Consider the following 227,308-nt stretch of genomic DNA (forward strand, 5'->3'; position numbering starts at 1 on the left):
TGCTGTAACAAGCTGTAAACGAACTCTCAGGGGCTTAACCTTGTAATGATTCTTTTTTTAAAATATATTTTATTAATTATGCCATTACAGTTGTTCTATTTCTCCCCTTCATTCCCCTCCACCCTGCACCCCTCCCCCACCATTCCCCCCTTAGTTTATGACCACGTGTCTCAAGTTCTTTAGATTCTATATTTCCCCTACTATTCTTGCCCTCCCCCCTATCTATTTTCTATCTACTGTCTATGCTACTTATTTTCTGTACCTTCTCCTCCTCCCACTCCCCTGTTGCTAACCCTCCATGAGATCTTCATTTCTATGGTTTTGCTCCTGATTTAGCTGTCCTCCTAGTTTGCTTTTGTTTTAGGTGTGGTTGTTAATAACTGTGAGTTTGCAGTCCTTTCACTGTGCATCTTTTTTATCTTCTTTTTCTTAGGTAAGTCCCTTTAACATTTCATATAATAAGGGCTTGGTGATGATGATTTCTTGCTCATGTTACCATCTCATGGAAGCCAGCCTGAAAGAGGAGGAGGGAGGGGTCTCTGTTCCACGCCCCAGCTCAAGCACTCAGGCTCCTCCTAGGGGCACATCGCCTTCCTCTGAACCCTTTCCATCTGCTTTGTCCATGAGTGAAGAAGGATCAGGCTGATCTGAGGGAGTTTTAGGGGCTACGATTAAGGCTACATCAACACTGCCACCCACATTCCATGGTCCTCAGTTCGTTCACATGACCCGTCTTATTGTGGAGAGACTGGGAAATGGAGTCTATCTGGACAGCCATAGGAATAAGAACCATTTGGCTGCCACCCTGGGGTTCGGAGGTGTGTGGTGCTGTGAGGGGCTACCGAACCATGAGATGCCCAAGCGTGTGCTTTGCCACCATACTACCTTGACTGAAGCCAGTGCCAAAGCTGTTTGAATAGAATTCCAATTTCCGCCATCCTGAAAGATCCCCAGTCCTTCAATAAGGCAATAACTGGGGCCGAAGTTCTTGAGGCACTGTGAGGTTAAACCGGACACTAAGAAAAGCTAACAAAAGGGCTTGACACATAGCAAGTTTCCAACGCCCTTTCCTTTCCTAGTGATGTTCCAGCAGGGGTGCTTGGCAGGTGGAGGGCAGACCTGGGAGGATTTCAGCCCTTAGCAGAGGTGCCAGGGCTGAGTCCACACATACAGCATGTGTGCTTGCTGCTGCCACCTAGTAGCCGAAGGAGAAAAGGCAAGGCAACTGACTTCCTGCTTTTGGTTCTCCCAGGCAAGTGTCTAGAAGCCTTCTCTTCACCTTAATGCCCAGTAGTCTGCTGAACAGAAGCTGACCTTGGCCATGACTAAAGTGCAGATGCTGGAATGGGTGAAGTTTTGTTTCCCAGGGTTTTGCTGTGGAAGCAGCAACTCCTCCAGGACATTCTGCCCAGGCCTCAGCATTCCTCTCAGCTGGGAGGCCACCCTGCACTCTGGGCTATGACTGTGGATTCCTCTATCCAGGCACTCCCATGGGGTGCTGGCTGCCCCAGGTTGGTGGGCCTGGCGCTAGCCCCTCCCAAGATAGCTTTGGTAATGGCAGTGAGATTACAGTTGTGTGGGAATGGGCTCCTAAGTACCATGGAAATATCCCCAGGGGAGGGAAGATGGCCACCAAGTCTTTCCAGGAACACACAGCACATCTAGCACATGATTTCCTACCTGGGGAGAAGGTGCATAGGTTCACAGTGTCCCGATCTGTCAGATCACACACACAAACATATGTGTGTGCACACAGAGACACTACCCCATTCTGTCAGAACATACACAGAGAGACACACGTGTGTGCACACACAGATATACACAATTCGTAGGGGTGAGTTGGCTTCAGATGGCCTGGTCAGACCCCATTCTAGTGTCTAATAACTCCCCAGGACCATCATTCCTCCCTTCTCTCATTTCTCAGTACCAGGTAGGGCTCGTTAATGTTTACTTCTACTTCAACTTTGACCACCTCCCTCAGCATCTTTCACGCAGTCAGGCCTTGGGCCACCCAACATATATCCTAACACCAAATTCCAAGATGCATCTTCAGACTATGGATCCAACCCAGCAGGGGGTCATGAAATGAACTCAAGGAGTCTTGACCAGTGTTCTTAAAAATGAGATAGAATCACGTAGACTAGAAAATGCCAGTGGTTACCTCATGTAGGAATAGGACAATTTTATGAAACCCTTGATTCATTCAGCGTGTGCTTGGGTCCTAGGTTGTGATATAATGTTTATCTCCTTTTAAAAAGTGTGAAGACACTGTGACAGTGTGTCCACCTCATATCTTTGAGAAAACTTGGGCTCCTTGTGAAAATTAGTCCACCAATTTCTCCTCCTTCCCCAATTCTGATAAATCCCCTGTCTGCTGCAAACCAATGAAGGTCTGGTTGCCAGCCACTCAGATTTTTAAAAAACCCACCACCAACAGCTACAAAAGGTCCTGTTACAAACTGATCCTAGGACACTAGCTGCTTACTCGTCTGGCATTTGTATATCCAAGAGGGCCACTTAAGTGACCCTTCATGGAACAAAGAAGATCAGCTTCTCTCAAGAAAAAAAAGAAAAGGAAAGGAAAAGAAATGAAAGGAAAGGGAAGAAAAAAAGAAAGAAGAGAAGACAAAAGGAAAGGAAAGAGCCCTCTGCTTTGCACATTCTCTTAGTGCAAGTTCTCACAGGGCGGGGCTGGTCCAACCGCATTTTGACATATCTGCTGCATTGTTCTTTCCTTCTCAAACATTGTTCCTTCAGCAGTTATCTGTGGGGCACCACTCTGTGCCAGACACAGGAATCCACAGACTGGAGCTGGATGCCCCTTCTCAGCCTGGGGCGTGTGATGTGTGATGCTGACTGGGGGTCCCACCTTCAGTTCCAGGCCTCTTCCTCTCACAGGTGCTGCCCATTGTGGGTGTGTTCCAGCCCAGCCCCACCGATGCCAGTTCTGCCCCAGACCTGTCAGGAAAAGTGGGGTTCTTCACAATGCCGTTATTCTCCATCCTTCCGACACTGGAGTGAGAGGAAGTTCTCACATATATTGAGCATCTGCTAAGTACGGGGCACTGCTCTATCCTACGATCCCTGCCAAGGTCCATCAAGGTCATTATTGTCATCATATAATGAGGTGCAGGAAGATGAGGTGACTTTCCAAGTTAGCACACACAGCCAGGAAAAAGCCATTTCCTTCCTGTGTCCCTCAGAATCTTGAGGCTCTGTTTTTCCCACTCAACCACAGGCAGCACCTGAAGTCCAAGCTGTGTCATGGGCCGAGTGAATGATGTGCCCTCACAGGAGTAGAATGCTGCCAGCCTGAGAGGGGCTGGGCAAAAAAGGAATGCACGAAGATGGGGGACCCACAGGGGAGGAAAGGAGGCAGATGAGCCAGGTCTTCTGGGTTTCAGCCCCTGAGAGTGTGGGCTGGATTCCCAAGGTCAGTGGAAGTGATGTCTTGCTGTAAAAAGCCAGTGGCCCTGGCCACTTTACTTCCAAATTCAAAAATGCATTTGTTTCTTAGGCTTCCATAACAAATCACCACAAACTGAACAGAAATTTGTTCTCTCAGAGTTCTGGAGGCAAGAAGTCTGAAATCAAGGTGTTGGCACTGTCAAGATCCCTCTGAAGTTTCTACAGAAGGATCTGTTCCAGGTCTCTGCTAGCTGCTGGTGTTAATGGAAATCCTCAGCATTCTTTCGTGGCTACATCACTCCACTCTCTGTCTCCACCTTCACATGGTCTCTCCTTTGTGTCTAAATTTCCCTATTCCCATAATGACACCATTCATTGAATTTAGGGTCCACCCTACTCCAGTATGACCTCACTTAATTTTGCATAGGCACAGACATTATTTCCAAATAAGGTCACATTCTGAGGTAACAGATGGTTCAGTAAATACACAATAATTCCCATTTTCTAGCTATCTTTGATTTTGAGGGGTTTTAAAAATTATTTAATTATTGTTCAAGTACAGTTTTCTGTCTTTTAATCTCATCCCAGCCCACTCCCCATGTGCTCCCCACCTCCCTTCCATTTCTACCCCCCTTAGCTGTTGTCCATGTGTCCTTTATACTAGTTCCTCTAAATCCCTCCTCTTTTTCCCCTGAAATTCCCTCCCCTCTTCCCCTGGTCACTGTCCCCCTGTTCTCTATTTCAGTGTCTTTGTTTTTATTTTGCTTGTTTGATTATTTTGCTGTTTAGCTTCTTGTTAAAGATGAGATCATTTGGTATTTGTCTTTCATTCAACACCTGGCTTATTTTACTCAGTATAATGCTTTCCAGTTCCATTCATGCTGTTGCAAAGGATAGGAGCTCCTTCTTTCTTTCTATTGCATAGAATCCCATTGTGTATATGTACCATAATGTTTTGATCCATTAATTTACTGCTGGGCACCTAGGTTTCTTCCAACACTTGGCTATTGTAAATTGTGCTGCTATGAACACTGGGGTGCATAGGTTCTTTTGGATTGGTGTTTCAGGGTTCTTAGGATATAATTCTAGCAGTGGAATTGCTGGGTCAAAAGGCAGATACATTTTTACTTTTCTTAGAAAATTCCCTATTGTTTTGCATAGTGGTTGTACCAGTCTGCAATCCCACCAACAGTGAACTAGGATCCCCTTTTCCCCACAACCTCTTCAACATTTGTTGTTTGTTGTTTTGTTTATGATGGCCATTCTGACCAGTGTAAAGTGGTATCTCATTTTGGTTTTAATTTGCATCTCTCTGATAACTAGGGATATTGAGCACCTTTTCATGTGTCTCTGGCTCCTCTGTATGTCCTCCTTAGAGAAGTGTCTGTTCCAGTCCTTTGTCCACTTTTTAATTGGGTTGCTTGTCTTCTTAGAGTGGAGTCGTGTAAGTTCCTTGTATATTTTGGAGATTAAACCCTGTCTGAGGTATCATTGGCAAATATGTTTTCCCATACAGTTGGTTCTCTTTTTATTATAATATTGTTTTCTTTATCCGTGCAGAAGCTTTTTATTTTGATGAGATCCCATTTGTTTATTCTTTGCTTTATGTCCCTTGCTCTAGGGGATGTATCAGTGAAAATGTTGCTGCGTGAAATATCTGATATTCCTGCCAATGTTCTCCTCTAGGACTTTAATGGTGTCACAGCTTATATTTAAGTCTTTCATCCACCCTGAATTTATTTTAGTGTATGGTGTAAGTTGGTGCTTGAGTTTTATGTTTTTGCACGTAGCTGTCCAGTTCTCCCAATACCATTTATTGAAGAGGCTATTTTTACTCCATTTTATGTTGCTGCCCCCTTTGTCGGATATTAATTGATCGTAGAGAATTGGGTTTATTTCTGGGCTCTCTGTTCTGTTCCATTGGTCTATGTGCCTGTTTTTATGCCAGTACCAGGCTGTTTTGATTACAGTGGCCTTGTAATACAGTTTGATATCAGGTATTGTGATCCCTCCTACTTTGTTCTTCTTTCTCAAGAGTGCAGCTGCTATTCAGGGTCATTTATGGTTCCATATAAATTTTGAAGTGTTTGTTCTATGTCTATGAAGTATGTCATTGGTGCTTTAATAGGTATTGCATTGAATCTATAAATTGCTTTGGGTAATATGGACATTTTGATGATGTTAATTCTTCCAATCCATGAACAAGGTATATGTTTCCATTTGTTTGTGTCTTCCTCAATTTCTTTCTTCAGTGTTGAGTAGTTTTCTATATACAGGTCTTTTACCTCCTTGGTTAGGTTTATTTTCAGATATTTTATTTTTCTTTTTGCTATATTGAATGGGATTTTTCTCTTTATTTCTGCTTCTGCTGATTCATTGTTGGTATACAAAAATGCCTTTGATTTCTGAATATTGACTTTGTATCCCACTGTTTTGCCAAATTCACTTACTAGGTTGAGCAGTTTTTGGGTAGAATCTTAGGATTTTCCATGTACACTATCATGTCATCTGCAAACAATGACAAATTTGTTTCCTCTTTTTCAATTTGGATGCCTTTTATTTCCTTTTTTTTGTCAGATGGCTGTGGCTTGCACTTCCAATACTATGTTGAATAGAAATGGTGAAAGCGGACCACCTTGTCTTGTTCCTGCTCTTAGTGGAAAAGTTTTTAATTTTTGCCCGTTGAGTATAATGTTAGCTGTAGGTCTCTCGTATATGGTCTTTATTATGTTGAGGAATGCTCCCTCTACTCCCACTTTGCTGAGTGTTTCTATCATAAATGGGTGTTGTACCTTATCAAATGCCTTTTCTGCATCTATTGATATGATCATGTGGTTTTTGTCTTTGCTTTTGTTTATGTGCTGTATTACATTTACTGATTTGTGAATATTGAACCATCCTTGCATTCCTGGGATGAAACCCACTTGGTCATGGTGTATGATCTTTTTGATGTATTGTTGGATGCGATTTGCCAATATTTTGTTGAGGATTTTAGTGTCTATGGTCATCAGCGATATTGGCCTGAAGTTTTCTTTCTTTGTTGTGTCTCTATTTGGTTTTGGGATTAGGATGATGCTGGCTTCATAAAAAGAGTTTGGGAGTCTTCCATCATTTTGGAATAGTCTGCGAAGAATAGGGGTTAGCTCTTCCTTAAATGCTTTGTAGAATTCTCCTGTGAACTCATCTGGTTCCAGGGCTTTTGTGTCATGGGAGTTGTTTTATTACTGCTTCAATTTCATCTGCTGTTATTGGTCTGTTCAGGCTTTCTGGTTCTTCTTCACTGAGTTTTGGAAGATTATATTTTTCTAGATATGTGTCCATTTCACCTAAGTTTTCAAATTTCTTGGCATACAGTTCTTCATAGTACTTTCTTACAATGCTTTGTATTTCTGTGGTGTCAGTTGTGATCTCTCCTCTTTCATTTCTGATTGTGTTTATTTGGGTCCTCTCTCTTGTTTTCTTGATGAGTCTGCTTAAAGGCTTGTTGATTTTGTTTATCTTTGCAAAAAACCAGCTCCTGGATTCATTGATCCTTAGAATTGTGCTTTTAGTCTCTATGTCATTTAATTCTGCTCTGATCTTGGTTATTTCCTTCATTCTACTTGCTCTGGGCTGTTTTTGTTGTTGTTTCTCGAGTTCTTGTAGGTGTAGGGTTAGGTTGTTTGTTTGAAATGTTTCTGTCTTTTTTAGGTAGGCCTGTATTGCTATGAAATTCCCTTTCAGGACTGCCTTCACTGTGTCCCATAAGTTTTGGGTTGTGGTGAGTTCATTTTCATTTGTTTCCAGAAACTTTTTTATTTCTTCTTCAACTTCATTCTTGACCCATTCATTGTTTAATAGCATGCTACTCAATCTCCATGATTTTGAGTGTTTTGGGTCTTTTCCCTTGAGGTTGGTTTCCAGTTTCAGTCCCTTGTGGTCAGAGAAAATGCTTTGGATGATTTCAATTTTCTTAAATTTGTTGAGGCTCGTTTTGTGCCCTATCATGTGGTCTATTCTTGAAAATGTTCCATGCCCATTTGAAAAGAATGTGTATTTAGCTTCTTCGGGATGAAAGGATCTATATATATCAGTTAAGTCCATTTCATCTAGGACATTGTTCAATGCCACACTATCTTTGTTAATATTTTGTTTGGAAGATCTGTCCGTTTTTGACACTGGGGTGTTAAAATCTCCAACTATAATTGTGTTGCTGTCAATATCTTTCTTTAAAGTCCTCTAAGATTTTCCTTATATATTTGGGTGCTCCTATGTTGGATGCATATATATTTACAATGTTTATGTCTCCTTGGTGGATTCTTCCCTTGAGTATTATGACGTGACCTTCTGTGTCTCTTTTTATGGCCCTCTTTTTGAATTCTATTTTTCTGATATGAGTATTGCTACCCCAGCTTCTTTTTTCTGGCTGTTTGCTTGGAAAATTTGTTTCAAGCCCTTCACTTTTAGTCTGTGTAGGTCTTTTGTCCTGAGGTGGGTCTCTTGGAGGCAGCATATGTGTGGGTCATGCTCTCAGCTATTATCCATTCAACTATTCTATGTCTTTTTATTGGCTCATTTAATCCATTTATGTTTAAGGTTATCATTGATAGGTACTTATTCATTGCAATTTTTTGTATTTATGTTTCTCTCTCTCTCTCTCTCTCTCTTCCTTCCTTTCCTTAAAGTAGTTTTTTTAGCATGTCTTGCAGAGCTGGTTTGGTGGAGATGTATTCTTTTAGACCAGTGCTTTGAATTTAATATCTGGGAGTTGACTTACCTCTACTTCATCTAACAATCTTTCTGAGGCTTCCTCCTTTTCTTTCATTTGGGGCTTGCTTCTTCATCTTCCCTTTGTTTGTGAGACTCTGCTTGTTATCTTCAGCTTCTTAAATTGATTTGTTCTGGCTTCCTGGGTTTATAGTGTGAACTTCCGTGGTAGAATACCTGTGAGATTTAGTGGTGTGGTCTTTTTGATCTGCCAAGCTCACTGGTCTTGGGCTGTTCTCTAAGTTGGCTCTGTGTTTGTCTTTTGGTTTTGTTTGTTTTGGGGTCTTTCTTTTGTGGGTCCTTCTCACCAGCTGGTGAAATGATGGTCCCTCTGTCTACCACCTGTTTTAATTTGTTGTACTGGTGAGGGCAGGTTTTGTTGAAGCTAGTTGTTCCGTGTGTACAAGGTTTTGAGGATTGTCTTTTGCTCTTGTTCAGTTGTTTGTACTGGGTAGTTTCTCCACTATTTAGTTGTATTTCCAAATAGGTCTTGGATTGAGGTTTGTGTGGTTTCTACTCCCTCCTTTTCCTTCTTCTGTTGTTATGCATTAGTGGGTCCTTTGTTGTTGGATTTCCTCTTCCAGTGCATATCCTGGTGTTCTCCACTTCCACCTACTTTGTGTGTGTGTGTGATCAGTTGGAGGGGGAGGCAAAATGGTTTATGACAGCAAGAGAGTATTTTATGATATTTACAGTAGCAGCCAGCAGAGAAAAGATAGATCTTTAACACTATACACAGTATAGCACTATGCTATGTATAGTGTTAACCATAATCTTCAACCCAACTAGCCACTTTTAAGAAAGGATGGACAGAAGATAAGACTCTTTTTGGGGAGGGAAGCCTTGTGAGTTGGATCTAGAAAGCAGTGAGGTTGTGGGAGGTCATATTCTGAGGTAAGGTGAGAGTAAAGGATAGTAAATAGGTGTAGTGTGTGAGAGAATAGAGTTAAGCACTACAGTAATAGAGTTCAGGAAACCATGAAGTAGGCTAAGATCCAGGAAGGGTGTTGTAAAGTATTTACAATTGTATAGAACAGCTGTTATTTACAATAATATTAGAGCAATAATCATATGACAGAATATATATGATCCGGATAACATGAATAGGGGGTATAGAACTTTTTGAGTAGTGTGCTAAAGGAACACAAGTGACATGAAGTATAGAAAATTAGCCATACACTGTGGAGGAGAGGACAGGGGCCACCTGTCGAATGATACAATATAACCAGCCAAGGCAAAGAAGCCTATATGGAAAGAAAAGAAATACAAAGATACTATTAAAATATAAAAGATGTGAGAATAATGAAAAAATAATAATACAAATATGCAGCAACTTGTGGCCTCTCTGCTATAGCAAAGTGTAATACGTCTCACTGTCTCATCTGTTGGGATGCCCCTCTTTGGGTCCAACTCTGATCTTTTCACGGTTCTAAGTTGTTTGTCTCACTTGTGGGTAAAGGGAGAAAAAGGCAGTAGAAGTGAGGAAGAAGTGATTAGTTTGGAAAGAATGGAAGAAGGAATAAAACAAGAAAGAAGGAAAGAGAGGAAAAAGGTATCAAAAGATAAAACAAAAATAAAATTAAAAAAATAAAAGATTACTTAAAAAAACAGAAAAAAAATCTCCTGTTGGTTTCAAACTGGCCAAACCGGTTTTTCTGGTCTCACTGGCTGCAGCAGGCTGAGGGGTGATTAATGTGGACTTTCTCCTTTCCTGATGTGTACTCAGCCATTCTTGTAAGCACTCTCCCAAGAGCTAGTTTGGCGCCTCTCCCCAGCACCCCATAAAGGGAATCTAAGTCCTCTTGAGAGCACTCTTTTCCTGGGGGTCATCACAGTGGGTGCGCCTGGCCAGGCTGCCTGGGTCCCACAGGTTCAGGCACAGAGCCTTCCCAGTTCTGTGGCAGAACGCAAGGCCTTTTGCCTAACCTTGGGATCGCTGCCAGGCTGAGTGAGGAGCAGGCCAAACGTCTGTTGCAGGAGAATCCTTCAGTTTACTTTTAAAGAAATTCCTCCTTAAGAAAGCCTGCCACTCAGTACAGCCCAATTCTCCAGCCAGACTGGTGACTATTGGGGTCAGAGCCCAACACTGTGCCTGTCAATTTTCCCAAGCTGGGGACCACAGACTCTGTGGTTGATCACGGCTCTTTGTCCTTATTCCCCTTTCTGCAACCTCAAGCAACTAGGTCTCTCCTGGTGTTGCCCAAACCCTGCTTGGCCAGGGAGGGTGGGAGCTGATGACCTGGCTCTCTCCCAAGGACCCTGTGGCAGGCCCGGGGCTCCCAGATAGTCCGTGGTAGACCCACTGGGCACCGGGCCCCAGGCAACGGGCATGGGTCAAGACCACCACCGCTACTGTCTCCACTCCTGTCCCTGATACCCTACTGCCCTGCAGCTGTCTCCTTACAGTCTGGTTTTTCAGTGTCCCCTACAATTTCTGGTCTCTTATCTTCATATATGCTGGGGAACTGTTGGCTATTTGCTCTGTTCCTCCGTAGATTGGCCAGGTTTTTCTCCCATGTGTAGGGGGAAGTGGAATCCACTCCATCCTACTCCATCGCCATCTTACCTCTCTGATTTTGAGGGTTTTTTAAAAAATATTTTATTTATTTATCTTTAGAGGGGAAGGGAAGGAGAGAGGGAGAGAAACATCAATATATGGTTGCCTTTCATGCGTCCCCTGCTGGGAACTGGCCTGCAGGGAACTGGTTTGCAACCCAGGCATGTGCCCTGACTGGGAATCGAACCGCGATTGTCTGGTTCGCAGGCCCGCGCTCAGTCCACTGAGCTACACCAGCCAGGGCCTTAATTTTGAGTTTTTATTATCTACAACATTGGGGCTCACAGACTCAAACACTTATAGAGGAATCAGGTGAGCAAGATGAACTGAGAAAGAGAGTTGGGGTGGAGTGGGACAATAGGGAGAGGTAGGGATTCTGACCAAATGGAGAACAAACTGTTTATAAAAGGTAGTTCATTGTTTATATGGAGAAAGCAGGCCCAAATTTACCCTAGGAAGCCCTATTTTTCTATGGGTAAAATGTTTTGCTTTGAAACATAGTTCACGAGCCAAAGTGTCATGTAGGGGGACCAGAATCAACCTAGGGGTCATCAGCTTAGTTTGCAGCTTGAGAACTAAATTCAATTTCCTTGTTATTGTTTTCCTCTCTCCACCATTACTTTTAGTTCTCCTCCTGCTTTTTAAATTTTATTTATTTATTTTTAAGGAGGGGAGGAAAGGGAGAAGGAGAAGGAGAAAACATCAATGTGTGGTTGCCTCTTGTACATACCATACTGGGGACCTGGCCTAGCAATCCAGACATGTATCTTAGGCTGGGAGTCGAACTAGTGACCCCTCCAGTTTGCAGACTGGTACTCAATCCACTAAGTCACACCATCCAGGGCTCTACCTTCTTTTGAATTATTGTTACTTAATTGGTTTAATTTGTCAAGCACCTCTAAGAGGCAAGAATTAGGTTCTGAGTGCACAGATACATTCTTCTCCTTCAGGAGCTTATAGTCCAGGGTAGGTAGTACTCATGTTTCATTCAAGAGCAGTGCTTTTCACATTTGATATGCACACAAGTCACCCAGGAAATATTGCCATAATAGATTCTGTTTCAGTAATTTCAGATTCTGTTTCAGGGTGGGCCCTAGAGTCTGTGTCTCTAAGAAGCTCCCAGGTGAAGCTGATGTAGCTGGTCCGTGGCTCACACCCGGAGTAGGAAGAATAGCCTTGTGTCTAAAAAAGTTCTTAAACTGAAGGCATCTGGTTGGAGGAATCTCTGTACCTGGGCTTCGAGTCCCAGAGGTAACCTGGGTCATCCACCCCACCACCCACTAATCCCCTGCCACATTCCTCTCCACATCCTAATTTATCTAGAGATTTAGTCTAGCTGAGATCACTCATAAAGAATTTTATCTACATCGTTGTTCTGAGCAGGCCATGAGCATGCCTCCCCCTGCAGATCACTCCTTTCCTGCCCAGTGCACTATCTCTATTTGAGGAATTTCTGTCCTTGGCCCTCTGTGTCTCAGAGCTGTGGTGCCCAGCACTCATGTGGGCTTCTACTGGCAGCCTAAGAATGAGACCCTGGATGAATGCTGGATTGCACCTTGTACTATTCATGCAACTTTGGACAAGTTACCGTTCTATATGTCAGTTTCTTCAACTGTGAAACAGGGGCATAATATCTACTCACTGGGGTGTCAGGAACACTGAGCCAATATATTGTAGGGTGCCCTTACCACTTCCCTTTCTAAAAAGAAACTGAGCAAGTCACTTTAAGAATTTTATGTTGCGGACTTCCGCCAAGATGGAGAAGTAGGTGGAGGGTCCACCTCGCCTCTGTGAACAACCAAATCTAAGAACAACTATTTTTAACAGCAGTCACAACCAAGCCACACGGAAAATCGACAATACGGAGTCCAAAGGACAACTAGATACTCGGCTGGACCGGTACAAGGAGCGAGGCCAGAAGCAGAGCAGGTTAGCAAGAAAAAATTCCCGGGGCGGTGCACGGGGCGCGCAGGCAACCGAGGGCTGATCGCCAGCGAGCTGGCTGCCAGAGCGCACAGGGAATAGGCGCGGTGGGTCTAAATGTGTGCTAGCTCAGTCGCGCGCATTTACGTGCGGAGAAACCAGTGAGAAGGGAAACCTGCGCGGTGCAGCAGGCTCGCAAAATTAGGATCGGATAAGCAAGCCCGAGGCGTTTGAGTGACTGGATGCACTGGGCTAGCGGAGAGGAACGCCATTACTCCCTCTCTGACCCCACCCCCACACACAGCGTCACAAACCAGCGACCTGGGTCGCCCCGTCCTGGTAAACAACTAAGGCTTCGCTCCGCTCACTTAACAGCGCGAACAGACCAAAAATGGCTTTAGGACAACTCAGAGCCCCAGAACCGATAGACCTAAGTGATGAAGAAATAGCCAGTCTTTCAGATGCACAGTTCAAAACACTGGTTATAAAGATCCTTACAGAACTGGTTGACTTTAGCCACAAATTAGAGAAACATATGGAAGCTAAATTAATTGAAATGAATGGGGATACAAAAGATTCCAATAGTAATGGAAAGAAAATTGGGACTCAAATCAAGGGAGAGAACCGGACAGAAGAAAAAGATGATCAAGCAGAAAGGAATGAAGAAATAAGAATTCAGAAAAATGAGGAGAGGCTTGGGAACCTCCAGGACATCTTTAAACGTTCCAACATCCGAATTATAGGGGTACCAGAAGGGGGAAAGGCACAACCACCAGTTGAAAAATTATTTGAACAAATAATAAAGGAGAATTTCCCCAAGATGGCAAAGGAAATAGACTTCCGAGAGATCCAGGAAGCTCGGAGAGTCCCGAGGAAGTTGGACCCGGGAAGGAACACACCAAGGCACATCATAATTACATTAGCCAAGATTAAAATGAAGGAGAGAATCCTAGAAGCAGCAAGAGCTAAGGGGACAGTCACCTACAAAGGAGTTCCCATCAGACTGTCAGCTGATTTCTCAAAAGAGACCTTACAGGCAAGAAGGGGCTGGACAGAGGTATTCCAAGTCATGAAATCCAAAGACCTACAACCAAGATTGCTCTACCCAGCAAAACTTTCATTTAGAATGGAAGGACAGATAAAGTGCTTCTCAGATAAGACCAAATTCAAGGAGTTCATCATCACCAAGCCCTTACTATATGAAATGTTAAAGGGACTTACCTAAGAAAAAGAAGATAAAAAAGATGAACAGTGAAAGGACAGCAAACTCACAGTTAGTAAGAACCACACCTAAAACAAAAGCAAACTAAGAGGACAGCTAGATCAGGAGCGGAACCATAGAAATGAAGATCTCATGGAGGGTAAGCAACAGGGGAGTGGGAGGAGGGGAAGGGGGGAGAAGGTACAGAAAATAAGTAGTATAGACAGTAGATAGAAAATAGATGGGGGGAGGGTAAGAATAGTAGGGGAAATACAGAATCTAAAGAATTTGAGACACATGTTCATGAACTAAAGGGGGAAATGGTGGGGGAGGGGTATGCAGGGTGGAGGGGAAGGGAGGGGGGAATAGAGCAAATGTAATGGCATAATCAATAAAAAATAAAAAAATAAAAAAATAAAAAAAAAAAAAAAAAAAGAATTTCATGTTGCTTGTGCAGAAAATGTTAATATAGGGAACTTATTTCTTATCACTGTCCCAGGAACACAACCAATTATGCTTGAAGGAATTAGCAGGTTTCCTCTGGCTAGTGGCTTTTCATTCTTTCAGTCAGCAAACATGTATCATACCTGGTCTGGGTCAAGATATGCAGGGGGCAAGCCACACAGAAGGTGGGAAGACATGTGAATAGTCACTATAGGTTGGCAATTAAAAAGTCAAGAAATGTAAAATAAAGAGTTAAATAGCATATTGGCTAAATTTTCAAATAATGTTCTCAAGATGTTTTCAGGTGAGACACATTGAAGAACCAATGGGCCCAACTGTCAGTCAATAAATACATTAGAGTGTCCAAAAAGCCACAAAACAGAGTACTTTATTTGTTGTACTTTTTAAAAGATAAACAACTGCACTCATTGCTTTACATTTAGGGGCATCTTATCTGAAAAGCACAGAAAAGCACAGGTGGTTGAAGAAAAGCACACTGAGCATTTTATTTGAAAAGGGTACTAACATGTTCTTTAAAAATAAGTTTATCCTTTTCCTAGATTTTGCAGACACACTGTTGTAATACTTGCTAAACTCGGTTGAGTTCTTTACACAGGCTAGGTAGTATCCTAGTATATAGATGCATAATGTCACAATGCTATGTGGTACATACTTAAAAAAATGATTTATTTTGAAGTGATTCACACGAAGTTGCAAAGAAATATATAGTGAGGTCCCATGCATCTTTCACCCAGTCTCCCCCAGTGTTAAATCTTATGTAACTAAGAACATCAGTTTGTGGTTGCCTCTAGCATGCCCTGCACTGGGGACCTGGCCTGAAAACCAGGCATGTGACCTGACCGGGAATCAGATTGGTAACACTCTGGTTCCCAGGCCTGCACTCAGTCCACTGAACCACACCAGCCAGGGCTTGACATTCTTAATAATTTTTAAAAAATTTTGTTTTAGATGTGGAGTTTCATGAGTCCACAGAGCATGGGCTGTGGCTGGAACCTCAGCCCTCCCATGGTCCTGCCTTCTGCAGTCTCTGGCCACTAGGGATTTCTGGCCTCCTCCTGCCTCCTGGTGCCCTGGGGTCACTAGCCTCCTCCCCAACCCCCCAAGTGACTTCTGCCACCTGCTTCCCTGCACCTGTGGGAGGTCTAGGCATAAGCATGGAGAGGGCTGACATGGGAAGCATGCACCTGGCAGAGTCTTAGTGTAGCACATGGTGACCTCTGCCCCAGCTGGCAGCACCCAGGCATGTGGGGACAGCGGGCTGCAGAAGGGGTGATGCTTGGCTTGACTTCTTCACCAGGATGGGGCATGGTGTCTGGTACCTGACAGGAGGGAGCCTGGCATCTTGTGGGTGTGTGTTTAGTAACTTGGGAGACTCTGGATGCTTTTAAGGGTCTCCTCTCAACCCACATGTATCCCTATGCCCCTGGGAATGCACCTTTTAAATAGCAAATAAGTAACACCAGGCCTGGTCAGCCTTTAGGCCTGCACAAAATATGGACACAATTGTTTGTGCATCACAGCACTTCACACCCATTTATGTGGCCATCCAGCCCCTGGGTGTTCTCTTTCCTCCAGAGAAGTAGCTCAGAGCTGCAGGCGGTACGGTGGTTTTCAGCCTCCTCACTAGGTTGGAGACAGTCTTGTTTGTGCAGGTTCCACTTAGTGCAGTGCCAGAATGGAGCATGGCCAAGGGCTAGAACCTTCTTAGTTGCAGACTCCTGCCTCTGTGAACACAGCTTCCCAGCTACTTATTCCTATAGTGCCCCTCCACTGGGCACAGGACCTGCTGCATGATGTGCAGGACTCAGTGCAAAATAAAGATTCAGGGCTTCATCTTCAGGAGGCAGGAAAAACGTGCAATTATGTATAAAGTTTTTTCCTTTCTTCAGTGAGCTGTATTTTGACCTGTCAAAGTTTGGTCCCTGGACTAGCATCACATAGGAGCTTGTTACCGATGGAGATTCTCAGGTTCTTCTGCAGACCTTGGGAATCAGAAACTTTGGGCATGAGTCCAGAGTCTGGGTTTTCAAAAGCCCTTCAGGGGTTTCTGATACACAGGAAAGTTTAAAAACAAGTGCTGTAGAGTTAGGATCCCCTCTCCCCTTTTTGAAAAGCAACAGTACTGAAGAAATGTGAAACCTTACTTGAATCTTTCTTTAGTATTGCAGATAAAAGAAGAGTTGAAGAGAAAGAGACAGAGAGAAAAAGAAAAAAAGAGCATGAGAGGAAGGGAGGCGGGGAAGGAATAGGGAGTGGAGAGTGGGGAGTGTCCTCTGTACTTCCACATACTTTAGTTTATTTGATGCTCACAGCCATCTTGCCATGTAGGTTGTTTTATTGCTAGTATCAGATGATGAAAATGAGACTCAGAGAATTTAAGTAATAGGTCTGAGTTCCTTTCTTAAAAAAAGATTTTTATTTATTCAATTGTACAGAGAGGGGAAGGGAGGGAAAAAGAAAGGGAAAGAAACATCAGTGTGTAAAAGAAACATCTACCAGTTGCCCACATGGCCCCAGCCAGCTGACTGGCCACCAACCCAGGCATGTTCCTTGACGGGGAATTGAACTGGGGACCTTTCAGTCTGTGGGACAATGCCTAACCCACTGAGGCACAAATCAGGGCAACAGATCTAAGTTCTTGAAACAGTGAGTGGCAGAGCTAAAATATGAATCTAGGTGTCTGACTTTCCAAGCTAGGTGTTCCTCCTCCCCCCTCTCATTCTCTGGGGACATGTGGAGCACCAGTTCCATGTTTCTATGTCTATGTCAGGCAGTGCACTGCAGAGCCTTCTCACCGGGGCCTCTGCTGCGCAACATACTGTGCCAGACAGATGCCTGCTGAGCACTTGAAAAGGAGCTAGTGTAACTGAGCATCAGAATCATCAATTTCATCACATCTCTGGCTTGTATTAGATTCCTACTAAGCAGATCTCTAGAACATGATTTTGGCAAAGGAATGAACTGCACTCTCCTCTTCAAGGGCATTTATTCCAGGGATACCAGTGGAAGTTTCTTAGACCTGGTTCTGTGTTTAGTTGAGGAAAGTGAGGTTAAGACAGGAGGGAGGGTCAGATGCAAAGCAGGGATATACAAGCAACCACTCTTGTGTTTGCTGACTCTCCCAATCTCTGGGACGGGGAGCTCCTGTGAGTTTCTCATCTAATTTAATGTCTAGTCTTTACCCATCAACTGGTGCTCTGTGTGCAGACTCAGCGGGGCTGCATGAGGTCAGGCTGATATGCAGGCTGACTGGTACCAGGTGCCGAGATCAGCTGAGATTGGCACCCCACTCAGGAGGTGGCTACTGTGATGATTGATGCTCTGTAGGTGCCAGGAGCACCATAGCAGTCTACCTCCATCCAGTAATCTGTGTGTGCTGGCTCTAGTTCAAGGTAAGGCCTCAGAGAGCAGGCAGCATTTCTCCTAGCTGCTCTAAGCTGTAGGCCAGATAAGGGCAGGCAGCTGTAAGCTCAAAGCTCAAGAGTGGCTTCGAAGACCCAGTGCAGCTATAAGAAACTATTGGCACCCATTCTTCCTAGGTGACACCTTGGAGGTCACCAAGGCCAACCTTCTTATCTTACTGATGGGGACACAGAGACTCAGAGAATGGAAGAAATCTGATTTGGTTCCCCCAGCAAGTTAGGGGCTAAGTTGGTAACTATTCAGAAAGAACCAAGCCTCAGCTTTGAGTGGCTAGGCTTCTGGGCTGTCTTACTCACGGGACCCTGTGAGCAATGTGGCAGGGCCTCTCATCCTGTTCCTCTCATGGCAGAGAGGTCTTCTCTGTGCAACTTCAAGGGTGGGGCATAGCTCAGACAGGGCCAAGATGAACATACCCTCCTGCCTGGTCCTTGCAATCCCCCATCACTACCCTAGTGCTGTTTTTTGTTTTTGTTTTTTTTTAAATTGTTGAAAGAGAGAGAGACAGATAGACAGATAGACATCAGTTTGTTGTTCCACCCATTCATGTAATCATTGGTTGATTCTTGTATGTGCCCTGACCAGGGACTGAACCCACAACTTTGGTGTGTGGGATGACGCTTTAACCAACTGAACCACCTGGCCAGGACCCTAGTGATTTGTCTAACATATGATTTGGGTTTTACTTTTATTTAATTTATTTATTTATTTAAAGATTTTATTCATTTATTTTAGACAGAGGGGAAGGGAGAGAAATATCAATGTGTGGTTGCCCCTCATGCATCCCCACTGGGGACCTGGCCTGCAACCCAGGCACCTGTCCTGACTGGGAATCAAACTAGCGACCCTTTGATTTGCAGGCTGGTGCTCAATCCACTAAGCCACGCCAGCCAGGGCTATATGAATATTTTATACACATTATTTTACTTAATCCTTATAACATTCTAAGGGTGATCAACTCTTCTAGCCTGCCCGAGACTAAGGGCTGCCCAGGAAACAGGGCTTTCAGTGAGAAACCTGTGAAATTCTGGGCAGTAGGGCGAGTTAGTCTCCTTTTGTAGAATTATTGTATTCATTTTATTTATTTTTATTTTTTTAATATATTTTATTGATTATGCCATTACAGTTGTCCCATTTCTCCCCCCTTCATTCCCCTCCACCCTGCACACCCCTCCCCCACCATTCCTCCACCTTTAGTTTATGTCCATGTATCACAAGTTCTTTAGATTCTGTATTTCCCATACTATTCTTACCCTCCCCCTGTCTATTTTCTACCTACTGTCTATGCTACTTATTCTCTGCACCTTCTCCCCCCTTCTCTTCCTCCCACTTCCCTGTTGCTAACCCTCCATGTGATCTCCATTTCTATGGTTCTGCTCCTGATCTAGCTGCCCGCTTAGTTGCTTTTGTTTTAGGTGTGGTTGTTAATAACTGTGAGTTTGCTGTCCTTTCACTGTTCATCTTTTTTATCTTCTTTTTCTTAGATAAGTCCCTTTAACATTTCATATAATAAGGGCTTGGTGATGATGAACTCCTTAAATTTGATCTTATCTGAGAAGCGCTTTATCTGTTCTTCCATTCTAAATGAAAGCTTTGCTGGATAGAGCAATCTTGGATGTAGGTCTTTGGATTTCATGACTTGGAATACCTCTTTCCAGCCCCTTCTTGCCTGTAAGGTCTCTTTTGAGAAATCCACTGACAGTCTGATGGGAACTCCTTTGTAGGTGACTGTCCCCTTATCTCTTGCTGCTTCTAGGATTCTCTTCTTCATTTTAATCTTGGCTAATATAATTATGATGTGCATTGGTGTGTTCCTTCTTGGGTCCAACTTCTTTGGGACTCTCTGACTTTCCTGGATTTCCTGGAAGTCTATTTCCTTTGCCAGATTGGGGAAGTTCTCCTTTATTATTTGTTCAAATAAGTGTTCCACTTGTTGCTGTTCCTCTTCCCCTTCTAGTACCCCTATAATTCAGATGTTGGAACGTTTAAAGATGTCCTGGATGTTCATAAGCCTCTCCTCATTTTTTTGAATTCTTGTTTCTTCATTCTTTTCTGTTTGGTCATTTTTTCTTCCTTCTGGTCCACACCATTGATTTGAGTCCGTTTCCTTCCCATCATTATTGGCTCCTTGTGCATTTTCTTTTATTTCACTTAGCATAACCTTCATTTTTTTCATGTAATTTGTGACCAAATTCAACCAATTCTGTGAGCATCCTGATTACCAGTGCTTTGAACTGTGCATCTGATAGGCTGGCTATCTGTTCATCACTTAGTTGTATTTGCTGTGGAGCTTTGTTCTGTTCTTTTGTTTGGGGGATTTTTTTTTAATTGTGATGCACCTGTTATGTAGTGAGGGGAAGAGCCTTAGGTGCTCACCAGGGCAGGGCAACCCAGTAGCTGGGCTGTGATGCTGTATGTGGGGAGGGGTCAGAGAGGGGCAATGGCATTTGTTCTGCTCTCCCTCGGATTTCAGTCCCCTCTGCTGCTTCCTGCAAGTAAGTTTGGCCCTTCTGGTGCTGGTTCCCGGGTATGTGGGCTTGTGCACCCTCCAGGACCCTGTGAGTCTCTCCAATGAACTCTCTGTGAGCCTGGGAGCTTCTCCCGCCACCTCAACCCCAAAGTTTTTCCAACTGGTGCTTTTAGGCTTTAATTCCCGTCGCTGAGGCCCTGGTTTGCACAGTCTGTCTCACTGCTCTCTCCTTTGCCCGGATTATCTGTGTGTGAAGGTGTGACCTCAGTCAGCCAGCTGCCTTGCGCCCTCACTGGGTCTGCCCATTGCCACCCCACACCTGGTATCCACCAAATGTCGCCTGTGTGCCTAGGTGGGCCAGCCACCTTTTCCTGCATGACCCCGCTCTGCCAGCTGCTGGCTCTGCCCCTCTTACCAGTCTGGCTGAATGGTTCATTGTTGTTGGACTTCCTTACAGTTCAATTTTCTGTGTTTTGGTTATGTTTTTTGTTACTAATACTTTGTTGTCTTTAAACTTGGTTGTGTAAGGAGGCACAGTGTTTTCACCTACGCCTCCATCTTGGCTGGAAGACTGATTTTGGTTTTAATCATCTCTCCTGTCAGCTGAAGATTTTCAACAGCTAAAGTTCAAGGCTCTTTGTCCAGCATCCCAGGCCTTGCAAGATCTGGTCCCTGCCAACCTTCCAACCTTGGTCCTCTTCTCCCGGAGTCTCCTGCATACCATGCTTTCTAGGGCTCTGTGCTTTTGTGACCTATATCCACTGTTCTGGGCCACCTTGGGAAGGTCCTTCTCCCATTTGCCCATCTGGATAACTTTTATGTTTCTGTCAAGGCTCAGTGAAACTTTCTCTAACCATCCAGGCAAGTTCCCCTGACACCCAGCTCACAGGCCCTGGCCCTAACGATACCTCTGTATGAGCACCTATTATGTGGTATTGGGATTGTTTACTTACAGGTAATAGCTAAGCAGTAAATGTGTTATTATTCAGAATATTGATAAACAGAGAGACTGCAGAGAGGCAGAAATATTAAAAACATGAGCCAGGTACTGGATCTTACTTCATCCTCATCAAACTCATGGTACTTGGCTCTATTATTATCTGCAGTTTTACAAATAATGAAACAGAGTCATAGGACATTAAGTGACTGGTCCTTGGTGGCAGGGCTGGACTTCTGTCAGCTCTCCCTGACTCTGACAAAAAACAGATGCAAACAGGGAGATTGTGCTGGGCCTTGCCTCCTGACTCTCTCCCAGGAACCTTCCTATCTGTACTGCCCTGGGGGACATCTGTATTCTGCTCACATGGGTACAATCATCTACATCTCCTTGGTTTCCCTGGACCCCCAACTACATCAACACCTCAAAGCCATCCTCACCCACCCAGCCTGGGAGGAGGGAGGCAGCCCAGGAGCTTGGTGGGAGAGCAGAGGTCTGCCAGACCTCTTAACTGGGTGGCTTCTACTGGAGCTTTGGCACTTGATCTTGAGAAATATGGCCTGTATGACTAAAAGCAGGTGTGTTCTAGGATGCGAACTGGGCCTAGACTTCAGAGCAGCTGTTACACTCTCCTATTCTCCCACTCAAGAAGACAGTACTTCCCTACTCTTCCTTTTCCTGAGATTTGGACTGGCCTTTGTCTCATTTGGGGTTGAAGGCCCTAAAGCTGGGCTCCTGGCACTCCCTGGAGTAGACATCCCATCCTGGGACCCTGGGTAGACATCCCATCCTGGGACCCTGTTGTGACTCCGTGAAAAGGCTGGCAATGTGACATTTGGCCTGGCAGAAAGAAAACCATAGACTGCAGCTGGTGCAGTGCACATTGATGGAGACTGCCACCTGTCAACTCCCCTCCCTTCCTGAAAGCACCGAGTACCTTTGGGGCTTCTTGCTTCCACTGTTGGATGCCTTGGTGGGTGGGTCTGTCCAACTGCTGTAGTGAACAGGTCTTTCCTCCCCACCCCAGTATTGTCAAGGGCGAGCATGTGACCTAAACATGGCCATTTAAAGTTCGGACACTGAGCAGCTACAGACTGAAGAAGCATCAGGCTGGATTTAATCTCCCAGTACAGAGCACCCACCTGTCCTCTGTTCCTGGCTCCAGGACCTCTGAGCAGCTCTGCCACCTGCCCTTCCACACATAGCTCTTCAGCTTCCCCAAGATTCTGTATGGCCCTGCAGCCTCTGGCCAGTTTCCTGTTCCCCTGAGTCTGCCAGAGCTGGCTTCTGCTGCCTGCATCTCCACATATTCACCATCCCAGGAACTCTCCAAATGCTGCTATTTTGGTTTTTTGTGGAGGCTTTGTTAAAGAGGCAGAGTTGATTAAATCATTGGCCATTGGCTACTGAATCAACCTCCATCCCCCCCCCCCCCCCCCCGCAGAGGTGAGGCTTGGGCCTGAAAATTCCAACCCTCTAGTCACAAGGTTGGTTCCAAGGGAAATCAGCCCCCATTGCCATACATTAACATAACAACAGACAGCTTTATCACTCCTCAGGTAGGAAATTTGGAGGATTTTAGGAGCTCTGTGCCAGGAACTAGGACAAAGACCAAATAAATATTTCTTCTTACAAGTCACAATATCACAACAGACAACTAACTGCCCAGGCAGGAGGAGCAGCCCAGGTGGAAAAGTGACTCAGGGTCCTTGAATCCCTGATACTTCCTGGGTCCTGGCTCCTTCGGGCATGACCCAGAGCCAGCGTCAGAGTGGGCTTAAGCAGCAGGCCTTTCCCCTCCCTCTTTTTTTTTTAAGATTTTATTTATTTATCTTTAGAGGGGAAGGGAAGGAGAGAGGGAGAGAACATCAAGGTATGGTTGCCTCTCATGAGTCCCCTGCCGGAAACCGGCCTGCAACGCAGGCACATGCCCTGACTGGGAATCAAACCATGATCCTCTGGTTTGCAGGCCCATGCTCAATCCACTGAGCTACACCAGCCAGGGCTCCCCTCCCTCTTTAATGACTGTAGGGACCCATCAAGAGTCAGAGGTTTGGCCTGGGTGAAATGTCGGGGGGTGGGGGGTGGGGGGGAGTGGGCAGGAGGTATGCAGGGCCTGTTGTGGGATTGGCACTTCTCTCCACTAGATGGCACTCACAATTTAACTTTTCCTCATTTTTAATTCTATCTGATACTTTAATACTGTTGAAGAACATAAAGTCACAGATTTTAAGTCATAGAGAGAAGACTTAAAATTCATGTAGTTTATTTATCTATTATCAAGTTTTTCCCACTCTGGCCATTGCTTTTGGCAGACATGTGCCCATGACCTTCCCCAGCCAGAATGATGAGTCCAGTGGAGGTTATTGAATCTTTTCTTCTTCTCTTCTTTTTTTTTTGTTTTAAGATTTTATTTATTCATTTCTAGAGAGAGGGGAAGAGAAGGAGAAGGAGAGGGAGAGAAACATACATGTTCGAGAGAACTAATGGATCATTTGCCTCTCTCACACCCCAACCAGGGACCTGGCTCACAACCCAGGCATGTGCCCTGACTGGGAATTGAACTGGTGAACTTTTGATTTGTGGGCCGGCACCCAGTCCACTGAGCCACACCAGTCAGGGCAAGCCTTTCTTCCTTAGCACTTCCTAACGGATGACTGAACCCTCACTGCCCACACATGGCCTGCTTTCCCTGGGCAGCCTCACAGCTGCGGTACATTCCCATACACCCCAGCCCAAGGCTTTCAGGTATGTGCACAGGGCAAGAAGGCAGAGATGACAGTCCTTGAGACCTGTAAGAATCCGGTGCTTAGAGTGCGCTGTGCTTGATACAAAGGGGTGCAGGGAGCTTGTCTTTCTATAACTGCACCCCTAGATCTCCCAGGCTCAGGTGGTTAAGACACTAGATTCTGTGCCTGTATTGGAGGGCAGCTTAACTGTATGGCTTTGGAAGTCAGACTGCCTGGGTACAAGCCCTAAATCTATTACTACCTGGCTGTGTGTCCTAGGGCAAGCCTCTTATCCTTTATAACCTCCAGTGTCCTTTTTAATAAAATAGGCAATCTTAAACTATGGGCCCCATGGAGATGTCCACATTCTAATTCCTGGAACCTGTGAATGTTACCTTACATGGCAAGTGGGTCTTCATCCCTCCAGAGCCAAGAAATCCTTGTAAATAGCCCTGACCCAGATAAAGAGCATATACAGTAGCAATTCTTCCCTTTTTGGTCTGTGGGGCACATGCTAATTGCCTTTCTAAATTTGTGGTTGGAGTGTGTTGACCTCTACCTTTTCATTCTCCAAGTTCAGGGCCCCTCCTCCCACCCTTTCTTCCAGGTGGCCAGCTCCCCGTCTCCTACAGGGCCGGGCCCTGTCTACCTCACTGCCCTCCTTCATTCTCTCTTCTTTACAGAAGCCTTTACTCCTGTTCTATAGTCAACCAGGCCCCAATCTTCCACTCTCTGCCCTGGGATCACTCTGTTGTCACCTTCCATGGTACTTGCAGTAGATGAATGCCCAGATAGGGAGTGCCTAAATGAAACCATGCTGCTTGAAGTCCACATGCAGGGTATGTAGTTGAAGGGTTCCCTGCACTTCAACTTCAGCCAGTGCTCCCTGGAATTCCCAGGATGGACAGAGCAAAGGTGAACATGGCCTACTACAGGCTTGCATTCACTCGCTTGGGATCTCAGTGGGAGCACGCTGCTGGCTGGCCCCAGGCTGGGATGATCCATGCTCACTGGGCAGCCTAAAGCCAGTGAAACAGGGTGAGAGGCCTCCAAAGTCCCCACAGTCCATAGTTTGGGGGTTGGGGGAGGCAGATGATATGGCATTTAAGACACTTTGCATTACAATGGCAAGAGTGTGCTGCCACCCTACATGACCTTCAGTATGTATAGTGCTGAGTATGAAGTCATATAGGAAGCCCTGGGTCAGCATTTAAAATTAGGGTGGCCAGCCATGAAAGTTGCTAGGTGGTTTGAAAGGGTATAGAAGGGTCCCCAACAGCTGCCATGAGGTCTGGTGTAAGGAGGTGCCATGAGATTTGGAGTAAGGGGGTTTCATTCTGTTTTGGATTAAGAGTTGGAGGAAGAAAGAGGAGACTCACTGGGAAACCTGTCTGGGAGAACATGGCAGCATGGCTGATGGAACTGTGGGAACCTGCCTAGCCAAGCACAGATTAACAGGAAGTGCCTGGAATGCTGAACTGTGATGGGGAAGGCTGAGCCTCAGACTTCTGTTTTTATCTGAAAGATGGTGCCTCTGATTGGCGTATTCTGAAACTAGCCTGGTTTGGCGAAGGGAGGCAGGACTGTGTGTTTGCAGGTGTTTTAAAGGGAGTGGGATTTAATGGCAGAATTCTGGCATTATTCTAATTCTGTATAACTTTTTTTTTATTGTTGTTCAGTTACAGTTGTCCCACTTTTTTTCTGTATTGCTCTCCTTGCCCCATTTCCTCCCACTCCCACAGTCAATCCCCCCTATTTTCCATGTGCATGAGTCCTCTATTCATGTTCCTTGGCTTGTCCCTTCCCCTTCTTTCCCCTGTTATCACTCTCCCCTCTGGTCACTGTCAGTCTGTTCTTTGTTTCCATGCCTCTGGATCTATTTTGCTTGTTTGTTTGTTTTGTTCATTAGGTTCTACTTATAGTAATATTATATGGTATTTGTCTTTCACTACCTGGCTTATTTCACTTAGCATAAAATTCTTCAGTTCCATCTATGCTGTCACGAAGGGTAGGAGTTCCTTCTTTCTCTCTGCTGTGTAGTATTTCATTGTATAAACGTACCACAGTTTTTATGATCCACTCATTTACTGATGGGCACTTAGGCTGTTTCCAACACTTGGCTATTGTAAGTAATGCTGCTATGAACAATGAGGTACACAGGTTCTTTTGATTTAGTCACTCGGGATACTTAGGGTATAATCCCAGCAGTGGATAGTTGAATTGAAAGGCAGTTCCATTTTTAATTTTCTGAGGAAATTCCATACTTTTTTTCACAGTGGATGCACCAGACTGCATTCCCACCAACAGTGCACTAGGGTTCCCTTTTCTCTACAGTCTTGCCAGAACTTGTTGTTCTTTGATTTGTTAATGATGGCCATTCTGACTGGCATGAAGTCATATCTCACTGTGGTTTTTAATTCTGTATAACTTTTAAATGAACAATTCTTTTCCTTTTCACCAAATTCTAGCATTTGGAGTAATGCTTCTTGGTGGTGGGCCATCAGACTCCACAGCTGTTCTAGAGCAGCATTGGCTGGGGTTCTGTAACACCAGGTCACTTTCAGAGTGGTTGGGTGACCATGCTGCTCTGAGACTATAAACTTCTTATCTCACAGACCCCAGTGAGACCTTAGCCAATTCATAGACACCACTTCCCAGAAGGACATCTAAAATTGATGTACACCCATAGGACACATAGGTCACATAGCTAGTCAGCTAGATGACTAGCTGCCCTGCCTAGACCTTTAGGCAACAGTTCCCATCCATGTGGGTGGCCTCCTCAAGTACCTGCAACTCTCTCCAAAGGCCTTCTGTATCTGTAGGGAGCTTGGACCATATGTGGGACAGGCCAGATATGGCAATGTGAGCTCCCCAGGAAGTAGCTTGCAATTAATTGCTGGTGTATACTCCTGGGCAAGACATCTCTGCACTCCTTTGCTAGACATCTATGAGGCCTGTTCCCCACAGCCCCCACAGCCCCCACAGTCCCATTGGAACTGAGTCTGGGTGCTACAGCAGCAGTCAGCTCACAGCACAGCCTGCCTGGCTCTCCTATCCTCCTACTCATTTATCCTTGCTTTTTGGGCATTGCCTCCGAATAAACTGCTCAGATATCCTTTCAGGCTCTGCTTCCCAGGGCAGGGGTAAGGGGGTGTTGGAGGAGGTCAGGCTGAATAGAATGTGACCTGGCTGTGGAACCAGGCCCTGCTGTGAACAGACTGGCTCATCTGCAAGACATGTTTACTTAGCTCAATAACAATCACATTTTAAAACAGACAACTTCAAAAAATTGTTTTGTGATTGCTAACATGATAGCAGTTCTTTAGATTAAACTCTTCTCTTCCTCCAACGTTGCAATTCTATTTGGGAATCCATGGTAAAGCTTATTCTAATGCTCTGAATTGGTGCTAGTGACTTATTTGTATATGGCCCAGATTTGTTGTTTGAAACTTCACCCTAAGGTGCCCAGTTGATTGGTTTCTTCCCTTGTGTTTACAATAAATCTAAAAATCCATCAAAAGCTAATTATCCACACTATTCACCGGACTTTCTAGTTACCCCCCAAATTTGTAAAATCCTCTAGATTTGGCCCAACTTTCTGAGTCCTGTTTAGAGACAGTACTGGACTTTCATGAAGGGGTTCTGCCCTTCCCAGGCTAAAGGTGTGGCAACACCCTCATTGGGGCCACCAGAGCCAGCCCCAGCACAGAGATGCAAGGTGTTCAGGCCTACCTGGGCTGATCTCAAAGAGGTGCTTCCCCACATCTTCAGGGCCAGGAAGAAGTTGGGTCACCTGCATCCCTTGCAAAGAAATAAATCCCTAAAGCAGAGAGACAAACACAAATACAGGTGGCATGAGATGACTGGGGAAGGACTTCTATGGTCAGCTCTCCTGGAGAGGGAGGGTGGGGCCATAGGATCAGGTGCCCAGCCCTTCAGGCACTGGTGGTAAGATTGGGTGCCAAGGAGGGGTGCAGGGCTCTTCTTCAAGGTAGATACCAGGCTCAGCTGAGGCCCTGGTGGGGTCCCAGTGGAATGGGGTGGTACCACCTCAGGAGCTCTGCCCAGAGTTCTTCCTCACTGGTGAGGGATGGAAACACAAGTCTGGAGCAGGGGAGAAGGCTCTTGTCAAGTGGAGGGCTCCTAATTTCAATATCTCCTTTCTGGGACAAAAATTTTAGGCTGTAGAGCAGGGGTGTCTAACTCATTTTCACTGGGGGGCCACATCAGCCTCGTGGTTGCCTTCAAAGAGCTGAATGTAATTTTAACTCCTTAACAGTTAAGGAATAGTTACATTTACACAGTTCTAAAATTATCTCGGCCCTTTAAAGGCAGCCACAAGGCTGGCATAGCCCCTGGTGAAAATGAATTTGACACCCCTGCTATAGAGGGTAAGAGAGAGAAAGGTTGGCACACTGGAACTGGCTTTTCCCATGTAACTGTTCCTGAGGTGACATGGGAAAAAGGATCAGCAGATCTGTGTAACTTCAGTTCTGCTCCCTCCTGGCCAGGTGCGATTTCTTTTAACTGTTTAGTGGAAGTGAGCTGTCACACAGGACATATTCAGCACACATCATGCCATGTGCATGGTAGATGTGTATGTAAACTACTGGTGTCGCACAGCCAGTAAGTAGCTGAGCCAGGATTTGAACCCAGGCAGCTAGGCTATAGGGATGGAGTTTAAGATGGCTTTCCCATGGAGAGTACCAAAAATGTGCAGTCAAAGCCACGCACAATCTGATCTGGGCAAATCTGGACATGAACAAAATGAAGAAAGACCTCAGCAGAGATCACTAACTAACATGGAGAAGGGGGATAAAAAAGGCCTCTTCCATCCTCTAATTCTGAAATCTGGTAGCAAGGCTGAGAGATGTAGGGAAAGAGCTTGGGTGTAGAAATGAGTAGGCTACATCTGAGTCCCAGGTGTGAACTTCCTGGCCATGTAAATTTAAGCAGACACTTAATTTCTCTGAACCTCAGTTTCCATATCTCTACAATGGAATGGTAACTCCCACTCCCCAGGAATAGTGAGACCCCATATTTCTGTTCAGAAGTCCCACTTTAGATGAGGTACTGTCTGTCAAAAACACCTTGACTTACCCTTTCCCCACCCACTAGGCTAGGCCTCCTTTGCCCCCTTCTCTATGTTAGTGACTAATCTCTGTCGAAACCTTTCTTCATTTGGTTCATGCTCAGATTTGCCCAACTTAGACTTTGTGTTGGTTTTTTGAAATTTTATTGAAAAAATTTTTTATTTATTTAACTTATTGAGGTGACATTGGTTAATAAAATTATATAGGTTTCGGATTTACAATTCTGTAATACAGCATCTCTATATTGTGTGTTCACCATCCCATGTGTGGCTTTGACTATGTATTTTTTGGTTGTCTCCATGGGAGACCCTTTTTAAAGATTTTATTTATTTATTTTTAGAGAGAGGGGAAGGGAGGAAGAAAGAAAGGGAGAGAAATATCAATCAATGTGTGGTTGCCTTTCATGCGCCCCCTACTGGGGACCTGGCCTGCAACACAGGCATGCACCCTAACTGGGAATCGCACTGGCAACCCTTTGGTTCATGGGCTGGTGCTCAATCCAATGAGCCATACCAGGCAGGGTGGGGAACCCTTTTAAAATCCATCTACAACTTAACTGCCTGAGTTCAAATCCTGCGGCAGCCATTTACTGGTTGTGTGATCCCGGACAAATTGCTTAACTTCTCTGTGCAACATTCCAATTTCCTTACATGTGAAATAGGAATAACAGTAGTACTTTGTGGGACTCTTATGAGCATTAAATGAATTAGTGCTTGGGAAGTCCTTAGAGCAGTGCCTGGCACACTGTGAAAGCTGCGTGTTTGCTAAACAAAGCCCAACTATTAATGTGTGTCAGGGCTCCTTGCTGGGTGGGGGAACATCCTCCCTGTGTCTGCAGTTGCCCAGGTGAGGGGCATGGTCCCATGCTTTATCTACTTGGTCTCCAGCCCCCTACACTATGCAAGCTTACTCCTCTCCCCACCCACAACTTTTCCGGGCAATTCCTGGCTTTAACAGGGTGGCTGCTGGCTCTTGTACCTCCAGGGACACAAGGGAATTCTTATTCTCATTTAAGCAACATAAAGGCAGAATGACATCTTTACCCACAGATGCTTGCTATAGAAAAATTACAGCAATAAACCGGAAAACCAGCTGGTAACTACTGTAACTGAATTAACACTTACTTTCTTTCTAGGAAAACTGAAGCTACTGGGAATAAATTAGGACCATAGCCTCAGGATTGGGAAACATCCTCGTTAGAGGGTATGGGCAAGATCCATCACTGGCTAATGGGTTGGGTGTTGGTGTTTGCTGTTTCAGTAAGTGTTTCTGTGTAATCCTGGACACTTTGTTTTTTCCTCTGTGCCTCAAAATCTATCATTCATAAAAGGGGAGTAACAATACTGGCACTGACATTTCTTTCTACTACAGCTGAATGAAAAAGCAGTAATTGCTATTGTTTACAGAGCCTATACTGTATTCCTCGCTCTCTGTTTAAATTAATTGGATTTAATCTTTCTAGAGGCCCCCATGAAGGTAGGCACTATTATCACCATTTTCTTGGATGAGCAGATGAATGTGGGAGAGGTGAATCAACCAGCCCCATGTGCCCCCTGTGAGTAGGGCAGGTAAGCTGGGATGTGCACCCAACTGTTTCTGATGCCAGAGCACTTTGCTCCTCACATTTGTGACAGCTTTGTGTGCAAGAAGCCTCCATGGAGAGCCAGGCTATATGACTTTGGGATCCACCAATCACCTCTCTCTCAGGTAAATCCCACTGTGGTCCCCACCACTGCAAGGGCCCCTCAGAACTGGCTTTCAGAGCCACCCAGACTCTCCTGCCCCCCATGGGTCAAGAGCATGGCTTTGATCCCAGCATTTTGCTCAGGCACAAGGGGAGAGTGTTGGGGAGGGGCAAGAGTAGAGGGCTCTGCTTTCTTGTTGGGTATGACATGTGTTAAGACTGTGATGAAAAGACGTGTAAGGAGTCAGTTATGAAGCCTCCAGCTGAAATACCTGGAGTAGGTCTCCACCTGAAGTAGGCATCAGACTCATCCCAGGACTTGTTAAAACAATTACAGTAAAGAAAATTTTAATATGTCTGAATCAATAACTGATAGAACTAAGGATACAGATGACTTGAAAAATACTAACAACCAATTGACCTAATATCTGCCTCCCTCAATATCAGAATACACATTCTCTTCAAATGGACGTAAAATTTTTTCTAAGATGAGCATAAACATGTCTCAATAAAGAAAATTCAAAGAAAACATATATTTTTGGACTATAATGGAATTAAGTTGAAAATCAATAACAGAAAGATTTCTGGGAAATCTTCCAATATTTGAAAAGCAATTAACAAACTTCTAAATAATTCATAGGTCAAAGAAAAAATTTAAAAGTAATTTGAACTGGATAAAAATGAAAACATAATACACAAAAATGTGTGAAATGCCTTTAGAGGAGCACTGAGGGAATAAATTATAGTATGGAATACTGCTGTTAGAAAAGAAGAGAGGTTTCAAATCAATGACCTCAGTTTTCATTTTAAGAAACTATACAAAGAAGAAAGGGCAAATGAAACCTAAAGTGAAAGAAAGAAAAAAAAGATTAGAGTAGCTATAAGCAAAATAAAAAATAGAAAAAAAAACAATGAAACCAAAAGTTATTTTCTGAGGAGATCAATAAAATTGACAGGGCTTTAGCCAGACTAATTAGGAAAAAAAAAGAGAAGATAGATTACCAACATCAGGAATGAGAGAGGTGACATCACTACAGATTCTTCAGACAGTAAAAGAATAATAAGATAGTGTTAAGAACATGTTTTGATCTGTTAGTGCCTGTTACGTTTGAAGAGCGGAGCCTTAGATGTTCACCAGGGCAGGGCCACCCAGGTCACTGGTTTGTGACGCTGTATGTGGGGGTGGGGTCAGAGAGGGGCCACCCAGGTCTAATTCAAGGAGTTCATCATCACCAAGCCCTTATTATATGAAATGTTAAAGGGATTTACCTAAGAAAAAGAAGATAAAAAAGATGAATAGTGAAAGGACAGCAAACTCACAGTTATTAAGAACCACACCTAAAACAAAAGCAAACTAAGAGGACTGCTAGATCAGGAGCAAACCATAGAAATGAAGATCATATGAAGGGTTAGCAACAGGGGAGTAGGAGGAGGAGAAGGGGGGAGAAGATACAGAAAATAAGTAGCATAGACAGTAGATAGAAAATAGAAGGGGGGGCAAGAATAGCATGGGAAATATAGAATCTAAAGGACTTGAGACACATGGTCATAAACTAAAGGGGGGAATGGTGGGGGAGGGGGTGTACAGGGTGGAGGGGAATGAAGGGGGGAATAGAACAACTGGAATGGCATAATCAATAAAATATATATATTTTAAAAAGATAGTGTTAAGAACAACAATATGCTAGTAAATTTGGCAACTTAGATAAAATGGTCCAAAAAAGACACAAACTACTGAAGTTCTCTCAAGGAGAAATAGCTAAATAGCCCTATATCTGGTAAAAAAAAAAATGGAATTTGTAGCTAAAAACCTTTTCACAAGGAAAACTTCAGGCTCATATGGCTTCACTGGTAAAGTCTACCAAATATTTAAGCAATGAATAATACCAATACTACATAAACTTTTCTTGAAAATTGAAAAAGAAGGCATACTTTCCACTGCATGTCATGAAGCCACTATAACCCTTATGTAAAACCAGTGAAAGCTCTTACAAGAACACTACAGACCAATATCCTTCAGGGACATAGAGGCAAAATTCTCAGTGAAATTTTAGCAAGTCAAATTCAACAATATATAAAAAAATACTTAATGACCAACTGGGGTTTATACCAAATATGCAATGTTGGTTTAACATTTCAAAATTAATCAATGTAATTAATCTTATTAATAAACTTAAAAAAAAAAAAAAAAAGAAGAGCCCCGGCTGGTGTGGCTCAGTGGATTGAGTGCTGGCCTATGGACTGAGAGGTTGCCGGTTTGATTTCTGGTCAGGGCGCATTCCAGGGTTGCAGGCTGGGTCCCCAGCTGGGGGCTTGCCAGCAGCAACTGATCAATGTCTCTCTCACACTTCGATGTTTTTTCCCCTCTTTTCTCCCACTCTCTTTCTCCCTCCTTTCTTCTCTCTAAAATAAATAAATAAAATATTTTAAAAAACTAAAAAAGAGTAAATACATGGCCATCTCAAAAGATGTAGAAAAAGCATTTGAAAAAATTGCAGCAACTGTTCTTGATAAAAATTCTCAACAAACTAAGGACAGAAGAGAACTTCTTCAACCTAAAAAAAGGGTATGTGTATGTGTGTGTGTATGTATACACACACATATATGGAAAAAAGCTAACATGCTAAAAGCTTTATCCCTAAGACTAGGATCAAAACAATGATGTTTATTCTCCCCACTTCTATTAAACATTGTCCTGGAGTCATAGCTGCTATAATAAGAATTTTAAAAACACAATAAAAGTTGTCCACATTGGAAAGAAAGAGTAAAAGGGTTTTCACAGACAGCATAATTGTCTATGTTGTCTATGTAGAAAACCTGGTGAAACCCTATCAAAAAAAGAAAGCTACTAGAAATAATAATGAGTTTGCAGGGTTTCAAATTACAAAATAAGTGCTCAAAACTACACCTATCTCTGTATACTGTCAATAAACAAATGGAAATTGAAAATCAAAGCCATTTTTAATTGCAGCAAAATATGAAATACTTAGGAAGAGATATGATGAAAGATGTTCAAGATCTGTGTACTGAGAAGTATGAACAATTGCTGGGAGAAAGGAAAGAAGATATGGAGAGATATACTGTGCTTTTTAAAAAATATATTTTATTGATTATGCTATTACAGTTGTCCTATTCTGCCCTTGATTCCCCTCTACCCTGCACACCCCCTCCCACCCACATTCCCCCACTTTAGCTCCTGTCCATGTGTCATAAGTTCTTTAGCTTCTACATTTCCCATACTATTCTTGCCCCCCCCATCTATTTTCTATTGACCATCTATGCTACTTATTCTCTGTACCTTTTCCCCTTCTCTCCTTCCCCTACTCCCCTGTTGATAACTCTCCATGTGATCTCCATTTCTGTGCTTCTGTTCCTGTTCTAGTTGTTTGCTCAGTTTGTTTCTGTTTTTGTTTTAGGTGTGGTTGTTAGTAACTGTGAATTTGCTGTCATTTTACTATACATGTTTTTTATCTTTTTTCTTAGTATAAGTCCCTTTAACATTTCATAAAATAAGGGCTTGGTGATGATGAACTCCTTTAACTTGACCTTATCTGAGAAGCACTTTATCTGCCCTTCCATTCTAAATGAAAGCTTTGCTGGATAGAGCAATCTTGGATGTAGGTCCTTGCATTTCATGACTTGGAATACTTCTTTCCAGCCCCTTCTTGCCTAGAAGGTCTCTTTTGAGAAATCTGCTGACAGTCTGATGGGAACTCCTTTGTAGGTGACTGTCCCCTTATCTTTTGCTACTTCTAGGATTCTCCCCTTAATTTTAATCTTGGCTAATGTAATTATGATGTGTCTTGGTGTGTTTCTCCTTGGGTCTAACTTCTTTGGGACTCTCTGAGCTTCCTGGGCTTCCTGGAAGTCTATTGCCTCTGCCAGATTGGGGAAGTTCTCCTTTATTATTTGTTCAAAGAAGTATTCCACTTGCTCTTTCTCTTCCCTCTGATACCCCTGTAATTCGGATGTTGGAGTGTTTAAAGATGTCCTGGAGGTTCCTAAGGCTCTCCTCATTTTTTTGAATTCTTGTTTCTTCATTCTTTCCAACTGGTTGTTTCTTTCTTCCTTCTGGTCCACACCATTGATTTGAGTCCCATCACTATTGGTTCCCTCTGCATTTTCTTTTATTTCACTTAGCATAACCTTCATTTTTTCATGTAATTTGTGACTAAAATCAACCAGATCTGTGAGCATCCTGATCACCAGTGCTTTGAACTGTGCATCTGATAGGCTGGCTATCTGTTCATCACTTAGTTATATTTGTTGTGGAGCTTTGTTCTGTTCTTTTGTTTGGGTGATTTTTTCAAAATTGTGATGCACCTGTTATGTAGTGAGGGGAAGAGCCTTAGGTGCTCACCAGGGCAGGGCAACCCAGTAGCTGGGTTGTGATGCTGTATGTGGGGAGGGGTCCAAGAGGGAACAATGGCTCTTGCTCCACTCTGTTGGATCTCAATTCCCTCTGCCGCTTCCCCCAAGCAAACTGGACCTTTCTGGGGCTGGTTCCCGTGTGGGCTTTTATCCATTCTAGGACCTCGTGGGTCTCTCCAATGAATTCTCCTGTGAGGCTGGGAGTCTCTCCCTGCGTCTCAACCCCACAGGTGTTTTCATTTGGTATTTTGAGGCTTTATTTCCACGTGCTGGGATCCTGGGTTGCATGGTCTGTCTTACTCCCCAATTTTGCCTGGTTTATCTGTTCTCGAATGTGGAAAGGCCTGGTCAGCCACCTTGCATGCAGTGCTTCGCTTCACAATGGCCTCCTTGCTGAGTCTGCCCATTGCCACCCCTCATCCGGGTTCTGCCAGCCACCAACTGTGCACCCTGGGTCTGCCCGCTGCCATCTTGCGCACCTGAGATGGCTTTTGCACCCTGTGCCACCCTTTTTTTGTGCCACAACCTCTCTCCTTCAGGCTGTTTGACTCTGCCCCCCTTACCGGTCTGGATGAATGTGTCTATTTTATCTCCTTGGTTGTCCAACTTCCATACAGTTCAATTTTCTGTCAGTTCTGGTTGTTATTTTGTTTCTAAATTGTTGTTGTCCTTATTTTCATTGTGTGAGGAGGCACAGTATGTCTACCTATGCCTCCATCTTGGCCGGTAGTTGATATACTATGTTTGTTGGTGAGAAGACTTACTATTTTTAAAAAGTCAATTCTTCTCAAATTGATCTATAGATTTAATGTACTCCTAATCAAAATGCCAGTAGGTGTTTTGAAAAAATTGGCCAGCTAGCTATTCTAAAATTCATGTAGAAATGTTAAAGACCTATAATAGCCAGACAATTCTGAAACAAAATAACAAAGTCGGAGATCTCATACTGCCAGATTTCAGATATATCATAAAGCTAAAGTAATCAAAACATTGTGGTATTGGCATCAAGAGAGAGAAACAGATTAATGAAAAAGGATATACAGCTAAGAAATATATGTATGTGATTTTTGACAAAAAGTGCAAAGGCAATTCAGTGGAGGAAGAATAGTGTTTTCACCAAATGGCAGGGGAATCATTCCATTATCATGTGCAAAAAAACTAAACTTTGATCAAATACCTCACATCTTATACAAAAAAATATATTCAAGATGAATCATATACCTAAATGTAAAATCTAAGATTGTAAAAAATTTTGTAGAAAATATATTTTTTTAATTTTTATTTTGATTGTTGTTCAAGTATGTAGAAAATCTTTATGACTTTGAATTAGGCAAAAATTTCTTTAGATACAACTCAGAAACACAATTCATTAAAGAAATGATTGATAGTTTGACTTATTTAAATAAAAACCCCTGTTCTTCCAAAGATAAGATTAAGAGAATGAACATATAAGTTATACTCTGGGAGGAAACATTTGAAAATCATAGATGGAATGCAGGATATATAACATTTGAAAATCAGGATATATATGTAAATATAGGATACATTAATATTTGAAAATCATATATTCTGACACAGAGTATATAAAGCTGGTAGGGCTGTGTTCCTCCTAGGAGTTCAGGAGAGAACCTGTTTCTTTGCTTTTTTTTGTTTGTTTGTTTTTTTGCTTTTTACAAAATATATAAAGCACTCTCCAAATTGAATAAGAAAACAAACAAACCAATGTCTTAAGAAAGCAAACAATTTGAACAGATATTTTACTATAAAAGATACAGATGTGGCAAATGAGCTCATCAAAAGATCCTCCACATCATTAGTCATTATAGAAATGCAAATGAAATCACAATATGATACCCTGAATATCTATTAGCATAGACAGAATTTAAAAGACTGACCATACCAAGTGTTGTGAGTTTGAGGGACCTAGAACTCTCATTCACTGCAGGTGGGAGTGTAAAATAATGCTATTATTTTGTTAAAAAGTTCAGCAGTTTCTTAAAAAGTTAAACATATATCTAAGATATGAGACAGCCATTCCTTTCCCAGGTATTTACCCAAGAGAAATGATACCTATATCCATCCAGAGATTTGTACATGAATGTTTATAGCAGCTTTATTTTTTAAAAGGGGTCTCCTGTGTCTACTTTTAAAATTATTATTAAAGATTTTATTTATTTACTTTTAGACAGAAGGGAAGGGAGGGAGAAAGAGAGTTACAGAAACATCAATGTGTGGTTGCCTTTTGCATGCCCCCTACTGGGGACCTGGCCTGCGACCCAGGCATGTGCCCTAAGACACATGGTCATAAACTAAAGAGGGGGGTAATGGTGGGGACGGGGGGGGGTAGGGTGGAGGGGAATGAAGGGGGGAATAGAACAACTGTAATGGCATAATCAATAAAAAAATAAATTTAAAAAAATAAATAAATAAAAAAAGGAAAAAAAAAAAAAGAACCAAACCAGCATCCTTTTGGTCTGCAGGCCAGCACTCAATTCACTGAGCCATATCAGTAAGGGTGTAGCTTTATTTTTAGTATCCAATAATTGGATACAACCTAAATGACCATTAACAGATGAATGGATAAACAAACCACAGTTCTGCCATTTAATGGAATATGTCTCAGCAATAAAAATGAATAAAAACACATGCTAAAATGTGGATGTATCTCTAAATAATTATACTGAGCAAAAGAAGCCAGAATATGTACTGTCCTATCCCATTTATATAAAATTCTAGAAAATGTACACTAAACACATCACTGGTTGCCTGGAGTTAGGAGGGGTTGGGGATGGGGTTGGAGGGAGGTATTACAAAAGGACACAGAACACTTTTGGGGAAAATAGATGTATTTGTTAGCTGATTTGTGGTGATAGTTTCATAGGTGTATGCATATATTAAAATTTACCCATTTGGCCCTGGCTGGTGTGGCTCAGTAGATTGAATGCTGGCCTGCGAACCAGAAGGTTACTGGTTGGATTCCTAGTCAGGACACATGCCTGGGTTGAGGGCCACATCCCCAGTAGGGGGCATGGGAAAGGCAACCTCGCACTGATGTTTCTCTCCCTCTCTTTCTCCTTCCCTTCCCCTCTTTTTAAAAATAAATAAGTAAAATCTTAAAAATTTTAAACCAAATTGTACATGTTAAATATGTGCAGTTGATTGCATGCCAATTATACCCCAATAAAGCTGTTAAGAAAAATTGACACTTGATTCAGTTATTGAAAAACTTAAAATATATGTGTGTGTATATACACATATATACATATTTATAGTTGTGATCTGAAATCTGAGATTAACCTTACTGGGCTGCAATTAAGAGCTGGCAGGGCTGCATTCCTCACAGAGGCTCAGGGGAGTATCTGTCTCCCTGCTTTTTCCAACATCTAGAGGCTGCCTGCATTCGTGGGCTCCTGGCCCCTTTCTCCATCTTCAAAGCCAGCAACATTGCATCTTGAAATTGCTCTCTGACTCTGACCTCCTTTCCTGCCTTCCTTTTCCATTATAAAGGACCCTTGTGATTACATTTGGTCCACCTGGATAATCTAGGATAATTTACTCATGATAAATTCAGCTGATTAGCCACCTTGACCCCACCTACACCCTTAATTCTTTGTTAAAGAACAAAACATTCACAGGTTCCCAGGGCATGCATATCTTTTGAGGAGCATTATTCTGTCTATTACAGTATACCTGGAACAATTTAGGTATGTGAATCTATTTCTTCAAATGTAAATTTCATGAAAACCAAATACAAACCAAGTGTATTTGATGAAAATTTAATATCCTAATTGAGATATGCTATAAGTGTATTCCAAAGACTTAATATAAAAAAGTAAAGTACCTCATTATTTTATATTGCTCACATATTGAAGTGATAATTTTTGCATATATTGGATTAAGTAAAATGTATTATTAAAATAAAAAGGTACAGTACTTCTGACCAAGATGGAGGTGTGGGTAGACACACTATGCCTTCTCACACAACCAAAAGAAGGACAACAACAACTTAAAAACAAAAAACCAACCAGAAGTGACAAAAAATCAAACTGTATGAAAGTCCGACAACCAAAGAGTTAAAGAAGACACGTTCATCCAGACTGGTAGGAGGGGTGGAGTCAGGCAGCTGGGGCAGAGAGGACTCAAGGCAAGGCAGCAGCTGGAGGAGCAGGAGGTCCCACATTCACATGCAGATAAACTGGGAGAAACAAATGGAGAACGAGGCAGATCACGCAACCCACAGCTCCAGTGAGGGGAAAGAAAACCTCAAACCACTGACTGAAAACACCTGTAGGGGTCAAGGCGGCAGCAGGAGAAACAGCCTCGTGGAAGTTTGTTGGAGAGGGCCACAGGGTCTAGGATGTACACAAACCCACCCACAGGGAATCAGCACCAGAAGGGCCCAATTTGCTTGTGGGAACCGGGGGAAGTGAGTGAAAGCTGGCAGAGAGTGGAGCAAGCACCATTGTTCCCTCTTGGACCCATTCCCCACATACAGCATCACAATCTAGTTACTGGGTTGTTGTGGACCACTCTGCCTTGTTTCAGGAATTGTAACTCTCTACCTGCTGTGGCTAAGGATGAATGAGTGATGACCTCTGGAATGTGAGTTGCAGGAGACAAAGCTTGTCTCTGATAGCAAATGCTGCCTCAGTTTCCTCTCCCTGTCCCCAAAGCACGGTCAGAAAGTCCTTGGTGGGTAAGTCTCCTCACAGCAGGGAGCAACCTAAGCCAGACTCAACCACTTGGGAGGCCATCATGGAAGGACTCAGGGGGCTGCAACAAAGAGCAATGGACTCTCTCCCCTGGCTTTGACATAGCCCGAATCCCCATGTTCTCTGGGAGAAGTGCTTCCTGACTCTAATCCCCTTAAGCCTGAATATCTTTTGGGGAGGGGTGCAACTCCTTGCCTTGCTAGAGCATGTCCAGGGGAAAAATCTGGCATCACAAAGACTTCCTGATAAACCTGTGAAATCTGTTCTGCTAAGAGTGCTTTCATTTATATGTTAAGGGTTTGAGAGGAAATGAATATGTCTCCCAAAGTTTCTGCAAAACCCCCTTTCCTGACAGACATTGACTCAGACTAAGTCCTCAGATTTCTTTGAAATGTTTACTCTTTGATCCTTGCTGCCCTGTATTCCTGTGGATTACAACCCAATAAAAGGCCTTGAAGGAAGGGGCTCAAGGCCTTTTTACCCTGAGAAACTGGCCACTGCTCAAAGCCTTTTTCCTCTGGGAAACCGGCCACCTCTCCTCCCCAAGCAGATCACATCGTGTCTCAGTCATGTTTACTCTCATCCGTGGCACACAGGGAAACTTGGGAGGAAAGTTGCCCCCACACTGGGTTGCCCTGCTTTGGTGAGCACCTAAGGCTCTACCCCTCACTACATAACAGGTGCATCACAATAAAAAAATTGCCCAAACAAAAGAACAGAACAAAGCTCCACAACAAATATAACTAAGTGATGAACAGATAGCCAGCCTATCAGATGCACAGTTCAAAGCACTGGTGATCAGGATGCTCACAGAATTGGTTGAATTTGGTCACAAATTATGTGAGAAAATGAAGGCTATGCTAAGTGAAATAAAAGAAAATGCAGAGGGAACCAATAGTGATGGGACTCAAATCAATGGTGTGGACCAGAAGGAAGAAAGAAACAACCAATTGGAAAGAATGAAGAAACAAGAATTCAAAAAAATGAGGAGAGGCTTAGGAACCTCCAGGACATCTTTAAACACTCCAACATCCGAATTACAGGGGTATCAGAGGGAAGAGAAAGAGCAAGTGGAATACTTCTTTGAACAAATAATAAAGGAGAACTTCCCCAATCTGGCAGAGGCAATAGACTTCCAGGAAGCCCAGGAAGCTCAGAGAGTCCCAAAGAAGTTGGACTCAAGGAGGAACACACCAAGACACATCATAATTATATTAGCCAAGATTAAAATTAAGGGGAGAATCCTAGAAGCAGCAAGAGATAAGGGGATAGTCACCTACAAAGGAGTTCCCATCAGACTGTCAGCAGATTTCTCAAAAGAGACCTTCTAGGCAAGAAGGGGCTGGAAAGAAGTATTCCAAGTCATGAAATGCAAGGACCTACATCCAAGATTGCTCTATCCAGCAAAGCTTTCATTTAGAATGGAAGGGCAGATAAAGTGCTTCTCAGATAAGGTCAAGTTAAAGGAGTTCATCATCACCAAGCCCTTATTTTATGAAATGTTAAAGGGACTTATACTAAGAAAAAAGATAAAAAAACATGTATAGTAAAATGACAGCAAATTCACAGTTACTAACAACCACACCTAAAACAAAAACAGAAACAAACTGAGCAAACAACTAGAACAGGAACAGAAGCACAGAAGTGGAGATCACATGGAGGGTTATCAACAGGGGAGTAGGGGAAGGAGAGAAGGGGAAAAGGTACAGAGAATAAGTAGCATAGATGGTCAATAGAAAATAGATGGGGGGGCAAGAATAGTATGGGAAATGTAGAAGCTAAAGAACTTATGACACATGGACAGGAGCTAAAGTGGGGGAATGTGGGTGGGAGGGGGTGTGCAGGGTAGAGGGGAATCAAGGGGGGGGAATAGACAACTGTAATAGCATAATTAATAAAATCTATTTTAAAATGAAATAAACATTGGCTGATCAACAACAATAATAATAATAACAATAACAACAACAACAACAACAACAAAACAGAACCTGCTAAGTGTGCCCTGTCCCTCCAGCTTTTCCCAATACATGTTCCTGATAGTTTCCTGCAGACAGACAGTTTCAACAATAGGGGATTCCATATGTTTTAATCCTAGTGGTTTCAGCTGTTGCTTGAAATATTTCTTGCGCCATGAAAACTCCTGCCACATTCTTTATTAATTAGCCTGGCTCACTGCCACTGTTTGAGGGCTCACAAAATGAGTATAGTTACGCCAGTTGTTTACTTGTGGGTTTCTTGGCTTTGAATAGAAATAGAATAGAATACCAATGGAAAGTACAACTTCTAAAACATAAAGTGGAAAAATGTAACAAATTAAATGTGACCAGTTCAACAAATGGGCAGAAAATGGAGGAACGGAGGAAAGTTAAAAGAGAGAAAGGTAAATTGAAAGTGAAAAATAAATAAATTTGATAGCAAAGAATAGATGCAAACATTTCAGCTGTCATACTAAATTTGAATAGGTCAGATTCATCTGCCTCTTAAAAGATTGTGAAAAATTGGCTTTAAAAAGGAGAGCAATAAACAAAAAGGTGAAAAACAAAACAATAGTAAAAAGGTTATCCAGAAATTTGAGAAAAACAAAGTAGATTTAGCAACATCAAAATCAAATAAAAATAGAAGTCAAAGTAATAAAAACAAAAGGGAACAAATCAAAATATTTCACAATAAAAAAGAAAGAGTCAAATCTTTCAAAATAATATAAATAACCTACCAAGAAAATAGAGCAGCTGTGAACTTTTATGCTGTTAATACACAGCTCTGCAGGATTTATAAACAAAGAAAACAATATCCATTGTAATCCATCTTTTTTTTAAAATTCAAAAATAACATGGCAGCAGTGCAAAAGAAAAAAAAGACTTAGAACTTAACCAGAAAATGATAGTGAGTGATGGTGTGTATGTATACAAGAGAGATGGATAAACCTATACAAGTAGAAGCAAAACATACATGGTCCATACTTCCTAAATTAATATGAAAATCAAAACATAAATTCAAACTTCTAGTTAAGAATGACAGGTTTAAAAACCATCCAACTCCAGTCAAGTATATATAGTAAAGGTATGATCACCCCTATGCAGAAAGGACAGGAGGAAGCACCAGTGCCACCTGGATGTTAGAAAGCAAGTGGACAGAGAGAGCTGATTTAGCAGACCTGACAAGAGCTGAATTCCAGGCCAGCACTGGGGAGGGCACACGATCTGTCTGGTTTTCAAAGCAATACTCCCACCAAAGACTTCGCAATTTGCTGGACCAGATATGGAAATGAGGCGGGGGGGGGGGACTTAAAACAGGATAACTTGTTGGAAGTCAGTTTAAGAAGCAATTAGATACCAGATGTCCTGAACAACCTAATGCAAAGCTGTAGCTGCCATCCCCCAGGGATGTAAACACTGGAGTTTATTCTTTGGGAAGTATGAGAGAGAGGGAGGCACTTCAGAATAGAACGCAGGCCCAGCTACTGGTAGGAAGACCATACTGAAAACGGCAGGTTAGACGGAAGCTGATGTGCTGACCACTTACTTAGTTCTCCTATCCTGATCCCACATTTGACTCCCAGGCCTCAGAAGTCTAGAACTACCCTCAGGAAGGAAATGAAAAGTTTTCACTGGGAAATCTGACAGGTCAGGAAGACAAAAAATGAAACATGCTGACAGCAAGGGCCTCCCATGAAACAGCCCAAGACTTGCTGTGTTCCCACCTCTGCTCATAAACTCAGTCAGCTGCTGGGAGAGCCATTCCTCAGAAGAGCTTTAGGTCACTAGGTATTTGAGGAAAGACTCTCATAGGAAGGACAGACACAAACACAGGGGAGAAATCCTTAGAGAAATGCTTCAATTAAATTAAATTTCCCAGGGTGGGAATGTAAGCACTGAGTACTGACTGAATAACCAGTTACCTGGAGGTTGAGGAAGTCACAGGGGAGTACAGAGCTGGGGAGGAGTAAATAAAACAAATTCTTGACCTATTGTTCTGTGAATTTCATAAATAATGCCTTAAATATTAAATCCAGACATAGTAATATAAACATATTATTTAGAAATAAACCTGAGAAAAGAAAGAAAGACACTTCATCTAAGAGAGCTGAAGGTAATGACTTGAGTTTCAAGAAATGGTGAAAGAGGAAGAAGTTGCCTTGTAACAAGCCTTATATAACCATTTGATTCTTTAACTTATATTTCAATATAAATTTAATTTACAAAGTGAAGTAAAACTTTAGAATACAACCACAACAAATCAAAGTTGCAGGGTAGCGCTGTGGGGAGGTCATGAAGAATGAGGTGGTGATAAAAAAATGTGAGATGTATCTATATTACTTTAATTCAGTACACCAAGACTAAATTCATTAAGTTCATATTTTAAAATGTTTTTAATTGAAACAAGTAAAGAAAAACTAAAACCAAAAAAGCAGTGCACAGGCCTAAAGAGCTCTTTCTCAGGTAACCAGAAAGCACATCAGAGGAGGAGATAAAGCATTCCCTTTTCCAGACAGAGCCGCAGAGCCCAGGTGGCCTTTGCAGAGCTGGCCCTGGCACAGTGCAGGTGCTCACAATATGTGTTTAAAATGAACTGGGGTGGGACAGGAGGTTGTGTGTCTTACAGCTCAAGTCCAAAAAGAGCCCAGTCTCTGAAGTATAGATGGGAAGCCCAGTGCACTGACAGGGGCACAAATTTTAGATGTGGTATCAGAAGCTAGGTGTGCAGGGGCTTGAGGGTCACACCCAAAAGCTGGGTCCTGATTTATTTGGCAGTAATGGGGGGTGCTATGAAGGTTTGGGATTTAGACTTGGCCTTCAGATGGAAATCATTCCACAATAATACCAGCAGAGGTTGAGAGGGCAGGTTGGAGAAAGAAAGACCACTCAGGTGAGGCTGTTGTCCTGACATCCCCTGTGGCCTAGAAAAGCACCCCATAGAAACCTTGGAGACAACAGGAGAGAAAAGAGTGGGAGGTGATGCTTACAACCTGCAGAAGCAGTCTCAGATCTGTACCCACCCCATATGGCTGATGCAGCAGAGGCAATTTAGAAAACACTTTGAGAGCAGGCTGGGTTTGTTTGTTTGTTTCCAGGAGAATAAGTGATGGTAAGCACGGCAGTGGGAAAGAAGATTGGTTTAAAGTTTGATTTAATTTAGACTAAAAGTTTGGGATGAGGCAAGACAAGATGGATGGGGAAGGAGATGCACTTGTAGGAGTGAACATTAATATTGGACAATCAGAAACCAGAAATCTGTAAGAAAGGAGAAATTGTGGGGGAGGGAGGAGAGACTGTCTGACCCCAAAGCTTGACGGTCACACAGAATGTGTGAGCATACAGCCATTCATTCTGTTCTGCAGGTTGTTCTTTACCAAACTTGCCCATCAAAGAAAAAACATGGCTGTCATGAGCTGGTTCCTTGGGCTCTCACCCCTGAAGAAGGTGCCTAGATTGTCTCCATTTTTCAGATAAGGAAACTGGGGTGCTGGAATCAGACATAACTTATTAATGGGTGCACTGCCATAGTACCTGAAATCTGAAATAAGTAAGACTTCTAATAAGCAGCTTTTTGTTCTGCTGCTTAATGTCTGCCCACAGAACCTCACCACTTTGGCTATGTAAGACTCTACACACCATAGCCCTATTTCAGTGCTATCTGGGACATAATTAAGATATCGTCAGATTGATCAGAGTCCATCCCTTGCCTCATATGCTCTTTCACATCTAGACCTCATAAATTTGACTCATCTGGAATTGATTTAGCAAATTCTAACTGAACATCTTTCATAAGTTGTACACTGCTACTCAAACCAGCCAAGAAGTCATCATTATTAATTGTTATTATTATTGCTGCTGTTGATATCACTACTGTTATTTCATAACACTTACTTAGTATAATGTCTGTTCTCCATTCTCAACTTCATTTGGGTGGGGCCCCAGTCTATTTTCCCACCTCCTAGCACAGTGCCTGACATATAATTGATACTCAGTAATATTTGATGTTTATATGAATAAGTAAATGAACAAATTAATAAAAAAGTAACTGACTCAGCTGGTCTGCCAAAGACCCCCTGAGCACCAACCCTAGTCTCCTGTGTGACCCCGTTTTCTCTCCAACAAGATGAAAGAAACTATCATGAACCAAGAGAAACTTGCCAAACTGCAGGCACAAGTGCACATTGGTGGGAAAGGCACTGCTCATAGAAAGAAGGTGGTTCACAGAACAGCTATAGCAGATGATAAAAAACTTCAGTTCTCCTTAAAGAAGTTAGAGATAAACAATATCTCTGGTATTGAAAAGGTAAATATGTTCACAAACCAAGGAGCAGTGACCCACTTTAACAACACTAAAGTTCAGGCATCTCTGGCCACGAACACTTTCACCATCACAGGCCATGCTGAGACAAAGCAGCTGACAGAAATGCTACCCAGCATCTTAAATTGGCTTGGTGCAGACAGTCTGATTAGTTTAAGGAGACTTGCTGAAGCTCTGCCCAAATAATCTGTGGATGGAAAAGCACCACTTGCTATAGGAGACGGTGATGATGATGAAGTTTCAGATCTTGTGGAGAATTTTGATGAGGCTTCCAAGAATGAAGCAAACTGAATTGAGTCAACTTGTGAAGAAGATGAACTTGAAGAAGTTACTGGGAGCTGCTATTTTATATTATGACTGCTTTTTCAAATTTTGTTTATGGATCTGATAAAATCTAGACGTCTAATATTTTTAAGCTCTAGGCCCTTGGACAATGCAGCTTTTTTCAGTTTTTGCTTCTATACAAATCATTTTTTTATAGCTAATTAAGCTGAAGAAGCCTGAGAATAAAGTTTGAAACAAAGGTTAAAAAAATTAATTGAATGAATGAGTGAACACTCTGACTCAGCCTTGTGTTAGATCAGTGGTGTCAAACTCACTTTCTCTGGGCGCCACATTAGCCTCCAGGTTGCTTTCAAAGGGCCAAATGTAATTTCAACTCCAAAATACATTCAGCCCTTTGAAGGCAACCCTGAGGCTGATGTGGCCCCTAGTGAAAATGAGTTTGACACCCCTGTGTTAGATTCTCAGTGGGAAAAGATTTCATTGTTTTTACAAAGTGTCTGATGTTTGGGAAAGAGCTTACTGACTGCCTTCCTCCATGAGAATGTAAGTTCATCAGGGTCAGGATTTTGTCTGTTTTGTTTACTTCTGTGTCCTTAGTGCCTAACATGTAGGAGAAGCTCTACAGAAACTTGTTGAATTAACGTACACAGTTTCCTTTGAGCCTCATAGCAACCTTACAGGGGCAGATGTAATTAATTTCCATTGTACAGATGGAGAAACTCACACTCAGGAATGTGGAATGGAAGCTTGCATACTACAATGGAAAGAAAATATTTGGAATCAGAGAACCTGGGTTCAAATTCCATTTATACCACCTAGCAGCTGTAGACTTGGGTAGATCATTGAGGTCCACTTGCTCCCACTTGGTTGGACAAATGCAAGGTGATGGTGATGGTGTTATCAATGCTGCCTAAATGCTCAGAAACTAGATTCCTATAATCATTAGAATTGGATATAAATAGAAGACCTCCAAGAAGCATAAGAAGGCTTATATAATAAAACGAGAAAAGCTGGTGATAAATTCAGAAAGCAGGGATCACTCAAACCCAAGGGCTTCCTGAGAGCAACCCTGTGTGTTGCCTGTGTTAACATTTTTAGTTAGGAGTCCAGGCCGGCAGGTGTCAGGCCAGTCATGGACAGCCAGAATGCTGCATGATAGAGAAAAATGGCAGATTGCTGGATTTTGGCTTCACTGCCTACTAAGCTAGTAACCAGAGAAGGTATTTCCCTCTGAGCCTCAGTTTTCTATTTGTGAGATGAGAATAACTGCACCTACTGTCTAGGACTCCATAAAAGTAAGATTAAATGTGTAGGAAATAACTCTAGTAATATTTCCTTCTCCTCTGAGTGGGATTGTATCTAGTGAAGGCTTAGCAAATCATCTGCTCAGTCAAGTAAGAGGAGTCCAGCATGGCCCTCCCTGATCATGGCTCTGCCTTACTTCACAGGTTTGAACCTAAGTTACACTAACACATGTACATTATGAATCAGGCAGGCATGGTTCTAGGTTCTTCACGTGTGTTAACTTGCAAAGGGTTCTAATTCTCACAGCAACTCTACAAGGTATTATCTCCAAGGATGCCCATCACCCTATTCTCCCCTTTCTACACACACACACACACACACACACACACACACACACACACACACACACACTTCTTTTCAACAAGTAGAGTCCTTTTCCTCTGCTCTTGAGCTGTCCTTGTGACTATCTGACCAATAGCATGAGACAGAAGTGATGCTGAGCGAGTTCCTGTTTTGGCTCCAGAGATGCCAAGCAATGTATGCTTTTGCTCTGGGAAGCTGCAATTATATGGTAAGGATGCTTGAGTGGACCAGGGAATGATGAGAAAACATGGAAGACAGAGGCTACATGGCCCAGACAGATGAGTGAGGCCTTCTTGGACCTTCTAGCACATTCTAGCCATGAGCTGAGTGAGTAGCTCTGGAACATGATAGGAACAGAACTGCCAATTGGGCACTGCCTGTTTTTTAAGCCACTAAGTTTTGGCTGGTTTGTTACATGGCAGTAGATGACTAAAACAACTTAGAAACAATTGTTATCCCCACTTTCCAGATCAAGAAATTGAGACACTGAGAGGTAAGTGATTTGTTTGAGATCACACAAAGCTAGTAAGCACTAGGTCCAAGATCCAAAACTAAGCAATCTGACTGCAGAATCTACTCTCTTAATCATTATGCTACTGTGTGTTGTTTTTTATGATGTTTAAAAAAACATGTTTGGTAAATGTAGTCCTGGAGGGACAGCAAAGAAGGAAAGCAACATTGAGATTCAAAATAATCTTGACAGGCTGTTTTCATGGAAAATTAAAATAAATATAATGTCCTCCCTTTGGTTAAAAAAACTACTTTATTTAACAGAATGGAATCATCTAGATTTAAGAATGAGTGGAATGAGGCAGAGTTAAGAGCTTTAATTAGTTGAAAGCTCAATATAGACTAACAGTGAGATGTGCTTGTCAGAAAAGCTACTGAAGACCATGGGTTATATTGTGGTGCAAAAAATTAGAACAAGGGAGCTCTGCCATGATCAGACCAGGCCACAACTGGAAAATGATAGTCCTCTCAAGGCACCACATTTTCAGCACAGCAGGAAGGTGAGGGGTCTGAACTCCTGTCCATCTGAGGGACAAACTGAATAAATCATCTGGAGAACAGAAACCTTAGGAAGAGGCCTAGATCAGGCCCTGTAACCTCTTGTGCACCAGACTATATTGTGTGAACCTCTAGAAACCACAGGCAGGACACATGGAACTGCACTGAGGTCTCCTTACTGCCATACGCGAGGAACATTCCTCCCAGGGAAGTAGCCTGCTAGATGGTGATGAGCTCCTCTCCTAAAGTCCAGAAAAGCCGAGGCCAGACCATCACTTCAGTCGGTGACTTTGTGGAAAGTCAGTCATTGGGCGGAAAGTTGGCCAGAAATGATCTTCAAGTGCCCTTTCAATCAGTAAAGCTAAAGAGGTCAGTGTAGACCTTATTAACACAAGGAGGAATGAAGGAACAGTAACTGGAACCAGCTAAACCACTGTGGATTTCAGAAGTTCCATTCTGGATGAGTAAAACACAAGGCTAAAGAAGCAGGCAGCTCTAAGAGTGTGGCACAGCAGAGCAGCTTCCAAGAATTCCTGCTGTTGGTGCCACTCGTGGTCTTAGGTGGCTGTTTTTTGCAAAGCTAACTGTGGCACTTGGCAAAAGTCTTTGCAGAAATATGGTTGGCAGTAAGAGAGCTGATGGGTACAGACCTTGAAGGGTCTTTGCGGTTGTTCACATTTGGCTTAGTGAACTTGCTCCTGACTTCCTGAGAAGTCCTGAAGAGCCTGGCTTCATTTTCTCTTTTCTATTTTCCATCTGAAAATCTGTCTACAGAAGAGCAAGCAACTAGTTACTTCCCCAGAAGCTACCACAAATCTAGGCACAGCAAATTCCAGTGGGAATGGCATGGAGCTCTGAAGGAGCAAGTGTGAGTGTGAGGGAGAGGCACTGAGGCCCCCACAGGCCCCCTCGCCACCTTGCCACCTCCAGGGACCCTGGCAGCTGTTGAGCAAATGTCCTCCTCTGTGGCACATTAAAAATCACCATGAGCAGCCTTGGCTGGTGTGGCTGAGTGGATTGAGTGCCAGCCTGTGAGCCAATGGGTCATCAGTGCGATTCCCAGTCAGGGCACATGCCTGGTTGGCAGGCAGGGTCTCCAGTGGGGGGCGTACAAGAGGCAACCACACACTGATGTTTCTCTCCCTTTCTTTTTCCTTCCCTTCCCCTCTCTCTAAAAATAAATAAATGAAACCCTAAAAAGAAAGAGAGAAAGAACGGTAAGAAAAGAAAAAGAAAGATGGACAGATAGGTAGATAGATAGATAAAAAGATAAATAAATAAATGAATAAATAAATAAATGGCTGTGAGCTAAGCTAATTGGGGACTGCAACAAACATTGCCATTAGTGTTATAGAAGAAAAATAAATTTCTTCTTTTTAAAAATATTTTTGGGGACAACTTTAAATGCTTTTGTGAAGAATTACTCACTGAAGTCTTATTAAAAAGTCACTATTTATCTAGATTCAATTGTCAAAATTTGTGGAATTTTTTAAGGGATGCTTTATATTTTTGCAGCTGTTTCAGAAATATAGTGCCCCACTATTATCCAGATAAAAAATGAAAGTTCTAGTCAAGTTATTTAAATCAAATAGAAATTTATTTACTAAATTCAAATTGACAGCAGCAGTCAAGTTGTTTTTAAACAATTTAAAACTATATTTAGTTAAAACAGTTTTTGTACACATGGCATATCAAGGAAAAATAGAAGACTGAAGCAATTATCCCAAAATTTAAAAAAAAGATTTTATTTATCTATTTTTAGAAAGAGGGGAAGAAAGGGAAAAAGGGAGGGAGAGAAACATCAATATGAGAGAGACACATTAATCAGTTGCCTCTTGTACGCCCTGACAGGGACTAGACTGGCAACCTAGGCATGTACCCTGACCGGGAATCAAACCCATGATGTTTTGCTTTGTGTGTCCATGCCCAACCAACTGAGCCACACTAGTCAGGGTCCAAAATATGTGCCTTAAAGCTTATCTCACACCACCAACCACCAGGTCCTGAAAGTGGGCCCCTGGCATGACAACATCAGCAATAACACCTCATGAGCACCTATAACTAATTATCATAAGTCAATGTTTGCTACTATTGTAGAGAAGGAAAACCAGGGTGCTATGAGGCCTGAAGACATACTCAAGAATGTGTAAGTCACAAGTGACAAATGTCTAAGTTGCCTCCAAAGTCTTTTTCACCCAGTGATGTTGCCTACAAAATGGATTTTCGCTTTCTAAAAATGATTTCTGATTCTCCTTCAGTGTCACTAGCTGTCCATGTAAATGTAATGAGCTTCTCTCAGAGTGTACTAATTTCAGTGAGCATGGGCATTAGCTTGCTATACTTAATTGTCTCCCACTCACAACAGATCAATCCTTTGGATTTCAAATGAACCCAGTTAATTTACAGTAATAGCTGGGATACTGGTAAATTACTAGTTTTATCAATTACTAGGCAAAAAAATGAACCCGACACCATTGAAGCAGCATGAAAAATATTTTATTCATTGCTTAGATGAGCATAACTTACTTTTAATTATATTTGGAGCATTCTAGCTCCTTAATACATTAGTATTAAGATACTAATACTATCTAATAGTATTAGGCTGAGATGCTGTCTATTAGCAAAGTGGAGGTGGTGGAGGGCTACTGTGGGACTCCTGCCTTGCTTGATCTGCCCAGCATGATGGGTGCACTTTCTAAGTGAACTACAAGCCTTTGCAGAGGATTGTGAAGAGGCATGCCTTCCTCGGCTGAATGCAGCCTGTGACCCTTGGCAGCAGTCAGCTTACCAAGGCAGGCTGGCACAGGTCAACACAGAAGAAGCTATACTGTATTTCTCAGACTAACCTGTTCTCAACTAAATGGCATTGTGGGTTCCTTCTCAGCAGCACCATAGAATCCAGAGCACAGCATTAGTGATAAGGCCTTCTTGAGAGCATTAAGACATAAGCCAAACCATTTCCAGCCTAGGGAGGATGCCACAAAGCAAGTCCCTGGACTCAGCATTAACATGTCCCAACAGTTTATATTTTGAACAGGAACGAACTTCCAAGGGCATGTGCTTAGAGGCCCAGGCCAGCCTCCATGGCCTGTGCACCATGACCCCAGAAATGTGGCAGGACAACTGTGAGGAAGAGCAGGCACATGGGTCAGTGCCTCAGACCTTGGGCTGTGGAGGGACCCTGTGTCTCCCTGGGGCCCTCCTAGTGTGGGGCAGGGGTCAGGCACAGCTGCGTACCGAGGGCTGTCAGTTCTGAAGGACCAGCAGAGGCCAAGCCCACCAGGCATGTTCTGAACAGCTGAGGGCAGGGGAGCCTCAAGGTAGGCAGAAATGGGCACCAACATCTTCCTGAGTCCTGGGTCAAAGAAGATACTGGAAAGAAGTGGGTGGCCAGTGAAGACTCCTCCCTTTCTAGGATGCTCAGAGCATGTGTCCTCTGCTGGCTGGTTTCCTTCAGAATGTACCTGCCTTCAACTGCAGGGACTGAGACAGCCACCGAACTCCACAGGCACCAGAGGAATTCTGCTTATCAGTTCTCCCTTATTTTAAGGGGACATAAAGGCCTACAATTTAGTCCAGTGAGTAAAGGAGAAAAGGGGGTCATTTTCACATGCCAGGACCTACTGCTGCACAGGGAAGTCTAGATCAGGATCCTGGAATGGCATGGAGCTAATTGCATGGAAATCCAGCACTGTGGCTGGAGGGTTCCTGAGGGTTCCTCTCAGACCCCCGGCTTGAGCTGCAAGTCTATACTAGGCCCCAACTCTTGGCTCACCTTCGGATCCTGGCTGGACTTTTGCAAGCTCAGGTCCTTGGCTCAGGTCCCCCCACAGGTGAGGGATTCAAACTGTGACCAGCTGGGCAGTGTGGAAAGGAGCAGGGAGCTGATGCTTAGATCCTGAATTTCCTGCTTTCTGCAGGACACAGTCCTGTCTCTAATACTCTGTCCAAGGAACACACTTCACTTGCTGATAGATTCTCTAGGGAAACCAGGTGTAGCCAAAACAGTGGTGAAGCAGGGCGTGAAGACACAAGGGGCACAGCAAGTGCACCTCTCTGGCATGTGTTGGGAGAAGCTTCAGAGCAAAGACCTGGGCAAAGGATGAGGATACATGAGTAACACATTTCAACTCCTTAGGAAGGGAAGTGCCTCTCCACCATAAAGCAATTTGTCTCTAACTTTAGGCTGCCTTTTTCAATATCTGCATTTGGAACAGTAATGGACCATGTACAGGCTTATGTGATAAAGAAGAGGGAGGATATTTCTCTACTTGGCAATGAACTTCATTCTGATCTGTGTTATTTAAAATTTGGAGTGGTTCAGTTCCTGGTTGGGTGTCAGAAGCTAAAGTGTTTTAAAATTGATCTGAGGCCACACTCAGAATCATAGGAGATAAGAAACCCTGAGTGATTGCTTTTAAAAATGTCTTCAATTTTAAAAAAAATGCTGGTGGTGGAAAATCTTATCATGCCACTTGCTAAGAAGCAAGAAGCAATTTCAGAAGTTGGTTCTTCAGTCTCCCTCTAGATAAGGTGAAAAATGAAGACTCCCCAGAGAGCCAGCCTTTGATCTGGTTGGTGAGAGAGCATAAATATCTCAGATCCATTGTGTACCCCAAAACTCAGGCAGATTGGGGGAAGTGCAGACATCCCAGGCTCTGCAGGTGGTCACCACAGGATTGTCACTGCTAACTAGGGAGAAGGAATCCTGTCCTTCACTTTCCTGGAGACTCCTGAACCTACATACTACGTTATTTTGTGTCACAAGCAATGGTGTTACTGGGGAAGAGGATTGTTCCTGAAAACAAACCAAACGAACCAATATAGTGGTTAAAATAGGTTTTAAAATAATAATTATGACAAGTACTCATATTCTTTCAGCCTTTAGCACGTACAGACAACTCAGGCAACTCAGTGAAAAACAAAGGACAGAGATTAATATTTTCATTTTTATAGTAAGAAAATCAGGCTGCAGCCCTGGACCTATGTGGCAATGCCACTATGGTTACAAACTTTGTAATTATTTTTAAATGTGTGTATTTATATATAAATTATGTCTGCCTGGAAAAAGTACAACTATTTTTAATATAATGAGAATTGGACTATGCTGGGAAGATGGCGACGGAGTAGGACAGAGCTGATGCTAGCTCCTGTACTCATGGGTTAAAATCCTGGCAGATCTATAGAGAAACAGCACAATAAACCATCGGTTACCCAGCATTTATGAAACTAAAAGACCAGAGATTGTGACCGACGCTGAAACACCAGACAGCAGCAGAGTCAGCTACTGGAGCTGGGACACACGCAGCCCCTGTACTGCCGCCATAGCAACAGGCCTGGGAGCCGGGGTGTCAGGTACGGGAGCCGGACACTCCAAGCCCCTGTGATGGTCCTGGGCGACAGAGGAATCAGGTACCGGAGCTGGGACATTCTCGGCCCCTGTGCCACTGCCATAGCTACGGGTCTGGGCAACAGAAGAGTCAGTTGCAGGAGCTGGGACACTGGAGACCCCTGTGCCACTGCCATAGAGAGGAGCCTGGGCACCAAGGAGTCAGCCACCGGAGCCAGACACTCCAAACTCCTGTGACGGGCCTGGGCGCCAGAGGAGTTAGCCATGGGAGCCGGGACATTCTTGGCCCCTGTGCTGCTGCCATAGTAACGGGCCTGGGCGCTGGAGGAATTGGCTACTAGAGCCTGGACATTCAGCAGTGGCAGGCGACCAGCTCGGGGAACAGCGTGAGGATCAGCGTGACAGTAGGTGGAGACGGAGAACATCAAGAAACTTGAATGAGTCTGCACCACTGAACTTCACAGGTATCATACCACAGAAGTTCACACCATAAACCCAGGGTGTCAGAACAGATCAATTTTAGAAGCTGAGACTAAAACAATGGGAAGAGTCTCAAAGAAGAGTCTCAAACAATGGGAAGACAAAGAAACAATCCCCAAATGAAAGAAAAAGCAGAAACTTCAGAAAGAATGTTAGATGAAATAGAGGCTAATCAACTATCAGATAGTGAATTCAAAGCACTGGTTATTACGAAGTTCAAAGAGCTCACAATGAGCTATCAGAAACTACAGGGGAACTACAATGATCTCTCTGCAAACTACATCAACATGAAAAAGGAAATAGAAACTATCAGCAAGGGACAAGAGGAAATGAAGAATACAATTTCCGAATTGAAGAACACAGTAGAAAGTTTCAAAAGTAGGATAGATGAAGCAGAGGATAGGATTAGTGAGTTGGAGGACAAGGTAGAAAGCACCAAACAGAAAGAGCAAGAAAATGAAAAGAGGCTTAGAAAGAATGAAGAGGGATTAAGAGAAATGCAAGACAATATGAAACACAATAATATCAGAATAATAGGAATACCAGAAGGAGAAGAAGAAGAACAAGGAATAGAAAACGTATATGAATGAGTAATGAGAGAAAATTTCCCTAATTTGATGAGAGAAAAAGTCACACAAATCCAGAAATCACAGAGTCCCAATCAAGAGGAACCCAAGGAGGACCACTTCAAGACACATCATCATCAAAATGGCAAAATTCCAAGACAAAGAGAGAATCTTAAAGGCAGCAAGGGAGAAAAAAGAAGTAACATACAAGGGAGCCCCAATAAGGTTAGCTTGATTTCTCAATGGAAACACTCCAAGCAAGAAGAGAATGGCAAGAAATATTCCATGTAATGAGAACCAGAGGCCTACAACCAAGGCTACTTTACCCAGCAAGGCTCTCAATCAAGATAGAAAGAGCTTGCTGCTCTTTTGCGATGTGCTGGGGTCTGATCTTTCTCTCGCTCTGTCCAGGCTATAGAGTTCTTTTCAAGCTACTTTGTAGCAGTTAAAGAGTTCTGAGTATCACCAGCTACTGAACTCTTTAGGAGCTTCAGCCTGTGACTAGACTTCCAATGGACTCACCGACGTTTAACCCAACCTGGAACATGGAGTCTACTCAGGTGCCTGCTGAAGGAAATTCAGCTGACGCTCAAGCTGTCTCAGAACTACTAGCAAAGAACCTTGGTAACTTGACTCTCAACCCTGACATCAAACTGTCTCCACTGCCACCAGAAAGTTCACCCAAAAAGCAGGAGAAAGGAAAGAGCTTACAGAGCCTTGGCCTTGGGCTAGGGCTGGGTGAAGGCCTGCTCCTTGAAAAAAGGCATGGAGTGAGGACAGTGGCGAGTGTTCGGAAAGAAAGGATGCAAAGGGCCTTACAAGTGATTAGATTCTGCACCCTGTCTCTGCTTAAAAAAACCCCAGAGGAGAGGAAACTTGAGATTGAAGCAAGAACCAGAAAATTTAGATGTTCCTGTCTTTACTGCCTACATTATGGAGATCTTTCTGATTATATTGAAATGAAGAATAGTTATGACATGGGGTTGGTTTAGCCACAAGCCTTATTCTTGTAATTTGGGCTTTTTGCTGGTAATTTTAAGGTCATTATGTAGCAGCTTAGGAAAGTTACTCTAGGCTAGGATAGACTAGATCAATATTTTGTTAGCCTACAAGAGAAGTTCTGTGATGTCCTTTTCTTGTCCACCTTGATGCCACTAACTTAAGGGGAATCAATATATGGGTAGTTTGCATTTGAATGACTTAAATATACACTTCAGTTCCTTTTTTATTTGACTCAAGGAAGTACTAATAGGTCTTAAGTGTCATTGTTGTTTTAGAAGCCTGAAGTTGGTGAGATGAAACCCAACACCAAGAATTAGAAGCAAGTAACTTGTGCAGAAGGAATGTTAAAAAAATTAAAAGGGTGGTTTGGCTAGAGCATGATTGGTGCAGGGTGTATTAAGTAGATTTCTCTTCTTTTATTGTAACAAGTGTTTCTGTGTGCTATTTCAATGTAGTAGCAAACAAATGTTGCACATAAGGCATCTTAATAAAATTTGAGGCATATTTGAAAAAAAAAAGATAGAAAGAGCTTCCAAGACAAAAGAAGCCTAAAAGAATATGCCTCCACCAAACCAGCTCTACAAGAAATACTAAAAGGACTGCTTTAAGGGAAGGAAGGAAAAGAGGGAGACAGAGAGGAACACAGGTACAAAAATGGCAATGAATAAGTACCTATCAATAATAACCTCAAACGTAAATGGATTAAATGCTCCAATCAAAAGACACAGAATAGCTCAGTGGATAAGAAAGCATGACCCACACATATGCTGCCTACAAGAGACCCACCTCAGGACAAAAGACCATCACAGACTAAAAGTGAAAGGCTGGAAACAAGTTTTCCAAGCAAAGGGACAAGAAAAAAAAACTGGGGTAGCAATTCTCATATCGGACAAAATAGACTTCAAAAAAAGGGCCATAAAGAGAGACCCAGAAGGCCACTTCATTATACTCAAGGGAAGAATCCACCAAGAAGACATTAACATTGTAAACATACATGCACCAAACATAGGGGCACCCAAATATATCAAGAAAATCTTAGAGGACTTCAAGAAAGATATTGACAGCAACACAATTATAGTATGGGATTTTAACACCCCACTATCAAAAATGGACAGATCTTCCAAACAAAATATCAACAAAGATATTGCAGCATTAAACAACACCCTTGATGAAATGGACCTAACTGATATATACAGAGCTCTTCACCCCAAAGAAGCTAAATACACATTCTTTTCAAATGTACATGGAACATTTTCTTTTTTTTTTTAATATTAAATTTTATTTAGTTACTTTTCAAGTACATTTTTTTTTATCTATTTCTCCCATCCCACCCCACCCCACCCCCCCACCCGGTCTCCCCCCTCCCTCCCATTCCCCCCCCCTCCAGTCCTCATCTCTGTGTCTTTCATACTTGTTCCTCAAAATCCCTCCCCCTTTTTCCCCTTAAGTTCCCTTCCCTCTCCCCTCTGGTCACTGCCCACTTGTTCTCTATTTCAGCGTCTTTGTTTTTATTCTGTTTGCTTGTTTGTTTTATTCTTTAGCTTCCTGCCAAAGGTGAGATCATATGGTATTTGTCCTTCAATGCCTGGCCTATTTCACTCAGCATAATGCTTTCCAGTTCCATCCATGTTGTTGCAGAAAGGGTAGTAGCTCCTTCTTTCTCTCTGCTGCATAGAATTCCATGGTGTATATGTACCACAATTTTTTGATCCATTCGTTTACTGCTGGGCACCTAGGTTGCTTCCAACTCTTGGCTATTGTAAATTGTGCTGCTATGAACATTGTGGTGCATAGGTTCTTTGAAATTGATGTTTTAGGATTCTTGGGGTATAATCCTAGCAGTGGAATTGCTGGGTCAAAAGACAGGTCAATTTTTATTTTTCTGAGAAAATTCCATACTGTTTTCCATAATGGTTGTAGCAGTCTGCAATCCCACCAACAGTGAACTAAGGTCCCCTTTTCCCCACACCCTCTCCAACATCAAATGTACATGGAACATTTTCAAAGATAGACCACATAATAGGACACAAAACGAGCCTCAAAAATTCAAGAAAATTGAAATCATACCAAGCATCTTCTCTGACCACAAGGGACTGAAATTGGAAACCAACCCCAAAGAAAAAAACCCAAAGCACCCAAAAACATGGAGACTGAATGCTATGCTATTAAACAACGAATGGGTCAAGAATGAAATTAGGGAAGAAATCAAAAAGTTTCTGGAAACAAATGAAAACGATCTCAAAACAACCCAAAACTTATGGGACACAGCAAAGGCAGTCCTGAGAGGGAAGTTTATAGCAATACAGGCCTACCTAAAGAAGATAGAAACATTTCAAACAAACAACCTAACCCTACACCTGCAAGAACTCGAGGAACAACAACAAGACAGCCCAGAGCAAGCAGAAGGAAGGAAATAACCAAGATTAGAACAGAAGTAAATGACACAGAAACTAAAAGCACAATTTTAAGGATCAATGAATCCAGGAGTTGGTTCTTTAAGAAGATAAACAAAATAGACAAGCCTTTAAGAAGGCTCATCAAGAAAAGAAGAGAGAGGACACAAATAAACAAATCAGAAATGAAAGAGGAGAGATTACAACTGATACCCCAGAAATAAAAGGGATTGTTAGAAATTACTATGAAGAACTGTATGCCAAGAAATTTGAAAACCTAGGGGAAATGGACACATTTCTAGAAAAATACAATCTTCCAAAAGTCAGTGAAAAGGAAGCAGAAAATCTAAATACACCAATAACAGCAAAAGAAACCGAAGCAGTAATCAAAAAACTCCCATCACACAAGAGCCCTGGACCAGACGGTTTCACAGGAGAACTCTACAAAGCATTTAAGGAAGAGCTAACCCCTATTCTCCACAGACTATTCCCCAAAATCCAGAAGGATGGAAAACTCCCAAATTCTTTTTATGAAGCCAGCATCATCTTAATTCCAAAACCAGATAGAGACACAACAAAGAAAGAAAACTTCAGGCCAGTATCACTGATGAACATAGATGCTAAAATCCTCAACAAAATATTTGCAAATCGCATCCAACAATATATCTAAAAGGTCATACACCAAGACCAAGTGGGATTCATCCCAGGTATGCAAGGATGGTTCAATATTCGCAAATCAGTAAATGTAATACATCTCATAAACAAAAGCAAAGACAAAAACCACATGATCATATCAATAGATGCGGAAAAAGCTTTTGATAAGGTACAACACCCATTTATGATAAAAACACTCAGCAAAGTAGGAATACAGGGAGCATTTCTCAAAATAATAAAGGCCATATATAAGAGACCTACAGCCAATATCATACTCAATGGGAAAAAACTAAAAGCTTTTCCACTAAGATCAGGAACAAGACAAAGATGTCCACTTTCACCACTTCTATTCAATATAGTATTGGAAGTTTTAGCCACAGCAATCAGGCAAGAAAAGGAAATAAAAGGCATCCAAATAGGAAAGGAGGAAGCAAAACTGTCACTGTTTGCAGATGACATGATAGTGTACATGGAAAATCCTATACACTCTATTCAAAAACTGCTCGAACTAATTAATGAATTTGGCAAAACAGCTGGTTACAAAGTCAATATCCAGAAATCAAAGGCATTTTTGTATACCAACAATGAATCAGCAGAAGCAGAAATCAAGGAAAATATCCCATTCGATATAGCAAAAAGAAAAATAAAATATCTGGGAATAAACCTAACCAGGGAGGTAAAAAAACCTGTATGCAGAAAACTACACAGCCCTAAAGAAAGAAATCAAGGAAGACACAAACAAATGGAAACATATACCTTGTTCATGGATTGGAAGAATTAACATCATCAAAATGTCCATACTACCCAAAGCAATATACACATTCAATGTAATACCTATTAAAGTACCAATGGCATATTTCACAGACATAGAACAGACACTTCAAAAATTTATATGTAACCATAAACGACCCCAAATAGCAGCTGCACTTTTGAGAAAGAAGAACAAAGTAGGAGGGATCACAATACCTGATATCAAACTGTATTACAAGGCCACTGTAATCAAAACAGCCTGGTACTGGCATAAAAACAGGCACATAGACCAATGGAACAGAATAGAGAGCCCAGAAATCAACCCAACTCTCTACAGTCAATTAATATTTGACAAAGGGGGCAGTAACATAAAATGGAGTAAAGATAGCCTCTTCAACAAACGGTGTTAGGAGAAGTGGACAGCTACGTGCAAAAAAAAAAGAAACTCAAGCACCATCTTACACCATATACCAAAATAAATTCAAGATGGATAAAAGACTTAAATATAAGCCATGACACCATTAAAGTCCTAGAGGAGAACATTGGCAAAAAAATATCAGATATTTCACACAGCAACTTTTTTACTGATATGTCCCCTAGAGCAAGGAATGTAAAGGAAAGAATAAACAAATGGGATCTCATCAAAATAAAAAGCTTCTGCATGGCCAAAGAAAACAGTATTAAATTAGCAAGACAACCAACTGTATGGAAAACATATTTGCCAATGATACCTCAGACAAAGGTTTAATCTCCAAAATATACAAAGAACTTACACAACTTCACTCTAAGAAGACACCCAACCCAATTAAAAAATGGGAAAGGGACTTAAACAGACACTTCTCCAAGGAGGACATACAGAACATCCAGAGACACATGAAGAGATGCTCAATATCGTTAGCTATCAGAGAGATGCAAATTAAAACCACAATGAGATACCACTTTACACCAGTCAGGATGGCTATCATAAACAAAGCAACAAACAACAAATGTTGGAGAGGTTGTGGGGAAAAGGGGTCTTCAGTTCACTGTTGGTGGGATTGTAGACTGGTACAACCATTATGGAAAACAGTATGGAATTTTCTCAGAAAAATAAAAACTGACCTGTCTTTTGACCCAACAATTCCGCTGCTAGGATTATATCCTAAGAATCCTAAAACATCAATATCAAAGAACCTATGCACCACAATGTTCGTAGCAGCACAATTTACAATAGCCAAGAGTTGGAAGCAACCTAGGTGCCCATCAGTAAATGAATGGATCAATAAATTGTGGTACATATACACAATGGAATTCTATGCAGCAGAAAGAAAGAAGGAGCTACTACCCTTTGCAACAACATGGATGGAACTGGAAAGCATTATGCTGAGTGAAATAGGCCAGGTGTTGAAAGACAAATACCATATGATCTCACCTTTTACAGGAAGCTAAACAACAAAACAAACAAGCAAGCAGAAGAAAAAAAAAACAAGACAAAGTCACTGAAATAGAGAACAAGGGGACAGCGACCAGAGGGGAGAGGGAAGGGAAGTTAAGGGGAAAAGGGGGGAGGGATTCGGAGGAACAAATAGGAAGGACACAGGGACGAGAACTAAGGGGGGTGGAAATGGGAGGGAGGTGGGGAGCAAGGGGAGGCTGGGAGGCTGGGGGGTGGAAATGGGAGGGAGGTGGGGAGCAAGGGGAGGCAAGGGAGGCTGGGATGAGAGAAATAGACAAAAAAAATGGTACTTGAAAAATAACTAAATAAAATAAAAAATATATATAATGAGAATTGTTTATGTGACATTGATGTAACCTGGCAGTCAAGGAGAGTGGACTGGAATTCTCATGAGTGAACAGTGATGACTTCACAGGACTAGTCAGTGGGGGTGGGGGGAGGGGTAGATGCCATTGAGTGAGCATGTGTATTGTGTGGCTATCTCATTGAAAATGACTGAGCAAGTAGAGTAATAAATCTACATCAAATTTTGCATTAAGCTTGAACACTTCTCCATGGAGACTGTTTGGATGATTCAGAAGGCTTCAGCTATTGGCAACTAGTGACTGGCAGATTTATCATGACAACACTCCTGTTCACGCATCATGTCTCATGCAGAGATTTTTGGCAAAACATCAAACCACCCAGGTGACTCAATCCCCCTACAGCCCACATGTGGTGCTCTGAGACTTCTGGCTTTACTTAAAACTAATATCACCTTTGAAAGGGAAGAAATTTTAGACTGTCAATGAAATTCAGGAAAATATGGCGAGGCAGCTAATGGTGATTGGGAGAACTGTGTGAGGTCCCAAGGTGCCTATTTTGAAGGGGATAGAGGTGTCATTGTCCTGTGTACAGTGCTTCTTGTATCTTCTTCAGTAAATGTCTCCATTTTTCATATTACATGGCTGAATACCTTCTGGACAGACCTTGTATAAATACAAATCCTATTAAATGGTCATAAGTGGACCCTGCTCTTTGGCTGTGTAATACTTCATATATCACAACAATGGCACTTACTCTTGCCATGTGCTGAGCCCAGTGCTATAAAGACATTAGTTCATGAAATCCTCAAAACACACACATTATAGAGGAGGAAACTGAGGCTCATCTTGTTGCACAGGCATTCACTGTGGAGGCCCTGTCTCAGCTTGAGCCCCAGATATAAGCTTTCACCAATGACACCTCCACCATGCTGCTGTCCTGGGTGCCTGCAACAGCCCAGCCCCATTCCAGGTCTTTTGCTCACTCTCTCCCATTTGGCTCCCTGCGAATCCCATTGAAGAAAGAGGGAAAGGACACTGGGCAAGGCAAACTTGTCTCGATGCTCATTGTCCCTAAGCGGGAGTCAGGATGAAAGCTAGTACCTGTCAGGTTCCATGACTGCCTCACACCATTTCAGACTGAAGATCCAATGGTTGCTTATCTCTTCATGACTTGGGTAAGTTTGGGGTGTGAGTCATCTGAATAGAGACAGGTTAACAGACACTTTTGTCACTGTTGCTACTGTTACTCTCACTGTTTCCCTGGACTGAGCTGAGGCTCCCAGACCATCAGGGCCCTGGGAGCTGCTCCCAAGAGGGATCATTCCTTGCCAGACAAGCTATGTATGGCAGCCTCCTGGAGGGGGGGGGGCAGGGGCTTCTGCGCTCTGGTCAGAGGATTTGGAGAGTAATTATCACTAAATTTTAGTCTGAGGGAAGTTGAGAGGACTGCTACTCCAAATGTTAGCAGAAGGGAGTAGAGAGAGAAAATAACTCTGTTTTGCTTGGGAATGATGGATGGACCCTGTGGGCAGCAGAAAGGCTTGGCAGGCTGGCCTGGCCCTTGACAACTTAACTGGGGGATCATTCAGTCAGGAGTAAGAGTGGAAGGATGGCAGCAGCCCACTAGTCAGATGGGGACAGTGCCCCATGAAGTATTCAATTTCACCCTTTCTCTCTTTTTCTCACTTTTACATTAAGTTTTCTTATTTTAATGCAAATATTACAGGGCAAAATGTAAAGGCTGCCTCACTGCTCCCATTAATCTCGCTCAAAATGTAAGCTTTCTGTGCCATTTCCATGTAACTTGTGAATTTTGGAGAGTGTACTAAAATTATTTTTCTAGCACTCCTTTTATTTTAAGAATTTAGTATAGAAGCCTTTTGGTATTTACCTCATTCTGATATGGCTGTACAAGAAATTGTTTAGACACTCCCCTACTGATGGATAAGAAAGTTGTTTTCCATTTTTTCCTGGTAGAAAAAAAATACTACAGTCAGCATTATTGTATATACATCATTGTACATTTCTTTCCTTGGAACAAATTTTCAAAATTCAGAATTTCAAATTTTTTAAATGAACAAATTTTCATTTAACTAGGTTAAATGGTATTTCATTTTCAAATTTCAGACATTGCAAAATTACTTTTAAAAGGTCATATCAAACTACCATCCCATCGAAACTTTATGAGAATGCTCATTTCTGCTGCTTGCCAATGTTAGATTTAGCAGTTCTTTTAAATTAAGAATCTTATGACATGCTTATTGACCATTTGCATTTCTTCTATTAATTTCTTGTTAATATCCATTACCTATTTTTCTACTGGATCTTTGTCTTTTTATTTTTATTTTTTATCTGTTTTATTGATTATGCTATTACAGTTGTTCCATTCCCCCCCCCTTCACTCCCCTTTACCTTCATTCCCCCCCACCCCTCGCTTTAGTTCATGTCCATGGGTTGAACATACAGGTTCTTTGTCTTCTACATTTCCTACACTACTTTTGCCCTCCCCCTGTCTATTTTCTACCTACTGTCTATGCTACTTATTTTCTGTACCTTTCCCCCTTCTCTCCCCCTTCCACTCCCCTGTTGGTAATCCCCATTGATTTCCATTTCTGTGGTTCTGTTCCTGTTCTAGTTGTTCTTTGCTTAGTTTGCTTTTGTTTTTGTTTTAGGTGTGGTTGTTAATAATTGTGAGTTTGCTGTCATTTCATGGTTCATATTTTTTATCTTCTTTTTCTTAGATAAATGCCCTTAACATTTCATAAAATAAGGGCTTGGTGATGATGAACTCCTTGAATTTGATCTTATCTGAGAAGCACTTTATCTGTCCTACCATTCTAAATGAAAGCTTTGCTGGATAGCGCAATCTTGGATGTAGGTCTTTGGATTTCATGACTTGGAATACTTCTTTCCAGCCCCTTCTTGCCTGGAAGGTCTCTTCTGAGAAATCCGCTGACAGTCTGATGGGAACTCCTTTGTAGGTGACTGTCCCCCCTTATCTCTTGCAGCTTCTAGGATTCTCTCCTTCATTTTAATCTTGGGTAATGTAATTCAGATGAGCCTTGGTGTGTTCCTTCTTGGGTCCAAGTTCTTTGGGACTCTCTGAGCTTCCTGGATTTCCTGGAAGTCTATTTCCTTTGCCAGATTGGAGAAGTTCTCCTTTCTTATTTGTTCAAATAAGTTTTCTACTTGTTGCTCTTCCTCTTCCCCTTCTGGTACTTCTATAATTCAGATGTTGGAACGTTTAAAGATGTCCTGGAGATTCCTAAGCCTCTCCTCATTTTTTTGAATTCTTGTTTCTTCATCCTTTTCTGTTTGGTCATTTTTTTCTTCCTTCTGGTCCACTCCCTTGATTTGAGTCCCAGTTTCCTTTCCATTACTATTGGTTTCCTGTGCATTTACCTTCATTTCAATTAGTTTAGCCTTCACATGTTCCTCTAATTTGTGACTAAAATCAAACAGTTCTGTGAGCATCCTGATCACCAGTGCTTTGAACTGTGCATCTGAAAGTTTGGCTATTTCTTTGTCACTTAGAGTTATGGGCTCTGAGGCTTTGAGTTCTTCTTGAGCCATAATGTTTTGCTTGTTCCCACCTGTTATGTATGAGGAGCGTAACCTTAGGGGTTCACCAGGAGAGAGCCACTCAGGTCGCTGGTTTGTGATGCTGTTGTGGGGGCGGGGTCAGAGAGGGACAATGGTGGTCCCCTCCGCTGCTTCCCGCCGCTGGGGCCTGCATGGCCCATCTCACTGCCCACTCCTCTGCTGGTGGAGCAGAGAATGTGTGACCACACGAATGTGTGACCACAGTCAGCCCTCAGTGGGTCCGCCACCGTGCACCCTCAGTGGGTCTGCCCGCTGCTACTCCACACCTGGGTTCCGCCCATGCCTGTCTGTGTGCTTGGGTTGAGCGCCCCGGTGTGTCTGGTGGATCTTTCCTGCCCGACCTGGCTCAGCTGCTGGCTCTGGCCCTCTTACTGGTCTGGCTGAATGGTTCATTATTGTCAGACTTCCGTATAGTTCAATTTTCAGTGATTTGGCTGTGTTTTTATTGCTAAAACTTTGTTGTTTTTAAACTTGGTTGTGCAAGAAGACACAGTGTTTCCACCTACGCCTCCATCTTGGCAGAAGTCCATTATTAAATTTCTTTTTTTTTCCCTTATATTGGATTGTTTTATTATTTTTAACTAATTTTTCTGGTAACAGTTTTTTTTTCTTTAATTTATTTATTTTATTGATTATGCTGTTACAGTTGTTCTATTCCCCCCTTCATTCCCCTACACCCTACCCCCCCGTCCCCACCATTACCCCCTTCAGTTTATGACCATGTGTCTCAAGTTCTTTAGATTCTATATTCCCCATACTATTCTTGCCCCCCTCTATTTTCTATCTACTGTCTACGCTACTTATTTTCTGTACCTTCTCCCCCCTTCTCCTCCTCCCACTCCCCTGTTGCTAACCCTCCTTGAGATCTTCATTTCTATGTTTCCACTCCTGATCTAGCTGTCCTTTTAGTTTGCTTTTGTTTTAGGTGTGGTTCTTAATAACTGTGAGTTTGTTGTCCTTTCACTGTTCATGTTTTTTTAACTTTGTTTTCTTAGATAAGTCCCTTTAACATTTCATATAATAAGGGCTTGGTGATGATGAACTCCTTAAATTTGATCTTATCTGAGAAGCACTTTATCTGTCCTTCCATTCTAAATGAAAGTTTTGCTGGATAGAGCAATCTTGGTTGTAGGTCTTTAGATTTCATGACTTGGAATACCTCTTTCCAGCCCCTTCTTGCCTGTAAGGTCTCTTTTGAGAAATCCGCTGACCTTCTGATGGGGACTCCTTTGTAGGTGACTGTCCCCTTAGCTCTTGCTGCTTCTAGGATTCTCTCCTTCATTTTAATCTTGACTAATGTAATGATGATGTGCCTTGGTGTGTTCCTTCTTGGGTCCAAGTTCTTTGGGACTCTCTGAGCTTCCTGGATTTCCTGGAAGTCCATTTCCTTTGCCAGATTGGGGAAATTCTCCTTTATTATTTGTTCAAATAAGTTTTCCACTGGTGGCTGTTCCTTTCCCCCCTTCTGGGACCCCTATAATTCGGATGTTGGAGCATTTAAAGATGTCCTGGAGGTGCCTAAGACTCTCCTCATTTTATTGAATTCTTGCTTCTTGACTCTTTTCCGTTTGGCCATTATTTGCTTTCTTCCGGTCCACTCCATTGATTTGAGCCCCAGTTTCCTTTTCATCACTATAGGTTTCCTGTGCAATTCCATTCATTTCAGTTAGTTTTGCCTTCATATGTTTGTCTAATTTGTGGCTATAATCAACCAGTTCTGTGAGGATCCTGATCACCAGTGTTTTAAACTGTGCGTCTGAGAGTTTTGCTATTTCTTCATTGCTTAGATTTATAGGTTCTGGGGACTTGAGATCTTCTTGAGCCATTTTTGGTCTGTTCGTGCCCGTTAAGTATGAGGAGCGGAGCCTTGGACTCCCAGGTCGCTGGGCTGTGACGCTGTATGTGGAGGCGGGGTCAGAGCAGGGAAATGGTTGCCCCCTCTGCTGTTTCTCGCAGCTGGGTGAAGAGCAGAGCCTTAGGTTGTTCACCGGGGCAGAGCCACTTATGTCCCTGGATTATGACACTGTATGTGGAGGCGGGGTTAGCGTGGGGAAATGGCGGCGCCCTCCGCTGCAGCTTGCCACTGGGGCTGCTGGCTCTCGTCCAATCGCCCACTTCCTTGCTTGTCTATCCACACACGAATGCCCGACCACAGTCCACCCGCAGCCCTGCTCCCTCACTGTTTCCCCGCGATTGCTTGCTGAGTTGCCCACCAGGTCCAACCCTGTGCCTGGATTCCGTGTGCCTGAGTCCATCTGACCGAGTTTTCCTGTGCTACCCCACTCCGCCAGCTGCTGGTTTCGCCCCTCTTACCAGTCAGGCTGAAGAATTTGTTGTTATCAGACTTCGAAAAGTTCAATTTTCTGTGTTCTGGCTGTGTTTTCGGTTGCTATTATTTAGTTGTCTCTAAACTTGGTTGTGTGAGGAAGCACGGCATCTCTACCTATGCCTCCATCTTGGCGGAAGTCCCTGGTAACCTCAAATTTCTAATTTAGATATATTTTAGAAAGAAAAATATGATATCACTCTCAAGAATGGAAACCAGTATTACTGAGTACTTCCCGTAAATAGAAGTTAGCCACTAGAATAACATAGTGAATGTCCTGGCAGGTGTGGCTCAGTGGGTTGAATGCCATCCTGTAAACCAAAAAGTCTCTGGTTTCATTCCCAGTCAGGGCACATGCCTGGGTTGCAGGCCAGGTCCCTAGGAGGGGGTGCATGAGAGGCAAACCACACATTGATGTTTCTCTCCCTCTCCACCTCTCTCCCTCCCCTTCTCTCTAAAAAGATAAATAAATAAAATATTTTAAAAAATAACATAATGAAGACAGATAGTTATTAACTTGCAGCTAGTTATTGTTGCTATTGATGGTTCTGAGGTGAGGCCTGCTTCTCCATGCAGAAAATTTTTTTCAAGAGAGGTTGCCAAGTGTTGGAGAAGTGTTAAAGACATGCTAGCACCAAATTGACATGTCTTCATTGATGTGCTCAGAAGAATTCAGAGGGGTGAAGGAGGCATTTTCTCACTGTTATGTTGATGTGTTCCTGTGCTGTGCCCAGGTACCTCCTCTCACCTTGTCCATCAATGAGCACCCCTCTGCCTCCCAGACCCCACCATCACATCATGGGAACTGCTGAGATGCATACAGGTTCCTGCCCACCAAGGCTCTCTAACTCCTGGTCCCAGATACATGATCTTTCCAGCTTGGAGCAGTGACCAGGAACATCTTTTGGGATGAGTCCTTTACATTTCTTTCCCCATTTTTCCCAAGAGAAATGAGTGTCTCCCAGATGCCCTAAGCTCCCATGTCCTGGTCCCTTTCTCTCTCTGAATCCCATAACAAGGAGTAGATCACCCAAACCCTGTGAGCCCAGCTGCCTCAAATGGCAGCACTTCATTACGACTTAGGCACAAATCCAAAGTCACCCAGCCACACCATGGTGGTATAAGTCAACTAGTTGCTCTGAGTGAGTGAACTTTGTGTCATGTGAGTGGAAAGGCAGACAAGTTAAGAACCTGAGGTTGATCTTACAGTGCTAGTGGAAAACACAAGCGGCCAATGAGAGGCAGGGGCATCTGACGAAAGGGTTTCACAGCGAGCTAGATTTCAGTTGGAGGTTAGATTTGTCTGGGTACCCATTTCCCCAGACAATAAAAGTAACAAAACGTGTGCACCTGTGTCTTCTTGGAAGCACAAAGAGGCTGAAAGTAGCATAGAAAATATTTGCTTTTTCAAGTTGTATACAGATGCTCTCTATGAACATCATAAGAAAACATGCTCATTACTGAAGCTGTGGATATATTTCAGTAAAACAAGCCATGGCACTGGGAACATGGGAGCTTGGAATAAAAACCACTTTGGAGATCCTGGTGAAGCGTCACTCTGAGTGAAATCAGTGTCTTGGGTACTTGAAGGGTAGAGTCCCAACAGGAGGGCCTCTCTGCCTCCCCATCTCTTGGGCTTGTTAATCCTCCCTTGGAGCCCCTCCATGATGTCTGCCAGACACAGAACATGTGATTCTCACCTGGGGCTTGGTCTCATCTTTGTCCTTGTAATAGAAAAGCTGATCCCCATGCAGCACAAACCAGCGCTGCTGCCAGTTCTTCATGATGCCCCTCTGCTTCTTCAGCCAGCCTGCCTTCAGCACTGGGCCCAGCCTATGGGAGCAGGGTGGCTGCCCAGGGCTCTTGCTCTGCTCCCCCATCACCAGGCTTTTGGAGTGAGCTGCAAACCAAGAACACAAAGTAAGTGGGAAGAATGCATGCCTATTGTCAATCCTTATCTCACCCTGGCATCCTAGCTGCCCTGGGACCAGGACATGGGAGCTTAGGGCACCAGTGCATGATCACACTTAGAATATTACCCCTTGGGTTCAAAAGGTCTTGGGCTGGAGCACCTCCACAGCAACATCCCAAAACTATACACCCGGGGTACGTATACAGCTTGCCTGCCTGATTAATTTCTGCTATGTCTCGGGATATTGTGTTCTCTATTTCCCAAGGTGTCTTTATCCATCTATGTGTCTGACTCATGCAACTATCCAGGCATCCACACATCCAGCCATGGATCCACATATCCATCCTTCCATTTGTTTGCTGGAAATAACTATTTATTAAGTATCTTCTATAGGCCAGTCACTGTTCCAGGTGCTGGGGATAAAGCAGTGAAATAAGAGATATAAGACTTCTGGTCAATATGGCTGGGAAGGTAAATGCTGTGCTTGCCTCCTCCCATGACCACATCAAAATTAAAACTAAATTATAGAGCAACTACCATTGAGAACCACCTGAAGACTAGCCAAACCAAGAATATAAAGAAGAAGCCACAATGAGACTGGCAGGAGGGGTGGAGACATGGAATGGGCAAGTCCCACGCTGCAGTGTGGTGATTAAGAATTGGGAGGGGTATCTCATCTGCAGTGTTCAACCCTGAAGAATGAGGTATCCCAGCCTCATGCAGGCTCCCTACCCCAGGGCTTTAGTGCAAGAAAGAGGAGACTCCATAATATCTGGCTATAAAAACCAGCTGGGATTGCATCCAAAAGAGATGGAGAACTGCTGGAGACCTAGACACTACAGGTCTTAAAAGGCCTGTGTCTAGACTCACTTACTCGCAAATCCACTCACTTTGAGCTCCAGTATGCAGACAGCAGCTCAAAAAAGCAACAGGAACATATAGGGAGGAACTAAATTGATAAGCTTCAGGTTGAGGGCCGGAGAGGCAGGGGTTGGGACAATTGTCTCCAAAACAGAAATGCTGGCAGGTACCATTGTTTCTTTTTTGACTCCCTGCCAATCCCAACCCAGCCATGTTACACAGGTGGGCACCAAACCTGAGTTCTTCATTAATATGGCTAACACTGTTTGCCCCCCATTCCCTGGTGATTCTCTAAGACCTGGCCTCACCCAAATCACACATCCTGTTCAAGCCTCTTCCAGCTGCTTTTCCTCAGAAATGGCTTGCCTCGGCTTGTGTTGTGGACTTTCCTAAAATCTCTCAAAGGTCCACAAAACCCAAACAAGCAGTGGCTGGCCATGATGTGCTGTATAACTCTTGCTAAGTTATTCTAAGCTAAGCACAAGCAGTAAGTGCTCTCAACTTTCATTGTAACTCCCATCAGGTAGTCCCAAGCCTGGCATAAGTGGCATACAGGCACAGCTTGGAATATAGCCTTAATTAAATGGCCACAACCTGGTACAAGTGGCAGCTGGCCTTAGCTGTCAATCATGATGCCCAAGGGACCAGCCTGACACCAGTGGCAACTAGCCTTGGTGCACAGAATAGCCTCTCCCAAGTGCCTCTGAGACCAGCACAAGTGGCAATCAACTTCAGATCACTTTGTAGCTCCTGCCAGATGGGCCTAAGCTGGGCACAAGTGGTGGCTGACCTTGACCTGCACTGGAGCCTCTTGTAAGAGGCTCCATAACAAGCACACCTGGTGGCTGGCTTCAGACCATACCAGAACATCAGCCAGCCAGCTTCATAAAGGTGGGGCAGATTCAGCTGGCACTAGAACCCTGCTGAAGCCACTCTTGCTCTGAGGGGTCAGCTCTCATATAACAGCCCATCTGCTATAATCATGGCCAGTCCTCATAGTCAGTCAGTCAATCAGAGGGGCACTCTTACCCACTGGCATGCCAACAGCAATTAAGGCTCAACTACAACAGAAGAGTGCACACAACCCACTCAAGGGACACTCGAAGAGCACCTATCTCTGGTGACCAGGAAGACTGTGCTACTGGGCCCCACAGGATACCCACTATTTAAGGCCACTCTGCTAAGAACAGAGGTGTAGCATATTTACCTAATGCAAACCAAACACATGGAGTCAGTCAAAATAAGGGGATAAAGAAACATGTCCCAAATGAAAGAATAGGACAAAACTACAGGAAAAGAACTAAACAGTATAAGGACAAGCAATCTACCAGATGAAGAGCTCAAAACACTAGTTATAAAGATGCTCAACAAACATAGAAAAAGAATAGATAACTCAGTGAGAATTTCAACAAAAAGACAGAAAACATAAAAATGGAGATAGAAGCATAAAAATGAGCCAGTCAAAAATGAAGAATACAATAACTGAAATGAATACATTAGAAGGAATTGACATTGGAGGGAATCAACACAGAATAGATGAAGCAGAGGACTTGAATCAGCAATCTGGAAGACAAGGTAACAGTTCCTTGGAGCAGCAGAGAAAAAATAATTAAAAAAAATAAGGATGTTACATCAACATTTGTATAACAAGGGTACCAGAAAGGGAAGAGAGAGTGCAAGAGATTGAAAAGCTATTTGGGACAATAATGACCCAAAATTTACCTAGCCTGCAGAAGGAAACAGACATGCAAGTCCAGACAAAATGAACCTAAAAAGGCCTAGACCAAGATACATCATAATTAAAATGCCAAAGGTTAAAGACAGAGAAAGAATCTTAAAAGCAGCAAGAAAAAATCAGTTACTTACTTACGAGGGAACTCCCATAAGACTGTTAGCTGATTTCTCAACAGAACCTTTTTAGACCAGAAAAGAATAACACAAAATATTCAAAGTGATAAAAGACAAAGACCTACAACCAAGATTGCTCTACATAGCAAGACTGTCACTTAAAGCTGAAGGAGAGATAAAGAGCTTCCCAGACAAGAAAATGCTAAAGTAGTTCTAAAGGAGTTTATCACCATTATGCCACTTTTAAGAGGAATTTAAAGGGGACTTATTTAAGAAGAAAAGATCAGAAATATGAATGAGAAAATACAGCATTCCAGTCAAGATAGTGGCATAGGTGAACATGCTTTGCCTCCTTGCACAACTACAGCAAAAAATACAACTAGACTACAAAACAAATATTACCCAGATTCATCAGAATATTGGGATGCAGAAAACTGTACTTGAAGAAAAATATAAAAAATGTTAAAAAATCCAAATACCACATTATACAAAGTCAACAACATACAAGAGAATAAAAAGAAACAGAGAATTACAAAAACAATTAGTAAAATGTGAATAAGTCCATACCTATCACTAATTACCTTAAATAGACTAATTGCTCCAATCAAAAGACACAGGGTGCATAAATGAATATAAGATACGACTTGTAAATATGCTACCACAAGAGACCCACTTCAAATGGAAAGACACACAGAGACTGAAAGTTAAGGGATGGAAAAAGATATTTCATGCAAATAAAAACAGAAAACAAAAGCTGGGTAGTAGACTTCCGCCAAGATGGAGGTATAGGTGGATGTGCCGTGCCTTCTCACACAACCAAGTTTAGGGACAACTAAATATTAGCATCAGAAAACACAACCAGAACACGGAAAATTGAACTTTTCGGAAGTCCGTTAACAACAAATTCTTCAGCCCGATTGGTAAGGGGCGAAACCGGAGTCTAGTGAGGGGTTGCACAGGAGGACTGCGGTCGGACGGACCCAGGCACGGAATCCAGAGGCGCGAATCCAGACGCACGGGTTCCAAATGCAGGATTGGACCTAGTGAGCGACCGAGCAACCCACCGGGTGAGCGACTGCTGAGGAGACAGTGGGGAGGCGGTGCTGCGTGTTGACTGTGGTTGCCTATCTGCGGGCGAGCAGACAGGCGAGGGAGTGGGCGGTTGGACCGGCCCCCCCCCCCCCCACGGTCCCTGTGGCAAGCGGTGGTACAGGGCGCCGTCATTTTCCCGCTCTGACCACGCCCCCACAGACAGCGTTACAACCCAGCGACCTGGGAGTCCAAGGCGCCGCTTCTCACATTTAAAGGGCCAGAACAGACCAAAAATGTCGCAGGAAGACCTCAAAGCTCCAGAGATAAATCTAAGCGACGAAGAAATAGCAAAACTCTCAGACGCACAGTTTAAAACACTGGGCATCAGGATCCTCACAGATCTGGTTGATTATAGCCACAAATTAGAGAAACATATGAAGGCTAAACTAAGGGAAATGAATGGAATTCCACAGGAAACCCATAGAGATGAAAAGGAAACTGGGACTCAAATCAATGGAGTGGACCAGAAGAAAGCAAATAATGGCCAAACAGAAAAGAGTCAAGGAGCAAGAATTCAAAGAAATGAGGAGAGTCTTAGGAACCTCCAGGACATCTTTAAACACTCCAATATCCGAATTATAGGGGTACCAGAAGGGGGAAAGACACAACCACCAGTGGAAAAATTATTTGAACAAATAATAAAAGAAAATTTCCCCAATCTGGCAAAGGAAATAGACTTCCAAGAAATCCAAGAAGCTCAGAGAGTACCAAAAAAGTTGGACTCAAGAAGAAACACACCAAGGCACATCATAATTACATTAGCCAAAATTAAAATGAAGGAGAGAATCCTAGAAGCAGCAAGAGCTAAGGGGACAATCACCTACAAAGGAGTCCCCATCAGACTGTCAGCAGATTTCTCAAAAGAGACCTTACAGGCAAGAAGGGGCTGGAAAGAAATATTCCAAGTCATGAAATCTAAAGACCTACAACCAAGATTGCTCTATCCAGCAAAACTTTCATTTAGAATGGAAGGACAGATAAGGTGCTTCTCAGATAAGATCAAATTCAAGGAGTTCATCATCACCAGGCTCTTATTATATGAAATGTTAAAGGGACTTATCTAAGAAAAAGAAGTTAAAGAAACATGAACAGTGAAAGAACAACAAGCTCATAGTTATTAACAACCACACCTAAAACGAAAGCAAACTAAAAGGACAGCTAGATCAGGAGTGGAAACATAGAAATGAAGATCTCAAGGAGGGTTAGCAACAGGGGAGTGGGAGGAGGAGAAGGGGGGAGAAGGTACAGAAAATAAGTAGCATAGACAGTAGATAGAAAATAGATGGGGGGCAAGAATAGCATGGGAAATATAGAATCTAAAGGACTTGAGACACATGGACATAAACTAAAGGGGGGTAATGGTGGGGATGGGGGGGCAGGGTGGAGGGGAATGAAGGGGGGAATAGAACAACTGTAACAGCATAATCAATTTAAAAAAATAAATTAAAAAAAAAGCTGGGTAGTAATATTTATATCGGACAAAACAGGCTTTAAAGCAAGGGCTATAAGAAGAGACAAAGAAGGGTATTTCATAATATAGGGATCGATTGAACAAGAGGATAAACTCTAGCACTGATTACAGGAGCACCTAAATATATAAAACAAATATTGATCAACATAAAGGAAGAGATTGACAGTAATACAGTTACACTAGGGGACGTCAACAACCCAAGAAATCACTTAATAGATCATCCAGATAGAAAATGAACAAGTAAGCAGTAGCCTTAAATGACAATTAGACAAGTGGTCTTATAATTGATATTTTTAGGATTTTTCAACTAAAACCAGCAGAATATACATTCTTTTCAAGTGCATGTGAAATATTTGCCAGGGTAGACCACATGTTAGGTCATAAAACAAGTCTCAATAAATTTAAGAAGATTGAAATCATATCAAAATCTTCTCCGATAACAATAATATGAAACTAAAAGTTAATCACAAGAAGAAAACACACAAACACTTGGAGGCTAAATAACATGTTACTAATAATGAATGGGTTAATGACAAAATCAAGGAAGAAATCAAAAGAAACTGAAAATGAAAACAAAATGACCCACAATCTATGGGATGCAGCCAAAATAGTTTTAAGAGAAAAATATACAGCATACCAGCCTATTCCAAGAAACAAACAAACAGCCTTGGCTGGTGTGGCTCAGTGGGTTGAGTGCCAGACTGCAAACCAAAGGGTCACTAGTTCAGCTCCCAGTCAGGGCACATGCCTGGGTTGCAGGCCAGGTCCCCAATAGGGGACACATGAGAGGCATACACACAGTGATGTTTCCCTCTCTTTCTCCCTCCCTTCTCTGCTGTCTCAAAAGAATAAAATCTTTTAAAAAAGAAACAAAAATAAATAAATAACCTTACACCTAAAAGAACTAAAATAACAACAAAGCAAGTGAGTAGATAGAAGGAAATAATAAGTATCAGAGCAGAATTGAATAAAAGAGAGTCTAAAATACAATAGGAAAATAAATGAAATCAAGAGTGGGGCAATAAATTGGACAACCTGGGAGAAATGTATAAATGCAGAGAAACATACCATATGCCAAGACTGAATTAGGAAGAAACAGAAAATCTGAACAGACAAATAACTGCTAATGAAATCAGATCATTAATAAAAGAAATCCCAACAAACTTAAGTCCTGAACTGGATAGCTTCACATGTTAATTTTATCAAACATTTAAATAAGAGTAACATCATCCTTCTCAAATTATTCCAAATAATTGAAGAGAAGGCTCCTAAACTCACTTTGAGATCAGCATTATTCCCTATCAGCAATTTTCAATCTTTTTCATCTCATGGTACACATAAACTAATAACTAAAGTTCTGCAGCACACCAAAAATATATGTATTTTTGCTGATCTAACAAATAAATAGATATAGTTTTGATTTATTCACATTGGACAACAACTGTTGTCATTTTTTTTATTTGTTGATCTAAGGGAGACGAGGTCAGTGCCCCTGACTACATAGTCAGGTATTGCATGTTTTAAAAATTCTGTGTAAACCTGTTGAACATCGCTGCCCTGCATAAAACCAGGCAAAGATACTACAGAAAAAGAAAATTATAAGGCAATATCCCTAGTGAACATACATGCAAAAATCCTCAAAAATATTAGCAATCTGAATTCAGCAATACATTAAAAAGATCAAACACCATGATCAAGTAGAATTTATTCCTTGGATGCAATTTAGTTTGAGATCTTCAAATCAATTAACATGATATACCACATAATCAAATTAAGAATAAAAATAATATAATTATAAAAATATTAGACACAGAAAAAGCATTTGACAAAACTCATCAACCATGTATGATAAAAACTCTCAAACAAAGTGGAGATAGAGGGAACAGCCTCAACATAGTAAGGGCCATATATGACAAATCCATAGTTAACATCATACCCAATGGTGAAAAATTGAAAGCTTTTTCTTCAAGATCAGGTAAAGACAAGCATGTTGACTTTCACCACTTTTATTTAACATAGTATTGAATGTACTACCCATAGCAATCAGAAAAAGAAAGAAAGAAAGAAAAAAAGAAAGAAAGAAAGAGCTTCTGAATTATAAAGGAAGAAGTAAAGCTGTCAATTTTCACATGACATAATACTATACAGAGAGAACCTTAAAGAATCCATCAAGCACAATATAACCAGAGACACTGAAATTAAGAACAAATTGACAGTAACCAGAGGGGAGGAGGGAGGGAACTAACAAGGAAAAGAAGGGAAAGGGTCATCAATGAACATGTATAAAGGACCTATAGACAAAGCCAAAGGGTGGTAGGGTTGAGGGTGGGAGGTAAAGGTGGGTGGGGTGAGGGAAAGTGGTGGTGGGAAAATAGAGATAGCTATATTCAAACATTAATAAAAATATTAAAAAGAAAAAAGAGTACATCAAAACACTACTAGAACTAATAAATGAATTCAGTAATCAAATACAAAATATTCATAACCCCCAATAACAAACTATCAGAAAAAAATTAAGAAAACAATCCCATTTATGACTACATCAGAAAGAGTAAAATACCTAAGAATAAATGTAACCAAGGAGGTACAGACCTGTACTTGGAATACTATAAAACATCAAAGAAAAAAATTGAAGAAGATACAAATAAGTGAAAGAATATACTTTGCGCCAGGATAGGAAGAATTAACATTGTTAAAATGTCCACACTACCCAAAGCATTCTGCAGATTCAAAGCAATCTCTATCAAAATGCCAATGGCATTTTTCACAGAACTATAAAAAATAATCCAAACATTTATATGGAACCACAAAGATGGTAAATAGCCAAAACAATATTGAGAAATAAGAATAAAGTTGGAGGTATTCTATGACCTGATATCAAACTCTACTACAAGACTATAGTAATCAAAAGTACATGTTATTGGCATAATAGATCAATGGAAAAGAATAGAGAACCGAGAAATAAACCCATGCCTGTATGGTCACTTAATCTATGACAAAGGAGACAAACATATACAATGGAGTAAAGACAGTCTCTAATAAACGTTATTAGAAAAACTACACAGATACACGCAGAAGAATGAAACTGGATCGCTTTCTTACACCACATACAGTGGTGGGAAAAATTAGGTTTACAGTTGTGAGTACACAAAACACAGTTTATTTTTGTATTATTTATTGCATTATTTTCCATATGAATAACTTTAAACCTACTTTTGCCAACCCCTGTACAAGAATAAACTCAAAATTAATTAAAGATTTAAATGTAAGATTTGAAACTCCTAAATTAAAACATAAATAGCAGACTTGGTGACATTATTCTTAGCAATATCTTTTTGGATATGTGACCTTGGAAAAAGAAACAAAAGAAAAAATGAACAAATTGAACTACATGAAATTAAAAAATTTTTGCACAGTGAAAGGAACTGTCAACAAAATGAAAAGACAACTTACTAAATGGGAGAACATATTTGCCAATGATACATCCAATAAGAGGCTAACATCCAAAATATATAAGGAACTCATATAACTTAACACCCACAACACAAAAAAATCCAATTTAAAAATGGGCAGAGAACATGAATAGACATTTTTTGTCAGTTTTATAACGTTATTCAACAATCAGCAGTTAATTCTCATCCACATTAACTGTTTGCAGATTTTTGAAAGTGGTGACATGTATGTAGGTGACCAACGAATAGAGGTTGTTTGGTGAATCTTCATCCTCATTATGTTTTCTGGACAACTGTACCCAGATATGGTATGGGGCATCCCTTATTCCTTATTCCTTTGGCCCAGATGGCTTTGTTGAGCCTGCTGCCAATGTGCACAGCTGAAGTTCCCATCTCCTTCATGGCAAATTTCCGGATCTCTTTAAATGCCCAAGGGGCATGCTTCTTGAAGTCCACTCCATGGATGAGCTTGTGGATGTTGATGGTGTATTCTCTGGTTACTATCTGGTTGATGGCAGAACAGACCTTCTTCTCACCACCCTTCTTTGTGGGAGCCATTATGATGAGCCCAGGTTGGAAAGAAAGAGTGTGAGGGACTGTGGGAGACTGAATAGACATTTTCCAAGGAAAACAAATGGCCAACAAACATAAAAAAATGATCAATGTCAGTAAACATCAGAGAAATGGCAATTAAGACCACAATGACCATCATCAATAAATCAACAAACAAGTGCTGACAAGGAAGTGGAGAAAAGGGAACACTAGTGAGCCATTGGTGAGAATGCAGACTGGCACAGCCACTGTGGAGAGTATGAAGATGTCTCAAAAAATTAAAAACGGAACTAATCAGGGAAGGTTCATCAAGGAACACGAATAAAAAACACATGGACAAAGCCAAAGGGGTAAGTTTGAGGGTGGGAGGCAGGGATGGATGGGGCAGGGGGCCATAGTGGGGTGAAATGGAGACAACTGTACTTGAACAACAATTTAAAAAAAGGAAAAAAAGAAAATTAGAACTATCATATGACCCAGCAATTCCACTCTTGGGTATTTATCCAATGAAAACCAAAATATTAATTAAAAAGAATATAGGCACCACTATGCTCAGTCCAGAATGATTTACATTAGCTAATATATGGAAGCAACCTATGTCCATTAACAGACAAATAGGTAAAGAAAGATGTGATATAAAATGGAATATTGTTCAGCCATAAAAAGAATGAGATCTCCCAATTTGCAACAACATGGATGAACCTAGAGGGTATTATGCTAAGTGAAATAAGTTAGGCAGAGAAAAACAAATATACAGTTTAACTTATGTGTGGCATCTAAAGAAAAAATTAATGAACAAACAAAACAGAAACAAACTTATAAATGCTGAGTACAAACTGATGGTTGCTAGATGGTTGCCAATTCTTAGGGTGATTACAGTAATGAGTGAAAAAGGTGAAGGGATTAAGAAGTACAAATTGCCAGTTATAAAAACAGTCACGTGGATGTAAAGTACAGGCAATATAGTCAATAATATTGCAATAACTATGTGTGGTATCAGATGGGTACTAAACTTACCAGGGGGATAACTTCATAAATTATATAAAAGTCTAATCACTATGTTGTACTAATATAATATTGTATGTCAACTGTAATTGAAAAATAAAAACACACTAAGAAAAAATATAAAAATCTGGATCTTACTGGAGCTTACATTCTAGCAGGGTTCCTGATACTATCTAAAGCCCCTCCCTGGTTTCTGTATAGCATCTCTGGAGACATCAGATCTGAGTACCCTTGCCCGGTTCCCCAAAGCCACCTGGCTGCTTCCATGGGATCATCCTGGAAGGGGTGGTCTGGACAGTGGGGCCTCTGCTTCAACCCTGTTGATGGCTTCCTGGCAGGGCAGAGGGGCCATGTCTCTTGTTTCAGAGCCTCTCAGAGCTCATTTACCCTATGGCCTTCCTCTTCTTCCAGCTGACACCACTGACCAGCATTCTGTTATGACCATCACTATGGAGGTTGGTACTGCGCTTCATAGTGATGGCTGAGTACTTGTGACCCCTATCCCTCCCTACTGCTTCCCTTCCCTCTCTCTCCTTTGTCTCAGAGGAAGCTCCTCTCCTCTTTCTGGCCAGTATCAAGGATATTGCTGCAGGCGTCACTAAAAGGGGCCATCTTAGATTTTAGAGAAATGAATCTGAGTCCTAATATAATCACATTTGTAATTTTTAGACCACAGATCCTCACTTCTGGAACACCCAATTATTGCATTGTATCTGTCATTCTCTTTGCTAGTATGTTTGTGTGTGTAAGCTCTTCCTGTTACACTAGTGACTGCAATTCCCTAAATCTGGTTTACCCTCTACCCATTCTGCCCCACTAACCTGGACCTTTCTTCCATCCTTCTCCCTCTCAACCCCTGGTTTTGGCTGCATGTTAAGCTCCTACTCATCCTTGAGCTCTAAGTTCACAGAACCTTCTGAATCTCCACATCATCATTCCCTCCCCTACCAGAGCATGTGGTTCATGGCTGGTCATATCTATGTAGTGGTCTTTTTGCCCCTGGTGGGAGAACACAATGTCTCACTCAGTTCTACATGTGTGGCAGAGAATGGATGTAAGTCATGGCTGTCTACCATCATGGGATACTTAGGTTTATTTTTATTTTTAGGTATGTCCATTTGTTTTTTTTTAATTGTTTTTAAAGATTTTATTGCAAGAAGGGAGGAGAGGGATAAAGAGAGGGATACTGAGCCACACCAGTGTTGAGAACCTCCCTGCCTGGTTTCAGAAGCTGTAACCCCCCCATGGCTAAGGCTGAGAAAGCAACTTTCGGACCATAAGCCACTAGGAGACAAGGCTATCTCCCTGGCAGGGGTGCCGCTTCTGCTCCTTTTTCTTCATCCATAACTGGCCCCCAATGCTTGATCAGTTAGCCAATGACGGGTAAGATTCCCCAAGGGGGGAACGACCTAAGACAGGTACGATCACATGGAGGCCCAAAGGAAGGACTTGGTGGGCTACAGCAAAAGGGAGTGATGGACCCTTGCCCCTTGGCTATGACATAGTCTGAGTCCTCATTCTGTCTGTAAGAAGTTTCCTAATCTCTTGGCTGCCTTACTACCCCTGCCTGACTTAAGCCTGAAACAATGCCGGTGGTGGGTACTGCCCTATGCTGGAAAGGGCAGGTTCCCTAGGGCAATAGGCCTAAGAAAGAATACGTATAATCCTGTGAAACCCGCTTTGTTTAGAATGCTCTCAATAAGGGTCCAAGCAAGAAGTGAGTTTGTTCCTCAAATTTTTATAACTTTTTTTTTTACTTAGGAAATATTTTATTGTACAAAATTTACATTTGTTGCATATGATGAAAACCATAGCAACGAGTAGCTTTTGCCAATTCATTTTTTGTCTGTGAGAAGTAAAGATTATTTTCTGATACAGTAGACAATACTGCTTTTTATACAGTTTAACAGTTTTGAGGACACAAATGTTTTAGGACATAAGGTGTAAAACTAAAAACAGATCAGAAAAGCACAGGGGGAAGACCACTGCCAAAGAGTAATCTCCATGAACTTAGCATTTTCCATGGCAAGGCAGATGCTGTGGGGTCATCATACTGTAAATGTGGTTTGATTATCTGAAGCCATTCATTAAGATACTCAACAAGACCTAATGCATCTGGGATATTGTCTCCTTCTGAAACAAATTTCAGCAGAACTGCCATTGGGATTTCTTTAGAACAGCCTTCATCATAGAGTGTTTTTGTGATACCTCCACCAGGTACATGGACACAAAATTCAGAATCACTTATTTCAGGAAGGCATGGGCTTTTTTCCATTTCTTCCCAATTAAGGCTCTTTATTTTATTTTAAACACTTTTTTGCATGGAAGGTGTAAGTAGGTATCTGAAAGGTGTACTACGAAGCTGTAGATCATTACAATGATATGAATGACTGCAAGAACAATAACTTTGGCACAGTTACTACTTTTCACCCAGGAAAGCAGTTTTTCACAGAATGCCTTTGACTTATACTTAATAAAAATGGATCTTAACTGAAGAGCCACTAGCTTCTTTGAAGGCAATGAATATACTTCAGCATTTATACTGAGTTCTGTTGAATTTTCTTCTGATGTTACTTATGGATTGTTTCCAACCATCGGCACAAGACAATCGGTATAGAAGTAACCAATCTTAGACATATTCAGTGTAGAAATAATTAGATCTATCACAAGCTGGCCAACATTTCCAACGGATACCGCTGGCATCAAGAGGGTGAAACCCGCAAGGTTGAAGACCAATTCTCCACAGGGAACAAACATGGTCACACTGAAGTGGGAAGAAGGAGGTATGCCCATGTCCTGGCAGGAATGAGGTGAGAAAACTAAAAATCGCAGGTTCCTGCAGTGTGAGACCTCGAATTCTTACCAAATTTTTATGACTCTTTAGCTATCTGACCCTGACTCAAAAGAGGTTCTCAGAGTTCTGTGTTACCTATTGTTTAATCCTTATTGCCTGACAATGATTAATGAGCTTTACCTGTATTCCTGTGCAAAACGAACCCAATAAAAGCCCATTGAGGAAAAGGCTCTTGGCCTGTCTCCTTTGAGAGATTGACCACCTTTCCTCCCCAAGCTGATCATGTCTTGGTAAACTTATTCTCATCCATGGCAGCTGGGGGGGGGGCCCTGCAGGTGAGGCCACCTGGCCCCACACCAGGCAAGGTGGTATGCCTGTTTCTTAACATGACATTGAATATAACATTGTCTGGTATCTGAGGAGACTTTAGTCTGGTCGTTGCCGGGTTTGCTTTTAGTGTCCTATGGCTGAGATATAATCCCAAATCTACCACTTTTAAATGATCAAAAAATAATGAGACCATCCTGTGGGCCCTGCTCTGTAAGGGGTGGGCTCACTGACAATAGGGAATCAAGGGGAAGTACCATCTTTTTTTCCCAGGAACCACAAGAAGCTGTGACTGCTCTGTGGGTACCACCACCCAAACAAGTCAGACAGTGTACATACTGGTCTGCCCTACCTTGAATCCTGTTGGCATCCCTGGCTGTTAAATATTCCAGCCTCATCTTGGAGGTGTTTTGGCCTAGAGAGGAAGCCAGCTGTTTCCAGGCTCACCCTGGTTAATTGAGGAAGGACTGGTGATCCCTGACGGTAGCAGTTTTTCCCAGAAACTGAAGGGAAGGAAATCAGGGGAGTCACCAGCCTTTGAATCCTGAGCATACTGAAGCTGGGCTTAACCTTTGGCTGTTCTTGCATATACTGGTCTACACCTTTGCCCTCCACCTTTCTGCTACTCCTGGTCCCCAGACATTGCTGTGTATCAGGTGAAAGTGTACTTCCTTCCTTTATTTCTATGGCTGCTTACTAGCCCAGTGAATTACCGAAAATTCCCTATTGCTGGGCACTGGCTTCTTTCCAGTATTAGTCACTTAAAGTGACAATGGGTTCAGTCAAAGAAATACAGGCTTGTTTGGATCATTGCTAGCTGTGTGAACTCTCTGTGCCTTAGCCTGTTGCTCAGTATGCTGGTCCTGCACAGAATGACAATACCCAACCCTCTAGAGTAAGTTGGAGGAGGACAGGCTGCCACACCTGGCAGAGTACTTGGCCCATACAAAGTGCCAGTAATGGGTTATCATGGCAATGATGATTATGATAACAAAATAGTGCAGCGGACATGCCCATACAGAAGTGCTCCCTGAAGGTAGGTCCCCAGGAGTGGGCCCGTGGGGCACAAAAAACAGACCTCTTCATGGCGTTACACTTCCTTCTAAAAATGGTGTGAAGCTATATTATAGAATGAAGATTACACTAGTGTACCACTTTGTCCATAACCATCAGTATGAGCTATCATATTTGAATATTCCTACTCCATAATTTAGTAGGTGTTAAATGACAGTTATCTAGCTCACCCTGTTATTAAATTACCAATCAGGTGGAACATCTTTGCATAGTCTTCCACTAATTGTAAGAAGCACTGGCTCACTCTCTGTGCCCATTTAACTGTTGTCCTTGGTGGGAAAGGCTGGAAGAGGGTGGGGAGCAGCTGGGATCCCAGTAGGTTCATCAGCCATTTGGGCCATCTTCCCCACTCCAAGGAGTCTCAGCCCTTCCCAGAAGTCTTCCCACAGCTCTGGAAAGACTGCCCTTTCATTTCTAGGTGTCTGCAGCACAATGTCTGATGTCTGTGCCACACAGCCCTGCCGCTCTGCAACCTCATTGGCCAGCCCTGGAGGAAATGATGCCCTGCTTGGGTGATACTGGGCTGAGCAGCTGGCACTCAGGTTGGGCCCAAGGGCATCAAGAGGGACCTTTCAGCTCTTTAGTTTGTATCTGCCCCTTGGAGCAGGGTTGGACTCAACAGACACTTTTGGGTCCCTTTCCGTGGTCTGGGCCTGTGTTGGGTTCTAGAAAGGAGGAAATGATAATGAGGCAAGGGTCACCACAACTCTATTATTCTGGTGGAGTATGACAAAGGACCGAGAGGGGAGAGGGGACAGGTGTGTCCCCCTTGGTAACTGAGTTTTCATCTCTGGGTCTCAGTATCCTCATCTCTAAAATTCCTCTAATGAAGCAAGAATCTAGTGTAAAATTAAGTTGCTAGGGTGGCCTAGGCTTTTGTTTTTTAATTACTTGAGGTTAACTTGAGCTTTAGTAGAAAGCTAGGAAACTGTGGTTCGTGAAGACTCTGGAGTGGGTGGACTGGCTCAGGCTTCCCCTGTCTATTCTTGAATTCTCCTCTGCCTCTTCTCCAAAAATCTGCAAGGGGTGCTTAGAACCCTCCACCCTTCCACAGACCCTCAACTACATGAAATGTTCTAGCACCAAATCCCTGGCATGTCTCCTATCTTGTATTATGATAGGGCTAAGGCTATTTCATTTCACAAGATCCTATCACTGCTAGGACCAAGAATGCACCTGCTCTTCCTTCTGAATCTCCTGCAGCAGTCTTCACAGGAATGGTGCAACAAAAACTGTGGGGGCTTGGCAGCATACCCAGTGGTGAGGAGTGCCAGGAATCCTTAACCTTGCTCTGGGTAATTGTGTATAGGTGCTCTCTGTCCAAGTGTGTCTGTTCAGGAAGCCAGAAACTCGGAGCACAGGACTCTGGATGCTTGGACTGGCAGAGTGCAGGTTCCCAGAACACTTGTGCAATGAATACATAACCATGGGTGTGCCTGGCCCTCAGTTCCCTCTATGTAGCAAGACAAAAAGGGGGCATTAGTTTTTGCCCTGATCCCCAAGCCCTGGGCACCACCTTCTTGAGGGCTGTAGGAGTGGAGGGAGCCGGCAAGGGCGACCCTTGGGCAAGGAGGCTGGGCCAGCCCTCAGGCAAGGAACTGAAGCCAGTCTGTGTTTCAGCAGAGGCAAGCACCCTGCCTGCCCTGACACACTGCCCCCACACCCCAACACTTGGCTCCTGTGGAGGACAGGACTGGCCAGCTCCTGCTGCCCTCAGTTCACCAGGGAGGCATTTACTGCACATGCTATTTAGGCTGCCAAAGTAGCCCAGATTTTCCTCCAGCTGATCAATTATACAGATATTATTACTTATAAGCCCCACTGAGTGTCTTGAAAGAAAAATAATCATTATTATGATTTATTAATAAGCACTGTTCCTGTTTTCACTATTTCCTGAATCAACTTATTCAGTTCTGGAAATATTTAAGCCAAGGTTTCAAGTTTAGTAGCTCTAAAATTCTAAGGCCCAGAGCTGAGAGTTTCTGGAGAAGCCCTGGGAGCAGATCCAGGATGAGCTCATCACCCAAGGAGGAGGGCAAAACACACTGCAAAGGTGAGACTCTTCTGCTCAGAAGCACATTCATCCATTCACTTACTCATGCTTTCCAAATCTACAGGACTCCTGCAAGTGCAGTGCAGAACCCTGAGTTGTTCATGCTCCCCTAGAGCTCCCAGTTTGGCAGGAGAAATAAATCACAAAGAACAGGCACATGGAGATGAAAGAGCCACAGGCCACATGGACAGGCAAAGGCTACAGACTCTTCAATGTAGGTGCAGGGATTTCTGCTGTTGACAACTGTGGAGCACCAGCAGAGGGAACACCCGGGCTGAGCCTTGAAGGATGAGAAGAATTTGGGTCTACCTGAGGGGAGGTAGAGCTCTGATTTGTGATAAAGGAAGGAGTGTTGCCTTTGCTTTCTCTTGGTTCAAATCAGCACAGGTGGCAGGTTGACATTGTCACCAACAAGCATGTCTTGAGATAATGGTCCATACTCCTAGTTTCTCTTTACTCATCCCCAGTCTCTGTCAATCTCTTGAATTTGGTGAGTTTCTCTTCTCATGAAACTGTCCTGCTTAAATCCATCTGGTTCTAGTTCTCAGCCTTTGACACTCCTCGAGTTCAGATACTATTCCTCACTCTCTTCTTGAAGCTCTTCCTTCCTTCCACTGTGCAGAGCTCAACTGTCTGCAACTCTGCCCAGGTATCTTACTGTCTCTCCAGTGTATACTGGCCTCCACTTGTTCTGTTCTTCCTGGAAGTCCCACTGGTACCCAGGGCTGCCCCAGCTGCCCTCTATTCATCATGACTTCCATGTCTTTATTTCTCCTCAGATCTTTCTCCAGAACTTCAGGCTTACAGGTCAAACCACCTGTGGAGGAGTCTGAGAATATGGCAGTGAGATAGGTGGGAGCAGAGTCCACTTTCCCCTGCACACAGGTGGAACACCTAGTGGATCTTCTGAGGAACAGAGTGAACAGCCAATGGTATCCCAGCATATATGAAGGTTGGAGGCCAAAATTGTAGAGGACATTGACAAACAGATGGTAAGGAGATTGCTTGTGGGATAATGAGGTCCCTGGGACCAGCATGGGGATCAGAGTGGCTGCAGCCCCAGGTCTGGCCAGGCCTGCCACAGGATTCTTGGAAGAGAGCCAGGTCAACAGCTCCCTCCCCTGCCAAAAAGGGAGGTTTGAGCAGGACCAGGATGGACCTGGATGCTTGAAGTTGCTGAGGGGAATAAAGACAAAGTGGCAAATGTACAGGGGCAATGTGCACCCGCTGAGACTGTGGACACCAGCTGGGTCATTACCAGAGAGATTGGGGAGCTGGGTGAGAGCTGGAGAAGGGAGAAGAGCTGGGCTGTGACAGACCCTGACCCAGACAGTCTCCAGTCTGGTTGGAAGGTTGGGCTGTGAGAAAGGCCGGGTGCCTGTTAGGAGTGGCAGGCTTCAACAGGAGCAATTTGTTTAAAAAAAAAAAAAGGTTCTCAGTGGTTGTTTAGGGAATTTTCCCATAGTGGCTGCCCCTGCCTCCCCCAGCAACACTCCCATAGCCACCACAGCCTCTGTGGGTTCGCCCCTGCCGCCACAACTGTGGCCGTGCCCCACTCTCCCTCTGGGCTGAGGCGGCAGAGGGCGCCTAACTGTGCCCATGGCCCCAGTGGCATGTGTCTGACCTGCTGTCCTCACGGCTGTACCCCTGCTCCTGTAGCAGCAGAGGCCACACGCCCACACCTGCAGCCCCAGCAGCATGCACCCATCCTCGCCACCACCATAGCTATGCCCTGTCCCTGACACAGCAGCTGCGGCCATGTGCCCACATGCCTGGCACTGCAGCCCTGGCAGTGCTCCTGCCCTGCAGCTGTTACTGACTGCTAAGAGGCACCCCTGCACCCTGCACAGAGGAGAGTAGCAGGGCTCAGAGAGTCCTCCCTTTGCTGAGGACGTAGAAGCAAAGACCTAGAAGGTGGTATATGAGTTGCCCCTAATTGGCACACCGCAAGGACATAACAAGTGGTGCACTGAAGGTGTAGGCCTGGCACAGAAGGGCACTGGGGGCCCAGCAGTGAACTGAGGAACTGGGCTGAAGTTTGGGCAACTGTGAAGAGTGTGGCCAAGACAAGGGCCCCTGCCACACAAAACCACAGGAAGGGAGAAAAGTGAAACACAACACCCCTCGGCCTGCTGAAGCCAGGAAGACCAGCAGAACTGGCTTGGTCAATTTAAAGCCAGCAAGAGGCTTTTTTCCCCTTTCCTTGTTTTCTTCTCCCCACAAGTGAGACAATAAGACCTGGAGCTGTGAAAGGACCAAAGTCAGACTCAAAGAGGGGTGATCCCAACAACTGAGAAACTGAGGCAAACTTCACTTTGCTATTCAAGAGAACTTGCAAGTTATTGTTTATTTGTATTATAGTTATTTTCATCATTTTACTTCTTTTATTTTATTAGCATTTTAAATTTCTCTTCTTTCTGTTTAGTTTTCTTCATTTTGTTTGTTTAATTGCATTATTTCACTGGTTTTCCTTGTTCTTTCTTTCATAATGTATTTTAATTTTCCTTCTTTCACTCTACTTGTGTTCCAATAGCTCTACTACTACTAATAGGAACTACTCTAGGTAGTGTACTTCCTATTCTTGTTATTCAGATCACATAGTTTCTGTCATGTGATTGTTATTCCAGTATTATTGTAAATAACTGTTGTTCCACACAATGCAAATTCTATACAGCACCCCTCTCAGATCTTAGCCCAGTTCACTGTCTTCCAGAACTTTATTACTGTTGTGGTTATCTCTATTTTCTCTCACACTACACCTATTTTCTTTATTTCACTCTCACTATATCTCATAATCTGACCACCTACAAGCTCACTGTTTTCTTTCAACTCACAATCCTTCCCCCTTCTAAAAAGAGTCTTACTCTTTTTTCACCCTTTCTAAAAAGTGGCTAGCTGGGTGAAATATCACTGTTAACAATATACGTACTCAAAGGATCTTCTATCTCTTCTCTACAGGTTGGTACTTTAAATCCCAAAGAATACACTCTGGCTGTCTTAATCCATTTTGCCTTTCTCCTCCAACTGATCACATAAAATAGTAGATGGGAGCTGTGAACACCAGTAAACCTACTGGAAGAGAGAACCCACCAACAAAAAGGAAACACCAACAAATAATAAAAGAAGAATGTGAAGGAGTGAGTGGAAGCCACACTAACCTTCACCCAGGACTGATTTGGAATTACAACTAAATGGTGGGGAAATTATCCAGTACAAACAACTGAACAATATATAGAGAGAAGTGTCATAACCTTGGACAGACAGAACTACCAGCTTCAACACAACTTGTCTTCACCCGCACAAGAGCACACAAGAAGTGGTGGGTGGAGTGACCATCAGTTAACCAGCTGGAGTGAAGAAACCAGCAATGAAAGACCCAACAACAAACAAACCCCCAAAATAGCCAGAGTCAACATAAACACCAGCCCCAGAACAGCAAGCTCAGGAAATCAAGGAGATTGCACTACTGGATCTCACAGGTCTTCTACCATAGAAGTTTACACCATAAACCCAGAGAGTCAGGACAGATCAATTTAAGAAGCAGAGGTTAACAAGAAGAGTCTCACAAACAATGGGAAGACAAAGAAACAATCCACAAATGAAAGGAAAGGAGGAAACCTCAGAAAGAATGCTAAATAAAATAGAGACAACTCAACTATCAGATATTGAGTTCAAAGCAATGGTTATCAGGAAATTCAGAGAGCTCACAAAGAATTATCAGAAACTATAGGGAAACTATGATGAACTCACTGCAAACTATATCAACTACAAAAAAGGAAATACAAACTATCAACAAAGACCAAGAGTAAATGAAGAATACAATTTCTGAGTTGAAGGACACAGTACAAGGAATCAAAAGCAGGAATAATGAAGCAGAGGATCGAATCAGCAAGCAGGAGGACAACATAGAAAAAAAAAAACCCCAGAAAGATCAAGAAATGGAAAAGAGAACCAGAAAGAATGAAGAGGTATTAAGGGAACTACAGGACAATTATTACAGGAAATGTAATACTATCCATACAATAGAAATACCAGAGGGAAAAGGAGAAGAGCAAGGAATAGAATACCCATTTGGAAAAGTAATGATAGAAAATTTCCCTAATTTGATGAGAGGAAAAAGTCACACAAATCCAGGAAACACAGAGAGTCCCAATCAAGAGGAATCCAAAGAGGCCCACTTCAAGACACATCATCATCAAAATGGCAAAATTCCAAGACAAAGAGAGAATCTTAAGGGCAGCAAGAGAGAAACAGGAAGTAACATACAAGAGAGCCCCAATAAGGTTAGCAGCTGAGATCTCAATAAAAACACTCCAAGCCAGAAAGTAATGGTAGAAAATATTCCAAGTTAAAAAAAAAAAGGCCTGCAACCAAAACTACTCTACCCAGAAAGGCTCTCAATTAAAATGAAAGGCCAAATAAGGCAAAAGAAGCCTCAAAGAATACACCTTCTCCAAACCAGATTTGCAGAAGATGCTAAAAGGTCTGCTTAAAAAAAAAAAAAGAGGGAAAAGAGTGAGAGAGAGGAACACAGGTATGAAAAAATGGCAATGAATAAGTACCTACCAATAATAACCTTAAATATAAATGAAGTAAATACTCCAGTCAAAAGACATAGAATAGTTGAATGGATAAGAAAGCATGACCTACACATACGCTGCCTATAAGAGACTCACCTCAGGACAAAAGACCTACACAGACTTAAGTTGAAGGGCTGGAAACAAATATTCCAAGCAAACAAATGGGGTGAGAGGGAGGCAGGGTAGCAATACTCATATCAGACAAAACAGACTTCAAAAGAAGGTATATAGAAAGAGACCCAGAAGGTCACTTCATAATACTCAAAGGAAGAATCCATCATGAAGACAAACATTGTAAATACATATGCACCCAACATAGGAGCACCCAAATACATAAAGAAAATCTTGGAGGACTTCAAGAAGATATTGAAAGAAACATAATTACAGTAGGGGATTTCAACACTCCACTGTCAAAAATGGATAGATCTTCCAAACAAAATATCAACAAAGATAGTGTGGCATTGAACAATGTCCTAGATCAAATGGACTTAACTGAAATATATAAAGAGAGCCTTTCATCCCGAAGAAGCTAAATACACATTCTTTTCAAATGGGCATGGAACACTTTCAAGAATAGACCATATGATGGGCCACAAAACAAACCTCAATAAATTCAAGATTATTGAAATCATACCAAGCATTTTTTTCTGACCACAAGGAACTGAAACAAGAAACCAGCCTCAAGCAAAATACTCAAAAACACTCAACTCATGGAGATTGAATAGCATGCTATTAAACAATGAATGAGTCAAGAAAGAAACAAAAAAAATCTGGAAACAAAAGAAAATGAACTCACAACAACCCAAAACTTATGGGACACAATGAAGGCAGTCCTGAGAAAGAAGTTCATAGTGATACAGGCCTACCAAAAAAATAAACAAACATTTTAAATAAATAACCTAATTTTACACCTACAAGAATTTGAATAACAACAACAAAGATAACCGAGAGCAATAAGAAAGAAGGAAATAACCAGGATTAGAGCAGAATTAAATGACAAAGAGACTAAAAGCACAATTCTAAAGATCAATGAATCCAGAAGCTGATTCTTTGAAAAGATAAACAAAACTGACAAGTCTTTAAGCAGGCTCATCAATAAATAAAGAGAGAGGACCCAACTAAATACAATCAGAAATGAAAGAGGAGAGATTAAAACTGATACCATAGAAATAAAAAGGAATGTAAGAGATTACTATGAAAAACTATATGCCACGAAATTCGAAAACCTAGATGAAACGGACAAATTTCTAGAAAAATGTAATCTTCCAAAAGAATGAAAAAGAAGCAGAAAGCATGAACAAACAAATAACAGCTGACAAAATGGAAGTAGTAATCAACATACTCCCAACACACAAAAGCCCTGTGCCAGTTTCACAGGAGAACTGTACAAAGCATTACAGGAAGAGCTAACCCCTATCCTTCACAGACCATTCCAAAAAATCCAAGAAGATGGAAGACTCTCAAACTCTTTTTAGGAAGCCAACATCATCCTAATTCCCAAACCATAAAGACATAACAAAGAAAGAAAACTTGAAGCCAATATTACTGATGGACATAGATGCTAACATCCTAAGCAAAATATTGGCAAACCACATCCAGCAATACATGAAAAAGATTATGCACCATGACCTACTGGGATTCATCCCAGGAACAGAAAGATGGTACAATATTCACAAATCAATAAATATAATACATCACATAAATAAAATTAAAGACAAAAATCACATGATCATATCAATAGATGTGAAAAAACATTTAATAAGGTACAGCACACATTTATGATAAAAACATTCAGCAAAGTGGGAATAGAGGGAGCATTCCTCAACATAACAAAGGCCATATATGAGAGACCTACAGCCAGCATCATACTCAATGGGCAAAAATTAAAATCTTTCCCACTAAGATCAGGAACCAGACAAAGTTGTCCACATTCTCCACTTTAACTCAACATAGTATTGGAAGTTCTATCCACAGCAATCAGACAAGAAGAGGAAATAAAAGGCACTCAAATTGGAAAAGAGGAAACAAAACTGTCATTGTTTGCAGATGACATGATAGCGTGCATAGAAAATCCTATAAATTCCACAAAAAACTGCTTGACCTAATAAATAAATTTGGGAAAACAGTGGGATACAAAGTAAATATTCAGAAATCAAAGGTATTTTTGTACACCAACAATGAAATATCACAAACAGAAATCTGGATAAAAATCCCACTTGATATAGCAAACAAGAAAAATAAAATGCCTAGGAATAAACCTAACCAAGGAGGTAAAACACCTGTATGCAGAAAACTACACAACACTGAAGAAAGGAATTAAGAAATACACAAACAAATGGAAACATATACCATGTTCATGGATCAAAAGAATTAAAATCATCCAAATGTCCCTACTACACAAAGCAATTTATAGATTCAATGCAATACCTATTAAAGTGCCAATAGCATATTTCACAGATACAGAATATATATCAAATACTTCAAAAATTTATATGGAATTGTAAATGACCCCAAATAACTTCAGCAATTTTGAGAAAGAAGAACAAAGTAGGAGGGATCACAATACCTGATATCAAACTGTATTACAAGGCCACTGTAATCAAAACAGCCTGGTAGTGGCATAAGAATAGACACATGGGCCAATGGAACAGAATAGATAGCCCAGAAAGAAACCCAAGTCTCCATGGGCTATTAATATTTGACAAAGGGGAGAGAAGCATAAAATTGAGCAAAAATAGCCTCTTCAACAAATGGTGTTGGGAAATCTGGACAGCTAGGTGCAAAAAGATGAAACTCGATCACCAACTTACACCATACACAAACATAAATTCAAGGTGTATAAAAGACTTAAATATAAGCCATGACACCATAAAAGTCCTTCAGGAGAACATAGGCAGAAAAATCTTAGATATTCCATGCAGCAATATTTTTACTGCTATGTCCCCTAGAGCAAGGGGCATAAAGGAAAGAATAAACAAATGGAATCTCATTAAAATTAAAAGCTTCTCCATAGCTAAAAAAAACCCAGCATTAAAATGAAAAGAGAACCAATTATATGGGAAAACACATTTGCCAAAGATACCTCAGACAAAGGTTTAATATCCAAAATATATAAAGAACTCACATAAATCTACTCTAAGAAGACACAGAACCCAATTATAAAATGGGCAAAGGACTTCTCCAAGGAGGACATACAGAGGGTCCAGAGACATATGAAAAGATGCTCAGTGTCACTAACCACCAGAGAGATGCAAATTAAAACCACAATGAGATACCACTTCATACCTGTGAGAATGGCCATCAGAAACAAAGCTAGAAACAACAAGTGTTAGAGACATGGAGAAAAGGGGAACCCTAGTGCACTGTTGGCGGGAATGCAGACTGGTGTATCAACTGTGGAGAACAGTATGGAATTTCCTCAGGAAACTAAAAATGGAACTGCTTTTGGAGTGACAATTTCACTGCTGGGATTACATCCTCAGAACCCCAAAACACCAATCCATAAAAACCTATGCACCCCAATGTTCATAGCAGCACAATTTACAATAGCCAAGTGCTGGAAGCAACCTAAGTGCCCATCAGTAAATGAATGGATAAAAATCTATACTGCCTTTACATGATGGAATTCTATGCAGTAGAAAGAAAGGAGGAGCTCCCACCCTTTGGGACAGCATGGATGGAACTGGAGAGCATTATGCTAAGTGAAATAAGCCAGGCAGTGAGGGACAAATACCATATGATCTCACCCATTAGTGAAACCTAATCAAGAAAACAAACAAGCAAGCAAGATACAACCAGAAACACTAAAGTTAAAAACAATGTGAAAATAACTATGGGGAGGTGGGAGGGGATAATCTAGGGGGAAGCGAGAGGGTTTTTAGCAAGAACTATAAAGGACACATGGACAAAACCAAGGGGGTGTGGATGCAGGGGAGGAAGGTGGGGATGGCTGGGGTTGGCAGGGAGGGATGCAGAATAAATGCAGACAACTGTACTTGAACAACAATAAAATAATTTAAAAAAACAACTATGGGACATCTCCCTATGTACATTTCAGGATCGCTTAAGCCCATTTCCAAATTCAACCTCTGCCCCTCTCTGTCCAGTGTGCTCCCACCCCCTCATTGAAGGCTCAGAGCCTACCAGCCTTGACAGCTTGGAGTTGTTTTGACAAATCCCTATCCTTCTGGCCCTACAGTCAATTAGTTTCAAATTCTGAAGATTCTTTTTGCACCCTCATTCCATTTTCATTTTTCTTTTACTTTGCCTGGACATTTATACTTGCCTGGACATTTCTTTTATTATCCTTGCCTGGATTCCTTCCTCTTACCTCCTGTCTTCCACAAAATCCTCCAAAACAGGTATGCAGCTGACAAATATTTCTAAATATAGATCTAATCATTTTACTTCTTTTCTCAAAGGTAGTTATGGTATTTAGTAACTACATGCAGAGTGATTGCACTTCCAGTCTGGCAGTCATGATCCTGCCATGGGACAGCACCACCCAGCTTAATCACACACCCCGGCCACCCAGCTCATGGCTGCTGCAGGTATCTGCATATGACACTCTTTGGCAGCCTTAGAAATACTGTTCTCCAGACCTGCTGAATCAGAACTTCTGGGGGAAGAACGTGGAATCTGGATTGTGAAGCAGCCCTGGTGATTCTGATAATCACTGTCCTGGGCTCCAGTAACACCTGACAACATCCCATCATAATTCCTGTTTGGTCATCCCTGCTGTTCAAGTGCTATCTTCCATTGAAGGTGTGGGTCCTGCTTCACCACCTGCACATGGCCCTCCCAGAGTCACTCTACTGAAATAAGTCCCTTCCTTTTCACTTCAATTTCACTTTTTAAAACAGCATGAATAACAGTCTGGCACATAATAAGGTAGTTTGTACAGTGTGTATCTACCTCTTCCCAAGATTGAGGACCACAGAGAGCCAGGGGACACAACTCCTTCCAGGAAATTCTGTGTACATGAGGGTGTGTATATGTTAGAAAGAGAGTATTGTGTATATGCATGCATGCATGCATGAGTGTATGTATGTTTGCAAGTGTGTGAGTATACATATAAGTGATTGTATGTGCATGAGTATGTGAGTGTTCATAAATAAGAGTGTGAATTATGTGGTTATGAGTGTGTGCATGCATGAGTACTCAAGAGTATGTGTTCATGAGTGTGTAAATGCAAGAGCGTGCAAAGGTATGTTTGTGAGTGTGTGTACATGAGTACAGTGTGTCTGCAAGTGTGTAAGTGTGTGTGAGTTTGTGCATGTACATGATGCACACCTGTTTGGAGCAATCATATGTTTAGAATCTGGAGTGTTGATCTAAGCCATCAGTTCTGAAGAGGGATACCTAAGCCCAGGGCCTGCAGATTTGTCCAGGAGCCTTAGAGGCCAGGCTGATGGGAGACTGGGGAAGCTGATGGGACCCAGCCAGGGGAAGGGAGGCAGAGAGTAGAGGGTAGGAGTGCATCTCTGGAAGGGTGGAGAGGATGGACCTAATGTCTGAGAGACATTTAGGAAAAGAGGCCTGGTGATTGATGGTATGTGGAGGAGGTGGGGAATGCAAAGGGAGCAGGACATTGGTCAAGGAGGAGAAGCAGGACAGTGCAGGGCAATGAGGAGTTCAACTTGCCCACGTTGGATATTTGTAGTCTCTCTGGCATTGAAGAGGATATGTCCAGGAGGAAGTCAGATGTGGACTCTAGTATGGGAGGGAGCACTGGGCTCAGGAGAGAGGTGGCTACAGATCAGTGCCTAACACATAGGACTCCTCAATAAAGGTTTGTTGAATGCCAGCGTTATAGTAATAGGAATTACTATCTACTGAGTGCTTGGATACCATATGCTATGAAATGGAATGATTGCTCTGTATGAATGATTTCATTTAATTCTTGCAAGTGTTAATTACTTTACTTTTACAGGTATGTAAACAGGTTTGGAAAGCTAACTAAGCTGTCCAAGGCCACCACACTGCTAGCAAGTGGCACAGCCTGTTTTCAAATTTGAATTCACCTTCCTGTAGGAACTCTACATGAACACTTTCATGAAACTGCCACATATTCATGAGATCTCCCAGGAAGCCTCTAGAGTAAGGAAAGAAGAGGATTAAAGCCAGAACCCTCAGGAACTTGGTGTTGAGGATGGGAAGAGGCAGAGCAGCTTTTGACCAACTCTGGGAGAAGCTGCCAGAGGAATGGGAGAACCACCAGGGAGTGAGCACTTAGAAGATCCAGGGAGGTTTGTGAAAAAGGGGGAAAGCATGCCCACGGCAGAGAAAGGGTTAAGGTCACAGGTGGCGGGGTGGAACAGGAACTACATGCTGAGAGGGAGAGAGAAAGACAAGCACTCTGGAGTAGTAGGGAGGGGAAAGTATAGCCAGTGTGGAGAACTCTTCCAGGACTGCTCCCTGCAAAGGAAGGGAGAGAAGGAGGAAGGTCTTTGGAGGGGACCATAAATTAGAGGGCAGGGTGTCCCTTATTAAGACAAGGGGACTTGAACATATTTAAAAGCTGATAAGTGAGGATCTTTGGAATGAGAAAGATGAGGCTATGGGTGGGGAACGGGTGGATTGATGAGACAGGGAAGGGCTTTAAGGGTCTGGGAGCTGACAGATTGGAACCTGGGCTCAGGTGGTAGTGGGGATTAGGCTGAAACAGGAAGATGCCATCCTGGACTGTGGCAGGAGGCAGGGGGCATGAATGAGGCATTCCTCTTGCTCTGGGCACCTGGCCCATGAGGCTGAACTTGCTGGGCATTGAAGAGCCTACCTGTAGCAATTGCCCCTATTCCCTCATCCAGTTCTCTGCACTTTGCCCTGAATTCAACAAGCCCCCTACTCTAGGTTGCTGCCACTCCTGTGCTGTATCTGTGCTAGTGCCCTGTAAACCCTTTGGATGCCCTGGCCCAAACCATAATGATCATTCTGAGCCTTGCCACATAGCCTGGTCAGAGAGGACATGGAGCTATGAACTTTCTCAGCCAATGGGTGTTGGTAGACACAGTTCTCATTGCATTAGCACTGGCCCTGCCTTCCTAAAAAAGCTGGCCTGAGGTAGGCTGAGGTGGGAAAAAGAAGAAACTCAATGAAATAAACAATGCATGGACATGGCAAGGGAGGGGTGTGTGGGCTGTGGATAGAATGGACATGCAGAAGTACCTGTGAAAGCCAGAGCTGGAAGTTAGGGCCAGGCCACTGACATGAGAAATTTAATTTATTCCTCAGAGTAACCATGATTTTTTAGATGTTTGAGACTGTAGAGGGAAGCAGCTTACTTAAGGTCACAAATATTGTTGTGATAGAGGCAAGATTCCAACTGAGTCTGTCCTAATTACTAAGGATGCTATAATTTTCCCCAAGAATTGAGTCTGAGTGGCTTCTAAGTGTTTCAGGTCAGTGTTTCCAGGGAGGGAGGAGAAAAACCAGCTTAAACAGAATTCTCACGTGTAAGCAAGTTCATGGCTTGGTTTCTGTCTGCCCAAACGCTGCCCTGGATAGAAAACACAAGTAACTCAAACCCAAGAGGTCAGAACACAGGATGGAGGAAATGGAGTAGTACCCAAAGGTTCACTCATTATTAGAGGACAAGGGCTGTGTAGTATCAAGGTGTTGCCAAGGCAACATGGGGTGCAGGGTCAGCAGAGGAGTTACCAATTCATGTTAGTTTCCTATCAAGATAGTGGGGAATCTTTTGTCTGATTTTAAAAAGCTAAAGAATTGAACAAACAATGTACACAAGAGGAAATATAGATGGCCAATGCCATAATATGATACAGCTAATTTTTAAAAGTATAGGAATATCATGTGTTGGTGAGGTTGTAATTAAGTATAAGCCACTATGTAGAAGGCAATTGAGCTGTATTTATTAAAATTAAAAACATGCCTACTTCTTGCCTTTTTCCCACAGAAAGAACCACAAGGGCATAGGTAGTTACATGCAAGAATGCCCTTGGAGCACCTGTGTGATCCCTAAAAATTAAAAAAAACCTAAATGCCCACTAAGAGAAAAATAGCTGAATAAACTGTCTTAATACCACATTATAGGATGCTTTGCAGGAGTTAAAAAGAATGAGATGAATGTATATACTGAGATGGTTAACTCTCTCAATTACTTTCCTATTCCCTGTCTTTGGTAGTAAAATATACTTAACATGACATTTAACATTTTAACAATTTTCAAGTGTAGAGTTCAGTGGCATTCAGTACATTCACATTGCTATGTAACCATCACCATCATCCATCTCCAGAACTTTTCATCATCTCTGACTGCTTCCTGCTCTCTTTTGACATGACACAGGCTTTCCCTCCCTTTCCTACACAAAGTGCTCTTATCAAGGCCACCAATAACCCTGTTCCGTTTAATCCAAGGCTCATGTCAGTCCTCCCATTCCTTGACCCCTTGTAGCACTTGACTGAGTTACTCTCTCCCTCTTCCAGTACCTTTTCTACCTTTGGGTTCTAAGACCACTCTCCTGCTTCTCCCCCCCTTCACTGGTCATCACTCTCAGTGTCCTCATCTTCCTCACCTCTTGGTGTCCAGTGTCCAGGGACTGTCCTTGGACCCAACTTCTATCCACACTCACTGTCTCAGTGATCTCCTTCTGTCTCCCGGATTTAAACTTCATCGATGTGCAGAAGGCTCAACCCTGAACCTGAGACCCACGTGTCCACTGTGTGATCCAACTGAGTACTTCCAATGTCACATGTCCAAAGCTGAACTTCTGGTCTTTCCTTGCTCTGAAACCTACTCACTCCTCCATCTGTCAGAGAAAATGCCACCTCAGGCTGGCCTGTTCCCAGCAGCACCATTTCTCCCCTGAATTAATGCTATAGTCCATTCTGACATCATTTTACAGTCTCTTACCAGGGCAACCAAAGAGCATTCTTAAAGATAAGTGTTAGGTTATGTTGCTCTCTATGACAACTATGAAGGACTCCCCCTCTTGCTCTGAGGATAAGTCAGGGCCATCATGATAGCCTACAAGGCCCTCAGGGCTGGGCCACATGACCTCCCAGATCTCCTTGTGTTCCCGAGTCCTAGCCACACTGGTCTCTGTAGCCCTTTATACAGGCCAGCCATGTACTCACCACCTGGCTCTGCACCTGCCATTCCCCATCTCTACAGGGCTTCCTCTCAGCCCCTTTATGTTTTGCTCAAATGTCATTTTCTCAGTGAGGCCTTTCTTGACCATCCTTTTAAATGTTTATCCCCAACACTATCATTTCCCTTTTTCTGCTTTAACATTTACTTAAATTCTACTATAGCAGTGGAAAGCAAGTTGCAGAACAATTACACAAAATAGAAAACTATATAAAAAGGGAAGAAGAACATAACACCCAAACCATGCATTTTCAGTGGGATATGTATTCTCATAGAAGAACATGTCACACCTGTCACAGTGCTGGTGTTTGTGAAGAGAGGATGAAGTTGTAATAGACTGCATTTTATACAGGAAAACAATGCAGTGTTGCTTATGTAAATCAAACTAAAATCTTTAAAGTGTAATGGAGCTGGATCCCTTAGGAAATCTAAAATAGCAATTAAAATATCACAAGTTTGATAAATGTTTATGAATAATAATCTGACAAGCACCACAATCGGCTGTGGACCACAACACAAACCAGAGAGGCCTGGCCTCTGCCAGCTCAGAGCTTCCAGGCTGAACCAATGACGCTTTGTGGAAGCATGGCCTAGGCCTCCTGTGGCCCTTCTGGGCGACCAGGTTACTCTGTAGTGAGCCCCTCCAGTGGGCCTTGGTCCACTCCAGCCCATTTTGAATAAGGGGGAGTTCGGTGAGGGTGTGCAGTTATTCGCTTTCCCAGAGCTGCAACAGGAGAACCAGGCAGCTGCTGAAACCTAGAAATTGCTGAAAACACACCCCAGAAACCTTAGCCAGTGGAACTTGTTGGAGCTCTTCTTCAATTTCCTAAGATTCCTTTCTTCTGTTTTTAAGCCGTACCAATGTCTGACCCCTTTACTTGGAACAGCTTACCCTGGGGTGGTTTTTCAGGACTGCTGTCAAGTTTTGGAAGACTGCCCCTGGGCTATTGGAGCCAATTTTGGGCAGGTACTGGGAGAACTTGAAGTGCCTAGGAATCTACATCCCTTACTACCCCCTCTCAGTCCTTGGCCAAAGAATTCCTGGTGAAGAGTCTGAAAGCCCCAGCAGTCTGCTTTCTAATTGAAGCCACTCAGATGGGTGAAGAGGTAGGAGTCATACTTCAAAGTTCTCTTGTGCTCAGGCTGAGACCCCCATTTTTGGGCTTTGCACCCAAGCATGGCTCTCATCTTCTGCCCTATTCCCCTAGCACCTCACTTGTAACCCCTGAGGCACCTCTTTAAGCAATGGCTGCATGAAAATCCTCATCTCAGGCTCTACTTCAGAGAACCTAACCTCACACACCTGCTTATAGTCAAGACTTTGTGAATGGGCTGGGCTGTGGCAGCACTTGGGCAGCCACTGGGGCATTTGGCCCTGCTCAGTGCTCCCTGGGGCTAGGCACAATGCAGGCAGCTAGGGGTGCTTTCCCATCCACAGTATTGTAAGTGCAGCCCCAGAGGGGGCACAATGGCTGCCTATGGGCTAAGAAGAGTTGATTTATAGAAGTCAATGGGATTTTAAAGCTGGGCTGGGAAATAGCAAGATGGCTCTCAGAGCTGAATTGATTTAAAGGGTAAGTATTGAGGATGAATGATTGAGGAGAGAGGTGAGGCAACAGAAGGGGCACTCTGGAGGGGACTGGATACACGGTTTCATCAAGTTAATGTAATTTGCAGCCAAGGGCAAGGGAGCCTAGTCAGGTTCCCATGCTGCGCTGGAAATAATACATGAACCTCAGATGATTTATTCCTGAGTATCCCCTACTATCTGTGTGTGTGTGTGTGCGTGTGTGTGTGTGTATGTGTATGTATACACACATATATATGCACATATATATTTATATATAAATATATATATTTTTAAATTTGTTATTTAGCTTCTTTTGAGGCTCTATTTTGTCATCTGTTCCTTGCTGGGTTCCCCCATCTGAGGGGTAACCAGCCAGGCCCTTCTAATGGGCCTCACTTCTAGAGGATGAAAGATAATAAACGCACAATACACTACCCCACAAGTAAAATACTGATTCTAAAGTAGTGCTAAGGTAGTCTAGAAATTTTGGATTTTTTCATGATTAATGATACAAAAACACTGACATAAAATATCATTTTATTTTCAAGTATATTTCATTGATTATATTATTATACTTCCCCCATTCCCCCTTTTTCCCCCTCCAACCTGCACCCCCTAACCCTCCAGCCCTCCTCCCCACCTTAGTTTATGTCCATGGGTTGTACATATAAGTTCTTTTTTTATTTACTTATTTTTCAAGTACAGTTCTCCATCTTCTACTCCCAATCCAGCCCACACCCCCGTGCTCTCCACCTCCCTCCCATTTTCACCCCCCTTTAGCTGTTGTCCATGTATCCTTTATACTAGTTCCTCTAAATCCCTCCTCTTTTTCCCCTGAAATTCCCTCCCCTCTTCCCTCTGGTCACTGTTCCCCTATTCTCTATTTCAGGTCTTTGTTTTTATTTTGCTTGTTTGATTGTTTTGTTGTTTAGCTTCCTGTTAAAGATGAGATCATATGGTATTTGTCTTTCATTCAACACCTGGCTTATTTCACTCAGCATAATGCTTTCCAGTTCCATCCATGCTGTTGCAAAGGGTAGCAGCTCCTTCTTTCTTTCTTTCTGCTGCATAGAATTCCATTGTGTATACGTACCATAATTTTTTGATCCATTCATTTACTGCTGGGTACCTAGGTTGCTTCCAACTCTTGGCTATTGTAAATTGTGCTTCTGTGAACATTGGGGTGCATAGGTTCTTTTGGATTGGTGTTTTAGGGTTCTTAGAATATAATCCCAGCAGTGGAATTGCTGGGTCAAGAGGCAGGTCCATTTTTAGTTTTCTGAGAAAATTCCATACTGTTTTCCATAATGGTTGTACCAATCTGCAATCCCACCAACAGTGAACTAGGGTCCCCTTTTCTCCACAACCTCTCAATATTTGTTGTTTGTTGCTATGTTTATAATAGCCATTCTGACCAGTAAAAAGTGGTATCTTATTGTGGTTTTAATTTGCATCTCTCTAATACCTAAAAATATTGAGCACCTTTTCACGTGTCTCTGGATTCTCTGTATGTCCTCCTTGGAGAAGTGTCTGCTCAAGTCCTTTTCCCATTTTTTTAATTGGGTTAGTTGTCTTCTTAGAGTGAAGTCATATAAGTTCTTTGTATATTAAGGAGATTGAACCTTTGTCTATAGTATCATTGGCAAATACGTTTTCCTATACAGTTGGTTGTCTTTTTATTTTAATACTGTTTTCTTTAGCCATGCAGAAGCTTTTTATTTTGATGAGATCCCATTTGCTTATTCTTTTCTTTATATTCCTTGCTCTAGGGGACATACCAGTAAAAATGTTGCTGCATGAAATATCTGAGATTTTCCTGCCAATGTTCTCCTCTAGGACTTTAATGGTTTCACGGCTTATATTTAAGTCTTTCATCCACCTTGAATTTATTTTGGTGTATGGTGTAAGTTGGTGCTCAAGTTTCATTTTTTTTTGTATGTAGCTGTCCAGTTCTCCCAACACTATTTGTTAAAGAGGCTATCTTTACTCCATTATATGTTGCTGCCCCCTTTGTGAATATTAATTGACTGTAGAGAGTTGGGTTTATTTCTGGGCTCTCTGTTCTGTTCCATTGGTCTATGTGCCAGTTTTTAGGCCAGTACCAGGCTGTTTTGATTGTAGTGGCCTTGTAATACAGTTTGATATCAGGTATTGCGATCCCTCCTACTTTGTTCTTTCTCAAAATTGCAGCTGCTATTTGGGGTTGTTTATGGTACCATATAAATTTTGAAGTGTTTTTTCTATGTCTGTGAAATATGTCTTTGGTACTTTAATAGATCTTGCACTGAATGTGTAAATTGCTTTGGGTAGTATGGACATTTTGATGATGTTAATTCTTCCAATCCATGAACAAGGTATATGTTTCCATTTGTTTGTGTCTTCCTTGATTTTTTTCTTCAGTGCTGTGTAGTTTTCTGCATACAGGTGTTTTACCTTCTTGGTTAGGTTTATTCCTAGGTATTTTATTTTTGTTTTTGCTATATCAAATGAGATTTTTTTCTTGATTTCTGCTTCTGCTGATTCATTGCTAGTATACAAAAATGCCTTTGATTTCTGGATATTGACTTTGTAACCCGCTGTTTTGCCAAATTCACTTATTAGTTCAAGTAGTTTTTTGGTAGAGTCTACTCCACCAAGGATTTTCCATGTATACTACCATGTCATCTGCAAACAATGACAGTTTTGTTTCCTCTTTTCTGATTTGGATGCCTTTTATTTCCTTTTCTCGTCTGATTGCTGTGGCTAAAACTTCCAATACTATACTGCATATAAGTGGTGAAAGTGGACCACCTTGTCTTGTTCCTAATCTTAGCGGAAAAGATTTTAGTCTTTGCCCATTGAGTATGATGTTGGCTGTGGTCTCTCATATATGGCCTTTATTATATTGAGGAATGCTCCCTCTATTCCCACTCTGCTGAGTGTGTTTATCATAAATGGGTGTTGTACCTTATCAAAGGCTGTTTTCGTGTCTATTGATATGATCATGTGGTTTTTGTCTTTGCTTTTGTTTATGTGATGTATTACATTTACTGATTTGCGAATATTGAACCATCCTTGCATCCATGGGATATATCCCACTTGGTCATGATGTATGATCTTTTTAATGTATTGTTGGATGCGATTTGCCAATATTTTGTTGAGGATTTTAGCATCTATGTTCATCAGTGATATTGGCCTGAAGTTTTCTTTCTTTGTTGTGTCTCTATCTAGTTTTTGAATTAGGATAATTCTGGCTTCATAACAAGAGTTTGGGAGTTTTCCATCATTTTGGATTTTTTTGAATAGTCTGTGAAGGATAGGGGTTAGCTCTTCCTGAAATGCTTTGTAGAATTCTCCCGTGAAACTGTCTGGCACAGGGTTTTGTGTGTTGGGAGTATGTTGATTACTGGTTCAATTTCATCTGCTGTTATTGGTTAGTTCAGGTTTTCTGCTTCTTTTTCATTGAGTTTTGGAGGATATATTTTTCTAGAAATTTGTCCATTTCATCCAGAAATTTTCAAATTTCTTGGCATACAGTTCTTCACAGTAATTTCTTACAATCTCTTCTATTTCTGTGGTCTCAGTTGTAATCTCCCCTCTTTCATTTCTGATTTGTTTATTTGTATTCTCTCTCTTCTTTTCTTGAGAGACTACTTAAAGACTTGTCTATTTTGTTTATCTTTTCAAAAAACCAACTCCTGAATTTATTGATCCTTACAATTGTGCTTTCAATCTCTATGTCATTTAATTCTGCTGTGATCTTGGTTATTTCCCTCCTCCTACTTGCTCTGGGCTGTCTTTGTTGTTGTTCCTGGAGCTCTTGCAGGGGTACGGTTAGGTTGTTTGTTTAAAATGTTTCTATCTTCTTTAGGTAAGCCTGTATTGCTAGGATCTTCCCTCTCAGGACTGCCTTCGCTGTGTCCCATAAGTTTTTGTTTGTGGTGAGTTCATTTTCATTTGTTTCCAAAAACTTTTTGATTTCTTCCCTAATTTCATTCTCGACTCATTTGGTGTTTAATAGCATACCATGCAGTCTCCATGATTTTGGGTTTTTAGTTTTTTTCCTTTGGGGTTGGTTTCCAATTTCAGTCCCTTGTGGTCAGAGAACATGCTTGGTATGATTTAAATATTCTTGAATTTTCTGAGGCTTGTTTTGTGTCCTATCATGTGATCTACCTTTGAAAATGTTCCATGCCCATTTGAAAAGAATGTGTATTTAGCTTCTTCGGGATGAAGGGCTCTATATATATCAGTTAACTCCATTTCATCTAGGGTATTGTTTAATGCCGCAATATCTTTGTTGATATTTTGTTTGGAAGATCTGTCCATTTTTGACAGTGGGGTGTTAAAATCCCCTACTACAATTGCATTGCTGTCAATATCTTTTTTTTTAAGATTTTGTCATCTTATTTTTAAAATTTATTTAGTTATTTTTCAAGTACAGTTTTTTTTGTCTATTTATCCCATCCCAGCCCCCCCTGCCCCGTCTCCCCACCTCCCTCCCATTTCCCCACCAGTCCTCATCCCTGTGTCTTTCATACTTGTTCCTCAAAATCCCTCCCCATTTTTCCCTTTAAATTCCCTTCCCTCTCCCCTCTGGTTGCTGCCCACTTGTTCTCTATTTCAGTGTCTTTTTTGAAGTCCACTATGATTTTCTTTATATATTTGGGTGCTCCTATGTCGGGTGCATGTGTATTTACGATGTTAATGTCTTCTTGGTGAATTCTTCCCTTGAGTATTATGAAGTGATCTTCTGGGTTTCTCTTTATGGACCTTTTTTTGAAATCCATTTTGTCTGATATGAGTATTGCTACCCCGGATTTTTTTTCTAGTCCTTTTGCTTGAAAAATTTGTTTCCAGCTTTTCACTTTTAATCTGTGATGGTCTTTTGTCCTCAGATGGGTTTCTTGTAGGCAGCATATGTGTGGGTCATGCTTTCTTATCCATTCAACTATTCTATGTCTTTTGATTGGGGCATTTAATCCATTTACATTTAAGGTTATTACTTATACGTACTTATTCACTGCCATTTTTTTACCTGTGTTCCTCTCTGTCTCTCTCTTTTTCTTCCTTTCCTTAAATCAGTCCTTTTAGTATTTCTCGTAGAGCTGGTTTGGGGGAGGCATATTCTTTTAGACTTCTTTTGTCTTGGAAGCTCTTTATTTGGCCTTCTATCTGGATTGAGAGCCTTGCTGGGTAAAGTAGCCTTGGTTGTAGACCTCTGGTTCTCATTACTTGGAATATTTCTTGCCATTCTTGCTTGGAGTGTTTTCATTGAGAAGTCAGTAGCTAACCTTATTGGGGCTCCCTTGTATGTTACTTCCTTTTTTCTCCTTTGCTGCCTTTAAGATTCTCTCCTTGGCTTGGAATTTTGCCATTTTAATGATGATGTGTCTTGAAGTGGGCCTCTTTGGGTTCCTCTTGATTGGGACTCTCTGTGATTCCTGGATTTGTGTGACTTTTTCTCTCATCAAATTAGGGAAATTTTCCATCATTACTTTTTCAAATAGGTTTTCTATCCCTTGTTCTTCTTCTTCTCCTTCTGGTATTCCTATTATTCAGATATTATTACATTTCATATTATCTTGCATTTCTCTTAATCCCTCTCCATTCTTTCTGAGCCTCTTTTCCTTTTCTTGTTTTTTCTGGGAGTGTTTTTCTACTTTGTCCTCCAACACACTGATCCAATGTTCTACTTTATTGATCCTACTTTTGATTCCTTCTACTGTGTTCTTTTGTTCAGAAACTGTATTCATCATTTCCTCTTGGCCTTTGCTGATAATTTCTATTTCTTTTTTCATAAAAAGATATAGCTTGCGGTGAGTTCATTGTAGCTCCCCTGTAGTTTCTCGTAGCGCATTGTGAGCTCTTTGAATTTTCTGATAACCAGTGCTTTGAATTCAATATCTGATAGTTGACTTTCCTCTATTTCATCTAACATTCTTTCTGAGGCTTCCTCCTTTTCTTTCATTTGGGGCTTGTTTCTTTGTCCTCCCATTGTTTGTGAGACTCTCCTTTTTAGCCTCAGCTTCTTAAATTGATCTGTTCTGACTCCCTGGGTTTATGGTGTGAACCTCTGTGGTAGAATACCTGTGAAATTCAGTGGTGCAGTCTCCTTCAGGTATCTTGATGTTCTCCACTTCCACCTACTCCTTTTTGTGTGTGTGTGTGATCAGTTTAGGGGGAGGCAAAATGGTTTATGACAGCAAGAGACTATTTTATGATATTTACAGTCATAGCCAGTAGAGAAGAGATAGAAGATATTTAGCCTATATATAGTGTTAACCATAATCTTCAACCCAACTTGCCACTTTTAAGAAAGAATGGACAAAAGATAAGTCTCTTGTTGGGGGGGGAGGCTTGTGAGTTGGATCTAGAAAGCAGTGAGGTTGCGGTCAGTCAGATTTTGAGGTAAAGTGAGAGTAAAGAGTAGTAAATAGGTGTAGCGTGTGAGCAAATAGAGTTAATCACTACAGTAATAGAATTCAGGAACCTGTAAAGTGGGCTAAGATCTGGGAGATGTGAAGTGTTTACCATTGTATAGAACAGCTACTATTTACAATACTATTAGAGCAACAATCATATGACAGACTCTGTGTGATCTGTCTGAAAAGGGGGTATAGAGCTTTGGGTAGTGTGCTAAAGGAAAACAAGTGGCATTAAGAATAGAAAATTAGCGATATACTGTGGAAGAAAGCACAGGGGAAACTGTCAAATAATACAACCAGCCAAGACTAAGAAGCCTATACAGAAAGAGGAGGAATACAAAGATACTATTAAAATATAAAGGAAGTAAGAATAATGAAAAATATGCAGCAACTTGTGGCTTCTCTGCTATAGCAAAGTGAAATTTGTCTCTCTGTCTCTACTGTTGAGATGCCTCCTCTTTGGGTCCCACTATGGTCTTTTCGCAGTTCCCAGTTGTTTGTGTCTCTTGTGGGTAAAAGAAAACAAAGCAACAAACAAACAAACAAAAGAAAAAAAGGCAGGGGAAGGGAGGAAAAAGCAATAAGTTTGGGAAGAGAGGAGGAAGGACTAAAACAGAAAAAAGAAAGGAGAGGAATGAAGTATTGAAAGATAAAGCAATAATAAAATTAAAAATATATAAGATTCCAAAAAAAGTTACTAAAGAAAAAAAATAACAACAACAACAACAAGAACAACAAAAACCTTCCCTTGTTCGTTTCAAACTGTCCAAACTGATTTTTCTGGTTGCAGCAGGACCTCTCTGTGGGCTGGGGTGCTGGCTCATGCCAGTCAGGTTACCAGAGTGGTGTGCGGATGCCCATGCACCTGCCAGGCTGCCTGGGTCCTCTGGGATCTGGCACAGTCCTTCCCAGTCCTGTTGCAGGACTCAAATGCTTCCTCCCCTCCTCTGGATCGCTGCCAGGCTGGGTGGGAAGCAAGGCAAGCTGCCATCGCAGGAAAGCATCTCGGTCCACTTTCAAAAAAAAAAACACAACTTCTCCAGAAATCCTCCCTCTCAGCCCAGCCCAATCCCCAGCCAGACTGGTGACAACAATGCACCTCTCAATTCTCCTGGGCTGGTGACCACAGAGTTCGCAGTTGAACACGGCCCTTTGTCCTTGTTACCCTCTCTGTAAACTCAAGCAGACAGGTCTCTACCTCGAATTGCCCAGCCCAGTGTTGCGTAGATGGGGAGGGAGGGAGGGAGCTGATGACCCGCGCTGGTAGCCTAGCGAGGCTGCTGGGTGCCCGGGCTCCTGTGGCAGATGCCTCTGGTGCTGGTCTCAGACCGATGCCTCTGGACCCCAACCACGGCGGCAGCACTGGGGCCACCTGGCCGTGGGTTCCGGCCCCCATACCGCTCTTGTCTTTACCTAGGTCCCCGAACCCCACTGACCTGCCACTGTCTGGTCCTTCAGCGTCCGTCACAATCTCTAGTCTCTTAATTTCATAAATGCTGGGGAACCGTTGGTTGATTGCGCTGTTCCTCAGTATATCTGCCAGGATTTTCTCCAATGTGTGCGGGAGCTGGAATCCGTTCCATCCTACTCTGTCACCATCTTCCTGGCCTCCCCCCTACATGTAAGTTCTATCTCTCCCTGTCTATTTTATGCCTACAAATTATGCTTCTTCTTCCCTGTACCTTTTCCCTCCTATTCCTCTTCTCCTTCTTCCCACAGAAAATCCTGCATATGATCTCCGTTTCTCTGATTCTGTTCCTGTTCTGGTTGTTTGCTTAGTTTTTGTTTTCATTGGTTTTCTTTTTTTAAGATTCATTTGTTGATAGTTGTGAGTTTATTGTTATTTTATTGTTCATTGTTTTTTATCTTCTTCAATTTCTTAGATAAGTCCCTTTAACATTTCATCTAAGAAGGGCTTGGTGATGACGAATTACTTTAACTTTACCTTATCTGGAAAGCACTTTATCTGCACTTTTATTTTAAGTGATAGCTTTACTGGATGGAGTAATCTTGGATGTAGGTCCTTGCCTTTCATGACTTCAAATACTTCTTTCCAGCCTCTTCTTGCCTGTAAGGTTTCTTTTGAGAAGTCAGCTGATAGTTTTATGGGAACTCCTCTGTAGGTAACTCTCTCCTTTCCTCTTGCTGCTTTTAAGATTTTCTCTTTATCTTCAGTCTTTTATCTGTAACTTAATTAAGATGTGCCTTGGTGTATTCCTTTTTGGGTCCAACTTCTTTGGGACTGTCTTAGCTTCCTAGACTTCCTGGAAGTCTATATCCTTCACCAGACTGGGAAAGTTTTTATTCATTATGTGTTCAAATAAGTTTTCAATTTCTTGCTCTTGTTCTCCTTCTGGCACTCTGTGATTTGGATGTTGGAATGTTTAAAGTTGTCACAGAGGTTCCTGAGCCCCTGTTCATTTTTCTGAATTCTTGTTTCTTCATTCTGTTCTGGTTAGATGTTTATTTCTTCCTTTTGTTCCAAATCATTGATTTGAGTCCTGGTTTCCTTCCTGTCACTGTTGGTTCCCTGAATATTTTTCTTTATTTCGCTTTGGGTATCCTTCATTTGTTCTTTCATTTTTCGACCAAGCTCAATCAATTCTGTGAACATTTTGATTACCAGGCTTTAAACTCTCCATCAGATAGGTTGGCTATCTCCTCACCACTTAGCTCTCTTTTTGTAGTTTTGCTCTGTTCTTTCATTTGGACCCTATTTCTTTGTCTCAGTGCATCTGTTAAGTTGTAGAGGGGTGGGGCCGTAGGTATTCTCCAAGGCAGGGCAACCCTTCTTGCTGCACTGCAGAGCTGTCTGTGGGGGAGGGACCAGAGAGGGAACAATGAAGCTTGCCTCTTCAGCTCTAGCCCCACTTTCCAACTCTTGTGTGAGGCTGGGACTTTCTCCCACAGCAGCTACCCTGGGGTAGTTTACAGTCAGCTCTGAGTCTCAGTTTCCCATTCAGTAAGCCTTGCCCATGGGGTCCCCTGCCTCACTCAGCCAGTCACACCCACACAGTCTGCCATTTGGCTGGGGGAACTTTTAAGCCAGCCTCGCCTGCACAGTCTGCTGCCTTTCCACAGGTTCTCTTCATCTGCCATCTTACAGGTCTGGTTGGTCTGGTTTACTATTTCTTTAATTCCTTGGTTGTCTGAGTTCCATGCAGTTTGATTTTTCGGCATTTCTGGTTGTATATTGATTTTAGATAGGTTGTTATCCTCCTTTTGGTTATGCGAGGGAGAGAAGTGTTTCTACCTATGGCCCCTCTTGGGCAGAACTCCTCTAAAATATCACATTCTTAAAAGTTATTTTTATTGGCTTTTCCTGGGTCCTCCTCCTGGCTCAGCTGGCGGGTCTTCTCCAAGGGAGTGCAATCACCCAAATTACTTGACTTGTACTGTCATGCAGTGTGCACCCCCAGATCCAACTGGATCTAGCAGTCATTTATCCCATCATCAAGTTTATGGGACCTCCTGTGTATCCACCCTGTGCTAGCCCCTGGGGTGTGGAGATGAAAGGCACATGCCTGCCCTAGCAGAGGTTAAGAGGGCAAATACAAGAGACTGTCATCATGGCTAGTGTAAGGGGAAATGGGAGTAGCAAGGATGAGAGGTGGGAGGCTGGATAAAAGAATGGAACAAGCCATTAGAGGGATTAGGTGTGCCACCCCAAAGAGGCCCCTTTGGATATTACTTTAAGCTGTAGGCAACTGAAAAACAGCAGACACAGGAGGAACATACTTTCCTCCCTCTTTCTGACTAAAAACAGGGCACCAATTTCCCTTTGTGAAGGCGCCTCTTTCTCCTATACCAGGGAGAGGATAGTAAGATTCTCATTATCAAAGTCAGACTTGAGTCTGCGTTAAAAGCATTGCTGAACCACTGTTACCTACAAGACATTTCCTAATCACCTTCCCACAATTTAATGCCTCTGGCTTTAACTGCCTCTTTGGGTTCTCAACTTTTCTCTGTGAAATCCCAAACACTATAAACTCAGGCTCAGAACTCAAGAGGGGAGAGGAAAAGTTTTTCCTTCCCTGCACCATGGTATGCTTAGCAGGGGTTACAGGAAGGCCATACAGGGTGAGAGCCTGGGGTCAAACTCAGAAAATCTGGCTCCCAGGATCTTAACCTGACTACTGAAAGATCCAGGTCCCTCCTTAGAACAACCATACCCTAACCCCTGCCCCTCTTCCTCTTAGGAAGACAAACTTGAGGCACTTCCTCTAATTCTAGAGGATGATGGCTGGACCTCCACCATCATCCCATGGTGAGGTCACTGTTGCTGCATCTCCTTGGAAGAGGCTATGTCCCCCTTTGCTTGAGACAGCCTTAGCTCTCATCGACCTGGGTATGAAGCTGAATGATGTGACAGCTTCTCTGAGCTTGTGTGCTTGTGTGGCAAGTCTCTAGCTTCACCTTACACTCACACCACACACCTCACTCTTTTGAATCCCATGACCAGTCCCCACGGGGCCATTTTCTGCCATCTCCCGCACCTCTGTGCTTGCTGGCCTGATGAACCTGGACTCACTCCTGAAGTATCAGTGCAGCTGTTTCCTATGTGGGTTCCTCTAGAGGGTTCCCAAAGCATAAAGGCTACCTTCCATCCATTATACTGCTCACTCACTTCCAGCAAGACATGTGCCTCTCTGTGCTACATTAATTTGTGTGCTTATTGTGGCCATGAAAGGTGCTCTCTTCATACCTGCATTTCTAGAATTAGCACAGAGGCTCACAATAAATGCTTGCTGAATGAATGAATAAGCCTGAGAAAGGAATCCTCAAGTTCAAAAAAGATGGGAAAAATCAGATCCAAGAGACCCTTGTACCTCTGTAGATGATCTTGATTTGGAGGAAATCTGCCCCCAGAGCTTTTTCTACCTACAGCTTATTTCCACAGTGAAAAGATTAATGGGCAAAAGATCACTGCTTCAGTTCTTGTGATCAGAGAAGTAAGCACCAGGAGACTCAAAACATAGAACTATACTTTTCCTATTTTTCCTAGTTTGAAAGTGGGTGCAGAGAAGCTACACGAGGTCATGAAAGGGGCATGGGATCTGGAGGCCTGAGGCCCTTTTAGCTTCTTGCAGCCCCAGCTTTACATGTAAAATGGGAGTAAAACACAAATTCCACCTACTTTCTAGACTACGGTAAGGGGGAAATGAAAGACACCTTGAAAGTGCTCCATAAATGCAACGGCACTTCTCATGGCTGCAGGTTGAGCCCTTGGAAGCCCTCTCCCCTCTTCTGGACTCTGCTCATCCTTGTCTGTGAACAGCTGGCCCCAGGCATGCAGCCTCTGCTCCTGTTAGATCAGCAGACCACTCACTAGGAGCCTCAGATAGGTGGGATTGATGCAATTCAATATTGATTTTAAATTTCATTTCTGCCTGCCTACCAGCCATTGGTTTTGATCAATACATTCTCCACCTTTGGTTGCATAGTTTTTGAGGCTGTTGATGTTTTGGCAGAGTTAAGGCAGTCTCTGGTTATCTTGGTCGGGGAGCCCAAGGCAGCCTCCAGCCCAGGTCTAACCCAGTTCAGGCCTGTTTTGCAAATAAGTCACCTATTTCCACTTTCAAATAGTAAGGTCAGGCCCAGTTCACCAGTTCTCTGTGGTCAGTAGTCCAGCCTGTGGTAGTTCCTTGTGTCTCAAGTGTCTAAAGAGTGCTGGTTTTATGACTTTGGGCATCTTCCAAGGGGAGAACTCAGTTTCCTCATTAGCTGGTATCTGGGAGAAGAGGCAGGAGAAGGGAGAAGGCTTGGGTTATCAGTGCACCTCTCCAGGGCACAAACTGCCTTGAATACCCTGGTACATGGGCCTTGGGCAGCAACAGATAGATGGCAGTCAGGGGGCATGAAGAGTCCCCAGAGGCAGGGAAACCTAGCTGGCAGCAGCTGAAAGCTCTCATTATTTGGGCTCTGAGGATGAACTCATTGTCCTTTCACACCCTCTGCAGGTGGCAGGTGGGAAACACCATCATTCCCACAACATCTACTGGATATCCACTCTCTCCAGGATCTCAGGGTCACTCCCTGCAGACCCACTGCCCATACTTCTGCCAGCATCTATGTCTAATGCTCCATCCAGCCATGTCTCTTCTCTGCTTAAAGCCCTACCTAGATGTGGGCCTAGTCTATTCCCTCCACTCCCTTGCTGCCACATCACCTTGACCCCCTGTACCGCCTTCCTGAATTGCAGCCACATCCAGGGGCTCACAGTATGCCCTGTGCATATTTCTCTGGGTCTTGATACATGAGGCTTTTCACCTTGGGATGGCTTTCTTTCTCCTGATGTCTGAATAGGGCCTGGTGTATAAAAAGGAAGTACATAATAGTGTTCATGAGACTTTGGGTTTTAAATCCCAACACTGCCACACCTGGCTTGGTACTCTTCCTGGCTGGCAAATTCTTTCATCTCTCTGGGACTTAGTTTCCTCATCTGAAAAATAAAGCAACAGCTGTCTCTTTCTCAATATGGATCTTTTGAAGATTGAGAGAGATTATATACATGGTAGGTGTAACAAGACATTGAAAGGAAGCTCCCACATGGCACCAAGATGCAAAGGATGTGACGTTCTACAGTGAGGACCTGACCAAGAAGCATACTTTCAAAGATTGGGTGCAAATCAGTTATGTGGCCCTGGGATAGCCTTGGAAATTACTGAACTGGTTTTATATTTTGCAAATGAAAGCACCTCTTGGGCTTTTCATTATCAAGGAGTGTCCAAAACTGTCATGGGGCCTTGTCAGGCAGAAATAGAGGAAGGCCTGGCCCCTGGGACGGTGGAGGGCACAAATAAAGTTCCTTTATGAGGTGTGTTTGTTCGAAAGCATGTTTACCTAAGTTCAATAGGCATGAGCTATGGTTACTGTTATTATTATTAAATATTTGATCTGCATAATTGAATAAATATGTGTCCAACTCCTAATGTAAGTGGGGACGTGAAGGTATTTGAGTCTGGCAGCAGCTGAAGTGGCTATTTGAGGTGGCTAATTTTGTCAGAAATGTGGTGACTTGTAGTACAACAGCAGCCTAAGTTGGGATTCCTCAGTATCACCAGGTGGGTGGGGCCAGGCTGGCCTAAGTCTACCACACACCTTGGCACCAATGGCCAGCACTGCAGCCACCTCCTACTTAGGGCATCTGCACATGGGCCTACCCTCTTCATCCCATATAATCCTGATTCCCTTGCCTTTCCCATTAGTCTGCTGCTTGGCCAGGCTGCTTTTCAGATGAATAAGACAGAGTTCAAAACTCTGCCAAAACAGGACAGAGTAGGTGGTATAACCTTACCTTTTGATTCTGTCCCTGCACCTGGTGACACGTTGTGAATACCTGCCTATGGAGAAAGGTGCTGGTGAGGATTCAGACATCTCATATCATGGGAGCTTAAACTGCTCAATGATACCACCTGTACTCCACCAGCTGGTAGACAGAGCAATGTTTTAGGGGAAAGGCTTCTTAGACCTCAGAGTAATGTGGTTAAGCTGATCTCATTAGCAGTGTGATTTTGAGCATTTTACTTATTCCACCTCCACTTTCTCCCTTGTCTCACAGCATTGGTGTTAGGTTTAAAATGGGAGTGTGCATGTAAATGGAAGGTTTAATGCACATCTGGCACATCTGAAACACCCAACAGCTATCTTCTCACCTTCCTCCCTTCCCTAAAGAATGTTAGTAGTAAGAGTATTTAATGTGTTAGTAATGAGGGAATCCTTTTTTGTGATTATTCCATTTATGTGAAATTTAAAAACAGGCAAACACTACTCTATGGTAACAGAAATCAGAAGAGTATGAGCCTGGATGTGAGGAGAGACTGGGGACAGTCTGGAGTGAAAGGAAATGCTCTATATCTTGATCTTGGCAGTAGACATTGTACTGTACACTTATGATTTGTGCCTTTTACTCTATGTGAATTATTCACTAATTAAACAGTAAGAAAAATATTGTAAGTGAACAATGAAAGTCCTGCAATAAGCGGTATTCAAAAACTCAGACTGAGATGTATTTTGAGGCCACTGTTCAAAGATACCCAAATCAGGAATTTTTACTTTCTCTGATCTGGTCCCTGAGACTTATTCTAGACATTTTGCTCATCTGAGAGCATCTGCAATTTCATTTTGGTTCTGAGCAAACTGCTGGAAGGGAGCGAGGAGGGAGCTCAGTTGTCTGTGTGAGGTAGAAGGCCTGGCCAATGGTGGAGGATGTCCAGGCTCAGGAACTGGACATCTCAGGGAAGGTATCAGCTCTGAGCAGTGGTGCCAGGGCCTGGCCTGGACTAAGGGGACCATTGGATGAGCCTCCACTGGCCTTCCTTCTCCACCACAGGCTCCTGTCTATCAGCCTCTAGTCCCTGGCAGAGCTCCGTCCCAGACCCTGGTTCCACCCTCCATGAACTGTTCTCATATACTGCCTCCTTGGCATACCTCACTGACCCCTCTCCTAGCCCTGAATCCTCTCTGAATTTCAGGCAAAGATGGATGCTATATCAGCTTAGTAGGTTACTCTCCTTTTGCCGTCTGTCTCTCAGGACTTAGAGAACCCTCGGAGTATCTGAGAATCCTGGACAAGGGCAGCATAGGCATATCCTAGAAGGCCACACCATTCAGAACCAAACAATCATAGGAGGTCCGTGAACCCTATGGTCATAACTTCTCTCTGAAAAATCTCCCAGTTTGAACTGGCATGACCTCTAGACTAGCACCCTTTAACCACATCTTAGTTAGTCTTTTAAGCCTTGGGGTGAAACCTGGCAGTCTCTTGTCCTTCTACCCTCTTTATTCCCCACCCTCAGAGACAGCCACTTTCAACCATTTTAGTTGGTTCCTTTGGTATTTATGTCCACATTTCTAAATAGTGTTATATAATATATAACACACCTTCTTTATCCATTTTTCCATTGATGGGCATTTAGGTTGTCTCCAGATCTTGACTACTATGAACAATGCTACAATGAACATGGGAGTACAGATACCCTTTTATAACCTATTTTCATTTCCTTTGTATATAGACCCAAAAGTGGGACTGCTGGATCATATGATAGTTCCATTTTTAATTTTTTAAAGATTTTATTTATTTATTTTTAGGGGCAGGGAGGTAGAAAGAGAGAGGGAGAAACATTGCCATGAGAGAGAAATATCAATTGGTTGCTTCTTATATACGCCCTGACTGGGCATCAAATTTGCAACCCAGGCATATACCTTGACTGGGGATTGAACTGGCAATCTTTCACTTTTGGGGATGACTCCCAACCAACTGAGCCACACTGATCAGGGCCCATTTTTAATTTTTTGAGGACCTCCACACTGCTTTCCATAGTACTTGCCCCAATTTACATTCCTACCAACAATGCATCAGGATTCCTTTCTCAACATCTTTGCCAACATTTGTTATCTCTTTTTGATAGTAGCCATTCTGTGTGAGATGATATCTCATGTGGTTTTGATTTGCATTTCCCTGAAGATTAATGATGTTGAACACCTTTTCATGTACCTGTTGGCCAGCTGTATGTAATTTTTGGGAAAATGTCTTCAGTTTCTCTGCCCATTTTTAAATTGGCTTTTTTGGGGGGTATTGAATATTATGAATATTAACCCCTTATTAGTTATGTGATTAGAAAATATATTTTCCCATTCCATAGATTGTCTTTTCATTTCATTGAATTCCTTTGCTGCGAAAGTTATTTAGTTTGATATAGTCCAACTTGTTTATTTTTGCTTTTGTTGCCTTTATTTTTGGTTAAATCCGAAAATACAATCACCAAGACTGATAATAAAGGAGCTTACCCTCTGTTTTTTTTCTAGGAGTTTTATAATTTCAGTTCTTACATTCAAGTCTTCAATTCATTTTGAGTTGATTTTTGTGTATGTGTACGATTGGCATCCAGCTTCCCACTTTTGCATGTGGCTATCTAGTTTTCTCAACATATTTATCCTTTCCCCATTGTATATTCTTAGTTCCTTTGTTGTAAATTAATTGCATAGGTTTATTTCTGAGCTCTCTATTCTTTTCCATTGCTCCATGTGTCTGTTTTTATGCCACATCACTTCTTAATTTTCTCTTTTAAGAATCAGTGGTTAACTTTTCATTATGGAAGATGAGGATTTTATTTTTTTATTCCCCTGTCCCTACCACACATAAGTACCCACCCCATCCTCCTAATACAGTCATATTGTGATTTTGGTTTGAGCAATATACAGAATTTGTATTATTAGTACTATGTAATTGCTAGTCCCAGTCGAACTATGTAGTGTACTATAATAAATTTTCTGCTCCTGCATCATTTTTTACTTTTCCTGAAGTTCATAAATGCCTTGTTTTTTCATTTGCTTAGTTTTCTACTATATACTAATAATTCAACCTTAAATATTTCAACCATTGTCTAAATCTAATCTCCATGTGTTCATCATATGTAGTGGGCATCTTAAAAATATCACTGCATCTTATTACTCAGAGAATCTATTGCTCCCCAGGAGACATGTAGGGCTGTGTGAAGTGGTCTATGGTATTGTGAATCCCTGCATTGGGTGAGGGAAAGAGACTTGAGGCCTCAAAGTAATAAAGACATGAATACGAATCCTACTTGTTGGGGGGGACACCCATGATTCTCATTCCACATCTGTTAAAAATGGAATACTGATGCCTCTCCAGAGTAGAGTTATGAGAATTAAATAAGTACAACAGAAGTGCCTGGAGCATAGTGGGCACTACACAATCAATGTTGACTTGCTTTCCTATTGGAAAATCAAGAAAAATAAGGCTGCTGAAAGTACTTTATCTCACTCATAGAACTTTCTGTCTCCATTTGCAAAGTATTGATCAGGCTCTGCACATTTCTCAAGGCTTACAAGACATTGTTTCTCCTGCTAAAGAAGAGATTTAAACCTGCTATAGCTTTGCTCACCAGTCTAATGATTTACTCTAAAAGAAGGCGCCTCCTTGAGTGGCCTGCCTGAGCACAATGGCTGCCGCCACTTGTGGGGATGACTCGGCACCAAATTTCCTGTGGCTACTCCCTCCTCACTCTCCCCATTGTTTCTATCCCCAGTCTCCCCTCCGGCACCTCCAGCCCACTCTGTTCCCATCTTTGCCAGAACCCTGGTTTTGGAAGCTTGAATTTTGAGATCAGGTTGTAGGCTGTAATTTTTTTTCCTAAAGATCCTTTCCTTGTCTTGCAGAATGAGCTGTTGAAAAGTCTGTCAACTCTGCAGTGAATATCATTACCTTCTCTGTCATATATTAGTTGTTCATAAAACTGGTGGGACCTGTGAACACTAGTATACCTGCTGGAAGAGAGAACCCACCAATAAAGGAACCACCAACAGACAATAAAGGAAGAATGTGAAGGAGTGGAAGCCACACCAACCTCCACCCAGGACCAATCTGGAATTACAATTAAATGGTGGAGAAATTACCGAGAACACACACCATGATCAAGTGGGATTCATCCCAGGGATGCAAGGATGGTACAATATTCACAAATCAATAAACATAATATTTCACATTAAAAAAAGGAAAGACAAAAATCACATAATAATATCAATAGATACAGAAAAAGCATTTGATAAGGTACAGCACACATTTATGATAAAAACACTCAGTAAAGTGGGAATAGAGGAGGTATTTTTCAATATAATAAAGACCATATATGAGAGACCTACAGCCAACATCATACTCAAGGGGCAAAAACTGAAAGCTTTGCCACTAAGATCAGGAACAGGAAAAGAATGTTTGCTTTCACCACTCCTATTTGACATAGTATTGGAAGTCTTATCCACAACAATCAGACAAGAAACAGAAGTTAAAAAGGCATCCAAACTGAAAAGGAGGAAGCAAAACTGGAATTGTTTGCAGATGACATAATAATGTACATAGAAAACACTATAGACTGCACTAAAAAACTACTTGACCTAATAAGCAAATTTGGCAAAACGGTGGGATACAAATTCAATATTCACAAATCAAAGGCATCTTTGTAAGTCAGCGATGAAATACCAGAAACAGAAATCAGAAAAAAAATCTGTTGATATAGCAACAGAAAGAATAAATTACCTAGGAATAAATCTAACCAAGGATGTAAAAGACCTGCACTCAGAAAACTACACAACACTGAAGAAAGAAAATAAGAAAGTCACAAACAAATGGAAGCATGCACCATGCTCATGGATTGGAAGAATTAACATAATGAAAATGTCCATACTACCCAAAGCAATTTATTGATGCAACACAATACCTGTTGAATTACCAATGATATATTTCACAGGTGCAGAGCAAACATTTCAAAAATTTAAATGAAACCATAAATGACCCTGAATAGCAGCTGTAATTTTGAGAAAGAAGAACAAAGCAGGAGGGATCACAATACCTGATATCAAACTGTATTACAAGTCCACTGTCATCAAAGCAGCCTGACACTGGCATAAAAACAGATACCATAGACCAATGGAACAGAACAGAGAGCCCAGAAGTAAACCCAAGTCTCTACAGTCAATTAATATTCAACAAAGGGAGAAGAAACACAACACAGAGTAAAAATAGCCTCTTCAACAAATGGTGTTGGGAGATTTGGACAGCTACATGTAAAAAAAAAAAATGAAACTCAATGACCAACTTACACCATACACAAAAATAAATTCAAGGTGGATGAAAGACTTAAATATAAGTCCTAACATGATAAAGTTCTTAGAGGAAATCATAGGCAGGAAAATCTCAGACATTCCATGCAGCAACATTTTTACCAATATGTCCCCTAGATCAAGGGGCATAAAAAAAAGAATAAACAAATGGGACCTCATCAAATTGAAAAGCTTCTGCATGGCTAAAGAAAAGTTTTAAAATGAAAAGAGAACTAACTATATGAGAAAACATTTTCCAATCATATCTCGGACAAAGGTTTGATCTCCAAAATATGTAAAGAACTCACATGACTTCACTCTAGGAAGACAAACAACCCAATTAAAAAATGGGCAAAAGACTTGAACAGACACTTCTCCAAGGAGGACATACAGAGTGCATAGAGACACATGAAAAGATGCTCAGCATCACTAACCATCAGAGACATGCAAATTAAAACCACAATGAAGGGACCTGGCTGGTGTAGCTCAGTGAATTGAGCACGGGCTGCAAACCAAAGGCTCGCCAGTTCAATTCCCAGTCAGGGCACATTCCTAGGTTGCAGGCCAGGTCCCCAGTGGGGGCCATGTAGGAGGCAACCACACATTGATGTTTTTCTAACTCTCTCCCTCCCTTTCCCTGTCTAAAAATAAATAAAATCTTAAAAAAAAAAGTAAAACCACAATGAGATACCACTTCATACCTGTGAGAATGGCCATCAGAAACAAATCAACAAACAATAAGTGTTGGAGAAGATATGGAGAAAAGAGTACTCTAGTGCACTGTCGGTGGGAATGCACTGTCGGTGGGGCAGCCACTGTGCAAAACAGTATGGAATCTCCTCAGAAAACTAAAAATGGAACTGCTTTTTGACTGGCAATTCTACTGCTGGGATTATATCCTAAGTCCCCTGGAACACCAATCCAAAAGACCCTATGCACCCTAATGTTCATAGCAGCACAATGTACAATAGCCAAGTGCTGAAAGCAAACAAAGTGCCCATCGGTAAATGGATGGATTAAAAAACTATGGTACTATTACATGATAGCATACTATGCAGCAGAAAGAAAGAAGGAGCTCCTGCCCTTTTCTACAACATGGATGGAACTGGAGAGCATTATGCTAAGTGAAATAAGCCAGGCAGTTAGGGACAAATACCATGCGATCTCACCTATCAGTGGAATCTAATAAACAAAACAAACAAGCAAGCAAAATATAACCAGAGACATTGAAACTAAAAACAATGTGACACTGCCTCCTTGCACAACCAAAATAAGGACAACAAAAATTTAGAAACAAAAAAACAACCAGAACCAACAGAAAACTGAACTTTATGGAAGTCTGATAACCAAGAAGTTAAAATAGACACATTTATCCAGACTGGTAGAAAAGGTGGAGCTGGTCAGCCAGGTGGAGAGGGGGCATGACAAAAAAAAAAAGTAGTGGCTTGAGAACCTGGGCTATCAGGGCAGCAGCTGATGGACTCCAGGCACGCAGGCAGCAGCTGGCAAACCCTGGGCAGTCACACATTAGCATGTGCACAGACAAACCCGGCGAAACTGGGGAGCATGACAGACCATGAGACCCAGGGCCCCAGTGTGGGGGGAAAAAGCCTCAAAACACTGAATGAAAACACCTGTGGGGGTTGAGGAAGCGGGAGAGACTCACAGCCTCACAGGAGAGTTGGTTGGAGAGACCTACAGGGTACTAGAATGTACATAAACTCACCTACATGGAAACTAGCACCAAAAGGCCCCAGTGTGCTTGGGGAAGCAGGGGTAGGGACTGAAATCTGAGAGAGAGAGTCGAGCAAGCACCATCGTTCCCTCTCTGACCCCTTCCCCACATACAGCATCACAACCCAGCTACTGGGTTACCCCACCCTGGTGAACACGTAAGGCTCTGCCCCTTACTACATAACAGGCATGACCAGACCCCCCCAAAATGGCCCAAATGGAAGAACAGATCAAAGCTCCACAGCAAATACAACTAAGCAACAAAGAGATAGCCAACCTACCAGATGCACAGTTCAAAACACTGGTGATCAGGATGTTCACAGAACTGGTTGAATTTAGTCACAAATTAGATGAACAAATGAAGGCTACACTAAGTGAAATGAAGAAAAATGCACAGGGAACCAATAGTGATGGGAAGAAAACTGGACTCATATCAATAGAGTGGACCAGAAGGGAGAAAGAAAGAAACAAACAGAAAAGGATGAAGAAAGGAGAATTCAAAAAAATGAGGAGAGGCTTAGGAACCTTCAGGACATCTTTAAATGTTCCAACATCCGAATTATAGGGGTACCAGAAGAGGAAGAGGAACAGCAACAAGTGGAAAACTTATTTGAGCAAATAATAAAGGAGAAATTCCCCAATCTGCCAAAAGCAATAGACTTCCAGGAAATCCAGGAAGCTCAGAGAGTCCCAAAGAAGTTGGACCCAAGAAGGAACACACCAAGGCACATCATAATTACATTAACCAAGATTAAAATGAAGGAGAGAATCCTAGAAGCAGCAAGAGCTAAGGGAACAGTCACCTACAAAGGAGTTCCCATCAGACTGTCAGCTGATATCTCAAAAGAGACTAAGCTTACAGGCAAGAAGGGGCTGGAAAGAAGTATTCCAAGTCATGAAATGCAAGGACCTACACCCAAGATTGCACTATCCAGGAAAGCTTTCATTTAGAATGGAAGGACAGATAAAGTGCTTCCCAGATAAGATCAAGTTAAAGGAGTTCATCATCACCAAGCCCTTATTATATGAAATGTTAAAGGGACTTACCTAAGAAAAAGAATATAAAAAATATGAACAGCAAAATGACAGCAAACTCACAGTTACTAACAACTACACCTAAAATAAAAACAAAAGCAAACTAAGCAAACAACTAGAACAAGAACAGAACCACAGAAATAGAGATCATGTGGAGGGTCAGCAACAAGGGAGTGGGAGGAGGAGAGACAGGGAAAAGGTACAGAGAATAAATAGCATAGATGGTAGGTAGAAAATAGACAGAGGGAGGGCAAGAATAGTATGGGAAATGCAGAAGCTAAAGAACTTATGACACATGGACATGAACTAAAGTGGGGGAATGTGGGTGGGAGAGGGTGTGCAGGATGGAGGAGAATGAAGGAGGGAAAACAGGACAACTGTAATAGCATAATCAATAAAATATATTAAAAATAAGAACAATCTGACAGTAATCAGAGGGGAGATGGGAAGGGATAATGGGGGGAAGTGGGGGAGGGTTTTTAGGAACAACTATAAAGGACACATAGATAAAACCAAGGTGGGGGTGGAAGCATTGGTGGGAGGTGGGGATGGCTGGGGTTGTAGGGGAGTGGTTAGAAGTAAATGCAGACAACTATACTTGAACAACAACAAAATAATTCAATATAAAAAGAAAAAAGAAGAGGCCTCTTTTATAAAAAAAGATTAATTTTATTTCAAAATATTTTAAACAAAGCAGAAACTCTAAAAGAAAATAATGATAGATTGATGACATAACAATTGAAAACTATGTACACCTGCAGAAAAAAAATACTGAAAAGGTGAGCGACAAATTAGGAAAATATTTGCAACATGTAAGTTAGTCACAGGAGGGGCAAACTTTCCTAAGGACCTGGCCCTGTTATTTGAACCAGGACCTGGCAGAGACAATGCTTCATTCATTCATTCATTCCAAACTTTTACTGGGTACCCCTCCCCCAAGTGCCTGGCATTGGAGTATATAAAAACAGAAACTGTCACTGTTCTCAATGGAGCTCAATGGAATCAAGTAGAGTGACAGTTATTCACCAGATAAACCCACTTACGAGTGTACAATTATAATTCATCCATGATAAATTCTATTTAAAAAAAGCAAAGTAGGGAGCAAAGACCCCAGCTTAGACTGGGGTATGTAGGAGGTATGTAGGAGGACTTCTTTGGTTGGTGACACCTGAGGGGGGAACTGGAGGGTGAGTCTAAGTCAAGGAGTGTGTGTGTGTATGTGTGTGTGTGTGTGTGAGAGAGAGAGAGACAGAGACAGAGACAGAGACAGACATTCCAAGCAGGGAAAACAGTGCATGCTGAAGCTGTGTGTTAGGAGGCCCACGCATCAGCTGAGAAACAGCAAGGCCAGTGTGACTGGAGCTTGGAGAGGCAGAGGAAGCTGGAGATTTGGTCAGTGGCTAGAACGTAAGAGGGTCTTTGTGGGTCATGGTAAGATCTCTGGATTCCCAGTTGGTGTTAGAGGTAGGTGCATGGCTGAATTTACATTTGAAAAGATGACTGTGGCTTTGGAATGGAAAAATAGATGGGGTGGGTTGGCTGAGGCAGAGTCCTACTGTAATTGTGTAGGTTAGAGATAATGATGGCTGGGGAAGGGTGAAGATATGAGGATAAGTGACACAGGCAGAGTGAAGATCTCTTTGGGAAGTAAAGCAACAGAGCTGCCTCCCATAACACATCCTCATGGAGCAGGGTGAGGCCAAAGCAATAAACCTTTATTCTGGGTGGTGCCAATGGGCACCAAGGAAGACTCAGTCCAGTCTGCAGAATACACAAATCTTTGAAGAAACAAGCCCATGAAAATGGGTTTTCAGAAAGGAGCACAATCCCAGCTGGCTGGGGTAGCATCACAGTCAAGTATTTTGGGGCTCTGTTCTGACTATGGCCTGGAGAGATGGCGATGAACCAGGTGCCCTAGTGACTAAGTGAGCAGAGGAGGAGGCCTGAAGAGGCTAACACTGCAGATTGTGGTGGTAGGCATGAGTGCATGGCCTGGGGCTTCACAGCCCTGCCTCACTCTGAAAAACTATACACCATCCCTTGAACTATGTAAACTAGAGTGTTGCTCCCAGAGAGAGGGCACCTACCTTATGTTTTTATTTTCTATTTTGAAAAACAAATGTTACCAAACAGAGGTCCAAGGGGAGGGGCAATATTTGGCCCAGCTAGGGATGCCAGAAACTTTTACAGAACAACAGGGGCCCCTCCCAAGAACAGAATACTAATATCTACTGGGCTCTTCTGTCTGCCGCCAATTAGAAAGACATCTCTCAATGCCAGAGATTTGTGAAAAGGAAACAAAATGTTTATTTAATGTTATTCAGGCCTAACGCCTCCACTAAAATATCAAAGTCCTTTAGGTTGTACTCCTACACTCACACAGCTCCCTTCTCCCACTGTCCCAACTCCGGGTACCGTAAATCAGGAAAAGAGCACACGTCCCTTTTTCAGGCCTCTGGCACCGTCAGCTGTGTCACTATGCAGGATCTCTAGTTAATCCAAAGCACTGTGGTACCCTCTCATGGTCCACTGGCAAGAGTTCTTTGTACCCAGTTCCAGTCAAAGTCTCTCCTGCTTTCTAGGCCACTTGGCCAAAGGGGGCACCCCAAAGCCACATGGGCCTCCTCTACCAAAGCTGCAGGGGTTCTCACTCCACCAAAAGCATGTGGCTTTCTTCTTCACCTGGCTACAGGGATCTCCATTCTGGCAAAGCTGAGTGGTTTTCCCTTTCACCTGGGAAAGAGGGGGTCCATAATCTGCCAAAAGCACGTGGCTCCCTCTTTCACTTCACCAAGGGGAGGTCCTCACTCTGCTGAAACAGCATGGCTCTCTCTTTCATCTGGCTACAGGGGTCCCCATTCTGGCAAAGCCAAGTGGTACTCTTCCACTCTCCTGAAAACTGCATTGCTCCCCCTTCTACCTGGTCAAAACTTGGCCACAGCTATTTAACATATCTATGAAACAAGTTAAAGGTTATAGATATGTTAAATAATCATTGCAGAGGTTAGGTACAAAACTGTTGCTATGCAAAACAGCTCTCAATGGCCCTGGTTCTATTTGTTCCTTCTCCCAACTCATACCTGTGGGGAGAAGGGGTGACATCTTATATGTCTCTCCAATATTCCTATACACTTTGAATTCTAGACATCGTTCCAAATCTTTTTTTTGCCTCCCCCCTTGGCTGCACCCTGTATCACAAACTGCAGCGTTTAAGTGTCACAGAGTACATAGATTGGTGACTTGCTCCACTGTATATGGAATAAATTCATGGTGTATTAGTAAATTTATTCTATTTTTATTCTGGGAAAATTGACAGGAAATCATCTCTTCATTCTGGGAATAAGGCAATGGGGCTCAGTGGAGGAAGAGCTTGCAGGATGGTGGCATCATGAAGGGATCTCTGGAAGGGACTCTCAGAACCCCACAGGACTCTAGTGGGACAGAGTTAGCCATACCTGGTTCCATATGGTCTGGCCTGGCTTGAATGAGCCATTGATATAGGGTGCAGCCAAGAAGGGGCCCCCCAAAAAACGATTTGGAATGGTGTCCAGAATTCAAAGTGTACAGGAATATTGGAGAGACGTGTAAGATGTCCTCACCGCTCCCTCCCCCCAAGAGACAAATAGAGCTAGGGCCATTGAGAGCTGTTTTCATAGCAATAGTTTTGCAGCTAACCTCTGGAATGATTACTTAACGTATCTGTAACCTTTAACTTGTTTCATAGATATGTTAAATAGTGGTGGCCAAGTTTTGAGCCAGGGAGAAAGGAGTAGCTGGTACTCAAGAGGAAACTAGGGGCTGCGCCCCTGAGGGAGAACACCTGTGTGAGAGCTTGGAAAAGATGGGCTCCAGGACATGAGGCAATAACTGCCCAGGTGAAAGAGTACCATGCAGCTTTGCCAGAATGGAGATCCCTGCAGTCAGGTGAAGAAGAAAGCCATATGCTTTTGGTGGAGTGAGAACCCTTGCAGCTTTGGTAGAAGAAGCCCACGTGGTTTGGGGGTGCCCCTTTGGCCACATAGCCTGGAAAGCAAGAGAGACTTTGACTGGAACTGGATACAAAGAACTCTTGCCAGTGGACCATGAGAGGGTACCACAGTACTTTGGATTAACTAGAGATCCTGCCTGACACAGTTGATGATTCCAGCAGCCTGAAAAACAGACGTGTGCTCTTTTCCTGATTTACGGTACCCGGAATTGGGACAGTGGGAGAAGGGAGCGCTGTGTGGGTGTAGGTGTATACCCTAAAGGACTTTGATATTTTAGTGGAGGCATTAGGCCTGAATAGCATTAAATGAACATTTTGTTTCCTTTTCACAAATCTCTGGCATTGAGAGATGTCTTTCCAATTGGCGGCGGAAAGAAGAGCCCCGTAGATATTTGTATTCCGTCCTTGGGAGGGGCCCCTGTTGTTCTGTAAAAGTTTCTGGCATCCCTAGGTGGGCCAAATATTGCCCTCTCCCTTGGACCTCTTGTTCAGTAACACCATGATGAACTAGGAGGACACTGGACTGGTCCTAATGAGGCAATAGCAAGCTCAAATCATGTACAGCAGCAGTCCCCAACCTATTTTTGCAGTCCCAGGTAGATAATTTTTCCTGGAAGGTTCTCAATCCTGGCATCTCCCCTCCTTTGGAAAGAGACACAAGGATGGCCTTCAGGGGGAAAGCAGCCATGGTAGCCACTCAGGGTTGGCCTGGAATGGGTGCCTGCCAAGAATTCAACAGCCAACATGACCTGGAGAAGAGTCATTGGGAAGTCCCTATCTGGAGAGCAATCTTTGGCCAGACCCCAGAAACTTCTGAGCTGGATGACTGGTGCTCATTTTACTAACTAACTATTCCAGAAAATAAGCCCAGCTTTTCTCACACAACTGTGTGTGTCTACATAGTGGTAGAGTCTGGAAGTGTATCTGGAATAGGTACTGTCTGGAGCAGTCTGGACAGGGCAGTGTCTGGATATGGGGGGCTGAGATTTTCATACTATGTCTTCCTGTGTTTATAACACATATCCTGCTCAGTTCCTAAAGGTTCAATGGGGGATGAATTTTGATGAAAGTTCTTTACCAATGCACAAATTTTTCAAGGTACATATATACAATTTTGGTATATATTGCTCCCAAAATGCCCCTAGCTCCAGCCTCCTGGCCCTGTGTGTTCCTTTCCTTCTCATGACACCTGCACATGCTGTCCCTTGCCTGGAAGGCAGCCTTCTTCTTCCACTATTCTTTTCCTAATTAGCTGCTTATCATTCTTTAGCCTACAAAGCAAGCATCACCTACTTTCCCTGGACACTTCATTTGTAGTCTATGCTCTTCAAATGCTTCTTGTCATGGTTTATGTTCATACATTTTTGTGGGTGGGTAGTTATTAATATATGATGAATAGCACCATAAATTTCATTTGTTAATATATCGCATCAGATAATATCATCTAGTAGGTTTCTGAAAATTAACACTATTGACATTTTGGATCAGATAATTCTTTGTCGTGGGGCCTATCCTTTGCATTGTGGAATATTTAGCAGCATCCCTGTTCTCTACCCACTAGAGCCAGTAGAAACTCCTGGTTGAGACCCACTGATCTAGAACAACTGTTTATAAGAAGTATGGATTTTCAGGACTTCCAGCCAAGATGGAGGCGTAGGTAGACACACTGTGCCTCCTCGAACAACCAAAATAAGGACAGCAGTTCAGAAACAAAGTAACAACCAAAAACTGAAAGAAAATTAAACTGTATGAAATTCTGACAACCAAGGAGTAAAAATAGACACATTCATTCAGACCAGTAGGTGGGGCACAATCGAGTGGCCCAGAGGAGAGGGGTCTGGCACTGGAAGTGGGGACACTGGGCACACAAGGCACCCCAGGAACGCAAGGCGGTACCAGGAGCACAAGGAGTCACCGTGCAGACTCTGGGCACCCAGGCGGCATCTGGCAGACCCTGGGCATGGAGTGGCAACTGGCAGACCAAGCAAGGTGGTGATTGAGAAGCTGGGGATGGTGCGCAAGGTGGCTGGATGACCGTGCAGCAGTCCCACATTTGCGCACAGATAACTGGGGAGCAAGACAGATTGCTCAACCCAGGGTCTTAGCGCTGGGAAATAAAGCCTCAAAACACCAATTGAAAACACTTGTGAGGTGCAGGGAGAGACTCCCACCCTTACAGGAAAGTTCACTGGAGAAACCCACAGGGTCCTAGAATGCAAACAAGCCCACCCACATGGGAATCAGCATCAGAAAGGCCCAATTTTCTTGGGGGAAGTGGCAGAGGAGACTGAGGTGCAACAGAGAGCAGAGCAAACCACCATTTTTTTCCTCTCTGACCCTGCCCCCACATGCAGCATCACAACCCACTATTGGTTGCCCGCCCTGGTGAACACCTAAGACTCCGCCCCTCATAAGTAACAGATATGAACAGACCAAAACATGGCTCAAGCAGAAAAACAGCTCAAAGCCCCAGAGCCAATACTTCTAAGTGAAAAAGAGATAGCCAACCTATCAGATGCACAGTTCAAAACACTTGTGATCAGGATGCTCATGGAACTGGTTGATTTTAGTCACAAATTAGATGAACAAATGAAGGCTAAACTAAGTGAAATGAAGGGAAATGCACAGGGAACCAACAGTGATGGGAAGGAAACTGGGACTCAAATCAATGGAGTGGACCAGAAGGAAGAAAGAAACAAACAAACAGAAAAGGATAAAGAAAGGAGAATTCAAAAAAATGAGGAGAGGCTTAGGAACCTTCAGGACATCTTTAAACGCTCCAACATCCGAATTATAGGGGTACCAGAAGAGGAAGAGGAACAGCAACAAGTGGAAAACTTATTTGAACAAATAATTAAGGAGAACTTGCCTAATCTGGCAAAGGAAATAGACTTCCAGGAAGTGCAGGAAGCTCAGAGAGTCCCAAAGAAGTTGGACCCAAGAAGGAACACACCAAGGCACATCATCATTACATTAGCCAAGATTAAAATGAAGGAGAGAATCCTAGAAGCAGCAAGAGATAAGGAGACAGTTACCTACACAGGAGTTCCCATCAGACTGTCAGCTGATTTCTCAAAAGAGACTAAGCTTACAGGCAAGAAGGGGCTGGAAAGAAGTATTCCAAGTCATGAAATGCAAGGACCTACATCCAAGATTGCTCTATCCAGCAAAGCTTTCATTTAGAACGGAAGGACAGATACAGTTCTCAGATAAGGTCAAGTTGAAGGAGTTCATCATCACTAAACCCTTATTTTATGAAATGTTAAAGAGTCTTATCTAAGAAAAAGATAAAAAACATGTATACTAAAATGACAGCGAACTCACAGTTACTAACAACCACACCTAAAATAAAAACAAACTAAACAAACAACTAGAACAGGAACAGAACCACAGAAATGGAGATCATATGGAGGGTTAGCAACAGGGGAGTGGAAAGAGGAGAGGGGAGGAAAGTACAGAGAGTAAGTAACATAGATGGCAGGCAGAAAGGGGGAGGGCAAGAATAGTGTAGGAAATGTAAAAGCTAAAGAGCTTCAGGCACATGGACATGAACTAAAGGGGGGAATGTGGGTGGGAGAGGTTGTGCAGGGTGGAGGGGAATGAAGGGGGAAAATGGGACAACTGTAATAACATAATCAATAAAATATATTTTAAAAAATTCCAAAAAAAAAGAAGTATGGATTTTCAAAGGCAGGTTTCCTAAGAGCCCTTTACTGAAACACTGATCTCTTTCTAGACTAGCGCTGTCCAACAGAAATATAATGTGAGCCACATATGTAATTCTAGTAGCTGAAAGAAAGTAAAAGAAGCCTGGGCTAGTGTGGCTCAGTAAATTGAGTGCTGGCCTGTAAACCAAAGGGCCACTGGTTTGATTCCCAATCAGGACACATGCCCGGGTTGTAGTCCAGGCTCCCAGTATGGGGACTATAAGAGACAACCACACATTGATGTTTCTCTCCTTCTCTTTCTCCTTCCCTTTCTGTCTCTAAAAAAATTAAATAAATAAGTAAATACAATCTTTTTAAAAAATTAAAAAAGAAAGTAAAAGAAAAAACAGGTGAAATTTAAAAATATATTTGATTGAACTACTATATCCAAAACATGGTCATTTTAGCATGTAATCAATATAACATAATTAGTAATGAGATATTTTGCACTTTTTTCTGCCAAGTCATCAAAATGTAGTGTGTATTTTTCTTAGTTAGGACTAGCCACATGTGAAGTGCTGAATAACCATATGTAGCCAGTGACTAATGCGTTAGGAAGCAATGGGAGGGTAGACCCAAGCTTTATCAGAGGGCCTCGCCTGGCTCACCCGTTGGGTTGTTACCAGATTGCATCTCCATCCCTCAGAAGAGCCATGCACAGCCCTTCTTTACCCAAAGGGGCCCACAGGTTATACTGCATCTTGAGCATCCCTTTAGTGGGGGTGACCTGATGGCTCTGAGTACATCCTGGAGGTCCAGCTTCTTCCCAGTCATTTAGGGCCCTGCGACATGCTAATGAGATGGGTGTTGTTGCCTGTGCCTTCACAGGTGTTGGAGGGTCCCTGACACCCACACTGGGTGAGACTCACACTGTTTCCAAGCTCCCCAGGCAGATGTTCCACTCACTTCCAAACCACCTTCACACATTGCTCACAAGGAGGCTCAGCCCTCCACAAACAGCGACCACCTGAAAAGACACATTCTATTTTCTTAAGAGACAGATGTTCTCATCTAAAACAACACTTGTCCTAGCCAAGAAGATGCTATCCATAAGATGCTGTCTCTAGCTCCAGGGCTTGTCCTGAGTCTCCAGGCCACCCTGTAGAGACACTGGGTGTCTGGGGTGCTAGTCCAGTTCTGAAGGATCACCCCTGCAAGACCCTCTGACTCACGGATCTCTTGCTGTCTCTGGATCTGTCCTCCCCTCTATGTCCCAACCAGTCTCAGAGGTCATCTCCAGGCCACACAGTGTTCCAGGGGAGTGCCTGACCCCAGCTGCCTGAGGAATTGCTTTTCTCAGGCTCTACAGAGCAGCACCCCCAGGCTGCTGAATGAAGACTCTCACTTGGACTTGGCTGACTCCAGAAGCTGGAGTATTGCTTTCCTAGTGAGAGACATTTTTATTTTGACTGTTGGGACAAATCTTAAAAATCAAGCATTTATTTCCCTTTTAGTAAAGGAACAAAGTTTCTCCAAAGTTGTCACCTGGTCACTTTGAGCAACCCATGGTCTCAGCACATCACAGAATATGAGGTGAAGCCTACATACCACTGGGGCACTAAGACAGCCATCGCCCCTTTGCAGTTTCAAGTCTGACTCCCACTGACCCCTGGGTCCTTACTCCCTGTTACCAGGATGCCTCCAGAAGGCCTGCCCCATCTGACCAGGAATGTGGCAGCCACACAGTGTCCACACACATTGCCAAGAGAGTCACGCACAGTGTGCCCAGATCCACCGCACGAAGTTGGACTTACCCCTCCTGGCTCGCCTGATCCTTGGGCTCAGCATGTTCCTGCAGCCACCCTGCCGGAGTCACTGGGCCGATCATGCTGTCATCACTTCCCTTTTCTCTTCCTCTCACCCAGCTGCCCCTCTTGACCCAGTGGCCACTGGCATCACCATCGAGGCTCCCTGGGCTCCATCTCCTGGCAGTTGCCAGCTTGCCTCGGACTACATAAATCTCAAGCTCTATTTATTCATTCCAGAATTAATTCTTATTCAAGAGAACCGTCGAGAGGTTCAGTAACTTCTGCTAATCAATCAATCAATCAATCACTGGACCAGGGCGGGGCAGCTTGATGTTTTCCCCAGCGGCCAGGGTGCTCCCGGCTTTGAGCTGAGTTCAGCAGACTACGGGCTCTCCTCCCACGCCCTTGATGGGCGTGTGCAAGGGCGGGTCCAATTGGAGAACTGGAAGATCCGTCCTGGCTGGGGCGTTCCTGGGCTCGACCCGCCCTCTGCTCTGGGAGTGCTAGCCTGGCTGCGCTAGAGACTACAAGAGGCTGGCTAGCCAAGGTGGGGGTGGGGCAGGAGTGGGAGAGTGCTGGTGTTGAGAGGTTGGCGGAGATTCCTTCAGGCCAAGGACCCCTCCTGGGCTTGTCCAATGGGACTAGCAATGCCCTATGTTTCTTCCCAGAAGGTCCCAGGAGGCTGTTCAGGATCTCAGAGTTCCAAGTGTTTGTTGAAACACAGGTGTGTCTAAGGACAGTGCAGCCCTGCAGTGTTCAGATCCTCAGGAGACTGCATCAGAGAGATGCCTGTTAGGAATGGTAACTTTCTCTGCTGCCTTAATAATGTAACTGGAATAGAATGAGTGTGAAGCATTTAGTTCAGCGTCTGCACACATAGGATCTGAAAAACTGTTCACTGAGTAGTGAATCTCTGCTAATTGCAGTGTTTGTTTAATATTAGTATAATTTAAAGAGTATATAATGGGGCTTTTGGGGAGGGGCTCAACCTCAAGATCCTAAAAATTGCCAAAGAAATGCAATCACAGTAATCACTATCATTTATTAGGTACCTATTATGTGCCCTGTGTAGTGTTTTATATTCAATATCTCATTTAATTCTTAAATTCTCTGAGGCAGGTGCTCTTACCAGGGCTTTTCAAATGAAGAAAGTAAGGCACAGAAAAGTTAAATAACTTGAACAAAGTCACACAATACTGTCCAGGTGGGTGTCTGAATCCAGGGCTGTGTGTCTATAGTCCATGTTTTTCCATGACACCAGTCTCACTAAATACCTGAATTCCAACCACCTCATGTAAGCAGTTCCTGGCTTGAGAGCATGTTGGATGGTGAGAGACAGGCTCTGTGCCCCTGAAAATCACCCCTGTGCCCTGGTAGGCATTTGAGCCTGGGGTTCTGTTTTTCAGGCCTGGGTAATGTGGAATCTTTTTAGGCCAAGGGATTTGAACAACAATCTCTCTGCTTTTAACAACCATGATTCCTCCCTTATCCTTACAGTGTCCCTATGTCCACTGATCCCCAAATTTGATATTGGTATGCAATCAATTCTAGCAGCTGGAGGGGAAGGGTGCCCATAGGCTGGGGGTCCACAGGGAGCCATTGCAATAGTCCTTACTAGAGATGATAGGGTCTGCACAATGGAGAGCAGAGGAGGATTAGACAGGTTAAGGACTCACCAGGATGTGGTGGCTCAAATGACAAGGTTGAAGGGAGAGGATCTCTCCCTTTCCAGAGTCCATGGAGACAAAGCTGTGTTATTCATCATCAAGTCACTTATTCTGGTCCTCAACCACTCCTCAGAAAGTTTGGATGTTTCTTGATATAACATCCAAGGCCTCTCATGGTACTGTCCATTCCTGCCTCTGTGACCTAGCTCATACTAATGCTACATACAGTTATATTCACACAGTGCCCCTGGTCCTATGTGCTCTTGTATGCATAGCCCTGCTCATATGTGCCTCTGTGCCTTGGCATGTGTAATTCCTTTCACTGGAATACTCTTTTCCATACTGTTTCAACTGTGTGAACCAGATCATGTTGAGCAATATTTCTGTGAAATTGTGCTGATTCTGCCACCAAATGCTTCCCCAGGGCTCTTATCCCCAGGGCAGCCCCTTAGACTGCCCAACACCTCTTCTTCACTCCCAGCCCTGAGCCCAGGCTAGACACAGGCCAGGAGCCCCATGAGGAATATTTATTTGATGGGCTGATCCAACACACTTCACTGAATGACAGAATTGCACTCCTTTTCATTTTAGGACAGTCTGAGGCTGGGTCAGGCTGGGACAGAGGCCACCTGGGAGTGGGAAGGACATAGAGCTGGAAAATCTCATAAAGACATCAGGGTCACAGGGTGAGGTCCTGTGGCCAGTGACAAGGTCTTGAGCAATCTTACAGGCCTTGAATAATGCAGCCTGGACCACTTTCTCCAAGCTAGAGGCAGGAAAATGCCCTGAAGACTTAGTTTGGGTCCTCTCACACTTGTGGTTAAGAAATCACCCACAAGTGCTTTTTCTATGCAGCTGTTTACCCCCATGACATTAAGTCACTTTGTCTGCTTTTCCCAGGATCAGCATTGGAATTGGACAAAGCTACAGAGGCTCTGGGCTTAAACCCAGAAGCAAAGCTGGGAAAAGGTCAGGAGCCAGTCCAGACTGCACTCCAGAGTGGTGGGTGACATGGAGGGGGGCAAAGAAGCTCTTTCCTTCTTTCTGCCCTTAGATCAGTTCCCAGTACTTCTCTGTACTTCCCTTCCTTGAAGGGAACCCTGAGCCACTCTGCTGTGTGCCACACAGGGATTCTATGGAGTTTGCAGGCCTTATTTTTAAGCTTCTGAAAACGTTGCTCAACTTGGACAACTGTCTGGGCTCCAGATTCAATTGGGCAGTGCTTAGATAAAGATTTTACTCTGCTACAAAGTCTCACTGTGGGTTTCTCAGAACGCGGAGCCTTTTATTAGAGCAGGGGTGCCAAACTCATTTTTATCAGGGACCATATCATCCTCATGGTTGCCTTCAAAGGGCTAAATGTAATTTTAGGACTGTATAAATGCAACTGCTCCTTAACAGTTAAGTGAGGCTCAGCACTGCTGCTGAGTAGAAACAAGGTGCCAGGCTGGATCAAACAAAGTGGAGGGCCAGATTTGGCCCACGGGCCTTGTGTTTGCCACCTGTGTGTTAGAGTATGTGAAACCAGCAGTGGGCCTAGCCCTGCCATAAGGGTGTGGGATTTACTCAGGAAACTGTGAGAGGTGGCAGGAAAAATTCCAGCCCATGATGCCTGACACTCTGAGCCAGGCAGGGCCCCCCTGCTGAGTGCCTGCCTTTCAGAGGCTGAGAGGACAGAGGGAATTATGACCTCACTAATAGGTTTCTGGGTCCTGGGAACATGAGATACTTAGGTTCCAAGGAGCTATCGCCTTTCCTCTGAAGCGGATGGGCGGGGGGCAGCGACCCAAGTTACAGCTGATATTGACCAGCCCAGACTCAAACAGCAAACCCTGATCTCACATGGGTCCAACAAGGAAGCAGGTCTGAAATGATTTTCCTTCTCTAAGAGTCAGATTTTAGAAAATGATGAATCACTACTTTGCTTAGTTTTGCATTATTGAAAAAACAAATCTTGTCCCTTGTGAAAACACCTGCTTGTTGTGGAAAGGCAGGGACTGGAACAGATGGAAAGAATGGAAATTTCCAAAGCGCCTTCTCCTTCAAATCTCTCAACAAAATCAAGATTCCTCCTATGCTTCCCTCCTGTGGGCAGGCCAGCTGTCTGTGGGCATGTGGCTTCCATCTGCTCTTCCAACCCTTTCCCCCCGCCCTCTGCTTCTTTAATCTCTCCCTCTCTCACCCATTCTGTTCTCCAAGTTGACTAACACATACATGTCTTCCTTACGCTCAGAATGACACCTTCCCTTTACCTCATTTGTGTGGTGAAAAGGAACTTGTTTGAGGCAGTATAACATCCAAGTCCTTCCTGTTTTGGAGCAATTCCTCACCATGAGGAACAAATTTGCTCTGTCCCTGCACATGCCCCTGCCTGGTTTTGATTTAATCTTGAGTATGTCATGAAAAGTCTGAGAGATGGTTTGAATGGACTTCTCAGAACTAGTGGCAGGGACAATGTCCCACATGATGACTGTGCCTTCCAGCATGGAGGAGATTTTCTGACCATGCATATCTGAGAAGATGATCCTTATGACTCTTGCTTTTTAGGCCCTCTGTAACTACCATCATTCTTGTCCATTTTCCAAGCTTGGTTTTCCAGCTTCCAAAGGAATTTGTAAATCTCTTATAAACTTCCAGTAACTTCCTCTTTCTGGCTTTAGCTGATTTGAGTTGCCTTTCTGTGACCTCAAAACACAGAATTCTAATACCCATATCATGCTTTTCAGCCCATGTTTTCATATTCCTCTTCTCTCTCACTTCCTAATCTTTCTAACTCAACACTTGTCCATTTTCTCACAGATGGCATTTCCTTCCTTATTTCCCCAATTATGCCATTAAGCTAATCATTCTATGTCTCAGACTGGAAATCACAGGCAATCCTTCCAGACCACGATTCCAGCCTGTCATTGTATTTCCTGGGTGAGGCTCTTGTTTCTTGTTGGCCATGGCTGACAGTAATCTTAGCTCATTCAGAAGGGACTGATGGATGAGGCCCTCTTGCTCTGGCAAACACTTCTTTCCTTCTAACCTTTATTTCAACCTCACCTATTGCACAGTTCAGGAGCCTAGGTGTCCTCTTTGCCCTACATGGGTATGTGGTACACACTTACTGCTTTACTTTAGGCTGTAGTGGGAGGACATATTCAAACTAAGGGCAAAATTATCCTTTATAAATGAAGGGGCAACTAACACATTCTCATATAAACAAAAATTTAGACAAATTATTGCTAGCAGACCTGCCCTATAAGAAATGTTAAAGGGAGTCCTTCAGCCTGAAATGAAAGGACACTAGATAGTAACTCAAATCCATATAAAGAGATGAAGAATACTAGGAAAAAAATGATATATAAGTATTTAAGACATTATTAATGTATTTTTCTTCATAATTTCTCTTTTTCTTACCTGATTTAAAAGATAATTTTGTATGTTGATGAGCACACAATGTGCAAAGATGTAATGTATGATGCTAGGGTAAGTGGGAGAGTGACTAATAGAGATACATAAGAAAAAATTTTAGGACTTCCGCCAAGCTGGAGGCGTAGGTGGATGTGCCGTGCCTTCTCACACAACCAAGTTTAGAGACAACTAAATATTAGCAATAGAAAACACAGCCAGAACACGGAAAATTGAACTTTTCAGAAGTCCGTTAACAACAAATTCTTCAGCCTGACCGGTAAGGGGTGAAACCAGCGGCTGGTGAAGCAGGGTTGCACAGGAGGTCTCGGTCAGACAGACTCAGGCGTGGAATCCAGACGTGCAAACTCCAGGCGCAGGGTTGGACCTAGTGAGCGACCAAGTGAGGGACCAGGCGAGCGACCGCGGGGGAGACGGCGGGGGAGCGGTGCTGCATGTTCACTGTGGTCACGCATTTGTGCGCGGGCGGACAGGCAAGGGAGTGGTCGGTTGGACCGGGGCCGGGCGGGTCCCCCGGCAAGTGGCAGTGGAGGGCACCACCATTTCCCTGCTCTGACCCCACCTCCACATACAGCGTCATAACCCAGTGACTTTGAGTGGCCCGGCCCAGGTGAACCACCTAAGGCGCTGATCCTCACCCAGCTGTGAGAAACAGCAGAGGGGGTCGCCATTTCCCCTCTCTGATCACGCCCCCACATACGGCATCACAACCCAGCGACCTGGGAGTCCAAGGTACCGCTTTTCACACTTAAAGGGCCAGAACAGACCAAAAATGTTGCAAGAAGATCTCAAAGCCCCAGAGCCTATAGATCTAAGCGATGAAGAAATAGCAAAACTCTCAGATGCACAGTTTAAAACACTGGTGATCAGGATCCTCACAGAACTGGTTGATTATAGACACAAATTAGAGGAACATATGAAGGCGAAACTAATTGAAATGAATGGAATTGCACAGGAAACCAATAGCGATGAAAAGGAAACTGGGACTCAAATCAATGGAGTGGACCAGAAGAAAGCAAATAATAGCCAAACAGAAAAGAGTCAAGAAGCAAGAATTCAAAGAAATGAGGAGAGTCTTAGGAACCTCCAGGACATCTTCAAACGCTCCAATATCCGAAATATAGGGGTACCAGAAGGGGGAAAGACACAGCCACCAGTGAAAAACTTATTTGAACAAATAATAAAGGAGAATTTCCCCAATCTGGCAAAGGAAATAGACTTCCAGGAAATCCAGGAAGCTCAGAGAGTCCCAAAGAAGTTGGACCCAAGAAGGAACACACCAAGGCACATCAGAATTACATTAGCCAAGATTAAAATGAAGGAGAGAATCCTAGAAGCAGCAAGAGCTAAGGGGACAGTCACCTACAAAGGAGTTCCCATCAGACTGTCAGTGGATTTCTCAAAAGAGACCTTACAGGCAAGAAGGAGCTGGAAAGAGGTATTCTAAGTCATGAAATTCAAAGACCTACAACCAAGATTGCTCTATCTAGCAAAACTTTCATTTAGAATGGAAGGACAGATAAAGTGCTTCTCAGATAAGATCAAATTCAAGCTCATCATCACAAGCCCTTATTATATGAAATGTTAAAGGGACTTATCTAGGAAAAAGAAGTTAAAAAAAACACACGAGCAGTGAAAGGACAGCAAACTCACAGTTACTAACAACCACACCTAAAACGAAAGCAAACTAAAAGGACAGCTAGATCAGGAGTGGAAACATAGAAATGAAGATCTCAAGGAGGGTTAGCAACAGGGGAGTGGGAGGAGGAGAAGGGGGGAGAAGGTACAGAAAATAAGTAGCATAGACAGTAGATAGAAAATAGAAGGGGGGGCAAGAATAGCATGGGAAATATAGAAGCTAAAGGACTTGAGACATATGGTCATAAACTAAAGGGGGGGTAATGGTGGGGATGGGGGGTAGGGTGGAGGGGAATGAAAGGGGGAATAGAACAACTTGAACAGCATAATCAATAAAAAAGTTAAAAAAAATTTTATATACTATTGGTATTAAGCTAGTATTAATCCAGACTAAATTGTTATAAATTAAGATGTACTCACCAAAGCAATCACTGAGAAAATAACCCAAAAATGTACAATAACAAAGTGGCAATGGAAGTAAAAGAGTATGCCAGAAAAGAAGTACTACTTTGAGATTTGAGGAGCAAAAAGATTATATGGCACATAGAAAAAATAGCAAAATAGCCTAATTCCTCATCAATAATTACATCAAAATTTAAATAAATTAAAATCTCCAATTGAAAGGCAGAGGTGAGCAGAATGGATTAAAAACATGATTCAACAATACACTGTCTACAGAAACTTAAGATTCAAAGACACAAATAGGCTGGAAGCAAAAGGACAGAAAAAGATATTCCATGTAAACAATAATCAAAAAAGAGCTGTACTGAAATCAGACAAAATAGACTTTAAGGCAAAAAATTATTACAAGAGAGAAAGAACAATATAAACTAATTAAAGAGTCAATGTATCAAGAAGATAGAGCAATTATTAACATATTCACCTAATAATAGAGTGCATAAGTCCATAATGCTAAAATAGACAGACTTGAGAGAAATAGATAGTGAAAAACAGTAATTAAAAACTTCAATATCTCATTTTCAATAATGGATGGAACATCAGTAAGGAAGTAGGAGACTTGAACAATACTATACACTAGACCACAAAAAATGTCTTTACAGATTTAAAGGGATATCTTCTTTCACCACTTCTAGTCCACATTGTGCAGGAGGTTCTAGCAAGGGAAACTTGTCAAGAAAAAGAAAATCATCTAGATTGAAAAGGAAGAAGTAAAACTCTTTCTGTTCACAGATGGCATGGCCTTGTATGTAGAAAATTCTGAGGAATCCACTAAAAAACGTTTAGAATTAATAAATGAGTTAAGCAAGGTTGTAGGGTACAAGATCAATATATAAAAATCAGTTTTATTGTTACATACTTGCTATGAAAGACCTGAAAATGAAAATCCCATTCACAATAGCATCAAATAGAATAAAATATACAGTAATAAATTCAATAAAACAAGTGCACACTTATACTCTGAAAACTATAAAACATTATTGAAAGAGATTTTAAAAATGTCTAAATAAGTAGAAAAACATTCTATGTCCATGGTTTGAAAGATTTAACATTGTTAAAATGGCAGTACTCCTCAAAATGATCTACAGCAGGGGTGGCAAACTCATTTTCACCAGGGGCCACATCAGCTTCGTGGTTGCCTTCAAAGGGCCGAATGTAATTTCAACTCCTCAACAGTTAAGGAGTAGTTACATTTATACAGTCCTAAAATTATTTTGGCCCTTTGAAGGCAATTGTGAGGCTGATGTGGCCCCCAGTGAAAATAAGCTTGACACCCCTGATCTACAGGTTTAACACAATCACTGTCAGAATCCCACATGACTTCTTCATAGAAATTGACAAATTGATTCCAAAATTTATATGGGGCCCAGAATAGCCAAATATATAGTCTGGATATCAAGCCAGAGTGCAAGGCTGATTTTGGCCTGAGTACAGGACAATTGTCATAGATGTCGACTTTAATGTGAAACTCAGTCCTAAATGTCTTTGTCTATTGGCAGAGGGGTGCTTCCTACTCTGCACCCTACCCACTTTGTTATCTACCTCTGTGAGGGAACCATCACTCCCTTCTCCACCTATAGCCTCTGGGTTCATTCATTTTCTTACCCTAGAGCCCAGCTCATACCCTAGAGTGGCTCCTGAGCAGTGCAAGGTGGCTCTCTGTTGGGTGTATTGGAGGCTAAGAATTGAGCAGGAGTGTTGGGATGGTATAGGCAAGAGATGATTAAGGCCCAAACTAAAGCAAAATAGAAGAGTTTTTCATGGTAAGGTGAAACAGCTCTGCAGCATCTCACAGTGGGAAGCTGAGTGAACGAAGAGTGAGAAACCTGAGTCTGACTCCTGGCTCCATTGTCTTGATCTGAGTTACCTTGAGCAACAGCCTTAACATCTCTAAGACTGTTCTTCCATGAATGAAATGGAGATGATAGCATCTGCCCTACCTATCCCAATTGGTAGGAAGGCTGTGTATGTGAAAGCTCTTTGAAAACTGCTGAACACTCTACAAGGACATGTACAAGAATGTGTATAAGCATACAGGTCTGTAGCAAGAACTAGCAGTGCACTGACTACCCAATAAACTCTGGGGAGAACCACTAATGGTTCATTCTTTCTTAAGATTTTGGCCCAGAAAGCTGTATTTTCATACTGTAGGTTAACAGATATTTCTGCAATATTGCATATCCTCAGGAACAGCAGTAATGCAATCTATGTTCTTCCTGATGAAGGTAACACTTAATTGCATTGCACTTTAGTAAAGTTTGTTCACTAGCTTGCCATATGCTTCAATCTCTTTGGCATGCCAGGCTTGTGTTTTGGACAATGATTTCATGACTTTCTAGACATTTCTTCTCTGTTTACAGCTTTGCATAGCTCACCAGGCAGTCTCTTGGTGTGAATACAACAGGGATCAGTGGGGGAAGGTGACTTCAGAGGAAGTGAGACAGTGGGCACACTTGCTACTCATTATGTGCAGCCAGTACATTTTGGAACACACCAAACATGAGTGCCCAGGCCTCACAGTTCCTGTCAACCCTCTGCAGACTCAACTGTTCTGATCAGTGTCTACCACCATGTAAACTTTTTGCTTTCTTGTTTTCTGTTTGTTGAAGTATGGGAGGTATTGTGGTGTTATAGACAGAGTCTAGGCTTTGGGATCATAATCTGGTACCACCGTGTACTGGCTGAATACACTACACAAGCTACTTCCTCTTTTAGTGCTTTGATTACTTCAGCTAAAAACCTGGGGACAGTCATAGCCACCTCCCAGGGTTGCTATAGAGGTTAAATAAGATTAGAAAGTGAAGCAAATAGCATATGCTTGGCATGCCAGGCATTTGACTGTCCACAAAATGTAGGGATGTGGCTTCCTTTATGCCAGTTATTATTATTAATTAATTAATTAATTTTTAATTGTTGTTCAAGTACTGTTGTCAATTCCACTGCTGGGATTATATCCTAAGAACCCTGAAACACCAGTCCAAAAGAACCTATGCACCCCAATGTTCATAGCAGCACAATTTACAACAATAGCCAAGTGCTAGAAGCAACCTAAGTGCCCATCAGTAAATGAATGGATCAAAAAACTATGGTATATGTACATGATGGGATACTATGCAGCAGAAAGAAAGAATTAGCTCCTACCTTTTGTGACAGCATGGATGGAACTGGAGAGCATTATGCTAAGTGAAATAAGCTAGGCAGTGAAAGACAAATACCACATGCCAGTTATTAAGCAGATAATTAGAGAAGGACCCTGATCCAGGAGCCTATTACATAATTTAGTGAGAGAGGGAGGCAGACATGATCACACTAATGTTCAGACATGGGCCCATATTCCCCCACAAACTTGACTTCATTATCCACATATGAATGTGTACCTGCAGACAGACACGTACCCACTGGCTTCCCCTTACAAGCATGATGCCACAGAGTTGCAGGCCAGGAAGCCTAGAGAAACAGTGTAGTCCTGCTGTCTGTGGCTCCATTCCCCTGACAACATCTGCTGCTGCCCACAGTTAGAGCTGTGCCAACTGCTGGTGGTCAGTACTGGTAGCATATCTTCCTACCCCTCCCCATACTGAACATTTATTCTCATAATGTTTCACTCTGTTCAGTAATAAAGTTCAATCTACATATCATCCCCCTCTTTAAGAGTAAAAACATCTGGTCCTAGGTTGTCTACTTACAAAACATGCCACTGGTTAGATCACCAGCCTGCTGATCTAGCCTGGCCAGCTCTGGTGACTGCCAGGTCTAGTTTGGTCTTCCTAAGATGAGTTCTGCCTTCCTCTCCTGTCTTCAAGCAGCCTGCAGTGGACTCCCACAGCCACTTCTGTGCTAAGAACCTTAGAAGTATCCATGACTCTCTGCTGCCTCCAGCTGGTAACTGAGCACTGGACTGAGAAGCCTGGAGGCTCTGTTTGGCAATGTGAGGGAAGGTTGCATGATAGCAGTTTCAATTCCAGCTCTTTATGTCTTAATTTTTCTACTGGTTCCAGAACACACATCATCCATTGTACAGCTTTGTGTCTCCAGGGACCTTACCAATACTACATTAGATGAATGATTGAGCCATCTTGGGCACATCTGCAATGGTGCCTTGGTGGAAGGTTGAGACAGAGAGTGGCTGTGGAAAGAGGGTGCATTGCTTCTGCTCCAAACACAATAAAGTGGACTGAGTGACAGACAGCCCACTGGGATCCTCACTTTTCTAGTCAGGGGACACTTCTATCCTTTCAAAAACCCTTCAGAGCAAAGGGGTAGTGTTGACACTAAAGAAATCTGAACCTATCACCAAGTTCCTGGTTCTAGGATTGACATAAAAACTGCCACAGTGAAAATACTCTTGGGACACATCTTAAAAAGAGAAACCTGGCACAGAGGGTTACTGTGACTCATTTACTTTCATATTTCTCAAGAGGAAGTCAAATTGATCATAAAGCACCACTTCCTAAAATGACTCGTGGTTAGTGTTTTATTCTCCATGTGAAATAAAATTTCTTGGGGTGGGTGTATTTATTTTTCAGTTACTTTTCTTGGATCTGCCTCTCTCTGAAGTCACACTGGATTTCCAAAGCCAGCTTCACCACCAATGAGAAGCTTGATTCTGGACAAATCAGTTATTCTCTCCATACCCCTCTTTCCTCTTCTTTGAAATGGGGACATGAATAGCATCTGGCAAGAGTTGTTGAGAGGATTAAATGAGAGGGTACATGCAATCTCTTTGGGTAGACCAGGAAAATGTATCCATTAAATACCTGGTTCCTAAAACAATTCTCTATAGAATAGCTTTATTTTTTGAAAATGCAAGAAGAGGACTATAGAACTTCCATGGTATATTTCATGTCTGAGAGAATATGACTGAGTAACAAGAAGACTGTGATTTTTAAAAAAATATTTATTTATCTTTAGAAGGGAAGGAGAGAAATATCAATGTATGGTTGCTTCTCATGCATGCCCTACTGGGAACTGGCCCCTGCTGGGAACTGGCCTGCAATCCAGGCATGTGCCCTGACTGAGAATCAAACCGTGATCTTTTGGGTCACAGGCCCGTGCTCAATCCACTGAGCTACACCAGCCAGGGCTTAGGAAGATTGTGATTTTGAGGCATCACTGAGAAATATGAGTTCTCATGTCACGGAGAAAGAAACATATTGAGCAGTTTCTTTAGGGCAAAGCCACTGCATTCTAACCATAATGGGAAGCTCTGTTCTTAACAACAGCTGTTTTTTCTCTGAAAATAATGTTGATTCTGTAGATAATAACACCTAAGCCACCATGTTGAGTAAAGAGTAGATAAAATATCTATGCAAAGCCATAGTGATGGCTTGTGACTGTTTGTTCCTCCAGTGTCTAATGACTGGAAGTCTTTTAGAAAAAGACTCTCCAGAAAGGACTTGGGAGTCATGGATGGTAGTTAGATTCTGGGGCCTACAGGACTAGACCTGAGTTCAAATCCTCTACCGGCCTACATGTAGATTGAGAACTTGGGCCAGTGACTCATCTCCTTTGAGCCTGAGCTCTCTCATATGCAAAACTGGGACCTCCCAGGGTCCCTACCTTCCAGGGCTATTGGGAACTTAGAGGTCACAGAGAAAGTCCCTGCTAATGAGCTCCTTTCCCATTATTCATTCCTCAGCAGCAGGAATAAAGATGTATGTTGATATCAAATCACATTTATTGAACATGCACTATGGGGCAGGGGACTCTTATAAGTACTTTAACTCAACTAACTTTGAGTTAAATGCAACCATGACCTCCTATGTAGCTGAGGGAATGGGGTGTAGCCTAAGAGGAAACTCAGAGAGTCAGGATGAGGCTGAGATTTAAATTCAGATCCATTTGTCTCTAGAATTTACAATATATTAGTAACATGACCTTGCCACCAAAATACACTGCAATATACTAAATGGCTTCAAAAACACATACTTGATATTTACAGTACTCTCAAGTTCAGGGCCATGCTTTTCAATGTTATTTTCCATTTCCACTGTGAAGTACTTTCTTTCACCTTAAAAATGGCTAATTCTAGCAGGAACTAGACCATATGGTGCTCATGCCCCCCTTTTTATAAAGGAGTGGTTCCCCTAGCATTCACACTTGCATACCTACTTTCCTGGGCTTTCCTTCTGGCTGAGAACAAACCAGGAGCCAGGAAGATTTGATGGTGCTCCAGCCTCAAGACTTGTAAAAGATAGTCTCTAGTCCACACATATCTACATGCAGCCACCCCTCAGATCCTAGCAAAGGAGGGATTTATATATACACAGCGTGTCACCTAAAATAGAAAATGTTTTTCCAAATGCTTAGCTCACCACCCAAAAAAAAATCTAGCCCTAAGGGAGACCTGAGCAAATGAGTTTCCAATTCTTGAAAACAGCCATGACTCTCCTGTGATAGACTGCAAAAATCTCCCAAATTCTTTACCTTTCTGTGCATACATGAGAGACATGTGGTTGCCCTCCATCAACCCTGTGGTTACCCTAGCTCAGGGGTCCCCAACCCCCCTCTTCTGGGTCTGTGGACACTGGTGGCATTACTGCTTGAGCTCCACCTCCTGTATCCCCATCCTTCCACCCCATTTGCAGAAAAATAATTTCCCCTGAAACTGGTCCATGGTGCCAAAAAGGTTGGGGACTGCTGCATCAGCCTAGCTGACAGCCAGCAACATCACAAATGTGGGAATGTGAACAAAGCCATCCTCAGGAACCATCTGGGTGTGGAACACTAGGTGAGCCCAGGAGAGCCTGACTCAGACTTATCAGCAAGACTGCTCATGGTTTGAAGCTGTTGATTTATGGTGATGTGTTACACTGATTAGCTAACTTCACCTCATCCCCAAATCTGAGCCAGTTGTAACAGACCCACCCAGCCAGGACTTTTTGGTTCTGTCTTTCTCATCTCCTCAATCCAGCTCATGGAGCCTAGTATGAATGGGCATAGGTGAGAAACAGATTGGGTTTGAATCCTATCCATCCCAGTGTTGGCCTCTCAGAGCCTCATCAGGACTAATGATATCTACCCTCAGAGCCATTTGGAAGACTGGTGAAAAATAGATGGGCTTCTGAATGGTCCTGAAACTAAGTAGGTTTTCAGTAAATGGTGGCTGCTAGAAGGTGCTACATTGACATTGGTTAAGTTTTTACCTTTTGAATTGGAGCTTTCTTCCATTACAACATCACTGGGGCTTCATGGAAGGTGACAGATATTTGATCCCTTCCTCTCCATACCTATTTGTAATAATCAATGCTATACAAAGGCCAGTGCTGAGTTCTATGGAAGGACCCAAATGTGGGAGAGATATGGGCCCAGTCTTTAGGGCCATCGCATGAAGGATGTATGTGATGGGAAATATATATTTGTTCTTTGTACCTGCTTCCTGGCACAGAACTCCTAAAACTCTTGGAACTTCCTGCGTAAGAGGAGCACCATTTGGTATTCATAAGGAGCCCCTTTCAACCAAATCTGAGTTGGCGCTATTGAAGTGACTTGGCAGGCCTTTAGAGCATCAGGATGGATGCTGGGCTCCAGAAAGACTGAGGCATGATTAGAGGGCTGGAGATTTCAGCTCCATCCTTTAACCCCACCTCAAACTTCCAGAGAGGGGAGAGAGCTTGGAGGTCGACATCCCATCTGTCAGTCACCACTAACCAATGATTTGATAAATCATGCCTATATAATGAAACCTCCATAAAAACCCCAAATGATTGGATTCAGAGAGTTTCTGGGTTTGTGAACAGGTGAAGGTACTAGGAAGGTGGGCCACTTGAACAGGGCATGGAGGTCCCGCACCCTTCTCTTCCTCCTCCATGCCATACCTGGCCTTCTGCATCTCTCCATTTGGCTGTTCCTGAATTGCGTCCTTTATAATAAACCAGTAGTACCAAGTAAAGTGTTTTCCTGAGTTCTGTGAGCTGTTCTAGTGAATTATTAAAACTGAAGAGAGAGTCATGAGAGCCTCTGAATTTGTAGTCAAGTTGGACAGACAGGCAGGTGGCCTGGGCACTCCATTTGTAACTGAGACTGAAAGCGGGGGCAGTCTTGTGGGACTGAGAACTTAACTTCCAGGGTCTGTCCTAATTCTGGATGATTAGAATCAGAATTGAATTGAATTATACTGTTGGATACACAGTTTGTCTCAGAGAATCACAAGGGGCAACACAGATGGCCAAGCTGTCTGTCCTCCCTCTACATTTGAGCCCTCAAGGGCAGGGCCTGCCACATTCCCTCCTGGGCTATGGGAGAGAGCAGAGAACAAGGGGCTGCACAGAGTCCTGATCTGTCCCAGGGCAGGGCAATGAGGAACAGCTTGGGCTTGTGCTCATGGCATCTTGCTCATCTTTCTAATTTTCAATTTTGCATTTCAGTCTTTGTTGCTGTCCCAAGAGATTTATGAAATATCCCAACCCTAAACTTTTGGGCACATACTCACTGTGAGGTCCTGTGGGGAGGCCTGGGCATTTTGATTTTGGGCCCTGTTGACAGAAGAGTTGCACAGAGCTTCATTCTGCAGCACTCTACTTGACAAGTTGAAGGGTTCGGGCTTGAGGCTGGCTCAACCAGAAAGAAGGGACATCTTTGTCATTTGTAGAAAGGTACTGACAAGACTCAGGACCCTGGTCTTGTACTATCAGTCTCCTGGAGAACCAGTCCAAGGAAAAGTTTTGAATATAGTACTCCGGGATTCAAAGGAAGCAAGGGCAGTGGCAGAGGTGGTAGCATTGGAATTGACACCAGACCTAACTTCCCTCCTACAAGTGGGCAAATGATTAATATTTCAGGGGTCCCCAGGATGCCTGACCCTGGACCTTTATGTTTAGAATGACCTTGCTTTCCCAGTCCTGCACTCAGCAGTCTCAGAACCAGCCCTGATGTGGCAAGGAGCATATTGTACCCTTGTAGCAGTGTCTCTCCTTAGTGTAAAAGTTGCAATTGCTTTTGTTTTATTTTGTTATAATTAATTTATTTTTAATCTTTGCCAGAGGATATGCTTTATTGATTAGAGAGAGAGAGAGAAATCAATGTGAATGAGAAATATCAATTGTTTGCCTCCTATACATACCATGATCAGGGATCAAACCTGCAACCTAGGTGTGTGCCTTTACTTGGGATTGAACCCACAACATTTTGGTGTATGGGACAATGCTCCAACTAACTGAACCACCTAGCTCAGGATGCAATTGTTATTTTGGCAGTTATTATTTGCTGAGCACATTTGATGGTTTACACATATCACCACTCGTAGATGTTTCATTAATTCCTGTCTTAAGAGAAAAGTGAGGCTCATAGGGGGTGAGTAATGTGTTTCAGATCAGCAGCTAGCAGGGGCTAAGCTGGCATCCCAACCCCATGTGTCTGACACCAGGTGGCTGTGTCCATTTTCATAGGGAGAATGTGGGCACAGGTGTCTACCCTGGTTTTTATATGGTGGTGCTTACTGTCTGTTTTGTTGGCTCCACCCTCCACACCCAAGACCCTCAAAGCACTGACAGGCCCAGAAATTTGCTTTTGAAGTATTTGATTCCTTCTGATGACCCCTGGTAGCAAATTCAAAGGATAAAGACTTCTTGAACATTGTCAGTCATGTCCTCAGTCATATATATGCTAAAACATATTTATGATCAAAATGGTTTAATCACAAATGGGCCTGAATCCCTTCCCATTCTCCATGTGAACTCTTACAGTTACCTTCTTTGGTGCAGGTAGGATGTTGGGGCAATGGTGACATGTTTCAAAGGGAGGGAAAGCTTGCTTTCCTATATATCAACCCAGGAAACCTGAGCAGAGAGAAGAATGCCATTCCTGCGAGGTAGTTTGGATCTAAAATGGGGTGGCCTCTACCCCAACTAAAGGGGGAATGAAATGCATACCTCTGACGCAGCCTGTCAGGTCCTGGGGTGAGGGACGGTGGTTGTATCTTGCAGATTTAGGTGCAATCACAGCCTCATTATAACAGTAAAAATCTGGAGACGACCTAAAGTTGGCTCTGTCATGGCACCCAGCTGTTTCCAGGACTAAAGGGTCTAAGGCCCCAGTAGGTGATAGATAGCCCTCAGCCTCCACGTCCATTGGAGGTTTCCTCACTTAAGGTACACCCCTTCTTGGGGGCAGTGCCATGAGTGGCTGGTCACTGTGGGATATAAAGCCCTGGCCTGTTTGCCTCAACTTAGCACAGGCCTATAAGTCCACAGCAGCTTCAGGCGATTGTGGAGTCAACTTAGGTCATGGCCTGATCACAGTCCATCTTCTTCCTTTGCTCAGTCCTGCTTCCCAACTCCCCACAGATATCAGTCCTGATAGATACACTTCCTCCATACTCTCCATCATCTCCAAGTCAGCTTTCCAGGGGAATGGGTCTGCAACGCATATAAAGGCCAATCTGCTGGATATTGTGAAATAACTGAGCATAAAGTGATTAAGTGAACATTATATAGCTTAAGAGCTGGTTGTTAAACTGTATATGCACATCCCAATTTCACTGTGTCCTCAAAAGGAAAGAGTCATGTATGTGTCCATTTTTTTAGTGATAAAAGTAATTATGTCTGCAGAGTTGGAATGGAAGTTTAGAGTTATTTGCTTTCTGCTTTATACTTTTGTATGTTGTTTGAATGCTTTCTGTGAGCACACAATTCACATCTATACTGATAATTCAAAGAAAGTTTGGATAAAACTATACCCTAGTTGGTGTTCTCGAGCTTTCTGCATCTGTGGTTTGTTGATGGTCACTGACTAGAGCTGGACAAACTTCAAAATTTAGAGTCAGCTATTAAGTATGAGGGCATACAATCCTCCACTTCTATCACCAACTGCAAGTTGCGGGTATTCCCCAAACAACCTCAGGTTCAGTAATTTGCTAGAAGACTCACGGAACTCACTGAAAGCTATTATACTTACAGTCATGGGTTATTACAAGGAAAGGATACAAATTAGAATCATCCAAGGAAGAGATACATAGAGGAGAGTATGGGAAGATTCCAAATACAAAACTTGCTTTGTTCTCTCCCTTGGATTCAGGATGCATTTCCACCAAGTATCAATATGTAACAATACACACAGATTATTGCCAACCAGGAAGCTTGCCGAAGTTTTCAGAGTTTTTATTTGGGCTTTATAACATGAGCTTGATTAACTGTCCACATGGGTGATCTCAACCTCCAGGTGGACTAATACTCCATGACTTAAGCTCCCACCCTAAATCACATGGCTGATCTTTCTGGCTTGGGCGGTGTCTATATTAAGACTGTCAGGTGTGGTCAGTAACACTCTAAAATCTGGTATAGCTGGCCCTTGCCCTAAATGAAGACACTCTGATCAGATATGACAGAGATTACCTTCCAGAAGCCAAAGGCAAGTACCACCCCTTTTTTGGGGCGAGGTTAAATTCTCTACCACAGGTCTTTGCTGAGAGGTCATATTGAGCTGCAAGTGGCTTCTGTGGTGACTTCAGGAGTCAGCAACATGACAGGAGACAAGAACAAACTGACAGTAACCAGAGGGGAGGAGGAGGGGGATAATAGGGGAAAGAAGGGGAAGGGACCTCAAGGAACATGTATAAAGGACCCATGGACAAAACCAAAGGGTGATAATATTGAGGGTGGAAGGTCGGAGGTGGTGGTGGGTGGGGCAGGGGAAAGCACTAATGGGAAAATGGAGGCAACTGTACTTGAACAACAATAAAAAAAAAAAGAGAAAAAAAGCAAGAAAAAAATCATAAAAAAAGACCAAAATCAACTTCCAGACCCAGATTGCCCCTTTTGACATCTGCTTCCCCAACCAGAGCCAGACTAGCAACTGTTGGCAGAACTACCTAAACTTCCTCCGCTGTGAGAAGAAAAGTTGCTAAAGGTGATGTCTCCACTTGTGAATGGTACTGGCATGTGCACAAGTCTCTTTGCCCCATGTCCTGAGTGTCAGCCTGGGATGACACTGGCCAGAAGGCACACTTCCTGAGAAGATCTGAACTGGCTGCATCCTACCTGTCCTCTGTCCTCCATCCTTCTCCCAAGGAGGTTAAGGGAACCTGGATCCTGACCCGAGGATCCTGAATTATGGTTTAACTAGTAATAAATATTTGTTGTAAAACATAAAAAATTTTTTCTACCACACAGTCATTAATTTTGGAAAATTCTCAGCCATATAACTTCATATATTTCTTCTGTTCTCCCTTCTTTTCTGGTATTCCAATCATGCATTTATTACAAGTTTTGAAATTTCTGACAGTTCTTGAATATTCTGTTCTGCTCTTTGTTCTTTTATTCTCTTTGCATTTCAGTTTGGAATTTTCTAATGGCATATTTTCAAGCTCACTGACTCTTTCTGTAGCTATGTACAGCCTACTGATGAGTCCATCAAAGGTGTTCTTCATTTTTGTTCCATGTGTTTTATTTCTAACACTTCCTTTTGATTTTTTCTTAGTTTCCATCTTGCTGCATACATTAGCCACCTGTTCTCACATGTTATCTACTTTTTGTATTATAGTCCTTAACATACTGATCACAGTTACTTTAAATTCTCTACGTGATAATTCCACTATCCCTGTTATATCTGAATTGGGTTCTGGTGCTTGGCTAGTATGGGCTGGAGTTGGGTATTTTCCTTTCCTAAGTCAGTTAGGCTCTAATAACCCCAGCAGGTTAGGCTCTGGTCAACTAGTTCCCCTGAGGTCAGGCCTTGTTAAGAACAGAGCCTCTAACATTTCGAAATGATACCCTTTTCCCTCCTCCTGCTGGAAGCATGAGGGGATTTTTTGCTGATATTTACCATGGGAACCTGGCTGAGCTCCTGCTGGTAAATCTCACAATATTGTGGGGAACCCCTATGATTGGGTCCCCTAAACTTTCTCAATGTTTTCCATACTGAGACTCCAGCAATCCATCAATTACAGCTCAGATATTCTTACCCTGGCACCAGGTTCACTGGTGGTTTCCACTTGTGACTCTCTGGTCCAGTAAATCATGACTCCCTATGTTCACTTGTCTCTCCAATTTGGTGGGCAGGGGCTATAGTTTATACTTTCGTCCTGTGTTCTCCCCTTTGTTATGGATTCTGGAAGAGTTGTTCATGTTTCAGTCTGTTCATCTCTTGGTATTAGGACAGAGAAGTGACTTCTAAACTTTCTATATGAGGTCTGTTCAGACAAAGTCCGGCCATTGTTACTATATTGAGAACTGTTTGTACGACACTGTTGTAACCTGGCAGCCAAGAAGAGTGGACTAGAATGTGCATGTGTGAACAATGACAACTTCACTGTACTAGTCAGTGGGGGCTCTAGAGACCACTGAATGAGGATGTGTATTGTGTGGCCATCCCATTCAAAATGACTGAGTGAGTAGAGCAATGAATCTACATCAAATTTTGCATTAAGCTTGAACATTCCTCTGCAAAAACTATTCAGATGATTCAGAAGGACACATCTATGGACAACTAGTGATTGGCAACTTCATCACAACGAGGCATCTGCTCATGCGTCACATCTCATGCAGAGTTTTCTGGTCAAACATCAAATCACCCAGGTGACTCAGCCACGTTATAGCCTAGATTTGGCACCCTATGACTTCTGGCTTTTATCAAAACTAAAATCACCTTTGAAAGGGAAGAGATTTCATACCATCAATGAGATTCAGGAAAATATGATGGGGAAGCTGATAGTTATTGGGAGAACTATGTGAAGTCCCAAGGTGCCTACTTTAAAGGGGACTGAGGCATCATTGTCTTGTGTACAATGTTTCTTGTATCTTCTTCAGTAAATGTCTCTATTTTTCATATTACATGGTTGAGTACCTTCTGGACAGACCTCATACATGGAACTGAACTGTCTAATGCTTAGTTTACCTCTTCAGGTTGTGTTTTTCTTGCTGTTTAGCATGTTTGTAATTTTTGTTGGAAGCCATACATAGAAACTGAGGCAAGTAATGTTAGTTTGAGATTTTGTGCTAATTTGGCTAGTAGCTGTTCTGCATTCAATGTTTATTTTATCTGTAGGTGTCAGAGGCTTTAGTTTTCTTCACTATCCTAGTTTTTTCCCTCCTCTGTTGTCTTTGGGTTTCCCTGACAACCCCTTCCACAGAGTCTGAGTCCTGTTACTCTTTCAGCTGTCGTAACTGTTGCACTAGAGCACTGCTGACTGGGTGGTGAGGTGTGAGGAGGGGACACATTGATAGTCTTATGATCAATTATCAGCCTATTTGTGCATCTGAGTCCCTCCCTAGGATGTGACCTTCAGAAGTATCACATAGCTTTTTTTCTGTCTTTGCCTTAGGTGAGAGAAAAGTTTAGAGGGAGTCAGAGTTGGCAAACTGCCTTTCTGCCAGGTAGTTAAGCCTCTGGAAACTTGTACTCAGAGAGCAGGACTTGTTAAAGAGAAGGCTCTGATCCTATATCAAAATCGTTACTTTTCCCTTCCTCCTTCTCAAAACACAGGGGATTTTTCTTGATTCTTCACCTTGAGAATCTGGTGGAATTATTGGAGGGAAAAACCTATGAAAGTGTGTGGCTCCCTACTAATACTTGGCCCCAGCAGTTTCTTCCACTCAATCTAACCAACACTCAACCTCCAGCAAGTAGTTTACCATTTGAGTGTTGCCAGGTTATGGCTCCAATGACTTTTGCTTCAGGTAAGCCAATCCTGGCTGTTATTTTATGAATTTCTCTGTCTCTAGATTTGGAGTAGTGGTTTGCCCTGTGACCTCAATTCTCTGACGGGTCTAAGAAAAGTCACTGATTTTAAGTTTGCTTAGCTTTTCCCTTGTTGTAGGGGTGGAATGGACAATTTCTAAGCTTTTTATAAGTCAAAGATGGAACCAGAAGCCAAGGACTTTTTCATGACTTCTGCATAATGACTATTGTTTATCAAACAGCCCCTACTACCCCTCTGCCCTCTACCCCTGGAAGATCCTGATTTAATCCCAGAGACCATGACACACATGAAATTTCAGAAAACAGTTTCCTTTAGATGACTCCATTGGACAGATGTTCACAAGAGGTGAATGTGACTCCAGTTTTTTGTTATCTGCTATACCCCCAGTGCCTAGAACGGCACCTGGAACAACAAATGCATGCTAAGTGACCAAATAAATGTTCATTAGAGAACCACTGAATCAATTTTCCATGCTTGGCCAACTTTAATAACTCCACTAGTTCTCATTTCCATAACAGTCTGCCTTCCCCTGGGATCCTCAGTTGGCTGGTCTTGGGTTTGCATTATGTGAACACCCGCTTCAAGTATAGGGTCCCTGTGACCCTACACAGAGGCTCCATTAGAAACAAAGCCATCATTCTACTATCTCTTCAAAAAATTCCCAAAAGCAAAAGTTCACAGCCAGAGATTAACAATAGGATCCATGTTTTGTGTGGGAGGCAGTTTCTGTTCACTCAGGAATTACCCTGTGCCCTTCCTTAAATTCTGATTTTTATTAAATATGTAATCCTTATAATAGTCCTGTGAAATATGGCTTATTATGATCTTTCTTTTATATTGAGGAATACAAGTGGAGAGATTACATCACGTGAATAAGACCAGGGACTAAGTAAGTGGTGGAACTAAGATCTACACCCAGGCCCGTCTTTCTCTGAAGACTGTTTTTACCTTCTCAGAACTGGCAAAATGATGTCAGTGGCAGTGTGGACAAATTGACTTTCCCTATGTACTCCAAAGTTGACGGGGATTAGATCATGCCATGGGGATGAGAGGAGGAGAGAACAGAAATTTGGGCAGAAGAGAGGGGGCCATTTCTTGATTGAGCACTGAGCTGAGCTGGTCGTGGATGCTCTGACTCTTGGACAGTGTTTAGGGCAGGTATCTGAAAGTTAATGCCATGGGCATCTATGTCCCCATTTTCATCCTCACCTTCCTCCCATGCCACCAGGATACTGCTTCTTTTCACCCATGTCTGTGGAGTAACTGGTTGGTGCTCTTACCTGCCAGCCATTTAATATATTGAGAGAGGCCATGTTGTACAACTGTAACCCAGTCATACTGTGGGGAACCTAATGGATACATTCCAGATCTGGGTGAAGGAGTGGAAAGCGATGGCGAAGGGGTGTGGTCAATGTCCCTAAAGGCAGAGGTATAGCTATAGATGAGTAGTAGAGATGGATAGGCCTAGCTCTGGGTTGAGTCCTGCTTCTGCTGATCACTAGCTATTTGCCCTTGAGAGTTAATGAACTTCCTGAATCTCAACTTCCTTATCTGCCCAACAGGGAGAGCCCCTCGGCCACACAGAGCTAGGACAGCTCTACATGAGTCTGCATGGGCAGGAGGGTGGGGAGTCAGGCAGAGGGAAGGAGTCAGGCAGAGTGCAGAGGACTATGAACCCTCACTGCAGTTGGCCATTTCAAAATGACTGTCAGGGCCAAGTCACTTCTCCAAGATAGGCAGAAACAGAAATCGTTATAAGAAAATGGTTCACTAAGAAGGCCACTGGCTCAGCCCCTATTTGGTTTAGTCACTGGGGGTGGATAAGTATGGGCTTCAGCTTGACTCCAGGAGATCAGGGCATCTAGCAGAGCGTCTGTCTATACCCTGGTTGAGGGCTCTGCCCAGTCTGTCCTTTGCCTCCTTTTTTTTCTGAGGCACAGATGCCTCAGGGCCCACAGCTTGGAACCCAGGAAGGCAAGTGGGTTCTCCCCACATTAAAGGCTAAATTGTGTCCCCCATGACAATTCATATTTTGAAATCCTAGCCCCCAGGACCTCAGAATGTAACTGTATTTAGTCATGGATTCTTGAAAGAGGTAAGTTAAAGTGAAGTCATTAGGGTGGGTATAATTCAACATGACTGGTATCCTTATAATAAGAGGAAATTAGGACACACACACACACACACACACACACACACAAAGAAGAAAAACAGTGTGAGAAGACAGGTATTTACAAGGCAAGGAAAAGAATCTGAAGAAACCAACTTTGCCAACATCTTGATCTCGGATTTATAGCTTTCAAAATTATAAGAAAATAAATTCCTGTTTTTTAAGCCCCACAGTGGTACTTTGTTATGGCAGTCAGAGCAGACTAACACACCTGCCCTCCCTCTTCACTGTGACAAAGAATTCCCGCTCCCTTGGAGGCTCTTGGAGGCAGGGACCCCTCTGTGTTCACCATGAAGTGGGATACTTTATTGTGTTTCTGATCCTCTCTGCCTCTTATGGCCCCCACTCCCACTGCTGTACCTCTATGATAGACTTCCCAGTCCCCTGCCCTGGGCACCCAAAAGTTATGAGGCTGCAGACAGAGGCAATATCTATAGTGTTCAGTCAGGGGCAGGTGTTATGGATTGTGGCTTGTGTGAAGCTGGGCACTGGGCATCACTACTCACTCATAGAACTATTGCCCAGAGTAGGTCACAGAGAACACATGGTACATGGAAAGATTAATGGATGGATGAATAAATGAATGGATGGTGTTGGAATTGGCAAGACGGAATACTGAGAGAACAGAGCATGTTAGAAGGGTTGGTCAGGAATGGCACTAAGCAGTCTTTCCAAAGCCTGTCCCTCCTCTGTACCCCATTCCCAACAATCTACCTCTATTCCCCAGATTCTCAAGCCAGAAGGCTGAGCTTTGACTTTCTTCATCTTTCCCTGTATACATGCAGCCAGCCACCAATCTCTGTGTGTCCCACTTTCTTGGACTGTTCTGTTTCTACCACCACTATTTTGGCACAGCTTCTCATCAGCTCTTCCCTGGACTGTTGAAATGGCCTCTTCCCTTGTGGGTCTGCCTGTCCCAGCTTATTCTTCCTCTCCCCATCAACCACACCTTCCAGAGCCATTCTGCTGGCATCTTAGAATGGCCTCACAGCTTCCCATAAGCAAAACTAAAGAATAAGGACCTGAGATGCCTTTGTGATACAACTTGACTAGGCTGAATAATACTTCCCAGGATTCCCTTTAGGATGGGCCACAGGGAGATTATTGGGAGATTTGGGAGATGGAAGGGCAGCAGCAGCCATTTTGCCGCACACACACATTGTTGCTGATCAGCTGATTCACCTAATTGGTGTGAAGCAGCAGCTGAGCCTGCCATTGTCCCAGCTTCCCATGGAGTTTCTTTCAGTTTCTCTGATACCTGGGCGAGGTATGTGTGTGTTTATCTCTGTGATAAAGGGCCTGGTTTCTGTAAGACTACTCTATGTCACCACACCTACCATACTGCAGTACTGCAAGCACTGACCATTTCTTCTCCCTAATATCTTTTTTTATTGATTATGCTGTTACAGTTGTTCTATTCCCCCCTTCATTCCCCTCCACCCTACCCCACTGTCCCCACCATTAACTCCCCTTTAGTTTATGACCATGTGTCTCAAGTCCTTTAGATTCTATATTTCCCACGCTATTCTTGCCCCCATCTATTTTCTATCTACCATCTATGCTGCTTATTTTCTGTACCTTCTCCCCCCTTCTCCTCCTCCCACTCCCCTGTTGCTAACCCTCCTTGAGATCTTCGTTTCTATGTTTCCACTCCTGATCTGGCTGTCCTTTTAGTTTGCTTTTGTTTTAGGTGTGGTTGTTAATAACTGTGAGTTTGCTGTCTTTTCACTGTTCATGTTCCTTTAACTTCTTTTTCTTAGATTAAGTCCCTTTAACATTTCATATAATAAGGGCATGGTGATGATGAACTCCTTGAATTTGGTCTTATCTGAGAAGCACTTTATCTGTCCTTCCATTCTAAATGAAAGTTTTGATGGATAGAGTAATCTTGGTTGTAGGTCTTTGGATTTCATGACTTGGAATACCTCTTTCCAGCCCCTTCTTGCCTGTAAGGTCTCTTTTGAGAAATCAGCTGACAGTCTGATGGGAACTCCTTTGTAGGTGACTGTCCCCTTAGCTCTTGCTGCTTCTAGGATTCTCTCCTTCATTTTAATCTTGGCTAATGTAATTCTGATGTGCCTTGGTGTGTTTCTTCTTGGGTCCAACTTCTTTGGGACTCTCTGAGCTTCCTGGATTTCCTGGAAGTCTATTTCCTTTGCCAGATTGGGGGAATTCTCCTTTATTATTTGTTCAAATAAGTTTTCCACTGGTGGCTGTTCCTTTCCCCTTCTGGTACCCCTATAATTCGGATGTTGGAGCATTTAAAGATGTCCTGGAGGTTCCTAAGACTCTCCTCATTTCTTTGAATTCTTGCTTCTTCACTCTTTTCTGTTTGACCATTATTTGCTTTCTTCTGGTCCACTCCATTGATTTGAGTCCCAGTTTCCTTTTCATTGCTATTGGTTTCCTGTGCAATTCCATTGATTTCAATTAGTTTTGCCTTCATATATTTGTCTAATTTGTGTCTATATTCAACCAGTTCTATGAGGATCCTGATCACCAGTGTTTTAAACTGTGCGTCTGAGAGTTTTGCTATTTCTTCATTGCTTAGATTTATAGGCTCTGGGGATTTGAGATCTTCTTGAGCCATTTTTGGTCTGTTCGTGCCCTTTAAGTGTGAGGAGTGGCGCCTTGGACTCCCAGGTTGCTGGGTTGTGACGTTGTATGTGGGGGCGTGGTCAGAGCTGGGAAATGGTGACCCCCTCTGCTGTTTTGCAATTCTCGGTGAGGAGCAGCGCCTTAAGTGGTTCACCAGGGCCGAGCCACTCAGAGTCGCTGGGTTATGACGCTGTATGTGGAGGTAGGGTCAGAGCAGGGAAATGGCGGTGCCCTCCTTGCCGCTTGCTGCGGGGACCGCTGGGTTCCGGTCCAATCACCCACTCCCTTGCTTGTCTATCCATGCACAAATGCGCGACCATAGTCAACCCACAACCCTGCTGCCTCGCTGTTTCACCGCAGTGGGTCGCTTGGTTGCTCGCTCGGTCATTCACTAGGTCCAACCCTGCGCCTGGATTCCGCGCGCCTGGATTCCGCATGCCTGAGTCTGTCTGACCGAGTTTTCCTGTGCAACCCTGCTCCACCAACTGCTGGTTTCGCCCCTTACCGGTCAGGCTGAAGAATTTGTTGTTAACAGACTTCCGAAAAGTTCAATTTTCTGTGTTCTGGCTGTGTTTTCTGTTGCTAATATTTAGTTGTCTCTAAACTTGGTTGTGTGAGAAGGCACGGCATATCCACCTATGCCTCCATCTTGGCGGAAGTTCCCTAATATCTCTCGAACCTGTTGTCTCCTCTATATTCTCACTGACTCAGGTCCTCAGGAAGGCCACTGGGCCTCCAATTAGTCCTGTCTCCATGCTTTTCACTCATTCATTCATTAACTCACTCAGCAAGGCACTGTGAAAACAGCTCTAACATTAACCTTTGCCCTTTCCCTCTAAGTGGTGCTTGAATAGTGACCAAAGGAGTAGTGTAAATAAAGACTTCAGGATAGAGCCTATGTCTTAATAGGACAGGGGAGACAGATAACAAATGACATAAATAAGTAGACAGGACTTCTAGTTATGTCTGAATGATGAGGTCAGAAATCATTTTCCACAGGTGCAACTATAAATCTAGACAAACTTCACAAAGTGACCATTTCCATTCTCTGGAAATTGACCAAAGGCATGCAACAGTCTATAAAGCACTTAAGCTTGAAAAACTGCTGTGTATTTGGTAAGAATAGTGGGAGCCTGGCATTCTTGCATAGGGGTGCTTCTATCTCACTTCCCCCAGCTCAGTCATCACAGAGTCTCTGACAGGATGGGGTACATCATGGTTATTTTGCCAACTTTTCTGACAAAGTCAAAAGTGGCTTATTCAACTCTGAGTGGTGAGAGATGCCAACATTCAGAGGCATTGTCAATGAAATGGCCAATATTGGCAGCAGGTAAATGGGGGAGAACCAATGCTCCACCTGAGGATTTAGTCATTTTGGGGCGAAAACATGTTTCTGACTTAGGCGACAAGTATGTGAAGTGGAGACCAGAGTGGGCTCACAGTGACTGCAACTCTAAGATTGTGGTCATGTACATGGGTGATGTGAAGGGCTCAACAGAAAATAAAATTCAGGGAAAAGTTGAAGTCAGACTAAACTTTGACAGAATTTCCCCACTCCACACATGATCTATTGGTACACAATGAAAGATTTATTGTCTCAAGATTTGAAAACAACATCTGTCCAGTCATTGGCCAATCACTAAGTTACACAGCAACCTATAGGAAGCCAGGTTTAAAAATAAAAGGAAAAAAAACAAATACAAGCAGTAATATTAGTGAATATGCACTGTAGGGGGGACAGATTTATCCCAAGCAATTTATCAAACAATTTAATAATATTAATAACATTAGGGTATTTAGTGGATTATAAAGTATCTAGAGTTCCTGCAATGTTATCTAAAATGCCCAGTTTTTGACAAAAAAAGTTATGTGCAATATGAAGGAACAGCAAAGTGTGACCCATATTTAGGTAAAAAGTCAATAGAAACACTCTGAATAGTCCTATATTTTTGTATTTAGCAGACAAATACTAAAAAAAAAACTATATAATATGTTTAAATAATTAAAGAAAATATGTTTAAATAATTTAAATGATGCATGACAATAATAAATCAAGAAATAAAGAATCTCAATGAGATACAAAATATTTTTTAAATGGAAATTATTATTTTTTAAAAATTGTTTATTTTTAGAGAGTTGGGAAGAGATGGAGAGAGAAATAGAGAGAAACATCAATGTGAGAGAAATGTCAATTGGTTGCCTCTTGTACACACCTTGACTGGAGACTGAACCTGCAACCCAGGCATGTGCTCTGACTAGAATCAAACTGGTGATATCTTGCTTTGCAGGACAATGCCCAACCAACTGAGCTACACCAGTCAGGGTAAAAATCAAAATTACTGAATTTAAAGTCCAAAAACTGAAATAAAAAATTCACCAGAGGGCCTCCACAGAAATTTGACATGGCAGAAGAAAGAATAAGTGAACTTGAAGATCAAAATATAGAAATTATTCAATCTGAAGAAACTAGAGAAACTCAGATCAAAACAACTGAAGAAAAAAGAACCTATTAGAGGCCAGTAAATAAACATTAAACATACCAATATATGTGTCATGCAAACTCTAGATGGGGATGAGAGAGAAAGTGACAGAAAAATTACTTGAAAAAAATAGTGGCTAAAAACTTCCTGAATTTGATGAAAAAATATAGTTTTCATGTGTGACCAGCTCAGAAAACATCCCAATTAAGATAAATACAAAGAAATCTACACTTAAACATGTTGTAGTAAAACTGTTAAAGGAGCAAATTTTTAAAGCAACATGAGAAAAATGACTCATCACATAGCTGACTTCTCATATGAAACAATGGAGGCTGGAAGTGGAAGAACATATTCAAAGTGATGAAACAAAAGTAGAAACTGTTACCTAATAATTCTATATTTAAATAGCTATCCTTCAAAAATAAAGGCAAAATACAGACATTTCTAGATAAAGACTAACAGAATTCTTTGCTGGCAGATCTGCCCTATAAGGAACACTAAAGGAAGTTCTTCAGGGTGAAAGAAAACAAAACCAGGCAGTAAGAAATTAAGTCCACTGGAAGAAATGAAGCACACAGGAAATGATAAATATGCGAGTTAATATGAAAGACTCTATAAATACAGTCTTGTATCACTTAATGATGAGATACATTCTGAGAAATTTGTCATTAAGCAATTTTGTCACTGTACAAACATCCTAATGTACACTTACACAAATTTAGATAATATAGCCTATTACATACCTACACCATATGGTATAGCTTATTGTTTCTAGGCTACAAACCTGTTCAGCGTATTACTGTACTAAGTACTATAGACAATTATAATATGATGGTAAATACTTATGTATCTAAACATAAAAAGGTACAATAAAATATAGTATAAAAGATTAGAAAATGGTACAGTGTGGTAGGGCACTTATTATGAATGGACTTGCAGGACCAGAAAATTCTCTGGATGGGTCACTGAGTGAGTGGTGAGTGGTGACATGTGAAGGCCTAGGACATTACTATACACTGATGTAGACTTTATAAACATTGTGTAAAAGAATCACCACAAACATGTGAGTAATGCATTGCACAGTAATGTTATGGTGGCTATGATGTCACTAGGTAGAAATTTTTCACCTTATTAAAATCTTATGGGGCTACTGTCCTATACATAGTCTGTCATTGACTGAAACATGGTTTTGAAGCAAATGACTGTATATATTTTTCTCATTTGCTCTTTTACTATCTTTTAATAACACAAATATGTATAAACCAATTATAACAATAACAGTAGTTTGGGAATGTATAACATATAGATGTAATATGTACATAATAACAATAATACAAATGAGGAGAAAGGAAATAAAGCTACCTTGAAGCAAAGTTTCTATTTTTACTAAAATTTAGTATTAATCTGAAGTAGATTAAGATAAAATATATATTGTAATCTCTAGGGAAACACTAACTAAATAAAACTGTAGTAAAAATCAATAAAATTAAATGGATTACTAGAAAATATCTATCTAGGGTTGGGGAGGGTATTGCAATGGGTGCAGAGCTCTTCCTGTGGTCCTTCTGGAAACTTGGATCCCAGATAGTTTTGTGGAAACTGATATGGACTCTAACATGAACTTCATTTAAAGAAATCCATGGGCCATTAATGGACAAAAACACGAGTCATTTTGTATTGTGGCATTCAAATCCTATCACTTTGGGAAAGCATCAAGTACAAGCTTTTGAGGACCCCAAGGCTTACCATCAGTATGCATTCAAGATCTGAATTTGGATAATTTCATCAAGACTTAGGTCCTCTGCAAAAACTTCAAGTCTCTTGTGCATTAAAGCTCTCCATTGAACTCTGCCACAAAAGTAAAAACTTAAAGGGACTAAAATCCATTAATACATTCCATTTTATATCATTTTCTCAGCTTTCTCAATTTCCTTCACCTTTAGGGTCTTTCATATTGCTTATGTTCCTTTGGACTAGAGCCAAGGAAACATTCTATTTCTAAAAGAATATATATCCTGACTTCCACCAAGATGGAGGCATAGCTGGAGACGCCTTGCTTTCTCACACAACCAAGTTTAGAGACAACTAAATATTAGCAATAGAAAACACAGCCAGAACACAGAAAATTAAACTTTTCGGAAGTCTGATAACAACAAATTCTTCAGCCTGACCGGTAAGAGGGGTGAAGCCAGCAGCTGGTGGAGCAGGTTACACAGGGAAATTCAGTCAGACGGACTCAGGTGCGCGGATCCCAGGTGCAGGGTTGCAGCGGGTGGACTTAGTGAGCGACTCAGTGAGCGAGCCACCTTGAGGAACCAGCAAGGAAGCAGGGCCGAGATTTGACTGTGGTCGCACATTCATGCGCAGATAGACCAGCAAGGGAGTGGGCAGTTAGACAGGACCCAGCAGGACCCAGCAGCCCCAGCAGCGAGAGGCAGCAGAGGGCCCCACCATTTCCCTGCTCTGACCCCGCCTCCACATACAGCGTCATAACCCAGCAACCTGGGAGTCCAAGGCTCCACTCCTCATACTTAACAGGTGTGAACAGACCAAAAATGGCTCAAGAAGATCTCAAAGCCCCAGAACCTATAAATCTAAGCAATGAAGAAATAGCAAAACTCTAAGATGCACAGTTTAAAAAACTGGTGATCAGGATGCTCACAGAACTGGTTGATTATAGACACAAATTAGAGGAACATATGAAGGCGAAACTAATTGAAATGAATGAAATTGCACAGGAAACCAACAGCGATGAAAAGGAAACTGAGACTCAAATCAATGGAGTGGACCAGAAGAAAGCAAATAATAGCCAAACAGAAAAGAGTCAAGAAGCAAGAATTCAAAAAAAAAAATTGAGGAGAGACTTAGAAACCTCCAGGACATCTTTAAATGCTCCAACATCTGCATTATAGGGGTACCAGAAGGGGAAAGGAACAGCCACCAGTGGAAAACTTATTTGAACAAATAATAAAGGAGAATTTCCCCAATTTGGCAAAGGAAATAGACTTCCAAGAAATCCAGGAAGCTCAAAGAGTACCAAAGAAGTTGGACCCAAGAAGAAACACACCAAGGCACATCAGAATTACATTAGCCAAGATTAAAATGAAGGAGAGAATTCTAGAAGCAGCAAGAGATAAGAGGACAGTCACCTACAAAGGAGTTCCCATCAGACTGTCAGCTGATTTCTCAAAAGAGACCTTACAGGCAAGAAGGGGCTGGAAAGAGGTATTCCAAGTCATGAAATCCAAAGACCTACAACCAAGATTACTCTATCCATCAAAACTTTCATTTAGAATGGAAGGACAGATAAAGTGCTTCTCAGATAATATCAAATTCAAGGAGCTCATCATCACCATGCCCTTATTATATGAAATGTTAAAGGGACTTATCTAAGAAAAAGAAGTTAAAGGAACATGAACAGTGAAAGGACAACAAACTCACAGTTATTAACAACCACACCTAAAACAAAAGCAAACTAAAAGGACAGCCAGATCAGGAGTGGAAACATAGAAATGAAGATCTCAAGGAGGGTTAGCAACAGGGGAGTGGGAGGAGGAGAAGGGAGGAGAAGGTACAGAAAATAAGTAGCATAGACAGTAGATAGAAAATAGATGGGGGGCAAGAATAGCATGGGAAATATAGAATCTAAAGAACTTGAGACACATAGTTATAAACTAAAGGGGGGGAATGGTAGGGGTGGGGGGTGCAGGGTGGAGGGTAATGAAGGGGGGAATAGAACAACTGTAATGGCATAATCAATAAAAATAATTAATTAAAAAAGATACATATCCTGACTTCCAGTCAAGATGGAGATGTAGGCAAATACGACTCACCTCCTTGCACAACAATATCAAAACTGCAACTAAACTATAGAACAACCATCACTCAGAACCATCAGAAATTAAATTTAGGAATTCCAACAACTATGGAATTAAAGAAACCACATCCATCCATACTGGTACGAGGGGCAGAGATTTGCAGATGCAGAATAGGCTGGTGCCACACCCACATGTGGTAGATAAAAATTGGGAGGAATATCTCAGGAGTGAGGGGACCTAGCCCTACACCAGGACCCCTGGCCCATGGTTTCAGTGCTAAGATAAGTACCCATACTTTCTGGCTGTACAAACCAGAGGGTATTGGGTCAGTGGAAGAAAATCCTGGATTCCCAAGCAGTTCTGCTTAAAGGGCCCATACATGGACTTACTTAGACTCATTTTTTTCTGAGCTCCATCACTGGAGTAGCAGCTTGAAAGGCACCAATGGCATACAGGGAGGAAATGAAGTGTCTGGCATCATGCTGAGAGCTGAGGTCAGCTTTCTCCCAGAGAGAACTACAAGCAGAGGTCATTGTTCCTTTTCTGAGTTCCCCCCATAGCTGAGGCACACAACCAGCAGGTGGGTGCCATATCTAAGACTCCATCAACCTGGTCAGTGCTGTTTGCACTGCTCTGGCAATTCCCTGAGTCTCTGTCCTACCTAATTTATAGGTCTACCTAAGCTTTTTACAGTGGCTTTTCCATACGAATGGCTTGTATTGGCTCACACTACACATCTTCCCAAATCCTTTCAAACAAGAAACAGCTGAGCTCAATGAACCTCTAGCCCCCATACCTCTTGCTAAGTGTCCCCAGGCACAGCACTAGTAGCAGCCAGCCTAGGTTTATAGCTTGGCTTTGCCTGGGATCCTTCAAGCCTAGCACAAGTAACAGCCATCTACGGATTTCTTTGCAGCTCATGCTGGGTGGCCCTGGAAGAACACAGATAGTGGCTTACCTTGGCCTGTACCAACCAGAAAACCCCATAGCCTGCATATCCAGTGGAGAGCTACAGACCATGTCAAAGCACCACCACTCTGCCTTTGCATAGCTGATCCTTCGTGAAGGGCAGAGGTTGGTGGTCAGTGCTCACAGCCAGTCCTTGCTGCTCCCTGGCCTCTGTAAATCCCTCCAATTGGGATTTACAAATCAAGTATCAAGTACAAGAAGAATTGGGATTTCTAATTGGGATTAGAAATCAAGTATCAACTACAAGAAGAACATATACTCAGGCCACACAAAGGACACACCTGAAATATCCAGCTTGAGTGGTAGGGGAAGTTGTGCCACTGGACCCTATAGGACACTTACTACATTAGACCATGCTACCAAGACAGGGAGTCATAGCAGCTCTACTTAATACATAGAAATAAATGCAGGGAGACTGCCAAAATGAAAAGACAAAAAAACATGGCCCAAATGAAAGAACAGATCAAAACTCCAGAAAAAGAATTAAACAAAATAGAGATAAGCAATCTATCAGATGCAGAGTTCAAAACACTGGTTATATGGATGTGTGGGCCCTGGCTGGTGTGGCTTAGTGGATTGAGCTCTGGCCTGCAAACTAAAGGGTTGCTGGTTTGATTCCCAGTCAGGGCACATGCTTGGGTTGCAGGCTGGTTTCCCAGAAGGAAGTATGCCCAAACACCACACATTGATGTTTCCCCTCTCTTCATTTCTTCCCCTGTCTTTAAAAATAAATAAATAAAATCTAAAACAATAACAAAAAAGGATGCTCAAGGAACTTAGCAGCATAAAAAAGATCCAGTCAGAAACAAAGGATTCACTAATTGAAATAAAGAACAATTTACAGGGAAACAACAGTAGAGTGGATGAAGCCAAGAATCAAATCAATGATTTGGAACATAAGGTAACAAAATGACCAATCAGAATAACAAGAAGAAAAAAGAATTAAAAACCCCGAGGGTAATGTAAACAGCCTCTGGGACAACTTCAAGTGTTCAAATATTTACAGAATAGAGGCTCCAGAAGAAGAGAAAGAGCAAGAAATTGAAAATATATTTGAAAAATAATGAAAGAAAACTTTGCAGTTTTCTCTCTATAGTAGGGGAAATATAGAATTTAAAGAACTTGAGACAAGTGGTTATAAACTAAAGGGGGGAGTGGGTGAGCAGGGTGGAGGGGAATGGAGGGGGGAATAGAACAACTGTAATGGCATAATTAATAAAATTAAAAAATTTCCTAAACAATATTCCAAATTTGGCCAGGGCTTGCTACTCCATTCCAGATCAACAATGTGCCCTCAAAAGGGAGTTCTGAGCTGGTTAATACACACATGCCTAGTGAGTCATCAGCTGTTTTTCTATTGGACAGTTTATGGACTCATGCTGTTCTCCTGCAAGTCTCATTGTAGACTTCTGCATAAATTCCTTTGGCCTAGAATGCAGAAGAACTACATTGTTGGTCATGGCTTAGATTATAATAAAAGATAGCTAAATCCCCCCCAAGTAAAAATAAACTTAAGGGGGGAATGGTGGGGGAGAGGGTGTGCAGGGTGGAGGGGAATGAAGGGGGAATAGAACAACTGTAATGGCATAATCAATAAAATATATTTAAAAAATAAATGCAAAAAAAAATTAAAATAAAAAAATTTTTCCTGAAAGTTTGGGCCAAAAATGTAGGAGTGCATTATACATGGTAAAATATGTTACTTCTCAATGAAAAAGGGCAAATACATCAGGAAGCTATAACTACTATAAATATACACAGATTAACAAGGCAGCCTCAAAATACATGTAGCAAAAACTGTCAGCAGACAACTGAATAATAAAAGTTGGAGATGCCAATATCTCAATCTCAATAATTGATGCACCCACTAGGCAGAATATCAGCAATGACATAGAAGGCTTGGACAAAACTGTCAAGTAATTTTATCTAATTGATATATATATAGGACACTCCTCACAATGACTGGAGAATATACATTATTTTCATGTCATATAGACCAATCTTCAGGATAGACCATATGGTAGGCCATAAAACTATAAATCAACTGGTAAGTGGGTAAACAAAATGTACATCCACACAATGGGGTCTTATTTAGCTAAAATGGAACAAACTACTGCTACTCATGATAACATGAATGAACCTCAGAACCTGTATGCTAAATGAAGGAAGCCTGATGCAAAAGACTATATGTAAGCATATGATTTCACTTACACAGTCTGTCCAGAAAAAGCAAATTCACAGATAGAGAAGGTCAATCAAGACTTTATATGGGCCAGAGGTAAAAGTGAGAATTGATTTCAATGAGCACAAGGGAGCTCTTCTGGGTGATGTAAATGTCCTGAAATTGGACTATGGTGATGGTCATATAACTCTACAAATTTACTTAAAAACATTGAATCGTACACTTATAATGGGTGAATTTTACCATATGTACCTTAAACCTGAATAAAGTTATTAAAATACACAACTATGTGAGATAATAACAAGTGCTATGAAGAAAAGGCAGTAAAGAAGAATGTCAGGGTAGGGTTGCAGTCAGTGTAGTCATTAGTGTGGTTTGCCAGATACTTTCAATCCTCTTCTTCCAGGTATGTGGTAGGGCTGTACTTTCTCAACCCCTTATGGGTAGTTGGGGCATGAGTTGTGAATGGAGTGTGACTTCCAGACCAAGGATTTCACTGCTGATTGCAGCCTTCTAGACCGCAATCTCTCCCTTTGCCATCTGGCCTGGCTACCAGAACCACTCTTCCATTAGCCTGGGTCTTTGAGTCACTATGATGGACAGATTACCTGTGACCCAGTTACTGTGTAACCTATTCTATTGTGACACAAACAGGTAGTTAGTAAAAGCCTCAAAAGAAGGTGCATTTGGCTAAAAGTCTGAAGAAAACAAGTTTGTAGCCATGTAAATATCTGGGGGACAGGTGCTCTGAAGAGAGGGCAGAGCATATGAAGACCCGGAACAGCTGAGGAATACCAAGGAGGCCAGCATAGCTGGTGCTGAGTGAGTGGGGGATGCTCAAGCAGATGATGTGATGGGTTATGGTGGGCTGGATAGAGGAGTGACATGAGAATCCACTGGTATGTGTGTGTCAGTGACAGACCTAATTAGATTTCAATTTTGAGAGCCTTGCCCCAGCTGCAATATTGAGAAGAGATGGATGGGCCAAGGACAAATCAGCAAGACCAGTGAAAAGGTGAGTGCTGACTTCATACCCTGCTGCCATTCTGCCTATAAGCAATTCTGATCTGATCAGTCCTATGCTCACTACACTCAGTAGTTCCTATTGCTATGAGAAAGTCCAAGTTTCTCTGCTTGACATCAGCCTGTCTTTCTACTCTTGTCAACCACCGCCCCCATTTCTACTACTTCGATATCCTTCTCCCCCAGTCTTCTATTCTCCTAGGACATACTCTTGCCTTCCTATCTGGATTCCCATGTTAACCTCATATCCCTGTCATCCACAGAAAGGGAGGGAGGAGAGCATATATTTCAGAGAAAGGCCACATGAACAAAGTTGGGAAGGCATGAGAGAGGGGTGTGATGGAAGAGGATGCCTTTTCCAAGCTGCCCCCTGGTCTTGGTCCTGAAGGTCAGTTAATGGGCCAGGAAGTTAGGGCCTGTAGGAATAGCTGGATTCAGAGATCCAGCTATTTTGGACACTTCTTCATTTTGGACACTCTGGCCAGGCATGGGCAGAGGGTACCATCTTTCTTCCCACAATGATTCAGCTGTGCAGGGGCCACTCATGGTGGGGAGTGCCCAGAAGGGTCAGCTGCAGGGAGAAGCCACCAGTCCTTAGGAGAGAGTCAGGGAGGCCAGTGAGCAGAAGTTTGGGAAGCTGGTGAGCAAAGAGGCCACAGCTGGTTGGAACAAACAGAATGTCACAGGAAAAGCCTGTAAGTGCTGGAGCCAAGGGTGCCCATGACTGGTAAAAGTTTCAGCACAAGGGTCCTGACCGAGAAACTCAGACCTGTACTGGCTGGCCTCTGGCTTCCTGACGCAAGGCAAGTCCTTGGTTTGACAAAATTGTGGGCAAAGTAAAAGGAAGTATGGCAGTGCAATTTAACCCTAAAGAATCTTCTAGTTGCCCTAATTCTCTGATCATTTCAGTTAAAAACAAGCTCAAGTTGCCCACCAATTTCCTCCAGACTATAGAGAGAGAAGAGAGAGGGAGGTGTAGAGAGAGAAGGAATAGAAGGACTGACCCAGAGAGACCAAGAATGGGAGGAAAAGCTGCTTCTATGCTTATGGGCTCTCCTTTTCTTCCAAATGGCACTTCTGGTCCTTTTTTTACAGTGCTGTTCAGCTGTTTGTGATGCATGTTACGATGTGGATGAACCTTAAAGACATTACTCTGAATCAAAGAAACCAGTCACAAAAGACATATTTTGCATGATTCCATTTATATGAAACACCCAGAGACTAGGTAAGTCCATAGGCAGAAAGATTAGCAGATGTCATGGCTGGGGGAAGTGGGGATGGGGTTTTCTTTTGGGGGTGATGAAACCATTTCAAACTGGAGAGAGGTGGTAGTTCACAACACTATGTATGTATGAATTACCGCTGAATTAACTCCTCACTTTAAATTGGTTAATTTTGTTATGTGAATTTCACTGCAATAAAATTAATCAAATCAAATACTTAAAATCAGGTATTTCATGCAACATTTCATTTGTGTTTTTCTTAAATGATTAGCATCTGTACCCTGAAACTAGGGGACATGAAAATCTGGTGGTTAGAACTCTCCACAAAAGCAGGCTAGTTTTCTTTTCAAACCAGATGATGCTATAAGCCCAGCTCAGAAGATAGTATCTAGAGATTTTACATACCCACAAAACATTAGGACTGAAAAGAGTTAAAAAGCTAGTTTCAGCTACTCTCCAGCCTCAATTGCAAAAAGGGAGGTCAGGGGGGTTAAATACCCTGGAAATGCCCCATAGCAAGTGTCTAACCTTATGTGGGATCCAGACTACCTGGCTTGACTCCTCACCCTTACAAATATGGCTCAGACTATAGCAAAGGCTGCCATGTGCAGTGTGAGGCCATCCTGGGCTTGCTCTGGTGGCTCCTTGCCCTGGCTGAACCTTAATTCTCAAGGTTGACTTGAGAATTAAAAAATACAATGATGTCTGGAACCCAACCCAGATCAATTAAACTCAAATCTACAGTATTTAAAATATCTGAGGATTTTAAAAAGCTCCTTAGTGATTCTAATGCACAGCTAGGTTGAGGACCACTGACTTTATTTCTCCCACTGGTATCTGGGATTTCAATCATCACCTGAAGGTGCCCAGCTCCACAGAGCATGAAACATCATTGCATAACCAACCAGCCAATACCTGTGTGACCCAGCCAGCCAGAACCTGCATTTGACCCACCCAGAGGGTTGTCCCACTTTAAGTTGCCTCCCAGGAACTATGCTGGGGGCTACTTCCCATCCTCATGATTTCTGAATTAAGTGCCTGGCTGGACTCTTTCCAAGCAAGACACAGAGCAGCTTTAGGAAGCACAGACTTCCCAGAAAAGAAATTGCCTTACACACCCACGCTCTGGGACTCTGAATGTCCTCAGAGTCCTGAAATGACTGGAGCCCCGGCCTCCCGCGATCATGGTCACATTGAAGGCTCTGGTTCTCAGGCAGTCACAGAACAGTTCTCTAGTTCTGGGTGAGGACTGTGCCATTGGCCAGTACCCGGACCCCTGGGTGCTCTCAGCCCATGAAACCAAGATGGCTCTTTTGGGTGCCCTCAGGTGTCCCCTCCTTCAAATGAGAAGCCAAGAGCAAAGGTAATCATATTCAACACAGAAAAAAAAAATCCTTACCAAAATATCTGGCTGCAGATGTTTTCCTTTTGTTGGAAGCTGTCGGTAGCATAATGAAGCTGGTAGAGTACATACAAATTTCTCATGTATTATTTTTATAAAGAACCAACCACATCCTCAAGCAGACAAGCCAATTCCTGTTTTCCAGCAACACATCATCAGCATCTATAGCAAAAATATGTTTAGAGTGTTCTTTATCTGATGTTTTCTTAGATTTCAAACAAGAAGCCTTGCTGTAGGAATGATTCCCTTAAATGCAAGTGCACCCAGATCTTGGAAGGGTCTTGGGCAAGTCATGGGGCCTGTGGGTATCAGTTCCTCAAGTCTGTGAAATTTGAAAAATGATGACAGTGACCTCTGAGAACAAACAGAGGATGGTAAAGCCTTTCACACATGTCAGACACTTTGTTTGATCTTTACAATCTGCTGACCTGGATTCAGAAGGAGGTAGGTTTTTCTGTGGGCCTTGTAAATCGGTACAAATAGCAACCTACAAAACTGCAGCACAATTTCCAAATGCCATGCATTACCCTTGTCTGGTGTGTATGGCAGTCCTGTTAGTGGGAAGGTTAGGGGCACTATCCCCATGCCCAAGTGTAGAAGCTAAGCTACAGCAGCAACCAGTGGCAGTCACCCTCCCTGGCCACTGGCTACTAATGGCTCACCTTCTCATTCCATTTCTGGAAATTCAGCATCATTATTTTATCACTGAAAATTGTGGAAAACCAAACAGAAAAATCTTGGTTATAGCCAAGTGATGAAATAGCCAAGTGATGTTTCTGCAGCCATCAACATCACTGACATGGTGGCTGTGACCATCTAAGGGAGAGGCACCCCAAGGGGGCAGTGTTATCTTGTTTAAACATGTACATACGGAGCTGACAGAGGCAGAGGAACAACTGTTGGGGGAGCACCACCAGAATGTTCTTCCCACCACCTCTTGTCTCTTCTGCTTCCCTGCCTCTGCTGTACTGTGTTTGTGATGACAGAACCAACTACTGTTATGCAGATCAAAAAAGCACAGACAATGCTTGCCTCAGTTCCTGTTACCACTTGGCTGCAGGCTGTGGGCCACCTGGGTCAGCATTGTCTAGCAATGGATGAACAGCCTCTGCTGCTAGCATTCTCTGGGGAGAGCAGAGGGACAGTACAGAAGAGGGACCAGGCTGTGCCTCTGAGGAGTCACCTGGGGCAGCTGGGAGCAGAAGCAGTCCCTAGGTGGGAACCTAAGTGCTTGAAGAGAATAGCAAAGCCCCAAACCAGAGAAACAGCCACGAATGTGGAGCCAAGCAAAGTGCAGTTTGGCTTGCTGAGGGAAGCAGTGCAAAGTGCACAGTGAAAAAAGAGATGGAGCCCACTGGTTGTACAAGAGCAGAGGTGGAGCCAGAACCCCAAATGTAGAAGTGCTGAGCACCAGGCCAGAGAACCTCGGAGCTGGGACAGAACTTGGGGACCATTATGGATGCAGAGTGACATTTCTCCATATTCTTTAAGCACACATAAGTGGGAAGGTAACAAAGGGGAATGGGGAGTGAGAGGAGGAGTCTGTCCCATGACCTGGTGTTGTAGGCGCTTCAGAGTTAAACACTGTATCTGTGTCCAGATTTTTCCTTTCCCTAGCAGTGTAAATTTGGAGAAGCTACTGGACTAGGATTACCAGAGTTAGAAAATAAAAATACAAAATGCCCAGTTTTTTTTTAGTATGTGTGTTCCAGATATTCCATGGAACATAATATCTACTATAAAGGCATTCATTATTGATCTGAAATTCAGGTTTAACTGGAGGTCCTATATTTTACCTGGTAGCCTTCTCATACATTCTGGGTATCCATGTTTATATTTGGTCAAAAGAGGATAATCAGGAAAGAAACTTTCAGTTGCTGGAAATCCAAAAGAATTAAAATTGGCTTAAAATTTAAGGGGAGGTTTACTGGCTCCTTTAATGGGCAAGTCCTCATAATATGGGTTTGACACTTGGCTGGATTTAGTAGCTTGACAATTCCGCCCCCCCAGGTCTCCTGTTTGTTTCCTGGGGTGTCTACTTCACCCTCGTCAGAGTTCCCTTATAATTAAAAGAGCCTGGACGCCAGCATCAGGAGCTAATACTTCCTCCTTCATGTCTAACAATAAGAAAGAACACATCTTCTAGTGTCTCTCAGAAAGGCTGAGAAGTTTCCTCTCCTTACCCTCCTAAACGTCTCTTTCTGCATGGCCTTGATTGGGCAACCAATCTATAACTGAACCAATCCTAAGGCGTGGCAATGAGAGGTGCTGATTGCTAGAGCAACCTGGATTTGTCCCAGGAGCTTGGCTTCCACAGGCATCTGTGCTGGTGTAGGAAAGAGGTAAAGCTATGATAGATAACAGCATTGTGACTACAGGAAGTGGGGAAGAGCTCCAAGAATACAATGCCTACTGTAGGCTCATCAAAGGGTAAGAGAGATGAGACTGACCCCTCAGGGGTCTGTGTGTGTGTGGCGATATTAGTTCCTCCCCTTGGACATGCTGACTGCCCTTACTTTCTTTTCCAGCTCCCACCCTTCTCCTGGCCAGGTCTATGATCCCACCTCAGCTCCGCTGTCACAGAACAGAAGCCTCCCTGGGTGACAGTGAGCTGGGCTTCTGTCCTGTCTGTGCCAAGTGCTTATGCTCTGGAAAGGTCCATGCCCTTCACTTCCCCCACTACCTCAGGGGGTTATATGTGTGAGGTGGGCATGATTCCACCAGGAGGGTACTGGTTGCAGGAGTGACCTTGGCCAACCTCAGCCTGCAGTGGGGATGGCAAGGCCCCAGGGCACAGGCATTTGCTTTGGGGAGAACAGAATGAAAGGGCAGGCTCTGCTCACCAGCCAGGAGAGAGCAGCCTCAAGAGAAAAGGGAACCAGAGAACTGCTATCTAATCACCCTGCCCTCCAGCCCCTGCCTTTCCCTCACCCACCTTTCTCTGTAGCAGCGTCTAATGGTAGACCACACACCAGCTAAGCTCAGCACAACTGGGGAACAGCTCCTGGGTCTGTCTGGCAGCACAGTGAAGGGCAGTTATAAAGAGTGAACTAGGTGTCAGCTGGGAGAAGCTCTGACATGGGCCACACAGTCAATGAGCTCACATAGGGGTTGCTGGGAAGTTCTTCCTGGACTCAGGCCAGGATTCCCTAAAACGTCGCCATACCATTAACCCCCCTCCCCCGCCCTGCCCAGGCATCATTGATAGTGACAGCGAGCAGTTAGCAGATGCTGAGTGTGGACCAAACACAATCAAACCCAACAGCACCCCGAGGTAAATGTTCCAGTGCAACTGTGAGCCATCCCAAGTCTCACCATTTAACATGTGGGGGAGGTTCAAACCCAGCTTCTTCTGTTCACTGCCCCTCATTTCTCAAGCTGTGAAGATGGCCCAGTTGTCCTGGACTGGCCTACCCCCCTGTTCACTCTACGGCTCTTCATTCATCTCCCACAGCACCCCCGGGGTTATGCCCTGTGTGAGCACAGGTAATGAACACTCATCACTGGCTGGGCACCTGGGCCGTGACAGGCACGAAGGGGCCTGGCTCCCAGGAAAGCTGCCTGGGTGTTGCCCTAAGGTGATCTGCTCACTTGATATCCTGAGTCGGCCCCCTCAGTCTCCACCGCTGGGAGCCTGCCTCCTAAAGATAGTGCTCAGGTTCCCTACACCCCCCACGCGCCGCCCCCAGTCTCACCCTGTGGCCCTGGGACCCCATGTGACCAGAAGCATGGAACCAGCAGGCAGGACCAGAAGAAAGCTGCCCATCATCATCAGTCACATCCAGGCTCCCTGGCTCCTCAATGCCTCCAGGGATGATGCGCTGATGCTGTTGTCCTTGGCATTCTAAGAGGCTGAAGCAGCCGCAGCTCAGGAAATGTTTCCCCAGCGAAGCTGACCGCTGCCAGGAAGGGTTGTGGCAGTGAGGCTCTCAGACGCTGCCTGCAGTTTGACTTGGTGTCGAGCGCCCCCTGGTGGGAACTGACAGGCTCCGCCTCCCAAGGTCCTGGATCACTGCTTCCCTCAAAGCCCTATCACTGCACTCCTCCTAGCCTCTGGATCTGCGTGCTGCTACTCGTCCCTCACCTGTAGCCTTACTTTCTCTGGAGCCACGTGTGGCTGGTAGAGTGTGTGCGATTTCTGGGGGATATCTACACAGAGTCTCCCTCTGAACAGCTGAATTCCATGCCTCTGGCCAGTTATGTGTTGTCGATATGGGGAGGAAGTTAGGACTGGAGACATCATTAGTAGGGGAGGGACCCTCAGGTTGCAGAGGGGGTATCTGAGCCTCTTCTCAAGTGTTGAGCATCATCCAAGTCTCCCAATTGTGTTGACTAGGAAACCAAGATCAGAAAGGTTCAGTAAATTTTCCAAAGGGACAGATTATAAGTGGCACTGCTGAGAACTGAAACCAAGGCCAACTGATTCAAACCCCTTGAAAGCTCAGACCAAGGAGAGAGGGAGGCAGGTGGCTCTCCTTAACCTGGCTTCCCAGTGGGGCTCTGGTAGACAGGGAGCCTAATTTTCTGAGGGTGGGCTGGGATTGCTCTCACCTGGGTTCAGTGTGGCCTTTACTCCTGTCCTCCCTGATCAAGGCAGGCATGGCTGGCTATGGACTAGCAGAGTCGGAATGTGGGTAGAGCTGGAGTTGGGGTATAGACTTGGTCAATTGAGTATCATGGAGGTAATGATGGCAGAGGCAGGCCCAGGGCAGACTGTGGTGGAAGGGGGTTGCTGGCACAGGTAAAGGAGCACATATCCTGCTGCAGAACCAGAACTCAGAGCTCTGAGAGGCAAGGTGTAGTGTGCTGTTCCTAGACTCTGTGAGTCTCCATTCCTATTATGGACTCTATTGGAAGCAGCATACCAGGCTTCCTATGTGCATGTACTGAGGAGGGCAAACTCTCCATCCAGGCATGCTGGATGAAGCAGTGAGAGCAGAAAGAATGAGGGCCCTGGAGTTAGGTCAAGTCCAGTTTGACTCTTGCCCTTAGCACACAAACCTGAGCCCCACTTCCCACGTGTAAAATGAGGATAATAATACTACTGACTCCAGGGGTCTGTTGTGAGAATTGAGTGAGATAAGTCATGCAAAGAACTTAGCTAAGTGCTTGGTACTTGTCTCATGGCCATGACAAGTGACTCTTAACATGGCCCAGAAAGTGCTTGTTCCTTCACCTTCTTCCACTGTCAGAAGCAGCATTATCTGGGGCAATGTTTGGCTCTCAAACTGAGTTTCCTGGACATTTTTATGAATTCTGCACTTTAATTTACATGATAAATTAAAAATAAGCCATTTTTTTATGTGCTGTAAGGGATAGCCGTCTTACAATCAAATACTTCTAGGTGGTGTTAGGGCCTGAGTTTGCATTTGTGTTTAAAATCAAATTGTCTGCAAGTGGCAGAGAATACAACTGCAAATGCCAGGTGTCCCAGTGGTTCTCTGGGACACCTGGCAGCCAGACTACGGTCACTTCTTGGGTCTTTTCTGGGGCATCCCAGGGGACTGGGTGGGAACCCTCAACCCTGGCCAGGAACCATCAATGGCTGACTGGTTTCCCTGAAATTAAGGTCCTTACATGGGACCAGGGACCTTGGAAGCCCCCAGAAATCAGTGCGTGAGACAGTCCTCTGGAGGCCTCTGATCGGTGAAACCTCTGCAGTCACAAATTCAGCCAAAACATACCACAGATTGTAAAAATATGTATAAAGGTTGTGAAAGTTTTGAACGTGAAAGGAAACCTCAACTACTTGTTTTCTGTTTTTATGGGAAAGGAGTAAGTCTCTGCCATTGGTTTTGTTTCTGATCAGAAATCCTCTGTACCTGAAGATCTAGTTAAGGTCACCTGTAAGACCTACAGAAAGTCTTCTTAACTCATTGAGGAGAATGCCTTTGCTGCTTGGGACCCAGGGAGGGACACTCAGGGCTGATGAGTGTTTCAGCCTGAGGCAAAGGGTCTCTTTCTGCCAAGAGACCCAGTCTGAAAGAGCACATCTCTGTGGAAGTACCAGTGGACGTATTGGTACAAGAGAATGCCTCTACCCGTGTACTGTTCTTCTAGAACTCTGTCTGTGTTTTGGATTTTGCTATGTATCTGCTCTGAAAAGTAAATTGAGGATTCCAGGGATGGTTAAAACTTTACATTCTGTAGGAAAGTGAACAAGGGAAAGTGTAAGATATATAAATAAAGAAGGTATATAAAAGCATATTAAATGAAAAAGGATTTTCTTTCCTACTTTGCATTTTTCTCCCTACCTGACCCCTCCAAAATCTGGCATTTTAAAGGAGTGAGTGATGACATAAGGTTCCTTTGCAAAAATCCATTAAGACCAGTAATGAGTGTTGGTCTGTTAACCAAGATTTTTGACTGAAATGTCATGCCTGAAGGAGGCATGTCTGGGTTCTGGTTGTCACAAGAAATCCCCAAGGAACTGGGATTAACTTGTGATGCTAGCAAAAGCCCACAAAAAAAAGCCTAGTACTTTGGTTGGCTGTGCAGTTCATGGCAGTCTTTCCAGGGAAGGAACAAAGTTTGCTTTCCTAAAAGATGGCAAAAAAGAAAGAAAGAAAGAAAAAGGAACCTGTAAGCACAATGGAAGCCTCAAGGATTTGAGTGAAACAACTGGTACAGGCGACGGCAGATGGCAGATGTGTGGCTCTGCTTCTGTGCCCTGAGGGACTGACTGAAAAGTCAAAAGGTTCTCTGTGCGAATTCCAGCAAAGCAGATTTAAAGATTGTAGGTGATCCAGGCTGTTCTTGGTAGGTTTATGCAAATGAACAGGCAAATTAAAAGCTGGACCCAATGTAGTCACTTTAATAACAATGAGGGTGATCTTAGGGAGAAAAATCGTGGTTCAAGGAAAATCACAATGCTCAGTGTTGGACATCAGAATGGTGCAGCTAACTGTCTTGAAAGTTTATTTTCATTTTAAAGTTGAAACTAGGCTTGTAATATCACTGAAGATGTTCAATTTACAGGCACAAAGGACCTGTCAAATTGCCACTGTTAGATGTTATTGCAGCAAGGGCCTTGCAACTGGATGTCTTCCCAAAAGACAGTCTCATAGGCACAGAGACTAGCTTGGGGATTGCTGTGTAAATTAACATATGTTCTTCATTCTGTTTTCATAGAGCATATGCCTAGGCCCTCATTACCTGAGTGATTAGTTGCAATATAGGCCTCACTTAAGGAGTTCATCTTCATCATTGCCCCCTGAGAGGCAACGGTTTGGCTGAACTAAGTGGTTGGGTTGTGGTGGTCTGTGGGCTTCACTTTAGAACTGATTTCCCCTTTTCTGTCTTAAAGGCTTAGACAGAAAGGGCCCAGAAATCTGGGAAATCTGGGAAGGAGGGAACTCCTAATATATTCCCCTTGACCCGAGTTAAGTATAGTGGGCTACAAGGGTTTTGGATAAATGTAGCATGCCTTGTACACCTTCCTCCAGATAAGCCATTCTTTACCTCCAGAATATGAGAAGGATGCCCACTGTTCAGTAATGCCAGCCTTTGGATATCGAGCCTGCAAATTTCTGGTGACAGCCAACTGACCTGGATACTGTAAGTGCCTTCCCCTTACAGGAAGAACTCCCTTCATGTTGCAACTGCCCTCCACCCAACTTTCAGGGCACCCCTGACCCAAGGGGTAGGTAGGACGACATCCATGTCCAGCTGGAAGTAGTTATTAAACAATGAGATCTTCGCCCATTGTCTTTTATATGATTATAAAGAGGTTGTATATCTGAAAGGAGGGATTTGTAACAGGGTGCAGGCAAAGGGGGGGACAAAGAGGGATTTGTAACGGGGTCCAGAACTCAGTGTCCAGGAAATATTAGAAAAAAAATATATAGGATGTCCTCATCTGCACAAGTCTGAGCTGGGGAATGGGACTCAGAGCAGGGCCATTGACAGTCATTTTGAATAACAACAGTTTAGCAGATAACTTCTAGGATGGCCATTTTACATATCTATAACCTTTAACTGGTTTCACAGATATGTTAAATGGCTGTGCCCATGCTTTGAGCCAGGGAGATGGGAGTGACTTCAACCCATGATGTAACTGGAAGGCAACTCCCCCTGGTTACAGAGTCTGTGTAAGAGCTTGGAGATGATTGGCTTCACACCACAGGACCACACCTTCCCAGACTAACTATGGCATCCCAGTAAAGCTGGAAAAATGTGGGAATGCTGGCAGCTGTGGCCAATTGTGGGAGGAGTTGGAAATGGTGCAGCAGAGGAAGATTGGTGCTGGGATTTTAACCCAGGTTCGAAAGCCATGTGGTGTCTTTTTGAGACCATGTGGCTTGGGCAGAGAAGAACCATGGACTTCTATTTCTTTTTCTGAGATATGGTACCCCAGACTGGGTAGAGAGGAGAAGGAAGGACTGTGCTTTTGTGGGTATTCTAGAGGACTTTGGGATCTCAACAAAGACATTAAGTCATTATTCTTAAGTTTGTATAACTCTTTAAATAAATAATCCCTTTCCTTTTCACCAATCTCTGGCACTGAGAGTTGTCTTTCCCTGGTGGCGGGCAAGGCAAACTTAGTATGGGGTAGGGGACCTCCGGAGCACAAGGGTGAGTCCATTTGGTAATAGTATATTGTTCACAACCACCCTGGGTATGTTCTGTAACAAGATCACACTGAATTGAGTTCTTAGGGAACTTTTTACTTTTATATAGCAAAGTATTTTTTCCTAATTGTTATAAGTTACAAGCATTGGAAGAATAGATATTGTTTCACGTGTGTAAATACTTAAGTTGATGCTGGAGCCCAGGGGATGTTTCTCTCTTCTTTTTTAAAAAATATATTTTATTGATTATGCCATTACAATTGTACTATTTCCCCCCTTCATTCCCCTCTACCCTGCATACCCCTCCCACACCATTCCCCCCATTTTGTTTATGTCCACATGTCACAAATTCTTTAGAGTCTATATTTCCCATACTATTCTTGCCCTCCCCCTGTCTATTTTTTTACCTAACGTCTATGCTACTTATTCTCTGTACCTTCTTCCCCCTTTTCCTCCTCCCACTCCCCTGCTGCTAACCCTCCATGTGATCTCCATTTCTATGCTTCTGCTCCTGATCTAGCTGTTCTTTTAGTTTGCTTTTCTTTTAGGTGTGGTTGTTAATAACTGTGAGTTTTCTGTCCTTTTACTGTTCATATTTTTAACTTCTTTTTCTTAGATAAGTCCCTTTAACATTTCATATAACAAGGGCTTGGTGATGATGAACTCCTTCAACTTGACCTTGTCTGAGAAGCACTTTTTCTGACCTTCCATTCTGAATGAAAGCTTTGCTGAATAGAGCAATCTTTGGATTTCATGACTTGCAATACTTCTTTCCAGCCTCTTATTGCCTATAAGGTTTCTTTTGAGAAACCCGCTGACAATCTGATGGGAACTCCTTTGTAGGTGACTGTCCTCTTATCTCTTGCTGCTTCTGGGATTCTCGCCTTTATTTTAGTCTTGGGTAATATAATTCTGATGTGCCTTATGATGTTCCTCCTTGGGTCCAAGTTCTTTGGGACTCTCTGAGCTTCCTGGATTTCCTGGAAGTCTATTGCCTTTGCCAGATTGGGGAAGTTCTCCTTTAGTATTTGTTCAAATAAGTTTTTCACTTGTTGCTCTTCCTCTTCCCCTTCTGGTACTCCTATAATTCGGATGTTGGAACATTTAAAGATGTCCTGGAGGTTCCTAAGCCTCTCCTCATTTTTTTTTGAATTCTTATTTCTTCATTCTTTTCTGTTTGGTCATTTTTTTATTCCTTCTGGTCCACTCCATTGATTTTAGTCCCAGTTTCCTTTCCATCACTATTGGTTTCCTGTGCATTTCCCTTCACTTCACTTAGTTTAGCCTTCATATGTTCCTCTAATTTGTGACCAAAATCAACCAGATCTCTGAGCATCCTGATCACCAGTGTTTTGAACTGTGCATCTGAAAAGTTGGCTATTTCTTGGTCACTTAGAATTATAGGCTCTGGGGCTTTGAGCTGTTCTTGAGCCATAATGTTTTGGTCTGTTCACGCCTGTTATGTATGAGGGGGTGGAGCCTTAGGTGTTCACTGGGGAGGGGCGACCCAGTTGCTGGATTGTGATGCTGTACATCACAGCATGTGGGGGCGGTGTCAGAGAGGGACAATGGCTTCTGTTCTGCTCTCGCTCAGATTTTGGTACCCTCTGCTGCTTCCCACAAGCAAACCGGGCCCCCTGGTGCTGGCTTCTGGGTATGTGGGCCTGTGCACCCTCCAGGACCCTGTGGGTCTCTCCAATGAACTCTCTGTGAGCCTGGGAGCTTCTCCTGGCACCTTGACCCCAAAAGTCTTTCCAATCGGTGCTTTCAGGCTCTAATCCCATCTCTGGGGCCCTACTCTGAGAGGTCTGTCTCACTGCTCACTCTTTCACTTGGTTTATCTGTGCGCAAATGTGCGACCATGGTCAGCCAGCTGCCTTGCGCCCTCACTAGGTCCACCTGTTGCCACCCCATGCCTGGGATCTGCCAACCGCATCTGCGCTGCTGGGTCAGTCTGGTCAATCTTTTCTGCCTGACCCTGCTCCACTGCCGACTCCACCCCTCTTACTGGTCTGGCTGAATGCTGTGTTGTTGTCGGACTTCCATACAGTTCAATTTTCTGTGTTTTGGCTGTGTTTTTGTTACTAAAACGTTGTCTTTAAACTTGGTTGTGTGAGAAGGCAGAGTGTTTCCACCTATGTCTCCATCTTGGCCGGAAGTTGTTTCCCTCTTCTTTGGAAGAGGGCTTCTCATCATTGGGTGGAAGAAACACTGAACTAATTAACACAGGTACTGAGCTAAATCCTGACTGTAATCATCAGTTATGGCCACAAGATGAAGCTCTCAGCACACTACTTTGGTATTAATGGGTTTCCCAGCAGTGCACTGTAACCAGTCTAAGGAAAGTCTTTCCCAGGAATATATGCTCTATTGATCTAAGGGGGTTCAGAGGAGTCAAGTGCATAGCACTCATGGGAAACATATTTTTTGGGGCTTCACGGATGCAATGAGAGTAAGATAAGTGAGGTATCTAGGGAGAAAATTTTAAGGAGTCAGTGAGTGCCTCACTTGCCTCTCTCCAGTCCAGGCTCTGGGCCACTGTGCTGAGATGTATCTGTGAGGAGTGACACAGGCATTGGGAAACAGCCCCCAAAGGCCTTGGAACAGAGGAATAAACTTTGACCATAAGCCATAGTCATATAAGACTTATATAGTCAAGGTACTAAGGCTCTTTGCCCCAGAAGTGTGGCCAGGATAATCAGATATACTTTCTGGGAGGGGATTAAGAGGAATGGAGAAGGCACTGTCCAATTCCCAATTCAAATCTAAGAGGAGAGTGTGAACATGGCTGATAGCCACAGAGAGGGCTGCAGCATGTGGAAGATGAGCAGATGCTACTGAGGAGCCTCCTCTCCTGTCTGCAGTTCAGGCTTCCTCAGACTTTTGTTGCTCCTGCACATGGTAGCTTCCACTGAGGTTGGGGGGCAATGGAATAGTGGAGCAGTTGTACTCCAACAGAGGTGTAGAGGCCCTGGAACCTACACAGGTGCGTCTCTGCCAAGCACTAAAGTCCCCTGTATTACCAGTTACACAGATAACATAGTCTACAGTGTGGCCTGTGGAAGCTGGATAGAAAGAGCTGACCTGTGGACAAGGCATAGGATGCCAGGTGTACAGGTGGGCAAAGCAATTGGCAAATATTTTGGTGAATGCAGATCATTATTGTTTATGAAGAGAATGAAAATTAAGGTGGGGTCATGAAGAACAAGGTGAAACTAATATCGCATATGACACAACTAAGTGCTGACTACAATAAAATGGAAGAGAAAAGTTAGGAGAAATAGGCCATCCTGGGTACTTGGGGATTTCATTCTAGATGAGCACTGTTCCAAATCAGAAGTTTAAGAGGAGACACATCAAGAAAGAATCATATGAAATTATTTTAATAATATATTTTATTTAATGCAATATACATGAAATATTTTAATTTCAGCATGTTATCGGTATAAATATTATTAAAACATTTTATATATTTTTATACTAAATATCCCAAATCTGGTGTGTATTTTATTTTTTAAAATATATTTTATTGATTATGGGACTGCTACAGTTGTCCCAATTTTCTTCTTCTCTTTATTCCCCTGTGCCCCACACCCTGCCATGACCTTGCAGCATTCCCCCACCTTAGCTCATGTCCATGGGTTGTATATTTAAGTTCTTTGGCTTTCCATTTCCTATACTATCCTTAACCTCCCCTGTCTATTTTATGGCTACCATTTATGCTTCTTTGTTCCCTGTACCTTTTCCCCCATTTTCCCCCTCTCACTCCCCACTGATAGCCCTCCATATGATCCCATTTCTGTGATTCTGTTCCTGTTCTACTTGTTTGCTTAGCTTGTTTTTGTTTTTTAGGCTCAGTTGTTGATAGTTGTGTCTGTTGTCATTTTATTGTTCACAGTTTTTTATCTTCTTCTATTTCTTAGGTAAGTCCCTTTAACATTTCACATAGTAAGGGCTTGGTGATGATGAACTCCTTTAACTTGACCTTATGTGAGAAGCACTGTATCTGACCTTCTTTTCTAAATAATAGCTTTGATGGATAGAGTACTCTTGAATATAAGTCCTTGCCTTTCATGACTTCAAATACTTCTTTCAATTCCCTTCTTGCCTGCAAGGTTTCTTTTCCTCTTGCTACTTTTAAGATTCTCTCCTTATCTTTAATCTTGGGTAATGTAATTATGATGTGCCTTGGTGTGTGCTTTCCTGGGTCCAATTCCTTTGGGACTCTCTGAACTTCCTGGGAGTCTATTGCCTTCACCAGATTGGGGAAGTTTTCCTTCATATTTATTCAAATAAGTTTTCAATATTGTGCTCTTCCTCTTCTTCTTCTGGCACCTTTATGATTTGGATGTTGGAGTATTTATTAAAGTTGTCTTGGAGGTTTCTAAGCCTGTTCTCATTTAAAAAAAATTCTTGTTCCTTCATTTTGTTCCAATTGGATGTTTATTTCTTCCTTTGGTTCCAAATCACTGATTTGAGTCCAAGTTTCTTTCCCTTCACTGTTGGTTCTCTGTATATTTTCCTTTACTTCACTTTGTATAGCCTTCATTTCTTCCTTTTTTGACCAAACTAAATCATTTCTGTGAGCATCCTGATTACCAGTGTTCTGAAATCTTCATTGGACAAGTTGTGTATCTCCTCACTGCTTACCTCTTTTTGTGAAACTTTGATCTATTCTTTCATTTGGGCCACATTTCTTTGTCTCTGTGCACCTGTTACATTGTAAGGGGCAGAGCCTTAGTTATTTTCCAGGGCCAGGCAACCCTTTTTGCTCCTGTGATGCCATCTGTGGGGGCGGGGGTCAGAGAGGGAGCAATGCTGCTTGCTCCACTCTAGCCCCACTTTCCGTCCCTTACCTCACTTACCATAAGTTGATGGTGCCCTTTCAGGTGCTGCGTCCCAGATGAATGGGTTTGTGTACATTCTAGGATCCCGTGTGGTCTCTCCAATGGACTCACCTATGAGACTGGCAGTTTTTCCTGCCTTTGCAACCCCCACAGAATTTTACAGACAGAGGTTTTGAGTCTTTAGTTTCCTGGTCAGTCAGCCCCTGCCTCACCCTCATGGTCTGCTGTCTTGCAATGCATCCTCTACACCCAGCTACTCATCTCCTACCCTCCTACCAGTCTGGGTGAATGTTTCTTTGAGTCCTTGGTTGTTGGAATTCCATACGGTTTGATTTTTTGGCAGTTCTTGTTTTTAAGTTGGTTTATCCTTCTTTTGGTTGTGTGAGGAAGTGGAACATTTCTATTTATTCCTCCATCTTGGCCAGAACCACTCTGGTGTGCATTTTATATCTAGAATGTGTGTTTATTAGGATGCTAAATTTCCACTGGAAATATTTCATCTATAATTAGATTTCATAAAATTTAGAGTTGAAAAAGATAATTCAAATACCAAAACTGTCTCAAACATGTAAGAGCTTTTCAACCACTGTATTATGTGTCAGTTTTTAAATTTAAATTTAAATAATTAAAATAAGAAATCTTAATTGTTCAGTCGATGCCATTTTGAAGTTAAATAGCCACATACAGTTAGTAGCCCTAATGTAGCATGCATTCCATCACTAGATTTTTAAAAAGCAAGTATGCATGTTAAAATTTTAGGAATAACAAGTAAAGACTAGCAGTAGAATGTATAACTTTCAAACCCAGTAGAGGGAGATAAGGACAAAACATAATAATAACATAATACTTAATGATTCAACATAATGAAGAAAGAGAGGAAAAACAAAAAAATTGTAAGTAGAAACACAAAAAAGGTAAAAATATGTATAAATATAAAAGTAGTCATAGTATATATAATAGGTTAAGCTCACATGTCAAAAGACAGAGTACTTAGTTGGATTAAAAAATAGTATTATAGAGGACTTCTGCCAAGATGAATGCATAGGTGGAGACGCCTTGCTTCCTCACACAACCAAGTTTAGAGACAATTAAATAATAACAACCAAAAACACAGCCAGAACACAGAAAATTGAACTTTTCGAAGTCTGATAACAACAAATTCTTCAGCCTGACTGGTAAGAGGGGCGAAACCAGCAGCTGGCAGAGCGGGGTAGCACAGGAAAACTGGGTCAGATGAACTCAGGCGCGCGGAATGCAGGCGCAGGGTTGGACCTGGTGGGCAACTCAGCAAGCAATCGCGGGGAAACAGCGAGGGAGCAGGGATGCGGGTTGACTGTGGTCACGTATTCATGTGTGGATAGACAAGCAAGGGAGTGGGCGATTGGACGAGAGCCAGCAGCCCCAGTGGCAAGCTGCAGCGGAGGGCCTCGCCATTTCCCTGCTCTAACCCCGCCTCCACATACAGCGTCATAATCCAGTGACCTAAGTGGCCCTGCCCTGGTGAACAACCTAAGGCTCTGCTCTCACCCAGCTGCGAGAAACAGCTGAGGGGACCGCCATTTCCCCACTCTGACCCCGCCTCCACATACAAAGTCACAACCCAGCGACCTGGGAGTCCAAGGCTCCACTCCTCATACTTAACGGGCATGAACAGACCAAAAATGGCTCAAGAAGATCTAAAATCCCCAGAGCCTATAAATCTAAGCAATGAAGAAATAGCAAAACTCTCAGATGCACAGTTTAAAACACTGGTGATCAGGATCCTCACAGAACTGGTTGATTATAGCCACAAATTAGACAAACATATGAAGACAAAACTAATTGAAATGAATGGAATTGCACAGGAAACCAATAGCGATGAAAAGGAAACTGGGACTCAAATCAATGGAGTGGACCAGAAGAAAGCAAATAATGGCCAAACAGAAAAGAGTCAAGAAGCAAGAATTCAAAATAAATGAGGAGAGTCTTAGGAACCTCCAGGACATCTTTAAATGCTCCAACATCCGAATTATAGGGGTACCAGAAGGGGGAAAGGAACAGCCACCAGTGGAAAACTTATTTGAACAAATAATAAAGGAGAATTTCCCCAATCTGGCAAAGGAAATAGACTTCCAGGAAATCCAGGAAGCTCAGAGAGTCCCAAAGAAGTTGGACCCAAGAAGAAACACACCAAGGCATATCATAATTACATTAGCCAAGATTCAAATGAAGGAGAGAATCCTAGAAGCAGCAAGAGCTAAGGGGACAGTCACCTACAAAGGAGTTCCCATCAGACTGTCAGCAGATTTCTCAAAAGAGACCTTACAGGCAAGAAGGGGCTGGAAAGAGGTATTCCAAGTCATGAAATCCAAAGACCTACAACCAACATTACTCTATCCAGCAAAACTTTCGTTTAGAATGGAAGGACAGATAAAGTGCTTCTCAGATAAGATCAAATTCAAGGAGTTCATCATCACCAAGCCCTTATTATATGAAATGTTAAAGGGACTTATCTAAGAAAAAGAAGTTAAAGAAACATGAACAGTGAAAGGACAGCAAGCTCACAGTTATTAACAACCACACCTAAAACAAAAGCAAACTAAAAGGACAGCTAGATCAGGAGTGGAAACATAGAAATGAAGATCTCAAGGAGGATTAGCAACAGGGAAGTGGGAGGAGGAGAAGGGGGGAGAAGGTACAGAAAATAAGTAGCATAGACAGTAGATAGAAAATAGATGGGGGGGCAAGAATAGCATGGGAAATATAGAATCTAAAGAACTTGAGACACATGGTCATAAACTAAAGGGGGGTAATGGTGGGGACAGGGGGGTAGGGTGGAGGGGGATGAAGGGGGGAATATAACAACTGTAACAGCATAATCAATAAAAATAAATTAAAAAATAAATTAATTAAAAAAATAGTATTATAACTGTTTGCCAGGATATTTAAACCATAAGAACACAGAAATATTAAAAATGATACACCAGCCAAATAGTAACTAAAATATATTGTAGTAATATTAACATAAGACAGACTAAGAAAGAGGCTTTACTGGGGATAATTATTATTACAAGACAATAAAAGGAACAATTTCTAGACATACAGAAGTCTTGAACCTGTAAACACCTAATAACAAAGGCTAAAAGGAAGAAACCAAGCAAATATAAACCTGTGACATAATGAGGAGAATTTGACAAATTCACAACCTTAGTGGAAGTTTTATGACAACACTCTCAGAAACTGATAAACAGGTAGAATGACAAAAAAATTAGTAGAGTGGTAAAAATTTTGAGTAACAAAATAAATAACTGATATAATAGACTTACATAGAAGCCTTTACTCATGGAATATAGAAATTGAGCAAGTACCACTTCACAAAAGAAGTTTCAACAAATAAACATCAAAGAATAAGTATTATTTAAAGTTATTTAATCTCAATGTAATAAAATCTGAAATCAATAACAAAAAAACAGCTAAAGGACAGATATCTGAACACTGAAAAACAAATTGTTAATTTATGTTTGTAAGGAGATATAATAGAAATTAAAAAATGCTCAGAATTGAATGCAATGCAAATATCACATTTCAAGACTTATATGTAGCTAACATAGTACCTAAAAGGAAATTTGTGACTTTAAATGTGTATATTAGAAAAGAAAAAGGTTGAAGATTAACTAAGGATCAACAAAAGAGATTAAGAAAGGGTGGCATGTGAGGACACTTTTTTTTTCATTCCAAATTAGCTTTGAAAGGGATTGAAAAATGGGTTTTCCAGGCTGTACACAATCTCTAACTGAGAGAAAAAAGCCAATCTTAATAGGTCATATATGGTATGATTCTATATATACAGTATCCTCAAAGTGACGAGATTGTATACATGGAAAACTGATTAGTGGTTGACATGGATTAGGGATAAAGGGGTTAATATGTGTGTGATTATAAAGGGATAACATGAGGGAGATCCTTGTGGTGATGAAATAATTCTGTACCATAGTGGCTACACAAATATATGCATGTAATAAAGCACAGAATAATACACTTTATGCTGATGTCAATTTTCTAGTTTTGATATTGCACTATAGTACTTAAGATGTAGTCACTGGGGGAAACTGGGTCAAGGGTACCACTTTGTGCCATTATTGCAATTTCCTGTGAATCTGTAATAATTTCAAAATAAAAAGTTAAAAACATAGAATAAAAAATAATGAATACTTACTGATAGCAACTATATACATTCCTAATCTATTATGTATACATATAAAATAGTCTTCTTAGGATGCTAAAACTATGCTAATGTATGTTATTCTTACACTTTTAAAGATTTCTCTAACATATCAAAAGGCAAAATGTATATGATAATTAATGAGTATAAAATGAAATAAAATTATTTGAGTAAAATGAAATTTTTGTTGATTTAAAAAATATAAAATAAAGGTGGGAAAAGATAGTGACTAAGTAGGTGGAAGCTAAGTCCACTTGCTCTTGCACCCAGCTTGGATTCTCAGCTTATCTGCAGACAAATAAACTGAACACTCAATGGAATCTTAACTGATACAAAGTTTGGAAGCCAAGAAGAACAGAAGACACTTCATAGTGGGCAGCAAGTAGATTTTATCGGTAGAAGAGGAAATATTCTATGTGTGCTGACTGCAGCCACAGAGTCTGGTCAGAGATCACAGTTTTGCAGCTCCCTCTCCTCTGAGGGAAGAGAACCCCTAGCCCTGGGCTGGGAATGACTTAAATACAAAAAGTCAGGGAAATTCAGGCACACACACACACAGGAAGCAGCACACTTGTAGCTGCCATGGCAAATGCCAACTGGAAGAGTTCCAGAGAGAAAGAGGGCACCTGGGTTGAGTGGAGGCAGGCTACAGCCAGTTGGGACTGTGAGAGGCTTTTGGCTTTTTGGAGAGGGGTTGTGTGTAGAAAACCAGACAGTGATTCAGCATTGCAGTGGCTGTGCCCAGAAAGACTTTAGAAGGGGAGCTGAAGCATGCTAGGCAGGTACCCTGTGCACAGCTGCCCTGCCAGCAAAAGTAAAAGATAAAAAGGATGATTTGCTCCCACTGAATACAGTTGGGCAGAGAAATCAGAAAGGTTCACAGCAAGGGAATTTCTTGACCCCAGCCTGGCACAGCTAGCAGGCTGGAGGCTGTGCAGAGTAGGGAGTTTGAGACTGTGTCTGCCACAAGGGCAGTGGGCTGGGAACTGGAGAGACAAGAGTGAGCACTTGTGATTATTTAAAGCCAGTAAGCCCCCTTCCCTGCCTGGCAGAGATCAAACCTCTGGGGAGAGAAGGACTCACCCAGTCCTACCTCCTAAAGGATTGCAAGCACCACTCCACCTCATCCAATGGGGAAGCTCTTCCAAACAGACAAGATAGGCTCAAGAACACCCTGCAGGGTGCATATCTGCAAGAGAAAGACAGAAAGAGAAAAGCCTAAAAGGCCCATTTTGAACTTCTCTCAGGGAGACAAAATGTACTGGTTCCTAGGGCCCTTTTCCACTGAGGCAAGCAAGGAAGGGAGATCAGAAATCAGTGAAGCAAGGGGAATCAAGGTGATGCCCAGCCTTGGCTCACACACAGAGCTGACATCAGCACAAAGCAGGAAAGAGCTGACTCTCTTACACAGATTAGCACCACCCTTGAAATGGACATCTAGTTAATCAGAAACTACACATTATTGGAAATAAGCTGGGAGAGAACAAGATGGGTGGTGTAGGGGGAACATACCCACAATTTTTCCGGAAGATTGAACAATGCTTCCCAGGGAAGATATAGGGATCCTACCTTCCTGATTGCAACAGAAGATCCCTCTACAGGATGTCAGGTGAAGGTGATACAGGTGGTGCTGCCAGAAGCTGGATGACCCACCCTGGGACCTTGAGCTGATAAAATGCCAGGGGCTGGTCCAGAAAGAGAAGACAGAAGGCAAACACTGAACTACTGAGTTGAATGCCACCTCGTTCTTCTTCGGAATTTGTATATGTAATATACAAATTTTCCTTCTTTTGCATAGCCTTTTAATATTTCTTTTTTGCTTCAATTGTATTCCAACTATTCTTTGTCTTTTTAAAATTATTTTTGTTTAGATTTTTATATATTTTATTTTTATTTAACATCTTACATTGTACCCTTCCCTTGTCTTACTCCATTTTGCCTTCTTTCTGCCCTTTCTTATTTTCATTGTAAATTTTATTTTCCCCCATTCTATGCCTTGTTTCTATTTCTTACTCTTAATATTTCCCCTTCCTTTATCCTCTCAGAATCATTCCTCGTTTCTTTATTTAGCTCTCATTCTTTTTCCCCTTCTTATAATATTCTTATTTTCTTTCCACCTTTATAAATTGGTGCTTGTTTGGCATAGATATTACAGTTGTACTTCTGCAATTGTATTCCTATTAGTTCACTGTTTTAAAAAACATTTCAAATCTCACAGATTACTCTACCCCTGTCACTTCATTTTGCCTTCCTCCTGCCCTTGCTTATTTGAGTTTGGAATTCTATTTTTTTCTCTTTCTTAGTCTGGATTCTATTTCTTACTCTTATTATTTCTCCTTTCTCTATCATCTCAAAATCATTTTTTCTATGCTGTAGATATCCAATACTCTCTTTCCTCTTTCATATAATATTCTTATTCTCTTTTTCACTTCTATTAATCTTTGCTCAGCTGTCATTATTATTGACCCTGTTGTAGTTTTTCTGCAGTTTTATTCCCTTTGGTTCACTATTTTTAAAATTTCATTTCAAACGTCATTATACTCCCCCTTTCTTACTCCATTTTTCCATTGCCCTTTCCTGTTTTACTTATATTTTAAATTTTATTTTTCTCCCCTTCTTTGTATTTTTCTATTCCTTACTCTTGTCTCCTTTCTCTTCCCATTCAAAATCATTTCTCTCTCCTTTAGTCATCTCATATTCCCTTTTTTCTATCATAATATTCTTAATCTCTCTCTGCCTTTGTTAATGTTTGCTCAATTGTTGCTGTAATTGCTGATGTGGTAGGGGTATTTTTACTGCCATGGGTTTAGTTTTCTGGGTAATATTGCTTTGTTAACCAGCACCTCTACAACAGCATAGAAGATGTGGCAGGGTTGTGACTCCAATTCAGCCAGCTCAAGGGGAGAACCCATCCATGAATGAGCCATCAATAATCAAAACCCAAGCACAACAAGAGAGCCCACATAAACTGAATAAAAGGCAAGCCTAGAGCACACAGCTCAGGAGATCAAAGACACTGTACCACTGAGTTCCACAAAACTCCTACCACAGAAGACCACCCCACAAAGACAGGCAGGCAAAGCAGAGAAACCTGAGATGCAGAAACAAACAAAAAGAGTCACCTAAAGTGGGGAGACAAAGAAAGAAACTCCAATAAAAAGGAACAAAGAAATCTCCCGAAAAAGGTAAATGAAATTGAGGAAGCAATCTATCAGGCATAGAATTCAAAATAATGGTTATAAGGATACTCAAGGAACTCAGTAAGGACCACAAGGAACTTTATGGGAACTATAAGGAACTTAGAGGAAACTAAAGCAGCATGGAAAAGGACATCAAAACTATGAATAAGAACCAGGAGGAAATTAAGAATATAATATCTGAAGTGAAAATACACTAGGAGGGATTATAAGCAGGCTAGATGAAGCAGAGGACTGAATCAGCGAGCTGGAAGACAGGTAGAAAGAAATACCCAGTCAAAGCAACAGAACAAAAAAAGACTAAAAAAGAATGAGAATAGTTTAAGGGAGCTTCAGGATAACATGAAACAGAACAACATTCATACTGTAGGAATGTCAGAAGGAGAAGGAGAAGAGAGAGCTGGAAGTTCTGTCCACTTGCTTCCAGACATGGACCAGTCTGACAGCTAAACCACAGAGCAATGAACACAAAAATCCAGATAAGAGTGAATGAGAGCATGGGTGAGTGAGTGTTATGTGGATGAGTGTGCAGGGCATGTGTATGAGTGGGAAAGAGCCTATGTACCTGCAGGGCATTCAGAAACAGGTGGCCCTGGCTCTCCTAATTGAGTAGTTGCTGCCACCACTGTACAACCCGGAACTTCTGGCTGTGCAGATTTGGAGTGGGAGCCATTTTGAGGAATTTAAAATATACCACTCAGGAAGAAGCCTACAGAGTGCCCACACCTCAATGCCCAGATACGTCTCTGTGCTCTTTGCCCTGGGCAGGGCTGCATACCCTGCTCCTGCCAGGATCCGGGATCTGAGGACTGCAGTACTTACTGGGGGAGGGGCTGTCACCTCCATGACACTTGATGCCACGAAAGGAACAGAATCTGACTGAGGAGGCCATGTATCAGCTCAGGAGCCAGGAGCTCTGGAGAGAGATGGCCACAGAATTAGTGTGGCTGGAGCAGGCCCACCTGAGGGTGAACACGACTGGGGGAGCAGTGAGAGTACTCTGAAATCACCCCACATTATAGTATCACAGTGGGACTCTTCCCAACACCATCCAGAAAGAGACAGGGAGAAACTTTATGTATAATTGTCAGAGGCTCTGGCATACAGTGGCAAGCCCTGACCAAGAGAGGTTTTATGCTTTTGGGGGAGGAGAAGTACACAGAGAACTTGGCCCTCAGGGGTCAGTGCTGCAGTGTAGGGGTCACACAGAAACTTTTTAAAAAGAGGAGCTGAGGTGAGACTCAAGACTCAGCAGGGACCCTGTGATTGCATGTGTGTGCACATGAGTGCAGTGGATCTGCCAATGAAGAACTCAGCATGATAGAGTCATGCTGAAGGGACTGTGGGACCCAACCCAGAATAGCTGGTAGATGGGGACTATGCAGAGCAGAGAGTTCAGGCCCAAGTCTCCTGCAAGAGTGACAGGCTGGGGACTAGATGGCCAGGAGCTGAACACCTGAGATTCGCTGCAGCCAGGGAGGTCCCCTCACAGACAGGCACACCCACCCCCCACTTGTGGGATTACAGGCTTTTTAGACCAGTGAAGCCAGGCTCAGGAGCCTCCTGCTGGGTACATTTCACAGGGGAAAGAAGAAAATGCTCTGAAAGGGCCCTGTCTACCAGACACTATGAGTTACACCGTTCCTCATAGTGTAACTGGAACCAGCAGAACAGAGATTAAAGACAGGCTCAATAAAGTATGTTCAGGGCCCTGACCAGCCTTGGCACCTAGACAGAGCTGCTTCCCATGCCAAGGAGGAAAGAGCAGCCCCTTTTACACAGATTGGTCCCTCATGAGAAACAGGTAATTCACCAGGAACTGTACATTACTGGGAAGAATCTGGGACAGACCAGGTTGTGTGGTGAGAGGGCAGCAAAACATCCTCACCATCTTCCCCTATGACTTAACAGCACTCTCCAGGGGGTGACCCAGGGCTTCCACCCTTCCAGTTGCACCAGAGGGCCCCTCTGGAAGCAGGCAGAGTCATTAAATGAGCCAGTCCAAGCTCTGGGCTGATGGAAAACTGGCAGGGCAGAATAGTGGGGACCAGTCAAATCTGAAGGAGACAGCCATGGACTATGGATCACTTGTAATCTTGACCAGGCTGCCTAGAGCCAGACTGGGACACCATCATATATTACCAGGGGTGGATCCAGAAAGAGAAGACTGGTAAACACTGAATTGTTTACAGGCCTACTTAAAAACTTAAAAAAGATAGAAAAAAATCTCAAATAAACAACCCAACTCTACCTCTACATGAACTAGAGGAACAACAACAAATAAAGCCCAGAGAGAGTAGAAAGTAAGAAATAATCAAGATCAGGGCATAATAGAATGACTTAGAAACTAAAAGAACAATTCAAAGAATCAATAAATCCAGAACCTGGTTCTTTGAAAGATAAACAAAATGGACAAGCCTTTAACCAGAGTCGTCAAGAAAAAAAGAGAGGGGGCCAAAATAAATAAAATCAGAAACAAAAGAGGATAAATTACAACCAATACCACAGAAATACAAAGACTTTTAAGAAATTGCTATGAACAGTTGTATGCCATGAAAATTGAACAACCTGGGTGAATGGGACAAATTTATAGAAACATACAGTCTTCTAAAACTGAATCAAGAAGAAGCAGAAAGTCTCAATAGACCAATAACAACAAGTGAAATTGAAGCAGTAGTCAGAAAACTCCAAGCACACAAAAGTGCTGGACCAGATGGTTTCACAGGAGAATTTTACTAAACATTTAAGGAAGAGCTAACTCCTATCCTTCTCAAACTGTTCCAGAAAATTCAAGAAAAGGGAAGACTCCCAAACTGTTTTTTTTTGATGCCAGTATTATCCAAATTCCAAAACCAGATAAAGACACAACAAAGAAAGAAAACTGCTAGACAATATTGCTGATGAACATGGACACTGCAAATTCTTGGCAATCTATAACCAGCAATACATTAAAAATATCATACACCATGATCAAGTGGGATTCATCTCAGGGATCCAATGATGGTATAGTATTCACAAATCATTAAGTGTAATGCATCACATAAACAAAAGGAAAGACAAAAATCACACAATCATATCAACAGATGCAGAAAAAGCATTTGATGAGGTGAAGCACCCATTTATAATAAAAACTCTCAGCAAAGTGGGAGTAGACAATTCATACCTCAACATAATAAAGTCCATATATGAGAAACCCACAGCCAACATTATACTCAATGGACAAAAACTAAAAGCTTTCCCGCTAAGATCAGGCACAGGACAAGGGTGTCTGTTTTCACCATTTTTACCAACATGGTATTGTAATTTCTAGCCACAGTGATCAGACAGGGGCCAACTGTGCTGAGCTGAAGTCCCCCTCCTACTCCTCCTGCCCTCGCTCTCCATAGCCAGCAGCTGCTTTCCTTGGGGCAGTTTGGTTCAGTGAGCAACATTCTTGATTTGAATTTAGATAGACCTGGGTTCCAATCCTGTCTCTTTTACCTCCTAGCTATATGACCTTGGGCAAGACCTGTCACTTTTCAGTTACCTCATGGTGATGGTTTTGAAAAGTAGACATGATATACGCACTTAGACAGTGCTGGACACTTAGAAGATGCTTGGGGAATTATAACTATCATAATTAGAATTATTAAGAACTTTGAGAGTCACATAACAGAAAGAGTATTGTTCTGGTGTCAAAGAGACCCAGGTTTTAGTCCCAGCTCTGGTAAAATCAGCTGTATGATCTTAAGCAATTTCTGCCCTCTCTGAGCTATTTAGTTACCCCCATTTTTAAAAGAATGGGGTTGGGTTTGACAAATTGTTTTCAAACTCTGCTCCATAAAGCTCTAGTTGTTCACTGGCTCTATAATGAGGAAGGGGCGCAGGGGCAGGGACTGGAAATCCCCACACCCAGCTCCAGGCACATCCGTTATTTATTATTTCTTTCATTGAACTGGGGTTTACTATAGAATGTTGTCTTTTAAATTTTTTATTTAATTTATTGCGGTGACATTGGTTAATAACTTATATAGGTTTCAAATATATAATTCTGTATCATATCACCTGTATATTGTATTGTGTGTTCATAACCCAGAGTTAATTCTTGTTACCACTGATATACCCTTTATCCTCTTCTACCTCCCTCCACATCCCCTTTCTCTCTGGTAACTACCATACTGTTGTCTGTGGTTTTGAGGGGCTTTTTTTGTTTAATCCTTTTACCTTCTTCACTCAGATCTTTATACCCTTTCCCTTCTGACAGCTGGCAGTCTGTTCTGTGTATCCACAAATCATTTTTTTGTTAGTTTATTTTGTTCATTAGATTCCATAGATAAGTAAAATCATTCAGTATTTGTCTTTCTCTGACTGGCTTATTTCACTTAGCAAAATACTCTCCAGGTCTGTCCATGATGTCACAAAAGGTACGATTTCCTTCTCTTTTATGGCCAAGTAATATTCCTTTGTATAATTGTACCACAGTTGTTTTATTTATTCATATGCTCATGAGACATTAGGCTGCACCCAAATCTTGACTATTGTAAATAACACTACAATGAACATAGGGTTGCCATTATTCTTTTGCATTAGTGCTCCAGGTTTCTTTTGATATGAGTGTTTATTCCCAGAAATGGAAATGCTGTATCATAAGGCAGCTCCATTTTTAATTTTTTGAGGAAACTCCATGCTATTTTATATTGTGGTATCACTATTCTGCATTTCCACAAACAGTTCATGAGGGTTCTGTTTTCTCCACATCCTCTTTGACACTTATTGATTGTTGATTTATTGATGATAGCAATTCCAGCAGGTGTGAGATGATATCTCATTGTGGTTTTATTAGCATTTCTCTGATGATTAGTGACATTGAACATCTTTTTATATGTCTATTGTCAATCCGTATGTCCTCTTTGGAGAAGTGTCTAGTCAGGTGCTTTGCTTATTTTTTAATTGGATTGTGTGCTTTTTTTTTGGTGTTGAGTCTTACAAGTTCATTATACATTTTGGATATTAACCCCTTACAAGATTTATCATTAATGAATACATTCTCCAATTCAGTGAGTTATCTTTTAATCACGTTGATGGTCTCCTTTGCTGTACAAAAACTTATTAGTTCGGTGTGGACAACTTTGATTTTTTTTCTTTTCTTCTATGCCCAAGAAGATGTATCAGAAAAAAAATATTGCTGTTAGAATGTTTGAGATTTCACTGTTTATGTTTTCATCTAGGAGTTTGGTTTTGAGTCTTACTTTTAAGTTTTTAACTTGTTTTGAATTTATTCTTGTGTGTGGTGTAATAAGGTAGTCTGGTTTCATTTTGTTCCCAATACAAATTATTGAATAGATCATTTTTACCCCATTGTATGTTCCTCATCAAATACTAATGGACTATAAAGCATGGGTTTATTTCTGGGATTACTATTCTGTCTCATTGATCTATATGTCCATTTTTATGCCACTATGATGTTCTTTTGATTATGATGATTTTGTAGCATACTTTGATATCAGATAGTGTGATTACTCCAACTTTGTTCTTCCATCTCAAGATAGCTCTGACTATTAGGGGATCTTTTGTGGTTCCACATAAATTAGTGTTTTTTTTTTAATTGTTGTTCTATTACAGTTGTCCCAATTATTCCCCTCTGTTGTTCTCCACTGTGCTGCCCCCCTATTCCCACAGTCAATCCTTACCCTTTGGTCCACATTCATGTGTCATTTATATATATAAGTTCCTTGACTAGACCCTGCCCCTTATTTCCTCCCTTCTCCCCCATACCCCTCCCTCTGAACATTGTCAGTCTGTTCCTTGTTTCCATGCCACTGGTGCTATTTTGCTTGCTTGTTTGTTTTGTTCATTAGGTTCCTCCTATAGGTGAGATCATATGGTGTTTGTCTTTCACCACCTGGCTTACTTCACTTAGCATAATACCCTTCAGTTCCATGCACGCTGTCACAAAAGGTAGAAGTTTATTCTTCTTGAGGCATAGTATTCTATTGTGTAAATGTACCACAGGGTTTTTTTTAATCCATTCATTTACTGGTGGGCACTTAGACTGTTTCTAGATCTTGGATACTATAAACAGTGCTGTTATGAATATAGGGATGCATTTATTCTTAATGGTTAGTCTTTTAGGATTCTGAGGGTGTATTTCCAGAAGTGAAATAACTGGGTCAATAGACAGTTCTATTTTTAATTTTTTGAGGGAACTCCACAGTGTTTTCCACAGTGGCTGCACCAGTATGCATTCCCAAGAGTGCACTACAGTCCTGATTTCTCCACATACTCAGCTCTTGTTTTTGTTTTTTTTTTTAAATTTCTTGTTTAAGTACAGTTTTCTGCCTTTTACTCCCATCCAAACTACTCACCCCCCCAGTGTTCCCCACCTCCCTCCTATTTCCACTCACCTTAGTTTTTGTCCATGTGTCCTTTATACTTGTTCCTGTAAACACTTCTTCCCCTTTTCCCCTGAAATTCCCTCCCCTCTCCCCTCTGGTCACTGTCAGCCTGTTCTGTATTTCAGCGTCTTTGGTTATATTTTTCTTGCTTGTGTTGTTATTTAGGTTCTTGTTAAAGGTGAGATCATATGGTATTTGTCTTTCACTGCCTGGCTTATTTGACTCAGCATAATACTTTCCAGTTTCATCTATGCTGTTGCAAAGGGTAGGAGCTCCTTCTTTTTTTTACTGCTGCATAGAATTTCATTGTGTAAATGTACCATAGTTTTTTGATCCATTCATTTACTGATGGACACCTATGTTGCTTCCAACTTTTGGCTATTGTAAATTGTGCTGCTATGAACATTGGGGTGCACAGGTTCTTTTGGATTGGTGGTTCAAGGTTCATAGGATATAATTCTAGCAGTGGAATTGCTGGGTCAAAAGTCAGATGCATTTTTAGTTTTCTGAGAAAATTCCATACTGTTTTCCACAGTGGTTGTACCAGTCTGCAATCCCACCAACAGTGAACTAGGGTCCTCTTTTCTTCACAACCTCTCCAACATTTGTTATTTGTTGCTTTGTTTTATGATGGTCATTCTGACTGGTGTAAAGTGATATCTCATTGTGGTATTAATTTGCGTGTCTCTGATAGCTAGCGATATTGAGCATCTTTTCATGTGTCTCTGGATATTCTGTATGTCCTCCTTGGAGAAGTGTGTGTTCAAGTATTTTGCCCACTTTCTAGTTGGGTTGTTTGTCTTCTTAAACTGGAGTCATGTAAGTCCTTTGTGTATTTTGGAGATTAAACCCTGTCTGAGGTATCATTGGCAAATATGTTTTCCCATATGGTTGGTTCTCTTTTTATTTTAATACTGTTTTCTTTAGCTGTGCAGAAGCTTTTTATTTTAATGAGATCCCATTTGTTTATTCTTTGATTTATGTCCCTTGCTCTGGGGGGACATATCAGTAAAAATATTGCTGCATGAAATATCTGAGATTTTCCTGCCTATGTTCTCCTCTAGGACTTTAATGTTGTCATGGCTTATATTTAAGTCTTTTATCCACCTCAAATTTATTTTAGTGTATGGTGTAAGTTGGTGCTTGAGTTTCATTTTTTTTGCACGTAGCTGTCCAGTTCTCCCAACACCATTTGTTGAAGAGGCTATTATTAGTCCATTTTATGTTGCTGCTACCTTTGTGGAATATTAATTGGCTGTAGAGATTTGGGTTGATTTCTGGGCCCTCTGTTCTGTTCCATTGGTCTATGTGCCAGTTTTTATGCCAGTACCAGGCTGTTTTGATTTTAGTGGCCTTATCATACAGTTTGGCATCAGGTATTGTGATCCCTTCTACTTTGTTCTTCTTTCTCACAATTGCAGCTGCTATTCAGGGTCATTTATGGTTCCATATAAATTTTGAAGTGTTTGTTCTATGTCTGTGAAATATGCCATTGGTACTTAATAGGTATTGCATTGAATCTATAAATTGCTTTGGGTAGTATGGACATTCTTCCAATACATGAACACGGTATATGTTTCCATTTGTTCGTGTCTTCCTTGATTTCTTTCTTCAGTTGTGTAGTTTTCTGCAATAGGTCTTTTACCTCCTTCGTTAAATTTATTTCTAGGTATTTTATTTTTCTTTTTGCTATATATATTTTTTAATTTTTTTATTGATTATCCTGTTACAGTTGTTCTATTCCCCCTTTATTCCCCTCCACCCTACCCCTCATCCCCACCATTACCCCCCCTTTAGTTTATGACCATGTGTCTCAAGTCCTTTAGATTCTATATTTCCCATGCTATTCTTGCCCCTCCCATCTATTTTCTATCTACTGTCTATGCTACTTATTTTCTGTACCTTCTCCCCCCTTCTCCTCCTCCCACTTCCCTGTTGCTAACCCTCCTTGAGATCTTCATTTCTATGTTTCCACTCCTGATCTAGCTTTCCTTTTAGTTTGCTTTTGTTTTAGGTGTGGTTGTTAATAACTGTGAGTTTGTTGTCCTTTCACTGTTCATGTTTTTTTAACTTTGTTTTCTTAGATAAGTCCCTTTAATATTTCATATAATAAGGGCTTGGTGATGATGAACTCCTTGAATTTGATCTTATCTGAGAAGCGCTTTATCTGTCCTTCCATTCTAAATGAAAGTTTTGCTGGATAGAGCAATCTTGGTTGTAGGTCTTTGGATTTCATGACTTGGAATACCTCTTTCCAGCCCCTTCTTGCCTGTGAGGTGTCTTTTGAGAAATCCAGCTGACAGTCTGATGGGAACTCCTTTGTAAGTGACTGTCCCCTTAGCTCTTGCTGCTTCTAGGATTCTCTCCTTCATTTGAATCTTGGCTAATGTAATGATGATGTGCCTTGGTGTGTTCCTTCTTGGGTTTAACTTCTTTGGGACTCTCTGAGCTTCCTGGATTTCCTGGAAGTCTATTTCCTTTGCCAGATTGGGGAAATTCTCCTTTATTATTTGTTCAAATAAGTTTTCCACTGGTGGCTGTTCCTTTCCCCCTTCTGGTACCCCTATAATTCGGATGTTGGAGCCTTTAAAGATGTCCTGGAGGTTCCTAAGACTCTCCTAATCTCTTTGAATTCTTGCTTCTTGACTCTTTTCTGTTTGGCCATTATTTGCTTTCTTCTGGTCCACTCCATTGATTTGAGTCTCAGTTTCCTTTTCATTGCTATTGGTGTCCTGTGCAATTCCATTCATTTCAATTAGTTTCGCCTTCATATATTTGTCTAATTTGTCGTTATAATCAACCAGTTCTGTGAATATCCTCATCACCAATGTTTTAAACTGTGCGTCTGTGAGTTTTGCTATTTCTTCATCGCTTAGATCTATTGGCTCTGGGGCTCTGAGATCCTCCTCCGCCATTCTTGGTCTGTTCGGGCCCTTTAAGTGTGAGAAATGGCACCTTGGATTCCCAGGTCACTGGGTTGTGACGCTGTACGTGGGAGCGTGGCCAGAGCGGGGAAATGGCGACCCCCTCTGCCGCTTCTCACAGCTGGGTGCGGAGGAGCAGTGCCTTAGGTGGTTCACCTGGGCCGGGCCACTCAGAGTCGCTGGGTTATGACGCTGTATGTTGAGGTGGGGTCAGAGCAGGGAAATGGCGGCGCCCTCCACTGCCGCTAGCCATGGGGACCTGCCGGCCTGGTCCAACTGCCCACTCCCTCGCCTGTCCACCCGCGCACAAATGCGAGACCTCAGTGAACACACAGCCCCGCTGCCCCGCTGTCTCCCCCGCGGTCGCTCGCCTGGTCGCTCGCTCGGTCGCTCACTAGGTCCGACCCTGCGCCTGGATTCCATGGGCCTGAGTCCATCTGGCCGAGTCCTCCTGTGCAACCCGGCTCTGCCAGCCGCTGATTTCGCCCCTTACCGGTCAGGCTGAAGAATTTGTTGTTAACGGACTTCGAAAAGTTCAATTTTCTGTGTTCTGGCTGTGTTTTCTGTTGCTAATATTTAGTTTTCTCTAATCTTGGTTGTGTGAGAAGGCACGGCACATCCACCTATGCCTCCATCTTGGCGGAAGTCTCTTTTTGCTACATTGAATGGAATTTTTTCTTGATTTCTGCTTCTGCTGATTCATTGTTAGTATATAAAAATGCCTTTGATATTTGGATATTGACTCTGTATCCCACTGTTTCGCAAAATTCATTCATTAGGATGAGCAGTTTTTGGGTAGAGACTATACAATTTTCCATGTACACTATTATGTCATCTGCAAACAGTGACAGTTTTGTTTTCTCCTTTCCGATTTGGATGCCTTTGATTTTTTTCTTGTCTGATAGCTGTGGCTAAAACTTCCAATACTATATTGAATAGAAGTGGTGAAAGTGGACAACCTTGTTTTGTTCCTGATCTTAGTGGAAAAGATTTCAGATTTTGCCCATTGAGTATGATGCTGGCTGTGGGTCTCTCATATATGGCCTTTATTATGTTGAGGAATGCTCCCTCTATTTCTACTTTTCTGAGTGTTTTTATCATAAATGGGTGATGTACCTTATCAAAAAGCTTTTTCCACATCTATTGATATGATCTTGTGATTTTTTTCTTTGCTTTTGTTCATGTGATGTATTACATTTACTGATTTGCCAATATTGAACCACCCTTGCATCCTTGGAATGAAACCCACTTCGTGATGGTGTATGATCTTTTCCATGTATTGTTGAATGCAGTTTGCCAATATTTTGTTGACGGTTATAGGGTCTATGTTCATCAGCAATATTGGCATAAAGTTTTCTTTCTTTGTTGTGTGTTTATCTGGTTTGGGGATTAGGATGATGCTGGCTTCATAAAAAGAGTTTGAGAGTCTTCCATCATTTTGGATTATTTGGAATAGTCTGTGAAGAATAGGGGTTAACTCTTCCTTAAATGCTTTGTAGAATTCTCTTGTGAAGCCATCTAGTTCAGGGCTGTTGTGTGATGGGATTTTTTGATTACTACTTCAATCTCATCTGCTGTTATTGGTCTGTTCAGGATTTCTGCTTCTTCTTCATTGGGTTTTGGAAGATTATATTTTTCTAGAAATGTGTCCGTTTCACCTAGGTTTTCAAATTTCTTGGCATACAGTTCTTCATAGTACTTTCTTACAATGCTTTGTATTTCTGTGGTGTCAGTTGTAATCTCTACTCTTTCATTTTTGATTGTGTTTATTTGGTTCCTCTCTCTTGTTTTCTTGATGAGTCTGCTTAAAGGCTTGTTGATTTTGTTTAGCTTTGCAAAAAACCAGCTCCTGGATTCATTGATCCTTTGAATTGTGTTTTTAGTCTCTATGTCATTTAATTCTGCTTTGCTCTTGGTATTTCCTTCCTTCTACTTGCTCTGGGCTGTCTTTGTTGTTGTTTCTTGAGTTGTAGGTGTAGGGTTATGGTGTTTGTTTGAAATGTTTCTATCTTTTTTTAGGTAGGCCTGCATTGCTATGAAATTCCCTCTCAGGACTGCCTTCACTGTGTCCCATAAGTTTTGGGTTGTGGTGAGTTCATTTTCATTTCTTTCCAGAAACTTTTTGATTTCTTTCCTAATTTCATTCTTGATCCATTCATTGTTTAATAGCATGCTATTCAATATCCATAATTTTGAGCGTTTTCACTTTTTTTTCTTGGGGTTGGTTTCCAGTTTTAGTCCCTTGTGGTCATAGAAAATGCTCGGGATGATTTTAATTTTCTCAAATTTGTTGAGGCTTGTTTTGTGCCCTATCATGTGGTCTATCTTTGAAAGTGTTCTATGTGTATTTGAAAAGAATGTGTATTTAGCTTGTTTGGAATGAAGGGCTCTACATATATCACTTAAGTTCATTTCATCTAGGGCATTGTTTAATTACACAATATATTTCTTGATATTTTGTTTGGAAGATCTGTCCATTTTTGACAATGGGGTGTTAAAATTTCCAACTATAATTGTGTTGCTATCAATATCTTTCTTGAAGTCCTCCAGGATTATCTTCATATATTTGGGTGCTCCTATGTTGGGTGCATACATATTTACAATGTTTATGTCCTCTTGGTGGATTCTTCCCTTGAGTATAATGAAGTGACCTTCTGGGTCTCTTTTTATGGCCCTTTTTTTGAAGTCTATGTTGTCTGATATGAGTATTGCTACCCCGGCTTTTTTTTTTCCTGCTTGTTTGCTTGAAAAATTTGTTTCTAGCCCCTCAATTTTAGTCTGTGTAAGTATTTTGTCCTGAGGTGGGTCTCTTGTAGGTAGCAAATGTGTGGGCCATGCTTTCTTATCCGTTTAGCTATTCTATGTATTTTGATTGAAGCATTTAGTTCATTTACATTTAAGGATATTATTGATAGGTACTTATACTTTGTCATTTTTATACCTGTGCTTTTCATTGTCTCTCTCTCTCTTTTTTTCTTTCCTTAAAGCAGACCTTCTAGTAATTTTTGCAGAGCTGGTTTGGTGAAGGTGTATTTTTTTAGACTTCTTTCGTCTTGGAAGCTCTTTATTTGGCCTTCTATGTTGATTGAGAGCCTTGCTGGATAAAGTAACCTTGGTTGAAGGCCTCTGGTTCTCATTACTTGGAATATTTCTTGCCATTCTCTTCTTGCTTGGAGTGTTTCCATTGAGAAGTCAGTAGCTAACCTTATTAGGGCTCCCTTGTATGTTACTTCCTTTTTCTTCCTTGTTGCCTTTAGGATTCTGTGTTTACCTTGAAATTTTGCCATTTTTAATGATGATAATTCTTGAAGTGGGTGTCTGTGGGTTCCTCCTGATTTGGACTCCCTATGTTTCCTGGATTTGTGTGACTTTTTTTCTCATCAAATTAGGGAAGTTTTCCATTATTCCTTTTTCAAATAGATTTTCTATCTCTTGCTCTTCTTCTTCTTCTGGTATTTCTATTATTCGGATATTATTATGTTTCATATTGTATTGCATTTCTCTTAATCCCTCTTTGCTCTTTCTGAGCCTCTTTTCCTTTTCTTGCTTTTTCTGGGTGTTGTTTTTTTTTTTTTACTTTGTCCTCCAACTCACTTATCTGATCTTCTGCTTCATCAATCCTGCTTTTGAAATCTTCTACTGTGTTCTTCACCTCTGAAATTTTATTCTTCATTTCCTCTTGGCCCTAGCTGATAGTTTCTATTATCTTTTTCATGTTGATATAGTTTTCAGGGAATTCATTGTAGCTCCCCTGTAGTTTTTGGCAGCTCATTGTGGATCTTTGAACTTCCTGATAACCAACCACTGCTCTGAATTCAATATCTGATAGCTGACTTGCCTCTATTTCATCTAGCATTCTTTCGGAGGCTTCCTTCTTTCCTTTCATTGCTGGGTTGTTTTTTTGTCTTCCCATTTTGTTGTGAGACTCTTCTTGTTAGCTTCAGCTTCTTAAATTGATTTCTTCTGGCCTCCTGGATTTATGGTGTGCACTTCTGTGGTATAATACCTGTGAGATTCAGTGGTGTAGTCTCCTTGATCTCCCCAAATCACTGGTCTTGGGCTGTCCTTAACGTTGGCTCTGTGTTTGTCTTTGGGTTTTTGTTGTTTCTGGGTCTTTTTTTTTGTGGGTTCTTCCCACCAGCTGCTGAACTGATAGTCCCTCCGTCCCCTACCCATTTTAATTTGCTGTGCTGGTGAGGGCGGGTTATGTTGAAGCTAGTTCTCCTGCATATACAGGGTTTTGAGGATTGTCTTTGCTCTTGTTCAGTTGTTTGCCTTGGGAAGTTTCTTTGCTGTTTAGTTGTAATTTCAGATAGGTCTTGGAATAAGGTTTGTGTGGTTTCCACTCCCTCCTTTACCTTCTTTTGTTGTTATCTGTTGGTGGTTCCTATGTTGTTGTGTTTCATCTTCCAGTGAGTATCCTGGTGTTCACCACTTCCACCTACTCTTTTTTTTTTTGTGATCAGTTGGAGGGGAAGGCACACTGGTTTATGATGGCAGGAGAGTATTTTATGATATTTACAGTAGCAGCCAGTAGAGAAGAGACAGGCGCTCCCCTGACTATGTACAGTGACAACCATAATCTTCAACCCACCTAGCCACTTTTCAGAATGGGTGGAATGAAGATAAGGGTCTTGTTGGGGAGGGAAGGCTTTTGATTTGGATTCAGAAAGGAGTGAGGTTGAGGGAGGTCAGATTCTGAGGTGAGGTGAGAATAAGGGATGGTAAATAGGTGTAATGTGAGAGGGAACAGAGTCAACCACTGCAGTATTATAGTTCAGGAAACAATGTAGTGGGCTAAGATCTTGGAGGGATGTTGTGTAGTATTTACAACAGCATGCAACAACTATTATTTACAATAATATTAGAGCAACAATCATATGACAGAATCTATGATATACCAAGATAAGGGAGTATTGGACTTTCAATAGTTTGCTAACTGGGCAAGGGGAAGTGAAGGACAGTAAATTAGCAATACACTATGTTTGAGGGGACAGGGGAAACCTGTCAAGTGATATAATATATCCAGCTGTAGCATCCACCAACGCAAGCAACAAATGGTCAGAAGCTTTCAGGATTTTAAGATGGAACTTTATTGGCCAAAGTTTTACCTGCGCAGGGGCGAACTCTCGAGGTGTCCGGAGACATGGTGCCAAAATGGCTGCAAATGAGAGTCGCGCCTGGTGCTTACAGCCTAGGGTTTTTATTGGGATGAGCAAGCAAGCAAATACAGAAGCAGACGTAGCTGTTAGCAATTGGCTATCTCGAGAGAACACACATGGCTATGTTCTCTGCTTGCAACAATGGATACTTTTCTGCAAAGACAAGGTCATGCACAAGGCGGTTATCTTGTTCAGCACTCTTTGTACTTCCTGTACTTTCTATCTTCCTTGCTGAGACAGTCTGGAGCCTGCCTCGGGTTCCTCTTGGCTACTTTTATCTAATTCCGGGCCTAACATTCCCCCCTTCTCTTGGTTATGAATCAAACCGTTGATTTGGTCTCGTCCCCAGGTAGTATGGTATATGGCTGGGACAGGATCATTAGCTTGACTACTTCTACCCGTTCTCTGATGAAGGCGAGGATCTTGTTGAGTATTATGGGCCTGATAGTTAGTACTAATATTAATATTAATAGTGGCCCAGCTATGGCTGAGATTAGGGTAGTCAGCCAGGGGCAGGTTCTGAACATTGAGGCATACTAGCTGGAGTCATTGTCTCTTATTACTCTTGAGTGGTTGGCATAAAAACAGCATTGTCCTCCTAGTGCTGCACAAAGTCCCCCTTGCTATCACCTATAATTCCAGTTCTATTATTGTAAAAGAGCAGTCAGAAACCAAGTTTTTCAACCTAAAATACTTTCATGTCTTTGCTCCCTACTCGCACTGTCCCAACTCCAGGTAATGTAAATCAAGAAAGAGCACACATCTGTGTTTCAGGTTGCTGGCACTGTCTGCTGTATCAGGCAGGATCTCTAGTTAATCTAAAGTTATGTGGCATTCTTTTACAGTCTACTGGCAAGAGTTCTTCTGTATCAAATTCTAGTCAAAGTCTCTCTTGTTTTCTAGGCCACTTGGCCAGAGGGGGCACCCAAAGTCATGTGGGCTTCTTCTACTAAAGCTGCAGGGGTCGTCACTCTGCCCTAAACCATGTGGCTCCCTCTTTCATCTGGGTAGTTATCCCCTCATGTCCATGTCCTGGAGCTGATCTTTTCTAAGCTCTTATACAGGCCTCCCCCCTCAGGGGCTCTACTCCTAGTTACATACTGGGTAAGTGACTTTATTTTCCCAGCTCTAAGCCTGGCTATACTATTTAATACATCCACGAAACTAGCCAAAGGCCATATGTCAAATAATCACTCTAGAGGTCATCTGCAAACCCGTTGCTATGCAAAACAGCTCTCAATGGCCCTGCTCCATTTGTCTCCTCCTCCTGGGGGGTGTGCGTACATCTCAATATTTCTTGAACACCCCGAACTTTGGATCCCATCCCAAATCCTTTCTGGGCCCCCCCCTTGGATGCACCCTGTATCAATATTCATCCTTTCAGATATACACCCACTTCATGATTATATAAAGGAAAATGGACGGAGGTCTCATCTTCTTTTAACTTCTTCCGGCTGGAAATGGATGCTGTCCTACCTACCCTTGGGCTAGGGGTGCCCTGAATGGGGGGTGCAGCATGGAGGGAGTCCTTCCTGTAAGGGGAAAGACCTTACAGGGTCCTGGTCAGTTGGCTGTCACCAGGAAGTCGCAGGCTTGGCGTCCAAAGGCTGGCATTACTGGACTGTTGGCATACTGGTCAGGTTGTATTCTGGAGGTGACAGATTAAGCAAGAAATTGGAAGTACAATTAAATCATAACTATTAATTGACAAAGGCACTTCAGTAAAGAATGGCTTATCTAGTGGAAGGTGCACAAGGCATGCTATACCTATCCAAGACTCTTGTGGCTTACTATACTTCACTCGGGCTGGGGGGAATACATTAAGATTTCCCTCCTTTCAGATTTCTGAGCCCTTTCTGTCCAAGCTATCAAGACAGAAAAGGGAAAATCAGTTCTAAAGTGTAGCCCACAGACTGCCCCAACCTTTTAACTTAACTACTTAGTTCAACCAAACCGTTGATTCTCAGGAGGGCGATGACAAAGATGGGCTCCTTAAGTGAGGCTTATATTGCTACTAATTACTCATAGGCATAGGCAGGTCATAGGCATGTGCCCTATTAAAACAGAATAACATACAGGTTAATTAACACAACAATCTCCAAACCAGTCTCTGTGCCCGTGAGACTGTCTTTTGGGAAGACATTCCATTGCAAGGTCCTTTGCACCTCTAAATTGTACATCTTTAGTGATATCACAAACCTGATTTCAACTCTTTAATGAAAATAAACTTTCAAGACAGTTAGCTGCACCATTCTGATGTCCAATACTGAGCATTGTGATTTTCTTTGAACTACAATTTTTCTCCTTAAGATCACCCTCACTGTTATTACAGGGACTACTTTGGGTCCCGCTTTTGATTTTGGCTGTTCATTTGCATAAACACACCAAGAGCAGCCTGGATCACTTTTGATCCTTAAGTCTGCTTTGCTGGAACTCACACAGGGAACTCTTAGATTGACTTCTCAGTCCACCCCTCAGGGCACAGAAGCAGAGCCACACACCTGCCATCTGGCTTCCCCTGTACCATTTGTTTCACTCAAATCCTTGAGCCTCTATTGTGCCTACAGGTTCCTTTTCAGCCATCTTTCAGGAAAGCAACCTTCATTCCTTCCCTGGAAAGACTGGCACGAACCATACAACCAACCAAAGTACCAGGCTTTTCTCGTGGGCTTTTACTAGCTTCACAGGTCAATCCCAGTTCCTCAGGGCTTTCTGGTAATGACCAGAACCTATATATGCCTCCTTCAGGCATGACATTCCAGTCAAAGTCCTGGTTAACAAAACTACTATTAATGACTGATCTTACTGGTTTTATGCAAAGAAACCTTACATTATCACTCATTCTTTCAGAATGCCAAATGGGAGGGATCAGGTAGGGAGAAAAATACAAAGCGTGATGGAAAATCCTTTTCCTTCTGATACCTACTAAGATTGCATCTCCATGCTTTATACCTTCCATTACTAACTCCACATAATTCCTTTCCAAAACTTTCACATCTCCATTTATTTTTATAACTTCCCACAGACTTTCTGCAATATTCGCAAACCTTCTATAGCCTTTTTACATACCCTTTCCTATCTGCACAGCTTTCTACAAACCTTCAGCAACATCCAAAAAAACTTTTATATCCTTTCATATACTTCTACTCATCTAGATTTAATCATCATTCTCTTTTAATCTTGGCTCCTTTCCCACACTGGGAAAGGCTATACTTAAACTCAATGCTTAAACTCAGTATGTGGCAGCTAAAAGTCCCTAAATTCGCAGGGACATTTTCCACCTTTCTGAAGCTTAGATGTTGTTAAATACCCTATAAATCAGGTGGTCACTCTTGGACCTCAGTTCATGACTTTCAAAACTAGAGCTATTCCTATCAGAACCAGTTACACAGAGAACCTGACTGCTGCGGTGTCCACACAGCAGTAGCATATAGATTATAATCTGAAAAGAAGCCTTAGCCAGTTCTAAGATAGTGACACCCATGAATGCTCTGTCTTCCAGGTGGGACACTCACATGGCTCATCTATTTTACCTAAAATAGCAGTACCCTGACTCTGGTTCTGCCTATCTGCAAAGGTCCTAGGACTCTGGTTTCAGGAACCCCGGAAGCCCGAAATCCCCTTTCTACTTGTGGGTGCAGAGGCACCACAAAGCTACCCTTCACCCATTGGGGTGGTCGCTCCTTGCAGCGGATAATTGCAGTCTTGGAGGGGAGCCAGATGGCATTGAGGAGGGCCAAGATTTCACTTCTGTTTTTGATTGTCTTTGCCCCCTATAGTCAGGGGGCCTCTTTCTTTATAGATTGCACCATGGATATGGGCTGTTGCAAAGGCATAGTGGCTGTCTGTGTAAATGTTGGCTGCTTTTCCCATCAGCTATTTGTAGGGCCTTCGTTAACCCTATGAGTTCTGCTTTCTGTGCAGTGGTCCCTGGGGGCAACATCTCTTGCCATAATACTTTATCTTCAGTGGTCACTGCTGCTCCAGCATACCGCTGCCCATCCTTGATAAAACTGCTCCCATCTGTAAATAGGGTTAGGTTCACCTTCTCATTTGCCTGGTCCTTGAGATCTGGTATGGGCAGCAAGGTTGTGGTTTTGAGGAACTGCACAGCGGGAGGGTTCAACAACTGGGCCTGATACTGAGTCAGGCGAGCGTTGGTTAAACACCTGTCAGGTGGTGCTCGGAGCACTTGCTCTATATAGTGCTCCCCTATGACCTGGATGTCTTGTCCTAGGGTCAGTTTGCTGGCTTCTTTGACTAATACCGAGGTGGCTGTGAGGGCTTGCAAGCTCGTCGGCCAGCCTGAGGCCACTGGGTCAAGTTTCTTGGAGAGGTAGGCGACAGGTCTTTTCCACAGCCCTAACTCTTGGCTGAGTACCCAAGTGCTACCCCTTTCTTCTCTGCCACAAATAACTGGAAGGGCTTGCTCAAATCTAGTAATGCAAGAGCGGGGGCAGCTACAAGGGCTTCCTTAAGGGCCTGGAAAGCCTGCCTCTCCTTTTGTGTCCATATGAACTGGTCTTCCTTCCCCTTTGTGACCTCGTGGAGTGGTCTGACAAGCTCTGCAAAACCTAGGATCCATAGTCTGCAGTACCCCACTGCCCCAAGGAACTCACGTACTTGCCTTTTGGTTGTTGACTCTGTTATTTGTAGGACCGTCTGAATGCATTGGCTGGTCAGTGTTCTCTGGCCCCCCTGGCAAGTTGTACCCCAGGTAACTTACAGTTTGCGTTGCAATCTGGGCCTACTCTGTATCCCTTCTGCTCTAGGTCTTGGAGCAGATCTATGGTGGCAGCCTTGCAGTCCTCCACCCCTTCTGCCGTGATCTACATACTGGAGCAGGGTCACCACCTGATGGGAGACTCGGAAGGTCTGCAAATCTTTGCTTAATGCTTCGTTAAAAAGGGTGGGGGAATTCTTAAACCCTTGTGGTAGCCTTGTCCACGTATATTGCCCATTTTCTGGATCATTCCATTCAAAGGCAAATATTTCTTGACTTTGTGGGGCGATGGGTATGCAGAAAAAGGCGTCCTTTAGGTCTGACACCGTGTAGTAGGTGTGAGTGGGAGGTAAGGAGCTGAGCAGGGTGTACAGGTTTGGTACCATTGGGTGTATAGTCTCTACCCTGAAGTTTACCTCTCGCAAGTCCTGAACTGGCCCATAGTCCTGGGTTCCTGGCTTCTGAACAGGCAAAAGTGGGCAGTTCCGCAAAATGCCTGCCTTAAGCAGACGTTGCAGGTGTCGCGCAATCCCCTGTCATGCCCGCGCTGGCACTGGGTATTGTCTGATCCTAACAGGGGTTGCCGTACTGAGGAGTTGCACTAGGACAGGGGGTTGGTAAGTGGCTAGCCCTGGGGGGATGGTTTCCACCCAGACCCCATTCACCAGCGCCTGTAAATCTTCTGGCAACCCAGAGCCTGCTCCCATCCTCCCCTAAGACTGCCTTGGGGTTACTCAGAGAACAGGGGATTCTGATGTTTCCAATTATATAGGCTACTGGTGGAAAAGGGGACATAAATCAAACAGGGAAGTGTGCCCGGAGCCTCCCACTCGCTCCGCCCGCCGCCGCTCCAGCCCAGGGGCAGCTGGAGATGAGGTTCCACATTCGTCCACACGAACATTCCGAGACCACGGGAGGCCATGCTGGATGCAGGAACCAGGGGCCTGTGGGCTGAGTACATGACCTGGAGCAGGAGGCCCAGCCGGGGCTCGCACCTCCTCAGTGGCCGCTGCTGCTCTGCCCCCAGCACCCCTGGCCCGGCTGCGAGGCCCGCTGCTGCTGGGGCGATCCAGGGGAAGGGCCTGGCTCGTGTCCAGAGTCGCCGCCACTGGTCAGGCCCATCTTTGATGCCTGCCTGTAAAACTTTTGCCTCTTGGGTGGGGGCACCATTTTGTTGCATGGCTCGCGCTGTTCCCTCGGCGTGGTCCCTCCACCTGTAAGACCTTTGGGAGCTCAGAAACAAGAATCACAAACCAGACAATAAGAATCACAAACCAGACACAAAAGCAAAGACCGATATACGAAGGAACACGAACGAACACAGCCCTGACAATACAAACACACACAGCCTGTGCTGGGAGCGCGTGGGCCGGGAGCCAAGAGCGCTGCGCCGGAGGGAGCTGTGAGCCCAGAGCGCTGCGCGATGCTGCGCAAACCGAAAGTAATACCTAATCGTGACCGGTCACATTCAGAAACCAAAACTACACCCAGCACGGCGTCCCGTCTGCTAGGCCCCTGGGTGGGCTGCCGATGACATCCCATCTACCACTTCAGGGAACTGCTGCTCTAGAGCCCTATACCAAAGTGGATCCATCCTCATGACCGTGGTACTCACTCAGCTCCAGCTGTCCCTCTGGCTTCCAACCCGAAACTCCTCCGAGGGAAATCTCGCTGGGGCCTCCAAAATGTAGCATCCACCAACGTGAGCAACAAATGCCCAGCTTTCAGGATTTTAAGATGGAACCATATTGGCCGAAGTTTTACCTGAGCAGGGGCGAACTCTCGAGGTGTCTGGAGACATGGTGCCAAAATGGCTGCAAATGAGAGTCGCGCCTGGTGCTTACAGCCTAGGGTTTTTATTGGGATGAGCAAGCAAGCAAATACAGAAGCAGACGTAGCTGTTAGCAATTGGCTATCTCGAGAGAACACACATGGCTATGTTCTCTGCTTGCAACAATGGATACTTTTCTGCAAAGACAAGGTCATGCACAAGGCGGTTATCTTGTTCAGCACTCTTTGTACTTCCTGTACTTTCTATCTTCCTTGCTGAGACAGTCCGGAGCCTGCCTCGGGTTCCTCTTGGCTACTTTTATCTAATTCCGGGCCTAACACAGCCAAGGTAAAGAAGACTATACAAAAAGAGGAGGAATACAGAGACACTATTAAAATAAAAGATGTAATAATAATGAAAAAATAATGAAAAATTTTCAAATATGCAGTAACTTGTGGTTTTTCTGTTATAGCAAAGTGAATTTTGTCTCTTTGTCTCTACTGTTGGGACGTCCCCTGTTTGAGTTCAACTCTGGTTTTTTCACCATTCCAAGTCTTTTGTCTCACTTGGAGGGGAGGGGGGTCAAAGGAAAAAAAGGCAGCTGAAGGGAGGAGAAAATGGTAGGTTTGGAAAGAAAGGAAGAAGGAATAAAACAAGAAACAAGAAGAGAGAGGGTAGAAGTACTGAAAGATAAAACAACAATAAAGTTAAAAGTAAAAGATTATTAAAAAAAAAAACCCTCTTGTTGGTTTCCAGCTGGTCAAGCCTTTTCTTCTGGTCACACTAGCTACAGCAGTCTGAGGGTCGATTAGTGCTGCCTTTCTCCCTTCTCGGTGAACTCAGCTGGTCTTACGATTGCTCTCCCAAAATTCTCTCCTCAGTGCCCCACTGAGAGCAGACTTTCCCCAGGATTCACAGTCCTGGCCTGGGGTGTGGACGTGCATTCTGGCCAGGCTTCTCTGGTCCCGCCGGCTTGGGTGCAAACCATTCACAGTGCTATGTGGGATCTCAAAGTCCACTCTCAATTCTCCCAAGCCCACAGCGACCACAGACTTCACGTGTGATTAATGCTCTCTGATTTGCTTCTTCATACCCACTCCTCTCTCTGACAATCCAAGCAAACAGATCTCTCCTGGCGTTTTTTAAACTGCGCCCAGCTGGGTAGGGAGGCAGCCAGTCCTCAGCTCCCAGATTATGCAGCAGCCCCAGCAGACCCAGCCCAGGCCAAGTGCAATGGAGGACGCAAGGGTGACTCTCAGTTCTCCCAAGCCTGGCATCCACAGACTCCATGTGTGATCAAAGCTCTCTGTTTTGCTTCTTCATATCCACTCCTCTCCCTGATACTCCAAGCAAACAGATCTCTCCTGGCGTTTTTCAAACTGTGCCCATCTGGGAAGAGAGGGAGCTGGTGATTGGCTCTCTCCCAAGGTCCTTGAGCCAGCTCTCGGCTCCCAGAGACTGAGGCGGACCAGCCTGGGCCCTGGCGTGGCCTGGCAGAGGGCCTGCGGCCTCTGTGCCGGTCCCTGGTATCTTACTGACCTGCAGCGGTCTCTTCTCCTCATGGTCTGGTCATTCAGAGTTTGCTCCAATTTCTGGAGACCTACTTTCCTATATGTTGGGTCCCTGTTGGCTGTCCGCTGCGCTCCTCTGCAGATCAGCCCGGTTTTTCTCCGTTCATTGGGGGGAAGCAAAATCCTTTGTCCTACTCCTCCGCCGTCTTCTCCTTGACCAGCTTGCTTCTCATAGAAAGCATTTCTTGGAGGTTGTTGCTTATTTTCTTGAATAGGTCATGAGGACAGCATTTCTTCTTTACTCTGCTCAAAAGCTCTTTGTGTCTTGCTGATGAGCTGTGGGGAGATAAGTGTTGCTCCACCCAGGTATTTTGTAACCTGTCCTCAGCTGGAGGAGTTTCAGTTAGTCTAATTACAAAAGCAGCTAGGGGGAACTTTCTTTTTTTAAATTGCTCAGCCTACACAGTGTTATAGTTTTAAATGAAAGAATAACTGTAGGTATTAATTATTTAAGACACCTATAAGAGGAGCACTGATGCTCAGATTGATTTTTGAGTGCTCTTTCACTGTCCTCAGATGACTTTTGGCATGATTTTATAATAATATAATAAACTTTGCTTCGTTATTCCCGTTGTGATTTTCTTGAAGGGCCAGGATGACCTGAGACCAGACGCTGTCATGCAGAAGGGATCCTAGATGTGTAACACATGATTGCAGAGTAGCCCTGAAACCAGTAAGAGGAAATTGACTATCTGCACCTACAAGTTCACTAGTGAGGCAACTTTACTTTATATAGTAAAATAAATACTGTTAAGAAGAAAAGTAAGTGATATTTAGAATTAAATACTGATTCAATGAAGACTATAGCAAATAAAATAGGCTTTAACTTTTTTCATTTGTTAGTTTTTGACAAGCTAATAAGTTTGCATGGTTCAAAACTTCAACAGCAGAAATAGGTATAAAAAGAGAAGTCTTTTCTCAACTTTAATGTTATGAACTTCAATCCACCCCATCTTACGACTCTAAGTAGTATCTTCATTTGTTTCCATTATAATGCAAATAGAATATATTACTATATTTCCCTAATTTCCCCCTTTTGTAGATAAAAGAAAACATACACAACTTTTTAAAAAAATTAACAGTATATTACAGAGATCTTTCTCAATTTCAAGAGCTGCATTTAAAAAAATATTTTCTTGTTGTCCAATTACAATTGTCTGCATTTCCCCCCAACCAATCCTCCTTCAACCCCAGACAAACCCACCTCCTTCCCTTGATTCCACAATTCCCCTTGGTTTTGTCTAGGTGTCCTTTATAGCAGTTCCTGAAAACCCTTCCCTCCATTGTCCCCTACACTCTCCCCTCTGACTATGGTTATATTATTCTTAATTTCAATGTCTGTGGTTATATTTTGTTTGCTTTTTCCTTCGGTTGATTATGTTCCAGTTAAAGGTGAGATCATATGGTATTTGTCCCTAGCTTATTTCACTTAGCATAATGCTTTCCAGTTTTATCCATGCTGTCACAAAGGGTAGGGGCTCCTTCTTTTTTTCTGCTGCTTAGTATTCCATTCTGTATATGTACCATGGTTTTTTTAATCTACTCATATATTGCTGGGCACTTATTGCTTCCAGCACTCGGCTATTATTAATTGTGCTGCTATGAACATTGGGATGCATAGGTTCTCTTGGATTGGTATTTCAGGGCTCTTGGGATATAATCCCAGCAGTGAAATTGCTGGGTCAAAAGGCAATTCCATTTTTAGTTTTCTGAGGAAATTCCATACTGTTTTCCACAGTGGTTGTACCAGTCTGCAATCCGACCAACAGTGTGCTAGAGTTACTTTTTCTCCACAACCTCTCCAACACATGTTTGTTGATTTCTTTATAATGGCCATTTGAGCCTGTGTGAGGTATCTAATTGTGGTTTTAATTTGCATCTCTCTGATGGCTAGTGATGCTGAGCATCTTTTCATATGCCTCTGGACCCTCCGTATGTCCTCCTTGGAGAAGTGTCTGTTCATCTTTTGCCCATTTAAAAAAAAATATTTTATTTATCTATTTTTAGAGAGAGGAGGAGGGAAGAGAAGAGAGTGGGAGAGAAATATGTGTGTGATTGCCTCTCATGTGTCCCCTACTGGGGACCTGGCCTGCAACCCAGGCATGTGCCCTGACTGGGGATCGAACCAGTGACCTTTGCTTCATAGGCCCATGCTCAATCCACTGAGCTACACCAGCCAGGGCATTTTGCCCATTTTTAATCGAGATGTTTATCTTCCTAGAGTGGAGTTATGTGAGTTCTTTATATATTTGGGAGATTACACCCTTGTCCAAGGTATCATTGGCAAATATGGTTTCTCATATAGTTGGTCCTTTTTTCATTTTAATGTTTTCTTTGGCTATGCAGCAGCTTTTTACTTTGATGAGATTCCATTTGTTTATTCTTTTTTTTTTAATGTCCCTTGCTTAAGGGGATGTATCAGTGAAGATGTTGCTGAGTAGAATGTCTGAGATTTTCCTACCAATGTTCTCCTGTAGAACTTTTATGGTGTCATGACTTATATTTAAGTCTTTTATCCACCTTGAATTGATTTTTGTGTATGGTGTAAGTTGGTGATTGAGTTTTATTTTTTTGCATGTAGCTTTCTAGCTCTCCCAACACCATTTGTTGAAGAGACTATTTTTACTCCATTTTACACTTCTTCTCCCTTGGTCAAATATTAATTGACTAGAGACACTGAGGTTTATTTCTGCGCTCTCTATTCTGTTCCACTGATCTGTGTGTCTGTTCTTTTGCCAGCGCCAGGCTGTTTTGATGACAATAGCCTCATAATACAGTTTGGTGTCAGTCATTGTGATCCCTCCTACTTTGTGTCTCCTTCTCAAAATTGCTGCAGGTATTTGGGGTCATTTATATTCCATATAAATTTTTGAAGTATTTGTTCTGTATCTGTAAAATATGCCATTGGTACTTTAAATAGGGATTGCATTGAATCTATAAATTGCTTTGGATAGTATGAGTATTTTGATGATATAATTCTTCCAATCCATGAGCATGGTGCATGTTTTATTTGCTTGGGTCCTCCTTAATTTCTTTCTTCAGTTTTATGTACTTTTCTGAGTACAGATCTTTTACATCCTTGGTTAGTTTTGTTTCTAAGTATTTTATTTTTCTTGTTGCTATATAAGATTGGACTTTCCCCCTGATTTCTGTTTCTGATATTTCATTGTTCATATACAAAAATGCCTTTGATTTCTGGATATTGACTTTGTATCCTGCTGTTTTGCAAAATTCACTAATTATGTTGAGTAGCTTATTGGTACAGTCTATAGGATTTTCTATGTACACTATCCATGTCATCTGCAAACTGTGACAGTTTTATTTCCTCCTTTCAAATTGGATACCTTTATTTTATTTTCTTCTCTGATTGCTGTGGGTAGGACAACCAATACTATGTTGAATATGATTGGTGAAAATGACATCCTTTATTTGTTCCTGATCTTAGTGGGAAAGCTCTAAGTTTTGCCCACTGAGTAGGATGTTGGCTGTAGGTCTCTTATATATGGCCTTTATTATGTTAAAGAGTGCTCCCTGTATTCCCACTTTGCTGAGTGTTTTTATCATAAGTGGGTGATGTACCTTATCGAATGCTTTTTCCACATCTATTGCTATGGTCAGGTGATTTTTGTCTTTTGATTTATTTATGTGATATATTACATTTATTGATTATGAATATCGTACAATCCTTGCATCCCTGGGATGAATCCCACTTGATCATGGTGTATGATCTTTTTAATGTATCACTGGAAGCAGTTTGCCAATATTTTGTTGAGAATTTTAGTTTTTATGTTCATCAGTGATATTGGCCTCAAGTGTTCTTTACTTGTTTTGTCTTTATTGGTTTGGGATTAGGATGATGCTGGCTTCATAAAAAGAGTTCAGGAGAGTTCCATCTTGTTGTCATTTTTAGAAAGGTCTGTGAAGGATAGGGATTAGCTCTTCCTTAAATGCTTTGCACAATTCTTCTGTGAAACTATCTGGTCAAGGGCCTTTGGGTATTGGGAGTTTTTGATGACTGCTTCAATTTTGTGAGCCGTTATTGGTCTATTAAGGCTTTCTGCTTTTTCTTGGAAGCCGAAAGTCCTCAAAGATTATATTTTTCTAGAAATTTGTCCACTTCACCTAGATATTCAACTTTCTTGGCATGTAGTTCTGCATAGTAATTTCTTACAATCCTTTGTGTTTCTGTGGTACCAGTTGTAATCTCTCTTCTTTAATTTCTGATTGTGTTTATTTGGGTCCTCTCTTTTATTTTTCTTGATGAGTCTGCTTAAAGGCTTGTCCATTTTTATTTATGTTTCAAAGAACCAGCTCCTGGATTCATTGATCCTTAGAATTGTGCTTTTATTCTCTATGTCATTTAATTCTGCTCTGGTCTTGGTTATTTCTTTCCTTCTAGTTGCTCTGAGCTGTCTTTGCTCTTTTTCAAGTTCTTGTAGGTATAGTATTAGGCTGTTTATTTGAAGTGTTTCTATGTTTTTTTAGCTATACCTGTATTTCTATGAACTTCCCTCTCAGGACTGCCTTTGATGTGTGCCATAAGTTTTGGATTGTTGTGAGTTCATTTTCACTTGTTTTCAGAACCTTTCTGATTTCTTCCTTGATTTCATTCTTCACCCATTCATTGTTTAATAGCATGCTATTCAATATCAGTGAGTTTGATTGTTTTTGAGTTTTTTCCTTGAGGTTGGTTTTTAGTTTCTGTCTTTTGTGGTCAGAGAAGATGCTTGATATGATTTCAATTTTCTTGAAATTTTTGAGGCTTTTTGTGTCCTATCGTGAGGTCTATATTTGAAAAATGTTCCATGTGCTTTTGAAAAGAGTGTGTATTCTGCTTCTTTGGGATGAAAGGCTCTTTATATATCAGTTAGATCCATTTGATTTAGGACATTGTTCAATGCCACAATGTCTTTGTTGATATTTTGTTTGGAAGATCTGCGCATTTTTGACAGTGAGGTGTTACAATCCCCAACTATAATTGTGTTGCTGTCAATATCTTTCCTGAAGTCCTCTAAGATTATCTTTATATATTTGGGTGCTCCTATGTTGGGTGCATATGTATTTATAATATTTATGTCTTCTTGATGGATTCTTCCCTTGAGTATTATGAAGTGAACTTTTGTGCGTCTTTTTATGGCCTTTTTTTAAAAAGTCTATTTTGTCTGATATGAGTATTACTACCCTGGTCTTTTTTTTCTTGTCCGTTTGCTTGGAATTTTGTTTCCAGCCCTTCACTTTCAGTATGTGTAGGTCTTTTGTTCCAAGGTGGGTCTCTTATAAGCAGCATATATGTGGGTCGTGCTTTCTTATCGATTCTGCTATTCTGTGTCCTTTTTAAAAAGATTTTATTTATTTATCTTTAGAGGGGAAGGGAAGGAGAGAAATATCAATGTATGGTTGCCTCTTGTGAGTCCCATGCTGGGAACTGGCCTGCAACCCAGGCATGTGCCCTGACTGGGAATCAAACCGTGATTTTTTGGTTCACAGGTCCGTGGTCAATCCACTGAGCTATACCAGCCAGGGCTATTCTATGTTTTTTTATTGGCTCATTTAATCCATTTACATTTAAGGTTGTTATTGATAGGTACTTATTCACTGCCATTTTTTGTACTTGTGTTTCTCTCTCTCTCACCGTTTTTGTTTCTGTTCTTAAAGCAGACCCTTTAGCGTGTGTTGTGGAGCTGGTTTGGAAGAGTTGTATTCTTTGAGGCTTCTTTTCTCTGGGAAGCTCCTTATTTGGCCTTCAATTTTAATTGAGATCCTTGTTGGGTAGAGTAGTTCATATTTCAGGCTCTTGGTTTGCATTACCTTGAATGTTTCTTGCCATTCCTTCTGGCTTAGAGTGTTTTCACTGAGAATTCTTCTGCCAGTCTTATCGGGGCTCCCTTGTATGTTACTTCCTGTTTTTCCTTTTCTGCCTTTAGGATTCTGTTTGTCTTGGAATTTTGCCATTTTAATTGTGATGTGTCTTGAAGTGGGACTCTTTGGGTTCCTCTTGATTGGGATTCTCTGTGTTTCATGTATTTGTGTGACTTTTTCTCTCATCAAATTAGGGAAGATTTCCATCATTACCTTTTCAAACAGTTTTTCTATCCCTTGCTTTTCTTCTTTTCCTGCTGGTATCTCTGTTATATGGATATTATTACATTCATGTTGTCCTGAAGTTCTTTTAACTCCTCTTCCTTCTTTCTGAGTCTTTTTTTTCTTTTATTGCTCCTTCTGGATATTGTTTTCTATTTTATCCTCCAGCTCACTGATTCTGTCTTCTGCTTCATTGAGCCTTCTTTTGATTCCTTGTACTGTGTTCTTCAATTCCAAAATTGTATTCTTTATTTCCTCTTGGCTCTTGTTGATAGTTTCTATTTTCTTTTTCTTGTGATATAGTTTGCAGAGAGCTCGTTGTATTTTCCCTGTAGTTTTTGGTAATTCTCTGTGAGCTCATTGAGTTTCCTGATACCATTGCTTTGAACTCAATATCTGATAGGTGACTTGCCTATATTTCAGTTAGTATTCTTTCTGGGGCTTCTTCTTTTCCTTTCATTTGGAGATTGTTTCTTTGTTTTCCCATTGCTTGTTTTTGTTCATTTGGAGGCAGAAGGCAAAATGGTTTAAGACAGCAGGAATATATTCTATGGTATTTAAAGTACCAACTCATGGAGAAGAGATAGGAGAGCCTTTGGATATGTATAGTATTAACCAGGAGACATCACTGAAGTAGCCACTTTTTAGAAAGGGTGGAAAAGAGAAAAGACTCTTGTTCATGGTGGAGGGGGGGCGTGGGAAGGATTGTGAGCTGGATCTAGAAAGCAGTGAGCTTGTGGGAGGTCAGATGGTCAGATTATGAGGTAAAGTGAGAGTAAATGATAAAAAATAGGTGCAGTACTCAAGAGAATACAGTTAACCACAACAGCATTGAAGTTCTGGAAACAGTGAAGTGAGATAAGATCCAAGAGGGGTGCTGTGTAGTGTTTTCAATTGTATGGAACAACAATTATTTACAATAGTAATGGAGCAACAATCATATGACAGAATCTATGTGATCTGAATAACAGGATTTGGAAGTACAAGACCTAGAATAGTGTGCTGTTGGAACACAAGTGAAGTGAAAGAAGGAAAATTAAAAATACACTGTGAAAGAGAGAACAAGGGACACTAGTCAAACAATGCAATTTAACAAACCAAGTGAAGAAGACCAAACAGAAAGAAGAGAAATAAAAGTATACTAATAAAATAGAAGATGTAAAAATAGTGAAAAATAATAATACAAATATACAATAACTTGCAAGTCTCTGGAGTAGCAAAGTGAAATTTTCTCACGGTCTCAGTTATCTCGATGACCCTTTTTTGGGTATAACTGTGGTCCTTTCACAACTCCAGGTTTTATTGTGTCACTTGTGGGAATTAAAAAAAAAAGGAAGGAAGGAAGAAGGAAGGAGGAATAAAAAGGGAAAGAAGGAAAAAAAGAAGAAATTTTAAAAATAAAAAGGAAGCTTCCTGCTGGCTTTGAACAAGCCAAACCAGTTTGATGGTCTCCCTGACTGCAGCAAGCTGAGGGGGGATTGGTGGGGTTGGGTGTGAGGTGCCTCTGGGCAGTGGGGTCAGTGCACTCCGTCCCTGTGGCTGCGGGTGCGAGCCCTTGGTCTCCGCTGCTGGGGTGGGATGGGCAGCCATTAGACCACGGGTTTGGGCACGCACCATTCGGGGTTTCAGGTGTGAGCTCGCAGTCACTGAGGTGGCAGCCAGTGTAGGATGGGGGATGGGCGGGTTGGTGGAGCACCTCTGGGGTCACAGGCATGGCTAAGTGCTCTCCACCACTGGGACCTGGGTTAGATGCACAGTCGTGTTCCTGGCAGCAGAGGTGGGCCCATGGCTTAGGCTACTGAGGCTGCTCCAGTGCAGACGTCAGGTGGGGATGGCTGTTCGGGGTGAATTTCCCAAACAGCCGCTGAGTGTCTCTCTTTTTTCTTTTTCTTTTTGAAAAATTCTTCCTGCTCAAGCCTGCTGCTCCATACAAGGGCCTGGTCTCTCACATATCCCAACTCTTCAACTAGACTGGTGACTATCCGGGTCAGGGTCTGTCATGGCCCAATTTTTCCCAGCTGGCATCCACAATCTCAGAGGGCTCACGCCACCCCTGTGTGTTTACCACTTCATCCTTATCCCCCCTCCATTTCTTCAAGCATTCAGGTCCATTCTGGTGCTGCTCAAATCTTGTTTGGCAGGGGAGGGAGCCCTTGACCTGGCTCTCTCCCAAGAATCCTGCTGCCAGACCCAGTGGGTGCCAGGCCTTGGCCTTTAGCCACCGTGGTCTCTGAGCTGGTCCCAGGACCTTACTGTCCTAAAGCATTCACCTTACCATCTAATTTTTCAATGTCCTCTACAGTTTTGGCCTCCAACCTTCATATATGCTGGGATACCATTGGCTGTTCACTCTGTTCCTCAGAAGGCCATCTAGGTGTTCCACCTGTCCACAGGGGGAAGTGGACTCTGTTCCCACCTATTTTCCCAACATCTTCCAGCCAAGCTGCATTTTTTGTATCACTTGAATATTATAAAAGTTCTTATTGTGTAAAGTGGATATTTGTGCCATTAGTAGTCTTATGCTATTGTAAACAAGACTATGCTGCAATGAACAACCTTGAACACATAATATTTCATATATGTGCAGATCCATTTGTAGGATAGATTTCCACAAGTTGCACTGATGGCTCAGAGGATAAGTGCACTTGACGTCAGGTAGCACATGGGGAGGACAAGGGAGGCCTCGACCTATTACCAAAAAGGGACCTGGCCCTTAATGGGTCTAACTAGGGCCTGCCTGTAGTGTGTGGGTTCTTGACTTGGTACAGGAAAGATTTCACAACACGAGTACAGATAATTTTGAGAGTATGTTTATTAAAGCTGGCACAGTGAAACAAGAAAGGGCTTAGGATAGAAGAAGCAACAGGAGAGAGATTAGGTGGGACTGCTGTAGCTCTCTAAAAACTTTATGGGAAGGAAGTGAGTCAAGGTGGGGCTGCTGTCAGCTCACTGGAGATTCAGAGAAAAGGGGGCTTTGGAGACAGTTTCAGGGGTTAGCCTGGGGTGAGCTGCCACTGTCCATTGCTCCCCTAGTTGCAAATCTTATAGGGTTCCTTAGAGTTAGGAGGTGCTTGCTTGTGAGGGAAGAAAAGAGGGGAAGGAAAAGGTGTGGGTGTGGTTCCAGAAGGGAGAGCACATACTGTTGTCCTTCATTTTGAGAGTTTTTAAAGGCTTGGATTTTAAAATGGGACGTCTTAGGGAAAATATTAATACACTATTTATGAGTTTTATGCTAATACACCAAAATAAGATTTATTTTCTTAACTTCATCTCATCTGTCTTTGGGTGTGGGTGGCAAATGGTGTTAGTTGGATTTCTGCTATCTATTCCATCTCCCCAAGAAAGGTGAATAAGACATTTAGTATCCTTATTATGAAAGTAGGGTTTTGTAATTTACTAGATGGCTGTAAATTGCTTGGCCCTTTTTCTGTCTCAATTTTCTTATTCCACTTTTCCTGGATTACTAGCCTGTTCTGAACCCAATCCATTTTCTTGTCATGTAACAAGAAGGAATTTGAGAACATGACAGAACGATTTAGCAAAGCACAGTAAATTCATTAAAGCAATAGGATGCACTCAGAAAGTGAGACTAAGACATGCCAATGATGTCTGGGTAGAAGGCTTTTATTAAATGTGGGCTAGGGTGGTCCTCAGCTTCTGACACTCATGGGGTGACTGCCAAGATGGGTCAACCTTGTCTCTCCTCTCCAGACTGCATTTTCTTTTGGTCTTCTTGATTGCAGGAAATTGAGGAGGGGGAAGCAGGGAAACAGGTAGTCAGTGAAGGCCACATCTGTGATGTTCCGAACAAGATGGAGAAGGCGAGGTGTAGAAGTTGAGGCCTTTGTTCCCTATTCTAACTTTTCAGCCTCACACCTATAATTTGGTAGATATTGTGAGATTACCCTCAAGGGAGGGATGTACCAATTTGCATTTTCTCTAGCAGTTTGCCTGAGAAGACAGTTCTAAAGTCACACTGAAAGTGGAAAAGTAAGTGTACTGCCTGTCACTACCAGAACCAATAAGTAAAGATAAGGATTTAGTCTTTATGGGCACTTTATTCAGATGGCTAGTAATCTGAGAAGTCTGTGGGTTATGTACCCTCAAAAACCATTTTAACGTCTCTTTTCAAGCTGACCTTTTTTTTCACATTCTTTTATTGTTGTTCAAGTATAGTTGTCTCCATTTCCCCCCCCACTCCCCTACCCCCATACCAGCCATTTCTACTTCTCACCCTTGACCCTACCCTCCTTTGGTTTTGTCCATGTGTTCTTTATATATGTTCCTGAAAACCCTTGCCCCTTTACCCTCTTGTTCCCTCCCACCTCTCCTCTGGTTGCTGTCAGTTTGTTCTTAGTTTCAATGTTTCTGGTTATATTTTGCTTGCTTGTTTGTTTTGTTGATTAGGTTCTACTTACAGGCAAGATCATATGGTATTTGTCTTTCACTGCCTGGATTATTTCACTTGGCATAATGCTCTCAAGCTGAGCTTTTAATAAGGAGAAGAAAGGGTAGGTAAGTGGTTTGGGAAAAAAAGGTTAATTGGATAAGAGTTGTCCAGCAGTGATTTTTCTAGTATGCTTTATCTGACCAACAATTCTTTATCTGAGTCATGGACATTCCTTTCCTGGAACATAATGGCTCAGATACCCTCTCCATGGCTTCCAGATCACCTGGGACACAAAGGTTGAATTGCTTGTCGATGTCCTAGAGTCACATGGTCATGTATTCCAGTTCCTGGAATAATATCCTTCCACATGCATTAATCACTTAAGCCTATCAGCTAAGGCTAAAATATTTAACTCTTGGGTTCCCCCATCAAAAGGTTATTTGTTTATATCATTTTTACAATTTATGTCTATTTATAATATGTCATAGTTTTTAGTCTTCCCAGTAAAAAATTGCTCATTTTATGTTTAAGAACACATTTCCTCCTGGTGAAACTAACATGACTATAAAGCAAAAATACATATACTTGCAATTGTTAATATACTAAAACTAATACTACATTGAATATTTTCCAAAGTGAAATTCTTCAAATTTGTTTGATATTAAAAGTATAAGGAAAGCTAAGTCAATTCCTCTTCCATTTGTTTCAAATGGAACAAATGAAACATGACTCAGTTACAGGTGATGAAGTGTATTATTAACAGGATGGACTTCTAAAGGGAATCATAGAGACTAAGAGATGAGCAGATTCTCAGAAGTCTAAGCAGCAGGCTAGAAAATCTTACTCTTTGAGCTTAAGTCTATTTTTTGTTGCTTTCCTTAAGAAGCTCTGTTTCTTTTGGACAGAGAAATAGTAATACAACTTTGGGAAAATGCTTCCTTCACGCTGACTCCAGTAGTTGAATGATTGTCACATGCTATTTAATGTCCTATACTCAAAAGGACTTTAATATTTAACTTCAGGTGGTTCCTGTTTCTCAAAGAAGTGATATTCTTGAGTGGGTCATGGGAACTGTCCATACCGATCCCATTTTGTTAACAATGTGAA

General features: G+C 42.5%; 2 protein-coding genes and 4 pseudogenes across 2 annotated transcripts; 3 read left to right on the forward strand and 3 right to left on the reverse strand.

Annotated features, from left to right (window-relative positions):
* Window positions 1–23,406: 23,406 nt before the first annotated feature.
* LOC119051313 (rho GTPase-activating protein 22-like) lies at window positions 23,407–132,999 on the reverse strand. The gene is made up of 4 exons (XM_053667355.1): window positions 132,719–132,999; window positions 69,476–69,675; window positions 27,589–27,676; window positions 23,407–23,551 (listed from the first exon to the last, which is right to left on the reverse strand). The coding sequence occupies exons 1-4, from the start codon at window positions 132,750–132,752 to the stop codon at window positions 23,538–23,540; spliced, it is 336 nt and encodes a 111-aa protein (XP_053523330.1). The 5' UTR covers window positions 132,753–132,999; the 3' UTR covers window positions 23,407–23,537.
* LOC119046808 (transcription factor BTF3-like) lies at window positions 45,801–46,418 on the forward strand (annotated as a pseudogene).
* On the forward strand, window positions 55,817–56,299 carry LOC128627776 (developmental pluripotency-associated protein 3-like). The gene has a single exon (XM_053667356.1). The coding sequence runs from the start codon at window positions 55,820–55,822 to the stop codon at window positions 56,297–56,299; it is 480 nt and encodes a 159-aa protein (XP_053523331.1). The 5' UTR covers window positions 55,817–55,819.
* Window positions 78,588–78,969, reverse strand: LOC119051312 (60S ribosomal protein L31-like; annotated as a pseudogene).
* LOC119051315 (proteasome assembly chaperone 2-like) lies at window positions 81,918–82,725 on the reverse strand (annotated as a pseudogene).
* An 18,348-nt stretch (window positions 133,000–151,347) lies between the features above and the next one.
* LOC119051314 (cytochrome c oxidase subunit 6B1-like) lies at window positions 151,348–151,849 on the forward strand (annotated as a pseudogene).
* Window positions 151,850–227,308: the final 75,459 nt, after the last annotated feature.

Source organism: Artibeus jamaicensis, unplaced genomic scaffold (genome assembly GCF_021234435.1).
Source record: "Artibeus jamaicensis isolate MK-2021 breed Jamaican fruit bat unplaced genomic scaffold, CSHL_Jam_final contig_468, whole genome shotgun sequence".
Classification (NCBI taxonomy): domain Eukaryota; kingdom Metazoa; phylum Chordata; class Mammalia; order Chiroptera; family Phyllostomidae; genus Artibeus; species Artibeus jamaicensis.

Bases quoted from the DNA above. Each gene is read 5' to 3' on its own strand.
- LOC119051313 (XM_053667355.1), bottom strand. From the start codon at position 132,752: ATGCTGAGCCCAAGGATCAGGCGAGCCAGGAGGG. The intron at 69,676-132,718 runs GTAAGTCCAACT...CTTGGTTTGCAG, and splicing joins GATCAGGCGAGCCAGGAGGG to CTCACTCCAAAAGCCTGGTG. The intron at 27,677-69,475 runs GTGAGAATCACA...TCTCTGCTTTAG, and splicing joins AAGATGAGACCAAGCCCCAG to GGATTTATTTCTTTGCAAGG.
- LOC128627776 (XM_053667356.1), top strand. From the start codon at position 55,820: ATGGACTCACCGACGTTTAACCCAACCTGGAACATGGAGTCTACTCAG.